The sequence below is a fragment of the Sciurus vulgaris genome (assembly GCF_902686455.1).
Source record: "Sciurus vulgaris genome assembly, chromosome: 8".
Taxonomy (NCBI): Eukaryota; Metazoa; Chordata; class Mammalia; order Rodentia; family Sciuridae; genus Sciurus; species Sciurus vulgaris.
The window spans coordinates 129,699,590-129,987,947 of NC_136468.1; the positions used below are offsets into that span (position 1 = coordinate 129,699,590).

Below are 288,358 nucleotides of genomic sequence, written 5' to 3' on the forward strand. Positions count from 1 at the left end.
TCTTAGTCTAGTGAAGATAACCATTTTCTATGTTCCATTTATTTTCCCATGATTATTTGTAATTTTATAGTTTTATACATCAAAATGTTATTTTATTCCTTTAGTTGAAGGTTTTTAAAGTTATTTTCTGGGTGGCCTGGCAGGCGCCAAGGAGGAAGAGCGAACCCGGACCTCACCTCTCAGCCAAGGGATGACAACTTCAGGCACTCTGTTCCCAAGACTGGTGCCAGGCTCTCGGGGGGGTCCTCCGAGTATTTGGTGGAGTTTCGGGCAGGGAAAATGTCATGGAAAGGCACTACCGCAACTCCGGATCAACCTAAAGGGCTCATGTACACCCGGCAGACCGACGACTCTCTCATTCACTTCTGCTAGAATGGTAGGACATCAGGGACCATGGAAGACGACTTGATTATCTTCCCCGATGACAGTGAGCTCAATCGCGTGCCTCAGTGCCCCAGCGGGAGGGTCTACGTGCTCAAGTTCAAGGCTGGGTCCAAGCAGCTCTTCTGGATGCAGGAGCCCAAGACCGACCAGGATGAGGAGCACTGCCGGAAAGTCGAGAGTACCTGAACAACCACCCCCCCATGCCTGGGGCCCTGGGGGCGAGTGGGGGTGGAGGCCACGAGCTGTCAGCGCTGGGTGGTGAGGGCAGCCTGCAGAGCCTGCTGGGGAACCTGAGTCACAACCAGCTCATGCAGCTCAGCGGACCAGCGGGCCTTGGAGGACTGGGTGGCCTTGGGGCTCTGACTGGGCCAGGTCTGGCCAGCTTGCTGGGGAGCAGTAGGCCTTCTGCCAGCAGCTCTTCGTCCAGCTCCTGGACCCAGTGGGCAGCGGTCACCCCATCCTCCACCACCTCTTCTGCCTGTGCCACCCCAGCTCCCTCTGCCCCAGCAGGCGCCTCGGCAACCAGCCCAAGTCCTGTGCCCAGTTCAGGTAATGGAACCAGTGCAACAGCCAGCCCAACCCAGCCCATCCAGCTGAGCGACCTCCAGCTCATTCTGGCCACCATGAATGTGCAGGCCGGGCCAGGAGGCAGCCTGCAGGTGGACCTCGCCAGCTTGCTGACGCCAGGAATCGTGGTGCCCAACCTCGCCAATGCCGACATCCAGCAGTGCCTGCTGCCCTACCTGCCCTTCGGGGAGTCACTGCCCCAAACTGCAGAGGAGATCCAGAGCACACTGACCTACCCCAGTTCCAACAGGCCCTGGGCATGTTCAACACGGCCTTGGACTCTTGTCAGATAGGGCACTCCATGTGCCAGTTTGGCCTTCCTGCAGAGGCCATGGAGGCCACCAACAAGGGAGATGTGGAAGCGTTTGCCAAAGCCATGCAGAACAACGCCAGACCCGAGCAGAAGGAGGGTGACACTAAAGACAAGAAGGACGCTGAGGAGGACATGAGTCTGAACTGAGGCGGGCATGGCTGCGGGCCGCCTGCTCCTGTGGTGGCGCTCCCACCTCCTCCTTTCTTCAGACCTCCTGATAAATAAATGTCCTTTCTTTAAAAAAAAAAAAAAAAAAAGTTTATTTTCTGAAGTTTAATTTAATAAATACATTTTTTTCTTCATTTTTGTTCTTTTATTATTTCATAATCACAGGTATGTGTTTAATGAATTAGGAATTTTATTTAAAAACAATGCAAACCTAATTGGTGTGTGACACTCACCAATATTGTATCATACGAATGCAGTGTGACAGGCTGTCACATATTAAACATACCAGTGTGTGCGACCAGCATTGATGTCAAGAGAAAACTTCAGTTCAATCCCTGGAAGATCCCTCAGTTACCTTCCCAGTCATCTTTCACCTCCTCACTCCACAGTACTAACCATTAACCACACGATTAACATAACAAGATTCCCACTTGTTTTAATAGAGGAAATCATACAGTGTGCTTGAGACAGGATTTCTTTATATTTTTTGCCCAGTATTATGTTTGAAAATCATACACAACCAAGTTGATTTGAGTTTTGATTGTTCATTGTTTGGGGCAATTAAAAAACATTGTTGCTTGAATATACTGGGATATACTGTATGATGAACACAGGGAATTCCATCAAAATTATAACCTAAGAATGAAATTCCTGCAATACAGAGTATACTATATTCAACTTTATTAGATACCATCAAGCCATTTTCCCAAGCAATTATGTCAAGTCATGCCTACTTCAAAAGCTTATGGTAGACAATTTCTGTTGTCCTCCTTACTTACTGATAAGTGTATGATTTGTTTGATTAATTTTCATGCTGCTGTGCTTCAGAGCTAACACCTTATATTTTCAATGTGTACTTTCCAGTTCAATAGTGAAGTAAAATATCCTCACATATAAATATTAAACACTAAGACCTTTTTTTACCCTTTTTCTTTTTTCTTTCTTTTTTCCCCCTATTGGGCTAATTTTTTAAAAAAATGATTTGTAGTAGTAATTTATATATCTCATAAGTTTTGGATACTATTACTTTTTTACTATATATATATATTAAAAATATCTTCATTTTATCCTATAATAGAGGACATACAATGGTTTTGAAGGAACAGGTGACCACTTACAATCTGCGTGGTGCAAGTCAACTCAGAGGAAGCATGAAGACCAGAGAGTTTACGTAACTAATTTGCACTCTCCTCCAAGTAATTCTTAAATCCACAAAATTCTGGTATATTTACAGAAACATTCTAGATCATGAGGCACATCCTATGAAACTTTTTGGGTTCAAATCCTACTCATTGTCCTTCTGCTATATAATGCCATGTTTTATTTACCACAAGAACAGAAGTTGACATTGCCTCAGGTGTTCTTATGAGGAGTCAAGTGAGCTGCTGTTCCCATTTTCCTCCCTAGATGGCTTTTGCTAAATATAACTTCTTAATTCCAAGGAAGCCCATTTTTTTTTTTTTTTAGAAAAAAATGTCATTATCAACTGATTTTGGATCCCCAAATTTAGGAAAACACTCTTTAATATTTTCTTTGAAAGCTGTGTTTTTTCACCATTTGGCTTTTGTACCACAATCCAACTAGAATTGATTTTTGTTTATGTGGTGAACCAAGAGGTAAAGTTCATTTATTGAGATTCGAAGAATTCAACGTTTATTGATAAGACCATTCTCTTCTGCTTATTGTAACTACAGAGGTGGTGGTGGCATAATTAATTACAGCATATGAATGTTCTACATGCTCTATTCTTTTAAACCAAAGTGAATTTATTCTAACTGCTGTATCTTAGTAGCACAACCTGATAACCACTAGTGAAAACGCTCTTTGTTTTCCATTTCCAAGTTTCCTTCACTATTTTTATCCAATTGAGTTCACATATTCATTTTAGAACACACACACACACACACACACACACACACACACAAAGATTTATTTTTGAAGGAGGACTGTGCTGAACATTTAGTTTAAGGCTAATGGGATAAAATTGATGTCTTAACAATACTAAGTTCCCCAAACTCTGAAGCTGGTATATATTTGTCTTTGACCATTTCTTAACTGTATTATTATTTTTTTTTCCTTTTTGGGGAATTTTCACATATTTTATCAGATAAACTCTTAGCTATTTGATCTATTTTATACTAATTGAATTGTGTTAAAATTTAAATTTTGTTTTTATTTATTGTGGATAGAGTATTGAAATAAGGTTTTCATATATTGTCCTTGAATTCTATCATCTAGCTAACTTCCCGTGTTGATTCTATTATATATACCTATGTATAACTGAGTCTTGTCTGCAGCCCAGTTGTGCCAGGACAATGGGGTAGGTTGCAGACAGGCCAAAGTAAGTCCCTGGATACATCATGGGAGACATATGATTTATGGGGAAAAAACTTCCAAGAGATAAAAGGCTGCACCAAGAAGAGTTCAATGGCAACAGGCTGGCAGGGAGCTCCATCTTGGATTCAGGAGCAGATGCTCTTTCCTGTGGCTCCTGGTGAACAAATCCAGCAACGGTGCACCAACTCTCCCTCACTCCTCTCTGGGAGGCCTCTACCACGTGGCAATGTCCCAGCTCTCTCAGACATTGCTGTGGTACCTCTTCAACCCACCATGCTTCTCTACTCAAGGACTCTGCCCTGGGCCAGCAATCACACCTGCACCTCATCCCTTGCCAGCACAGAACTGCTGTGATGTGTCCCCATTTTCCCCACTATATTAACACCCCCCAGTCTGGTGCATCTGAAGACCTCTGTGTACCTGGATGGTGACACTACCCAGGAAGGCTCCACCATGACAGACCCATGGTGAAGTCCCGGGCTCTGGGGCAGCCCGTTACCTTGCCCTGGCTCATGCACACACCTCCACTCTCCATGTTCCCCAACCCACTCCTGGCTTTCTCTGGTCACTCACTCTCTGTGATGCAGCTCTCTCTGCAAACACCTCCCCTCAACCAAACTTCCAAATGTGTTCTTGTGAAGGTTCTCACCTCCCTTCCCCTGGGAACCCACCTTCTGCTCCGCATTCACCCCCAAGGCTTGACCAGCCCAGCCCTGTCCCTGGTATGCTGAGGGCAGTGCAGAGCTCGCTGGATCCCTGCCTCCAAGTGGACACTTCCTAAGTCCTTGGATTGTTAACACCACATGAAACCATTCACATTTTGTCATAAAGAGACCCAGCACAGCAAAGGGAGGCTGAGAAAACAAGTTGCCAGAAGAAAATGTGTCAGGACACACTTCATCCAGCTCACTTCAGAACTGGCAGAGAAGTGGAACTGCTACTGGGAGTCCTCAAAACTTTAACGTTCCATTTCTTGGAGTTTATGCAGAGTGCTTCAGTCACTGCAATGTCCTTTAGCTCAATACAATTTGGGGTTTTGTTTTTAATTTTGTACCTCATTGTTAGTCAATGGAAAATTATATATACATATACATATATATATATATAAACTGCATATTTACAAATACATATATGCATATGTGCATGAGTATATATAATTTCCTAATGGCATCATGACTACACACACGTGTCTCTTACTAAGATGAGTGGTGCTCCTGGTCCAGACATTTGCTGTGTTCATGATGACTCAGCAGCTCACTGAAGAAACAAGTTGTGCTCAAGGAAGAATGAACTGGCGTGCTGGAGAGAGAGCAAGAAGACAACTCAACTCATTAGTCCTTTCTCAACAGGCCTGAGTCCAACTCCCTGACACTCCTGGTGACATCCCAGAGTCACTACAAAGTTGGCTGGTCTCCAGTTGTCCTGTCCTGCACTCAGGAGACCTGAGGTATGAAAATCACACAGGACACTTTCCAGAGTACATCCAGGGAGCCATGAGCAATCTGGCTGATAAATGCACTTCCTAAAGTCAAACAAGCAGCAATCAAGCAACTGGCCTTAGCACATCTAGGAGACGGGACAATGAGGTTGTGCAATGAAAAATGCCATTAAATTGTTCTCTGAACAGTAGGATTGAATGAGACAACCTATATACATAAAAGTACAAAAATCTGATGTAATTTATATTTATAATTAGGACTCTCTTACTTTTGCTCTCAAAAGCATTGACACATGACATTGGGGTGACACTTTTTGAGGATGACTGTGGTATTGTCAGCCAGACTCACAATCAGTCTTCATAATTTTTTTTAATTGAATACATTCAGGATATGGAAATTGCTGGATCACCTAGAGCAGCGAGAGGGTACATTTTCCCTTCTGTATAAGAGCAGTTACACCTTGGAAGTGTGTACATTTCCTCAGACTCAAGGCTTGGACAAGTACAAGCTGCTGAGCTGGAGTCCACTGATGGATTGCAGAAGCTTCCTGAACATGAGTCTCTGATCCAGTGCATAAGGAAAAAAGCTCCCTGCCTGGGTTGCCATCAGTGTCCTGAACTGGTTTCTGGAAACAATGCCTCTGTCAGGTGTCACTAGTCACCAGTCTGAGACCCAGACCTGGACTGCTCTCAGGGAGAGTTCAAGACCAGCAGGTGATAAGCAGAAAACACAAAGGGGACATGAGGGGGCCTTCCCAGGGGGGAGAATTAGGGAGCAGAGTGTCAGGGACAGGATGGGCAAGAGAAGAGGACTCTGGAAAGACAGAACTTTAAGACTATGGAGATGCTGCACCTTTTTTATCAAGAAGCACCTGCACTTATTGAGCACCTGCAGTTTACAAAGAGCTTTAGTGGGTGGCTAGCCCAGGTGTGGTCCACAGATGCGCACATCTGGGGTCAGAAATGCAGAGTCTCCATCACCACCAGCCAAAGCCTATCACCCCGGAAGCTGCATTTAGAAAGATAATTTCTCAACAGGTTGAAGTTCAAGAAGTGCAACTTTGAGGCATGACCACCTTTAGGCCTCACATAGACCGATGGGGAGGGACCAGGATTTGACAGGAGCTTCAGGCTCAGAGTGGCTCATCTGAGGCCTGGACAGTGTGACCTTGACTGAGTCCTTGCCCAGCAAATGCTCCCTGATCACCACCTGCACCCTGGACCCAGTGCTGTTCCCATCCCAGACCTCAGGCTTGTCACGTCTCCCCCACTTTCTCTGGGTATTTAAGACAACATGGCCACTTCCCCAAGATCTCAGTTGACCCAGCCATCTATTTATCCATGGGTGGACAAATGCACACCTTTGAGTTTGCTTCTTTTGCTTCCTGTTATGTCAGTGAAGTTCATCTTTGCTATACTGTGTTCAGAGTTCATTCTTTTTCATTGCTGTCTAATTTCCCTCAAATAAACATCTCTGTTTATGACCCATCATCCTGGGCCTGGACATTTGGGTGGTTTCCACTTTGGCCTTCAGCACTGTTAGGAATAAAGCTGAAAGAATCATTTCATGGGGGTCACTGGCAACTTTGTTTCAGCTGGGTGCAGCCAGAATGTCCTGCAGGTGTGCTCGGTGTTTGTTTGCCTGACTCGTTTTGAACATATAGAGAGCGAATGTCAGGACGAGGCACCTCAAACTCTGGTCAGAAGGTAACAACCTTCCATGGCTCTCACTGCATGGAACTCCTCTCTGGTTTTCTCTTCATGGCAAAGGGACAGTGTGTGTGTACTGCTGGTCCCAAGTGTTCTTTTAAAATAATGTGGCTTAAGAAAAAGAGCTTAAAGAAAGTCTTCAGTAAATAACAAACTAGAGTCCCAGTAATGCTGGGGCAGAGCAGAAGTCTAGAAGGTCCCCAATGAATGAAGGTTGGCTGCCTTGGTGTGGAGTTTGGAGATAAGCCGTGGTGGCTGGGAAGACCTCCTGGCAGAAGAGCGAGACCCAGAAGGACACGTGAGGACCAGGGGTGCGAGGGCAGAGTGAAGCAGAGGCCCCTGGGTGGGGCGGGGGCCATGGGCAGTCTTAATGTGGGGCAGGGCTGCCAGCATCCAGATGCAGGTCCCTCTCTTAAATTGGGCCTGACCTTGGGAACACAGCACTGCCTGACCCTCAGCCATCCGCCATAAGACACAGCCTTTGGAGGGCACAAGAAGCTTAGTAGGGTCCTCTGTGCAGAATCCCACCATCTAGACCTAAGTTTTTGTTTGGCAAGTCTTTGAACAAGTTTATCTCACAATTGGGAAGAGGAGTTTGCAGTGAGACCTCTTTCAATTGCCTACACCTGTCACCAACCTGGAGTTCCAGCAGTGGTGGGTCCAGGCTCCAGGGGTCAATGCTGTGCTACAGCTGGGTGGCCACTGTTCCCATGCACCCTCCCAAATGCCACAGTCCCCACCACTCCCTATTGCTTCCCCAAAACCAAATGGGGGTGTCAGTCCCACTTACTACCGCTCTCTCACCACTTTTATTATCACTGTCATTGGGCAAATGAAAGTGACAGGCCTCTGGAGCAGCCACGTATCTCACAAAAGTGAGACACTCAAGAGAGCTACTCCTGAGAATGGTCACTTGTCCTTGCTTGCAGCATCAGGTCCTCTCATCACCTGTCACTCTTGCAGGCACTGAGGCTGAAACTGGCCTTAGCGATGTGAAAAGCCCCGCCCAGGAGAAGGTCTGCCAGGGATGGTGGGTGGTGTGCAGGACCCTCAGGACAGATTCTGATGGCTGCCAGGTAGCCATGCACGCCAGAGCTGGCGTGAGAAACTGACCAAGCCAAGCAGTCCACCTTCAGCCTTCCATCACGCAAGGCTGCTGCCCTACATCACTCACTGACTGTGATCCTGAGCGAGTCCTCTCTCCACCCTGGGCGTCAGGTGCCCCACGTGGCTCCTCATGGGGACACACACAGCATTGCTTCTAATTCACACAATGCACATTCCAAATGCCATACACTCAGCTGGACTCCAGGACCAGTCACCGATGACTGCTGTCCTTAGTTCCCGCTTGCCACCCCACACCCCATGGAGTTGTACCCAATGGCCACCAGGGTCCCTGTGTCCTCTGACAGCAGCTGGAGGTCATGCCAATAAGTATTTCCTTAACTGAACAAATGAATGAGGCAGGTCTCTGCCCATGTGAAGCTCTGGGAGAGAACACTTAGACACTCCACATTCGAGCTGGATATCGTTTATATCTCCAGGCTGCCACCTAGCTGTGTCCCCTCAGGACAGTGTTTTCAGAGCTCAGAGTTTAACTGCAGACACCACAGCTTCACCCAGGGCTGATGGAAATCAGGGTCCTGTCCACCTTGTTGCTTGCAGCTCATCACCCCTGACTGGCACACGTCAGGGGATGCAGCACTTCAGGGACAGGAGCAGACTCGTGGCAGTGGGGCAGGGCAAGACCATCAGTCACCTGCCTGCTTCCTTCTCTGCCCTCCACTGGGCCTTTCCCTGCCTTGGCCAGGATGATCCTGCACTACAAATCAGGGGTCTCCTCCAAGCCACCTGTGACTCCCAGATTCCTGCTCATGCATGTTAAAAGCCGAACTCCTCACTGGGTCCACAAAGCCCTGGAGAACCTGAACCCACAATCGTTCCATCCTCCTCTCCCATCATTCCCTTCCACCTTGCTGACCATGTTCCAGCCACACCAGCCTCATTGCTGTATCTCCAATGAGTACCTCCTGCCCCAGGACCTTAGCACATACTGCTGACTCTTCCTGTCTTGCTCATACCCGAGTCTTCACATGGTGAGTTCCTCTACCTGCTTCAAGTCTCTGCTCTCAGAGGTCGTATTTAAAATATTTCCCTTGTCTTGTACTCTCTGCTCTTGCTTTAATTTTCTTCACTAAATTTCTTACTGTGGATAGCATTCTTTGCAGCCACTGGCATATGAGTTTCTCTGATACTCCCCCACCCCACGGTGCTAATGTCACTCCAGGAGGGTAAAGGCTTTGGAGGAAAAAAGTGAACTAAACACGGGGTCTTGCCTTGTGCTTCCATTGTAAGCATTCGATGCCTGCATTGTTATTCTTGAGTCCCACTCTTGGGCCCACTTTCTCATTAAGAACTTCTAAGTTCTGCCTCCTGCTCTGCAGAGGCTATAAGAGGGAAGCTCAGGGATGTGACATGACTTTCTAGATCACACAGTGCCCCTTAACTCTCTGCCAACATTGTGCCCTCTTCCCCCCAACACAGGGCTTCTGCCAAGCTGTTCCCCTGCCTGGGACCCCTTTACACTGCCCTATGAACTATTGGCCATAATTGGATCTTGAATGCTCCCCAAGGCCCATGTGTTGAAGGCTTGGTCTCTAGGCTATAAGGAGATGGGACCTCATGGAAGGAAGTTAGGTCATTGGGAGTGTGCCCTTGAAGGGGATAGTGGGAGTCTCCCCAAACAACCTCCTGCTTCCTGACTTTGCTCCTGCATTCTTTCCCCACCATGTAGGGCTGCCTCACCACAGGCCCAAAGCAACAGTCATGGGTGGCAACCTCTGAAACCGTGAGCCAAAATAAACCTTTCCTCTCCTTAAGTGGCTTGTCAGGTGTTTTTTCACAGTAATGGAAAGCTGACTACCACACTGATCTTCTTTCAGACTTCTTCTCAACATCACCTGCCTGCAGGTACCACCTCTCCCCTGAGTCTAGGGCACATTTGCTTTTTGGAAATTCTCAGCACTCCTGGAACTGTCCATCAGAATTTACAGTGTAAAAATGGGTGGATTAAAGGGCCTCTGCGGGATGCAAATGTAAGCCACCCTAGGAAGGCAGGTGCTCCCCAGGTAAGATGGGGGAAGAAAAGAAAACCAATGCAGGTGCATTGATGAGCAGGGACTCAGTCCTGCGGGGGTGCTTTGGAGGTTGTGAATGGTGCTCTGAGGGGCAGGAAGCTGGGACATTCCTCCACAATCTCACAGGCCATTGGTTACAAATTGTTCCAGAGCATGAGCTTCCTGGCACTTCCAGTCTACCTTGTGTGGACATTGGAAAGCCTACAGCCCAGAGAAGCAGATGTTGGAGGTAGGATGCCATCAACACATTTGAGAAGTGCCTCTGAATGGTCTAGAGTGGGACAAGAGATGTGTGTGGTGACCAAGCATCTCCTGCAGTTTCTTGTTGTAGTTGCAACTTGTAGATTTATACTGTCAATTCACAACACTCCACTTGGTACCCTGAGCCTCGAATGTCCGAGAAGCCCAAGACCTGTGTTCTGTCCTCTGGATCAGAAACCATAGTTATGGAGTCCAGACTGAAACACCAGGACAGCCCAGTGAGGGCAGGCACATTTCATAGATGAGATGTAGAAGCACAGAGAGGTGAAGTGATTTATCTATGGTCACACAGCTAGTAATGAAGTACATGATAGTGCTGAAATTTGAACCCAGGGCCTGCACCCTAAGCTCACTCCTCTGCAAATCATAGCTGGTCACATGACAATTACCCTTCCTTCATGTGAGGACAGTCTCTACATCCATCCTGATCATCCCCATTTTATAGGTGGGAAAACTGAGGCCCAGGAGGGATGTAATCAGAGAGCACATGGGAGCCAGATCCTGAGGTGGAGACTCAGGCCAGCTGCCTGCCAGGGAGTCAGCCTCAGTCACTGCCCCTCACTAGCCCCCTGGAGGCCGGCAAGCAGAAGCAAGTTCAGAAAATATGGATCAATGCCATTTATCGGGCAATGCTGTGGCCGTACTGTGTAGCCTCCATGCAGTCTGCCTGTGAGGTCTGACTACACCCCCGTCATGACAGGGTGCCAGTGTTGCTCCCCCTAGCATGCAGCAGGGTCAGGATTCAAATCCAGGATAGTTGGCCTCCAGGACTGAATCCACCTTTACCCCAAAGCAGGAATTCCATTTAGGACATCTGAGCTTGGTAGCCTCTGGTCTCTGGGGCTCCCCACCTTGCACACAAGTCAGTCCCCTGTGGGCAGCTCCAGCTGTGTCCTGTCTCTTCCCAGAGGAGTGTCCGGACATCAGACATGGGCCCTGCTCTGCTGAGCAGTGTCAGAGCCAGCATCTGGCTCAGTGTCAGGCCCAGCCTTTGTGGTTGGCATGACACCCCAAAACAGGGAGCAGACATTCTTCCCAGCGTCTTTGAATCTGCAGCAGCAGCAGCAGGCCTGCTTTACAGGCTCCAGCTGGAAGCCACCACGGCTCATCCCCCACTCTAAAATGCACCCCATCATTTGTGAAGAGTAACTTGGGGGAATGTTGTCACTTCTCTGCTGATGTGACTCTCAGTGTTGGTTCTGAAAGCTGCTTTCACTCCCTAGAGTGACCCTCCCACACCCACCTCAGTCCTCCAGCTCCAGGGGTGTAGATGGGGAAATGGAGGCTTGGCCGCGGTCCACCCAGTCCCGTCATGGCTCAGTGGATTGAGTAACAGCCGATGGCAGGGAGGGCTGGGCCTGGGTCCCGAGTTCTCTGGTACCAACACAGGCTTGGTCAAGGCGAGGGGTGCAGGCATCTTTCTTTCCTCCGGTTTCTTTCTGGGCGAGGAGGTTGCAGGGCCTCCCCAGAGCTGCCTCCAGTGGGTCTGAATTGGGGCCTCCGGATCCCTACTTCACATGCAGCATAAAAACTGCAAAAGCAGCAGCAGCATTGGCAGATTAGCTCCTCACGTGACAAAAAGATTTATTCATAAGATTCCTCTCCTCCCCCCACTCCTCTTTTTTTCTTCTTTTCTTGACTGAGAACATATTAACCAGAAATTAAGGCTGAATGGGGACAGAGGTGGGTGTGATGGGGTCAGTGAAAGGAGGCTGTGGAGGGAGGTGTCCAGGCTGCCAGGGGTCATGGGGACAGGGAAGGGAAGGGCTGGGGCTGGTGGGGAGGAGGAAGAGGGAGCCAGGAGGGAGGAGGGAAGCCAGGTGAGAGGTGGGGAGAGATGGAGGACAGAGCAGGGGGGAGCCAGGGAGAGGGAGAGAGGCCAGGAGAGGCAGGAGGAGAGAAGTTGGAAGAAAAAATACCTGAGTTTAAAAAAAAAAACCACCAGGAGTGAGGAAGGAGGGCAGACAGAGTGAGAAGCGTGAGCAAGTGTGGGAAAGTCTGCCCCGTGCAGGCAGGTCCCAGGGATGGGCCACCTGGTTGCACACCCCACCCCAGGTCCTGTGCCCTGTGCAGCCAGTCAATGGGTGGTGCAGAGTGGAGCTGCCACACACCCTGGCCAGGCACAGGTCAGGGCTGCCCAGACGGTCCTGCTTGCTGTCTCCCCTTTGTCATTTCATGCATCTACATACATTTATATAAACATCTATGAAACATAAAGATTTATGTATAACCCTGTGTCTCTCTCCTCTCTCTCTCTGAAATTGGAGAATATCATGTTAAGTGAGATAAGCCAATCTCAAAAATCCAAAAGAGGAATGATCTCACTGATAAGCGGATGATGACACTTAATGGGGGGTGGGAGGGGGACAAGAATGGAGGAAGGAGGGACTGTATAGAGGGAAAAGAGAGGTGGGAGGGGTGGGGGGAAGGAAAAAATGGAATGAATCAAACATCATTACTCTATGTAAATATATGCAAATGGTATGCTGTTACTACATGTACAAAGAAACAACATGTATCCCATTTGTTTACAATAAAAAAAATAAAGTAACAATGGGAGGTAGGTGTTTGGGAAATATTCTAATAAGGTATCATAAGATAACCCCACAGTTCAGGATATCAGAACCTAATTTTCAGACACTGGGGCCTTGAGCCTGTCTCTCTTGCTAGGTCCACTGCATTCAACCTAACAGAGTGTTATCTTCACCTTCAATAAGTGTACTCCTTTGGTTCCTTCATGTGTCTCACTCAGTTCTTTGTTTGGGACATCAAGTGAAGCCAGAATTGGGGACAGGAAGTGTAGAAATAGGGGATTGGGTCAAATTGAGGAAATGGAGGCCATGAAGCTACCTGCCTCTGGAAGTTGGAGACTGCCCCTGGGAGAATGGAATGTCAAGGATCTCCGGAGCCCATTGATTACCAAGTTTACCTGCCCTTGTCAAGGACTGCAAGCATGGAGCTGCTAATTAATGCCCCCTGGGCCCTTACCTGCCTGAATCACTTTGGCCCTCCGCCTGACCCATCTGCTTCTCACTTTTTACATCTCACCTGCAAAACCAGGCCTAGTTACTAGGCAGGAAGGAGAGATAAGGGGGGAAAGAACTGGAGAACAAAAGAGACCTTAACCTATAAAAGATGTAGGGTGGCTCACTTCTTGGGACTTTAGAACATCAGTCATGGCCCCCTTCTCTCTCCCAGGAGAGGTCTGTATTATTACTACTTTTAAATAAAACCTGCTTAATATGCTTGCCTTGGCGTGCTTCTCTAGTGTTCAAACTTCAGCATTAGAGGGAGCAGAACTCGTCGCCGGTAAACGGTGGTATCACAAGGACCTAGACTTTGACTGGACATCCCAATGGTAATGGCCTGACTGCTGCAAGAAAGATTGGAGCTAGAGAAACCCTGCAAGGAAGGAGCTCTCTCTCCGTGGAGAGAGGCCTCTGCTGTGCCGGCCGAGCTCTCAGGGTCTGTGCGAAGGTAGTGACTGGGGCGGAGATGCGGGGAGCTGGGAGATTTAGGGGTCAGAGGAAAGGCTCTGTCATGGGCATAGGAACGAAGGTTGAGTCGTGGGCCATCTTCCCTCTGGGACTGTGTCCATGAGTCCCTCTCCTTCTTAGGAGGGCACCATGCAAAGCTGTTTGACCCTATCTTAACTGGATCACATCTGCACAGGGTTTCCAAAGAAGATACCGGGGGCTAGGACTCCAGCAAATACTTGGGGGCACACAGTTTAACCCACTGCAACATCGAGGATGGTAGTTTGCCATGGCTGTCGGTGCTGGTATTTTCCCTGGATGCCCCTTCATCCTCTGGACTATGCCATGTCCCAGCATGTTGGTTTCATATTTCAAAAACCTTGTGAAGGGCCTGGAATTGATGGAAGCGTGCTGATTGCAAAGCTCACTGTGTTCTTTACCACTGAAGACATTTTCATTTACCTTTTCCCTAAGGAATTATGGAAAAAGATCATAATTATCTTAAACACAGTCTCCCAAGATGATAGCCATAGGGTTCTATTATGAATTTCGTGTGTGTGAGAAGGGTTTTGGAAGAAGGCTTCCTTTGGTCCAAGTCCCAGCCTTCTGGAAGAATCCACATATCTAAGTCTTGACAAATTTGTGACTGGTTCGTCCATTGAAGAATAAGCCATGGGCAAATGGGCTTCTGTAATGACACAGTCCCATGGCAAATATGGGGCCCTTAAGGCAGAAGGACTCTGAGTTGTGAAGTCCTGTGGTGAGCTCAAATTGTTGTGAATCCTTGTCTATTACTTTGTGTGCATGTGTCACCTTACCAAAAACAATGAGCCTGAAAAATTTCCCAATTCATTTTCCTAAATCCTTGGAAAACATTGGAGAAATTATTGTAATTTTCCTGTGTTATAAACATATGTGTTTTATATGTTTATATACCCAGAATATGGCTTTCAAGTTCAAGCATAGAATTACATGGCTTTCGTGACTTGGCCTGCCCCACTTACTGTGGTCTGTGTTGCTATCTGGGTGATACCAATGGGCTTTTGACTTTCCCACTACCAAGTGCACAGACTAGAGGGCAGCTTGCAGAGACCCGTCTGCCTCCCATTCCCACTGACTGTGATGTGGCAGACTCCTCACCGTCCTGAGATCGCTACCAGGTGGCATTTGGGCTCCTTGGCCTTCCAAGCAAACCTCTGAGTCCTGTGAAATTCCAACATCTTGAACATCACCCCTATTTCAGCCCTAGAAACAGGCAGCTTAATCTCAGGTTCTTAAATGCCCCCGACCCTGTAACTAGACCCACAGAACTGCTCTGCTCATGGAGATTCCCCTGTCTCAGCCAGCTTGCCCTCATCCTTTGAGAGATGAACAGCTTGGTCCTATAGGAATGGATGTGTGCACTGGAAATTTTCCCTTTTCCCTCTGCCCCATGGTCCCCTTGCTCTGTGCCCAGGAGGCTGGACTTCAGGGGCTGCTTCAGGGTCTCTTGCCCTCTGGTTTTTTTTCAAGCAGGAAATCAGCAGGAGCTGGGTTTCAGGTATTGTGTCTTCCACCAGGGGGTCCTCCTTGCCTCTTCTGGTATTCAGGTCTCCCTCCTTGCCCTCGACCCTGCAGGCTTAGGGTGTCTTTGGTAAAGTCTCCTGGCTGTTGCCAGCCCTGTGGTGCATAACTAGACTATGCTGCTTTCTTTTAAGGTCATCCATACCTTTTGCAAGGAATCAAATATTAAAGTTCCCTTAGTTACCTCCACTTAATGTGCTGTCTTTTCTTACTGGGATACTTGTACTCTGTGTTGTCTTTGAATATGTTGCTGGAAGACACGAGCTGCTGCTGTCATTTGTAAGGAATGTGGCAGGTTGATATTAAAGTAGCAGGCTGAGCAGGAAACTTCCCTTTCCATGTCAGGCGAGTTGCTTCAGCCTATCTCCATAGTAACATCACCCTCACTTGCCTTCCCCCCTCTCCTGAGCAAGAGCAAAGCCAGCTATTGGTGCGATCCAGCTGGGAATGCTCGTGTAGGGGGCATGATGCACACGTGTGTACACGCATGTGCACATGCGCACACACGTCTGAGCGTTATCTTACGTCCTTCCCGTACTTCCCCTCTGAATGGATTCTCTGGCCCCGGGTTGCCTTTCCTAGATGAATGATCATACTGTGCATTCAGTGGGATGGACAGCTGAGTGGCAGAAGGCCGGTGTGTGAGGCCCAGCCTCTGCCCCACCCAGAGTCTTCCTGGCTGGGGGCATACCTTTCCCACCACCCTGGTTCTGATAGCTGCCATTACACCACAGTCACATCTGGCTTCCCTTTCTGCCTTTCCAGACAGGAGTGGGGAATATAAAGGAGTTTACAGAAGGCTGTAACATAACCCTTTCATTGAACACGCCCTGGGGAATTCCTTAGCATGTATTTCTGGGTTTGGGTGGGTTTCTGTCCCAGACTTTGCCTGGATACATAAGATTCGCATTGAAGGAATTCATTAAAGGAAACCACCTGCTGCTACCAAGCCGTGGTGGGAATGATGGAGCAATGTTCCAGTTGATTGACAGGTAAGGAAGGGCCGATCATCAATTAAAATAAAAAGGAAGCACGTGAGGAGAAGAGAAAGAAGAAAAGGCCAGGAGACCCGGTTATGTGGGCAAACAAACCCTTCAGCGACTCTGTCTGCAGGCAGTCTAGAAGCATTGTCCTCAGGTGCATTCCACCCTCACATGGAAAAGAGCCACAGAGCACGGCCACGTGGAGATGGCCACTGACTCGGAGCAGAGACTTGTCTTCATTCCACACGAGCCATAAAATAGTCTTCGTTTCCCTTTGCTCTCAGATCAACTTACAGAGGGTTTGGGGAGGGACTGAATAACTCAGTCACTTTGGCTGGAAGGTTTAGGGGTAAATTCTTTCTTCACAGTCAATTTCCTTTTTTCTAAAAAATCTGTTTCTACAAAAGATATTGTCCTGATTTATTCAATAAAAATGGGGTTTAACAATAATTTAAAACAGATTATAATTGTACAATCAAATCCATAATTACTCACTCAACATGAGTTTGGTAGAGTCACATAGTGACTAAATAACCCCTTTATGGTTTAAGTCGTTGTATGTGACACATGCATTTTTTAAAGTCCTCTTTTAGCGAATCGTGGCCATACCTGGTACCCGACTTCCTTTGGGCCACCCAGGATAATGGGATTTAAAGCAAATAAACGATTCATGAAAGATGAATGAAGGGGCTGGGAAACACTCCAAGTAAACAACTAACACGGAGAGATCATTTTATATGTTCTGGAACATTATATTACAGAGAAGTGTTTTCCACCCCCCACCATGTGTGTGCACACACGCTTACACTCACACACGGGTCCCTCCTTCTATAAATACAATCTTGCACATGCCTACATGAGGGAGAACCAATGAGGTTGCTCCTGTTGATCCTGCAGCAGGGCCCAAGTCTGGTTCCTCCTGTATGCTGTTCTTCTGCAGTTCCACTTGAAACTGCAGCACTCTAAACCAGTTTGGGAACTTCTAGAAAGTTCTACTCAGTTTTTCTCTATATACATGTACGACAGTCTACAGGTAGGTAGATCTAACTGTAATAGGAGGAATGTTAACTACGACAACAAACTTCAATAAAATACTGGGCTGGAGTCCTAAAAGGATTTCCAGTGGCTTCTAATTCTGAATAAAAGAAATTACAAAAAGCACTTCCTTTAAAAAAAATTAAATGTGTTCTAATTACTTATACATGACAGGAGAATGCATGTTGGCACATTTTACACAAATGGAGCACAACTTCTCATTCCTCTGGTTGTACATGGTGCTGAGACACACCTGTAATGTATGCATACATGTATAGAGGGTAATAGTGTCTGTCTAATTCCACTGTCCTTCCCATCCCCACAGACCCTCCCCTCATTTCCCTCTATACAATCCAAAGTTTCTTCATTCTTCCTACCCACCCTCTGCCACTATGGATCAGAAACTGCTTATCAGAGAAAACATTTGGCCTTTGGTTTGGGGGGACTGGCTTATTTCACTTAGTATGATATTCTCTAGTTCTATTTGTTTACCTGCAAATGCCATAATTCCATTCTTCTTTAAGGCTGAGTAATATTCCGTTGTGTATGTGTACCACATTTTCTTTATCCATTCATCTGTTGAAGGGCACCTATGCTGGTCCCTAGCTATTGTGAATTGAGCTCCTATAAAGATTGATGTGGCTGTGTCACTGCAGGATGCTAATCTTAGGTCCTTTGGGTATAAACCAAGGAATGGGATAGCTGGGTCAAATGGTGGTTCCATTCCAAGTTTTCTGAGGAATCTCCACACTGCTTTCCAATGCAGTTGCACCAATCTGCAGTCCCACCAGCAATGTATGAGTGAACGTTTTCCCCCACATCCTCGCCAACGCTTATTGTTGCTTGTATTCTTGATAATTGCCATTCTGACTGGAGCGAGATGGAATCTTAGGGTGATTTTGATGTGCATTTCTCTAATTGCTAGAGATGATGAGAAATCACTTCCTGCCCAGCACTGGTTGCTGGGCCTCAGCCTCTTTCCAGCCCAGACACTCACCTGCTCCACCAGGCACTGCGCTATCACACTGTCCTGGCTAATCCTGTCCTCACTAGCCACAGTTCATTATCACACAACTGAAATGCAAATTGACATGTGCTGGCAGAGTAATAAAGGCACTAGATTTTGAAGATTTCAAAGAGTATAAATATTGCATTTATAATTTTTATATTGATTATATCATCCCTTTATAATAATATATGACTAAAATAAATTTTACATGTTGCTTTCTTTCATTTTTAAATGTAACCACTAGAAAATTTAAATCCCATGTGTACCTTGCATCTATGACTACCCTTATATTTCTATTAGACTGTGCAGCTCTACCCCACAGGTCACCAAGTCAAAAGGCCACAGAGACCAGCTGGCAACACAGATGGTCCCTCTGGGATGTCTCTGGGCACTGGTGGTACCGTGAAGGGCTAAGGCATGTGCCCATCTGAAGAGGCAGAATCCTGGGCACCACCCCATCATGTGAGGCAGGATTGTGGTCACGCTGTCTCTTGGACCTCCTAAGTTTTTAGAGAGACTTTGGAAATCTGGATTGAAGTGCATGTGGGGAGTATATGTTCATATGTGCACATGAATTTCCCAAACTTCTGTTAGAAACTTCTCCACAATTTTAAAAACTAAGGTAGCACAACAACACTGTTGAGGCCAAACACAACTTGTCCCAGCCAACCCTAGCCCTAGGATGGCAGCATGTGGGACACCCCACCTCTGTCAGGGCCGGACTATTGTGGTTTCCTCCTCCCCAGCCATGAGATCTTCAGGCAGGCTGTCTTGTTTTTGTTTTGGTACCAAGGATTGAACCCAGGGGTGCTTTACCACTGAACCACATCCCCAACCCTTTCTAAAAAATATACTTTATTTAGAGAGTAGGTCTTGCTGAGTCACTTAGGGCTTCACTAAGTTGCTGAGACTGACTTTGAACTTTGAATCCTCCTGCCTCAGCCTCCTGAGCCGCTGGGATTACAGGTGTGTGCCACCGCGCCTAACCAGATAGGCTGGCTTGTATCTTTGCATACTGGTACCCCAACTGTGACATCTATAGACACCAAATAAAAAACATAGATAAATGAATGAACTGGTTTTGGAATCTTCTTCCTTGGATGTTCTTAGACAGGAAATGTTTTCCTCTCTTTCCATGGGCTGATCCATGGTCCTGGCTTAAAGAGAGAATGAAGAACCAGCTGCTTCACCTCCCAAGACTCTTCTCATTTGAGCTCATGCTGTGGCAAAACACCCATGCCTTACAGATGAAAAGAATCACAAAGGTCCCCTTCGTGCTTGCACTGAGGGTTTAAAAACATACATTGACACTGAAATGCTAGAACATGATTTTAAAATGAGGCCTGAATTTTACCCGAGAGCCATGGATTCTGGAGGGACATCCATCCGTGCTCTTCCTTCTCAAGCTCCGCCTGCCCAGAGGAGAGGACGGCACACCTGGGGCTGGGGGAAGGGATGATCATTGTCACAGTCCAAGAGGCCAGGCTGGGGCGGGGTCAGAAGTGTGCCGGCCCTTCAGCCAGGGCTTCTTCAGGACGTCAGGCAGGGTTGGACACTCTGCTGAAAGCCAGCAGCCTGAGTCATGGGGTAGGAGTGAGAAGGGGTGGAATCATGAAACCAGACCCCACATAGTCTCCCACTCTTTAATGGACCCAACATTTCAGGAACACTGGAGGCTTATTTTCTCCAAGCAGTTTTAACCTTGCAAGTTAAACTGCCCTTTCTGAGCTCTGCAGGACCATCACTTCACAAACTGTCCCAAATCCAAGGTGGTCACCCATTGCAAAGAAGAGGATCAGACTTAGCAGTGAGGGCACACCCTGGCCACAGGGACTGGTAGGCAGTGGAAGGAAAGACAGGCGACGGGGACAGGAGGCCTCCTGAGACCCACAGGGGTGTCTCCACTTGCATGTGTGACTTTGGGACTCACTTTCTGTCCTGATGCACGTCCCCCAGAGGCTCTCGTTCATCAAGGAAGTGACCAGGCAAGCTCTGGACCATCGGAGTCATTGGAGTGCTTCTGAAGGGGCAGTGACAGAGGACTCGGCCTGACAGAGCGGGCACACGGTGCCGTCGTGACGTCCTGGGTGTACCGTCCTGTGTCTCCTCCTTCTGGCCCTGGTGATGCTGTCCACAGTTCTTTCTCTGCACTGTCCCTGGTCCCGGCGGCCCTGTGCCCTTCCCTCTGCCCTCTGGAGTCTGTGATGCGGGCTCCGTGCAGACTGCTCTCGTTGGTGTCACTCCCCGAGCATCTCCTGCAGTGGACCTCGGCTTCCCAGGGTCCAGGGGCCGTCCAGCAGCTGCCCCAGTCACAAGGGGAGAAAGGGCACGAGCAATTCCAAGAACCTGACTGCACTCCCACCACAGGACCCTGCGTCCCTGGACCACTCCCCCTGCTCCCGAGCCCTGTGACAGGGGTTGGCCTCTGTCTGCAGGTGACACAGGAGCAGATGCTGCTGTGGACCTTCCTTCTCCAGCCAGCATGGCCAAGAAGTGTCACTTTGCCCCAAGCTGAGCTTGGCATCTTGCCCACATGCAGAGTTCCCCAAGTACCTCACGTGCGTGACGCCAGTGCCCTGCCTGCTATCTAGGGGCTCAGCCTGGATGCGCCTGTCTGCAGGTGTGCTGTGCCTCCTCTCTCCCACCGTGTGATCGGGAGCAGCTCTGGGGTCACCTCTTGTTCTCCGCTCCCTCTACGGAGCTTTCTGCTCTCTTCCTCTCCCCCTTGCCTCTCAGTGGTCCCCGGGCTTACCCTCCTTCCTGCACGACTTCTCCTTCCCCTCCATCTTGGGCTATTAAATGAGAGGACTTTGCTGAGGCCCAGAACCCACGCTCTGCCCCTGAAGCCAAACCCACTGAGGGCTCTCCTGTCCGAAGCTCACAGTTGGGACTCCTGCCCAGGAAGCGCCATGTCCTGTGCAAATTGAACCCTTAGGGCTGAGGGACATCAGAGGTCCGCTGAGACCTTGAGCTCCTCGTCCTGTGTTGCAGCTACTGACGTGGTGGGACGTGCCCCCGGGAGCCCCAGACTCCAGGCATGCACTGATGAATAGTCTGCAGATGCCTCTGGGGAGCTGCTGGCTGGCTACATGGAGGCACTCAACCCTGGCCTCTGTCTGCTGGGCACAAATCACCCTCAGATGGGCTCTGGCTCTCCTGCCTGGGGCACCAGGGCCTGGTCTCCTTGCTTCTTCCTCTTCAACCATTTGATCGGACATCTCTGTGGCTGTGCCAAGCACCCCGTTGAGCCTGGAGGAAGGACGTTCGCATGGGGTAGAAAAACCCAGTTTCCCAGGCAAAGTGACAAGAGAGCCACAGGAGGTGTCGGCCCATTAGATAAAGAGACTCAATAACCAAAGAGGCAGATGGGAACAACGTGTCCAAGTGCCGCACAGGAGGCCTGGGACCAATGACCCAGGTCTGGACACCTGGAGCAGGCCACCCTGTCCTAGACACCAAGGGGAGCACGGGGCTTTAAGTACTGGGGAAACCTGCAAGAGCTTCTGAGGTGGTGATTTGAAGAGAGAAACTTCAAAAGTGGAGGAGGCGAAGGGCGGAACCTGCCTCCCTAGGACGGACGGACTTACACCCTGTGCTGGGGACACCGTGCCCAGCCTCCGGAGGAGCCATGAAATGATTCTGGGTGGGAGGAAGCATGATGGGTGGGGAAGCACCAACACTGCTGGGGAAGGCCACCATGTCCGCAGGCCCACCCCATCCTCCCTGCACAGCGTCATGAGGATGACACCTCACAACGCTGAGGTCACACAGGCCCTCTGAGGTAACACAGGCCTTTTGAGGTCATATCTCCAACAGTTGACACCCACCCTGTCCTGAGTGCTCAGGGAGGGATTCCTCCTGGCCAAGGTCACCAAGTAAAAGTCATGTCTACACTGGCTCAAGGGAAGGGACTCCTCTACACTGGGTCAGGGGCAGTGAATCTGTCTGTCCTAGCATAAGCAAGGGAATTGTCACTACCTGCTCAAGGCCCATGTGTCCCACCTATTGTGACTCCCGGCCCCTGCAGTGTCCCTATCTTCACTGCAGAGGGAGGCACAGAGATCCAGGCCTGGGAGACATGGTGACCTCTGGGCCCCTCCCTTAGCCTGAGGCTCCACCATCCTTCCATGCGCCTACATTTTGATCTTGGGAACGAAAAGCTCATGATCCAATTCATCTCAAAGCAATTTATTAGGAATCCAGTGAGAAAAATGGGGGAAATAAGGGAGGGGCAGACAGGGCGGGCAGACAGGGCAGGCAGGGCAAGTGTCCCAGGCAGAAGGGTCTCTGAGGTCCTCGGCAGGTGGGGGCAGAGGAGAGTCGGGCATCCCCGGGCACCGTCTGGCTCAGCTCTCCACCTCCTGGGAGGCTGGCCATTCACGGTGTGGCCTGTTTCTCCTCCGTGGCGTCGGGGCCACTCTGGAGCTGGCCCACGGTAGGCAGCAACACAGTCCTCGGAGGCAGGCGCTGATGGTCCTCCTCACCCGCTTCCAGGCACTTGTGTGGCCTTGCCGTGGGGCTGTGTCCTGGGAGAAGGCGCTGCTGCTCTCTGTCCTGGACCACGCGTACAAGATCGCGGAGGAGTCGGTCAGGGGGAGGTCAGAGTCCGACTGCAGGCAGCTGCCAAGAGTGGGGGCCCCGGCGGGCGGGCAGCGCAGAGGAACAGCGGGCAGGCTGGCAGCTCTGATGCCCTGGTGGCCTGGCTCCTGGGCCTCCTGGGGCAGCAGACTCTCAGGGGGCCCAGGGAAGGTGCGCAGGGCAGGCTCGCTGGCGCTCCTCTGGGGCAGCACCGGGACAGGGGACAGGTCCTTGGGGTGCGGGCGAGACCTCAGCCAGGGAGGCAGAGGCCGGCCCTGGGACGCGAACCCTACCCCCTGGCCTTGCTGGTGCTTAAGGAGCAGGTAGGTGGCCATGGCCGCATCAAACTTCCTTTTGGCCAGGGACAGCCAGGTGTGGTAGGGGTCGAAGCCCAGGTCGAACAGAACGGTCAGGAGGGCGGGGTCCGGGCGCTGAGGCAGTGCCTGGCTGGGACGGTGGGGTGCACACGGCTTGCCCTGCCGCAGCCACGGGTGCTGCAGGATCTGCTGGACTGTGGGCCGCTTCTCGGGCTTGATGGTCAGGATCTGGCGGATGAGCCTCCGCGCCTGGGCGGGAACAGAGCTGGGCACGTGGAACCTGGCCTGCACGATGGCCATCAGCACGTCCTGCGCCGTGGGGGCCCTGAACGGGCGGCTGCCTGTCAACATGAAGTAGAGGAGGACACCCAGGCTCCAGACGTCGGCCGGGGGGCCCTCGTACTCCTGCCGCAGGACGATCTCTGGGGCCAGGTACGCCAGAGTTCCCCAGAAATTGTGGAGCTTCTGCCCGGGCCTGAACCTGGCGCCGAGGCCGAAGTCGATGAGCTTGATGCGGCCCGCGGCGTCCACCATGATGTTCTCGGGCTTGAGGTCTCGGTGCGCCACGCCCTGCTCGTGGCAGTAGGCCACGGCACACGCCACCTCCCTGAAGACTCTGCGGGCCTCCTCAGGCTGCATGCCCCCACACGGGATGCGCCGCAGCAGCTGCTCCCCCGCCGCCAGCTCCATCACCACGTACAGCTTCTCCCGGGTGGCCATCACCTGAAAAAGCCGCACCACGCTGGGGTGCTCCAGCCTCTTCAGCACGTACGGCTCCGACAGCACCGGGATGTTCTGCACCGACAGCCTCAGCACCTTCACCGCCACCTCTGCCCCCGTCAGGCGATGGCGGGCCAGGTGCACCTGGCCAAACTCACCCCGCCCGATGGCCCTCAGGACCTCGTACTGGTCCAGGAAGGGCTGCTCGTGGCAGGAGCCAGGCCCCTGCGACACTACACTAGACTCACTAGTCTCACTAAACACACCCATCCTCACCAGGAACACCCACTGAGGAGGCTAGCAGAACAAAAATAATAACAAGCCAAAACAACAAATCGAAATCAAAAACCAAAACCAGACAAAACAAAAACCCCAAATCAAAGAACCAAGATCCACACACCACAACCACCGACCGCCAACCACCAAATGCGCTAACTAGCTGGGAGTCCGACAGGTCACCACCAAGAGCTTCCTGTACTTATGGACGAAAAGCCAGCCCCAGCCACCTGCTTATATACCTGACCGGAGACCTGTCCTCACAATGGCTCCTTGTGAGGTCAGAGCCAGAAACGGCCCCGCCCTCCTTGGGCTTGGCCACAGTGGCCATCTCCCTCTGGGGCCTTCAGAACGTTTCCCATTTTCAGAATCAGAAAAGGAAAGTGCCCCAGATGTGTTTTGCCTCACTTTGGTGTGGAGACCCATATTTCCTTGTGTAGAAATTAAAATGTACACACAGGTTCAATGGACTTGTCATTTCACGTCTCCAAATTTCTTGTGACTTTGGGCCTTGGGAAGACCTTCTCATTTCTACACTCAAGGTCCTCAATTCCTTTCTCTTCAGAGAATTGCAATCAAAATCATGGTAGACCCTCGTTCCCCTTGTGAGAGGACAGCAGTATCCCGTTCCCCGAGACGCTTTGGGGCACACTCTTCACACCTGTGTGATTGAAAGGGGCTGGGCAGCCTCATTGGTCCTCACCAGATTTCTCCTGAGAATCCCTGCAAAGGTATCAGCTTGTCCCTGGTTTTTCTGTAGTAACCCAAGTAAGTTTTACCTTTGTAAAATATTACACTTTCTAAATAACAGTAAAAACATAATTGAAAAATCCTACGTATTTCATGCCTGTATTGAAGTCCTCTAAAGTGCCCAGAGAAAAAGAAGTTGTGCAAAATAGAAAAGCAGCTCAGGATCATTCTTTGGAACAAGAGTTCAACCTCAGGAGCTTCAAGCTCAGAGTTCTGCCTTTTCTCAGCTTCTCCCAGGACAGCCATGGTTCTCTGTGGTCACTGGTCTTTGATGATGTGTTGGTTCCTCTTGGCCTAGACTCTTGTCCCTGTGCCCTTCTGTGTCACTGTGGTCACACTCCACCTCAAATTCATTTGCTACCTAGTTATCAGCTGTCTGATACAGTAACAGCTCAGCAACAGTCCTCCTACCCACCTGCTGCCTCACTAGGCCCGGCACAGACTAGGACCCAGGGATCATTGGGACAAGGCCTGACCCAGGATGCATGTAGGCAGAGGAGGAGAAACGAGTTGCAAAATGCAAGGAATCAGGAGCGACTCCTTAGGAAGTTCTTCCAACATCAGGTGTGAGAAGTGCAAGCAGAGGGTCCGTTCCTCATCAATGCCTATTCACAGTTGAAGTTCTTTCTTTACTGGGAATAAATTCCATAATCCCATTATTGGGAGTATAAGTGTGTTGGACAGCTTTGCCCTTCTTTGATGGGAAACATGCAAAATAGAATTTCTTAGAATGTCTTTGTTGGCAAGGCACCAATTTGTACAAGTCCAACAAAAAGTGAGCCTGTCTCTGAAGCCCCTCCTGAGGGAGCTTGGTTTAGAGGTTCTCATGCTCCGTAGCATCCGGAGGCCTGACACGACCTCGTCAGACACAGGTTGTAAAGTAAAGGAGAGGTTTCTAATTTCTAAGAAAGCATGGTAGCAACATAGCTGTGCCCAAGGGAAGACTGGAGTGTCTTTTGATTTTCTCTATAATGTAAAATTTTTGCCATCTGGAAAGGAAATCGGATTTATGGTCAAAAAGTGGGGCAAGGATATTATTGCATCAGACAGCTAATTAATAAAAATAGTGTGATATTTTTCTAGCTCTTAGGACAATTTGTATTTAACAGCTTTTAAAAATGTGTAACCTTTTAAAATGTGACTTTTTTTTCTCATTTTGATTTAATATTATCGCTTTTGTGTCTAATTTTCTTACTAAAAATATAATTTTCCTTCCTGAAAGTGGATTGCCCCTAACTTGGAGATGCAGGTCCTATAAAAGCAGATCCATCCTGACCCTTGAAAGAAGAGAATGTTATTTAAGAGAAATATGAAAAACATATTGTTAGGTTTTCCTTCCTGTGACCAAAATACCCGACAAGAACAACCTAGAAGGGGAAAAATTTATTTTGGCTCATGGTTTCAGAAGTTCAGTACACAGTGGGCAGACGCCATTACTGTGGGCCCAAGTGAGGCAGAAGGCAAAACATCATGGTGGAAGGGTGTGGGGGAGGAGCTCTCTGTTCATGGCAGCCAGGAAGCAGAGAAAGAGGAAGAGTAAGGGGCTTCACCGAAGGTGCACCTTCCAGCGAACACCCCCTGGGACCCACCTTCTCCAGCCATGTCCCACCTTCCTACAGTGACCACCCAAGATTCCTTCTGAACTAGGATGAACTGATGAGGTTACAGGTCTCATAATCCAATCATTCTATCTTTGAATATTCCTGCGTCAAACAGGAGCTCCGGCGGGGGGGCGGGGGGGACACCTCATATCCCACCATAACATGTATTTTCTGACCAACAAGAGAGAAAAAAACAATAAGATAAAAACTCTTAACAACAAAATAACTTTGTGTTCTTTTTCCCACCATGAGGATGAAATCGTCATGAACCACTAATACAAATCCACTGCTGGCTCTGTGGTGACTGTCCATGTCAGGCATATAGTTTCCCTTCCAGCCCTGATCCAAACAATAATATCCTGGATCCACCCATTGAGCATGCATTTATTCATTCATGAATGCAAAGAGAAACTTTAAGACAGGTAAAGTAAGACAGGTTTCCTGAACAAGGTCCAAACTTTCCCTCCACCCACCCACTATGCTCTTTATGTGAACTTGGTTTTGTCTTGCTAATGCTATACTGTGACTGTGATGTCATCTACTACTCCTCTGCTTCGGTCTTTGGCAACTCTCTAAACTTCCTTCTGGGCTTGGGAACCCTGTGCTGAGTCTGCCTTCACCCACCTTTACCACCTAGAGTCAAGATGCCAGAGTCATGCAGGGGGCTCTGCACCTCATAGAATCTCCTGGACTCCTGCCTTCTCCCCCATCCTCTGTATGTCCTGGATCCTGCTCACGATGAAGACTACAAATGCTCCAGAAGTCTCATTGCTGCAGGACTTTTCCCTGCTTTGTGCCCAGTCTCTCCCCATTCTTCCTGTTCTGTTTAATGTGGATGTGCATTTTTGGTTTCAAATTCTACAGCCCTATCCCTTCTTTGTACTAGACCAGCTGCAAGATCCAGGCCAAGATCTGCTCCCTGGAGACCCACTGCCAGGCAAAGGCATCTGGACAAGCTGAGAAAGCAGCCAAGATGGCCACGTGTAAGAACTTGCCCCTGATCATTTACTCTATAGGCCTCACTGACCGAATCTTGTCTAGGAACACTTGTGTGGGGATCAGGCATGAGAAAGTGGATCCTTTTATCTTTCTTTACTTTTTGATGATTTGTTTCTTGTTTTGTTTTTGGCCTTTCAGAATGAGAAGGTACAAATAGTTGGTGTATTAATGAAAACCTTCCAGATAGTTTACATTAAGCACTCTTAATTCAAACATTTTAATACAAAGAAAATTAAGCAGAAAACTATATTGTTAGCAAAATGTGAGCAGTTTTTCTAAGCACAGAATCTTGGTCATTGCCAAAATATTTCCAAGGGATTCCCAAGAATGAAGGTCAAATCAGCAGAGCTCCTAACATCACAAAATCTGCTTCCAAGGTCATGCCTATCAGACACCATTTCTGAGACACTACAGTGGAACTCTGGAGAAGCATTAAGAACAATACAATTCCAGCTCTAAGTGTCAAAATATTCAAATTCTCCACTCCAACTGGATTCCAACCAAGTGAGAACATGTTGAGAAACTAAGCTTCATCTTAATCAGATAGAGTTAAGCTGAGAAGTATGGAGTCGGATATAGCAGCTTCCTGGACAACAAAGGATCCCTGGACTTTCTCCACCCCTATGGTGGTGACCTTCACCTGGCATTGCCACATTCATAAATGATGCCTAAGGTCTACTACTTAAAGGATCACAGGCCCAGGGGACATGGCCAAGATGGTTTGGCTTCTATTATAGACCATACTGTAGCCCAGTTCTGCCCTGGATTCTGTCTGAGTCAGTGACCAACCAGCAGACCATAGCAGCATGGCTGTCCCCAAAGTCTTTGACTTTGAAAGTTGAATGATATTTCCTTAAAAGTCATCATCTGCTCCTGTTTCAATCAATTGTGGATCAATAATGCAGTAAAGCAGTCCCTCTTAAACAGCTATATTCCTTGTCCCATCCCCCTTCCAGACATATGAGGGCTTCCAGGTCCGGGTTCCACCTGGAATATGATGTACCCAGACCCAGTCCCAAGCACCAGTGGTAAACATGAATGGGTAGGGTACCAGATGCAATGAAAGGAGTCAACAGGAGTCAACACGTTTTGATAAACTAAAAAAAAAGATAGGCACAAGGTTCAATGGAGCCAGGATCCCAGGAAGGCAGCACACAGATGGGAGAGGAGGAAAGAGGGAGGGTTCCAAGCAGAGGGTGAGAGACATGGTTTTCAGGGATGAGAATTCACCAGCTACCTCTCAAATAAGCAGTCTTCTGTAGCCTCATCCACCTGTGACCACAAGACAAATTGCACTTCTTCTTAATATCATGTTTTTATAGCAAAATGCCCTGGTGCCCTCATGGCCCCACTCCACTCCCATCAAGTTGCCCTGAATACTTGTATGTTTCAAGACACCACCTGTGGGAGTCATCCATGGGCCACACACTGGCAGTTCGAAATGAGATGGCGTACTATTCCACAATTGCCAAGACTCGGGCTCCAAGCACAGCTTAGTCACCTCCTCTGCTTCAGGATCCCTCATGGGCTGCCACCCAGTTGGCAGCAAGGGTCAGGGGTTCATCCAAAGGCCCCACTGGGAAGGATCCCCACATAAGCTCAGCTCACTGCCTGCAGGGTGTTGACCAGAGTCCACCCTCAGTTTCTTGCCCATGATCCTCCCCCAAATGACTTGTTGGGACCAAGTTGAAAAGGCAAGAGTCAGCTAGCTAGATAGAAGTGACAATCTCATACAGCCTGATCACAGAGGTGGCACTCCACCAGCTTTTCCCTATTGTCCTGGTGAGGAGCAAGTCTCTGACCCATCCACAAAGTGAGGCAATTCACGAGGGCATGAGGGTCAGGGTGGGGCCGCCAGGGGCCGTTTGGGAAGCTGCCGACTATACTACATTGCAGATTGAGTTTCTAAGTTTCCCTGGCTTCCTTGTCTGGGCCCCCCTGGTTGCCAGTGACTCCAGAGACAATGTGCCATTGCCCCCAGCTCCCCACAGCATGAGTGAGATGGAGTTTGCTGAAAACAGCACTTTCTCAAGAGTGTTTGGGTTCGGGAAGATAGCTTCTAGAGTAACTTACAGCTGCTCCCAAAGGGTCTGCTCTTAGATCCACACGCAGGTCCAGCCCTACCCTGGGGATGCTCTCCCAAGGGGCTTCCTGCCTGGATCCCTGCCTGCAGCCCCAGGAGGACCCAGGTCACACCCACCGTCTGGGCTGCTGTTGTGCTCCTCACTCAGTAGAACTAAACTCTCGCTGCCCAGTGCCCTCTCTCCTCAGCTGCAAGGAGAGGGAGGTCTTCCCTTCCCCGACATCCTACCCCAGGGTTTGCCTTCTCCACAGGGACTGAGGTGGAGAGCATCCATTCCCCTATTTTTTCTGCCAGCCTTTTTATAGATATTTTTCTTTAGTAATGATTACATCAGTTTATGGTTAGTTTAAAATAAGAAAAACCTTCAAAAGTACAATCAATGCTTCTTCTCAAAGTACACATTCTCTCTTTATGACAGCCCGGACCAAAGCAACCTTATTTCCCAGCTAAACTGAAACAACCTTGCCTCCCAGCTAAACTGAGGGCACCATGATCTGCCAGCCTTCAACCTTCAGAACAAACACGTCACTAGATTTTCTGAGAAACCACCCCCCCCATGAACTTCAGTGTTTAACAGTGAAAAGTTTTTACTATTATTAAAGGGCAAAGAAATCAAATAATATTTAGTCTATTCTGTTTCATATAATGGCAGACTACAATCTTATTCTGATTCTCAAAGAATTAGACTAAACATAGGAAAAACACAAATTATATTTATGACTAACCTAAATATTTTTATTAGGTAAAGCATCTCTAGAATCAATTATTAAAACTAGGAAAGCAACAAAGGCTAAACACTGCATCCAAGCTCAGAGGAATGCCTCTTTATCCATCTATATTTAGAAATTATTATACTAAAGTAATTACAGGCTCCTTTTAACTCAAGCACAGCTACAATTGTTTATTTTCATGTATTTTATCTATGTATTATTGCTAAATTTTTATTGTGCACTATTTTGTGTCCCAATACAGTAGAACCTTCCCAATGTTTTTCCAATAAGTTTCTCATGATATATTGATTATTAATATTAAAAAGCAACTGCACATAGAGACATGCCACACCTATGGCCCCCAAGAGAGAGGATGGTCACAGAACCGTGTCAAGTGTTGAGTCCTCTACTCCACAGAACCGTGTCAAGTGTCTAAGTGGCAGGAAGTAGATGTGGCAGCTACCCAGGGGCCCACCTAGCCCACTCTTGCCCCATTTCCCATCATCCAGCACTTCAAAGGCAGCCGATGGATGCTCTGGCCTGTGGCGTGTGTCACTTTGTGCAGTGAAGAAGAGGAGGAGGAGCAGAGGCTTCCCCACAGCTTGAGAGCAGACGATCTCCACAGCAAAGGGAGAAGGACGCTTTTTTTTTTTTTTTGCTTCAGCTTGGTCTGTGGAAAATGAAAGGGTGCCAGATGAAAGCACTGCCAAGTGCGAATTTACGCACTTCAAAGAATTTTTATTTTTTCAATCAGAGGAGACATGAAATCCCAGATTCTAGACTCTCTCTTTCAGTTCCAGATTGTCAAGTTGCTGATGATGCAGTCTCTCCTAGTGTTTGTTTGGAGAAAGCAGCAAATGCATGAAAAGGAAAAACTGTATTTTCCCCAAATACAGTTTTTTTTCCCCAAATTTTCCTGCATTTGTAGAGTGTATGATTAACTGCAGCCATGGGGACCAGAATCCTTTTACATTCCTGAAGGGTGACACTCTGTGACTCTTTGGTGTCAGGCCTGGCAAAAGCCTGGACCAAGGACCAGGAGGAAGAATTCAAAAATAATGGAGACTCTGGGGTGGTGCGTGAGAAGGCAGGCTGGCCAGCATGTGGGGACTCTTGGCAAGCTTTGTTGGCCTGCGTGACCTACTAGATGAGAATGGGGCCTGCTCTGGGCAGGCAGCCCTGTCCCCAGCCCACCCCACGTGCCCAGTGGGGTGCCCCAGTGCCAAAGTCATAAAGCTCTCCGGGGCTCCCATGGCTACCCATCCTTCAGCCTCCTCAGGGATGCCGAGCCAGCATTTCCTGGCACTCAGAAATTCCTTCCTTCCTTCATTAAGCAAGCACCCACAGTGGCCAGTCAGAATCCCAGGGGACTATGGGGAGTAGATATGTACATAATGCCATCCCGCAGCGTGGGTAGGGCCAGCCTGAAGTCACTGGCTCTCAGAGCTGCTGGGGCAGGCAAGAAGGCTCTGTGCAGAATTAGCCTCTAATCTAGGTCTCGAAGGGTGACTAGGAGTTTGTTGGTGAATGAGGGAAGAAACCCTGTAGAGTGAGAATCAACCACACCTCGTGGGTGTGTTCCTAAGCGCATTTTTATTGTGAATCCATCAGTGATGTCAAATTGTTAGATGGACATCTTGGAACACCAAAAAAAAAAAAAAAAAAAAAAAAATTCAGCAAGTAATTTTCTGGGGATGAAGCAAATCAGTCAGGAAAAAACCTTCAGCAATAATAGTGAGACTGTCCTTAGGGTACTTCCAGTCCAATAAAGATCATCCCCAAAACATGGCACATGGGCAGTGTGTGGATGGTTTTACCAAGACAGTGGGGGAGCAGGGCACCCCAGAACCTCCCTGGGAGGCAGCAGAGGTCAGGTTGAAACTTCTCCTAATGAAGAGACAGGCGTAAGGCAGGCAGGCCACCATGGGTGCAGGAGAATTAGGCCTAGTCATGAGGGATCAGGGGACAGCAGAGCAGAGTACTGCGTGGATGATGGGCGGGGACTGTGGGAGTGAGTGAGGGCTGGAAGGAGGACGTGCTGGGGAAAGAGGTCAGGAAGAGGTGATGGAGGCAGGATTAGGGGGCAGCTGGGCCCAGGGGCAGGAGACACAGCAGCAAGCTTGGAGTCCATGCAGAAGGCAGCAGAGAGCAGATGAGGGTGAGGAGTGACAACATCCACTTCAAAAAGTAATGTCTTATACTTCTGTTTGATTATAAAGCCACTCATGAGCATTGCAGAATACCCAGAGAATGGGGACAGCACTAAGAAGCAAGACAAAATGAATAGAATTTAAGAAAAATTGGAAACTACAGTGGAACTGTCCAGACTGCGTCAGAAGCCCCCACATGGTGAGCACGGCATTTTCCTTCCAGGTTTTCAGAGACACCACAGTAGGGAGGCAGGTGCAACATGAGAGGAGCCAGACGAGGACTGGGAGAGGCAGCCCTGCCAGCCCATGGCAAAGGAAAGAGAGGTGGAACCAGGGGCATCCACCAGCTGCTCCACAAGGCCACCACGCAGTCCGTGGGCTGGAGGTCCGCTGATGCTTCCTGGTTAAGAGGATGACGTGTTACCTGAGAGATTCAAAACGAACGACTGTGAGCATGTGGAGGTGCCTGCAGCAGACCACATTTCTCAAAGGTGGCAGAGTCAGTGTATTTCCCAGCCCACATACTCTTATATTGTGACTTGCTTGATTTCTAAATAGTCTCCCTTTGAGTAAGGGCAGACCCTTGTACCATCTTGGCCAATGGAACACTCTGGAAGAGAAGTCAAATGGCTGCCAATCTGGGTCATGGCAGGTGCAAGCCTCTGCCTGGCTCTTCCTTTCTTGGGATGGTCATTATGCTTCAGGAAGCCCAGGTCACATAGACAGCCACACATGGGGTCCATCTGCAGCCCGGGAGTCAGGCAGAGACAAGTCATCCCTGCGGTGCCCTATCTGAATTCCTTAGCTGTGCAAATTGTGAGAAATGAAGAGTGATTGTCGTTCAAGCCACTGTGTGTGGGGGTCGTTTGTTACACAGTAACCGATGACCAATTTGCAGACTTCCTGAGATCACCCTAGTTTGTATTCAATATAAGAAACACAGGGGTGGGGATTGATCGTCTGGTTAGAAGAAGGATCTTGAAGGTTTTCATGGCAGCTCTGGCCGCATGCCATGCACACTTTTTACTTGGAATCATTGTGCTCATGCCAGCATCTCTGCAACTTACCCTGCATCTTTAACAGCCTTTACTCAGCTTCCTTCAAAGCTCTTTGAGTTGAATAAGCTGCTTCCTTAAGAATGTGACATATTTTTGCATCTACAACATTGTAGGGATCCAGTACATGTAGGGCAAGAGGCTGGATGGGATGGGTCACTTATGCTCATTAGGGACCCTGATAATATTCTATAAATTCTAGGAATAGTGCCAGCTCTGTCTTTAGAAGGTCAAGTCATTGGGAAACTAGCTACAAAAGATAAGCAACATGTCTTGGAGCCTGACGTTATCACCATTGCTGATATTTTGTGTTAATGTTAGACATCTAGAATATAACAAAGGGCCACATAGGACAACTCAATAACTGTGAAGACTTCTAGAGACAAATGGTGGGAAAACAGTGTGTTCCGTGGGTACCTGCCGTCCCCAGACTGGTTAGACCGCTGTGGGGCACAGGGCGGAGGGCAGAGCCATCTGAGTGCCGACCAGTGTTTGTAAGTGAGCGATTTTCCACACATTGACACACTCAGTGGGCTACTCCCCTAGAGACTTCCTGGGGTAGCAGTAAAGTTCTTCCAAAGTCTCAACTTGGAAAATACAAGCATTATTTATGATACAAGTGTCTTTGGGGAAGGAGAGAAATAGTGGAACAGTGTCTATTTACTGCTTAAAGATGCCTTTCTCACCTCTGATTCTCACACACCCCAGTTGGGAGATGTGCTATCTCCAGTTCACCAGGAAATGAAATGAAATCAACAATATGGAATTGCAGGTCTCATGTGCATTTCCTGTTGCAAGAATAGTAGGTGAATTAGTAGGGCTGCACTGTTTGTAGGGTGTTTGAAAATGTGGTCATTGACCAAATTGGTCATTGTCCCTGAAAACTCCGGAACTGGTTCAAAGTTTGAAAATGAAGAGGAAAAGTTCAGAGTCAAACAGATAGAGGTTGAACTCAGGGCTGGGGCTGGGTCTTTGCCTTTTATATTTAAATGGCCACAATGGTCAGGCACAACAGACTTTTTTTTATCTATGATACAGCTGTGGGCTTTGTATTTAAATGAAAAAAGATCACTGTGTTCTATTATTTCTCCAGAGAGGAACAGCCTTCATAAGAATCCCTGTGATTTGGGCTGGGGAGATAGCTCAGTTGGTAGAGTGCTTACCTTGCAAGCTCAAGGCCCTGGGTCCAATCCCCAGAACCGCAAAAAGAAAAAAGAATCCCTGTGATTTGCCTCAAACGAATCTTATGGACTACAAGGAGGAAGACAGATCACTGCGATAAGCCAGGGTCAGCATCTCGCCTGAGATCAGTCGGACAACTAACTTTGGAACTGGGACATTTTCCCCAATCAGAAACTGTAACTCCATTGCATTTGCCACAGGTGACAATGACCCCTCTTCAGTGGAGCCATGGAAGGAAGGGTAAAACTAGAAAATCAGGAAACAGGTGGCCAAGTCCTTTCCCAAACTTTTTCCAAAAACAGTGTTTTGTGCCTATGTACATCTGATGAATCAAAGTGTGGACTTGAACAAAGTTTGAGCACCTCTTTTATGCCAGGGTCTTTATACACACCCACACATCCACACACACAAAGCACAACACAGAGGAGAAAACACCACCAAGCTTATATAGATGATAAGGCAGAGTGGACTCAATCCCACAAATAAGGAGATTCCACATGCTCCCCTCCAGAGGTTGGATAATTATCTCCCCAGTAGATAGAAGATCACCAGGCTTGAAGAATACCAGCTCCCACCAAAGATTTCACCTAACCTCAGAGACAACTGCAACTTGTCTTACCTGCCAGTTATCATTTACTCTTAGCCAGATTTGCAAGGACGGCCGATTTCAGGAGCACTCCAAAGCAAAATAATTTGCAAGGGCAGTGGCCAGATTCCTCATGGCCTCCTTGAACAATATCTCTAGGAAATGTACTGGCCTGCAGTGACCAGACAGAAGGGCTTCCTGTGACCAGGACATCTCCATCAGCACTCGTGACCACTATGCTCTAGGTCTGGCTTGTTGGGCAGGAGACCAGAGGTAGGAAGGCTTGATTTCTGGAGCTGCTTCATTGCTTCGTAACAGTAAGCTGTGCATCCTGTTTTCCTTCCTGTTCTCCATCAACAGGAGAGATGTAGGAGAAATACTCCCATGATTGTGGGACCCATAACAAAACGTGATGAGTGAGATGCTCAGACTGTGAAGGGCCTATGTCCCTCCTATGTCCCAAAGGTTACAAAATAGTAAATGCAAGGCACAGAAGAGGAAATGGACAGATAAGTCCCAGGTTCTCTAGTTACACCTTCAACTACAATGCAGGTGAAACGAGGGCGTGGTGTGGAGAATGAGGGTGGAGGGACTACATTGGAGAAATATGGCGTGATCAGCCTCACTAACATGATTGTATGAAATGTTTGAAAGTGTGGTCATTGACCTAATTGGTTATCGCCCTGAAGATGAGACTTTTAGCTAGACTTGGACTTTATAATACCTAGATAGCCTTACTTTCCCCATTAAAAAGTCCTCTTCTGACTTCCTAGGGATTTGGGAGTTAGAGATATCAAATGATATCAGCTATTCAGGAGGTAAGTTCAAAATGCTCTATGGAACTGTCATTATTATTTTTGAGACTTTGTTATATTGTAGTGCACAAGCCTGGAACTGGCTGCATAATTTGAAGATTCCAGCACAAAATGCAAGTGGGGAATTTCAAGTACAAAAACTGTTAAGAATTTACATGCATGTGACGGCAAGGTCCTTCTGAGCATGAGGCCCTGGGTGACTGGGCAGGTCACACATCTATGAAGGTGGTCCCGCATAAGCCAAAGTCAGAAAAGGATGGGCAAATATAGCCGATTGCACTGGAGTGGAGTGTAGGGCGTCTAGAGAAAGTAGCACAGAAGCCCAAAGGGCAGGTAGATGTGCTGTTGGACTCGCTCTTCTACCAGAGCTCTGCAATGCTCAGAGTATGTTTTAGTCCATTTTCCTTTTTTCTTTTTTGCTGCTATGACTAAAAGATTCTGAACAGCTCAATTATAGAGGAGGAAAAGTTTATTTGAGGGCCCACAGTTTCAGAGGTCTTAGTCCACAGAAGGCCGGCTCCATTCCTTGGGGCTCCAGGTGAAGCTGAACATCATGGCGGAAGAGCGTGGCAGAGGGAAGCAGCTCACATGAGATCAGGAAGCAGAAAGTCTCCACTCACCAGATACAAATATATACCCAAAGCCACGCCCCAATTCTCACCTCCTCCAGCTGTACCCTACCACTTGGTTACCACTCAGTTAATTCCTATCAGGGGATTAAATCATGGATGGGGTTAAGACTCTCACAACCCAATCATTTCTCCTCTGAACCTTCTTGCATTGTCTCACACGTGAGCTTTTGTGGGACACCTCACATCCAAACCATAACAGAGTATGTTAGGGAGTAAGAAAATACAACAGAAACCTTGCTTCAGGTTATGCTATTATTTCCATGATCATTTTAAAGGGTGCACAAATGCACATTACAAAAATATATAATGTTCTTGAAGCTTTTGGTGGAACAGGACCTAATTGATCAATTCCATGAAACTGTGAAAGTTGTCAGAATCAAACTTGTGTTGAACCCTATTGAAAACATAAATGAATGAGGCTGGAAGGATTTGAAGGAGGGGGTCTCAGGCATGCGCACTGGGTATCAAGAACAGTCACAAAAGACTCCCAGAAGTACAACCTTGCACAAAGGCCACATGACCTTGGCCAGAAATCACTTCTATAAATGCATCTGCCAGTAATTGCCTGTCCAAATTTGGACTGCCACTACCCTTGTTATTGATCCTCATGGCCAAAGATTATTACTCCATAACAACTTATGTAATCCGTACTTTCCCTAACCTCATTGAATATGCTCTTGTTCACTGTGCTGTGCTATTCCCAGTGCAATGCTGATTTCTCAGTGTGCTTATTGACCTCTGAGAATCTGTGTTTGAAATTTAGGTTGGCATAATTCATATCAGCCACGTATACGGATAATCATGATACGGTGCCTGGATAAACATTTGAACTCAGGTGTGCTTTGGATTTCTTATTTGTTTTCCCAAACACCTGATTATTTCATTAAATTGATTTCATTTTTCTCAAAGATTTTGTATGTTCAGTCTAAAAAACCTAAAAGCTTAATTGTTAATGAAAACCGTATCTAACCTAATGAGAAGTTAGGTTTGGCCTAACTCTTTGCCTCTACCTGTCTCGTGACTGTCCTTTTTTCTTCTCTCCTTTCTCCTTTCTGCACAGATCTGAGTTATGAAACACCAACAGACTCTGGGTTCTAACTACATCATTTGACACCTGAGCACCACATCAGATATGATCCAACTTGAGCATTCAGGATGCCGTCTCTATTTTTGCAGACAATCCAGCTGCCTTAAATACCAGTCTGATTTTAATATTACTGAGAGAACACTGGCCTTGGGCAGAGTGCGTGTACATGATAATGTAAGCATAACTTTGTGAATGGCTCAATCCCAGTGATGGGGACTCAAAGGGACTGCACGCTGTGAGTTTCCTGCTAAAAGGTCCAGTGTTTTGCCGATGAGGAGCCCATGATTTCATGATGAGTTAGAGCAGCTTTGGAGGGCTAGACAATTCTTTGGGAGAGGTTGAAGAGCAGAAGAACTACACTCCAGTATGTATGTGGCCAGGATTTGGGTTCAACTGCAGGACTGCTCAGCAGCCCTGTGTTACCCCGAGTGTCCCGTCAGGGCTGCCAAGCCATAACCCTGCCTCTGGTCTTTCTTGTCCCTAGGAGGCAGAAAATAACCCGGCGGGTAAAAACCAACTAACCTTGCCAGGCTTCTCCACGTATGGGGTTGCCAAATAAAATACTGAATGTCCAGTTACACATGTATTTCACATAAACAGTAAATAATTAGTACACATATCTCAGATAGTGTATGGATGTACTTAAACTAAAAAAATATTCATGCTTAATCTAAAATTCACTTGTAACTGGGCATTTTTTTTTTTCCTGGCATTCCTTGGGGCATGGATTCAGCAGAACACACTCTGGATATTATCTAGGCTTTACCGTGCTTCTAGTTTCAGTCCTCTAGCAAACTTACCCCAAAGCGAAGGGACATCAAAGGTCAGCGGTGTCCCTCTGGAGTCACTGAAGCAGGGACACTGACTGGCAGCAATGAGAGTGGCAGACTTTAGGGGAGGTTGTGGCCTGGGGGCCCAGGAGGGCTGTCACAGGACCTACAGAGATGGCAGGAGACCCCACAGAAGCAGGGGCCACAGGGGCGGGCTTGGGTGGACACCTGTGTATGGCTTCTCTTTGCCTTCGGTTAGAGAAGGCAAAAGCAGTGGCGGAGATGTCTTTCATCATTTTTCCTTGGTGTGTTTCTGCTTTGGCAAAATATTCATCAAATATCAGAGCCAGCAAATACATAGCCCCTGGAGTGGAAAGCTTGGGGCTTCTCCCAAGCCAGGGCTGGGGAGGAACTAAAATCCCAGGTGGGGGTACCTCTACGAGGAGCAGGAAGTTGGAGACATTATCCTTTTCCTACCAGCAGATGAACGTGGCTGCTGGCAGAGAAGACTGGGAAGTTTGGAGCCTGCTCATTTTTTCCACATAGTAAAGGAGAGATTTAACTCACTGACTAGCCTTTTTTAAGCAACAAAAAAGCATGTGCTGTATGCCAGGTATTATTCTACATGCTTTGCAAGTATCATTAAATCTTTTAGCAAACTGAGATTGTTGACTCTGGATTAAATGATCATTTACCCTATTTTACAGAAGGAACTGATGCACAGAGAGGTAAGTAGCTTGTCCATAGTTACACAGTAGGAGGTGGCTGAGGCAGTCCTCATCTCAGGCAATTTTTAACCACTCTGTCAGACTTGCAGGACTTGGAGCCCTTGTGCTAGGGCTGTAGCATGCATCCAGTCTTTTGTGCATGATGGTGATGATGATGATGATGATAAGATGAAGATGGCCCGGGTGCATTTCCAGGCACAAAGCTCTGAGACGTTCAGAGACCACCAATGACTGACCCTCCTTTCTAGCCTTTCTCCATGCCGAGTACCTGGCTCTGGTCTGCATTTCCTAAGACAACCTGGCTAAGTGAAGTTGAATAAATCGTAGCATTGTATATGCCTGGAATTTTTGAAAAGTGTTATTATTAAATATTGCTGAATTTCCCAGCGCCTTAATAGAGCCATTTTATGGGATCAGGTTTAGTAAGAGTTTGAGCCTGTAAATGTGGACCTTTTGCTGATATTTGTAAAATTAAAGAATCTCAGGGTTGGCCAGTACCTCCAAGTTCTGGCTCCATAACCTGTCTGGAACCTGAAATGTATCCTGTTCTTGCCAAGGTCTAAGAATCCTGTTAAGAGTTCAGCAGCGCATGCAGCTATTATTGAAGCTAGTATAATGCTCTCCACATCAGACATTTATTATTCATATTGTGCACATCAGTTTTACATCCTATACTTTATCCAGAAAGCAGTGAACGTATAGTGTGATTCTAGATTGTAAAGTTTGTTACATTTGCTTGAACTACATGTGCTTTTCTAGCTAGATGTTTCTCATTTCTAAAGTCTTTTCAAAGCAAACTTTTGATTTCCTTGATTTTCTCCATTTTCTATTCTTTTGTTTTACTAATTTCCACCCCAATCTTTATAATTTCCTTTCTTCTGCTTGTTTTAGGTTTAGTGTACTGTTCTTTTCCCAGTGTCTTAAGGTGGAAGTTTAGATTATTGATTTGAGGTCTTTCTTATATACTATTATGGGCATCCACAGCTTTACATTTTCCTCTAAGCATGGCATTAGCTGCACCTCAGATTTTGGTGTTGTGTCATTTTCATTCATCTCAAAACATTTTCTATTTTTCTTTATGATTTCTTGACTCCCCACTTATTTAGAGAATGTTGTTGTATTGACATACACTTGTGAATTTGCCAAAATTCTTTCTTAATGATTCTCAATTTCATTCCATTGTGGTCAGAACATATTTCACATTAGTTCAGTGTTTTAGCTTGGAAAGGACTGTTTTATGGTCTCTCACGTGGTCAGTCGTCAAGAAAGTTTCCTATGCATTTGAAAAACCTGCACATTTTGCTGTTGTCAGACAGTTTTCAATAGATAACTGTCAGTTCTTGTTGGTTTATGATGTTGTTTGGTAAAGTCTTCTATTTCCTTATCCATCTGAATTATGAATTCTTTATTTCTGGACTTTTCCATTTAATGTTTTCAGACAAGGGTTGACTACAGATAACTGACCATGGACAAGGGGGTGTTATGGTTTAGATGTGAGGTATCCCCCAAAAGCTCATGTGTGAGACAATGCAGAAAAGTTTAGAGGTGAAATGATCAGGTTGTAAGAACCTTAACCTAATCAGTGCATTAATCTCCTGATAGGTCTTAACTGAATGGTGGCAGGTAGGGTGTAGCTGAAGGAAGTGGGTCCCTGGGGGCATGTCTTTGGGGTGTATATTCTGTCCCTAGTAAGCAAAGCTCTCCCTCTCCCTGCCCTCCCAACCCCCATTCCTACTTGCCGTGTTCTAAGCTACTTTCTTCCACCACTATGTTCTTCCTCTCTTCCAGCCCAAAGCTACAGAGTTGGCCATCTAGAGACTTCTGAAATTATAAGCACCAAATAAACTTCCTCTTCTAAAACTTTTCTCGTCAGGTCTTTTGATCACAGCAGCGACAGAGCTGATTAAAACAAGGGTATCTGTTGTATATTTATAATTGCTATATAATCCAGAATGATTTGACTGCCTTATCATTACAAAATGCTTCTATCTCTAGTAAGTTTTGTTTGTTTTAAAGTCCTGTTAATGAAACCACTGTAGTTTTCTTCTGGTTGCTATTTGCATGGGATATCTTTTTCCACTCTTACTATCTTGTATCTTTAAATCTAAAGTATGTCCCCAGGAGACAGCATATGTTGGATCTTGTGTTTCTGTTCAGTTGAAACATCTCTGCCTCTTATCCAATCAAAATCTACTACATATAATTGATATCAACATATTAACATCTGACACTTTCTGTTCTCTCTCACATCCTACCTGTTCCTTTATTCCTTCATCACTGCTTTCTTTTACATTAAATGTTGTACTATTTTCATTCCTTGAGTGATTTTTCACTATTTTTTGTGCTTGATTATTTAGTGGCTACGCTGGAGTTCGCCATTCACATCAAGACTTATCAGAATCTATCTCAGATCGATCCTAACTTAATACCACTGAGCTCAAGTAGTTCTACTCTCATGCACCTCCATCCACTGCTCACCTGGTCCCTCAGGAGCATTTTCTGGTCCCTGTGATTAAGCCTGTGTGTGGGTCACATGCTCCTATTTCTTCATTTCATAATTTTGTGTTCATCATGAGCAACTCCGGGTGCTGATCCCCTCCTGAGCCTTCCCGTTTCTGCTCTTGTTTGCCTGCTCATTTATTTTGTGACTTGTTGGACAATTACAGAGATGTCCTTACCCCACAGTGAGACACCTCTGCTCTTGCTGCTCCCAGGGTGCAGACTTAGGAATGCAGGCTCCAGTTCTCTGAGCAGGGCTTTCTTTGACTATCTCTTTCCCTGGTCACACCCAGCTGCTGGGTCCACTAATTGCTTCCTGACTGCTCACTTCTTTCTGACAGCACCCTGGGGCATAAACTGCTCCACAAAATGATTCAATTAAATTTGGACTCCTCTGCAGGGGTAGTTTTTGAGGTTAGTGTTTAAGGTTTGTTGTGACCCCAGGAGGGCTCTTCCTAGCTGTCTCTTTCCCTGGTTCTTTCTCATAAACTGGCAGGTCTACTGTTTAGCTTGGATCTCTAGGAACCCTCCTCTTAATTGGTTTTCACTGAATCTTGCATTGCTTAGGAGGGTGTCTTAGGATTTGAACTTCTCTATACTCCATTTCAAATAGGATCTTAGGAAGGCTGGCCTTTCCTTCCAAGCAAAACCTGAGGCTTGGCTCCACAGCAAGAGATGGGGACAGTGGCATGCTTCTCCAAGTGACCCCTCTGTTTTGGAGCAGGGCTCCAGGTAGGGTGGTAGCTTCTGGTTTTCCCTGTTTTTCTCTCCCAGTATGGGGCCCTATGAACAAGTTGGAGTGTCTTAGCTTTTCTGCTGCTCTGTCTAAATGATCCACCCAGCACAATTATAGAGGAAAGGTTCATTTGAAGGTTCACAGTTTCAGAGGTCTTAGTCCATAGAAGGCTGGCTCCATTCCTCGGAACATCATAGCAGAAGAGCATGGCAGAGGGAAGCAGGCCGCATCATCAGGAAGCAGAAGAGATAGAAAGCACGCAACTCCATTCTTCAGATACAAAATATATACCCCACCACCACGTCCCAATTCCCACCTCCTCCAGCCACCCCCTACCACTTCAATCAATCCCACCAGGGATTATTCACTGATTGGGCTAAGACTCTTACTCCTCTGAACCTTCCTGCATTGTCTCACATGTGAGTTTTGGGGGACACCTCACATCCAAGCCATTCCACTGGAGTGAGGGTTAATGTGGCCCCAGTATTTCCAGTGTGCCATGACATGGGGTATGGGTGGAAAAGGGATTCTCTGGCCTGGAACTGAGCCTTTGCTACGTCAGCTGGAGAGGATGAGGGTGCTAGCAGCCCGCCCTCCCCAGGAAGATACCACAGCCCACAACCTGTGGAAGGCAGCAGGAACCTGTCTGTGGGCCGCAGGTACCTTAAATGGAGTCTTCTGTCACACTGAGCTGAGAGGAAGGTAGTGGGTCATGGTTTAAATGCCACAGACTCTCAATTGTATTACAGATTTGGGGTAGATATTCTCGATTAAGTTTTCTGTGCTTGCTTCATGCCCTCAGAACAATGTTGGAAGACCTTAACAGTTGTGGTTTTCCATATTTTCACCCATTATCTTGTTTAGCAGAGGAGCAAACCCATAGAGCACCTCGCATTGTCGTTTTGGAAGTGAACTATTCACACTTCTATTGCTCATTACTTTGTTAGGTATGCTTCGTACACACAAAGAACCGCCTTGGCGATGATTGAAAGGCCCGTAAAAGAGGAGGGGGGATAACCCGACGTTCACAATGTCACTTAACATACCTGGAATGGAGGTCAGAGTTTGGTGTTGGCTCACGTGCTGCTGCCTGCGCCAGGCAGGACCGGAGGTGGTTTACAGCTGCATACACGGTGGTAAGTGGACATTCATCAGTCAGAGCAAGGTGTGTCCCATAATGGCGATCCACCTGTCAAGGGCTTGCATCCTTCCGACTGCTCGCCACTGTAACCAAACGCAGACGCAATTTTTCAATGTGCCTTGTTTCTGTGGAGGGACAAAGCTGAGGGCCTCGTTCTGCAACTGTAACACACAGCCTACATTAGCATCTAGATTCTTTGGGCTGCACTGAGTCGGTGGGTTTAGCTACTCATTAGCAGTTTTACACGCCATTTGTTTTCATTGTCTTATATTGATACTGATCTCCAGACTTATGAAATCACTGCTTACGTTATTTCTAAGGTTTATCCCTCTAAAATTGATCATCACATTGTCTTTTAAGAATAAATAACTAAAGCTGAAACACATATGACTAATCCATTTGAGTTCATTTGGACTATCTTGTTCACGGTTCAAAAAATATAAAGCTATTTGGTACCTGAACAACTAAACACCCTTTTACCTTTTATTATAGATGCGGTGCACCAATCCAACGGCCTTTATTCTTGTTTCAAATTCTGCTAAGTCCTGAATATTGTATTCCATCACCAACAGCATTTACTGAAAGATCAGCCTTTTAGGAACATAGAGTTTACTTTTCCTGCCAAAAGTAAATTACAACAGAGTTCAAAGATATTGAATGGGTTTTATTCATGATTAGAATCATGAATAGATTCATGAACCAGAGCAGGGTCTAAAAACGGGGAGCCAAAACACAGCCAAATAACACCAACCACGGAAGACAGAAGTGATGCACAAGAAACTGAAGTGATGCTCAAAAAAAAGGAGGTGACAGTCAGAGACAGCCTAATCTAGTCTGGTGTTTGGCCTTGGTGAATGATGGCTGCCCGTGACTGGCAGAAGCTCTGCTGCTGAAAGCGAGGCCCAGCTCATTGCTACAAGTGTCACTCCCAGTTAGGCTGTTAGTACTAAGCGTCAGTCTCCATACTGTTAGTTAGAAGTTTGTTCCGTGGGACTCAAGCACAAAGGGATCTTCACGACTAAATTTAATTTAATTAACAGCAGCCAAATAAAGGTGGGTAAAGCTCGGCTAGAACTTAAAACCTGAGGGCTACATTATTCCATGGTGGTAAAAATCTTCTACCAGTAGTTCCCGTCCTCCCTGATTGCTAACAAACTTTGGTTCTACTCAAGGTGGCCCTGTGACTAGCTCCAGAGAGTGGCAGATCATTGACTTTGGCAAATTATGATGCTTTATCCCAGACTCCTTTGCATCTAACAGTGACTATTTGCCCCAGATCTGGTCATGAGTTGGTAGAGGGGACTCTACCAGGAAATATTTTCCTCTGTTGTAAGAAGAGAAATCTCTTCTTTCATTACATATATCTCCTTCCTATATTAAATTGACCTGTGGGAGAATTCAATTTTGGAGCTGTGGCAGCTACTTTGCCATGTGGAGAAGCATGTGTAAGTATTAAAAAGCCCAAATTAAATGCAAAGACAAGATAAATCCACCCCCTTGAAGACAGGGCATGTGCACAAACCTGGATGCTTATCTTTGAAATCTTGCTGTAGGGAGTACTTATAACCACTTCATGGCTTAAGTCAGTTTTGGTGCAGGTATTCTATTGCGTGGGGTAGAAATCATTCTATTTAATACAGTGCCCTAAATTCTTAGTTAAAATCAGTGGTTATATAGCAGAGAATTTTCCAATGAAGGCAGAAGAATTGAATGCTAACCCTAATGCAGGATACTGCTAAAACAATCCTTGGGTGTTCTTTTCACTTAGCTATTTCCATAACTAATCATGTTCAGAATATAAGATCCTATCTTTAGTAGTTCTTATAAAAATCTAAACAGGATATTTTTAAATCTTAAACAAATTTTAATTCATTTACATGATGTACTCTGTATTACAAACCTTCCACCAGTAAGCAACAATCTAAAATTTTTATGCTTGCATTATATATCCTTGTGACAATGTTAATTATATTACTTAGCAAATTATATTATTTAGCTAATCTCTGAAAATTTTATTTTATTACTAATAATAAAATTCAAAATTCAAAAAAAATCTTGCAGTAACATTTTTGTTGTACTTGAATTAGTCTTTTCTTGGAATGAATTTCTAGAAGTATGAAAAAAAATCTAAATAGAGCAAGTACGGTAGGGTCCTACCACCACCACCACCACCTTCATCTGAATAAACATGCCGGGCTGTGTAAGAGCCCCTGTCAGAGTTTTAACTCTACAAGTGTCCTGACACACCCTCTCCAAATACTTATGCTCTGTATTTCCTACGAATTCTCATTCAGAGCTCATGAGAGGGATTTGTAAGCTCCTTCCTGACTCTACTTCCTTTGTAAGGGGGGGCTGCCTCCAGCCCCTGCATCCTGCCCTTCTCATCCCAGCCTCCCTGTGTCCTAGCGGGACCACCGTGGCGCTGACAGATGCTGACAATGACGCAGGCAGGGACCTGGGTGTGGATTGCCTTCTCAGGGGTCTCTGTACCACAGCTGAGCGGCTTACCACATTCCCTTCTGTTCTAACTTTACAACCCGCCCTAGGAGGCTAGCCGATGTGTCTTTGTTATTATTTGTAAAGTACCTCGTCTGTTCCCCATTTCCTTTTTCTAAATACATCCACTGGCTCTTTCACTTTCATTTCAGAATGTCAGAGCCAAGCCATCCAGAAGGTATGGTCTCCTGTCTCCCATCAGATCAACAACAAAACCCTGCTAAGACAGATGGTTGTCTGGTTTTCATCCTATGTGGTAACTGTACTTAGCAGACACAGGAATGCATTACATTGGTGTGTGATTTAGAGTTCATAGGGTGCTTTTCCAATAAGCAGATTGTCATTCTCTTCTGCTGTTGAAGGACAGAGAAGCTGAGAGTTGGATCTGACTGGGGTAGGCTTGTGTGCCTAGACTCACCCGCTGTGCATGGTGAGCCTTGTCCCTTTTCTCCTGGCCAGTGTTAAACAGAGGTGAAGTTGGCGGGAGAGAAGCTGGCGCGAGCTCACAAGCATGTGGCCTTCCTCCCTTCTTCAAGTGGGAGAACCAAACGTGCTACTGTCATGGAGGCTGCACCAGATGAGGCAGGGGGCATGTTCTGAAAGACCAGAGCTACATGTCAGGCAAAAAGGGACAAGGTCAGCTCCGCAGTCAGCACCCAGTCCTGGATCTCCAGAGCAGGTGAAAGATGGCAGAGGAGGTCAGGAGGCCAGGGGCTGGGGAAGAGGTGGGGGGCCATCAGCGCAAGGGCTGGAGGCAGGGGCGACAAAATACTGAGACAAAGTGCTGTGGTCTGGCTCCCTGTGTATGTGTAGATAAGGAAAGAATATTGACTGCTTCTGACCCGGTCTTGGTCTGGTGGCACAAGAGCATCAACCCACTGGAAAGGTAAAGAACCGGAACTGCTGAGAGTAAAGGAATGGAGTTTCTAAAGAGCCACTGGTCAACACAAACGGGAATCAGGTTCTTCAGAAATGCGCTACAGATATTGAGACAACAGCCGGGCCCTGTAGGACCCCTGGCCTTACTGACCAAGTCCTGTCTCCAGGATCCCTCAGACCGAACGATCACTCCCTGCCTCTGGGGCCCTCAAATCGACTGCTCCCTGCTGCCAGGAACCCCACACCAACTGTGCCCTATCACCAGGACCCCAGACCAACTGATTGCACCCGGCCTCCTGGATCCCACAACCACACCAAACACACCCGACCTCCAGGACCACTGCCGGACCAACTGCATCCTGGCTCCAGGACCTCCAGCTGACCAGGACCTCCAGCTGACCACCTCCACCTGTGAGCTGCAGCTCCCCATTTGCCAACACATTTGGAAGCCAGAGCAGCCATCTTGGATAATCCTGGAAGCCTTGCTCCGATCTTCGAGTGGGGCAAATCCCATCCTGAGACGCCTGCTGGAGGCTTGAAGCTCATTGTCAGGTACTTCTCATGCATCAGGCTACTGAACACTGGGAGGTTTCATTAGTATATGACTGCTATACAGTAGATTTTCTTTTTTCTCCTTTTTTAAAAAAAAATTTGTTTTTATTTCTTTACGTTTCTTGTTTTCTTTTCCTTCTGTTTACCTGTTCCCTCAGAGTCGCTTTCTCCCTTATTTACATGATATTATTGTCCCCTTAGGGGCTATTTGGTCTAGAATTGCATAGTGTCTCATTTGGGCACTGCTAATATTGATCTCCCCTTAAAGAAAGGGTTTTGGAAACCTATAGGGCCACTATAAGTCTATAGGGGGAAACCTGCAATACCCCAGATCTGCAGCGCTAGAGGGGAAGATACATGAACAACATGAAAAAACAAGGGAAGAAAATGATCCAAACAAATCTAGATTCTATAGTAATAAAATCCAATGACAGTATTTTAGAAGAAATGTCAGAAAAGGACTTCAGATTATACATGATTGAGATGATTCGCGAAGCAAAGGATGAGATAAGAGAGCAAATGCAGGCATTGAACGATAATACCAATAAGCTGAATGAGCACCTGCAGGAAGCAAAAGACCATTTCAACAAAGAGATAGAGATTCTCAAAAAAAAAACAAACGAAAATCCGTGAAATGAAGGAGACAATAAACCAAATAAAAAACTCAATGGAAAGCATCACCAACAGACTAGACCACTTGTAAGACAGAACCTCAGACAATGAAGACAAAATATTTAATCTTGAAAATAAAGTCACCCAAACAGAGAAGATGGTAAGAAATCATGAACAGAATCTCCAAGAACTATGGGACATCATGAAAGACCAAATTTAAGAATTATTGGGATTGAGGAAGGCACAGAGATACAAACCAAAGGAATGAACAACCTATTCAATGAAATAATATCAGAAAATTTCCCAAACCTGAAGAATGAAATGGAAAATCAAATACAAGAGGCTTACAGAATACCAAATGCACAGAATCACAACAGATCCACACCAAGGCACATTATAATGAAAACGCCTAACATTAAAAATAAAGATAGGATTTTGAAGGCCGCAAGAGAAAAGCATCAGATTACATATAGGGGGAGACCAATACGGATAGCAGCAGACTTCTCAACCCAGACTCTAAAAGCTAGAAGGGCCTGGACCAACATATTTCAAGCTCTGAAAGAACATGTTGCCAACCAAGAATCCTATACCCAGCAAAACTCACCTCCAGATTTGAAGATGAAATAAAATCCTTCCATGATAAACAAAAGTTAAAAGAATTTACAAATAGAAAGCCTGCACTACAGAATGTTCTCAACAAAATAGTCCATGAGGAGGAAATGAAAAACAACAATGGAGGTCAGCAAAGGGAGGAACTACCTTAGAGAAATACCAAAGGAGAAACCAAGCCAACTTAAAAACCAAAAATAAGCCAAATGACTGGGAATACAAATCATATCTGAATAATAACCCTGAATGTTAATGGCCTAAACTCATCAAACAAAAGACATAGACTGGCAGAATGGATTAAAAAGAAAGACCCAACAATATGCTGCCTGCAAGAGACTCATCTCATAGAAAAAGACATCCACAGACTAAAGGTGAACGGATGGGAAAAAACCTACCACACACATGGACCCAGTAAAAAGTGGGGGTTTCCATCCTTATATCAGATAAAGTGGACTTCAAGCCAAAGTTAGAAAGGATAAAGAAGGACATTCCATACTGCTTAAGGAAACCATAAATCAGGAAGACATAACGATAGTAAATATTTATGCCCCAAACAATGGTGCATCCCTGTACATCAAACAAATCCTTCTCAATTTCAAGAATCACATAGACCACAACACAATAATTCTGGGCGACTTTAACGCACCGGTGTCACCACTAGATAGATCTTCCAAACAAAATCCAACCAAAGAAACCATAGAACTCAATAACACAATTAATAACCTAGACTTAATAGACATATATAGAATATTCCATCCATCAACGAGCAGATACAGTTTCTTCTCAGCAGCACATGGAACTTTCTCGAAAATAGATGTTATGCCACAAAGCAGCCCTTAGGAAATGCAAAAAAATAGAGATACTGCCTGGTGTTCTATCAGATCATAATGGACTGAGAGTAGAAATCAATGACAAAGTAAAAAAAGGAAATTACTCCAACACTCGGAGACTAAATAATATGCTATTGAATGAAACATGGATAACAAAAATCATCAGGGAGGAGGTTAAAAAATTCTTAGAGGTCAATGAGAATGATGATACAACATATCAAAATCTCTGGGATACTATGAAAGTGGTACTAAGAGGATTATACATTGCATGGAGCACATTCCAGAAAAGAATGAAAAGTCAACAATTAAATGACCTAACATTACATCTCAAAGCTCTAGAAAAAGAAGAACAGAATAACAGCAAAAGTAGTAGAAGACAGGAAATAATTAAAATCAGAGCTGAAATCAATGAAATTAAACAAGAGAAACTATTCAAAAAATTGACATAACAAAAAGTCGGTTCTTTGAGAAAGTAAACAAAATAGATAAACCCTTAGCCACACTAACAAGAAGGAGAGAGAAGACTCAAATTACTAAAATACATGATGCAAAAGGAAATATCACAACAGACACCACTGAGATACAGAACATAATGAGAAGCTACTTTGAAAATCTGTATTCCAACAAAATAGAAGGTACCAAAGACATTGACAAATTTCTAGAGACATATGCTCCTCCCAAACTGAACCAAGAGGACATACACGATTTAAACAGATCACTATCAAGCAATGAAATAGAAGAAGCCATTAAAAATCTACCATCCAAGAAAAGCCCAGGACCAGACGGATTCTCAGCTGAGTTCTACAAGATCTTCAAAGAAGAACTCATTCCAATACTTCTCAAAGTATTCCAGGAAATAGAAAAGGAGGGTACCCTACCGAACTCATTCTATGAAGCTAATATCACCCTCATACCCAAACCAGGAAAAGACACATCAAGGAAAGAAAATTTTAGACCAATATCCTTGATGAATTTAGATGCTAATATCCTTAACAAAATATTGGCAAACTGTATCCAAAACATATTAAGAAAACTGTGCACCACGATCAAGTGGGGTTCATTCCTGGAATGCAAGGATGGTTTAACATCCGTAAATCAATGAACGTAATCCATCATGTCAATAGACTTAAGTATAAGAATCATTTGGTTATTTCAATTGACGCAGAAAAAGCATTTGACAATGTACAACACCCCTTCATGCTGAAAACACTAGAAAAAATAGGAATAGTAGGAACATACCTGAACATTGTAAAGGCTATTTATGCTAAGCCCATAGCCAACAGCATTCTTAATGGAGATAAACTGAAACCATTCCCTTTAAAAATGGGAACAAGACAGGGATGTCCTCTTTCACCACTTCTATTCAACATTGTCCTCAAACCTCTAGCCAGAGAAATTAGGCAGACTAAAGAAATTAAAGTGTTACGAATAGGGAAAGAGGAACTTAAGCTGTCACTATTTGCAGATGATATGATTCTATATTTAGAGGATCCAAAGACCTCCTCCAGAAAACTTCTAGACCTTATCAATGAATTCAGCAAAATAGCAGGCTATAAAATCAACACGCATAAATCTACAGCGTTTTTATACGCAAGCGATGAAACAGCTGAAAGAGAAATGAAGAAAACAACTCCATTTGCAATAGGCTCAAAAAAAATAAAATACTTGGGTATCAATCTAACCAAAGAGGTAAAAGATCTCTACAATGAAAACTACAAAACACTGAAGAAAGACATTAAGGAAGACCTTAGAAGATGGAAAGATCTCCCATGTTCTTGGATAGGCAGAATTAATATTGTCAAAATGGCCATACTACCAAAAGTGCTATACAGATTCAATGCAATTCCAATTAAAATCCCAATGCCGTACCTCACAGAAATAGAGAAAGCAATCATGAAATTCATCTGGAAGAATAAGAAACCCAGAATATCTGAAGCAATCCTTAGCAGGAAGAATGAAACAGGGGGTATCACAATACCAGAACTTCAACTATACTACAAAGCGATAGTAACAAAAACAGCATGGTATTGGCACCAAAATAGAAAGGTAGATCAATGGTACAGAATAGAGGACACAGACACAAACCCACATAAATACAATTTTCTAATACTAGACAAAGGTGCCAAAAATATGCAATGGAGAAAAGATAGCCTCTTCAACAAATGATGCTGGGAAAACTGGAAATCCCTATGCAACAGAATGAAATTAAACCCCTATCTCTCACCCTGCACAAAACTCAACTCACAATGGATCAAGGACCTTGAAATCAGACCAGAGACCCTGCATCTTATAGAAGAAAAAGTAGGTCCAAATCTTAACCTTGTTGGCTTAGGATCAGACTTCCTTAACAGGACTCCCATAGCACAAAAAATAAAAGCAAGAGTCAATAACTGGTATAGATTTAAACTAAATAGCTTTCTCTCAGTAAAGGAAACTATCAGCAATGCAAAGAGAGAGCCTACAGAGTGGGAGAATATCTTTGCCACTCATACTTCAGATAGAGCACTAATTTCCAGAATCTATAAAGAACTCAAAAAACTCTACGCCAAGAATACAAATAACCCAATCAACAAATGGGCTAAGGAAATGAACAGACACTTCACAGAAGAAGATGTACAAGCAATCAACAGATATATGAAAAAATGTTCAACATCTTTAGTAATAAGAGAAATGCAAATCAAAAGTACACTAAGATTCCATCTCACCCCAATTAGAATGGCAATTATCAAGAACACAAGCAACAATAGGTGTTGGAGAGGATGTGGGGAAAAAGGTACACTCATACATTGCTGGTGGGACTGCAAATTAGTGCAGCCGCTCTGGAAAGCAGTGTGGAGATTCCTTAGAAAACTTGGAATGGACCTACCATTTTATCCAGCTATCCCACTCCTTGGCCTATACCCAAAAGACTTAAAATCAGCATAGTACAGAGATACAGCCACATCAATGTTCATAGTGGCTCAATTCACAACAGCCAGACTATGGAACCAACCTAGATGCCCTTCAATTGATGAATGGATAAAGAAACTGTGGTATATATATACAATGGAATATTACTCAGCTATAAATAATAATAAAATTATGGCATTTGCAGGAAAATGGATGAAATTGGAGAATATCATGTTAAGATAAGCCAATCTCAAAAATCCAAAAGAGGAATGATTTCACTGATAAGCGGATGATGACACTTAATGGGGTGTGGGAGTGGGACAAGAATGGAGGAAGGAGGGACTGCATAGATGGAAAAGAGAGGTGGGAGGGGTGGGGGGGAAGGAAGAAAATAATGGAATGAATCAAATATCATTACTCTATGTAAATTTATGAATATGCAAATGGTATGCTGTTACTTCATGTACAAACAGAAACAATATATATCCCATTTGTTTACAATAAAAATAAATTAAAAAAAAAAAAAGAGTAAACGATTGAGCCAGGCATCTTAGTGCATGTTGTAATCTCAGCAGTTTGGGACGATGAGGCAGGAGGATCATAAGTTCAAAGCCAACCTCAGAACCTTAGCAAGGCCCTAAGCAACTTAGTGACATCCTGTCTCAAAATGAAAAATAAATAAATGGGCTGGAGATGTGGCTCAGTGGTAAAGTGCTTCTGGGTTTTATTCCTGTTACAAAAAGAAAAGGGGAAAAGTCTGCAGATTTAGTAACAGAGGATCTTGCCCTTTATTTCAGGCCATTCTAAAGTGCGTAATTTTTTTACCTTTGATTTAATTTTTTTTATTTTTTGCAGTAATGGGGATTTAATCCAGGGATACTTTACCACTGAGCTATATCTCCCCAGTCTTTTTTATTTTTTTGAGACAGAGTCTCACTAAGTTACTTAGGACCCTGCTAAGTTGCTGATGCTGGTCTTCAACTTGCAATCCTCTTGTCTCAGCCTCCCAAATGGCTGGAATTACAGACATGCACCACCACATCCATTGTGTATATCTTTCCTATTTATAGATTTCTCTTTTAATTTTAAAAAGTTTAAAATTTTAACTTGAAAATAAATATATGTTGGATTTTGTTTTTATGTTTGTAATTTTTCTATGTTGAACATACTGTTCCATAGGTACTTAAACTCATAAATGCTATACTCGTCCTTTTCCCTCATTAATTAGCCAAATGTGCTTCCACAAGAGTTTCTCCCTGTCTCTGTAGCTGAGACTGTGCTGTGGGTGGGGAGTGAAGCTTCTGCAGGGTGTGGATGTGTGAGAGAAGGACACAGAGACACGGAGACACAAAGAAAATGAGCACAACAGCCGTCACACCTCCCTGGACAAACACACCCAGGGAAGGTGCTGGGATAAGGGCTTTAGGAGAGGCTTGCTCCAGGGTGTCTGGGGAGTCCTCCTGGCAGCATTTTCCTCTGAAAATCACAAGTCGTGGGATTCTAAGATGGCAGTAGTCTGCTAGCAGGCACTGATGCAGGAAAAGAAGCCAGTCTGGCAACAGCTGCTGGATTAGTATTAACCCTTCAGAATGCAGAGGCCCATCCAGCAGCTGCAGCCCACTAACCTTCCCCAGGCACTTGGACATAGGCTGCCCGCCCTCCACATGGTACACAAGTGGCCTAAGACTGAACCCAAAGTAAGAAGTCTCCTCGGTCCAGAGCTCTGTACCTCCAGTTCCACAGCCCTCACCCCTCTTTTAAAAATGCTTACTATCTCCATTTCATCTCATTCTAAAATCCACTAGTTTGGGGAAATAGGATCCTTTTGATCGCTTACCCATTAATAGCTGATATCTTGCCTTGGGAAAAAAAAAAAAAAGTCACCATTACCTGTTCCATTTGATATGCCCAATCTTCAAATATAGAAGCCTCCCTTCCCTGAACAGAGCTTCATTCCACTGTGGCCAATCAGTGGAGATGCATGGTAGGGCAGAGACAGCAGAGAGCCAGACAAAGAGACTGAGAGAAACGTAAGTCAGAGAGCAAGAGTCCGACCAAGAGACACAGGGTGGGAAGAGGCAGAGACAGGAGACAGTGAAGTCTCTAAACCTCCAGAAGCTCAGGAAGGATTTCGAGGCAACCCTGGTTAGGTTCTAAACTCAGACAGTATTAAATTCCCCTGGTACTTCTTCTCACTCAGATAAATGGGAAGTGTGCTCCTTTTCCCTGACAGCTGCAGACTGTCTCTCGGCACCGGTGACCTTTCCTGCACGCACATCCATTATCTCAAAGGTCTCACCTCCCAGCCAACAGTCAGTGAGCAACAGTGAACAGGAGTCTCTGGGCACTTGGGATGTTTAAATTATGAAAGTTTAAGCATCAAGAAGAGGATACTGGGAGGCAAGAGATGTAGGGAAGTGGTTCATGGGGTATTGGGGGAAAGTGGAGATCAAGTTCAAAGGAAATATGTGCTACTGCCAATGACTTGGAAGTAGCCAAGCTTGGTGGTGCACACCTGCAATCCCATCTACTCCGGAGGCTAAGGCAAGAGGTTTGCAAGTTCAAGGCCAGTCAGGGCCACTTAGTGAGAACTTGTCTCAAAATAAAAAATAAAAAGGACCGGTGAGTTAGCTCAGAGGTAGAGTGCTCCTAGGCTCCAATCCCAATACTGAAAGAAAGAAAGAAAAAAAACTAGAAATAATGCTCTGTTGTTACATTACTTAGATGCATCTGGGTGTAATTTCATCATGGAAGAAATATGTGTATGGTTCACCAGCATCAGAATGCTTGGTAACTGGCAGAAGGCTCTTTTACAATGTAAAACACACCACACACACACACACACACACACACACACACACACACACACACACACACACACACGCCCTAACCCCAATATAGTTTCACCCAAAAGAACCCACAAGGCAAACACACATATCAAATAGGTGTAGAGCCTCAGTAGAAAAGATAGAGTTTAACGCCTCCAAAAGGCAGGTGGATTCAGATCTTGCAGCCACATCCATTTAATTCTTATCAATTTGCTTTGGGATGCCTGGCATAGGCATTATTTGAGGTCAAAGCTGGGGTGACACCAGCTTTCAACAGGGAAGTCTCATCCGCCAGTTAGTTGCCAAACTCAAAGTCCAAATCCCCTAATTGTGAGCAACGTGTTTCCAAATAATGGTGCCACCAGGAACTCATGCAGCACTTCAGATCTTCCCAGCATCTTGACCCCCCTCTCATTTGATCCTCTCTGATCTCAGGCAGGGAAGAGGTGAGGCACCCCAGTCTGCACACAAGAGAAGTGATGCCCCAGGTGGCACCCAGGGTGAGTCGGAAATAAAACCCAGCTTCAGGGATCCTGCTGTCAGGCCTGGGGAGCCTGCACATGGACTGAGCCTCTTCCGTCATTACTCTGCCAGCTCATGTGAATGTCCATGCTCACAGACCCCCAGGACCTTTGCTGGTTCCTCTGCCAAGAATGCCCGTCTCCCCAACCCACAATGACAGAATAGATGCATCTTTCTCATTCTTCACATCACAGCTCAAATACCAGCTCCAGGTCACCAAGCACCTTGCTAGCAGGTGGGCCTGCCCTGTGACTGCCACGCCTTACCATCTGCATAGAACTCAGCACTTCCTGCAAACATTTTCTGCACTTTGAGCCTCAGGGTCAGCTGCTCCACAGAACCATGAGGACAGGAACCTTGCTGGCTTGTTCACCATGGTAACCCAAGTACCCAGAGCAGTGCCTGGTATACAGAAACTGCTCCAAAATATTTTCAAATGACTAAACTATTTCATCAATATTCATAAACAACCATTGAAAACATTCATATCCCCTTTTTACAGATGAGGAAACACAGACCCAGAGAACAAGTGACTTGTTCAAAACCACACAGAGAGTGACAGAGATGGAGGGCAGGGGAAACCTTGGACTTTAACATCAAACCCAAAGTTACCACCACTAGGTGACTTTTTTGTATAAAATTTGGAAAATACATTTTTTTTTGAGATGCAGAGTCTCACTAAGTGACAGAGGCTGGTTTTGAACTTGTAGTCCTCCTGCCTCAGCTTCCCAAGACACTAGGATGACAGGCATGTGCCTGGCAGAAAATGAAAATTCTTATTAATCAAAAATTATTTTATAGTCCATTCATTGAACAAAATCTTTGAGCACGTACTAAGTCCAAGAAAATTTATTAAACACTGTGGGAGATAAAAGGACATAGACAAGGTATACCTTGTACCTTTGAGGTGCCACCATCTACTAAGAGTTAAAATGAGCAGCAGCTGGGAGTGGCACACTCATGCGATACCAGGGATCACAAGTTCAAAGCCAGTTCAGCAGCTTAGCAAGGCCCTGAGAAATTTAGCAAGATCCTATCTCTAAATAAAATATATTAAAAAAAAGGACTGGTCATATGGCTCAGTGGTTAAACACTCCTGGGTTCACCCTGGTACCTAAAAAAAAAAAGGAAAGAAAAAGGAATTGAGTATACAAATATTCATGAAATAAAATGGAAGGTCTTAAATACTGTCATGGCTTAATTGTATTCCAGTAAAAATGAAAAAAAGAAAATGTATATACTGAAGTCACAAATCCCCAGTATCCCAAAATATAATCATTTTTAGAATGGAGTTCTTTAAAGGGATGCTTAAGAAAAGAGGTCATTTGGGTGGGCACTAATCTACGGGACAATATTTGGAGAGGCCCTTCAAAGAGGTGATTAATAGACTCGAGATGGTGGCATAGAGAAACCCAGCACCCACCCATTTCTCCGCAGGATTGAATGAAAACACCTGAAGAGGGGCTGGGGAGATCTCAGTTGGTAGGGTGCTTGCCTAGCATGCATAGGGCCCTGGGTTCAATCCCCAGTACTACCTAAAACCAAAACAAAACAAAAATGCAACTGAAGAGAAGCTGCTCATTGAGGCGGCTGTGGGTGGCTAGGAACACATTGAAGCTTAAATGTGAACAGAGACTTGGAAAAACTCCAGAGGCTTTGGATAATATAGCAGAGGATGACACAGAAAGACCTAGTGCTTTTGCGTGGTGGCACAGCAGAGCGCTGGGTTAGAGAGAGATGAAAGAGGGACAGACTCAGCACAGTGGAGAAGTGCACTCTGAATCGTGGGCCTGGGACCAGAGCCAGGGCAGGAGAGTGCTCAGGACGCACCCCTCCCCCTCGTGGCACTGGCTGGATTGAATCAGGGCCATCCTGATGGCCTCATTTTACCTTCATCACCTCTTTCTATTTTCATTTGAGTCCAGGAATCAAAGGCCATGTGAGGGCTCAGCGAGAAGACAGGCTCTGTAAGATGAGGGAAGGTCTCACGACACCTTGATCTTGAACTCCCAACCTCTAGAATGGTGAGAAAATGAACTCCCAGGGTGAAGCACCACCTCTGCAGCATCTTACGAAAGCCCTAGAAAACTGACACAAGGGCCTTAATGGAAATGGAGGAAAGTAGCTCAGAGTCTCCTGAAAACCAGCTGAGACGACATCTGGGAAGGTTCTTGGGGGAGACTAAGTCTGATTTAGACTTCAAGTGCAAGTTCACTCCGGACCCAATCCCAACACCACACACACACACACACACACACACACACACACACACACATCTAAATAAATTCGTGAGGAAATGGAGGTGTGTGAAGCCAGCTTGAAGCTCCTTTCAAGGTGCACCCTTACTCTTCTGGTTTGGAGAGCCCGGGAAGGGATTTTCCCAGAGAGTGGCAAGAAGGGACTCAGAAGGAGGACCCATGATCCAACGTCCCTACTAGACAAGCTGCAGGGTCAGAGAAGGACTGGAGGGCACTGGGAGCCACGCCGGCAGTTCAGGGAAAGAGCGCTGGGACCCAGCAGAGCGTCACAGGGCACCTCCTCTCTGGCAAGGGAGAGTCCAGTCCGCCTCATCTGGATACACTCTCCAGATCTTCTCGAGGATTCAGCACAGCCTTCCTCCCAGACCATGTTGGAGTGAAGATGACGCAGGGGTGGACACGGGCCCCAGGCCTGGCCAAGCATCTTCTTCCAGTCACCTGGCGTTTCCCAGGGCTGCCGTAGCAAAGAGCCACCAACGAGGTGGCTTAAAACAACAGGGATTTTCCAGGCACAGCGGTGCACACCTGTGATCCCAGTGGCTCAGGAGGCAGAGGCAGGAGGATTGCATGTTCAACACCAGCATGGGCACCTTAGCAAGGCCCTAAGCAACTCAGTGAGACCCCATCTCCGAATAAAAACAAAAAGGGCTGGGGACATGGCTCAGCACTAAAGTGCCCCTGTGCTCAATCACTGGTACCAAAATAAATAACTAAATAAAATTCATTTGTTCCCACTTCTGGAGGCCAGAAGTCTGAAACCAAGGCACCAGCAGGGCCATGCCCCCCACGGACCCCTGGGGAGATGCTTCCCTGCCTCCACCAGCATCTGGGTTAGGGGCATCACTGCCTCTGTCTTCACCATGCCACCTTCCCTCCATGTCTCTGTGTCTCCTGGCAGTGTCCTGTGCCTCTCTCCTCTCCTTTTAAGGACGCCAGCCATATAGGACTGAGGTCCACTTTACTACCATATTATGACTTAGCTCACTACATCGGCAAAGGTCACATTCTGAAGTACTAGAGGTTAGGACTTTAACGTATCTTTTGGAGAAAACACAATTCAACGTATAACAAGTGGTAAGGTCATTTTTACCCACAAAGACTTCATCTAGAATTTTTTCCAAAAATATCATAAAAGATAAACCTTTCCCTCTCAAGAACTTTTTGTTTTTCTCCAGTACTGGGATTTGAACCCAAGACCTTGCACGTGCTACGCAGGCGCTACCACTGAGCAACACCTTCAGCCTCTTATATTTTGAGACTAGCCTTGAACTTTTGATCCTCCCACCTCACTTGGCCCCCTGAGTAGCTGGGATTGCAGGTGTGTGCCACCATGTCTGGCTTCTCACAGGCTTGATGGAAAGATCATGTGAGCCTAGAGTTGTCAGGGCCCACCAGAATACCACTGGAGAGAGACAGGCAGAAAGCGCAGCATGGAGAAGGAGAGACAGAACAAGTCCCAATGGCATTGTCTAAACCCCTAGATCCAAACATACCTGATGCTCATTATAGTTAAGCAAGTCTTCACATTCTCTCTGTTCATTAATCTGATCCAAATGGATCATATAAAACTAACAGGCTGACTGCCATAAAAAAGTAGAATCTATGAGATTTGCCCAATGATTATATACAAGAATAATAAGAGAAAAGTCAAAACTACCTTCAAACCTGTGTTATTGGGAGGAAGTGGGGAAATGGGATAGACGAGGATGTGTGAGTCAGCTTTCCGTCACTATAACAAATAGCTAAGATAATCAACTTAAAAAGGGAAAAGGTTAATCTGGCTCACAGATTTGGAGGTTTCAGTTTATGGTCAGTTGACTGAATTCCTTCTGGTCCTGTGGCAAGGACATACATTATGGTGGGGAGTGAGTAATGGAGCAGAACCACTGACATTGTGGCCAAGGAGCAAAGAAAAGAAGAGGAAGGGGCTAGGGTCCCACCATTCCTTCAATATCATACCCCCAATGAACAGAAGCTCCACCACTAGGTCCCACCTCTTGAAGTTCCACTACCTCCAAGCAGCACTGTGGGCTGGGGGCCAAACCTTCTGCACATGGGCCTTTGAGGGACAGTTCTGGTCCAAAGTACACAGAAGGAAAGTCAATAGGAAGAGGAAGCCCGTGGGCAGAGAAAGAGGATGATGTTAGTTTTGGACTTTACAGGCCAGTGCAGGAAACAAAAATCACTGTATTAACAACAGAAATATATTTAATACAAGCAATGAGAGACTGTGAGCATCAAAGGCCAAGAGGACAGAAGCCCAGGTCTCCAGGGGACCATGGAGCTGAAGGTCATGCCACTATGGTTCCAATTCCCGGGTTATAAAGCTACTGTCCCACTGCCCATTAGGAACCTGGAGACCCCCAAAACTCCAGCACCTGCCTCCACAGCCACAGAGGCAGAGAAGCCTCAGGCAGGGCAGCTACCTGGTGGGACTGATCTTGCAATGGGAATCCTAGCAGCAATAAAAACAGGTTAGCTTGGGCTGGGGATGCAGCTCAGTGGTAGAGTGCTTGCCCAGCAGGTGCAAAATCCTGAGTTTAACACCCACAGATGTGGGAAAAAAAAGTTAGTTTACTAGTCTCTCCAGGTTGGGGACAGGAAATGGTGGATTAGAAAGCCAAAGGAAGGATTCTCCCACAGGGCTTAATTGTACCAGGAGAAAAAAGAAAAAGAGGCAATTCATTGGGTGGGGTTGTGGCCCAGTGGCAGCATGCTCACCTAGCATACGTGAGACCCTGGGTTCGATCCTCAGCACATAAAAAAATAAAATCAAGGTATTATGCCCACCTACAACTAAAAAATACATCTTTAAAAAAGTAGAAGCAATTAATTGCAAGCTTTCAACAAGTCCCTTGCCATGCTGGGTCTCAGCTTCCCCATCTCCAAAACGAGACAGCTCGGCTTGGTCACTTGCAAGGCCTCATCTGCACAGCTAATTCAGAAACTTGTGGAAGACACCCTCACCCTGACCCACATTGAAATGATTTTATTCCTGAGAGGATTATCTTCTCCACCAATGGGCTGGCCCCACACATTTGAAAATGATCATTGAACACCTGGCAAGCAGTGCCGGCCCACATGCAGTTTAATAATTCACATTCTGATCCAATTACCACACTTCATAAACAAGTGCTTCTTAGAATCATCATTTCTGGAGCAAGCAGGGTTCTTCAAAGGGAAATTACAATGGCCATCTTCCAGATATGGGCATGCTCCTCCTCTCTCCTTGCTTTTAATGCCAGGTTGTATGGAGATGTCTAGCCATGCCTCAGTACAGCTGCCTCACGCCTGCTGGACCTTTCTGTCTCCGTAAGACTTTCCCTGTTTCTTCATCAAAATGCAACCGGTCTTGGTGTTCAGGAAGCTCTGGGATCTGCTGAGTGTCTAACTTATTACGCATTCATCTCTGACTTCTTATTGGAAGGGAATTTGAAGGCATGAAGAACATCAGGCAGACAGTGGACTGTGTGGCTTTGGGTATGTTCATGACCTCTTTCCCGGTTTCTAAGTCCTGATCGTTAAACTGGGAGGGTCCCAGTAGACCAAGAATTCTCAATCTGCAGAACATGGGCAGGCTTCAGGGAGTTTAAGAACAAGGCTAACAGTGCAGTGGGGCAGACCCATAATCCCAACTACTTGGGAAACTGAAGCAGGAGGATGGCAAATCCAAGGCCACCCTGGACAACTTAGTGAGACCCTGCTTCTAAAGAAAAAACAAAAAGGGTTTGGGAATGTAACTCAGTGACAGAGCTCCCCTGGGTTCAGTCCCCAATACTGGAAAAAAGAAAAATAAGGATAAATTATATGCAGAGAGTTGTGTGTATAGGGATAATTGTGTCTTCAATTTCTATGTGGAGAGTGATGTAGTCCCAGGGACACAAATTTCCTATCAACTTCAAGGCAGAACAAGTGACCTAGCTAAGGTGATTGGCCCTCTCTATTTCCTAGTTAAAGTATTGGTTTGGGGATAAGCATGTGTCTAAAATTTACAATCACATCAAATATTATGGCATTTACTAGCAATGCGGAAACAGAGACACTCTTGCTGGATACAAATGTTAAAAATGAAGTGTCAAAATCATCCACTGGTTATCTTGGAGCCCACAGATGATCCAATCTTGGGATGAAGCTGATGATAGATGAGAGAAGAAATGACAGCATTGGTGAAATTGTTCAAGTGCTAGCTCAAGTTTCACCTGATCTCCCTAAAGTGTTAAGTTGTGTGAGTCAATGAATGTTCTCCACTAAGATACTTTGATTAGGGCTTTGTGTAACTTCAAACTACAAGTCACTTAAATGATGATATGTATACATGTTCTGAGAAAAAGTCATAGTTTCTAGAAGATTCTCGAAAAAAATCTGTGAACTTAAAAAAATAACTATTTAAAAATCCTTAAACTAGAAAAACTCTATGGTTCCTTACAGCATTAAAATTCTGCAATCTCATGAATTCATGGAGTTCTGAATTGTTTGTTTTACTGGTAGTATATAACCCTTGCCATTTTAAAATATAGGTTTTTTAAATAAAGTTTTTTTTTTCCATTACAAAAAAAATACATGCTTATTACAGAAACACTTGAAAGCTATATGGAGGGGAATATCCCCCCAAACTTTTACATTTTCTTAGGGAAGTCCTAAAATAGGTGAGTTGACATGATGCGTATGATTTTGTATCGTGTGTTCACTTGACATCATAACACAATGCTCCAATAATCCCCACGTGATAACAAACTCTTAGAAAACATCATTTTAAATGGCTTCTCAACATTCCGTGGAGCTGAGATTCCATACTTGGCTTTAGGATTTTCGAGGTCGGGTAGGATGAGGTGATTTCCAGGTCTTGTGTGTGTGCTCTTCTTTTTCCTCTGGTAACCAAAACTATTCACTTAAGGAAAGGGAGGGGTTGCCCTCAGTAGAATGTCCACTTCTATGGCAGACCAGGTCGAGACCGAGGTGGCAGAACAATCCTGCGGTCCAGGAAGCCCTTCCCAGCCCACAATGTAGACATCCCTTAGGGGCCCAAGCCAGCCAGGGAGAAGAGGCACCCCCCTCCATTTGGAGGCTTTTCTTAGAAGATTGCTTCTTAGAGGCTGTGTTCCTAGCCTCCTCCTGGAGGCGGATGGATGCCCAGGGAGGTGGGCTTGGGAATAAGCCCCCTTTCTCTGGGCTAGCTGCTCTGTTCCTTGAGCTATAAAAATGACATTCAGCAGGAGCAGGGGCTGGGCTAGGTAGCTCTGGCTTTCTCTGTCATGGGTGAGAAGTCACATTCTGGGGTTGAACTGTAAGAAATGCTTTTAATCCCCAGCATCAGTTTGATCCCTACGAAGGTGATACATTTGTGACCCTACTTGGGCTTCTGACTTATTTTTCCATTGGTTCAAGATTCTCTTAGCCAGGGTGAAAAAAAAAAAAAAAAAAGAAACCACTGTGGAGTTTGAGGATTCTGTTTAAAGGGCTGTGCAAAGTCGATTCTAACCACCCTATGAGTTACTTGGCTCAGTTTCTGCCACATGTATACACTCTGCATGCATTCAAATCAACTTTCTCTCTTGTTCATCTGCTGCATAGCGATGCAATTTCCAGGACCTCAACCACAGAACCTAGGGAGAGGACATTTTCCTTCTCCTACAGAACTGTTTCAGGAACCAGCATAGCAGAAAACAATTTCCTTCCTCCCAAGTAAGGAAAACACCTCGAGGAAAGAACCACTACAGTTCACGTTAGGCCAAGAGAGGCAGGTTAAGTGTCACTGATGCTCAGTCCCATCTGACACAGGACACCGAGGCACAGTCCATCGGCAAGGAAGAGGGGTGTCCTGAGAGCTGTGTGTGTCTTTTACCATAGCCCAGGTCAGCTCTGACCCCACAAGTAAGAGGTCATGCCCTGGCTGCCAAGCACTGGATGGCCTCGGTCACCCCTGCTCTTCACTCATCCTGCTCACATCCCTCAGTCCCCAAACGGAAAAGAGCGCTTCTCTTTCTTCCTCTAAAACCAAAAATTCACTTTGACACCCCTTACAAAAAGCTGGAACTCTTCAGATTTGTTTTCAAGAAAACAAAATCCATGGTCTGGGAGATTCACAACGTTTCTATTAGTGCATTCTACTTATACACAGTAGTGGGGTTCACTCTGACATCATCATACAGTCATGGAATAGAATGAGCTCCATTTCCCTCCCCTGGGCTTCCTACTTTAGTGGGCTCTCTACTACATATTTGGTCTTTAATTAGTGCTTTATAGGTATGCATCAAAGGTGGAATTCACTGTCATATATTCATGTACGTAGACAGCACTATTTTGACAATTTCTTTCCACACGGGGGCGGGGGGGGATCCTTTGAGTAGAGGTAATGAACTGAGGGGGAGGAAGGAGGAACAGGAAGAGGGAGGAAAGATGGACTGCTTTGGGGAGGTTTTATCCAAAGGGAAGAAAACTGAACTGCAGGCTTATGTGTTCAAGTGTGTAAGGAGAGTTCACTGTAGAACGAGGAAACATGTCCCTCCCCAACAGGATCTAAAAACACCCATCACCATCGTGTCCTTGCAAGGACACCAGTTATGTAACAATGTAACTGGCAGCAGGTATGGACAAATACCTCCCAAGATTCCTCTCCTGCCTTCTCAGACCTTAACTGGCTGTAACTCCATTTAATTAACATATGCAGAACAAACATCCACTATTAGTGGGACCAGAGCACTAGGTCCAACGTGGTGACAAATGTTACAGCTAAAGAGAAAATGAGTCAGGAATAACTAATTTGAGGAAGACAATACTATGTTGCTCTGCAAAAACAGAAATCTTAACATTATGGTATCCCACGAGAAAAAAAAAGATGATTATATCTGTAAAAGATAACAGGAATTAGGCCTGAGGATGAAGCACCACCCCCTTTTTTCCCTAATTTTCAGGTGTATCTTTATGTGCCTCAAAGACTGACAGGTGACAAATTGAACTAATTTGGCTTTGCGCATTAATCCAAAAAGTGTAATCGGACTGGTGAAGACTGTGGGTAAGTGGCAGAGTTCAAAATGTTATGAAGAGTCACACGAGATGGGGATAAAGGTAGAGATCAAAGGGCCTACCTTCACCTTCCCCTTGACAAAGCTGGTCATGTCGTCTTTATTATCAAATACAGACAGAGTATGGAGGAGATTCCATCCCAGCCAGTTCCAGTGCTGGTTGATTTCCTCTAATGTAGCAACTGGATCAGAATAGAAAGAGAGAGAGTGAAAAACAAGAGTCATCGTTTTGCCAACATTAAGTCCCTGTGTTAATGTTCCGCAAATGTCCTGTGCCAGGGGCCTCACACACCGAGCCACCATTTGTCACTGAAAACTGGCACTCTCCACTGGTGCCACGGTCTCTCCTGCCACTGCACTGGGACTTACAAACTTCAGTCCCATGGCCACTTTGGCCAGCTCATCAAGCAGGAAAGCTTTGGGACTGTCCTGTGACCACCCTGCACACCTTGATCATGTGCAGCGCACCTACCACTCTAGTGTCAGAAGCATTTGCAATGGTACAGCTGTTCCAGCATGGAACACAGACCAAGTGGCAGACGATTCTCAACAGTCTCACTTAGTGTCTCCCGTGAGAAGTGAGGCCTATGGAGAAGTACCAAAGTCATGTTCACAGGGGAAGAACCTCCTGGGAAGGTCCTCACAACAGTGTTGTCGCTGCAACAGGCACTAGTCAACCCAGGAGCAACAGTCAGGAATTTCACAGGTTTACAAATGGACACTTCATACCATTTACAGCAATATCTCTAAAAACTATAAGATCCGGTACACATTAAAAAACACAATAGCATGAAGTCAAATACGGTAAGTAAATTCCTTTCAAAGGCAACTAAGAAACTTCACCATATTTTTGGAGCATTGAGCAACACCATTAACCAAAGGCATGACCATTTCAGTCATCTCTTTCTCTACAAGGAGGTTTCTAGTCATCACTATTGCTACGCCAGCATAGGAGAGCACATGCTCAGCTCCCAGTGCAGGGTCCCGAACATAAAAGATGCTCAGTGAAGTGCTCAGTAAAGCAAGCACAATCCTGGACAAGAAAAGGCATGTGAGGACCAGGCAGTGTGGCTCAGCTGGATTTCCAAATGCAACATGGGATATATTCTAAACTCAGAGAAGTTAAAGGATACCAGACAATAGTACACAATAACTGAGCCACTGTAAGGCACAAAGGCCACTAGAGTCATAATACCCAAATGCCACATGTGTGTTTTCAAAACTCAACTTCCTTTCCCACTCTATCACACCTGTAACCTTCCTCTCCTACACTACAGATTCATGTGAATATCGTGTAACACAGGTTGAGCAACCCAATATGGAAATCCAAATTCTGAAATGTTCCAAAGTCTGCAACTTTGCAGTTCCAACATCATGTCAGAGGTGGAAAACCCCATACCTGATTTCTGGTTCAAAGGACACAAACTACTTCATGTACAGGACTGAAAAATACTATATAAAAGTACCTTCCAGCTATGGGCACAAGGTGCATATGAAACAAATGACTTTCATGTTTCAGTTAGGCAGCATGGTATTATGTACATGAAAATATCCCATCATCCTAGAGAATCCAAAACTCTTCTGGTCCCCAGGATTTTGAATAAGGGATATGCAACCTGTACCTCACAGGGAAAGGGCCAGAAGGTTCACTCTGAACTTGCAGATTAAGGTCTGTGAGAAAGAAGAACATCTGTATTAGGACTGCTCTTCTGAGTGGGCACTTGGGATGGAATTAAAAGAAGTACCCAGAAGTACCTCGTAAGGAAAAAGAAAAGCTCAAGACAACAGAACTTGGTTCCTTTGTGATCTCCCAATGCTGAGGCATGGGATGGCCTAAGGTGACATCTTTGGGTCACCATCAAAGCCAGTCTGTCAGCACTGGGAGGCTGTCCCTGTCTCTCTCCACCCACGTCTCAATTCCCAGGTAACCAAGAGGACGTACGTGACCAGAGACCTTCTCACCTCCCATCTTGCTCTTTAAGAATCCAGAAGCCTAAGCGGCAACCCACTTAAAACTTAGAAGGAGCTACCGCTGGGGTGAGTGGTCAGAATCTTCTTCAACTACAAGGTAAGCTTTCTTCAAACTATTGTAGGTTGCTCCTCAATATCTGTAAGGGATGGGTTTTTGAACCCTTCAAAGATATCAGAATCCAAGGATGGTCAGGCTCCTAAGATAAAATGGTATGTAGTATTGATGTATAACCTGGGCCCATCCACCCGTACACTTCAGTTATCTCTAGATTACTCATTAACCTCATACAATGTAAATGATACATAAACAGCTGTTATACTATCTTATGTGGGGAATAATGACAAGAACAGGAAACTATATGTTGAGTACAGAAGCATTTTTTTTCTGAATACTTTTGATACGCAGTTGATTGACTCTGCCGACACTGAACCCCAGATACCTAGGCTGAGGACACATACCACCTGCCATGACGCAGACATGTTCCTGCACACCACGTCACAATCACGTCTCCTCTGCTTCAACATCCTGCACACCAGCCCATGAACTCCAGCTCCTGACCCTCCCACGACAACAGAGCTCCTTCCTTTTTCCCCCTTTTCCTGTTTCTCTCATTTGCCTACAGTCCATGCCACAGATCCTGCTCGCAATGGGAAAACCCTCACTTAGGCTGCTACAAGCAAATCCAAAACTACTTTGAAGATCAGAAATTCAAACTCAGGTCTGTAAAGGCATGAGTGTTATTATCTCTACAAAAGGTCTGGCGAGTTTCTCAGAGCCTTTCAACCTTCAGCCATGTTCCATGGAGGACTCCTCTCCTGGCTATGCCTCTAAGTCCTCTTTTGGGAATCAGAAAAGTCCACCTAAGCCTTCAATCTACAGCAACAGGAATCAAATGACTACATAGGCAAATCCATTCTTGGAATGATTCTAAACAGATAACTCAAACTCCTGCAGTTCCTGCCAATGTTATTTCTGCTTCCTGGAAAACAGGCAGAGACAACAAGGTGTTTAGTGCTCCAGGTCATGGTGAAGAATACAGCGAGTATTTCAACAACACAGCAATACCACTGAGAACCAGCTATGTCTCACATGGGAACTCATAAGTCCTGCCATGGCCTGGACTTCTCAAAAGCAGAATAGGACCAGGACTAACCAAGACCACCAGGCACACAGAACCAGGAGCAAAGCCTCCTTGTCCTCCAGGGCCCCCAGAGAATTTGTCACGGCTTAGGGTCAATTCAGCAGGGTTCGGGTCCTCTCATCACTCCTGCTCCTCTCCACCTTCTTCCCCCGGCCCTAAACTGAATGGGGATTACCTCCTGGTATTCGGCCCTCCTGTTTCAATGTACAGTGTCCTTAACTCTACTCACGGGACAACCATCATATATGATTCTAACATGCAGGCAGACGTACAATGGAGTCTTGTCCAGTGTTAACAAGGAAGGAAATTCTGACATATAGAGCAACATGGATGAAACTCGAAGACTGGGCCAAGTGAACCAAGCCCGTCACAGGATAATGCAGTATGAGTCCTCCATATGAGGTTCCTCACCAAATACAGAGGCAGGAAGTGCAATGGCAGCTGCCAAGGGAGAGGGGAGCAGAGACTTTAATGGGTGCAGAGATTCATTTTGAGAACTTGAGGAGTGTTCTGGAGGTGGATGGTGGTGATGCCCATATGTCATTGTGAAAGTACTTTATGCAACTAACTAATTAGGATAGTAAATTTTGTATTGTACCGTTGAGAAGAAAAATTTGTGTTGAAAGCAAAAAACACAACGTCTATCTTGAAGTTGTCTGACTGCTCAATGTTCATGAGCATGCCTGTGCCCTGCCTTTTCACAAAGGACCCAAGAAATCTTCATTGTAACTACACATGCTCCTCAACTGACAACTGGGTTGCATCCTAATAAACTCATCGTGAGATTGAGATTGCTGTAAAAAAAACCGTATTTAATTCCGAATCCAAGTATCACAGCTTAACCTCCTGGGCAGGGATCCTTTGTCAATGGTCAGCACACAATCAAGTATGAAGGCGAGTTAACAACATGCAAGACATCTAAGTAATGCCTGCACAAGTAGAAGTATCTCAGTCAACAGCACAATCCCCACACCAGAACATACCCATGCCTCCCATCCTCACTCTCCACAAGAGAACGATGAAAAGAAAAATTCACTACTCAGGACCTTCTGAGGGCAGGACAATGGTAGAAAACAAGCCACTGGCAAACCTGACCTGTGTTGGCCCAAGGAAAACTTCCTCAGCACCCGGGAGCACAGTGATGCAATCTCTTGGTACAGACATGCAACATGGGGTGGAGACTGCCCAAGTCGGACACAGCCCTTGCACTTTGCCCCCGGCTATTACCACACATGCACACACCTGGGAAAACCCTGTTAATCAGACACCAAGACCATAAAGGAAACGGCCACTTCATACCCAACAACACGTTAGTGTCCTGAAACACACCCCTCAGACGCCTGGCTCACTCATGCTCACAGCTTAGTGTGCTTCTGATCACTAAGAAAGAGACAGACACGTGGAGGAGAGCACAGAGCTCCTGAAAGTAGGTGAGGATCCCCGGGCAGGCTCACCAACAAGCAGATGCTCTACATGCTCAGACCTCAGGGTCTGGAACATTCCAACGGGAACAAGACTCACCAGTGGCTATGGCCCAGTGAATGTCACATCCATCCAGAAACTCTCCACATGCTATGGGTGAGTACACCTGTGAGCTGGGAACTTGAAGCAGAACTTGAAAGGGAGCAACCTCAGTGTTGGAATCCAGCACTGCCTCCAGAGCACCCACCAGGCCACCTACAAGGCAAAAGAGAAGCAAACACACCTGTGACTTCAGAGATGGGCAGACCCGCAGCCAGTGTGCAGCTGCCACTCCCACATGCACAGGCAGCATGGTCACTGGTGAGAGCCCAGGCACAGCTCCGACACCCCGCAGAGTCAAAGCTCCATGGGGCCCAGAGCTCTAGCTTCCTCACACCCATTTCCCCAGCATCTGCTGTTGGAGTCAGACTGCCCGATTGGAACCCCAGCTCTACCACTTTCAAGCTCTGTGGCCTTGGGAAAGTTACCTGATTTCTCTGTGCCCTGGTCTCTTTGGAAGATAAAGCAACCACGATATGCCTCCAACGGTAATTATGGAAATTAAGTCATCATTCAAAGTACCTAGACTATTGCCAGGCCCTTCAAGCACCAGGTAAGTGTTGCCCGTTAGGATCCTCATCACATCCACATCTCACGTGGAAGAATAATCCCTTTCTACTCCAGAAAGGTACCCTGAGAAATATGACAACACATCCAAGACCCCGCAGGACAGAAGGCACAGGTAGCAGGTGAAGGACTGGCATTCTCCTGTGATGAATAGCATCCTGAATCACGGCAGGTGAACAAACCCACTCCCTCCTCCCTGGAGGAGCTGAAGCCCTCCACCTTCCTTTGCCCATGCTCCTTCACTACTAAGCCCCAAGAGGGCCCTGAGTGGCCTGAGGAGTTTATTTTGGTTTAAGACCCCCCAATGTTAAAGGAAGTTGAATCAGTAAGGAGTATGTCACTGACCTGCCACCCCATCACCCCAGAGTGTGCAGCATGTTTCACAACAGCAGGGACGTGTGCCGACACAACAGTACAACCCACAATTCAGAAAGTTAATGCTGGGACATTCCTACCCTCTGCTCCTCAGATCCCGCCAGTTTCCAAGTGCCTCACAGACCCGTCCTCAGGGGACAAAAACACACAACTTGCAAATGCATGGGATGTACCCACTTGTTCCTCCAGCCTTGGCAACAGGGCACACTCTATCACTGGATGGCCCTCATGATAGCAGGCTGGCTGGGGCCTGCAGCTCTCTGCAGCTGCCCCACTTCAGAGAGGACTAAGGCACATCCCCAGGAAAAGATCCAAATTCAAAACTGTATATACGGGGCTTCTGGCTGGGGCTCAGTGACACAGAACCTGCCTGGCATGTGGGAGGCACTGGGTTCCATCCTCAACACCCTATAAAAGTGAACAAATAAAATAAAGGTCTGTTAACATCCAAAAAAAATACTTAAAGAAAAAATGCTTGTATGGTTTCTACAGAACATAGGTTGCTTTTGCACCACTGTAGAAACAAAGGCACTAATCCAGCCCACAGGAGTTGAGAACTGCTTGTCTTGTGACTCTATCACATTGCACCTGTTCAAAATCACCCACTGCCTTGAGCCGTCACATCTCCCAACACACCTTTGACTTTCATGAGTTTGACGGCTTCAAAGGTTACTGGCCAGTTCTTCAGCAGCAAATCCTAGTTTTGGCTTGCCTGATGCTGATTAGATTCAGGTTAAAGTCTCTGGCCAGCCTCCCAGAAGGAATGCTATGCATCATATCCTCTCAGGTGGACACAACTGCAACTCGTTCCACTCCTGGTGATGTTCACTTGGTCTCTTAAGTTAGTGGCTACTTGGGCTCTGTACCATGAACTTATTCCTTTTTCCCTTGTAACTCAAAAGTCTCCTACAGACAAATAATGAAGTTATATAAATTTCCCATTCCTCAAACTTTCAATTTATTCACGTTTATTGGTATAGTCTCATCTTTCCTGCTTTTCTTCAAAGAGTAAAAATTCATTACTATTATTTACTCGGATGATTTAATCGTCCCAGGTTTGGCAGGTAGGAATCCCTTCAAGCTGGGTTCCGTGTCCTTTGGACATGTACTCATGGTTTTTCATAGTCTCTGCCACAATAAAATATTCCAACATTCTCTCCTACTTTCCCTGCACCAGCCCTAAAATGGGACATTTTTCCCAGAAATTCTCTTCCCTTTCATGAGGATTGCTACACAAAAGCCACCTGGCATTCCAGTGGCTTGGGAGGCTGAGGCAGGAGGATTGTGAGTTCAATGACAGCCTCAGCAACTTAGCGAGGCCCTAAGTAACTTAGCACAACAGTGGCTCAAAATAAAAAAAATAAAAAGGGCTGGGGATGTGGATCAGTGGGTATGTGGCCCTAGGTTTCATCCCTGCTATAAAATAAAAATAAAAACCTGGTATCTGGAAGCTCATTGGTAACGGGGTCTGTGTGTATACATATGACTCATGTATTTGCACAGAGGCATACACATCTCTAATGCAATGTGTGTATGTATACATAGTCTACATACAGAAAAACTGAGTTCACACCGATGCCTCCTGCAACCCACTCCCCATGTTCATTCTTACTTCTTTCCTTGTTCACAGCTCTTTTCTCCAACAGAGAAGCTCAGCCTCCACCACCGTTGATATGTTTACTTGCACATCAACCCTCTACTGCTGCCAACCTCCACACCCAAGAGACACCCTGCTCACCCTGTGCAACCTCTTCCTAGATGACCCACACCTACACCTCCCTTACCTGCCCTACGGGATGACTTTCCCCAGCAGAAGGAAGGACATGTGTGTTTTTACAGCAATTATTCTTTGGCTAGTCCCCTGACCCTTTAAGGGTCTGTTATTTGGTGTCAGATAATGGAGCGGGGGACAGGAAGGCTGTCCTGTGTGCTAGATGGAGAGCTGACACTTAATACAGAACCCACAGGCAGCTTCACAGAGCTCAGTGGAAGAAAACAGCACACTGGGGTAAGGGCTCTTAAGGCTATGTTTTCAAAAGACCGGTGAAATGCCATGTTTGTCTAGCAAAGATAAAAAATCCTGGTGGAGACACCGAGGAAGACTAGAAAGGAGCCTATCCCAGGAGGTGCTTCTCAGACATCTCTGACAGAACCCATGCAGACTTTGTAACAGCAGCCTGGGCGCCTCTAGGTGACATGGAAAGAAGAGAACAGGGAGAGTGTGCAGCACCTGGACAGCCACAGAGGGGGCCGAGTTTTGAGGCAGAGTGGGGATTTCTCTCACATGTTTCTGAAAAGTTCAGGAGGTCTGTGTCAACACGGACCCTTCAACTGGTGGGCAGGTGGGCAGGGCAGCAATCAAAAAGCCACAAGGGGACTTCCAGCTTCAGTTCCAGCATGCAAAGAGCTTGGGAAGCACCCCTCCCATAAATACAAGCAGAGGCCAAGCAGACTGCAAATCATAGGCTTTTCTTGGACTCATCGGAGAACTGAGGTCACAGGTCAAAACATGACCCCCAGATCTAAAGCGGCACAGGTAATCTGAGGGACACAGCTGGGACCTGCTCCCCCAGTGCTGAGGTCATGAACTGCAGGACACTTGAGTCCTGAGTCTCACTGCAGGGGGGCCTGACTGAAAGAGAATAAGAAAGCCCTGGTGCTGCGATCTTAAGGAACCCCAAGGCAGCACAGGTGTTCTCACCAGAACCCCACCAGTTCCTACTGAAAGACCCCAGGGACACCTGCCCAGCTCTCTGGACAAGAGAAGAATAAGGCCATGAGGCATCTTCAGGGCCTCACCCCAGCTGGGGCAAAGGCCTTCTCTGGCTCCTGTGTCCCCTCTGGCTTTCCTGTCCCCACAGGGGTGGGAGGAAGTGGCTAGAAAACACTTGGGAAGGTCACAGGCTAGGGTCACATGTCCACTGATGACTGAGATTGATTGATGATTCTAGAACCCTCCCCCTTGTCAACAGCAAAAGCTCCAGGATAAATGAGAGCACATGACAGCTCAAAGAGCAGGGAGGCTGGGAAGTTCTGAACCCAGGGACAGAGAAGAGACACAACCAGGGACATGGAGGAATGTGAGGCCTCTGGTACCTTCAGCTATAGTAAAGAGCCAAGTCCCAGCAGAGTAGCAAAACACACAGGGAAGATGATTTCCTCACTTGTTATTATTTATATATATGTATAATTTATAAGTTGTTTATATACCATAATAAGTTTTCTCTCTCTCTCTCTCTCTATATATATATACATACAGAAAAACATGCCAGTAGGCAAGAAAATACACATGATTAAAAGATAAAGCATCCATCAGAATGACACACAGATATGACAGATCTTGGTACTTTGAGAGAATTTTTAAAATAAGTGTGATTTATAGGTGAAGGGTTCTAAAGAAAAGGTATAGAGTATGGAAGACTAAGTCATGAAAGCAGACAGATGGAAACTCTAAGAAATGAAAAAATAAATAGAAATAAACAAAAATGAAGATTGCCCTTCATAGCTCATCAGTAGATGGGACGGTCAAGAAAACAATCAGTGAACTTGAAGACAGATCAACAGAAACCACCAAACCCACTGAAAAGTCAAGAGACAGACAGAGACACAGGAAGTGCACAATATCTGAATGCTGGGGATAATTCCCAAAGATACAAAGATTCCAAACTGGAAAAACAGGATAAGAGGAAAGCAATCATGTGAAGCAATAATGACCAAGAATTTTCCAAAATTAATGACACACCCCAGGTCACAGATCCAAGAAGTACAGAGAACACCATGCAGAAAATTATATAAAAAAAAAAAGGAAAAATATTTACAAATCTACACTGAGGTATATCATATTCAAATTGCAGAAACAAAAAGAAAATCTTTAAAGAAGAGGGGGTGTGAAGCAGACAGCCTAGCAAGAGCACGGTAATTATAGCAGACTTCTCTAAGCATGCGATCAAGGGAGTTGAAATAAGGTGCTGAAAGAAATGAATCACAAACCAATAAATCTAAATGAAGTGAGGATTTTTTTGGGGGGGATACTTGGTATTGAATGTAGGGGTATTCTACCACTGAACCACATCCCCAGGTGTTTGTTTGTTTAGAGACAGGGATTCAACACATTGCTGAGGCTGACGTCAAAGATGTGATCCTACTGCCTCCTTCTACCAATTTGGTAGGATAACTAGCAAGGACCACCATGCCAGGCTGTGTCCAGTGAAATTATCCTTCAAAATTGAAAAAAAAAGACTTTCTTGAAAAAGAACAGGAAGTCCATTTCCAGCAGACCTAACTATCAAATTCGTCAGAGAAAGAAAACACATAGGTCAGTAGCTCTGAGCTATGTAAAGAGAAGAAGTGTGTCTCAGGAAATGAATGAGGGTAGACTAAAATTTCTTATTTTTCCTATCCCTAAGCAATTGAAAAGAAATGTTTGAAGGGCTAACAAAAATTTTATTGAGTGATTACACTATGTAAATAAGTGAAATGGATGACAATGTCAGAAAAGATGAGACAGGATCTGTGAATACTAGTATTTCTGCATCTCGGCCAAGCATGGTGGTGCACACCTACAATCCCACTGGCTCAGGAGGTTGAGGCAGGAGGATCACAAGTTTAAGGCCAGCCTCAGCAACTCTCAGACCTTGTCTCAAAATAAAGTTACAAATGGACTGGGGATATGGCACAGTGCTTAAGCGTCCCTGGGTTCAATCACAAATACACGGAAAAAAAAATCTACATTTCATGTGAAACAGCATAATATTTGAACGTAGACACAGACTAATCTGCAAATTATGTTCCAAATCAGAAATATATACTACAAATTCTTTTCAACCTTCTGTTGGCAAGCTAAGAGATAAATGGCATCAGCAAGCCTACAACTGCTAAAGAAGTCAGGAAAAGAGGTTCAAAAGAAAAAGAACAGAGCAAGGAATAGAAAACAGTTACCAACCTGGTAAAGATTCATCTAACAATACCAACAATCACTTTACATGTGAATGGCCTAAACACAACAACCAAAATCACCCAGGGATTTTCAGAATGGATTTAAGAAAAAAAAAGGAAGAACAGAAAACCAAGGCCCACAAGAAACCCATGTCACAGTCACACAAAGGAAAAGGAAAGGGGTGGGGCTAGGGATGTAGCTCAGTGGCAGAGTGCTTGCCTAGTATGCCCAACTCCCTGACTTCAATTGTTCACATCACAAAAAATTCCACCAGCAATCAGGATCCACCAACATATAAAAGAAAATATACCTCATGATCAAGTGGGACTTGCTCCAAGTTTGCAACAATGGTCCAGCATTCAAAAATTCATCAATATAGAAGTAGGGGGGGAAATCACAAAGTAATTCCAATTGATACACAAAGCACTTGACAAAAATGGAACACCCATTCACGATTAAAGGAAAAAAACATAGCAAACGAGGAATCAAGAACTTGTCTAACTTGATAATATCATTTACCTTCTCGCCCCAAAACCCTACAATTAACATCATAATTACGGAGAAACTCAACACTTTCCTGATAACCAGGAACAAAGTAAACCAACTTCCTATCACTCCTATTCAACATCACACTGAAAGATCCAGCTAATATGCTAAGACAAAAAGAGGAAACAGAAGGTATACAGAGAGAGAAGGAAATAAAACTTTGTTCAAAGATGACACGCTTTTCTTTAGAAAAATAAAGGAAAGAATCAAGAAAAACTTCAGGAACTAAGAAGCATAGCAGAGCTGCAGGGCAGAAGGATAACATGACGACTGCTTTCCAACACTCCAGCAAAGGCCGGCTGTAACTTGGGCGGGGTGGGGGTGGCGCGGAGTAGACACCATTGACAAGCCAGAGAAATGCAGAAGAAAGGAAAACAAACCCGAGGCAAGGCCATCGTCACCCCCTGTCTCCCACGAAATCCCCACCTGCGACTCAGCCCCAGGCTGGGAGCTGAGGCCGGCCACCCCCCGCGAACTCCTTACCGCTGAGGCCACAGTCCCCTTGCTGGGCCCGCAGCACCGCCCTAGGATGAAGGAGCCGCTGTTCCACAGGTTCACCCAGAGCTTCAGGGCGTCCTTCAGCAGCACCTCGTCGGGCTTGTTTCCCTTTCTTCTGGGGCCCCGCCGCACGTGGCCCCGCGCACGTGGCCCCAGGCCGCACGTGGCCCAGCTCGCTCGCGAGGAGGCGGCAGCAGCGGCTGCGCGGGAAACGCAGAATGGCGGGTGCCCAGCGCTCGCACTTCCGCAAGCGCAGCGGGAGGAGCGCTGCCGCGCACCGGCCAGCCCCGCGCACCCCGCCCGGCCGCACAGGCAGCGTCCGCAGCACCCCCAAGCCCCTCTCAGCCCCGCCAACTGCAGAGGCGCCTCCCGGATTTCCGGGTCCCAACCCCGGGCTGGGAGCGACGGGCGCGGCGGGAAGCGAGACCCCAGGCCCGGCCCACTCCCGCCACCCCCTTACCGGTGAGGTGACCGACCCCCTCGCCGTGCCCGGGGCGCCGCTGTGGCAAGAAATACCCGCTGGTACTCTGGGCCACCCAGAGCTTCAGGGTTCTTCACTGGCACCTCCTCGGGCTTGAGCCACATCCCTGGCGATCCGGCTGCACTGTGGGGAGCCGCTTCACATCGCCGGGCCACCAGAAGCACGGGGCCCAGTTCCCTCGGCAGGAGGACGCGGCAGCAGTAGCGCGGGAACCGCCCACCCGCAGGTGCCCAGCGCTCGGAGTTCCGGGAGCGCGGTGGGAGGAGCTCACCCCGCGTACCCCGCGCAGCCGCGCACCGCCCCGCCCCCATCCCGCCCAGCCTCGCGGCCGCCCACCCAAAACCGCTCCCACCCCGCCGACTCCCGCTGCACCTTGTGGGGGCGGGTTTCTGCATCCCAGCGGCCCACTCAGGGTTCCCAAATGGAGGAAGGAGGTCCCATCCCGCTGCCAGGTCCCCTTCCTCCCATGCCCGCACAGATCGCGGGGAGCGCCTGGGCAGCAGTGTGGCTCCAACCCCTGAGTGGCAGCTCCTGGGAAGGAGCTCAGGGTGGCAGGAGCCGCCCTCACAGGCCTCATTCCAAGAGGTGGAGGAAGGACCTGGGGAAGAGAAGTCTTGCTCTCCAAGCTGCGGATTGACCAGCCCAAGGCCCTTTATCTCAGGAAGGACAGAATGCACTAATGCAAACCAGTAAAGCAAGTGTGTTTGGGTTTTAAAGAACATTTTGGAGCTCTCCCAAAAATAGCATGAAAAATAAAAACAATTATGTTCGGACTTGTTAGCACACTTTCTTAAAGATTTATTTTAATTCACACATCATACTTTTCCATATTTATGGGGCACTGAATGGAATTCCACTACATTTATACGATGGGTAATGAGCCTCTCAGGATAACTGGCATATCCATCACCTCAAACATCATTTCTTTGAAGGCACGTTTGGGAAGCTCTCCCAAGTGAACCACCTGAGCTGCAGGAAAGGCACTGGCGAACATCAGCTCATATTCCTGAATGTGCTTCTGATGCAATCCATACACATTCACCAATACTTTCAATATTATTCAGTTTTGTCTGTCAAATAGTCAATAGGAAAGACGCATGGAAAGACAGGAATTTGAAAATTAGTTGGGAGGGGATGGGAAGAGGAGCATGGGGTAGTACAGCCTGACTCCTCTCTTCCCACCCCCCAGGCTCCTGCCCATGTCTCCCATTACTCCAGTCTGACAGAAGCTCATGGGAGGTCAGGATGCTCCAGGATGCAGTTTTCAGAGGTCAGCCTTCCAGCACAGAGCAAGGTGGAGAGTGTTGGAGAGGGTAGCTGGAGCAGGGGATGGAGAGCATCCAACACAGGTGCTGACAGCTTCCTGTTGTCACTCCTTTGCGAGGGCTCACCACCCCTTGATGGTACAATTGCATTTTGTCCCCCAAAATTCATGTGTGGAAGTCCGAAACCACAGTTCCTCGGAATGTGACCTAATGGAAATAGAGTCATTACAGATGTAATTAGTTGACAATGAGGTTATTAGGGTGGGTTTTAATTCCATATGATACAGGTTCTCACAAAAAGGGGACATTTGAACAGCCAAGACCTACAGGGAGAATACCACGTGCAGCTACGAAATACGGCCAAGAGGTGCCAGAAGCTAAGAGAAAGGCCTGTAGCAGTTCTTGCCTAGCACCCTCACAAGGAACCAACCTGGATCTCAGACGTCCAGCGTGTTCCAATGCTGCTTCTGTGTTGAAACCTCCCGGTTTGTGGGACATTGATAGGGCTGTCCTAGCAAAAGAATACAGATGCTTCCTGAATCCTGCTAACAGCTGATCAGCAGCACATCAGTTCCAACATTCAGAGAAAGATTCTGTTTGCTGCCTGGCGCTGGCTGATAGCAAGAGGGACCACAGTTCCTCATTGTGGTGTTCTGGCTGGTTTTTGCACGTGTCTGTGCCCGTGTAGGGAACAGAAGGAATGCTAGTAGCCCATGCCATTTCGCAGCAGCAGGAGGACCCTGTTAGCACTGATGGCAGGAGGAGCAGTGGATGGAGGACGAGGCCTCAGGGTCCCTGCTGCTGTTCAGCGTGATCTCTGTGGCAACAGTGAACATCACATAAGATTGTGGAGTTAGATGGCTGTTCCCGTGTGCTGTGGAAGTGTTACGGAGAAACAAGTGAACATGAACTATTAATTCTCATGTGAAGCTCACCAAATGGCAAAATTCAAAGAATCCCTTGTCTTCATTAATGGCAGGACACACAAGATCTTCTTCAGATCCTACAGAAAATGGTTGCAAAGGGGACATGCTGAACCTCAGCAGTTCCTCTGCAAAGATGGGGACCCTGATGGGGAAGAAGTAGGACCTTAGATTTGTGAAGAGACCATTTGGTCAGATGCAGACAAAGGTGGACTGCTAAATCTCAGCTTTCTTTGCCTACAAGGTGGCTTCTTCTTGCCAGTGGAGGAAATTCCCTTTTTTACAGGAAACCCTCATGCGGCTTCATCAGGGACTTTGCATGAATGCCTGTTCTCCAGACCTTCCCCAGATGCACCTCACTGACTCCAGGAGCAGCATAAGAGAACTCCCAGCAGAGCCCAGCAGCAGGATTGAAGGTAGCCAGGGGATGGGGAAGTAGAAATAGATCATATCCTGAGCCACTTGGGTCTTGCCCACATATGTATATTGGGAATCAGCTGAGGATCAGGTAGGGGAGTGAATTCTAGGGTGTTCCACCAAGAAGGGTGAAGTGTAAGATTGGATTTAGCGATATTTACAAATGTGCGTACACTCACCTGGGATCCATGGTTCAATATATTACATATTGGAGTGGTAAAAATATTTTGAAAAATGTGGTATGAATATACTGTGAATACACTAAAAACCACTCAACACTTTAAACTCTACTTGGAGAAAGCTGATAGTTTTAGAAATGTTTATTGTCCATAGCAATACCTTGGGCCCATATAGATACCCCTGTTATGATTAGAAGATTAATATTCTTGAATTACTATGATTGTATATGTAAAATTTATGTACATTATAAAACAATGTTACAGAAATGAAATAAGTATTACAATAAATTTCTTCTAATGTTCATATTTATGCCTATATATCTATTCATCATATTCTCCTTTGAATTCATCTGAACATATTACTGGTTTCCTTATCAACAAAGAACTTGAGAAAATCTCTCACCCATGTTAGTTTCTTTGTTTTTTTCTTTTCTTTTTTTTTTTTTTTTTTTTTTTTTTTTTTTTTGTGCTGGGGATCAAATCCAGGGCCTTGTGCTTACAAGGCAAGCACTCTACTGACTGAACTATCTCCCGAGCCCCCATGTTTGCTTTGTATTTAATGACAGCCATACTTTCAACCCTTTGAAAATCATACCTAAACAGTTATAAGGGGCACAGGGTTAGCAGGATGCTGAAATTTTTTCATAGCAGTTGACAGATGGAAGAAGAAGAGAGAAGTCTAAAGGAAAGGACCTTCAAGATACTTTCCCCCTCCTGCCCTGGACACAAATGCTCCATTGAACTTATACCCTGTGGCAAGAAAAGATGATAGTCCCTCAGCCTGGAGCCCTTGGTGATGAACATTTGGAGAGGCAGGCATGGTTAGGACACATCTGTCCCTGTGGCCATTTGAGAACCATCACAGGGGCAAGGGACACAGCATGCTTACTTTATGGTGATGAGCTGTCAGAGATGAAAGCACACCACTGTTCAAAACTTCACAACCATGGCACATGCTTGCAATCACATCTATTCAGGAGGATGAAGCTGGAGTATCATACATTCAAGGCCATCCTCAGCAACTCAGTGAGACCCTATCTCAAAATAAAAATTAAAAAGTGTTGGGGAATGTAACCCAGTGGTAAAGAACTGGTCTAACATGTGCAAGGGCCTGGGTTCAATCCTCAGCACCACAGAAGAAAACAAAACAAAACCAGAACTTTATAACCACCATGGGTTTCTGGGACCATGAACTGGGCTGGTGAGGACTAGCTGAAATGTCCATGGGTTTGGTGAGAATCCTCAAAAATCTCTTTTCAGAGGATCTCAAAGGCTCCAAACACAAAGTAATGATAAAGAGATGGAAACGTGCTCCTCATGGTGGCTCCTGCCCACAATCACAGCGACTCAGGAAGTTCAGGCAGGAGGATCACAAGTTTGAGGCTATCCTTAGCAACATAGTGAGACCCTGTCTCAAAAAGGAATAAAAAGGGTTGGGGGCTGGGGATATAGTTCAGTTGGTAGAGTGTTTGCCTCCCAAGGACAAAGTACTGGGTTCAATTCCCAGCTCTGCAATAAAAGATGGTTGAGGATGTGGCTCATCAGCTAAGGGTCTCTGGGTTCAATCCTTGTGCCAGAAAAAAGAAAAAAAGAAAAAAAGATGGTAGCATTTATTACCTCAATTTGATACATACCTACCGTATACCTGTATTAAAATATCATATCCCATAAATATGTACAATTATTACTTGTTCATTAAAATTGATTTAAAATGTTTAAGGAGATTTGATCATTACAAACTGTGTACGTGCATCAAATTATAATACTCTACCCTATACATTTGTACAGTGAAAGTATGTTTACAAATAAATAAGAAAAAATACTAATTATGAAAATGAAGGGGGAAAGTGTGTTTCTCATAGAAAGGAGGTACAGCGCACTACAATGCTATCTGTGTGATGTTGCTTGTACTCAAGAGTGGCACTGGGTTGGGACCCCTCTCCTGGACCCACAACCCTGGCTCAGGTCCCCACTGTCAGCCGGCCCTGCCCATTTCAGTCCTCTCTGCACATCATCTCCTGCCCCTTGCCCTTCTTCACATTGACAAAGCAGGAAAAATGAAAAGGAGCTAGAAATGGGTGAGAAAAACTGAGTATTCTGGGAATGGTAGACCAAAGGCAAGAAGGAAATTATAAGACACTTCCAATTTCTGTTCCTAAGTAAAGCTCTTCAGTTCTTACTAAAACTGCCACTTGTCTTATCTGCAGACTTTCAGCTTCCATTCATTTCAAATGAGTCACTAAGTGAAGTTGTTTTCAGTTTTCTATTGATTTAACTTCTTGTTTTGTTTTGTGTTGAGCCAGGGCCTCACTAAATTCTGAGGCTGGATTTGGACTTGGGATCCTCCTTCATCAGTCTCCCAATTTGCTGGGATTACAGGTGTGCACCACTGGGCCCAGCATGATTTAACATTTTTAAACTTTACAGTAATGTATGCTTTAGAAAAGACTAATTTTCTTTACAAAACAACTTTCAAAGTCTCCTGTTGGCTTGACTTTTGCTCACATTTCCAGTTTTATTATTTCTCCAAATCCTCACTTTGTGTTTCCCCTTATGTACTAAGTGCTCTGAAGGGAAGCCCAGGTCCCAGGGTATGGGTTCTCTTCCTGTCCCTGTCTCTACAGTCATGTGCCCCAGGGAAGGCACTTTACCACGAAGTCACCCCTGTATTCTCATATTCTGTCACCGTGCATTTCATGCCATGGGCACCACATCAGTCACAAGCAGCCCAGGAGTAGGCTGACAAGTTTTTCAGGATTAGTAAAGCCAGGAATCATTCACTGAGTGCATTGAACAGGCTGGCACTGTGAGACATTTCTAGGACTGAGAAAAGAATCAATCCTGGTTCCTGGCATCCCATGTTACTAGGGGAATATTCCCCAAAGGCAGAAGAACTATGCACTGAGCACAGTGCTTGTTGTATTTTCAAAAGACATCTCGTTTTCTTGGTGATAAACTTGGAAGGAAATCAAAATTGGTCCCATTTTATAAATGAGAAAACTCAGGCACCTTAGAAATGTTGAGTTAGCTAGCCAATAACTCACATGGGGCAGCAGAACAGCTTTTGCTGCTGAGCTCTTCTGAGTCCCAAACCAAAATTTTTCCATGGACACATGCTTTAAATTGATTTCAGTCTATTCATGGAAACAGACTAGAATCACAGTTACTTCTCATAGCATTACTTCCAATAAAGTTGAGGGTCACCACCACCACCACCAACAACAACAACATCGTCTGGAGTCAAACAACATGGACTTCAAAAAGACTGAATTTAAAATTCTGCTTTCCCTGGTCCCCACTTGTACAACCACAAGCAAGTCTCTGAACCTCCAATCATTTCAGTTTCCTCACTGATATGTGTGTCTCAGTGAGACATAGGAGGCTTTAAGAGGTAACCTAGGCCCCATAGGTGCTTGTGACTTGTCCTGTGTACATCTAGTACATAGTAGCTGTTATACTCACCTCTGGGTAATACCAGTGGTAAACCTGGTTATGCCTGTGACATGTCTCCCTCCAGGCGGCAATTCTGAAATAACATTGGTATCATGAGGACTGAAGGACTTGCCCTTGGCATCCTCCCAAGCCCAGGAAGAGAAAAGCACCCAGGAAAGGAAGACAGTGAGTCATAAATGATGACCTAGTGTGCTTTGGATGTGAGGAGTCCATCAAAATCGTTGGGGACATGTAAGTTCCGGACAGTAGTTAAGTCCTCATAGTGGATAGCAACAGCATGGTGGGAGCACACATAAGAGGGAGCAATCATACCGTGAAGCAGGCCGGGGATGCAGCTCTGTGGTACAGCACTCGCCTAATGCATGCAAGGTCTGGGTTCCATCCCCAGTTCCACATAACAAATGAAACCCATAGGCTGAGTCACTGAGAAAGGAAAACAGAGGAAGCAGGAGGGACTGAGCTTCACTTTCAGAATAATGCTCTCTCATAACTAAATTAGGGTACTAGGAGATCTAACTTAATGCCCTCCCAGGAGAATCACAAGTGACCTAAGTTCTAAAGGTTAGAGTAATAATATTTCTAGGGTGGATTCCTAAATTTTGAGAAAAAGGAGTTTTCATTTTTATAACTGATTTGCGATGGGGAAGGGAAACAGGGATAGGAGGGTGAGAGAGGTCAGATAGATCTTGCTCCTGAAGGCTTTCTGGTTTTCTGTTCTTCAAAGTACTCAGCATACTAACACAGCTTACTTTGGGATTCATTTTCTAAGCCCTAACATCCATAATGAAGGACTATATGGAAACTTTTCAAAACAGAAAAGAGAATTATCCAAAAGACCCACCTCTTTCCCCACATAGGGACTCTCTGCTGCCTCCCAAATGGACCTAACAACAGGCCTTGCTGGGTTTCCCCCCTGGGTGGATTACCATTGTGTCATGTTCTTCTATCCAATAACATTCCAACACACCTGTCGATGCTCATTGAACCTAAGGGTAAAAATGGGTTTTTGGATCTTTAGCTGAAGACTTCTGTGTAATACAAAACTTTAAGTAAAATTTGTCATGCATTTTTTTGTTCACCTGTCTTTTGTTATTGAAATGTCAGTCATGAACCTTATAAAGCATCAGGATGAATCACAACTTCCTGACTCTGTATAGAATGTGTACATGATTGACCACTTAGCAGAAGTGGAGAAGCATTATGGTTTGGCTGTGAGGTGTCCCCCAAAAGTTCACATGTGAGACAATGCAAGAAAGTTCAGGGGAGAAATGATTGGCTTGTAAGAGTCTTATCTATCAGTGATTTAATCCCCTGACAGGGATTAGCTGAGTGGTAACTGAAGTGGTAGGGTATGGTTGCAGGAGGTGGGAATTGGGGTGTGGTTTTGGTTATATATTTGTATTTGGCGAGTGGAGTCTCATTCTGCTTGGACTGGTTCTCTCTGCCATACTCTTCTGACATGATGTTCTACCTCAGTTAGAGTCTTGAGAAATGGAGCTGACCTTGTATGGACTAAGACCTCTGAAACCCTCAAATAAACTTTTCATCCTCTACAATAGCTCTGGCCACATCCTTTAGTTGCTGTAGTGCAAACACTGACTAAAACAAGAGGTCTTCCCCAAAAGATGAAATGAATATACAGCATTTATTATAATAATAATATATTGTTATTATTAGTAGTAGTAATAATATAGCTTCTGGAGTTACACTAAGTTTTAACTCTAGTTCTGTTTTCAAGCCTTATGACTTTAAGCAAGCTACACTACCTCTCTAAATTTAATTGTCCCACTCTGCCTAGATTTTTTTCTAATAATTATACTCAATCAAATAATTCACTTAGAGCTCATAGCACAGTGCCTGGAAAACATTACATGCTCAAGAAATATTATTTTTTAAATCAAGTGTGGTGAAACACACCTGTAATCCCAGCAACTCAGAGGAGTCTGAGGCTTCCGAGGTACCAGCTGACATGGGTAACTCAGTGATAAAAATGACTAGGTCTATAGCTGAGTAGTAGACTTCCCATGGTTGCATCTCTAGGACTACACACAAAAATGTTATATGTTTCATCAAAACCAAGATGCTCTTATCAGATTTTGCTAGTCTCAATAGTATCCCTCTCTTTCCTTTTTCTATTCTCAACTCCATTTTGTTACTTACCTAACCTCAGAACTGTGGTTTGTCCTTCCAGTGTGTCTCAACTGGCAGGCCAATCAGAATCACTTGTGATTATTCATCTCAAACACTAAAATTCAGTAGGACTTAGAAGGATGTGTTTTAAGCCCTGAAAGAAAATAGCTGTTGACCAAAATTGCTACATTTAGCGAAGCTATCTTCAGATTTGAACATGAAATAAAACTTTCCAAGATAAGCAGAAACTGAAAGAATTCATGAATGATACTGAAGAAATAGTACACACAGAAGAAATCAAAACCAAACTCCAGAGCTCACAAATGGACAAATCTCAATTGAAGGGTAGCTAAGCAAATGAGAAACAGGACCAAGTTAAACATAATCAAAATGGCACAAATTAATAATCTTCTCTCTTTAATCATAAATATAAATGCTATCAATCCTTCAGTTAAGCGACATAGGTTGACAAAATGGATTAAAGAATAAGAGCCAACTATATTTTGTTTGCACAAAATTACCTCACAGGCATGAACATCATAAGGCTCAAATTGAAAGAATGGAAATTGATACTCCCATCAAATGGAGTCCCCAAAAAGCAGGAATAGCTACTCGGGGAGCCTCCAAAGAAGCAGAAATACTGATTCTCATATCCAGAAGAGAGGACTTCAAGCCAAAATTAATTACAAGAGACAAAGAAGGTCACTTCATGAAGATAAAGGGAAGAATCCAACAAGGAGATATAACAATAGTAAATATTTATGCCCAAAATGTTGGTGTACTTAAACACCTAAAGCAGACACTATGCAACCTAAAGAAGACTCTGACCTCATTACAGTATCGGGTGATTTCAACACAGTCCTGCTTTAATAGATAGGTCATTCAGACAGAAACTCAGAAAAGACCCCTCAGATTCAAAAATTATAACTCATATGGACTGAACAGACATCTATGAAATATTTTATCCAGCAACAGCTGAATTCACTTTCTTCTCAGATGCTCATGGAAACCGCTCCAAAAACAGATATATTTTAGGCTACAAAGTAACTCTTAGTAAATACAGAAGAACTGATACAATTTCTAGCATTCCATCAGATAATGCAATGAAATTAGAGATCAACATCCCCCCAAAATACAGAAACTATAAAAACAATGAAGATTGAACAATTTACTTTGAATAATGAATGGGAAATGGAGGAAATCAGTGGAAAAAAATTCAAAATTAGAGTCAAACAGTAATAGTGATGTAACATTCAAGAACTTCTAGGACCCAAGGAAGGTGGGTCCTAGAGGAAAATTTATATCTGTGAGTGTCAACATAAAAAATCTGAAGATCTCAATAAGGATCTCAAGTTTCAAGGAAAACAACAACAAACCAATTAAAAACCCAGTAGAATGATGTAATTAAAATCAGAGCCCAAAATCAATGAAATAGAGAATTTAAAAAAATATAAAGAAATAAATGAAATACAGAGTTGTTTCTCTGCACAGATGAGCAACCGCATTTAAGAAAGAAGAGATGAAAAAGAAGAAATCACCACAGACATCACAGGAATCCAGAGAATCATTAGCGACTACTTTGAAAATTTATACTCTAGTAAGTGGGAAATCCTAGAAGTAAATACATTTGTAGACATAAATATATACTGCCAAAATTTAATGAAGAGGACATAGAAAAACCTAAACAGACCAGTAATTAGCAATGAGATAGAAGCAGTAATAGAAGCCTAACAAAGAAAAACCCAGGACTAGATGGATTTTCTGTTAAATTCTTCCAGGACACATCAAGGAATGAAAACTATAGATCAATGTCCTGATGGAATTAGATGTCAAATTCTCAATAAAAGAGTAGCAAACATATTCAATGACATATGAAGAAGATTGAATATCATGACCAAATTGCTTTCATTCTGAGGATGTAAGGATGGTTTATCATATAAATATCCAGAAATATATGACAGAGGATTAGTATTCAGAATATATAAAGAACTCCAAAATTTACCACCAAATAACTAAATAAACCAATCAATAAATGAGCAAATCAGATACTTCTCAAAATTAGAAATATAAATGGCCTATATATATATACATATATAAATATATAATTATATATATAATTGTAATTATAATTTTATATATATAATTATATATATATGATATATAATTATATATATATAAGCTCAGTATCTTTAGCAATTAATTTGTTTAGATTTGGTTTGCCATTTGCAAATGAAAACCACACTGAGATTTCATCAAGCGTACCAACAAAAATAAATGCTGGAGAGGATGTGGAGGAAATGAACCCTTCTATCCTGTTGATGCAAATGTTAATTAGTATAATTGCTGTGGAAATCAGTGGGATTTACTCAAAAGACTAAGAATGAAACCATTATGTGACCTAGCTAAAAGACCCCTTGGTTATTTATTCTAAGAAATTAAAGTCAGCATGCTGTGTCATTACACACATGCCAAGTTTATAGAAGCACAGTTCATGATATCCAAATCATGGAATTAGCTGATGTATCTATCAATGATAAGTAGATAAAGAAAATGTGGTGTATATACACAGTGGAGTTTTATTTAGCAGTAAAGAAGAATGAAATTGTGTCACTTGCAGGAAAATGAATAGAAGTTGAAAGCCTTGTTAAGGTAAGTAAACCAGACTCAGGGAATAAAGGGTCATATGTTTTGTCTCATATGTAGAAGTTAGAGAGAAAAAAAAAAAAGGAAATGAAAAATACAGGAGCAGGGGATCTCAAGAGAGAGGAAGGAAGACTAGTCAAATAGAAGTCAGGGCCCAGGGAAAGGGATAGGGGAGGGAAAAGGGAAATACCTGGGAGTAATATTGACCAAATTACATTGTTATATCATGTGCATGTAAGAGTATGTAATAATGAATGCCACTAAAATTTATAATTATAATTCACCAATAAAAATAGAGGAAGCTGAACTCACAAAGTTGAGGGCGAAAAGAAAACCAAGATTACCCTCAACGACAAAGCTGACTCAATGGCCATGCTGGACACTCATTCCTTTATCATTTTCTAGGCCCATGTTGTGAAACTATCAAGTTGCACAGAATCCTCCATGTCCCCTGCTTTTCAGTTATTAAGACTTTTTAAAACTTATGCTGTCAAGCAGATGACTGTCTTCTATTTTCAGAGGGAAACTTGCTGCCTCTTTGTAGCCTTTTTATTTCTCACTTATTGACTCTCCAAACCACGTCCAGTGGGGACTAGGAAGTCTGGTGCAATCCTACTGTCTGTTCGAAGTTGAGGTGGACCTTAGTGGGACTTGCTGGAAACTGTCCTATGTACCTCTTTTCCTAAGTGGATCCACTCTTTCTCTTGGGGGTTGTCCCCATTTTCTCTTACTCTATCACTTCTAAAACACTTCTTTCTTTCACTAAGTCTTCTGTTGCCTGGAATCCTCTCAAGCAAGAACATAAGATTCTGGCTCCACCTGCTGGTCTCCTGCACAACATCAGCTGTGCATGCATGCAAGCTGAGCAGATTCTGGCTGCAAGGGAATATTGTAGAAGTTCCAGGTCAGGAAGAAAGAAGTACACAACACAGGCATAGCAACATGGTGTCAGGTTGTTCCTGCCTAGAGAGCCAAAGTCTGCCCAATACTCGGGGCTGAATGAGGGGTGGAATGTGAGGCAGAGGGAATTTGAGTGGCATTTGTCAAGAGTTGAGGGTTTGAGACTTTATCCTATTCATAAGTTAAGCAAGATTGCCATCGTCTCTTGGATGCTAGTAGAAGACATCAGATTTTGAGACAAAAAATTTTTTAATTCATAAACATAGCAGCAATCATGGTAATAGTATATCCCTTCTAGAGACATGCTTCTCCCAAACTGAACCAGGAGGACATACACAATTTAAACAGATCAATATCAAGCAATGAAATAGAAGAAGCCATTAAAAACCTACCATCCAAGAAAAGCCCATGAACAGACGGATTCTCAGCCAAGTTCTACAAGACTTTCAAAGAAGAACTCATTCCAATACTTCTCAAAGTATTCCAGGAAATAGAAAAGAGGGTACCCTACTGAACTCATTCTATGAAGTTAATATCACCCTCATACCCAAACCAGGAAAAGACACATCAAGGAAAGAAAATTTTAGACCAATATCCTTGATGAATATAGATGCAAAGATCCTTAACAAAACATTGGTAAACCATATCCAAAAACATATTAAGAAAATCATGCACCACAATCAAGTGGGGTTCATCCCTGGAATGCAAGGATGGTTTAACATCCTTAAATAAATAAACATAATCCTTCATGTCAATAGACTTAAGGATATTTAATTATATTTAATTATATTTAATTGGTTATTTCAATTGATGCAGAAAAAGTGTTTGACAAAATACAACACCGCTTTATGCTCAAAACACTAGAAAATATAGGGATAGTAGGAACATACCTGAACATTGTAAAGGCTATTTATGCTAAACCCATGGCCAATATCATTCTTAATGGAGAAAAACTGAAACCATTCCCTTTAAAATTGGGAACAAGACAGGGATTTCCTCTTTCACCAATTCTATTCAACATTGTCCTTGAAACTCTAGCCAGAACAATTAGACAGACTAAAGAAAATAAAGGGATACAAATACGAAAAGAGAAACTTAAGTTGTCACTATTTGCTGATGACATGATTCTATAATTAGAGGATCCAAAAAACTCCTCCAGAAAACTTCTAGACTTCATCAGTGAATTCAGCAAAATAGCAGGCTATAAAACAACACGCATAAATCTAAAGCATTTTTATACACAAGCGATGAAACAGCTGAAAGGGAAATGAGGAAAACAACTCCATTTGCAATAGCCTCAAAAAAAAAAAAAAAAAAAAACAAACTTCAGAATCAATCTAACCAAAGAGGTAAAAGATCTCTACAATGAAAAGTACAAAACATTGAAGAAAGAAATTGAGGAAGACCTTAGAAGATGGAAAGATCTCCCATGTTCTTGGTTAGGCAGAATTAATATTGTCAAAATGACCATACTACCAAAAGTGCTATACAGATTCAATGCAATTACAATTAAAATCCCAATGATGTACCTTACAGAAATAGAGAAAGCAATCATGAAATTCATCTGGAAAAATAAGAAAGCCAGAATAGCTAAAGCAATCCTTAGCAGGAAGAATGAAACAGGGGTATCACAATACCAGGACTTCAACTATACTACAGAGCAATAGTAACAAAAACAGCATGGTATTGGCACCAAAATATACAGGAAGATCAATGGTACAAAATAGAGGACATGGACACAAACTCAAATAAATACAATTTTCTCATACTAGACAAAGGGGCCAAAAATATGCAATGCAGAAAATATAGTCTCTTCAACAAATGGTACTGGGAATACTAGAAATCCATATGCAACAGAATGAAACTAAACCCCTATTTCTCACCCTGCACAAAACTCAACTCACAATGGATCAAGGACCTTGAAATCAGACCAGAGACCCTGCATCTTTTAGAAGGAAAAGTAGGACCAAATCTTCACCTTGTTGGCTTAGGATCAGACTTCCTTAACAGGATTCCCATAGCACAAGAAATAAAAGCAAGAATCAACAACTGGGATTGAGTCAAACAAAATAGCTTTCTCTCAGCAAAGGAAAATATCAGCAATGCGAAGAAAGAGCCTACAGAGTGGGAGAATATCTTTGCCACTAATACTTCAGAAGGAAGACTAATTTCCAGAATCTATAAGGAACTCAAAAAACTCTACACCAAGAATACAAATAACCCAATCAACAAATGGACTAAGGAAATGAACAGATGCTTCATTTCCAAGAAAACTTGGAATGGACCCAGTATTTGACCTAGCTATCCCACTCCTTGGCCTATACACAAAGCACTTAACATGAGCATACTACAGAGATGCAGAAACATCAATGTTCATAGCTGCTCAATTCACAATAGCCAGACTGTGGAATCAACCTAGATGTCCTTCAATGAACAAAGAAGATCTACAAGCAATCAACAAACATATGAAAAAATGTTCACCATCTTTAGTAATAAGAGAAATGCAAATCAAAACTACACTAAGATTCCATCTCACCCCAATTAGAATGGTGATTATCAAGAACACAAGCAACAACAGGTGTTGGAGAGGATGTGGGGGAAAAGGTACACTCATACATTGCTGGTGGGGCTGCAAATTAGTGCAGCCACTCTGGAAAGCAGTGTGGAGATTCCTTAGAAAACTTGGAATGGACCTACCATTTGACCCAGCTATCCCACTCCTCGGTCTATACCCAAAGGACTTAAAATCAGCACACTACAGAGATACAGCCACATCAATGTTCATAGCTGCTCAATTCACAATAGCCAGACTGTGGAACCAACCTAGATGCCCTTCAACTGATGAATGGATAAGGAAACTGTGGTATATATATACAATGGACTATTACTCAGCTATAAAGAATAATAAAATTATGACTTTTGCAGGCAAATAATGAAATTGGACAATATCATGTTAAATGAGATAAGCCAATCTCAAAAATCCAAAAGACGAATGATCTCACTGATAAATGGATGATGACACATAATGGGGGGGTGGGAGGAGGGCAAGAATGGAGGAAGGCGGGACTTTATAGAGGAAAAAGAGGTGGGAGGGGTGGGGGGAAGAAAAAAATAACAGAATGAATTAAACTCATTACTCTATGTAAATGTATGAATATGCAAATTGTATGCTGTTACTCTGTGTACAAAGAGAAATAACATGTAGCTCAATTGTTTAGAATAAAAATAAATTTAAAAAAAAGAATACAAGCAATAATAGGTGTTGGAGAGGATGTGGGGGAAAAGGTCCACTCGTACATTGCTGGTGAGGCTGCAAATTAGTGCAGCCACTCTGAAAAGCAGTGTGGAAATTCCTTAGAAAACTTGGAATGGACCCAGCATTTGACCTAGCTATCCCACTCCTTGGCCTATACACAAAGGACTTAAAATGAGCATACTACAGAGATACAGCCACATCAGTGTTCATAGTTGCTCAATTCACAATAGCCAGACTGTGGAATCAACCTAGTTGTCCCTCAATTGATGAATGGATAAACAATCTGTGGTATATATATACAATGGAATATTACTCAGCCATGAAGAAGAATAAATTATGGCATTTGCAGGAAAATGGATGAAATTGGAGAATATCATGCTAAGTGAGATAATCCAATCTCAAAAAACCATAGGACAAATGATATCGCTAATAAGCGGATGATGACACATAATGTGGGGTGGAAGGGGCAAGAATGAAGGAGGGACTATATAGAGGGGAAAAGAGGAGGGAGGAGTGGTGGGGAAGGAAAAAATATAAAAATGAATCAAACATCATTACCATATGTAAATGTATGATTACACAAATGGTATGCTGTTACTCCATGTACAAACAGAAACAACATGTATACCATTTGTTTACAAGAAAAATAAATTAAAATAATAAAAAATTTAAAAAAAGAAAAAAAGAAAATGTGGTGTATAAGAGCAATGATGTTTCATCCAGCAAAAAAGAAAAATGAAACAATGTCATAGAGGAATCTAGAGACCATTATATAAACAGAAATAAGCCAAACTTAGAAGGTCAAGGGTCATATGTTTACTCTCATATGTGTAAGCTAAAGAGGAAAAAGGAAAAGAAAGTGTGTGTGTAGCAGGGTGGACTCCTGAAAATCAAAGGAAGATCAGCAGAAGAAAGAGATCAGGGAGTGGAAGGAGAGTGGAAGGGCAGAGAGAAGGGGAGTGATACTTGTTACGTTATGTGCATGTTCAAATATGTAACAACAAATGCCCTCATTATGTGTAACTATAATGTGCCAATGAGAGAGTATGCTCAGTTTATGTATGAACTCTCAAAATGTATAAATGCTCTCTACTGTCATGTACAACAAATCAGAACAGATAAAAAAAAGAGTATATCCCTAAAAGCCAATTCCATGAACAATGTGAAGCTTAATTTTTTTTTTTCTTTTTTAATTGGTATCAGGGATTAAACCCAGGGGTACTTAACCACCTGTGTTTTATTTACAGATACAGTCTCACTAAGTTGCTCAGGGCCTCACTAACTTGCTAATGTTGTCCATGAACTCATGATCCTCCCTGCCTCAGCATCCCAAGTCACTGGCAATAAAGCTGTGCACCACAATGCCTGGTATAAATCTAACTCTTAGTTGTAGTATGTGTACAAACAGGACACTGAGCTTAAATATCCCCAGCTTTTTTGAAAAAGTATTTTTTAGTCATCAATGGGCCTTCATTTTATGTATTTATGTTCAGTGATGAGAATCAAACCCAGTGCCTCATGCAAGCTAGGCAAGCACTCTACCACTGAGCTGCAACTCCAGCCCACAGCTTTTTATATTGGTCATTAAACATGTCTGCTGCTTTCTTATGTGAGACATTATCCTTTGAAGTTGCCTATAACACATTCTTAAAAAAAAAAAAAAAACTCTAGAACAAAAGCAGATTTATTTTATGAGGTGTAGAACGAAGAGACACATGGAATATTACCTCACAGCAATATATAGGAAATATCCTATACAATTAGTAAGGTCTGAGTATGTACCCTATTTCCCCTCCTTTCCCTGAGGAAGAGTTTGTTTCACTTACCTTTGACTCTCCCAACAATAGTTAAAGGTAATCTGTGAACTGTGAACACTTCACACACACACACACACACACACACACCCCTACCTCCCTGCCTCAAAGCTTATTTCATTTAGGCTACACATAAAAATGTAAGCGAGATGATAGGCGGCTCGGGGAAGGGAAGGCCCAGATCTGTGCTGTATCCCAGAATATTGAGCAGTACCTGGCACCTAGTAGGACATCAAAATATATCTGTTCTATGCATATATGAACATAAATACCTGATTTCCCTATAGAGAACTGTGTTCAGTTGGATGCACATTTAAAAGTGAGATTTCCAATCTGTGAAACTAGAAAAAGGCCTGAAGGCTGACAGTTCAGGAAAATGTCATATGAGAAATAGTTAAGATACAAAATGTTTGTGGCTTCCCTGGTGTTATGGTTTAGCTAGCAAGTTCATGTGTGAGACAGGGCAAGTTATGAGAGCCTTAACCTAACTAGTGCATCAATCCACTGAGAAGGATTAACTGGCTGGCAACTGTAGGCAGGTAGGGTGTGGCTGGGGGAGGTGGCTCCCTCGGAGTTTGCCCTTAGGGCTTATATTCTGTCTTGGTGAGGGGAGTTCTCTCTCTCTCTCTCTCTGCTTCCCTCCTCCATATCCTTCTGTGGGATGTTCTCCACTCTGATGAGTTGTTCAAAAATCAACTCAAATAGACTATTGATTGCTTCTGTCAACTTGTGGTCTGTGCACCTTGCTCAAACAGCTGGTCACTAATAGCAGCCTCCAACAAAGAGAGCATCTGTCCTCTCAGCTGCAGCCTGAGTAAGGATCAGGATGATCACTTGGCAATTTCTTAATAAAACCAAACATATACTCATCATTGAAACCAACAAATCTTACTCCTAGATAATTATCCTAGAGAAATAAGAACTTAGGCTCACACAAAAGCCTACACATGAATGTTCAGATGGCTGTCTTTGTAATCACCCCCAAATGGAAACAAATTCCCAAGTCCTTCAACTGTTGAATGGGAAAACAAATGGTGATACATTCATACGAGTACCAGGCAGCAATAAAAAGGAACGAATTACTGATAAATGTAACATCTCGAATAAATCCTAAAGGCACTGTGCTGAGTGAAAGAAAACAATCTCAAAAGTTTACATGCTGTTTTTATTAATGTCTGTTCAAAACTCTTGTAAAGAAGAATAAATCATGTTTGCCAGGGATTATGCAAGAAACACACTTATTGCTAAATAAATGGATTGTGGTGGAGTTTGGGCAATAACAACTTTTTCTGTAACCTTATTGTGCTGCTCATTGCATGCATCTCAATGTACATTGGAATTCAAAGAACTGTAAGCCAAAAGGAAAGTTCATCTACAGTTGGTCAACTGGGGGAAAAAAAGGTGAAGAGGACAATAGCTGTCAAAAGTGTTAATTTTATAAAAGACCAAGAAAGGCTGTGGAAATGTCCAGGTAAAGGAGCCTGAGGAGACATGACTAATGCAAAGGGGAAAACCCACAGTGAAGGGAAACAATAACATAATGTCCTTTATATTAACAGATAGAAATATAGCCCTGACATTTCAGTTTAACCTTTCTCAAAACCTGGAAAATGTTGACTAGTGATCTTGACTTTTGTTCCGATTATCCTTTTTTACATTAATTAGTTGATTCTGTTAAGTATCCATGTATACATAAATTATGTCCTCTCATATTAAACAATGTATTTGTGGACATAAGGCAGAAGAAATTCCTCTTTTCCTTTAAGACTGATGAATACTTCATGCCAAACCATTTATCCACTCTTTTTAAGACTATTTACTATTGTAAAAGTATGAAAAATTTTGGTGGCTCTTAGTTTTCTAAATAATCATTTGAGATTATTTTTCTAATCTCACAGGAAAGTTCACACAGTGCAGAATGTCCAGCTTTGTGAACATTTTTTCACAGTCTCACTATTGACAGATCTTTGTTTTGCAAGTTGGAAAACTCTTCTTCCCACAACATTCTATACAATGACCAAGTAACAGGAAATCCCACTGCTAATTGACTCACTTACCAAAAGGAATTTATTGACTCACCGATCATAGATGGACATGGACTGCACCTTCACGCCTCTGTGGTGGTCTTTTCCCTGCCTTATTTCTCTCTTACAATTTTGTCTTCAGTCTGTCTTCTACTGTAGTGGCAAATGTATGCTAGTGCAATCAGAGCTGCTGTGTTTCTTCAATCATATCCAAAGGGAAAAAAAACATTATGTCTAAATCAAAACATTAAAAGAAGTCCTGTACCTCACTGTCTGTATACCTTACAGCATGTGTTATCCCTGAACCAGCAACAGCCAAACACACACTGTAGAAGACAAAAGACGATATCAGGGAGGGCACCATCATATCTCTTTGCAGGAATAATCCTTTCTCTTAGTTGACTCTTCCTTTTCCTGGAAAAGGAATCAGCTACCATTTATTTGACCCCTACTCTGTGCTGCCTCTTTGCATCCTTTGGGCCATTTCAAACTACAGGGAACTGAGTTGTCTTTCCGGATTCCCTTAGTTGATGGGATGTGAGGGAAACATCAGTGGAAGGTCAGGGTGAGAGCCAAGTCTTAAGCAGTAGAGCAGGCGGGCTTCAGGGGAACTGGAGGCCCACCAGGACACAGCAGCAGCTCTGACCGCTCCAAGGCCAATCTCATGGTGTGCCTGGGGAGTGAGGGTCCTGGCTGTCTCTTGGTGCAGGTTCTCTAGGCGCTTAGTGCCAGCACCCTGGCACAGTGTCTGTTTTCTACCACATCCTTGTCAGTATAGGGCCACCGCTGGGCAGTGCTACCCAGAGAGACTTGCCTGCTTGAGGGAAGGTCCCAATTCCGACCTAAGGCTGGGGCTGAGCTGACAACATATGCCCAAGAAGGTCCTCCCAGCACCTGGCTGTGCCACAGGCCTTGGAGGCGGTCCCCACACAGCCAGCAGATTGGCAGGCGCCCTTCCAGGCACCTGTCCCATGCAGCCATCTCACCACCCTGACAAGCTGCTCTGATGGGAACCCGAGCGTCGGGGTGTCCACACGGTGGTGGCCACGATGAGGCAGCCGCAGGACTCATGCCGAGGAAGTTTGTGTCCAGGCAGGAGGCCCGATCCTGCTGCACCTGGAGTCCCTGGCTGAGCTGACAGCTAGGCATGGGGGCGCCCCCGGGGAACCGCCCCGGAAGGAAGAGGCGGAACTGGAAGCTCGGGGATCAGTCGCCACGGAGACGGGAGGGGCGGGGCCTAGCCCAGGGCGGGAAGTTTGACCCGCAGTGGCGCCTGGTCGCGCCCAGACGGTGGGTCTGCGGGCGGTTCGTAGGTCCCGGCGGGCAGCGTGGAAGATGAGAGGGCGGGAGCGGCCCCGGACTCGGCGCCGAGACCCCCGCGCCAGGCCTGGGGACGGGGTGGGACCCGGGAGGGCGCTGACGCCGACTTCGCAGGCTCCGTCCAGGCTGCCTGTCCCTCAGGCCCGCCTGGTGGCCTCCGCACCGACGGCCGCCCGGTCCCGACCTGTCCTCGTTGTCCCGAGGGCGGGTCCTCCGCGGGGACTCCGCTCACAGCCGGTGTGGTCTCGGCTCCAGGGTCCTGTCCAGGGCGGCGTGGCCGCAGCAGCCTCGCCTGGGACCCGGACTCCAGGTGAAGAGGATGTCCGGCCAGCAGGCGCCCTGGAGAGTGGAGGGCGACGGAGGAGGACCCTCCGCCAGGGCGAGGGAGGCCTCGTGGAGAGGAGCCGCCTCCAGGTACTTCGGTGTCCACTGAAGGCCACAGGCAACCTGCCACCTTGTTTCTCTCACACGTCTCTCTCTCTTTCTTCCCCAACTTCCCGCCTCGAAACCCCTCCTGCTTTCTTCCTGCTCCTGGCTGACAGCCCCAGGAGACTCTCCCGTGTTTCAAGCGTTAAGTGAAGCAGTGTAACATAGGAAGGTGTCTCTAGTGGAGCAGCGGTGAGAGCAGTGACTTAGGGAGGCAGCAAGGCGCTGGGTCCTGTGGGCTCTTCCACACTGGGAGAGAGTTGGATCAGATCGCTTTTGGCCCCATGCATATGTTACATGGACTGATTCCCAGTGACTGGGCCTTATCGCTAAAATGTACTGTTTGCATGCCACCTTTCAGGCTTGCCTGAGCACTCGGTTCCTTTATTAGACTTCAGGAAACCATGAGATAGTCCTGTAAAACAAAAAGAGGAGAAAACTGAGCCCACGGGGGTTAAGCAGTTTCCAAAATGGCGAAGCCTAAGTTTTTATTGAAAACCTAAATGCTTGCTGATGCATGGTGTGGGTGGAAATATGCTCACATTGCCATGTGACCAGGGATGTGTATTCAGCTTGGATGAGAATGAACTCGACAGCTCTAAGGAATGTGAAGTAGCATGTGTTAAAGAAATGAGGATCTAGGAAATGTCAGTCCTAGATTACAACAGCGTGTGTAAGAGGTTATGCTTGCTTTTTCCCTAATAACAAATACTTTTGAGTTGAAATTGCATTTGCTAATTTTGAAATATGGATCAAAGTATGGTGTTTGGTCCACTTCAAGGTTTATTCAATAGAATATCAGACTTTTTTTTTTTTTTTTTTGCCCCAGTGTGGAAATGTGAGAGCAAGTTGGTGACATCTTTCAGCTGAATACAGTGCCCAAAGAAGACCTCATATGTGTGCCAAGAAGTCAGTGATTCTATTGCAGAGAACTCCATGGAAATGTAAGGTATTGTGTTGAAAATATTCATCTTGGTTAAAAATGAGGTACTTTAAAATAGTATATTGTCCTTCTTTTTTGTTGTTTTCCAGTGACTCCAGATGCATCTTGGTCACTGTGGTGGAATCTCACTACTTTACATTCTGTTTACCTCTGTTTTGTTTTGTGTCTGTGTGTCTGTGTGTTTTAAATTTTATATGTCTAAATTGCAGTTACCTTTATGTTGAGAGAATAAAATCAGGGAGACCTATTTTAATTTTTTTTTTGTAAAATTAAGCATTTTCCCCTCTTCATATAGATTGTAGATTATTTTAAGTGTTGTCTCTAGCGGAGTCGAGTTGAAATGTTACAAAGTTGTATGCCCAAAGACATTAGAGTCCTGCAGTAGAGTAATAAAAGGATGCCATTCCTGGAAATCAGAAGTGCATACATTTTCCTAAGTTGGTTGGTTCTCTATTGCATTTGCAGTTCTTTCTTTCTTTCTTTCTTTCTTTCTTTCTTTCTTTCTTTCTTTCTTTCTTTCTTTCTTTCTTTCTTTCTTTCTTTCACCTAGAGGAAATAGATGATAGTGTTTTATACTAGTGTAACTGGGTAATCTATTTTTGGGGCTGGGGTGCATACCACGAATTGAACTCAGAGTCACTCAATCAGTGAGCCACATCTCCAGCCCTGGTTTGTACTTTATTTAGAGATACTTTCTCACTGAGTTGCTCAGCAAAAGCTCTTCACTTTTGCTGAGGCTGGCTTAAAACTTGCAATCCTCCAGCCTCAGCCTTCTAAACCACTGGGATTACAGGCGAGGGTCAGCATGCCTGGTTGTGGATAAGCTCTTGAACAAAAGAAGATAAGAAAACATTTTCCTGTGATAGAGGAATAAAGTAGACCATGATTCCAGTAGGATGTGATGCATAGTTTACCATAGATTCTGCTTCCTAACATCCAATGTGGTGTAATGGATACCTTTTTCTAGCACCTTTTCATCTAATTTATTTCCAATCAGTTCTGCCATATTTCTGCCAGCTTCTGAATTTCATTGTCTGCACTCTATGATGAGAGTCAAGAGAAAAGTGAAGATGTCATATAAATTGGTGTGGAAAGAATATAGAAATGGATTAATAACAATCACTGGTAATGTATCATGTGTTAGGAATACAGAGCACTTATCTCACAAATGGTCAACTTTTAATTTCTCTTTTGATACTGGGAATTGAAAAGAGAGGAGCCTTTACCACTGAGCATATCTCCAGCCCCCCCCCCATTTTTTTTTTGCGACAGGGTGTCAAAATGCTTAGAGATTTGCTAAGTATTTGAGGTTGACATGGAACTTGTGCCTCATTTTTAAAATGTCATTTGATGCTATTTTGTTTTTACTAATTGGGAGTAAGTAAGCACCTTTTCTTCTTAGTATGTAAGCATTAAGCAGGTAGGGTCATTGAAATGTTCACCAGACATTGCTGTACAGTGCCGGGTGAATGTTTCTCTATGAAATTTTGTCCAATGCTCTGTCTAGAAGTCCTGCTCTGGCCAGCGCATCTAGGTCAGCTCTGCGTCTAAGGGGGAGATCCCTTTGACTGACTCAAAGGAGGTTGTTATGTGTTTCTGACTTTGATAGAAATGTCCACATACCACGGAAGCAGTCAGGAGACAGGGGGAGGTTTTCATGTCTCACAAGACACATCTGGTTAGAGAGTCTGGAGCCCAGCTTGATGTGGTATTGAGGTGATGTGTGGGGGTTAGTTCCACCACAACCACTACTGAGTCCTCAGAGAAATACACAACTGTGTGACACGATGTGGCTATTGGAATCCCCTGAGGAAAGGGAAAGTAGGAAGGCTCAGCTTGAGCACTGTGTCTGTAGTGGGCTTCTGCTCTAAACCATGAATATCAAATGTGCTTAATTTCACTGGGCTCCCAGAATGAGAATCAAAATGAGTAGTGTCACCTGTGAGCCATGTGTGAACTATCATCAAGGTACATTTTAGATGTTATCACAGCAAGTATTTGAAAGGTGTCAGGGAGTCAGAATTTAGGTTACCTATTGTAATAAAAGTCTCTTCTTGGTACTCATAGTGAGCTGCATATATTCCTAAATACATATCCTCTCTCTGACACTGCTCTGGTGCTCAAGGGAAGGCGGACATTAACTGCAAATAGTTTTCTTATTCTAATTTTCATATGTAGACTTTCCTTGCTGACATCGTTGATCTGGGACATCTAGTCCTAGAAGAAGAAAGTGTGGTAGTAACTTATAAGTTGCCAACAAAGTAGTCCTTAATCTGGAACCTAAGCTGTGACATTTATTCAAATCCCCAGATTCTGACTTACCAGGGCTGCATGGGTGCCAACCGCCCATTTAGCCATTGTGAGAAGTATCTGTAGACTGTGAAGACTTTTGATGATGAGTTAATGTATGGAGGCTGAAATTCTTCATAGGTCTTTGCATTTGGCAAGTCACGGACAGTATCTGAGAAGTAATCATTTACAACCATGTCCACAAAAATCTCCTGTAGTAGGCATAACAGCTCGTGGATGGGTAAAAATTATATTTCCTTTTTTGTACTTCAGAAAGCTAATAATGACATAGTATTATATCCTTTTTTCTTCCTTTAACTATCCCTATGTGTAGACCAAGCGTTATTGTTGTTGGTAGGTAGGAAGGGAAGAACTTGAATTCAGGATTTTTTTTTTTTTTTTTTTTTTTTGCAGTGCTGGGGATTGAACCCAGGGCCTTGTGCTTGCAAGGCAAGCACTCTACTGACTGTGCTATCCCCCAGCCCTGAATTCAGGAATTTTACTGGCATGTTTTAATCTCCTGTTTCTAAATGATTACTTTTAACATACGAAGATTTGCCTCCAGTACAGTTTTAGCTGTTGACTTTCCCAGCAGTGGGCATACAGGTCATCCTCAACTACCAGTGAGCCCAGGTGAGGCAGCTGCAGGGAACATGAGCATAAATATCCCTCTACATGATTCCTTCAGAAACTGCTTAAGCATCATTATGTTGTGTATCCATTTGTAGAAGTTCTGGGTCAAAGAATGTATGTTTACTTTTCTTTTAAAATTTGTTTTTAGTGTACACAAATGGAATACATACTGTATATATGAAGTCCTACCATTTGTGTAGTCATATTCTTACATAGGATAATAGTGTTTGATTCGTTCTGTTATTTTTTCCTTCACCCCCACCCCTCCCACCCCTCTTTTCCTTCTATAAAGTCCCTCCTTCCTTCATTCTTACCTCCCTACCCACCCCCACCATGTGTCATCATCCACTGATCAGGAGATCAGTTATTGATTCTTTGGTTTTTTGAGATTGGCTTATCTCATTTAGTATGATATTCTCCAATTTCATCCATTTGCTTGCAAATGCCATAATTTTATTATTCTTTATGGCTGAGTATATATACCACAGTTTCTTTATCCATTCATCAATTGAAGGACATCTAGGTTGGTTCCACAGTCTGGCTATTGTGAATTGAGCAGCTATGAACATTGATGTGGCTGCATATCTGTAGTATGCTGATTTTAAGTCCCTTGGGTATAGACCAAGGAGTGGGATAGCTGGGTCAAATGGCAGGTTCCATTCCAAGTATTCTAAGGAATCTCCACACTGCTATCCAGAGTGGCTGCACTAATTTGCAGTCCCATCAGCAATGTATGAGTGTACCTTTTCCCCCACATCCTCTCCAACACCTGTTGTTGCTTGTATTCTTGATAATTGCCATTCTAATAGGGGTGAGATGGAATCTTAGGGTGGTTTTGATTTGCATTTCTCTTATTACTAGAGATGTTGAACATTTTTTTATATATTTGTTGATTGTGTGTAGATCTTCTTCTGTGAAGTGTCTGTTCATTTCCTTAGCCCATTTGTTAATTGGATTATTTGTATTCTTGGTGTAGTCTTTTGAGTCCTTTAGAGATTCTGGATATTAGTGCTCTATCTGAAGTATAAGTGGCAAATATTTTCTCCCATGCTGTAGGCTCTTTCTTCACATTGCTGATAGTTCCCTTTGCTGAGAGAAAGCTTTTTAGTTTGAATCTATCCCAGTTATTGATTCTTGCTTTTGTATGTTTACTTTTTTGACTAAGCACTTCCAGGTGACTCTTCTGAGTATCTCGAACTGTCCACATGTCACCTGCATTCTATCATCTAGCTTTCTATTTTTTGATGCGTAGCAGATACAAAGTGACTGCAAATGCTTTTCACTTTGGGGGGATTTTCTCTTGTGAAAATGAGGTTCCTCTTGATCCACTTGTCCATTCCTCTACTTGACTACATTTTTCTGTCTGCTCATGAACATTGCCTGGAGTATGTGGGATTGTTTGTCCATTACAAGCCCTATCAGGTCCTCTAGAACTTTCAATTAGTAAAATTCCTAAACAGTAAGTAAGCACAGTAATTGGTGTACCAATATGAGAAGAAAAGTGTTGGATGATAGATTCAAAACACAAAGTTATACTTTATTATTTACAAAATAATAACAGTATTTACAAAATAATAAAAGAATGAAGCCATGACATAGACTGAGATAAAATATATCATCAGGACCTTAGATATTCTGTAATAAATCTGTATCTCTTGAAGTGTGGAATTGATCTTCTTTTGGTAATGAAAGGAAGCAAAGGTAGCAAAGCAAATGATAATCTGTTTACAACTTTCTGTGATTTGGTTGAAGTGGTAAAGTTGTATGTACTGATTAATGGGTCAAATAAGTTGATAATTGTTTTAGGTGCTATCAAACTGAGGTTTGTTGGCTGTGCATCAGGTTTCTGAGGAAAGCTAGGACTGTTCAGTGACATGGAGCCATCACTGTTGGGATAGCCATCTCAGACTCCTGCAGCCTGAGTGCAATCTTGAACAAGCAATGTATTCGTTCCTTTTCATAAACTTCAGGCTATATGTGCACATTTAAGAATGATTCCTGACCATTTTCTCATCATTTGGGTCATTTCTGCCATATATTTTGTGAGGCATTTTATGTGTGAGGCTTAAAAAATAGCAGAATAGTTTCTAAAGAAAAACTTTGTGACTTGTGTCATATAATATTTAATAGGTTTGTTCAGAAATCAAAAAATCTATTCAGAGTTATTTGCATCTGAGCCAGTTAAACATATTTGTAGGCATCCTGGAGAAGTGGAAGGTTTTATCTTTAGATCTGTCATTGTGTTTTTTTTTAAACAAAATTCATAAATTGGCAGACCATTATATCAGATGTGTAATTGGACGCCATTTAAATGACCCACTTTTAGATTTTACATATTTTTCCACTAATGCTGCATTTTTCTCCACTTTTAAAAGCAGAAGATCTAGGGCCAACCTACCAATGGTTAGGTGGAACCTGATCTTCAGTTTGGCATATCCCTCCCTCAGCATCCCAGAGTTCATCTGCTTAGTCAGCTTCCTTACTCCTATTACTTCCCCGGCTTCCATAGTTACCACATGCCCTATATGAATCAGGGACCCACGTGTTACAACATTGCATTCTCTGATTATCACAAGTCCACCTTTCACTTAGCCATGCCTGACACAGCCAGTAATATATACAAGCAAATGTTAGATTTAAAAGATTCTATTTTATGTGCTCCTTTCTAAAAGAGCATTAGGCAGGACTATAGCACACATAATTATTCCTTAAAGAACACTGTGTTGATTGTGTTGATTGGACGCTCAGGCGCCCCTTGGCTCCGCCTGCAGGCAAGACGGTCCTGGGGAGCCAGCTTTGCTCCCAAGTGCCCAGAAATGCCACAACTTATCATCATACCCATGAATCTCCACCAGAGCAGGGAATAAAATATTTATTTCAAAAAATGATGAAGAAAAGGTATGGAAATTGGAACTTTGATTATTTACAACTAAGAAAAATACAGGAAATTTTAAGTGTGAGTGAAGGCTAAAAATCATATTACAGGGACAAAAACCAATTAGCAGTGACTATTCATAATGAAAACTTCATTGCCAGCAGACATGAAGACCATTTAATTCTCAGAAAAGAATTCAATTTATGCCAGTTACTTTTGGGGAGCTATGTATGTCTTTAAGAATACATCCACAGCACTTTTTGAAGCATATCCTCTGAAAGGAAATGTTGAAAATTTGAAAAGAAATCTAGTTCATGTTTCAATTTTTAACTTGACCAATTTCAAATGTAGCATTGAGTTAAACTTCTGGTCAAAAATTTGTATAGATAAGACATTTAAAAGTAAAGGACAAGTTTCTAAAAGTGCTCCATTTGAGAGCATCTTTACAAAATGTCCATTATATTTAATTAAAAAAAAATGTCTTCTTGTGCCCAAACATAAAATTTTAATGATTGTGGAGAGGTTCTTACCCACTATTGCTTAATAAATATTTGGATATAGGTTTCTGGGAAGTATGCTACATGTGTAACTAAACTTCTCTACCCAGGTCTCTACCCTGATTAGTTACCTGTGTTTATATTGGTGGTAAAAATATGAATATAGGGAAACTCATAAAAACCTTATTATTGGTTGTAATGCCAGAAATCATCAATATGCTCATTTTTCAAAGAACCCTTACAAAGATGAACAATGGGGGAAAGTGTTATTTTAATGCTCTAAGCTTAACTACCATCAAAATAATTCACAAGCAAAACAAGCCTTGCAAGTATAAATTATGTAAAGGAGCACTTAATCAAATTGCAAAACTTAATAGAAGAGGATTCTTACTGGAAGGGAGCCCTATGAATTTAAAAAATGTATTAAAGCATTTCATTGCTCAAACCTTTCTAAACCTCATCGATACCATGATAGTGATAAGCCCTACAAATCTGAAGAATGTGGCAGAATTTTTAAACAATGATCACCCCCCATTAAGCATCAGAGGATTCGTGTTGGGGTGAAGCTCTGCAAGTGTAAAGAATGTGACAAAGCCATTAACAATTGCTCAACCCTTTCTAAACATCTCAGGTGGCATAGCAGGGACAATAAAAAAAGCTCACATGGCTCACGTGATACTCAACACCAGATACTTTGTACTGGAGAAAGATCCTACAAATGTACACAATGTGCCAAAGCCTTAAAGAATTTTTCAGTCCTTACTCAACACCAGAGTACTCATGCTGGAAAGAAGTAAAACTGTGAAGAATGTGGCAAAGATTTTCATATAAGATCATTGCTTACTGGACACCAGAGAATTCATACAGGAGAGAGGCCCTACAAATGTGAAGAATGTGGCAAAAGTTGTTTTTCAAAGCTCAAAGCTTACTCTGCGTGAGAGAATTCATACTGGAGAGAACTCCTAAAACTGTGAAGCATGTGGCAAAGGTTTTTATTACAGATCAAGCCTTTTGATACACAAGAGATTTCATACTGGAGAAAAACCCTTCAAATGCGAAGAAAGTGGCAAAGTTTTTAGTCAAAGAGCAGGCATTACTGTACACCAGAGAATTCATACTGGAGAGAAGCCCTACACATATGAGGAATGTGGCAAAGGTTTTAACCAAAGATCACCTTTTAAGGAACACCAGAAGATTCATACAGGAGAGAGGCTCTACACATGTGAAGACCTTACATCTTTACAGATGTAAAGAATGTGGTAAATGTTTTTCTCAAACATCGCAACTTAAAGTACACCAGAGAACTCATACTGCAGAGAAGCCATGGAACGGTAAAGAATGTGGCAAAGCTTTTAGTCAAAGATCAAAGCTTGCTGAACACCAGGAGATTCATACTGGAGACTGGCCCTACACAGTTGTGAAGAATGTGGCAAAGGTTTTTCTTACAGATCGAACTTTATTCAACACCAGAAAAATCATACTGGAGAGAAGCCCTAGCAATGTGAAGAATGTGGGAAAGGTTTGAAGTAAAGAGCACATCTTGAAGATCACCAGAAAATTCATACTGGAGAGAAGCCCTGCATATGTGAAGAATGTGGCAAAGGTTTTAAAGGTCATATTTTAAGAAACATAAGAGAATTCATACTGGAGAGCAGCCCTACAAATGTGAAGAATGTGACAAAGCTTTTTGTTGTAGGTCAGTACTTGCTCAACACCAGAAATATCATACTGGAGAGAAACCCTACAAATGTGAAGAATGTGGCAAAGGTTTTATCCAAAGATTATACTTTATTGACCACCAGAGAATTCATACTGGAGAGAAGTCATAGTATTGTAAAGAAAATGGCAAAGGTTTTGATTGAAGTTCATGCTTTACTCTACATCAAAAAATTCATACTGGAGAAGACCTTCTTAAATGAAACATTGTGCCAGTGACTCTAAGATTGTTTAAACCCTTATTCCACACCAAAGGAATTATAGCAAGTAGAAATAGAAATGTTAAAAAAAGTGACAAAGTTCCCAACAGTTGTTTATTCACACCTTATTCCACTCTTGAAAATTCATACTTTGAAAGTATAAGTGGAAAAATTATCACAAAACTTTTAGTCATCATTCAAACATTACTAAGAATTGAAGAATTCATAGTGCACACAAACCCTAAAATTGTAAGTAATGTGTCCAAGCCATTAATCAAATTTCAAACATTTTTCAAAATATGAAATTTCATACCTGTAGTGAACGTGGAATAACATTTGTCCAAAATATATACCATTGATAACAAAATACTTAAAATAAAAATCCTTTTCAAACTAAAAATAAATAAATAAATAAATAAAAATTAAAAAAAGAACACTGTTTTAAGTGTCCTCCATTGAATAGTTGACACGTGTCTGACCTACTTTTTATTTTGGGGGTATTATTTATAGGGAATTATAGCAGGTATGTGATAGTGGAATAAGAAGTCTTCCATCCATTTTATTCTTTTCCTCATCATTTTTGTGAATAAGGATAAGATAGTTATTCCAGCGCAGATATTTCCCACTTGTATGAATGGATGCTGGGTGTCACCTGCTGCTTGGATGTGTGCATATTATGCTTGACACTAATATTGTACTTGATGAGTGGCAGGAAGCCAGTACTGAAGTTGAGCTCTTGTTTTCTAGCAGCTATACTCAAGATCCTTGGTGTGCCTTCTGTAGTTCTGGCTGCGCTCTTCAAGTTCTTCAAGGTGACGGCCTGGTCATCAGAATCATGGCTTCTGCCCTTAGAGCATGTAAAGCATTGTTTCATGAGTGGGGAAATGGTCATGTGGAAGGTTCCTGGGAGGAGAGATCATTGATAATGGACTGTGTGCCTCACCAATGAACTGTTTTTTCTTCTTTGGTTTTCAAGAAGAAAGTGCCTTTAAACACCTGTGCACCTGGGAATCCAGGCATCTGCTTCACTTCAGAAGAAGCATTCATGATTCATTTCAAGAAGACTTGAGGAGGAAGAACTGAGCTTCAGGTATACCACTGGTACCTTGCATTGCAGATGGGTTAGAAGAGAGAAGAGCTGCTTCATGGGATTTTATCCCATTTGTCCTGAAAGCCCCACACACAGATGAGTCCCCAACATATTTAGAAGCCATTTCCCAACCTTTTTTAATGGAATTGAATCAGAACCCCTGATGATGTGGAAGAGCCATAATTAGTTTGGATGTTAATCACATATTTCATTCCTGAGCTCATTGCTCAATCCAGCCATTCTGCCTTGAGTACGTGAGCTTCTATTTAAATCGCAGGCAGTGCTCTTGCTTTGTGAGAACATCACCCTGATTCAGTGACCCCGATGCAGGCTACAGTCACTCAGCGTTCTTGTGAAGGCCTATTGGTGTGGCTGGTCTCTGACATCCTCATCCAAGGGTCTGTTGTAATTTTGTGTATTTGGAGTCCTATAAGCCTCTTGAACTTGATTTTCCATTTCATTCTTCAGATTTGGGAAATTTTCTGATATTATTTCATTGAATACATTGTTCATTCCTTTGGTTTGTTTCTCTAAGCCTTCCTCAATCCCAATAATTCTTAAATTTGGCCTTTTTATGATATCCCATAGTTCTTGGAGATTCTGTTCATGATTTCTTACCATCTTCTCTGTTTGTTCAACTTTGTTTTCAAGGTTAAACATTTTGTCTTCAATGTCTGAGGTTCTGTCTTCCAGGTGTTCTATCCTATTGGATATGCTTTCTATGGAGTTCTTAATTTGGTTTATTGTTTCCTTCATTTCAAGGATTTCTGTTTGGTTTTTTTTCAATATCTTTAACTCTTTATTGAAATGATCTTTTGCTTCCTGTATTTGCTCTTTTGACTGTCGATTGGTGCGATCATTCAATGCCTGCATTTGCTCTTTCATCTCATCGTTTGCTTCCCTGATCATTTTAATTATGTACATTCTGAACTCTTTTTCTGTCATTTCTTCTGCCATGCTGTCATTGGGTTTTATTGATGTAACATCTAGATTTGTTTGGGGCATATTCTTCCCTTGTTTTCTCATGTTGTTCAGGTATCAGTGGACCTCTGAGATATTGCAGATTTCCTCTATTGACTTATAATGTCCCTGAAGATTTCTAGTATATCCCCTCTTAGCCTTCAGTAGGCTGAAGTCTTGGAGGAAGTTGATAGTGCGGTGCTCCACAAGGAAGCTGCCTCTCTAGGGGTCGTGGCCTTCAGGTGGGGTATATTCCCTGCTAGTGGGCAGAGGTGCCTCCACTTGTTGACCAATGGTCGTCCAAAGGGGACCTAGGCTACGGGCTGAGGCAAAGCCTGTTTGGGCCTGTGTCTCTGGTTTTACCGTCCTTGTGGGAAAACCTCACCTGGCAGGGAAGACTCACCCAGTGGGGAGGTCTTGCTGGTTGGTTCCCCTCCTAGAGGTTCCCCTCAATCTACAACTACTGCCTAGGCTGGGCTGCCTTCCTCTGCAAAGTTTCCAGGGGCCCGGCCTTACCTCCTGGGCCTGGGAGCCTCACCCTTCGCAGATGAATCTCCTTAGGCTGCCTCTCCTCAGAGAATCTGCCCGCAGTCCTGGAACTTTGTTCCGCCCCTAAGCGTGTCTCTGTGCGGCTCTTCCACTAAGAAGCCTCCTAGGTCCTGGGAACCTGCTCTGCACCTAATTGCCTGGCTATGCGGCCCCTCCTCTGAGCAGCCACCTGGAGCCCTGTACAATCGCTCAGAGTCCCAGAGACCTGCCACACGCCTCTTCCTCCAGACAGCTGCCCCGTGTTCCGGTGCAGTCACTAGGAGTCCAAGCAACTCACTGCGAGCCTCCTCCTCCCGCCAACCGCCCATAGCCCTGGGCAGTCACTCCAAGTGACCCTCCCCGTTCCTCCTCCTCCTCCAGGTAGCCCCCCGGGTGTTCAGGAGTGGTCACTGTGAGTCACTCTGAGTCGCTCTGAGTCTACGTGACCCGCTGCACGCCTCCTCTGGGCAGCCACCCGGAGCTCTGATGCGGCCACTGGAGACCAAGCGACCCACTGCGCTCCTCCTCCAGGCAGCCCCCTGTGTTCAGGAGCGTTCGCTTGAAGTCCAAACAACTCACCACTTGCCTCCTCCTCTGAGCAGCCGCCTGGAGCTCCAACGCAGTCACTGTGAGTCCAAGCGACCCGCCGCGCTTCTCCTCCTCCTTCTCCTCCTCCGGGCAGGCCCCGGTGTTCAGGAACGGTCGCTTTGAGTCCAAACACCTCGCCACGCAGCTCCTCCTCCAGCAACCGCCTGTAGCTCTGGTATAGTCACTCCGAATCCAAGCAGCCACGCTCCTCCTCCTCCTCCTCAGGGCAGGCCCTGGTGTTCAGGAATGGTCACTCTGAGTCCAAACAGCTCTCCTCACAGCCCCTCCTCTGGGCCGCCACTCGGAGCCCCAGTGGTTGCTCCGAGTCCCAGCGCTGTGCTGAGCGGCCTCCTCTATGATGCTCCCAGTTGTCCGAGTTCACTGCTCTAGCGGGGGGAGAGGCGTCTCGCCAGGCAGCTCTACTTCACAAAGTTCCCTGCGTTCCGGGACTACCACCCCATCCGGGCCACCTCCCCAACGGGAGAGACTCACCCGCTGCTTTGAGTTGGTCCCAAGTCTATCAATTTCTCCTCTTTTGAATCCTGAGTCCTGGAGCAACATGAAATGCGGCCACCCTCTAGTCCACCATCTTGAAACCTCCCAGGTATAGTCTTAAAAATTAAGTTGTTTAAGGGAACAATATAAGTATTATATTAACTTACTGATTAACTCAATCCCTCACTCAAACTATTTGGCGTGGCTGCCATGTCTTCTCCTTTCCAGGGTCACCTTTTCCCCTTTCTTGTACCATCTCTATCTTTCTCTTTCACTTTACTCTGCCTCTTCCCACTTCCCAGTCCAAATTCCCAAAGGACCTGAACAAAGCCCTTCATTTAAGTCCACCCTTAGGCTGCAGCTGAGATAGGCACCTGCCTCTGTAATGTCTATCTTGCTCAAAGAAAGGCCAAGGCCAACCTTCAGATATGGTGGGCATCCTGGTCAAACTGGTGCACACCAAAGTGGTGGTCTATATTCCTTTTTGTAGGAGACTGGGTAGGGGTTGGTGGTCTCAATAAGAACACACTGGAACTCCTAGGCTCAAGAGAGTTTCCCAATAGGCTCAAGGAAGCATCCCAAGCAGCGGAACTACTGGTGTGCACCAGTGCAGGTGGCTTGGTCTGCATTCTCTTAAGCACCCAGAAGGTCTCAATTGTGTAAGGGCAGTTGTGAAGGAGTTTGCATTTCAAACCCATAAGCCAATTTAAAATCCCAGAGAGCAGGGCACAGTGGTGCAGGCCTGTAATCCCAGTGGCTTGGGAGGCTGAGACAGGAGGATCTCGAGTTCGAAGACAGCCTCAGCAGAAGGGAGGTGCTAAGCAACTCAATGAGACCCTGTCTCTAAATAAAATACGAATTAGGGCTGGGGATGTGGCTCAGTGGTCAAGTGCCCCTCAGTTCAATCCCTGGTACCACCCCCCCCCAAAAAAAAAAAAAAAAAAAAAAAAAAAAAACAACCCAGAGTCAGTGTCTAACAGAAGAAAAGCAGCCATAAAAATATTTTTAAATATTTTAATAGAGATATTAAAATAATTGTTACATTTCCTCATTGCTGAAGCCAAATATGCCTTTTGTAATCAAAGTAATTTTATATCATGCAACAAGTTGTTTTTGTTATAATCATTAAGTATAGATGATATTTCAAGACAACTTTAGATGGATTTCAAAAGGCCTAGGCTCAAAGAGAAAGTAAAATTTATTTAAGTGTTATAGTTATACTGTATGCTGCTGGCACACTCATATTCACAGTTTTATAAAGTGAAAAAAGCTAAACTTTTAAAGTCAACTCTGAAATAGATACATTTTCTTTAATACATTCACTAGTTAGGTCTGTTCTAAGATGGGAGGAAAGACAGAAAGAAGAAATATTTTTTAAAGAACAAACTTGAGGGGGTCTAGAAGATGGCGGCCTAGAGGGTGGCTGCATTACGTGTTGCTCCAGAACTCAGGATTCAAGAGAGGAGATATTGAGACGCTTGGGACCAACTCAAAGTAGCCGGGTGACTCTCACCCCCTGGGGGGGCATCCCGGATGGGATGGGGGTCCCGGAACACAGGAAACTTTGTGAAGTAGAACTGCCGGCGAGATGCCCCTCCCCCCGCTGGAGCGCCATAGAGGAGGCCGCTCGGCACAGCGCTGGGACTCGGAGCAGCCACTGGGGCTCCGGCGGCTGCCCCGGGGAGGAGTGGCGGGGAGAACTGTGTGAACTCAGGACACCGGGGCCTGCCCTGAGGAGGAGGAGAGGAGCGTGGCCACTTGGATTCGGAGAGACTGCACCAGAGCTGAGGGGGATGCCAGAGGAGAAGCCGCGCGGCGAGCTGTTTGGAATCAGAACGACGCTTCTGAACACCGGGGCCTGCCCTGAGGACGAGGAGGAAGAGGAGCGGCCGCTTGGATTCGGGTGACTACACGGGAACTACAGGCGGTTGCCAGAGAAGGGGCTGCGTGGCGAGCTGTTTGGACTCTGACCACTTCTGAACCCCGGGGCCTGCCCGGAGGAGTAGGAGAAGGAGGAGGAGGAGCGCGGCGGGTCCTTTGGACTCGCAGTGACTGCATTAGCACTCCAGGCGGCTGCTCAGAGGAGAAGGCGAGTGGTGAGTTGTTTGGTCTTAAAGTGACAGCTCCTGAACACAGGGGGGCTGCCTGGAGGAGAAGCGTGGTGGGACGCTTGGTCTTGAGGGGCCACACCAGAGCTCCGGGCGGTGCCCAGAGGACCCGTGCAGCGGGTCACGTGGATTCAGAGCCACTCAGAGGGACTGCTCCTGAACACCCGGGGGGTTATCTGGAGAAGGAGGAGGAATGGGGAGGGTCACTTCGACTCGGAGTGATTGATTGCCCCGGGCTACGGGTGGTTGGTGGGAGGAGGAGGCACGAAGTGAGTTTCTTGGACTCCTAGTGACCGCACCGGCATACTGGGCGGCTGTCTGGAGGAAGAGGCCTGTGGCGGGTCTCTGGGACTCAGAGCGATTGTTCGGGGCCACAGGTGGCTGCTCAGAGGAGGGGCCACGCAGCCAGGCGATTAGGTGCAGAACAGGGTCCCAGGATCTAGGAGGCTTCTGGGTGGAAGAGCCGCACAGAGACAGGCTTAGGGCGGAGCGAAGGTTCAAGGCCTGTGGGCAAATTCTCTGAGGAGGGGCAGCCTAAGGAGATTCATCTGCGAAGGGTGAGGCTCCCAGGCCCAGGAGGTAGGGCCGGGCCCCTGGAAACTTTGCAGAGGAAGGCAGCCCAGCCCAGGTAGTAGCTGTAAATTGAGGGGAACCTCTAGGAGGAAACTGACCAGCGAGACCTCCCCACTGGGTGAGTCTTCCCTGCCGGGTGAGGTTTCCCCACAAGGACAGTAAAACCAGAGACACAGGCCCAAACAGGCCTTGCCTCAGCCCACAGCCTAGGTCCCCTTTGGATGACCATTGGTCAACAAGTGGAGGCACCTCTGCCCACTAGCAGGGAATACACCCCACCTGAAGGCCACCACTCCTAGAGAGGCAGCTTCCTTGTGGAGCACCGCATTATCAACCTCCTCCAAGACTTCAGCCTACTGAAGGCTAAGAGGGGATATATATAGAAATCTTCAGGGTCATTGTGAATCAACAGAGGAAATCTGTAATATCTCAGCGGTCCACTGATATCTGAACAACATGAGAAAACAAGGAAAGAAAATGCTGCAAACAAATCTAGATGTTATATCAATAAAACCCAATGACAGCATGGCAGAAGAAATGACAGAAAAGGAGTTCAGAATGTACATAATTAAAATGATCAGAGAAGCAAACGAGGAGATGAAAGAGCAAATGCAAGCATTGAATGATGAGATGAAAGAGCAAATGCAAGCATTGAATGATCGCACCAATCGACAGTTAAAAGAGCAAATACAGGAAGCAAAAGATCATTTCAATAAAGAGTTAGAGATATTTAAAAAAAACCAAACAGAAATCCTTGACATGAAGGAAACAATAAACCAAATTAAGAACTCCATAGAAAGCATATCCAATAGGATAGAACACCTGGAAGACAGAACCTCAGACATTGAAGACAAAATATTTAACCTTGAAAACAAAGCTGAACAAACAGAGAAGATGGTAAGAAATCATGAACAGAATCTACAAGAACTATGGGATATCATGAAAAGGCCAAATTTAAGAATTATTGGGATTGAGGAAGGCCTAGAGAAACAAGCCAAAGGAATGAACAACCTATTCAATGAAATAATATCAGAAAATTTCCCAAATCTGAAGAATGAAATGGAGGCTTACAAGAGGCTTACAGGACTCCAAATACACAAAATTACAACAGACCCACACCAAGGCACATTATAATGAAAATACCTAACATACAAAATAAAGACAGAATTTTAAAGGCTGTGAGAGAAAAGAACCAAATTACATTCAGGGGGAAACCAATACGCATATCAGCAGATTTTTCAATCCAGACCCTAAAAGCTAGAAGGTCCTGGAACAACATTTTTCAAGCCCTGAAAGAAAATGGATGCCAACCAAGAATCTTATACCCAGCAAAACTTACCTTCAAATTTGACGATGAAATAAAATCCTTCCATGATAAACAAAAGCTAAAAGAATTTACAAAAAGAAAGCCAGCATTACAGAACATTCTCAACAAAATATTCCATGAGGAAGAGATGAAAAACAAAGAAGCAAATCAGCAAAGGGAGGAATTATCCTAAAGGAATTGTCAAATAAAGGAGGAAACAAGTTGTGTCAAACAAATAAATAAACAAAATTTTAAAAATGAACCAAATGACCGGAAAACCAAATCATTTCTCTATAATAACCCTGAATGTTAATGGACTGAATTCATCAATCAAAAGACATAGACTGGCAGACTGGATTAAAAAGAAAGATCCAACAATATGTTGCCTGCAAGAGACTCACCTCATAGAAAAAGATACCCATAGATTAAAGGTGAAAGGATGGGGAAAAACATACCATGCACATGGACTCAGCAAAAAAGCTGGAGTATCCATCCTCATTTCCGATAATGTGGACTTCAAGCCAAAGTTAGTCAGAAGGGATAAAGAAGGTCATTTCATACTGCTTAAGGGAAGCATAAATCAGCAAGATATAACAATCATAAACATCTATGCCCCAAACAGTGGCTCATCTATGTATGTCAAACAAATCCTTCTCAATTTCAGAAACCAAATAGACCACAACACAATAATACTAGGTGATTTTAACACGCCGCTCTCACCACTGGACAGATCTTCCAGACAAAAATTGAGCAAAGAAACCATAGATCTCAACAACACAATCAATAATTTAGACTTAACGGACATTTATAGAATATTCCATCCAACCAAGAGTGAATACACTTTCTTCTCAGCAGCACATGGATCCTTCTCTAAAATAGACCATATATTATACCACAAAGCTAATGTTAGCAAATACAAGAAGATAGAGACACTAGCATGTATTCTATCAGATCATAATGGATTGAAGTTAGAAATAAATGAAAGAGTAAAACACAGAAACTATTCCAACATCTGGAGATTAAACAATATGCTATTATATGATGAATGGATAACAGAAGATATTAGGAAGGAAATTAAAAAATTCTTAGAGGTAAATGAGAACAAAGAAACATCATATCAAAATCTCTGGGACACTATGAAAGCAGTACTTAGAGGGAAATTTATTTCATGGAGCGCATTTAATAAAAGAAGTAAAACTCAACAAATAAACAACCTAACACTACAGCTCAAAGCCTTAGAAAAAGAAGAACAGAACAGCACCAAAAGTAGTAGAAGACAGGAAATAGTTAAACTCAGAGCTGAAATCAATGAAATTGAAACAAAAGAAACAATACAAAAAATTGACAAAATAAATAGTTGGTTCTTCGAAAAAATAAACAAAATTGATAAACCTTTAGCCACACTAACAAAGAGAAGACGAGAGAAAACCCAAATCACTAAAATTCGGAATGAACAAGGAAATATCACAACAGACAGGATGGAAATACAAAACATAATTAGAAGCTATTTTGAAATCTATACTCCAACAAAATAGAAAATTTCGAAGACATCAACAGGTTTCTAGAGACATATGAATTGCCTAAACTGAATGAGGAGGACATAAACAATTTAAATAGACCAATTTCAAGTACTGAAATAGAAGAAGTCATCAAAAGCCTACCAACAAAGAAAAGTCCGGGACCAGATGGGTTCTCAGCCGAGTTCTACAAAACCTTTAAGGAAGAGCTCATTACAATACTTCTCAAAGTATTCCATAAAATAGAAGAGGAGGGAACCCTCCCAAATTCATTCTATGATGCCAATATCACACTGATACCTAAACCAGACAGAGACTCATGAAGGAAAGAAAATTTCAGACCAATATCCTTAATGAACATCGACGCAAAAATTCTCAACAAAATTTTAGCAAATCGCATACAAAAACATATTAAAAAGATAGTGCACCATGATCAAGTGGGTTTCATCCCAGGGATGCAAGGTTGGTTCAACATCAGGAAATCAATAAACGTAATTCACCATATTAATAGACTTAAAGTCAAGAATCACATGATTATTTCAATAGATGCAGAAAAAGCATTTGATAAAATACAGCACCCCTTCATGCTCAAAACACTAGAAAAAATAGGGATAGTGGGAACATTCCTTAATATTGTAAAGGCCATTTATGCTAAGCCCATGGCTAATATCATTCTAAATGGTGAAAAACTGAAAGCATTCCCCCTAAAAACTGGAACAAGGCAGGGATGCCCTCTTTCACCACTTCTATTCAACGTCGTTCTTGAGACTCTGGCCAGAGCAATTAGACAAACCAAAGAAATTAAAGGGATACGAATTGGAAAAGAAGAACTCAAACTATCCCTGTTCGCTGATGACATGATTATATATTTAGAGGAACCTGGAAATTCCACCAGAAAACTCTTAGAACTCATAAGTGATTTCAGTAAAGTAGCAGGTTACAAGATCAACGCCCATAAATCCAACGCATTTTTATACATAAGTGATGAATCTTCAGAAAGAGAAATTAGGAAAACTACCCCATTCACAATAGCCTCGAAAAAAATAAAATACTTGGGAATCAATCTCACAAAAGAGGTGAAAGACCTCTACAATGAGAACTATACAACACTAAAGAAAGAAATTAAAGAACACCTTAGAAGATGGAAAGATCTTCCATGTTCTTGGATAGGAAGAATTAATATTGTCAAAATGGCCATACTACCTAAAGTGCTATACAAATTCAATGCAATTCCAATTAAAATCCCAATGACGTACCTTACAGAAATAGAGCAGGCAATTATGAAATTCATCTGGAAGAATAAGAAACCCAGAATAGCTAAAGCAATCCTTAGCAGGAAGAGTGAAACAGGGGGTATTGTAATACCAGATCTTCAACTCTACTACAAAGCAATAGTAACAAAAACGGCATGGTATTGGTACCAAAATAGAAAGGTAGATCAATGGTACAGAATAGAGGACACGGACACAAACCCAAATAAATACAATTTTCTCATACTAGACAAAGGGGCCAAAAACATGCAATGGAGAAAAGATAGCCTCTTCAACAAATGGTGCTGGGAGAATTGGAAATACATATGCAACAGAATGAAACTAAACCAATATCTCTCACCATGCACGAAACTAAACTCAAAATGGATTAAGGACCTCGGAATCAGACCAGAGACCCTGCAGATTATAGAAGAAAAAGTAGGTCCAAATCTTCACCTTGTTGGTCTAGGACCAGACTTCCTTAACAGGACTCCCATAGCACAAGAAATAAAAGCTAGAATCAACCACTGGGATAGATTCAAACTAAAAAGCTTTCTCTCAGCAAAGGAAACTATCAGCAATGCGAAGAAAGAGCCTACAGAGTGGGAGAATATCTTTGCCAATCATACTTCAGATAGAGCACTAATCTCCAGAATCTATAAAGAACTCAAAAAACTCTACTCCAAGAATTCAAATAATCCAGTCAACAAATGGGCTAAGGAAATGAATAGACACTTCACAGAAGAAGATCTACAAGCAATCAACAAACATATGGAAAAATGTTCAACATCTCTAGTAATAAGAGAAATGCAAATCAAAACCACCCTAAGATTCCATCTCACCCCAATTAGAATGGCGATTATCAAGAATACGAGCAACAACAGGTGTTGGCGAGGATGTGGGGAGAAAGGTACACTCATACACTGCTGGTGGGGCTGCAAATTAGTGCAGCCATTCTGGAAAGCAGTGTGGAGATTCCTTAGAAAACTTGGAATGGAACCACCATTTGACCCAGCTATCCCACTCCTTGGCCTATACCCAAAGGACTTAAAATCTGCATACTACAGAAATACAGCCACATCAATGTTCATAGCTGCTCAATTCACAATAGCCAGACTGTGGAACCAACCTAGATGCCCTTCAATTGATGAGTGGATAAAGAAACTGTGGTATATATATACTATGGAATATTACTTAGCCATAAAGAATGATAAAATTATGACATTTGCAGGCAAATGGATGAAATTGGAGAATATCATGCTAAGTGAGATAAGCCAATCTCAAAAAGCCAAAGGACGAATGATATCGCTAATAAGTGGAGGTTGACACATAATGGGGGGGAGGGAAGGGTTAGAGTTAGGGTTAGGGAGGGGGGCAAGTATGGAGGAAGGAACTACTGTATAGAGGGTAAAGAGGGGTGGGAGGGGTGGGGGGAAGGGAAAAAATAACAGAATGAATCAAACAACATTGCTCTATGTAAATTTATGATTACACAAATGGTATGCCTTTACGCCATGTACAAACAGAGAAACAACATGTATCCCATTTGTTTAAAAAAAAAAAAAAAAAAAAAAAAAAAAAAAAAAAAGAACAAACTTGACATGTCAGCAGCAAATTCAGTTAACCTAAGCTGGAAGCCAGCGTTCCCAGTAATTGAGGTACAAAGTCAGTTCTCTAGTTGAGCCTAAACATTAAGAATATAAATTGAGAGCATACTGTGTAGTGACTTATTAACAAATAAATATTAAAATTAGAATTCTCAAATTTTGATTTAAGAACGCAATTTTGATCTAATCAATAAAATATATTCAGAGACATCAAAAGTAAGTAACACTAACATCTAGGGTTATTTACCAGAACTGTGAAAATACAGCACTGAGGTACAGGTGTCTTTCTAAAATCCTGTTGGGTGGAATGCTGAGGGAACAACACCGTCTGTCAGGCACCAGAAGCACCAATTTCAGTTTCAATTCCAAGAAATAGAGTTGCTGTTCTGAGAAGTTCTTATTTGGGGAGATGGAGAATTCTCAGACTCATGACTTGTAAGTAGTGGTACCATAACAAGAACCTAGAGATATCACCAAATCAACCCCAGCGAAGCTGGTGGTCCAATGTATTCATGGTGGTATATCAGCCAGTAAACCAGCACTTCTGACCACATAACAAGTGTTGAGATAATACACTTTGGAGAAAAAAAGAACAGTTAATCTTTAAGCAAACAACTAAACTGCAATTTAACTTAACCTCATAATTAACTGAAGAATATTTACTTCACATTCCCTTAACAAAAATCAACTTTAACAATAAATTATTTTCCTTTATATTCTAATTGCCATTTTTTCTCAGCAACTTATTAATAACAGCTTATCTGCAAGTCTGATCTTGCAACAGTCTTGAAACATTATTTTATGAGCTTATATTCCAGTTGATATGGTACCCAAATTTAGTTTAACTTCACAATTCACAGTACCGCCTAGAAATGGGCGGGTCCTGAGATTTGAGAGAGGGGAGTGACTTCATCCTTTGTGTTTTCATTCAGTGTCATGCAAGGCAGATCACAGAAACTGCAGTGTCTGTGGTGTTGAGCTGCAAGGCTGTGAACTGGCATTAACACTTTAAGTTGTTCTACTTGTACTCCAAGCTGACGCTCTTTAAATACATCTGTTATATAATATATATATATATATACACAGACAAAGGAGGGTGCAAACACATGTACATACTTTTTAACAGAAAAATAACAGTAATATAAATGAACAAATTTTTTTCAAAATGGATTCTATTTGGTTAATGAAGAATTTTCTTTCCATCCATCTATTGAAGTCCAGACCAACTATGCAGACAGGATGCCCACCCAGAAGAACAGGAAGCATTTTCTTCCTCAACTTTGGAAGGTAAAAAAAAAAAAAGTATTAAATTTTTCTCAATATGAAATCTATATTCTAGAATCATTCTGTAATATAAGTGAATAATGTCTTTTTCACTAATTATATACCATCTAAAAGATACATTAGTTACTATTCTAATTTCCTTCTTAAGAATATGAAATTGGATTTCCTAGGTTGAACCAATTTAATGCTACTTTTTGTTGGGGGGTGGGTAACCAGTGATTGAACTCAGGGGCACTCGACCACTAAGCCACATCCCGGCCCTATTTCGTATTTTATTTAGAGACAGGGTCTCACTGAGTTGGTTAGCACCTCACTTTTGCTGAGGCTGGCTTTGAGCTCGAGTTCTTCCTGTCTCAGCCTCCTGAGCCGCTGGGGTTACAGGCAGGTGCCACTGCACCTGGCTTAATGCTACTTTTACGTTTTATATTTTAATTTTCAAACAGTGACACGTAACCTAGAACTTAACCCCTCAAAAGTGGCTTCATTAAAAAAAAATCTAGCTATAAATATTACACAAAAATGATTTTCTATGAATAAACAATATCACCAGTACATAAGAAATGCCTCCACTACTCTGAAATAGCATCTCTGCTCATGATACTTTGATGTTATAAATCAAATCCTGTTGTTGAATATTCAGTAGTTGTATTCCTCTATAAGACAATTTCATAATAAAGTTTCTAGCACAACTAATTACTATTGACAAGGGGAATTTCTCCATATTCCTTTAAACAGAAGTCTTTACATAACTTGGAGTCTAAAACCAATAGAATTATGGTAAACCACAAGGCTAAAACAAAAACATTTTAACCATTTAAAAAATCAGATTTACTGAGGTACAATTTACTTAGGGTGAAATTCGCCCTTCTTGGTGCTCAGCCTCATACAGCCATGTACCTCTACCCCAAGGGGTCGCGTTCCCTCCCGCTCAGAGTTCGCCCTGGTCTTCCCTGGCAACATATAGTCTGTTTTCTGCATATTCTTTTTTTTTTTTTTTTTTTTGTACTGGGAATTGAACCCAGGGGCATTGTATCAGTGAGCTAAGTCCCCAACCATTTTTTATTTATTTTATTTTTATTTAATTTTATTTATTTAATATTTTATTATTTTATTTTATATTTTATTTTATTTTATTTTTATATTTTATTTTATTTTATTTTATTTTATTTATTTTACATTTTATTTTAGACAGGGTCTTCCTCATTGCTTAGGGCCTCACTAAGTTGCTGAGCCTGGCCTCAAAATTGCAATCCTCCTGCCTCAGTCTCCTGAGTTGCTGGGATTACAGGTGTATGCCACCATACCCAGTTGTTTTCTACACAGCTTTATATGAGACAGAGTACACGTTAGACGTTTATAAAAAGTGCCAAACTTTCCCAAAGTGGTTATAACACTTGTGTTGCTGAGTATTTCAGTTATTCTTTTTGCCTTTTATTATGATCAACAATGATACTGGCTTAAAGTTTAGAAAAATTCCAGGCTTCCAAAAATTTCAGAGAGTTTCTCTTGCACTTTTTAATTACATGATTTGTACATTAAAATGTCATATGATCTGATATTTTCATAACCTTGAAAGAAAGGTGAATACCCCTTTCTATTACAGCCTTTCCTTTCCTCCTCCCATCCCTAGAGGTAATTGTTACTGCATTTACTGTGTACCCTTTCCAGTCCCTGTTTTCATACACATATACACCACAGTTGATCTCATGGAGAGAAGCATCATCAAAATTTTAAATGGTAGAACTCTTTCTATGGTTTACAAGCCATTTCCTTTCCTTTTCTGTTATAGTCTGCTTTTACTCTAATAGTATTACTTAGGGTATTGCTTAGGAACTTGTGTAACAAATCACCACAAACTTAGTGGTTTTAAACAATACACATTTGTTATCCTGCAGTTTCTGTGGGTCAGAAGATCAGGAATGGCTGTTTCAGGGTCTCTAAAGGGCTGCAGTCAAGATGGTGGCTGGGCTGGTTCTCACTTAGGCTGGACTGGAGGATTTGCTTCCAAACTCAGGTGACAGCTGGCAGAATTTGTTCCTTGAGGCTGCTGGCCTCAGTTCCTTGCCACATGAGCCTCTCCAACATGGCAGCTTGCTTTATCAAACTGTACAGAGAGTTTTCTAGTAAGACAGAAGTCACACTCTCTTGTAACTATCTGCCCTTCTGTATTACTGGTTGGAACTAAACTCACTAGGTTAGCCTCTGGCCATAAAGACAGGATTACACAAAAGTGAAAATTTCTGGAAGAGGTAATAATGAGGTAAGGACTTTCTAGAAGCCTTTTTCCAGCAATCTGCATAGAGTATGACTTCAAGAAAGCTGGAAGAAGAGATATTGGAAGAATGCAGAGTTAGGGGATGATCAAATGTGCACTGATCATGTTTTCTGAGTGAGGCCCACTTGCCCCCAAGGATGAGTCAGAAGATTGGAAACATTTCCCCAATGGAAATGCAGACTGTTGGATGCTCATCTAGGATGAATGGTATACTCAAGTACAAGCCTTGTGACACAACAAAAATTCAGTCTGTGCTGACTTCTGGCAGGGCCTGCCCTGATTAGATAATATTCCTGGCAGCCGTTCCTCTCCCTCAGTTAAAAGGCTGGAGAAATGCTGGTCTGAAAGAGGATGCACTTGCTCCTGCACCAAGCATCTGTTTTCTTCTGATAAGGTTTTTCATTCTTTGCAAATCAAGTCAAGTGAGTATGCATATTCTTCCTGCAAGTTTGCAGATAATTAAGAAAAGCCTATGACAATCTTGGCCAGTTTTCCTGTTGTGTTGTTGGCCATTTCCTTCTTTATTTACTTTTAAAGATTATTAGACCTTGATGAATATATGGTGTAACAAAATAGAAGTCTATAAATTGCAATCTGATTGAAGAGTAAAGAAAATGTAGAAAAACAACTTTTAGCTCTAGCTTGAACAGCAAAACTGAGACGATTCTGCACAGAGCAGTACTGCATTGCTAACTTATTTGGGGAGCAAAGCTGCTTATCATTAAGTTCTATCTCAAGCAGAAAAGAAAATTTCCAAACTGCTGAGCTCTATCAGGGAGAGGCGTGTGAGTTAACATTTGTGGTGCAAGCAGAGGGCAGCCTCACTTCTTTGCAGTATCTACTTGAAACTACTTGTTTGGGGACTACTGCTGCACTTTAAGTTGATTTATCTTACACAGAAATGTAACAGGCTATCCTGAGCAGCTCATGATACCTGCTTGGGGTTTAAGTTGGATTTCTACTGGGTGTTTATCACAAGGAGTTTGAGTAGGGTAACTTACTTTACTTCCTGAACTGATGTTTTGCAAATATTTCTGACCTTACCTTATAGTGAGAAAAACTAAAATTTACAGCAGGAACTGGTATAGGCAGATAGACACCAACACTTATGTACCTATGTAAACTTTCAGGAAATAATTCTTATTTTCCCCCCAGGTACTGGGGATTAAACCCAGAGCCTCACAAATGCTAGGAAATCATCCTATCAGCCCTTTATTTTGAGACAGGGTCTAAGTTGGTCTTGGACTTGCAATCCTTTCATCTCAGCCTCCTGAGCAGGTGGGATTACAGGTGTGCACCACTGTGCTTGGCTCAAGAAATAATTCTTACCCTCACTGGATTCAATGTATTCTTACGTTTGTCTTATTCTTTTTTACTTTATTTATATGATACCAGGGATTGAACCCAGAGGAGCTTAACCACGAAGCCACATCCCCAGCACTTTTTATTTTTTAATTTGAGAAAGGGTTTTGCTAAATTGCTTCAGGTCTCACTAAATTGCTGAGGCTGGCCTTGCAATCCTCCTACATCAGCCTCCTGAGTCACTGGGATTACAAGTGTGCACCACTGTACCTGGCTTACTCTTAATATATTTTGGATGCAATTCACCAAATTAATTTCAGTTCATTAATTGGTAACAACCTCAATGAAAAACATTGCTATTTACTTTATACAAAATCAGACATCACAAATATTACTTTTGCTGAAGCTGAACTTGAACTTTTGATCCCTCCTTTCTTAGCCTCCCCAGCTGCTGGGATTATAGGCGTGTGCCACCACATCAGGCTGTTACTTTTTTTTTATGTAGATGGACACAATATCTTTATTTTATTTGTTTATTTTTATGTGGTGCCAAGGATCGAACCCAGTACTTCACCTGTGCCAGGCAAATGCTCTACCAGAGTTAAACCCTGACCTCTGTTACTCTTTTCAAGGTGAGAAAATGTGTCTTTTTTCTCTGCTTTTGAAATATCTCTTTGTCTTGGTTTTACTTATTTATTTTTGCTTTTTAGATTTTATTGGAGTTGCTGAACTTTGGTTGTATATCCTTCAGTCCTGAAAAAATGTCAGCCATTCTTTTCACATATTATCTCTGACCCATTCTCTGTCTTCTCCTTTTAGAACATTTACTATTATTTTAAAACAATGATGCCATTTATACTGTTTATTCTGAGGTACACACACATGCATGCACATGTGCATTCACTTACAATTATGGACTAAACCAGCAACTCTGACCAAATCACAACTTCCTCTTCAATTCCCCTTCACCCTAAATTGCTTCTCTCAAATTCTCCTTCCTGTTCTGGAACACTTGTCAGAGACTATAGGGTTAGTGCAAAGCACAGTCCCAGCCCAGGTCATTCCATACATTTCTCTAGGAGTGCAGGACACCTTCCATATCAACTTCTTGTTCTAAAGCATTTTCCTGATAAGGAAGTTCATTTTACAATTCTAAGCCAAAAGGAGTAGGTGTGGGAGGGAACAGGGCAGCCTTCATGTAGAGGTCCCAATCCTGCCAGAAGTTCAGTTATTAAATGTATGGTCAATGTTTTAATTCTATGCTTTTTTACAGTTTATTTTCTTGTTTCTTTATAGTGAATTTTGCATAATTCCTTCTAACCTGTATTCTGGGTTACACATTCTCTCTTAAGCCATATCTATTATTAACTATCAGGTTTTGATTTTTTTTTTTTATACCAGGGATTGAACCCCAGGGGACTTAACCACTGAGCCACATTCCCAGTCCTTTTTATTTTGAGACAGGGTCTACTAAGTTTTCTTAGGTCTACTAAGTTGCTTAGTTGCTGAGACTGGCTTTGAATTTGCAATCCTCCTGCCCAGTCTCCCGAATAGGGATTGCAGTAGTATACAACTACAATTGGCTATAAGTTTTTTTTTAACAAGTTATCTTTTACTCATATGGATAAGTAAATAATCTGTAAAGATTTAATTTGTTTAATAAATTAGTGGAGTTTCCCTATTCATTTACAGGACTTTGTAAAAGTATACAATAGAATTTTGGATTTCTAAAGAACCCCCTTATACATTTTAGATGGAATTACAAAAAAAATTTCTAGTTTAGTCTTCTTTAGATCTTTTAATTAATAGACCTTCAACTTAATAGGAACCATTTGGGTGTTTGTATCACTTATATTACATTAAACATGCTGGACTTTTAAAAGGGAACTATTATACATGCTAAATAGTTGGATAATGTATTATTGTTCTAATAAAATTATCTTTAAATTTAAGAAAACATGTTATTCTTTTTCTTTCTTTTTTTTTGTGGTACCGGGGATCGAACCCAGGGCCTTGTGCTTGCAAGCCAAGCACGCTACCAACTGAGATATCTCCCCAGTCCCAAGAATACATGTTACTCTTAAAATGAAGAAATAAGTTTAGTTTTTAAATAAAAAGGATAATATATATATAAAAGCAAATTTATGACTTAGGGTAACTATCTTACTAAAAATATACATGATATGTTCTTATTTTGGATCTTGTGACAAAAATACTCTTGTGGCTATGGTAATACACTCAATAGCAAAAAAAAAAAGAGAGATTATCATCAGTACTGAGAATATTCCTCCATCACTATGAAGATATAGGAAAACAGATTCAAAGAAACTATCAATACTATATATGAAGTATTTCTGCAAATAATTAGGTCTGAATCTTACCAGGCTTTTAGATCAGGGGTTCTGAAAGTATGATGTTCAGACAAGGATTATCAGCATCAACTTGCTAAAATGCAATATATTAACTACAGGTGTAGCTAGGTGGTAAAGCACTTGCCTAGCAGCATGTGTGAGGCCTTGAGTTTGATTTCTAGCACCAAAAATAAAGAAATAAAAATGCAAAATTGTAGGTGGGGGGGTCCAGCTTTTTTTTTCCCCTGTACCAGGGATTAAATACTCAGCCATATCCCCAGCTCTTTTTATATTTTATTTTGAGATGGGTCTTGATAAGTTACTTAGGGCCTCACTAAACTGCTGAGGCTGGCTTTGAATTTGTGATCTTCCTACCTCTCCTCCCAAGCCACTGGAGTACAGGCATACATCACTGCACCCAGCTGCCATCTGAGTTTTAATAAATGCACCAGATGTTTCTGCTCACTCAAACTGAGGACTATTCTAAATTTATCAGTTTACTTAGTATTTACAGGGACAGAGAAACATGTTAAAGAACCAACAAGATAAGAAAATCAGTCAAAAGTGGTACATCCATACATTCTGGGTCATGTGATGTCTCAGAACATACACAGCACTACCTAAAAGGTATTTCTGTACCCACCCAATTGCATCTGGATCTAATCAGAGAATTAACTTCCTATTTATGTACAATAATGGAACAAATACTGCTACCTTCAAGTGCCAAATCCAGAATACTTAACTACTATAGGACAAATGACGAATTTCCTCAATTAATAAATGGCATGTTTAACACAGGAACATGGAATTACTATATCCTAAAAAGAAAAAAAAATAAAGAATCTAAACATACAACAACAAAACACAAGCTGCCTGGTGCAGAAGTACAAGCCTATAATCTCAGTTATTCTGGAGAGTGAGGTAGAAGGATGGCAAGTTCCAGATTAGCCTCAGCAATATAGTGAGACCCTGTCTTAAAAAAAAGGAAGCGGGGATGTAGCGCAATGGTAAAGAATCCCTGGGCTCAACCCTCAGTACTAAATTAACAACAAGAACAACAAAAACCCCTGAAAAATCCAAAATGAAACATAATACATTCCTCCAATGAAAAACCAAAACCAAAACACAACACAACAAAGGAAATCAATCAAATGCAATGTATGAGCCCTATTTGTGATACTTAAGACAGTTCAGTCTTTTTACAAGAACCATGTATATAAAAATGGACTGAATGTAGATGATGGAAGAATTCAGGGAAATGAAAGGATGTGTGCAATTTGCTTTGAAATCTCTAGTGCTCCCCTATCTCTGTGAAAAGACTGACCATGAGTTGAAAATTTTTAGAGATGGGTGACAGCTACAAAAGCCACTATTGTAATCTCTCTGCATGCTTGCAAATGTTAAAAATAGAGATGTTTTAAAATGAAACCCAAGCCAGGCATGGTGATGTATGCATGTAGTCTCAGTTACTTGGGAGGCTAAGGCTGGAAAATTGTTTTAGCCCAGGAGTTTGACACCAGCCTGGGTAACATAGTGAGATCTCCATGTCAAAAAACAAACAATAAAAACAAAAACTGAAACAAAACAAACAAAAAAACTAACCCCAAAATAAAACCATGATATCAAGATGAAGTATGAAACCAGGAACTCAGCAGCTGTATGAGAAGCATTTCAAATTGTTTATGCAACACACCATCCAACTTAATTGACATGAAAATTTAAACTCCACAATAGGACAGTTGAAAAGCTTCATTCACTTGGAAAGTGGACTGCAGGATATGGGCCACTGTCCTGATGTTCCAGGACTGTCTGCAGGCGGGAAGAAGATAGAGGTAAAGTAGGAGAGGAACAGCTCAATACGTTTTTTTTTTTTTTTTTTTTAAATGTATGCCAGGAACAGTGGCATGTACCTGTAATCCCAGCAGCTTGGGAGGCTGAGGCAGGAGGATCATAAGTTCAAGGTCAGCCTCATCAATGAGGCCCTAAGCAACTCATTGAGACCCTGTCTCTAAATGAAATATAAAATACTGCTGTGAATGTGGCTTGGTGGTTAAGCACCCCTCGGTTCAACCCCAGGTACCAAAATAAATAAATAAATAAATAAATAGGAAGAAAGTATGATCTAAACAAAACCACATTCAAGTCAATACCAGAACTCAACACCACAATACAAATCCAAACTCAAAGAGTGATAAGATCAAAATAAGCCATGTATTATATTTTCCTGAGTGTTAAAATTATATAAATGTACTATTGCTGCCCCCAAATGTTAAAAAGTCAGCTTTTCAAATCTAGTTGCAGGCTACACATATGATAGAATCAATCAAGTGAACAAAATTTAAATGATATAATTTTAAAAATTATAGTATCATGAAATATGTATAGGCACATACATTCTTAACTACAGGCTAATGGTTAGTGTAAATAGTAAACAGAAGTGGCAGCTCCTTTCACATACCTTGAGCAATGGTAGCAAGTTTTTCCCTTTTCTTCTGGGCTGAGTTGCAACACTGTATCTATAACCGGAGGCAGTCTCTCTCTTTCACTACCTGGTTTCAGGAAAATGAACTGTAATAAGACATTCTTCAAGTACTCCAGGTTAGCAACAGACTTCTCTCCCTCTTGATTTCTTTCCAATCTTCTTATTTCACTTTTGAGGAGCTGTTAGAGAAATGAGTTAAAAATAGGTTTTTACCAGTTTCTGGTAAACATGGCAGACTGAACCCATGCATTTTTCTTTTCTCCGAACATCTGCCTCCCCATGACAATAAAGAAAGCCCTAGGAGAAAAGAATAAATGATCTATATCAGGAAATTCCAAGAAGACGGGAAGTAGATAAAGGAGTGGAACTGACTCACTCCAGTGCCTTTCTAAGTACCACTAATAAGAGTAGGGGATGCAAAGTTCCTGCCTTGGAAGCACAGCACATCATGGAAATGGGGGCTGAAAACTGGGGGACTAATGGGAAATCTAGAAAATGAGCCATGGCAGACATAAGCTGGTATCATGATGCTCTCATCACCTACTCTGTAGAACATGAGCTGAGGAAGGTGAGCAAGTTCGAGAACAGGCACTGAAATAAATGTCCACCACTTCTACTAACCCTCCGCCCTTGCCTTTCTCACACAGCCCAGGCAGACAGGATACCCACAGTGAACGGCTCTTGATCAAAACAAAATTCTATTTCAGGATAAAGTGAACATTCAGAAGCCTAAGACATCATTAACTATTACCAGAAAAATGAGGCAAAGAATGATATGAAAAAGGTAGTTAGGAAATTAAAATCTTTGAGGAGGATTTCCAGGTTTAAACCAAACTATAGTTTTCGTTATACTGTATTTCATGATTTTCGATTAGCCATGGAATTCAGCAAACTCTGTCATAAAATCCAGGGTCATTTTTAAAAAGTGACCAGAAGGAGGTTTCAAGATGGCGGCCTAGAGGGTGGCTCCATTTCATGTTGCTCCAGGACTCAGGATTCAAAAGAGGAGATATTGATAGACTTGGGACCAACTCAAAGCAGCCGGGTGAGTCTCTCCCATTGGGGAAGCGTCCTGGATGGGACGATAGTCCCAGAACGCAGGGAACTTTGTGAAGTAGAGCTGCCGGCGAGATGCCCCTCCCCCCGCTGGAGCAGTGAACTCGGACAACTGGGAGCATTGGAGAGGAGGCCGCTCAGCACAGCGCTGGGACTCGGAGCAACCACTGGGGCTTCGGTGGCTGCCCAGGGGAGGAGCGGCGAGGAGAGCTGTGTGGACTCAGAACACCGGGGCCTGCCCTGAGGAGGAGGAGGAGCAGCGTGGCCGCTTGGATTAGGAGTGACTGTACCGGAGCTGCAGGTGGTTGCCAGAGGAGAAGCCGCACGGGGAGCTGTTTGGACTCAGAGCGACGCTTCTGAACACCGGGGACTGCCCTGAGGACAAGGAGGAGGAGGAGCGCGGCCGCTTGGATTCGGAGTGGCTATACCAGAGCTACAGGCGGTTGCCAGAGGAGAAGCGGCGCGGCGAGCTGTTTGGACTCAGACCACTTCTGAACACCAGGGTCTGCCCGGAGGAGTAGGAGGAGGAGGAGGAGGAGCGCGGCGGGTCGTTTGGACTCGCAGTGACTGCAGTAGAGCTCCAGGGGGCTGAACAGAGGAAGAGGGGACTGGTGAGTTGTTTGGACTTAAAGCGACCGCTCCTGAACACAGGGGGGCTGCCTGGAGGAGAAGCGCAGTGGGTTGTTTGGTCTCGAGTGGCCGCACCAGAGCTCAGGGCGGTTGCCCAGAGGATGCGTGCAGTGGGTCACATGGATTCAGAGCCACTCAGAGCGACCGCTCCTGAACACCTGGGGGGTTACCAGGAGGAGGAGGAGGAACGGGGAGGGTCATTTCGACTCAGAGCGATTGATTGCCCAGGCCTACGGGTGGGTGGTGGGAGGAGGCACGCAGTGAGTTGCTTGGATTCCTAGTGACCACACCGGAATACTGGGTGGCTGTCTAGAGGAAGAGGTGTGTGGCGGGTCTCTGGGACTCAGAGCGATTGTATGGGGCCCCAGGTGGCTGCTCAGAGGAGGGGCCGCATAGCCAGGCGATTAGGTGCACAGCAGGGTCCCAGGATCTAGGAGGCTTCTTGGTGGAAGAGCCCCACAGAGACACGCTTAGGGGCGCAGCGAAGGAACCAGGACTGCGGGCAGATTCTCTGAGGAGGGGCAGCCTAAGGAGATTCATCTGCGAAGGGTGAGGCTCCCAGGCCCAGGAGGTAGGGCTGGGCCCCTGGGAACTTTGCAGAGGAAGGCAGCCCAGCCCAGGCGGTAGCTATAAATTGAGGGAACCTCTAGGAGGGAACTGACCAACGAGACCTCCCCACCGGGTGAGTCTTCCCTGCCGGGTGAGGTTTTCCCACAAGGACGGTAAAACCAGAGACACAGGCCCAAAAAGGCCTTGCCTCAGCCTGCAGTCTAGTTCCCCTTTGGATGACCATTGGTCAACAAGTGGAGGCACCTCTGCCCACTAGCAGGGAAAATACCCAATCTCAAGGCCACCACTAGTAGAGAGGCAGCTTCCTTGTGGAGCACCACATTATCAACTTCCTCCAAGACTTCAGCCTACTGAAGGCTAAGAGGGGATATATATAGAAAACTTCAGGGACATTGTAAGTCAATAGAGGAAATCTACAATATCTCAGCAGTCCACTGATACCTGAACAATATGAGAAAACAAGGAAAGAAAATGCTGCAAACAAATCTAGATGTTATATCAATAAAACCCAATGACAGCATGGCAGAAGAAATGACAGAAAAGGAGTTCAAAATGTACATAATTAAAATGATCAGGGAAGCAAACAATGAGATGAAAGAGCAAATGCACGCAGTGAATGATGAGATGAGAGAGCAAATGCAGGCATTGAATGATCGCATCAAAAGACAGTTAAAAGAGCAAATACAGGAAGCATAAGATCATTTCAATAAAGAGTTAGAGATAATGAAAAAAAAAACAAACAGAAATCCTTGAAATGAAGGAACAATAAACCAAATTAAGATCTCCATAGAAAGCATATCCAGTAGGATAGAACACCTGGAAGACAGAACCTCAGACATTGAAGACAAAATGTTTAACCTTGAAAACAAAGTTGAACAAGAGAAGATGGTAAGAAATCATGAACAGAATCTCCAAGAACTATGGGATATCATGAAAAGGCCAAATTTAAGAATTATTGGGATTGAGGAAGGCTTAGAGAAACAAACCAAAGGAATGAACAATGTATTCAATGAAATAATATCAGAAAATTTCCCGAATCTGAAGAATGAAATGGAAAATCAAGTTCAAGAGCCTTATAGGACTCCAAATACACAAAATTACAACAGACCCACACCAAGGCACATTATAATGAAAATACCTAACATACAAAATAAAGACAGAATTTTAAAGGCTGTGAGAGAAAAGAACCAAATTACATACAGGGGGAAACCAATATGGATATCAGCAGATTTTTTCAATCCAGACCCTAAAAGCTAGAAGGGCCTGGAACAACATTTTTCAAGCCCTGAAAGAAAATGGATGCCAACCAAGAATCTTATACCCAGCAAAACTTACCTTCAAATTTGACGATGAAATAAAATCCTTCCATGATAAACAAAAGCTAAAAGAATTTAAAAAAAGAAAGCCAGCATTACAGAATATTCTCAGCAAAATATTCCATGAGGAAGAGATGAAAAACAAAGAAGCAAATCAGCAAAGGGAGGAATTATCCTAAAGGAATTGTCAAATAAAGGAGGAACCAAGTTGTGTCAAACAAATAAATAAATAAAATTTAAAAAATGAACCAAATGACTGGGAAACCAAATCCCATCTCAATAATAAACCTGAAAGTTAATGGCCTGAATTCATCAATCAAAAGACATAGACTTGCAGATTGGATTAAAAAGAAAGATCCAACAATATGTTGCCTACAAGAGACTCACCTCATAGAAAAAGATACCCATAGACTAAAGGTGAAAGAATGGGGAAAAACATACCATGCACATGGACTCAGCAAAAAAGCTGGAGTATCCATCCTCATTTCCGATAATGTGGACTTCAAGCCAAAGTTAGTCAGAAGGGATAAAGAAGGTCATTTCATACTGCTTAAGGGAAGCATAAATCAGCAAGATATAACAATCATAAACATCTATGCCCCAAACAGTGGCTCATCCATGTATGTCAAACAAATCCTTTTCAATTTCAGAAACCAAATAGACCATAACACAATAATACTAGGTGATTTTAACACGCCTCTCTCACCACTGGACAGATCTTCCAGACAAAAATTGAACAAAGAAACCATAGATCTCAATAACACAATCAATAATTTAGACTTAACGGACATTTATAGAATATACCATCCAACCAAGAGCAAATACACTTTCTTCTCAGCAGCACATGGATCCTTCTCTAAAACAGACCATATATCATGCCACAAAGCTAATGTTAGCAAATACAAGAAGATAGAGACACTAGCATGTATTCTATCAGATCATAATGGATTGAAGTTAGAAATAAATGAAAGAGTAAAACACAGAAACTATTCCAACATCTGGAGATTAAACAATATGCTATTATATGATGAATGGATAACAGAAGATATTAGGAAGGAAATTAAAAAATTCTTAGAGGTAAATGAGAACAAAGAAACATCATATCAAAATCTCTGGGACACTATGAAAGCAGTACTTAGAGGGAAATTTGTTTCATGGAGCGCATTTAATAAAAGAAGTAAAACTCAACAAATAAATGACCTAACACTACAGCTCAAAGCCCTAGAAAAAGAAGAACAGACCAGCACCAAAAGTAGTAGAAGACAGGAAATAGTTAAACTCAGAGCTGAAATCAATGAAATTGAAACAAAAGAAACAATACAAAAAATTGACAAAATAAATAGTTGGTTCTTCAAAAAAATAAAGAAAATTGATAAACCTTTAGCCACACTAACAAAGAGAAGACGAGAGAAAACCCAAATCACTAAAATTCAGAATGAACAAGGAAATATCACAACAGACAGGATTGAAATACAAAATATAATTAGAAGCTATTTTGAAAATCTATACTCCAACAAAATAGAAAATTTTGAAGACATCAACAGGTTTCTAGAGACATATGAATTGCCTAAACTGAACGAGGAGGACATACACATTTTAAATAGACCAATTTCAAGTACTGAAATTGAAGAAGTCATCAAAAGCCTACCAACAAAGAAAAGTCCGGGACCAGATGGGTTCTCAGCCGAGTTCTACAAAACCTTTAAAGAAGAGTTCATTCCAATACTTCTCAAAGTATTCCATAAAATAGAAGAGGAGGGAACCCTCCCAAACTCATTCTATGAAGCCAATATCACACTGATACCTAAAACAGACAGAGACTCATCAAGGAAAGAAAATTTCAGACCAATATCCTTAATGAACATCGACGCAAAAATTCTCAACAAAATTTTAGCAAATCGCATACAAAAACATATAAAAAAGATAGTGCACCATGATCAAGTGGGCTTCATCCCAGGGATGCAAGGTTGGTTCAACATCAGGAAATCAATAAATGTCATTCACCATATCAATAGACTTAAAGTCAAGAATCACATGATTATTTCAATAGATGCAGAAAAAGCATTTGATAAAATACAGCACCCCTTCATGCTCAAAACACTAGAAAAAAGAGGGATAGTGGGAACAATCCTTAACATTGTTAAGGCCATTTATGCTAAGCCCATGGCTAATATCATTCTAAACGGTGAAAAACTGAAAGCATTCCCCCTAAAAACTGGAACAAGGCAGGGATGCCCTCTTTCACTACTTCTATTCAACATCGTTCTTGAGACTCTAGCCAGAGCAATTAGACAAACCAAAGAAATTAAAGGGATACGAATTGGAAAAGAAGAACTCAAACTATCCCTGTTCGCTGATGACATGATTATATATTTAGAGGAACCTGGAAATTCCACCAGAAAACTCTTAGAACTCATAAGTGAATTCAGTAAAGTAGCAGGTTACAAGATCAATGCTCATAAATCCAATGCATTTTTATACATAAGTGATGAATCTTCAGAAAGAGAAATTAGGAAAACTACCCCATTCACAATAGCCTCGAAAAAAAATAAAATACGTGGGAATCAATCTCACAAAAGACGTGAAAGACCTCTACAATGAGAACTATACAACACTAAAGAACGAAATTAAAGAACACCTTAGAAGATGGAAAGATCTTCCATGTTCTTGGATAGGAAGAATTAATATTGTCAAAATGGCCATACTACCTAAAGTGCTATACAAATTCAATGCAATTCCAATTAAAATCCCAATGATGTACCTTACAGAAATAGAGCAAGCAATTACGAAATTCATCTGGAAGAATAAGAAACCCAGAATAGCTAAAGCAATCCTTAGCAGGAAGAGTGAAACAGGGGGTATTGCAATACCAGATCTTCAACTCTACTACAAAGCAATAGTAACAAAAACGGCATGGTATTGGTATCAAAATAGAAAGGTAGATCAATGGTACAGAATAGAGGACATGGACACAAACCCAAATAAATAGAATTTTCTCATACTAGACAAAGGTGCCAAAAATATGCAATGGAGAAAAGATAGCCTCTTCAACAAATGGTGCTGGGAGAATTGGAAATCCATATGCAACAGAATGAAACTAAACCCATACCTCTCACCATGCACGAAACTAAACTCAAAATGGATTAAGGACCTCGGAATCAGACCAGAGACCCTGCAGATTATAGAAGGAAAAGGAGGTCCAGATCTTCAACATGTTGGCTTAGGACCAGACTTCCTTAACAGGACTCCCATAGCACAAGAAATAAAAGCAAGAATCAATAACTGGGATAGATTCAAACTAAAAAGCTTTCTCTCACCAAAGAAAACTATCAGCAATGCGAAGAAAGAGCCTACAGAGTGGGAGAATATCTTTGCCAATCATACTTCAGATAGAGCACTAATCTCCAGAATCTATAAAGAACTCAAAATCTCTACTCCAAGAATTCAAATAATCCAGTCAACAAATGGGCTAAGGAAATGAATAGACACTTCACAGAAGATCTACAAGCAATCAACAAACATATGGAAAAATGTTCAACATCTCTAGTAATAAGAGAAATGCAAATCAAAACCACCCTAAGATTCCATCTCACCCCAATTAGAATGGCGATTATCAAGAATATGAGCAACAACAGTTGTTGGCGAGGATGTGGGAAGAAAGGTACACTCATACATTGCTGGTGGGGCTGCAAATTAGTGCAGCCACTCTGGAAAGCAGTGTGGAGATTCCTTAGAAAACTTGGAATGGACCCTCCATTTGACCGAGCTCTCCCACTCCTTGGCCTATACCCAAAGGACTTAAAATCAGCATACTACAGAGATACAGCCACATCAATGTTCATAGCTGCTCAATTCACAATAGACAGACTTAGGAACCAACCTCGATGCCCTTCAATTGATGAGTGGATAAAGAAACTGTGGTATATATATATATACAATGGAATATTACTCAGCCATAAAGAATGATAAAATTATGGCATTTGCAGGCAAATGGATGAAATTGGAGAATATTATGCTAAGTGAGATAAGCCAATCTCAAAAAGCCAAAGGACGAATGATATGGCTAATAAGTGGATGATGACACATAATGGGGGGAGGGTTAGGGTTAGGGTTAGGATTAGAGTTAGGGTTAGGGAGGGGGGCTAGTATGGAGGAAGGAAGCACTGTATAGAGTGAAAAGAGGGGTGGGAGGGGTGGGGGGAAGGGAAAAAATAACAGAATGAATCAAACAACATTACCCTATGTAAATTTATGATTACACAAATGGTATGCCTTTACGCCATGTACAGAGAAGCAACATGTATCCCATTTGTTTACAATAAAATTAAAAAAAAAAAGTGACCAGAGGTTCCAAGAAATCAAGTGAGTGTAAATCTGTGGAAATATAGCATTTGAATACCTCAGTTAGGCTTATTGCTCTAGTTAATGATTTAGTTAGATACAATCATATTTCAATTAGTGGAAAAATGTTTTATAGATAAATATTGAGGTATTGATGGAATTTCATTATACATATATATATTTTTGTAAATAAGAAATATATGTATATATAGTCCATATGCGTGTATATATAGATAGATATAGGTGTATAATTTTCTGTAAATAAGTAAATAATTCAGTATTAAAAATACAATCTAGAGCTGGGGATATAGCTCAGTTGGTAGGGTGCTTGCCTTGCATGAACAAGGCCCTGAGTTCAATCCCCAGCACAGTTTTTAGGGTGCTTGCCTTGCATGAACAAGGCCCTGAGTTCAATCCCCAGCACAAAAAAAAAAAAAAAAAAAAAAAAAAAAATCTAACAAGGATTCCTTGTAGCCTGCGCAGAGACAGGGCAGATCTACTTGGAGCAACAACATGCAGAGGCAGAAGCAAGCACTTCTCACACAGGAGTCAGAACCTTGCTCCACCATTTGCCAGCTCAATTTCCAGTGACTGTGAGGGTTAACTAAGACAATATACATGTAAAGTCCAGAACCTGGGTCATGAACACTGCTCAACAATTACCATGACTTTATTCTTGTCAATGAGCCAGGGTGGAAATATCTCATTTAAGTTATCTTCAACTGTTCTGAAACACTCCTGGATATTCATGTTGACTTTAAAGAGGAGAAACTTCCTATGCCACTTTGCCATTTCTACCTACCACTGTGCTGGGTAAGTTTAGGGTCATAAACATCACGTGAATAATTTGAGTTAGAAGTACTCCATTGTTTAGGACTGAAGGACACATACTCCCATGCTTATTTTTATATATTTTTTTAGTGTCAATGGACCCTTATTTTATTTATTTATATGTGGTGCTGACGATCAAACCCAGTGCCTCACACATGCTAGGTAAGCGATCTCCCACTGAGCCACAACCCCAGCCCCATATTAAGTTTTACTTGAGCTTATGTGGAACTTGTAAATATTTCTCCAATTTTTAAATCTATTATGAATTTTTAGAAATAGTAGAAATTAAGATATAAAAGCAATCAATATTTCTTCCCATAAGGAATATAATGTAAGGAATCAAGATGTTAGGGATACATCTGAAATGTGAAGATTTATACTTGGGTATGTACAGAGGGTCAGACAACCAAATTGGTGCAGAGCATTCTCCTGGTGGCCACATTTTTATTACCTCACTTTGATCTGCTCCATAAGAATGGCATTGGTTGCTTCTGTTTCCCGAAGCAGGCCATTTAAATGATCTGCGCTTTTTGTGGTGGAGCTGAGCTTCTGAACCAATTCTTCTTTGGTGAATTCAGCATGCCATAAAGGAGGTTCTGCAATATGTTGTTCTAAGAGTTAATTTTCAAAGCAGAGATTACAGATAAAGATTCTAAATAAGAAAAACATTTACATATAAAAGTAAGAACTTTTGTAAAGTAAGTGCAAAGTAAGAACTCTGCAATTATGTAAGTCAGCTTTGTTTGCCATTCATCTATTCAACATACCAATTTAAAGGTTTCATGTTGAATAACACAAATATGACAGAATCTGTGTTGTAATGCATATAGTTTAAAAATGAATAAGGCCTATGAGCCTCTAATTCTAAAATATGTCAAAGCTTGTGTTTTTAATTTGATTTTATTTTTTTGGTGGTGCTGGGGACCCAACCCAAGGCATCAGGCATGCTGGCACTCTACCCCAAAATCATTTTATTGGTTTCAGTACACACCCTCTTTCCATCCAACGTCCCATAAGCTTACATTTTTTCACTTATGAATTAGGGAAGCATTAACATTTACAGCTCATTTATATCATGAACCCCAATAAGAAATCTTCTATGAGGTGGGAGGGGTAGCATCATTCAAATTTTTATAGATAAGGGATCTGGCTCAGGATTGCAAAGTAATTTTGGCAAAAATCACAAAGCCAAGTCTGATTCTGCAGTCTGCTGCCACAGCACCAGATGACTCCCTGTCATAACTATGAACTCCACCTGAAGGAATTATGACTTATACTTTTCACCCATACAGTCAATGACCATGGATACAAATGGCTCTTATTCCAGGTGGTCCCAAACTTCAGAAAGATGACAGTTCCCCCTCAATGATACAAAGTAACATTCATTACAGATAAGAACAAAATATACCAGAACTACATTTACCACAGCAAATTTAGCACTACTTCAAAGAAAAGAAAAACAGAAATTACCAGTATCTTAGAACAGTGAGAGACTACTTTACTTGCTAATGCCATTATAGGACTTTCAACCATATATTTCTGGCTCAAGTGTAGGGTAGAACTAACATTTTATTTTAAAAAGAGATCTGTTTCACACTGCAGAAAAGTTTTCACTAGAATAGGTGGTAGAATATTGAAAGTACTTTATCAGAAAGTGGCTCAAAAGGCACATAAAAATTAGAGTAATATTAATTCAACAAGACAGTGAAATTAAATAAAAGAAATATTTAGACTGAGTAACGTACCAAGTTTAGTTTCAGGAGAATTAAGAAGTTGCTCTAAAGACTGTGTGTGTGTGCTGGCAGAAGATAAGGACTCAGTATCAGTTGTTTCCATTCCTTCTCCCTCTTCCCGGGTTACAGTGTGCATATCTAGAAGGGGGAAGTCTGGGTTCCTCCTTTCTTGAAGGTTCTTCAAAGGTTGGTGGGAAGAAGCTGGGCCTATTAAATATTTTTTAAAGGGTGTAAGATTGTTCAAAACTGATGGATTCAACTTTTAACAAAGATACTCAATAAAAATAAAATGATCCTGGGGATGGCAAAGGATAAGGAACTTAAAGAACTAGAAGAAAAGTAAATGGAATATGAAGAAAGAAGTCTGAAAAATGGTCACTGAATTTTTAACCATTTTAGTCATTTGAGCAGAAGCTTTAAATTTCTACCATCTAGCTATGATAAACCTGTTGGATAAGACAAAGATCATAATGTTGTACTACTTATGTTCATTAATTTATGCGAGAGGGTTAAACTTGTTAAGTAAATTTTGGTAAAAATTCTAAAAGTAGATTCTAGCTATTTTTGTGGGTCAGGTATTTCCTGTCACTGCATTCTTTCCGTCACAAAACACTGCTGCAGTCTGCTGGGCAGGAGATCTGATGGTGCTGATAATGAACGTTCTGTCATGTTTATAATATAGTTTCAAAATACTTTATTGCATCTAAAAAATCTGAATTATTTCAACAAGAAGTACAGAGAAATTTAATGAGTTCATCCAAGGTCTAATAGCTGTTAGAGACCAGATTTCTAATCCAAATTTTTTTTTTATCCCATAAAGTTGCCTCTACTATTCTTTCAATTCTAATTTAGCTCTCTGCCCTTTCTGAAGCATTTTCCTGGGGTTCTGATATTTTACCAATTGCTTATTTGTTGATTCCTAGAATATAATATCTTGTGTGACCTATTTTTCCTGGCTGCTAACTTCCTATTTTGACTCTTAGTATATGTTAAAAGTCTCTGAAATTGGTTTTTGACCCTGACAAATGACCTGTAGCTATCATGTTATGGTGACAACATTATCTGTTGGGAAACAAACAAAATGAACTTATGACTCAAATACAGCATCATGATGGCTGACACTTTCCCATTTCTTCCTGGGAGTAGAATATAGGGTGTTAAGACTCCAACTAATTAAAAATTAGAAAGAAAAGAAGTTGCACTGGCCAACAATTCTGAGTTCAGTATTGCTTGGGTGTTTTAAAGCCCCTTGCTCTCTCTCTAATGTTTTCAGCTAAATAAGCATATTTGATATCTATAATGGAGAACATGAAGTATCCAGTGGCAAATACTAGAACTAGAGTATTTTCCATTACAAAGAGTATGTCTTGAATGTCTTGAGAAAAAGAAATACTCATTTACAGGGAAGGTAATAAATTCATGAGAATCAGTATTTTAAGAGGTAAAACAGGCTGCCTGCTCTGAGTATAACCAAGAAGGGTTCAAATGGTTAAAATATGTTCTCAGTAAGTAGCAAATTCAAAATTCATTAATCAAAGAACAGACAATGGTTGCCATCTAGTAAAATTTTAACTTTCTTGTGAATTTGTGAACAGTGTATCCGAATGACATAAATATGTGAAAAACATGAACAACTAATACTACCATGGGTACATACATACTTCTTGTGGATGGTTCACTCTTGAGTTGGAAGAGTTGAGCTTTCACCTTAGAGAGCTGCTGCTGTAAAGTTTCCATTGTCTTTCTGTGCTCCTCTTGCAAATGTCACACTTGATCTGTTGTGGAGGACCTCATTCTGGGATGTGAGCTGACTTATTGTCTGGGCATGTTCAGACTTCAGCATCAGGTTCTCAGATTGTACTGAACATAACATGAAGAGTGAAAGGAACTTAATGCATATGCTGACTCAGCCTTTCTCAACTGGTTCTACAAGAGAATCCCTAGGACACCTACTGAGTGTATGTATGAACCAACCTGTCACTGATGCATCTATAATGTACTGCTGTGTTAAAGCCTAGATGACCAGCTGTCATCTAGTTAGAATTCTTTTTCTGTGTTCTATAGCTCAGATAAAGAACTTTGGTTCAGAGACTCTGTTGGGTGATTTAGGCAAGGAACTTTCTTCATGGTTCATCATAAAATAGGACTATATATATATATATCTATATATATACATATTTAAATTTTTAAAATATTCTTAGTTATAAATTTTAAAATTTTTAAATATTCTTAGTTATAGTAGATACAATTCTTTTATTTTATTTATTTATTTTTATGTGGTGCTGAGGATCAAACCCAGTGCCTCACATGTGCCAGGTAAGCACCTTTCCACTGAGTTACAGCCCCAGACCAAAATATGACTATATTTAGAGCATAAAATAATTATACTTTTATTAACCCATTTTTTCAGGTCATTTTATGGGGGCAGCTTCCATAAATATAAGATTAATCTACCTTTTCTCTATTATCATGAAAACATAAAAAATGATACCATAACAAAAGTCTTAAAAGTAAAGTATTAATTTTTGAGTGAATTAATATGAAACTTAAATACAAAGACTTGGTTTATTGAGGTTGCTTCCAAATTTGAGTGCACATCAGAATTGCTGGAGTTCCCTCATCTAGTTTTTACACTATAGTCACTGAAACTGAAACAGAATCTCCAGCAATAGTTCTAGGAATTGCCAACTTTTAATAGTTTTTCATGTAATTTTTATGTACTCAGCCGGACACTAGCTATGAACCCAGAGCCTTGTGCATGTGAGACAAGCACTCTACCAACTGAGCTCTATATCCCCAGCCCTGGAACAGCTACTTTTAATGTTTTACTTGTAGTTTTGAAGTTTTATGTTGGTTTTGGTTAATTTTTTTTTTCCATTTGGTATTAGGGATCGAAACCAGGGGCACAAGAAAATAAAGGAAGAACTATCGGCAATTGCAACTTCCTAGGCAGGATAAAGAAACATTTAAGAGCCAGGCAAGGCTTCTAGCTTTCAGGCAGTATCAATGACACTTCTGAATTTACCTTCTTGAAAACTAGATGATCAAACCCCTCTCTTATGTAATCGGGATGACTGTGCTAGTGGAAGTTCACTTTCCTGTCCCAGTTGTTACTTGGGACCCTTGGATAATGTAGGTAACTGGCTGGCATAATTTGCACATTGCTCTGGAGCTGTTTCTGTAATTTCATATAGAAAAAGTATGAATATTCAAACATTTTAAATAATAGAGACCACACAAAGAAAGTCATTTTGAAGACAGGAAAGTCAGTTTTTAGTACTTAAAGGAGTACATAGTAGGTACTCAAAATATTCAATGCATCACTAAATTCCTTTAGAAGCATCAATTATCAACTGTACTTTATTTGTGTTAGCAATATTGAATATATATGTTCTTTTTTTGTGTGGTGGTGGTGGTGCTGGGGATTGAGGAGATGGAACTCTGGGGCACTTTAGCACTGAGCTACACCTCCAGATATTTTTATTTGTTAAGTTTTGAGTCAGGGTCTCACTAAATCACCAACACTAGCCTCAAACTTGCAATCTTCCTGCCTCAGACTCTGTAGTCACTAGGATTACAGGTGTGTGCCACTGCACCTGTTAGCAATGCAATTTGCAATAACTTTCCTATAGTAAGAAAAAGTGTTGAAAAAGTACTGTACATATCAAGTAAGTGTTACTATTTATAAGCTAATTTCATGGGAAATCCTATTGACAGTAGTTAGAACATTGGTAGAACTTCCCTGAAACTTTTGGTTCACATGATTAATGTATAAATGACACATTTTAAAAAAAAGTATAAGCTCCTGGGTGAGGTGGCACATGCCTGTAATACCACGGCTCAGGAGGCTGAGGCAGGAGGATCATGAGTTCAAAGCCAGCCTCAACAACAACGGTGAGACACTAAGTAACTCAGTGAGACCTTGTCTCTAAATAAAAAATAAAAAGGTCTGGGAATGTGGCTCAGTGGTTGAGTGCCCCTGAGTTCAATTCCTGGTAACAACAACAACAAAAAAAGTGTAAGCCAAGAAATCAATCCCTTTCATTTTTCAGGTTAGCATAAGATTATGTATACACTATAAACGCATGTTAGGCAGGTAAAGTACTCTAAAACCCTTGAGGAAATACGCTTAAAGAACTATTTCTCAGGGCCCTAAGACACAACAAATATTACCACCCAACTTCCTACTGTAAGAGGCCAAAGTTTCTTCTTTGCAACAAACTATTTATTTTGCCTATATTCCTAATGTATAATATTGTAATGTAATGATTAACAAAATATGATAAGTTGAAAGTAGAGTTGCAAAAGTGAGCTGCATTTTATTTTTTAGTCAGCAGTTGTTTAAATGTTTTCCCTTGGAAATGAAGAAAAACACTTATAATTTGACACTTGGGTTGGAAAGTAGCATTTTCTTTTTTTTTGAGGCATCAATTGTCCTTTGTGTTAGCAGTATGTGTGTATGTGTGTGTGTGTGTATCCCCAATCCCCTCTTTTTTTGGTGGTACTGGGGATTGAACCCAAGGGCACTTTACCACTGAGATACATCCCTAGACTTCTCTATTTTTTTTTTTTTTAATTTTGAGACAGGATCTTGGTGGTACCTACTATATACAGTAACTCTTTTAATAATATTAATGTTCTAAATATGACAAAAAACAATCCAAAGAGGGAGGCATTAAGGTAAATGAAGCAAAGTTATTAAGACTTTATAAATGTCTACTTATTTTTAAATCTGTATTTACTCCAAGGAACAACACATCAGGAGTTCTAACAAAGAAACAGCTCTCTGGTACAAATAGCATTAGGGCTGCCAGCAGTCTTACTTTTCTCGCAGTTCTGCTTCTTTGGACACTGTTTCCTGCAGCATCCTGTTGTGTCTCTCCAGCAGAGTATCATGCTCAGACTGCAATGTCTGAAATTCAGATACATTCATCTGTAAGTTATTTTGGCTTTCTTGTAATTTGATTTTCAGTTGGTCAATTAACATTTCCATGTGTTCCCTAAAATAGAAATATAACAGTTATAAAACATTAAAGAGGTGAAACTCCATTTTGTGGCTTCCAGGATATTTTAATCATTTAATCTTTCTATGTCATACTCATTATGAATGATTCTAAAGCAAATATAATTATTGTAAGGATCCAATTATTCAATTACTGTAGGATTAGATATAATAAAAAAGATGTTATAGTCAGATTTTAAACCTTACATATTTACAAAAAAAGAAGTCTCGGGCTGAGTTTATGGCTCAGTGGTGGAGCGCTTGCCTTGCATGTGTGAGGCACTGGGCTCGATTCTCAGTACCACATATAAAGAAATGAATAAAATAAAGGTCCATCAACAACTAAATAAAAAAGTCATCTCTGAATTTTAAAAATTTATATAGTGGAACAGAACATTAAATGGCATCAAAATAGCATATTTTTGTTATAGATTATGCCATTAGTTAAAAAAATAACCCACCTAGTTCTACATTAACCATTATGAGAACTATATTTAGAATAAGCTATAGTGAAAGAAAAGACCTGAAGAAAAGCAGTTCTTTTTAGACTTAGAATAAAATCTAGGAGAAAACAAATAGTTAAAAATCCATAATTTTGACACAATGCATACAATATTCATTTCATTTTTTAATTTCTTTTTTCAGTTGTATGTGGACACAATACCTTTATTTATTGATGTGTTTTTATGTGGATTGAACCTAGTGACACACACATGCAAGACAAGTACTCTACCACTGAGCTACAGCCCCAGACCTCTTCATTTCATTTTTTAAAAATATATTAACTGGCCAGGGCAATGGCATACGCCTGCAATTCCAGTGGCTTGGGAGGCTGAGGCAGGAGGGTTACAAGTTCAAAGCCAGCCTCAGTAACAGTGAGGCACTAAGCAACTCAGTGAGACCCTGTCTCTAAACAAAATACAAAATGGGGTTGGGGATGTGGCTTAGTGGTCGGGTGCCCCCAAGTTAAATCCTCAGTAACCCCCCCAAATTTAAAAAAAGAAGTATTTACTGTATAAGAAAGTAGAAGAAACGTAAAACATTTACATTCAAGTGGTCTGAACCCAATTTTAAGGTATGCTCAAAAATGGCTGTTGCAAATGGTGACACTTTTTCCTAAGGTACCAAAAATATGTCTCAGAGAAATAACAGCCTTTTTAACAAATGGTGCTGGGAAAACTGTATAGCTGTATGTGGAAAATGAAGTTACAACACCCCTCTCTCACCTTGCACAAAACTCCATCAAAATGGATCAAAGACTGAGGAATTACCAGAAACTTTATAATTGCTAGAAGAAAACATAGGGTAAACACTCTATCATATTGGTGTAGGCACCAACTTTGTTAGTAAGAACCCCAAAGTACAAGAAATAAAACCAAGAATCAATAAGTGGGATGACATCAAACTGAAAAGCTCCTGCACAGCAAAGTAAATGATTAAGAGCATGAAGAGAGAGCCTACAGAATAGGAGAAAATCTTGGCCAGCTGCTCCTCTGATAGGAGATTAATATGTAGAACTCAAGAAACTTAACATAAAAAAATCCCCTGAAACAAATAATCAAAAAATGGACAAAAGAACTAACAGAAACCTCTCAAAAGAAACACAGATGGCCAACAAATACATGAAAAGCTGTTTAATATCTCTAGCAGTTAGGGAAATGCAAATCGGAACTACACTAAGATTTCATCTCCGTTCAGTCAGAATGGCGATGGTCAAAAATACAAACAATAAATGCTGGCAAGGTCGTGGGAAAAAAGAAACACTTGTATATTGTTGGTGGGATTGCAGACTAGTACAACTACTCTGGAAAACAGTAAGGAGATTCCTCAAAGAACTTGGGATGGAACCACCATATGACCCAGCTATTCCACTCTTTGTTATTTTCCCAAAACAACTTGGCATAGTACAGATATACCCACCTCAATGTTATAGCAGCATAATTCACATTAGCTAAATTATGGAATCAACCCAGATGCCCATCAGTAGATAAACAGATGAAGAAACTGTGGTACATATATACAATGGAGTTTTACTCAGCCATAAAAAAATAATGAAATTAGGCATTTGCTGGTAAATGGATGAAAATAGAGAATATCATGCTAAGTCAAATAAGTCAAACTCAGAAACAAATGTCAAAAGTTTTGTCTGATGTGGAAGTTAGAGTAAAATAAAAGAAAGGGAAAGGGAAGGATAGGGCCATATAAAGAACCAATCAAATATAAATTAATAGACTAGCAAAAGAAAGTCAAGCAGAGTAGAAGAAGGAGAATGAGAAAGGGGAGGGAGGATGGGAGGGAAAATGAGGGGATCAAGAACTGAAATCAATTTCCATGCATATGAGTTTGTTGGAATGAACTGAACTACTAAGTGTAACTATAAAGCTCTAATAAAAAAAAATGAACTTCAGCTGTATCTGGAACTACTAGTAAAGAGAATATCTCATCATGCTTCAATCATAGTTTCCTTATTTAATAGAGTCTTAAACAAAAAGTAACAGGAACATAAACATACAAACACCACAGGATCATTAGTCCTGTTTAGAATAATAAAGAGCCAGACATAAAACAGCTTTGAATACTGAACCTCTACTTATAAAAACTGAACACGCATGCCAGAGAAAACCCTTATTTCTTATTCCCATTGTATTTTTGAGTACCTTACAAAAGGGATCTGCATGCTAGTTTCAAAGAAGCTTTAAATAATACACTTCTCTAATAGAATTGAGATGGTCATAAATTTCAGAAAAAATTATTTCTAGACCAAAATTTGGTATTTAACTTAAAATTTCTTGAATTAACCATTTTTAAGCAAATTCTGTTTAACCTAATTAATGGTGAAGAAGTATATTTAAAAAGCACTTTTTTCCTTTGACTCCTCCATTTTCAAAATTGGAAAAACTAATCATATGTAATTCTGTTGCCTAAATTTCTACTATGATCAGGTTCTATTAAGAGAACATCAAATATTAGTCACAGTGATGCCAAACAACTGTTTTCATTGGTAATAATACAGAAAAAATTAACACTTGAAAGAAATCGAAATAGAATTTTCAACCTAGTTGGTGAAGAACCTGTGTTGCATATTTCTTTTAAATAGACTTTACCTTTCTTGTTTACCTCCTTCAGTTTCAGCCTGAGACACAGATTTATTTTTCTGTTGCTTGAGAACGTTGTGAACTCGGACTTTGTAGCTTTCAAATTCGGAAGTTATAGCAGCTTGTTCTGCCTATAATATTTAAAAGAAAACATTTTCTATTGTAACATGATCTCATTTTCTAGCAGAGGTTAACAAACTAAGGTGAAAATCTATTTTTGAAAATTAATAGCTGACATTCGTTTTAGCCCCAATTAACTGCACAAAAAGTACACTTCTGTTAGTCTTACACTACTTAAGAGTTTCAAGAATATAATTTTGTCTGACAAATTCTTAGATTTACTGACTACCCATAAACTTTGCAATACACTCTTTGCTTTCATAACTTAATAAAGGTTTTTTTTATTTCTTATAAATAAAAGAAAATTTAATCTTCAAAAACATTAAGTTACTTGAACTTCAGTTTTCAACAGTGGTACAAATTAAATTCTACATCATCTACTTTCCTGACCTGATCTGTAAACTTTTACAACACTACTGCCAAGATTACTTAGATAAAAGCTGCACCTCTACAAAATTACTGTATCCAATTGTTTTGTATGTTGTAGACAAAAAGCAGGTTTCTATGAACATTCTATTACAATGTCATTTCATAAACATTTTGTTCTCAGAAAGAGTCAAAACACTTTTAAAAGAAAAAGTTCTTATAAATAAGTGATTTTCTTTCACACATAAATTACAAAACAAGGTTGAAATGGAAACAATGTGTGTGCATGTTTTTCCTTTTAGCAAAAATTGTTACTAAAATGATTCTTAAGGTGAGGATGCATTTTGAGTAGAGAAGGTTGAGCTGAACCAAGAGCTCATTTAGTGTTTTTAACTGCAAAACAATGAAAAAGGAGATCATAGCCCTGAGTAAACTGCTTGCTCGCTGGCAGTTAAGAAAATCCCCTTGGGAGAGGCTTCTGACCTGAAGGACACACCTGGGCAGCTGGGCTCTCTTCCCGCGGTGCAGACACCCTCTGCTGCTATGCAGTCATTGTGCACTCATTGTGCGCTGGTGCTGCTCTGCAGAGGTCTTCAGGTGTTCGTGAAGTTTGTGTTTCTCAGATGTTATTTCAGCCAGTTGAATCTAAAAGGCAAAAGCTTTAAGCTTAGTTCTGGTAAACCTTATCTTCCCTGGTTAAAGATATTTTCCTTAAAACATGAAATTGAGATTTGAGATAAGTATATACAAGTGACAGAATTAAGTAGAGGAAAAATTTTAGGTACCATTTGTTATTATTAAAAAACCAAAGCAATATGAAAAGAATATTTTTTATGCTAAGTTGATTTACTTTTTCTTAAACCAACATTAATCAAAAAATCAACCTCCCAAAATCCCAGACTATATATTTAATACCTCAGGACATTTTACACACAAACACACCCCCTCCACACACACACACATTTTAAACAAATACATAAAACTATTTTGTGAATTGCTTTGTGTGAATGCAATATCATTCAGAGGATTCAGATGAGGTTTGGGGCCATATTTATTTTATTCTGAACTATTCTACAGTGTATTATGGATCTTCAAATGCATGAAAATAATCTAGCCTGAGCTAAATGGTATACCATAGTTATATACGACCTGATTTACTGTTTCTACTTCCTCAAAATGTTGAGGAAACCTTTTGAATATCCTTAAAGGTTAACTCCTTACAGGATAAATAAAATCCCTGGAAGATAACTCATTTCTTTCATCTTTTTTTTTTTTTTTTTTGGTCTTTTTTTTAGTTGTCCGTGGACCTTTGTTTATTTATATGTGGTGCTGAGAATTGAACCCAGTGCCTCACATATGCTAGGCAAGCGTTCTATCACTGAGCCACACAACCCAGCCCCAATAACTCATTTCTATATAAACTTTTTTTTTTTTTTTAGTCTTTTAAAAAGTACAAAGAACCTTACTTTGTAGACTTCCACTTGCTGTTGACTGGCCTCCAGCTCACCCTTTAACAATGCTTGAAGTATTAAATGATCAGTTTCCTACAGAATGAGAATATTGGTTAAATTAAAAAAATAAAATTATTCATAAATAAACTATGAATAAGTTCTAAAATACAAAATTAAGAAATTACCATACTGCCTGCTTTGAATCTGCTAGTTCCTTTTTGGTTTTTACAACCAACTGCTTGATTTTGGTGTTTTTTCTTCATACTGTTGCACTGAAGACTGTAGTGAAGCTAGCACAGGAAGTAATTTCAGAAGATAGAGATGAAACAGGTTTTAATTAGTGAATATAAATATGCCAATGATGAGTCTTTTCTTTGTATTAACTTACCTTCATATTAACTTTTTGAGCTTTTTATTATGGAATATTTCAAACATTCTTGACAGCAGTGGCTAAGGTACAATAAACTCCAGTGTACCCATCATCCAGCTGAACAATTACCAATGCACCCAACCTTATCTCACCCAGACAAGGAGTCAGCAAAGTACAACCCACAGGCTCTTTTTGTGAATACAGTTCTACTATAACAGCAAGCCTCATTCATTCAAAACAGTCTATGGTTGCATTTGTGCTAAAACAGTGACCTGAATAATCACCACAGAGACCATGTAGCCCATAAAGCCTAAAATACTTATTATTCCGCCCTTTCTGGAGAACGTTTGTCAACCCCTGACCTACACCTTAACTAGTCTCTGAATCCCCACTGAATTATTTTAAAGAAAATCAATTCATCTGTAAATATTCAGTGTATATCTCTGAAGTAAAGGTATGTCTATATTTGCCCTATCTCTAAAAGATAAGAAATCTACTTTTAAAAAGTACCTCAAAAGAGTCTGTATATTTACAATTCTACATATTAGAGGCACATACCTACTTGGTCATCTGTTTTTTCTGATAGTAACTCAGAAATTTTTTTGTGAGAGGGATTATTGATGAAAGCACACTAAGGAGCCAATCAAAACTTAATAAAGAAAAAACTTCCTTGCTTACAGAGGCAAAGAAGCAGAAAATATCAAGTAGGAATAAGTGGATTCATTGTGCAGTCCACAGGCAGTCTCTGCAATGAGCAGGACAAATCTGGCTGCAGCCTGTTGTAGAATAAACCAAGACTATATGACAGTGACTTCATTGTCTCTGAAGCTGCAGAGATTTACAATTTGGTCATTTATAGAAAAAGTGTGCCTAACTCCTGATCTAAATTACATTATTTGGCAAACAGGAATAGGAGTATCTTAACTATACTCTTGTAGTAAACTAATTCAGTTATTTCCTGGAAAATATTTACCTAGTTCTGAAAAGTATTTTATAAAGGCCAAAGTACACATGAAGTCTTACAAAGTGCTCTAGGAGTTATAAAAGCAAGTTAGAAAAGAAAAACGGTTACGTGGTTCCATGTCTAAAGGTTAAATTTACTTTATGTGAAACTACGAGTGAGGTTTCACAGAAGAGGAAGCATTCAGGATTAGAATCAGGATTTCAGTCTTAAATGCTTCCTGTTCTGTGGGGATGGGCACGAAAGAAATAAAGAGAATGAGGTCATGAAAGAAAGAAACACAGAAGATGAAATATACACTTGTAGAAAACACCATGTCTTAAGAAGGTTTACAGCCCTTTTTAGAAGCTGTGAAAATAATGAGAATTAAATTGAAAAGTTAGATGAGAAATGATAGAAGGGTTGGAGATTAAGATGTATCTACCTTAATTTATAAGGCAGAGTGAGAAAATTACATTTTTTTTAAATGCAACACTTTCTTTTTTCTTTTTTGTTACTACGGATTGAACACAGGAATGCTTAGCCAATAAGCCACATCCCCAGCCTTTCTTATTTTTTATTTTGAGACAGCATCTTCCTAAATTGCTTAGGGCCTGGCTAAATTACTGAGGTTGAACCTGAATTTGCAATCCTTCTGCCTCAGCCTCTCCAACGGTTGGGATTAAAGCCATGCACCACTACACCTGGGTGAAACACAATCTTAATGCTTCTTTTGCTACCACAAGTCCTTACTACAGTCTTTCAAGGATTTCACTGCCATGAGGTGGAGACTTTTCTCAGATTCTCTATCATCTAAATACTCTGATACAGCAGACAGTAATCTTCCCCATCTTTAAAAGTAAACTGAATACTTCACCCCATTATTCAGATCCTTCATGAACAAGATCAAAAATACATTTTTAATTATGTTCCTTCTTTTCCTCTTTGGAATTGGAGACTGAACCCAGGAGCACCTTACCACTGAGCTACAACCCCAGTTCTTTTTATTTTGAGACGGGGCCAGGCTAAATTGTGGAGACTGGCCTTGAACTTGCAAATCCTGCTGCCTCAGCCTCTCAAGTGGCTGGGATACCAACCGTAATGCCTAGTTTAATTATATGTCACTTCTCCTTTATAGGTGAAGATTTTCACTCCAACTACTTAAGACTCACAAGATAGTATTTCTTTTAGTTTTTGCTTACACTATAGCTGCAGAAAGTCTTTCATTAATCTTTTTCTTTCCAAACTTATCTTTAAGACACAACTCAACCCCAGCTTTACTCATTCCAGTCTATAGAACATCATTCTCCTCTGAATTCAACATTTCCTGCTGGTTCCATTCATTTCTGTATTTACATACTTATCAGTGAGAAGTGGGAGGTCTTCTTGAATAAGCACCCCTTTTCAGTTTTTCCAAGGTATCTAGCTTATCTTTCAGCAGGTTGTCAAAAATATATGAATTTACTAATTCACAAAAGCAAATGTTTGCTTGCAGGAATATAACCTAGAGTTCTGCCATTCAATTTGCATGAAGAACTTTCTTGGAAAACATGTTATATGCATGGTGTATTGTCTGGAAAACATGTAATCAATTATCCAGGTATTTAATTATCTAGGTAGTCTAATTTTTATCCCTGGATATAGGCAGATGAACTCTGTGCACTTGGACTTTGTTCACTCATGGAATTGCCTTTCTTGAGCTGTGATTTGGTCACTGGCTAAGCATGGAAGATTTGCTGTTATTAATTGTAGGGACATTGCTGAGAACATCAGTCTCAGTGATAGTATCAGTGGTTCCTGAACTAACATTAACTTAAAAATCACACATGAAGTTTTTACAAAAAAAAGATTTCAAACAAAAGATTTCCCTTTACTCTAAGATTCTGAATCATTCGTTACATGAATGATTACATTCGTGGCTTGGTTTTCTAACAATGTTCTTCAGGTACTGTGTGACATACAAGTCAGGTCTGAGTCCTACATCAAACAATCCTCCCTTTATAAAATTCTGAGAGAATGTTCTTTCACATGATGTGGTACCAAGAAAAGTTGTTTCTTCACAAGCTTGCTTTCTTACTGTGGATACTACAAATCTTATAACTGATGTTTTTGCCTTTCCTCTGGCTTCTGGGATGCTAAAAGTAAAATTTATAGGAGACCTCTAGCAAAATATGTAAGATGTATACTTTATGTCTTAATCTTTTATCTGATTTTACTATTGAGACCTATCTCAATATTTTCTTTTATGCTACTTCCTCACCACTTATATCTAAAATCTTACTGTATGGTAATATCTTTGTAGCCACCTTAAATTATTTTATGGAAATTCCACTTCTGGCCATAAGTAACGAACAGTCTAGACTTACCTTCCTGTCATAAACTAGGAAATGGAACAAAATACATGCAAAAAACTTTTTCTGACATTGGACAATGGCAGTGTAGGATTGTGATCTCTGAGACAAGGTCAACAAACATGTTACTTGTCTTGACTGTATGGAAGCAATTTCTGAACTGGTGCAGGGATGGGAATCTGAAATAGAGCTGGTAGTCTGAAATGCAAAGAACTACTGTGGAAAGAACAATAAATAGAGAGTTGTAATCTGGACAACTCCCAGGGCTATAAATCATTTGATTCCCCACCAGCCAGAGTGAAGACACTTTGCTTAGTACACAGGCATTCAGCAGAACTTTGAAGAGCACCCCTTTAGTGGTGGACGGAACTCGACCTGTAAGTAAAGGCTACTCTAGACTCATCCTAAAAGAGATGAAAAATAATTCACAGAAGTACAAAACTGATATACAAATAACTTTACTGAGGTTTAATTTTTTAAATGAACACAAAAATATCTAGAATTCAACAATGAAAAATTCACATCTACTTTTTTTTTTCCCATACAAAGAAGCAGAAGAATATTACTTATGACAAGGAGGGAAGAAAAAAATCAACCAATCAACAGAAATAAACACATGAAATAAAAAGGATTTAAATTAGCAAAAAAGGGCATCAAAATAGCTATTAAATATGTTCAAGAATTTAAAGGAAAACATAAAACATATAATGGAGAAAGGGAAAATATAAAAAAAAAAATAGAACTCCTGGAAATGAAAAATGCAATATCTAAGATAGATATTCTGCTGCATGGGATCAAAGAATTTGAAGATAGTAATAGGAACTATTCAAAAAGAAGCTAGGAGAGTACAAAAGTCAAACAAGCAAGCAAGTAAGCAAGCAAGAAAACAAAATAGAAGAAAAAAAGGAATAGCGTTATCACTGACTTATGGAACTATATCAAGTGGTCTAATATATCTAATGAGAGTCCTTGGGTGGGTGGGGATAGTTGAGACAAAAAAAAAATCAAAGGAAGTAATGGCTAAAATGTACCAAACTTGAAAAAAATTTATAAAAACTCTACACATCCAAGAAGCTGAATAAACACAAACAGGATACAAAAAAGGAAAAATATACCATAAAATTCTATACCCAGTAAAACATCTTTTGGAAATGAAGGCAGATTAAAAAGAGTTTTTCTGACAAACCAAAGCTGCAAGTATTAATTGACAGTAGTTTATACTTAAGATATAAGAAGCTATTCAACAAAAGGAAACACATACCTGGTGGAATTTGGATATACATGAAAGAACAAAGAACACCAGAAATGGCTAAATATTGAAAAAAAAATTCCTAATTTTTAATTTCTTTAAAATAGGGCTTGGTCAACTTCTCTTAATAGGCTGAATAAAAAATAATATAGTCTTGCCAGCTACTAGTCTCTATTACAATGATTTATCTGTGGTGTTGTAACACAAGAACAGCCGAAGACACTATAAACAAATGAACATGGCTTGTTTCAGTAAAACTTTTATTTACAAAATCATGCAGGTGGCCTGTGGCCTATAGTTTCCTGACTTCTATTTTAAAAGGTAACAATTCCTGGGTGTGGTGGCACATGCCTGTAATCCCAGCAGGTCAGGAGGGTGAGGCAGGAGAACCGTGAGTTCAAAGCCAACTTCAGCAACTCAGCAATGCCCTAAGCAACTCAGTGAGACCCTGTCTCTAAATAAAATATTTTAAAAAGGGCCAGGGATATGGCTCAGTGGTTAAGCACCTCTGGGTTCAATCCCTGACACCAAAAAAACAAATAACAAACAAAAAAACCCACAACTATTTTCAAACAAAAATAATGATGTAGCCAGGCATGGTGGCACACACCTATAATTCCAGTGGCTCCAGAGGCTGAGGCAGGAGGATCGGAGTTCAAAGCCAGCCTCAGTAACTTAATGAGGCTCTAAGCAACTTACCGAGACCTTGTGTCTAAATAAAATACAAAAAAACAGGGCTGGGGTTGTGGTGTGGCTCAGTGGTTAAGTGCTCTGGGTTTAATTCCCAGTACAAAAAAAAATATTTTGAATTGAATTAAAATAAAACATACCCATTTATGAGATGTAGCTAAAGAATGCCTAAAGGGGGGTGGGGTTGTAGCTCAGTGATACAGTGTTTGCTTAGCACATGTGAGGCACTGGATTTGATTCTCAGCACCGCATATAAATAAATAAAATAAAATGAAGGTTCATTGACAGCTTAAAAAAAAAAAAAAAAAAACCTAAAGGGAAAGTGATAGTTTTCATTGCTAACAACAGAAGATATTTTATGGAGTCAGGTGTGGTAGCCCACACCTGTAATAACAGCTATTTCTGAGATAAGAAGATTCCAAGTTTGAGGCCAGCCTTAGCAACTTGCTGAGACTCAGTCTCAAAACAAAAATTAAGAAGAGCTGGGAATAAAGCTCAGTGGTAGAGGGCCTATGGGGTTCAACCCCCAGTTAACTCCTATATTCAAAAAAATATATAGATAAAATGGATAGAATTACATTAAAAAAGAAATGCTTCACTACTATTCAAAATTTCCTAATCTGTCGACAATCAGCAAACTGTGGACAAAGATTACTTTTATCTTCCTATTATTCACATAACAAATACTTAACTAACAAACATGAAAGAATGCATCAAGCACCAACATGGACTATACAAATCATAATGGCAAATGGTTTTACATTCCTGCTGGTCCTAAATAATGTTTAGTACTGTGTTAGGATAGGATGGGAACTATCCAAAAAGAAGCTAGGTATTCAGCAGAAATTTGAAGAGCAGCCTCCTAGTAGTGGGCTGCACACGACCTGCAAGTAAAGGCTATGCCAGACTCATCCTAAAAGAGATGAAAAAGGCCTGGTAAGGTCCCCTCCCCCAAACCTGTTACAATGAAATAATTTTAAGGTAAAGCAAAATTTTCCTTATTCACTCACTTCTTCTTGTAGGGTTTCTTGTTTCTGTGTTTGAATTTTTATTTCCTGCTCCAAATCTTCTATCTTAATGTTTTTATTATTTAACTTCTGATTTAGTTCTTTCATCAAACGTTCATCATCGGCTATTTCCATATTCATCAATGTAGTCTGCTAGGCATCCTGAATATTTTACAAAGGATTCAGTTATTAATTTCATTTGTTAGATTGCTGACATGATGCCATAGGAATTCACAGGCTGCTCTGCTCTTCTAGAATACAGAACAGTGTAAATAGTAATGATCAAATGAGATGTTGGATACTTAAATTTTTAATTTCGTAAAATCAAAGTATATTTTAAAAGCTCAACTTTCTTAGCTTTACTGTATTTCATTATGACTTTCATTAACCACAACTAGTAGTTCTAGTCTTGGGAGGGCTCTTATGAAATATTAATATTTTAAGTGGGTCTTACAGTAGTTTTCTTTTGGCATTAACTAAATCTTCATAGGTCATATAAGACTCATGTATAGAAAATGATATATAAAATCAAACTGATGATTCAAAGCCTAGATTCTTCTGAAAAGTCAGAGAAATAAATTAAAATTCCAATTTACTGGGGCTGAAAATTTATAAGGGTTATTTTAGTACTATATACAACATTTTAAAATATTCCTTTTTGAAGTATAAAATAGCTTCATAATATGAACACTGACATCAGTTTCCACTCTTGGTGTTTTATTTTACCTTTTTAACAAGCTCTAGTTCTTGCATAGTTTTCTGCAGCTGTTTCTTTTCCTTTTGAAGTTGTACATGAAGTTCTTCAAGTTCTTCAATGGTACTGGAATGTTCCTAAAATTAAAAATAAAACCTCTCACAACTCAACCAATGTTAAGAAAAGTACTTGTGTTAGAGGTTATAAAATAAATCTGACCCAAAGACAAAAAATTTGGTGACCTTTCAATATTTAAGAAATATACATCCAAATATCACACCTTAGATTCTCAAATTTAGAGCTGGCATACATTAAGCAATTAATGAATGCACAAATGCTCCTTCAATAAGTCTTTTCCTCAAATAACATTTTGATAAAAATATGTCTATACATATTTGAATCATTTCACAGGTAATTTTTACCTTTATCTTCTGTTCCTTTTGAAGTTTTTCAGTTTCCAATTCCTTGTCCACCATTGCTTTGGATTTCTGGACTTCTAAAATGTGTAATTCTACTAACTTGGCATTAGACTGTAGTCTCTCCATACGAGCCAGGAGATCTTCATTATCAGAATTTAGTTTTTCACACTGGAAGGACAAATGGTTCATTCTTGTAAACATACAGAAAATATATTCAAGAGAGGGAGAAAAGGTACACTAACAAGAATATTGGCAAAGTGTGATAAATGAAGATTTCAAAATAAATTCCACAGGATGACAGTGTTAAATTTCAAAACCCATCAGTGTTAATATTTATATGGTAAAATTTGTAAAAGACCAGATGAACCCCCAAGAGAGCAAAAGAGAAAAATGAAAAAGTCAGGAACAAAAACAAATCCAGTGGGACTGAGATTAGAGTAATAAGCAAGACAGGATAGTTGTTTTGTTAAATTCATCTCCTAATGGCAGGGGGTAGGTGGGGAGAGGGTGGAGAAAGAAAGAAATCCTATTCCTGATTGTATTTTAATGTTTTTATGCAAAAAGTATTGGAGATTAAAAGATATTAAAATTTTCATGTCTGAATTTACTTAAATTTGAAATTACCTGAAAAGTTGGATTTCTTAATTGTTTAGAAAGATCTTCAATTTGATGTTCAAAATTACTAGTACATTCTTTTTCCACATCCAACTGCTCTGATTGCGTATCATATTGTAATAAAAGATTCTTCAGTAAAAGACACAAATATTTAACTTTAGGTTATTATTATTCATTCAATAGGTCAGATTGTATAATCAAGCAATCCTGACATAAGATTTATAGTCCATTTGAGATACTAAGTATTTATATACAAAAATATGGCAATGAAAATATAAATCTACACATGAAAATATGATAAAAAGATTAGTATTTTTAGTATTTAAAGAGATCTTAAAAAACTCCAATTTAAAATTTATAAATGAGCTTATTCTTCTTTCGTGAGCAAGTTACAGTGGAGCTTGTTCCTTTATATTCTAAGAGACCTTATAATCTAATCCATTAATTTCCTCCAGAGGAAGACCAGGTATATGAATTTTATGAAGTTCAATTTAAGAAACTATTTAAATTGCTTTTAAATTTAGAAAAGTCTTTCGTATGTAAGAATCTGCTAAAGGATCAAGTATTTTATTCTAGATTAAAGAAAACACTTTTCAAAAATCCTAACCCATCCAAAATTATTTTGGTGTGTGCAATAAAGTAAAAAGCTAACTAAATCCTATCAAATAGTTTTCTAATTCTCTCTTCTGGCACTGGGGATGAATTCAGGGGTGTTCTACCACTAAGCTATACCCCTAGTCCTTAATATTGAGGGGTCTTGCTAAATTGGTGAAGCTAGCCTAGAACCTGGGATCTTTCTGCCTCAGCCTCCCAAGTCACTGGACTGGGATCACAGGCATGTGCCACTGTGCCTGGTTACTAATTCCTTCTTCAGTGATTTCTTTCCTTCTTCCTTTTTTTTTTTTTTTTTTTTTTTTTTTTTTTTTTTTTTTTTTTTTTTTGGTACCAGGGATTTAACCAGAGGCACTTAACCCCTGAGTCACATCCCAGCCCTTTTTTATTTTTTATTTAGAGACAGGGTCTCACTAAATTGTTTAGGGTCTGAGCTAACTCTTTGAATTTGTGATTCTCCTGCCTTTCAAGTTGCTGGGATGATAGGCATGTGCCACCATGCCTGGCAGTGATTTCTATTTTTAAATTTTCCTGGGATAGTATAGCTTAGTTGGTGAAAGAATAGATATGGAATAGTTGGTAAAATTCTACCTCTGCTATGTTATTTGTTTTGGGACTTTAAAGTGTCTTAAGAACTTTAAGTCTGTGACCTGGAGTCTCTATGCTTTAGATTTCTCACCTATAAACTGGTGATGCTGATACCATACTTCTTGCAATTGTTTTGAGAATTAAGCATACTAAAGCATGTAAAGCACTCAGAAGAGAGCCTGGCATAAAAGTACGTGTTGTTGTTATACAGAAGTCTCTGTCTCTTTTGTCAGATTAATCTGATTCTCACATTAGAATTCTACCATAGTTCTATAGCTTGATAGGAAAAAAATTAGTGTGTAAAGAGGTCACTTTCCTTTTTGCATTTTCAGAAAAATTAGCTAATCTTGCTAGTTTATTTTCCATTTAAAGTTTGGAATAATTGTTATGATCACAAACCCCCCAAAACACCCTAGAATTCTTAATAAAATTGTTTTTGAACTTATAAACAATTTGAGAATTTGTATTTCAAATAATATTCAGTTACCCTAAACAAGTTTTGAAGTTTTCTTCATTAAGTGCCCAAATGCTCATTAAAGTTCTCAAAATTTTATTTTTTGTCTACTATGGGATTTTCTTCTTTTTGTCAAATCCTGTTTGATTACTGCTCATTCACTTCTTCCTGTTCACCTTGCTTTGCTACATAGCCTGTATTGAATCTTTTTTTTTCTGTTTGCCCATTATTACTGCTGGAAGTTAAGTCCTAAGAGGTCAGGAATTTAGGATTATTTGGTTGGAGGTAGTCTGTTTGGCTGACCACCATAAGGTCCAGAGCTTAGAATTCAGTCCAGTCATCTAAATATTTGCTGAACAAATAAATACATGAAGAAATGTAATGACATTTTACTGCATTTGGTGATTTTGTTGGATTTAATTTTTTTTATTTTTATAATACAGACTTATTTTATTTTAAAGTAGATAAGCATATAACTTCCAGATAACAATACTTCCACTTTCCTGCTACAATTTGTATGAAGCTTCACATTCATTCAACTTGGTCAGAACAATATTAAATAGTAATACTAATAACAGACATCCTTTTCTTACTGGTTTTTATTAAGAAATCCCCAAACAGAATTGACTTTCAGAAAACAGTAGATAAAGGCACTATGTAATGGCTAGCCAGGGCTGGGGCAGCTCAGTGGTAGAGTGCTTGCCTTGTATGTGCAAGGCACTGGGTTTGATCTTTAGCACCACATAAAAATAAATAACATCTACAACTAAAAAAAATTTAAAAGTCAATGAAGAGTTAAAAAAAAAGGTTTAACCACTTAAAATATTGACATTAGGATTCACTATAATGTACAAAAGCAGAACAAAAACAAAAACAAAAACAACAAAAAAAGCGGGGGAAAAAGAGATTTAATAACAAGCACAAAAATACAAGGTGATTGTTTTATAGATAGACCTTTACATTTCCAGATTTTCAGTTCCTTCCTTCCTCCATCCTTCCATCTCTTCCTTCCTCAATTTTTTCTTTCCCTGATGGTACTGAGAATTACACCCAGGAGCACTCTAGTATGGAGCTACATACCCAGCCCTTTAACTTTTGAGACAGGGTCTTATTCAGTTGCCAAGGCTGACCTCAAACTTGTGATGCACTTGTCTTAGCCTCCTGAGTCCCTGGGATTACATGTGTGTGCCCCCGTACCTAGATTTCTTTTTTTTTTTTTTTTTTTTTTTTTTTTTTTTGCGGTGTTGGGGATTGACCCAGGGCCTTGTGCTTGCGAGGCAGGCACTCTACCAACTGAGCCATATCCCCAGCCCTTTCCAGTTTTTTTAAACTTACTAGTTATGAATACAACTTGTTATAAAATAACTGTTTTACCTTATAGCTTTCTGCCCCTTGAATGAGATCTCTCATGGAAGCAGACAACTGATCCTTTTCTGAACAAACAGATTCAAGTTCTTCCCTCAAAGTCTGGACCGATTATAAATATAGAGTAAAATTTAAGAGTTTTTCATGAACAGAAAAACTGTAGATTTTCTAAAATGTAAGATTATTGAATCTTGTGTTTTTGAATTGGCTTACCTCTTTTCTGCTGGAATAGAGTTCTTTCTTTGCTTTCACAGTAACTAATTTTATTTTTTCCTCCTTCTCTTTTGGATTCTTTTTCCAGATTTCCTAAAATCAGAAAATGAAAGGATTATACATGAAGTCAAATGGAAAAAACATTCAAATTACCTGCTTATTTTAACCCTCATTTTTATTTTGGAACACAAAATCTTCAGTTTGAAGTTAAAATAGCCAAAACATCAATATCATCATTAAGTGAAAGTTTAATCATTCATTATCTAAGTAAGGCAAAAGTCAGAAATCTCCATTTTTTTTCAGTTCTCCAAAACAGTACACTTTTAATAATCTTGGATTTGGAAAAGTTAAGACTCCTTTATGTTGGATTTTCTGGAAATGTAGTATGCTAGGACTTTCAGTGGTGGTTGTAAATTGGGACTGAGTAGAAAAGGTAACAGATATGTATAAGTATCTATGTACAGTCCTCTTTTTGGTTGGTGAATTTGAGTTTCACAGCTAAACATGTAATATATTAGAACTACCCAATTATTTTCCCCTTAAGCTCTTTACTTTTCCTATATGAACTCTGGTGCTCAGGACTTTACTTTTTGGTATCTTTATATATATTTTAGTTGTAGGTGGACACGATACCTTTATTTTATTTTTATGTGGTGCTGAGGATTGAACCCAGGACCTCACACATGCGAGGCAAGTGCTCCACCACTGACCTACAACCCCAGCCCCTATTTTTTGATATCTTTACTAATGATCTGAATTCCTGTCCTTACCTATTAATCAGTGTGCACCTGTGCCACAGAGTGCAGCAAAGGTCAACTGTTCTACTTCTGCATTTCATTGCAATGCCATCTCACCTACTCTGGCATTAGACCAGCAATTTCACCTAGTGTATTTCCCCCCAACAGTTTATAAACATGCAACAAGTATCAAGAAACCAAGATCAGGAACAAATAGTGAGGTAGCTACAGAGGTCAGGGGCAAGAACACAATTAGGTGAAACATATAAAATATGTTATTTTTCCCATAAAAAAAAAAAAAAACTCATGCCCTGCTATTATAGAAAAACTCTCCCAAGAGTTTGTTCTCCAATTTCTCTTCCCCCATGGTTTTCCTTGAATCCACTGCAATTAAGCTTAGACACTAGCACATCCTGCAACTCCTCTACATTGTTTAATCTAATGGTTAGTTTTCAGTGCTCATTTTACTTGACCCATCAGCAGAACTTGCTATGGATAATGTTTCCCAACTTCTTTTACTTGTGCTTGTCTTTACTCACAAAAAGTTTTGTTCCCTTTTTTTTTTTTTTTTTTTTTTTTTAAACTCACTGGTTGCTCCTTCTCAATTTCCTTTGTTTTCAACATTTAAAAACAGGGAACTGTCTATCTCCGATCCTCTTTTTTCCATATTGCTGGGTGATTTGAATCACATAGGGCTTTTTTTATTAAAATATTTTTTATTTTTACAGACACATTTTGATTCATTGTACACAAATGGGGTACAACTTTTCATTTCTATGGTTTTTAGTGCCTGCTATTTAACTAAATTTTTATCTCTAGCCTAGTTATCTCCCTTTAACTTCAGATTTACATTAGCATTCTATCTGACATCTTCACTTGAATTGGTATTTAAAATTAGTCTAAAACTGAACAACCCACCATGCCCCAGTCACCCAACACAGAAACTGTGAGTTATTCTACACTCTTTCAACTTCCCTTACCTTAATCAAATGGGTTATTAAATTAATGAATCATGAGCATGTTATACAACACTTCTAAATTTTCACTTTTAAATGGGAATAAGAGAGTTAGCCCACGTAAAACATGTGAAATAAAAAAAATAAGTATAAGTCTCAATTCCTCTGCACATTATGCTAGCACATTTATGATCAGGCCACTACCTCTCCAGGAGCTTACTGGTCTGATCCTTGACTTTGTAAATATTAACATACAAACACCTGCAGTTCCTTCTTGCTGCAATACCTTTCTTCTTGTGTCATATTTCCCAATCTTCAAGAACTAGCTGAAAACCCTTTTCTCTGATATTTTTCATAACTTACAATAGGCAACTTCCTGTGCTATCAGTATTATATCTTTGTTCACACCTCAGACTACTATAAAGCTCCCCTATGCAGTGAGCTCTTAGATGACCTTTCTATTAACAGTGTCTAGAACAGGTGGACATTCAAATAATATTTGCTCAATGAAAAATCCCCCAAATAATCATGTAACTATTTACAAATGATGTCACACAAGTGTTTTGTTGGATTAAATAGAAAGTGACAATTGAAAGGAAAGGCAAACAGCAGGGGGCAATGGAGGTTCAAGGCAAAGGCAGTTACTTATGTTTTTAACAACTCATTACTTAGCTACTTTATTTCTTGATCTATCCTTTTTAAAAAAAATTTTATATTTTTATATTTTTAAATTTCCTGATCTATTCTAACCAGAATCTGTCTAATAGTGACAACATATAAAACCATAGTTACCTATTTTTTCTTCCAGCTCTTTTACTGAAGAGAGTTGATCATTATTTATAGAAGGTGATTTCTCTATGGACTCCTAGATTTTATAGGGGAAAACAAAAACCAATAACAGAATTTACTTATTTTCCCATAATTAAAAAAGCAAATTGATTATCTGTTTCTGTTGACAGACTAGGTAATACTAACCTTATGTATATGGCATTTACTATAAGTACTAATAGTACTCAGGGGCAAGAGTAACATGTCAAATATCAAATATATGTGTAAGAAAGAAATGATCAATGATGACTATAGTTAATCAGTTTTTACATCACAATTTTTAAAGAAAACCCTAAAAATTTAGCCAAAGTGAAACTGCCCACTTTTTTGCTCAATACTGCTCTTTAAGAAAGATACTATGCTTAAGAATAAAAAATATCTTCATGATTAAAGGTTTGCTAGTGACTAGTTACAAACTTTGGAGCCCTAATCATTTAATCTTATTTAAGTTCAAAGTTTTAAAATATCTATACTCCCAAAAAAGATTAATGTAAGAATAAACGGGATATACATCTAAATATTTAAAGCATTTTTCAGAAATCTGCCACTTGAGCTTAGATGCTGAAAAATTTACTTCAAAGTGTAAACATATTAATACATGCATTTTCTAGAGTCTATGACCAGAACTAAGAATTTATTTGAATCATTAAAGTTTAAAGTAATAGTACCTTTAATAATATCAACTCTGCTCTCACACCTTGCAATTCACATTCTTTTTGTTCTAGTAATGGCCTTAGACTTTCGGGTTCCATTATATAAGATTTTTGATAATGGACTTAATTTTTGCTATGTAATGTTTGAGATACTTCTTCAACTTGAATTAAAAATTCTGATTTTCAAGTCTTGTTTTTTCATTAGCATTCTTCATTTCTAGAAGATCAAGTTGTAGTGCCTCCTTTTTTGACTAGGTTTCTTCTAACTCTTTCCTTAAGAGACCTTATTCTAGTTCATAAGTCTCTCAATAAAGACCTAAGTTCTTTACACTGAACAGCATTCTCTTCTTGAAGGCACTTAAATCTCTTTTTCTAACTCTAATACCCTTTCACCATATTGAAAAAAATCAAGTTGTGTTTTTCTTCATTTATTTTTGTTAAGGATTCATTAACAGTTTGTAGGATATTCTCAACATCTTCCTCATCATTTTCTTCTGAAATCTTTGACCCAATTTGCTTTAGAAAACTGTATACCTGGGTTTTGACAAATGACTTCTGGACTTGCTCATTTTCAAACAGTTTATTTAAATTATCTCGCTCTACAACCATGACCTGAAGCTTCTTTTCTAATTCAGTAATATGTTCTTTTAGGAGAAAATCTTTTTGAGACAGAAGAGCTTCCAAATCCCTACTCAACTGGTTGTTTTCAGAGTTTAGTCTATTATTTTCCTCATGAAGAGACTTTGCTTTGGATGAAAATATTTCCTGGTTTTCAGAGAGGGTTTTGATTTGAACCATAAGGTTTTCTAATTTTTGGTCATTTTGATCTTTTTTCTTTTAAAGTCTTATCTAGTGTTCCTGTTAATTCATTTACCCTTTGTTCTAGTTCACTATTGTATTGGGCAGTTTGCTCTACTCTCTCCTTGAGTTCTATGGCTAAGCTTCCTTCCCTTTCACATTTATTAAGGAGACTATGTATTTCTTCACAGGAATTTTTAATTTTACTTAGAAAACCATCTTTTTCCTGAGCGAAAGAACTTACCTTTGCTTCTAATTCTTGTAACATGGTATCTCTTTCACTGAGACTAACTGCATACAATTCATTCTTTTCCTGAAGGCTCTTTATGGTATTTTCAAGTTCAGGTACTAATCTTTGTTGAGATAATAACTTTTCATTTTCTCCCTGGAGTCGATTTACAGTTTCCAGAAGAGCATCTTTTTCATTAAATGCAGTTCTGAGCTTCTGCTGAAGTTCATGAACATCAGATGCTTGCTGTTGTTTCATTGATTCAAACTCTTGACTTATTTTCCCAGCAGATTCTCCCAGTACTGTTCGTAAAATTTCCATAATCTCTTGCAAACTCTCATAATTTAATATTACTTCTTGCTTTTCTTGTTGTAGGTTTTCACATGTTCCTTAAGACCCTGTATTTCAAACATTAATGTTAATTTTTCTTTTTCTGAACCTGACAAAATTGTCTCATTTAGTTCTAATATTTCTTTTTGATGTTGTTCCTTAAGATTCTGCACTTCTTTGTTATGTTATTCTATAGTACAGAAAAACTGTTTTTTTAAATCTTCTGGCTCATATTTTAATTTTTCTATTACACAGCCCTGTTCTTCTTTAGCTAATAGGGGTTCATTAATTTTAAACTCTAAATATTCTCATTCATGAAAAAACTCATCCATTATATGTTGGGCATCCATTTCAAGTTTTAATTTAATATTTTCATATAAGTTACCTCATCTTTTAAGATACTAAGTCACATAGCAGAAATGGCACGAGAGCCAATAACGGACAGGGGAAAGGCCGGCTTCCCCTCTGCTGCCTGAGCCCTCAAGAGAGCCCTTGCTGCCCAAGGTCTGTGGCCACCTCTCCCACCTGGAGTCCAGAGGAGCTGGTGCTCAGGTGCCACACCCTCTATGGTCAATGCACAGCCTCCAGTGCCCATGGCACACCAGGGAAGGAGTGGCCTCACCAACCAGGCGAGAGTCAGGGTTCTGGCTGCCCAAAGGCTGGAGGACGACGGTCAGGGGCCCGGGGTGCAGAGGTGGGATCTTGTCTTCATGCTCCTTGCTGCTGTGACAGGACACCATTTCAAGATCCCCAAACTTGTGGTCACTGCACATGCTTGGAAAGTACAAAACAGGTGATGTGTGTCCAGCCTTTAAAAGAAAACAAAAAAAAAAGAGTGAGAGGAAAATATGCACCATTATTAAGTTTAAAATGTGTTTTTAAAAGTATATGTCAAAGAAAGTTCTTGAAGGTGAGGCTCTGGCAGACCCAGGTCCTTTTCTAGAGCCATCAAACCCTAAGAATGAGGGAACATCTCTCCCAGAGGGTTTTGTCTGTTCCAAAGGGCATCAACACCTGCAACCTTGGGGTGTGGCGGCACCCCAGCCTGTGAGGAAGGTGGGGGTGCCCGATAATCCCTCTGGCCCGTGGAGGGGCGTGTCTGGCCCACACCCACCCAGGGAGCACACCACCAGCCCCCCGAAACCTGGAGGACAGCAGATCAAACCCTCCAAGCAGTGGTGTGATTCCCGACCAGCCCCTCTATTACGTTCAATGCCCACTCGGGACACCCAGCCCATCAGAGGTGACACCAGACTCACACCCCCAACTACTGGAGGCCCAATCACCTCTAGCACATTGTGTGCTCACACCCAAGGGGGTCACCTTCCTACACATGCCCTCTGGAGCCCACTGACACAGAGGTGGTGAGAGGGGGACTGTCATGTCATGGAAAGCCACCATGCTGCAGGCTCCTACCATGTCCTCGTCATTGGTTGAGGTGTCATAGTGCACAGGATGGTTGGTGTGGACCTGCTCAGTCTCTCAAGCAGGGTCTCCACCAAGGTCTCTCTATCCTTGAGCTCGATGAACTGGAAGGCCATCTTGCTCCTGATGCTGATGAGGATGGGGCTGGGCAGCAGACTGGTGTCCGCCATCTACTCCATGCCCACTACCTGATGCAAAAGACGGCATGTGAAGGGGAGGTGCTGGAGAATGGAACTTACCAATTACATTCTGTGCATGTTCCAATACAGAACAATGAATCCCACTGTTATGTATAATTGCAAGGCACTAATAAAAAGATTTGAATCACAGTAAGGACCACAAAAAAGAAGAAAGGCAGGCCTCCACAAACATGCTCAGAAGTTAATCTAACATGGAATAATGGCAACAAGGACCTGGTATAAAGGTTGAAAAGTGTGCAAGGGAGCATCAATCACAATCACCAAAAGGTAGAAGTAACCCAAGCTTCCATGCACAGATGAACGGATAAAGGAACTGTGGTTTAGGTTACCATGGAATATTACTCAGACTTCCAAAGGAAGGGAATTCTAACAGATAAGAGGTGGATCAACATTAAGGACATTGTGTGTTGCAATAAACAAGTCACAAAATGAAAAGCTGTAGGATTCCACTTACAAAATGGTTACAAGGTCAATTGATGCTATGCATAATTCCAAAATCAATTTTTTAGGTATGTAGTTCATCATGTCGATTTCTTGCTCCACTGATAATAATGCTTGCAAAATGAAGACATCTACTGCAGAAGGAGGGCATGGAGGTGGGAAATCATACAAGGAAAAACACAGTTTCTAAACAATCAGGCTCAGGACCTATGCTAAGAGAAGCGAGACCCCAGAGGTCTTGATGTGTAACAGCTGTGGTACCCCCTCAGCAGATACCCCTGAGATCGAAGACCGAGCTGCTTGCATTCAGAAGTAAACTCAGGTTGCCCACACTCCCCTTTCCAACGAGAGAATCAGAGTTATAGGAGGGACCTAATCCTCACAAAAGGAGGCATTTTTAAATCTTTCACAAGTTCCAGAGATGTATAACAACAGGGGTTGTTACAACACAATGGTCCCTCCCCATTCTCTGGCTTCCTGTCTTCACATATGATGTTTCCATCTACGCATGCTCCTGCCACAGGGACACTGTACACCACAATGCCTCACTGGTGCTGACCCAGCACCATGTTCTTCCTTTTTGCTTTTCTTCTTGGTTAATAAGTAAACCTGACATCAAGCATTTTGTTTTAGCAACAGTAAAATAGACTCAACAAAATGGGTTAAATGACAAAAGGCTGCTTCAGAGTGTGCACAGCAGGTCAAACAGAGGTGAGGGGCAGGGTCTACCTCTCTGAGCAGAAGGACAACACTGTAGCAGCCATCTTCTCTGCTGGCAAAGCAGGTGGAGCTGTCAAAGGTAAACATTCATCCCGCAGTGTGGCAGTGATCGAAGGGAATCGAGAGGAGCAGTCCACCACAGCATGCAGCTTCTACTTTCTTGGCAGCCTGAAGAGGCCTCGGAAAAGCTCCTTCTGTGCTCTGGCTTCAAGGTCCCTGGTGAGAGGTGGGAGATGTAAAGGAGTCATGGAAAGGTCTACAGAGAGGAAACTCCAAAGGAAAACACTTTTGAACTCACTGGCACAACCTGATAATTTAGAGACTGAAATAAGAAGTCATGCTCCTCCAGAGCCAGTGAAGCCCATGGTCCATCCAGACCCACGGTCAACCTTGGGAGCAAATGCGAAGAGCAGATTCTGCTGTCCCCACCAGCAAGAAGTTCATGAACTCATGAACTAAAATAAGCATTCCATCCTGGTTGGAGTAACTGTGAGAAGTACTCCAAAAATAGCAGCAGAGGCCATGTGTGGAGATCAGATGATAAGCGGGGTGAGCATCGGTGAGATGTGGGGAAGGTGGAGCCCTAGCACGCTGCTCGTGGAAGGCCAAATGACACTCTCATGTTGGCAAACAGCCAGAAGCCCTCAAAGGTTGAAAGTGGACGCAGTGCTTACCCAGACATTCCCTCCCAGTTGAATGCACACAACACAATTGAGAATTGATGTCCACTAACTGGCACACAAATACAGCAACAGATTCATAGTCAAAGGTGGAAACTACCCCATGTCCACCAGTTGATCAATGGACACACCAAATGTGGCACATCCCCTCAAGCAGGGTAGAAAGTACTCAGCCATCAACAGAAAGTGTGCATGGACAGAGCTTGGAAACCTCAGGCTGAGTGAAAGAAGCCAGACACAAAGACCACAAGGTGCCAGGTTCATTTACACGAAATGTCCACATAGGAGGCTGACAGACAAAAATAAGGAGTGGCTGCTCATGAACCTGAGGCTTCTTTGGAGGGTAATAAAAGGTTCTGTGGCTATGGTGATGATTGTGTGGTCCTGTGATTCTTGTAAAAACCTGAACTACCCACTGAAAGGGTTAATTGTTCATATGTGGATATCCAAAAGGGAGCCAGGGGAAGCCAAGTGCACTGTGCAAGTTCACACACTGAATCACACACAATTTCCTACGTTCGTATATGAATATACACCTGGTGTAGCTCCACATCTTGTACAACCACAAGAAGGGAAGCTGTACTCCATGGATGTTGGACATGTCAAAGTTCACATGGCGGTCAAGTATATCTATAAAGAACAAATACAAAGAAGTTCACATACTGCAAGAATGGAAGGTGAGGTCCCTCATGGAGACCCCAAGGTCACTGAGAGCCAAATATATCCAACACGTTTACATTGAAATCTAAAAATGTTGCTGTCATACAGTTGAAGGTAGAATGGTGAAAACCAGAGGCCAGAGAGGTTGCCTAATGGGTTCTGGGCCAGTGAGAGAAGGAGCAGGAAGTTCCGGGGTGCTGCTGCAGAGCAGGTGACTACAGGTGCCAATCCCACACCGAATACTTCAAAATGATAGATGAAAGGATTTTGATTATTTTCACCCTAAAGAAATGATGTTTGAGCAGACAGGTAGGTTTACCAGAGTTAAACATCACACAAAGTGTATCTGCATCAGAACACCCTAGGGCTCCCCATTGACATGTACAATCTTTAGGTTTTTATGTATCTGTTAAGAAGAAATTTAATTTACATAATACACATAAAATGAGTTGGAAAACTGACGTCCTTGTCCCCAAAACATGCTGGCCACACTGGTTTGAGGAACTTAAAGTCAAGCTTACGCCTTACACACCTTACTCATTACAAACATCGCACAAGCTTGCTTCTGGTGCCAATGAATTCCTCCCTAGTGGGACATTTCCCTTCCTCCTCAGGAGAAGGTGGAGGCCAAGACACACCAAGACAGTAATGAGCACAAATCCCAGTAGCTCAACCTGAGCACTAAGGGCAGGAGTACTGCTATCTATTTTGCACACAAGTCCTGAAATTATTACATGGTGTTCATGTGTCTGAGGCAACTGAGAACAACAGTTTCCTCTCAGTTCACTGACCACCTCAGCCACCAACTGAGGCCTCTCTGTGGCCTCAGAGCAGATGGGTATGCTCCACACCCAGCATCCAAGCTCCCTCTGGGCACATTTGGTAACCAGAGACCAGAAACCTCAAATTACAAGAACACAATCCCCAGAAGGGCTTAAAGGCCTGCGTTCTTCCCTTCCTCCTGGAAAGCCATTCAACTTCACTTTGAAGTACGTGAGTGTTTCAATTTCTAGCACAACTCAAGTCAATGACCTTGTGAGAAACCAGCTCTTCATGAACACAGGAGTGACAACTCCCTTTAAGGTTCCAGGCAGGTGGCAGTTTTGATGCTAACCATATCACTTCCTTTTTCTGAACAACATCAGAAACCAAGCCAGCTAGCCACGACTTGCCTCCTAGACCTTGCCATACTCAATGTCTCTGCTTCCCCTCCACAGACAAGGTCAGGCCCCAACACTGAGAAGATGGGAGCTGATGGGTCTGAGCCAGGCACAAGCACCCCAGGACAGAGACGCGCCCAGAAGCCAGGTGCCTGCAGAGTTGCAGTGTGACCAGGCCAAATCAGTCACGGCCAGAGAGTTTCAGCTGAAACTACAGCAGTAGGTGCCACCAACCACCCTGAATTAACGCACACCTCTGGATGAGCCTGTAACAAGGAGGAGAGAAATGTGCTGACAGAACGTGAAGCAATACACCGCAGGCTTGTTGCTGAAGCTGAAGTTAATAGGTGGAACCCTGCAGGACACAAACGTAGGAAGTTCTGGACTATAGGCATACCTTTTCTTCCAAGATGCTCGATTTACCACAAGGGAGCCAGGTGCTACAGATCTTCCACCTTCCTCTTTTCTGCTCACTTTGCCCCAAACCAAAAATGCCACATCTGAAGTGGAGCTGGCCAGGATATTACCTGAAATCCTGATGCCCCCGGGCCGCCAGCACACACTGGCCTGTGAGCTGGCCTCCTGCGCCTGAGACTATGTACAGGGAGAGGATCAAACCTTCAGCTGGCGGTTTTATTAGCCCTCTAATTATGCATACACCACAAACTCATTCCCTCAGGGCTGCTAACTGTGGACTTTTCATGTGACAGATCTTCGTCAGCTGGAGTAAAAGGACTTGGACACCAACTATCTCACTTAAACATGAAAAAACACGAACAGCCTGGCTCTCCCCATACTGTGTTGTCTTCTTTGAAAACACATGACCCCAAGTTGGGGACCATACTGGGGGTCCTGCAGCCAAGAGGCACATGGGACAAGGAAACAAAAATAATGATCAGAGCCCCAAGAGTCTCTTTTGTAAGGAAGAGACAAGCACCATCCATCTTGCAAAACAACTGCTACACATCACAGATGACTCAACACCACGTGCAGTTTATTAGAATTTAACCAATTTGGGACAAAAGAAAAAAGAAACCTACCAAGAGCATTTCATTTTTTTGTGTGTGCCTCTTGTGGCAACACATGACCAGTTTGCAATACATGCACACAGCTGGAAGGGACCTAAAGTCATTCTGAATACAAGAAAACCCCAAACACGCTGCTGTTCACAGACCACCACTTAGAAAGATGCACCCCCACCAGACAGTCAGAAGAAAGTGCATGTGGTAAGGAGGAAGAGATCTGCTGTTTGCAAAATGGCTTTCTTTGTATTTGCACTGAACACTAGACCTCATGGCTTTGAATGAATTCACTGCAGTTTGAGTCGTTCTTATTCAAAATGCTTGGGACCAGAAGAGTTACAAATTTCAGAGTTTTTCAGATTTTACAACATCAATGTAAACTTCAGCAGTTGAGCATCCCTAATTCAAAACATCAAAATAAAAAATGCTCCAAAAAGGATTACAAAGCAAGAGTTTCAGATGCTGTAGTACTAAACTGCCTCATGAGCAAAGGTATTATAGCTATGTTTTACTCATCTCCTTGGGTATTTTAGAGAAATGTCAATTGAAAAAGAAAACAAAATACAGGAATGTTAAAAGAGACAAACAATTTTAATGTCAAAAGCTCAGACTGATTTAAAAAAAAATAAACATAGAATTATATGATTTGGCTATTCCACTTCTGGGTAAAAATACTTGATAGAATTGAAAGCAGGTGTCAGAGAAATTAGTGTGCTCAGTTCATGACAGCATTGTTCACAATAGCCAGAAGGTGAAAGGAAGGTAAGTGTGCACGGACAGACGAGTGGATAAACACAGTGGGGTACGTACATACATTGGATTATGATTCAACCCTGATAAGGAAGGACATTCTGACATATGCCGTGACAGAGTTGAACCTTGAGGACATTAGATTAAGCAAAGGAAGCCCAAGGCAAAACATTGAATGTTGTCTACTTATGTGAAGGATCCAGTTGATTCCACAGAGACAGCAGAATGGCAGTTGTCAGGTCGAGGTTGAATAGGGTGGTAGTGTCTAGTAGGTAGAGTTTTAGTTTAATCAAGTCAGATGAGTTCTAGAATGGGCAGTGAGGATGGTCATGTATCAGTGTGAATGTACTTAATGATACTGAACTACATGCCTGAAAATGGTGAGGTCTATGTTACATGCATTTCACAGTAAAAAAAAAAAAAAATCTCTGTTTAATGACTAGCAGTATTTGATCAGCCTTGATTCTGTAACTATGTCAAAAACTTGAATCCAGGACAGTACTCTATGGTCACTCTTTTCTCTAAGGATCTTTCAAAACGGTTTACCTTGACATCAGAGCTGAAGTTAGTTACCCAGTTATGATCTGCAAACCTGAAATCAAAGTCCAGCTCACACACTGGGTTTGAACTTCAGATGAAAAATCAATGCCCAGGGACACAGGGATGATCTCACAACCAGAAGGTGCTAACCAAAGCACATGAAAAGGTCAAGCAGCTGAGGGACATCATGGGACTGAAGCTCTACCTCTTGGTGATCTGGCTTGGTTCCTGCACATCTGGCTCCAGACCTCATTATCCAGCAGCCTCCGCAGCATCACATCTACCAGCTGCTCCACGATCTTCAAGACCGCATCCAGGATCAGAAACATGGAGGAGTCACGCTCCTTATTCTGCATGGTGATCCGGATGTGTCTGCCAGAAAGAAGTTGTCTGTCCTTTACAATTTCTGGATATCAACCCAAGGGATTATAAGTTGAACTGAAAGAGAAAAGATGCAAATTCAGATCCCCAATAAAGTGGGAGCCAAACTTCAAGCATCAGCAAATAACAATCCAAAGTTCTATTTTTTTTTTTTTCAGCTAAAATGCAAAAGTCTTCAAAGCCAGCCCAGGAGAAGAGTACACAACTGCCTGACAGCTGCTGGTGAAACCCAACTCATGTGCCAATGATTTTCTTAAAGATTTAAGTGTCATCTCCCAGGGTGCTGGCTACTGCATACTTTCAAGGACCATCATTTTGGAATACAACAGCATACATCACCAAGAATATTTAAACACTCATGCAAAAGTTTCTGAATCACACAAACTCTAGTTTCAAAAACAGCACTCACACATCAAGGTAGAAGAAAAAGAAGTGTGCAAGGGGGTTATTCATGTCTCCTTTACATAAGACGGCTGAGCATCGAGTCTGTGTCACATGACTCTTATTATGCTTAGAAGACAGTACAAGCCATTTTTATGAAATGCTAAGGTAAAACAGTACATTCAGGCACACTGTGTGTGCACCTCCCAGCTACCTGCAAGCCTGAGGCAGGTGTGTGTCTTGAGCCCAGTGTTTTAGGGCCAGTCTGGGCAACAAAGCAAGACTCCTTCACTTAAGGAAAAGAAAGCAGGTGCTGGGATATAGTTCAGTAGTAGAGCACTTGCCAAGCATGTGTGGAGCCCTGGGTTTGATTCCCAGCACTGCCAGAAAGATAGTCAGGTGCTGTGGCACACACCTACAGTCCCAGTGATCCAGGAGGCAGGAGGATCCCTCCTTGCCAAGGAGGGAACTTAGCAAGTCCCTGTCTCAGAAAGCAGGAGGCAGAGCTCAATAGTTAAGAGCCCTGACTTCAATCCCCAGTACTACTGCTACTAATAAAAATAATGTAATACAGTGCAGGTGATACATTTTTATTCCAATATGCTAGACCCAGATTTTATTTTTTGGCGGGTGTACCAGGGATTAAAGTGAAGGGTACTTGATTACTGAGCCATATCCCCAGCCCAATTTTGTATTTCATGTAGAGACAGATCTCACTGAGCTGCTTAGTGCCTCTCCTTTGCTGAGGCTGCCTTTGAACTTGCCATCCTTCTCAGTCTCCAGGATGCTGGGATTACACGCTTGTGCCACAGTACGCAGCCAAGAGTTATTTTTGATACAGTGATAGGCAGTAGGCTAATGCAGAGGAAAGGGGGAGAAGATAAAATCTTCTATCTGTTAGCCAATCCACTGCACAGATAACAAGTTGAAAAACATGATCGAATATTAGCAATCATTACTTTTTTCCAAATATCATCATCCTAACACAGGTTTAGTGACTATTCTTAGTGTCCCAAATTAGAACATTTCCTTTTCACATAAAAGTGGAGAATGAATGTCATATTGTCACATTTCCTTCCACTTATTTAGCAATAGCATTTTCAAGGCTTTTAGAATGTTAAACGGCCTCATTTCTATGTCAGGCCTGGAACTACTCTTTTCCAGCTATCCCAGCTCTTCCGCCCACACTACTTTTGTCTACACTGCCAAATTGTGTTCACTAAGTGACTGCTGTGTGAAGAGCCCTGCATTTAAGCAGCACAAACAGGAAAAACTAACCTACAAGCAAATAAGCAACACCAACTTGACGGAACCCAGCTCAGAAACAGCCATGGCGTGCATTATATGGGGCCCAAGGCATGGTGGAGGTGACCAATCTGAATTGGGTTTTGAAGGACAAACAGGAGTTTCTGAAGAGGCTAAGGACAGAAGGAAAGCAGGGTGTTCATTTTGAAAAGCATTTCAGAAAGAAGGAAAAGAAGGATGGCCAAGCTTAGGCCGGGGCCCGTTCCAAGCAAGGTCAGGAGAGGACTGGGCACACAGGGCAGGGTGCTGAGGCATCAGAACCAAGGCTGGTGAAACAGAAAGAGAAAACAGCATGTGCAGGAGGCTGGCCACAGCACACATTCAGGACAGGCCTCCCACTGGCTGCACTTGGAGAATAAATGAAGAAAACCACACACACCTGTGCGTCTCCCGTGCCACCCAGCACGGGCTCTTGAAATGGCTTCTGAAAGTGTTTTCAATGGCAATGGCTTTTGAAACTTTCCACACACAACTGACACATGTGGCTTTGCCTTTCCCTGTGGGAATGCCAGTCCTGAGGACAGTGTCCTCTGCTGGTGCGATGTCCACCAATTCTTTCTGGATCTCAAGTGGACCCAGGTAAAGCATTCTGCATAGTCAACAGTCCTGATGTTCAGGGATGGGTGTTTTCAAAGATGTCCTTCTGCATTAAGAAGAAGTACATGCTACTCCTTTAGAAATATTCACCCATCAGATATGATACTGTACCTTCAACATGGTCTATAGTAGTAAAAGGTCTTGAGTAGCTATTTAAATAAGCTATACAGATATGCTCCCGAAAATAGCACAAACATGAATTGTCTCCAAGAAACAAATAAATAAATAAAAATCAAGCTCCATGGTTGTAGCACGTATAATTAAACTTAATTATCTGCACAAATCATTTGGAAACTAATCCAGTATCACCTGCTGTCATCTCAACCACCCATTTAAATCTTTTGCTGTTGGATTTAACCTTTAATGGCTTCTCTAGGGAGCCATGCCAATCAACCCCAGGGTCAATTTTATCTTGAAGGAACAAATCACTGCAGATGCTGATACTGGCCTCACATGACTTCCTTGACCAGGAGAAGGGGTAGAAGCAGAGGCGGTTGATGCTGATGTACAGACAGCCTTGGCGCAGCACCTGGCCCTTACAGCAGCAGCAGGAGCAGTAGGTGACCACCTCCTCTGCCTCGATGAGGATGAACCTGGCCCTCCAACGTCACCACCGCTTCTCAGAACTTCTTGGGCTCCCCTTCCTGCTCAGCAAGCCTGCTGCTGCTCTCTTAAGCAATCAGACCCTGACGCACAAGAGACAGGGCCTTCATCCAGGGAGCTGGGCAAAGGGAAGGAAGAGAGCACAAGGGACAAGAAGCAGGAAGGACAGATGCACCCAGGCACTTGAGGAATCTCTGCTGCTTTCACGACAACGACCCCTGTCCACTACCCTGAAACAGCCACAGACACAGGCGCGGTGGGGGTGGGGGGAAGGCAGGGATTGATTAACCATCACAAGGTTGCAAAACACAAGGACAAGTCTCTCAGTCACTTCTTACTGACCATGAAGCTGTGGCTGCATCAGCTGACTTCTAAGATTTTCAGAATTTTAATTCACAATTATTTCCCAAATCCTCCCTACACTCATGCTACAGTTTGGATCTTCAATGCCTCCCCAAGGTCCATGTGTTAAAGGCCTGATTCACAGCTAGTGTATTGGAAGGGGAGGGAACTGCACAAGGTGGGGTCTGGCGGGAGGTCCTTGGGTCACTGGGGGCGTGCCCTTGAAGAGCACAGTGGGAACCCAGCCCCTTCCTCTCTGCTCCCTGGCTTGCCATGAGGTGAACACTTTTGCTCTGCCATAAGCCGCTGCTATGATGTGCTGTCCCATCACAGGCTCACGAGCAAGGGGGCCAGCTAGTCACGGACTGGAGACTCCAGAACTGGGAGCCAAACCAACCTTCCCTAAGTCAGTCATCTCAGGTATTTGTGACAGCGATGAAAAGCGAACCAACACAAGAGATACGAAACCCAGTGACTGGCTCTGGTGTGGGAACTCACATCAGCCCTGAAGAACGACCCAACTAGGACCTAAGAGTCTCTTTAAAACACCAATGAATGTCTTCTTTAGGTTCACAAAGGTCAGTGTAAAGCCAACTGCAGGATTTGGAGAAGACTAATGCTGTGCACCACCACCGTCCACTCTGTACTTGTTGAAGGTGGAAGGGAGGACCCTGGCCAAGCTTCCAGAGGCCAGAAGTACTCCCAAACCCCTGGGGTGTGCAGGAGACAGCAGAGGGCACAAACAATCTGACACTGCAACTGTTTGGCCAACCACCACCAACAAGAAGGGACCTTTGTGATCTGCGGTAGTGACAGAAGAGTCTAGAATAAAAGCTGTGGTCCATTTCTCAAGGGTGACAGTCTGTCGTTACCTGTCCTTTTCTTTTTGTTAACGTTTTCATTTGTGTTTTATACGACTGTCTTATGAGAGCCTATGCTTCTTAAGATGAGGCTGTTTTCTCGGGGGTGTTACCAAATTCTCACTGTAGAAGTCTTTTTAGAAATGAAACCTGGGCACGCACATTCAAATAATCTAATTATAAATTACTTTTCAAATAAACCTGAGTGCTGGTGAAGTGTACTGTTTTCTTCACTATTTATCAGGCTCTAGAGCAGACTGGCATGGCCGCGAACAGGATTCAGTGGCTCCAAGCAGACGTGATGGTGGCCATAGGGCCTCCCAACTGTCATGGCTGCAGTGTCTGGTCCCAGGAAGAGCTGAAGCAGAAGAGATTTTTTCAAGTTTTATGGAGCAGCCAAGGGCCCAGGAAAGGTCCAACTCTCACACCCTGTGGATCTGGCCCGAGGAGTGGGGAGAACAAATCCCACGATGTGCTCTCGCTCCCCAGCACTGCCTCCTCAGGTTTCATTTCTTCCTTCCTTTCTTTTTTTAGGACATATTAGCTTTGAAGTGTCACGGATCAAAACTGTCACCCCCAAACATGCCACTTCAGCATAAGAATAATTTTGAGCCAAAGATAACTGAGAAACATAAAAGACGGGGTACCAGAAAGACTGTCTGCCCTGACCCATCTGCCTCGAGTCAGGAGGGACTCTCTATCCGCACAGGCATTTCCCCCTCTGTCCCAGGAAGATACCTTTGACCTCTAGATCTCGGCAGCATGAGGGGCTCACACAGCCTCACAGAGACAGCCCTTCCTTCCATTAGTTTCCCCCATGTTTACCTCCCCGACCCTGAGCCACCCCAGAGCTGGACCCCTTTTCCTGTCATTTCAGTCCTCAGTCAACTGGTTGCTTTCCCTTAAGGTGCGTGCAAGGCCAATTCTAATCACCCTACCAGTTACAAGGCTGAGTTTCTGCCACGTGTATATACTCTGCGTGCATTCAAATCAAACTCTTTTTCTCTTGCTCATATGCTGTATAGTGATGTCATTTCCAGGGCCTCAACTACAGAACCTAGGGAGAGGACATTTTTCCTTCTCCTACAGAACTGTTTCAGGAAACAGCAAAGCAGAAATCAATTTCCTTCCTCCCAAGTAAGGGAAACACCTCGAGAAAAGAACCACTACAGTTCACATTAGGCCAAGAGAGGCAGGTCAAGTGTTACTGCAGTTGGGCAAAACCATCCAATACAAAGCCTGTGTATTATAAAGTGTTGAAGAGCTCACATAATTTGTTGCATACTATGCCAAAGTGAAAAGTCCAAGGTTTGTATGGCTATGCTTCCACATGACAGAGAAGTCAAGTCAGGGGTCCATCTGGACATGTCACTTTCCTTTGCCTTACAAATCTTCAACAGCGGGCCTCAGTCAGCTTCTTTGCATGCTTCCCCGCTATCTACCCACCATGCTTTACTGGGCACTGACTACATGCCCAATGCTGTCCTGGGCACAGGAGGGATAGCAGCCAGAGAGACAGTAGAACTTTTATTTCCATGAGGAAGGCAGGGAAGAAAGAAGTAAATGACAGTGATCTGAACACCAGCAGGGAGTCAGCACAATGGATGTCTAAGCTCTAGCCTGAAGGACTGGGCATGCTCCTCTGTCTACAACCCCAAGCCACTCAGCCAATGCTCACAACTTATCTCTCTGCCTAAAGCCAGGCACCTTTAGGAAGCCTGCAGAGACTTTGGTCCATGTGAAATTAAAACAGGAATAACGACTTGTCTCCCTTCCAACCTGTTATCCACAGATCTTTTGCCAAATAACACAGTTCACCCATGAAATAGTTTAACTCTCTCCTCCACCTAGTTTAAAAAAAATAAAAATAAAAAAAACTACTCTTAAAGGCCCCCCTGTACTTCCCTGTCCTGTCACACAGGAGCCTAGGAAAGACAGGGATCATCCTCACAGCCCGCTCTTCCTGTTCCTACCCTTGTGCTGGTTCCACCCAGGGCCTTTCCTACACTTTTTGTTCGTACTTTATTGGTGACCCAAACTCCTGGGCAGGGATCCTTTCTCAATGCTCAGCACACAATGAAGAATGAGGGCGAGTCAACGACATGCAAGATGCCCAAGTAATGCCTGCACAAGTCCAAGTATCTCAGTCAAAAGCACAAGCCCTAGAACAGAATGCACCCATGGCTCCCATTCTCAAAGCCAGAAGAGAACTCTTAAAAGAACAATTCATCACTCAGGACCTTCTGTGGGCACAATGATGGTAGAAAGCAAGACACTAGGAAGCCTGGCTGTTGGCCCAAGGCCAAAATCTAGCCAAGTGACAATTGCAGGAAGCAGAGCATGGTTCAGAAGAAAGAGTCTGGGGACTAAACCTGCCCAGAACTGCTGTGCATCGGGCGTGGGCCCCTGGGAAGCTGGAGCAAACCCCCACAGGCAATCTGCCAGTCTGTTTATGTCCCGTTGGCAACAGGTACACAGCCCTTCCATGCAGCCACTCCTCATTCTCTGCTCTGTTTTCAAGGTCCTGTGCAATCTGGGTTCCCCAGGCCTCTTCCACCTGGACTTGTTACTTCATGGACGTGTAATGCTGGAGAGAGGAAGAAGACCAAATCCCCAACACCAAGCTGGTGTCTGGTGCTCATCAGGCACAAAACCTTTCAAATGAATGGTCTTTGGGGATGGCAAGTGTCCTGGAAATTTGATGTAAACAGATGCTTGGTTGTTTTGAAAGTACTGAAAAATCAGAACCAATTAAATATCTACTAAAGAACCAGATGAGTCAATTGACCTACAGCCAGAGGGTTGAATGCTATGCAGCTCTTAAGAACTACATTGCATGGCTGTACATTTGAAGGGGTGGATTTAGGAACACAGCAGAGATAGCACTAACTCCTCACCCGGCCAACTCCCCAGAAGCCAAACTAGCAAGGAGACAAAAGTTCACATATTTGTATCAAGCGCTCCAAATCCAGAGCAAGATCAACTCTTTTGCCTATGTAAGAGTGGGTCTGGGAAAAACACAAGGAGAGGATCCCACTTCCTTACCACACCCCATTCCTACACCAGCAGTAGACCAGTCCCCCCAAGTTAAAAAGTTCTGCTCTGCCCCCAAGTTAAAAATGTGCCCCCACCACATTCCTGCTTCCATAATGTCTGAAATAACAATGCCAAGATGAGGACATGCAGCACAGGAAGCATACAATGAACAGCAAGGGAACAGAAACATGAGAACAAAATGCCTTGAAGATGAGACACAACCTAGAAGGAAGTTAACACTCCAAGAAGAAAAGGAAATTCTCACAAATGCTTTGTGCTCCAAAGCAATCAACTAAGAGCATAAATTCAACCAAACAAGAACTCACAAATGAAATAAGGAAATAAAAGATAAAAAAGGAAGTAAAGGTATAAAGCAATTAACTAAGGGTCAAAACAATCTGACAAAACTAGTAACTAAGTTAATACTGAGGTACCGAAAATAATGTTGAAAGCTGTATTACTAATTCAATAAATTTATGTACAGAATGGATAGCACAGATGAAAAGCAAAGACAAAGAATAGCTAGCCAACATAAAATGTCTTTAGATGGAGAATCTAACAAATAGAATGTAAACTATAATACACATGCAGAAAGACATAAGAAATTTCCCATGAGAAAATGATTAAAGAAGTCAAACTGCAGGATGCCACAGCACAGTCACAGAAAATGTTAACACATGCCTGTGGCTGTAACAGATTCTAATCAAGGTACCAAAGGGCAGTGACAAAGGCAGTTGTATGCAGTGAAAGCACATCGCCACAGGCTGCAGGGATGGGGGAGGCCCATGAGAGCAGCCTGATGATCCCCATGTAGCTGCCTCACATCCTGGAAGACCTCAGAGCAACAGCCACTGAGCTCTAGAGCATAGCCCACCACAACCATGCCCAGCCAAGGCATCACTCAAGTCCAAAAGCAAGGGGCAGACATTGGCACCAGTGAAAACATTCAGAGAACAGGACACTCATGAGACCAGTAAGAGGAAAAAAAAAAAAAAAAAACCACAGGAATCCAGCCAGTTAAGAGATGAACCAAAATAAAAGATTCTGCATTGAGAGAAACATACCTGAGTAGAAGCATGAAAGACATGTAAATGCAGAGCTGAGACAGTAACAGAAAACACCATTACAGGACAGAATGAGAATTACAATGTAAAATAATCTTGTAAGGTAAGAGGTTGGCGAAGCAGGAGAATAAGAAGGCTGTACCCAGGTCCTGTAGCATGGGGATGTACAAGAACACAGTCAAACCCGAAGCACTGTGTCTCAAACACCACGATGCTAACCTTGTAATGCTTTAAAAAATCTCTTCCCTTGACCTCATGTGAATTTTTTAGAAAAAGAATCTTTCTTCTATTAAACACTTATTGGAAGTTTAATTTTGTTTTACTTCCATTTCTTTCCATTTATTGAAAATTGACTAAACCTAATACTTTTAATATAAACCAGAACTGGCAGACAAGTTACATTATATAAGAACATTTCTACCCATCTTTGTAACTACCCTTGAGGCTACTTTGGATGGTCAGGATTTGTGGCAACAGATATTTTCTTTTATTTGGAGTGGGCAGGGGTGGGGTGCCAGGGATCGGACTCAGGGGCGCTTGATCACTTAGCCACATCGCCAGCTCTAATTTATATTTTAATAAGAGACAGGGTCTCACTGGGTTGCTTAACACCTCGCCTTTGCCGGGGCTGGCACTGAACTCGGGATCCTCCTGTCTCAGCCTTCCAAGCCATTGGGATTACAGGTATGTCCCACCACACAGGGCTGGATATTTTCTTCTTTCCACTTTTCAATGTTGATATGTTTACATTGAGCATTCATTTTTTTTATCACTTTAGATAAAAATAAGATGATCTGTCCTAATTAAACACAGGGAGGTACTGGGAAATGAAATTGACCACGTTACATTATGTGCATGTATGAATATGCACATAATGTATGTCCCAATGAATCTCGGGTAAAATGAAACAGTTAAAATGGAACATGAATGGAAAAAAAATAAACAGACTGAAAAAGAAACAGGGAAAGGTGAACAATGATTAGGACTAGATAGGGGATGGCAATGAAAAATCTCCTCTTCCTATGCTCAGTATTTTTCCAGGGGAAATTTTGTTATAGACAGGAGGTGATATTGGAAGTTTATGGTACCAAATAAAGTAAGTTGATAAATAAATCAATAAAACCCTTTTTAAATTTATACAGATGGGTAAACACTTTAAAACTGGATAAAGGATCACAGATGATTTTTTTTCCCTATTTTTTACTCTCTGGAAGGTGAACGCTTATTACAAGTGTAGGCAAAATGAAGACATGGTTTTGGGTTTATTTATAATAGAACAGGATTCTTGGGCTGTGACAATTCCAGGAACATGACTAGCTAACAGCTAATGCCCGAAAGGAACAGGACCGTCAGGTGCAGTAGGAGGGGATTTTAAACTTCCTCAGCACCCTGCAGCCCAGTGATGCAGTCTTTGGTACAGATGGAGGAGACTGCCCAAGATGGACACAGCCCTTGGACTTTGCTTCCGGCTATTACCACACATGCACACACCTGGGAAAACCCCTGTTAATCAGACACCAAGACGGTAAAGGAAATGGCCACTTCATACCCAACAACACGTGAGTGCGTGAAACACACCCCTCAGAAGCCTGGCTCACTCATGCTCACGGCTTAGTGTGCTTCTGATCACTAAGAAAGAGACAGACATGTGGAGGAGAGCACAGAGCTCCTGAAAGTAGGTGAGGATCCCCGGGCAGGCTCACCAACAAGCAGATGCTCCTCATGCTCAGACCTTAGGGTCTGGAACATTCCAATGGGAACAAGACTCACCAGTGGCTATGGCCCAGTGAACGCTGCATCCATCCAGGAACTCTGCACATGCTATGGGAGAGCACACCTGTGAGCCGGGAACTTGAAGCAGAACTCGAAAGGGAGCAACCTCAGTGTTGGAATCCAGTACTGCCTCCAGAGCACCCACTGGGCCACCTGCAAGGCAAAAGAGAAGCAAACACACCTGTGAGCTCAGGGACATGCAGACCCGCAGCCAGTGTGCAGCTGCCACTCCCACATGCGCAGGCAGCATGGTCACTGGTGAGAGCCCAGACAGCTCCGACACCCAGCAGAGTCAAAACTCCAAGGGGCCCAGAGCTCTAGCTTCCTCACACCCATTTCCCCAGCATCTGCTGTTGGAGTCAGACTGCCCGATTGGAACCCCAGCTCTACCACTTTCAAGCTCTGTGGCCTTGGGAAAGTTACCTGATTTCTCTGTGCCCTGGTCTCTTTGGAAGATAAAGCAACCACGATATGCCTCCAACGGTAATTATGGAAATTAAGTCATCATTCAAAGTACCTAGACTATTGCCAGGCCCTTCAAGCACCAGGTAAGTGTTGCCCGTTAGGATCCTCATCACATCCACGTCTCACGTGGAAGAATAATCCCTTTCTACTCCAGAAAGGTACCCTGAGAAATATGACAACACATCCAACCCCCTGCAGGACAGAAGGCACAAGTAGCAGGTGAAGGATTGGCATTCTGCTGTGATGAATGGCATCCTGAATCACGGCAGGTGAACAAACCCACTCCCTCCTCCCTGGAGGAGCTGAAGCCCTCCACCTTCCTTTGCCCATGCTCCTTCACTACTAGGCCCCGAGAGGACCCTGAGTGGCCTGAGGAGTTTATTTTGGTTTAAGACCCCAATGTTAAAGGAAGTTGAATCATTAAGGAGTATGTCACCGACCTGCCACCCCATCACCCCAGAGTGTGCAGCATGTTTCACACCAGCAGAGATGTGTGCCGACACAACAGCACAACCCACAATTCAGAAAGTTAACGCTGGGACATTCCTACCCTCTGCTTCTCAGATCCTGCCAGTTTCCAAGTGCTTCACAAACCCGTCCTAAGGGGAACAAACACACTGCGACTTGGAAATGCATGGGATGTACCCACTTGTTCCTCCCACCTTGGCCACAAGGCACACTCTATCACTGGACAGCCCTCATGATCCCAGGCTGGCTGGGGCCTCCAGCTCTCTGCAGCTGCCCCACATCAGAGAGGACCAGGGAACACCCCCAGGAAAAGATCCAAATTCAAAACTGCATGGACAAGGCCTGGGTCTGGGGCTCAGTGGCAGAGTGCTTGCCTGTCATGTGGGAGGCACTGGGTTCCAACCTCAGCGTTCATAAAAATAAAAAAATAAAATAAACTTCTATTAACATCTAAAAAATTATTAAAAATAAAAACTGCTTGTACAGTTTCTACTGAACACATGTCGCTTGTACACCATTGTAGAGTTAAAGACTCTAAGTCCAGCCAACAGGAGTTGAGAACTGCCTGTCTTGTGACTCTACAACATTGGACATGTTCAGAATCACCCACTGCCTTGAGCCCTCACATCTCTCAAGATATCGTTGACTTCCATGAGCTTGATGGTTTCAAAGATTAGTGGCCAGTTCTTCAGCAGCAAATCCCAGTTTTGGCTTGCTTGATGCTGATTAGATTCAGGTTAAACTCTCTGGCCAGCCTCACAGAAGGAATGCTATGCATCACATCCTCTCAGGTGGACACAATTTCAACTTGTTCCACTTCTGGTGATGTTCACTTGGTCTCTTAAGTTAGTGGCTGCTTGGGCACTTATTCCTTAAACTTATTCCTTTTTCCCTTCTAACTCACAAGCCTCCTACAGAGAAACGATGAAGTTATGTAAATTTACCATTCCTCAAACTTTCAATTTATTCACTTTTATCAGTTTGGTTTCATCTTTCCTGCTTTTATTCAAAGTAGCAATAACTCATTACTATTATTTATTTGGATGTTTTAATTGTTCCAGGTTTGGCAGGTAAGAATCCCTTCAAGCTGGGTTCTGTGTCCTCTGGACATATACTTCTGGTTTTTCAGTCTCTGCCATAATGAAATATTCCAACATTGCTTGTACTTTCCCTGCTCCAGCCCTGAAATTGGACATTTTTCCCAGAAATTCTATTTCCTTTCATGAGAATTGCTACACAAAAGTCACCTAGCATTCCAGTGGTTTGGGAGGCTGAGGCAGGAGGACTGTGAGTTCAAAGGCAGCCTCAGCAACATATGGAGGTCCTAAGCAACTTAGCACAACAGTGGCTCAAAATAAAAGAAATAAAAAGGGCAGGGGATGTGGATCAGTGGTTACATGGCCCTAGGTTCAATCTCTGCTACAAAATAAAATATAAAGGAGGTATGTGAGAGCTCATTGCTAACGGGGTAACCCCAGGACCTCTCTGGAAAGAGCTAGGTCTGTGTGTGTACATATGATTCATGTATTTACACACAGGCATACACATCTCTAATGAAACGACATCGTCTGTGTGTATGTATATATAGTCTACATACAGAAAAACTGAGTTCACAATGATGCATCCTGTGATCCACTCCCTGTGTTCATTCTTTCTTTCCATGTTCACAACTCTGTTTTGCAACAGAGAAACCCAGCCTCCACCACCCTTGATATATTTACTTGCTGATCAACCCTCTCTTGCTGCCAACCTCCACACCCAAGAGACACCCTCCTCACCCTGTGCTCCATATTCCCAGATGACAGGCACCTACACCTCCCCCACCTGCCCTACGTGATGACTTTCCCCAGCAGAAGGAAGGAAGGACACATGGGTTTTTTATAGCAATTATTGCTTTGGCAAGTCCCGTCCCCTTCTGGTTATGTTACTGGATGTTGGGTGAATGGGGGGCAGGAAGGCTGTCTTGTCTCCTGGATGGAGAGCTGACACTTAATACACAACTCAACGGCAGCTTAAGGAGGCTCAATGGTAAGAAACAGGCTGGGGAAAGGGAGCTTAAAGCTCTGTTTTCAAAAGGCCGGTGAAATGCCACGTTTGTCTAGCAAACACAGAGGGATGCTGATGGAGACACTGAAGAAGCCCAGAAAGGAGCCCATCCCATAAGGTGCTTCTAAGACATCTGTGACCGAACCCATGCAGAGTTTGTAACAGCAGCCTGGGGGACTCTAGGTGACATGGAAAGAAGGGAGCAGGGAGGTTGTGCAGCACCTGGACAGCCAGAGGGGTGCCGGGTTTTGATGCACAGTGGAGATTTCTCTCACGTGCTTCTGAAAAGGTCAGGAGGTCTGTGTCAACCCAGCCCCTTCAAATGATGGGCAGGTGGGCAGGGCAGCAATCAAAAAGCCACAAGGGGACTTCCAGCTTCAGTTCCAGCATGCAAAGAGCTTGGGAAGCATCCCTCCCATAAATACAAGCAGAGGCCAAGCAGACTGGAAATCAGAAGCTTTTCTTGGATTCATTGAAAAACTGAGGTCACGGGTCAAACCATAACCCCTGAAGCTAAAGTGGCACAGTGGAATTCCCAGGGACACAGCTGGGACCTGCTCCCCAGTGTTGAGGTCATGAATTGGAGGACACTTCAGTAGTGAGTCTGACAAACTGCAGGTGGCTGAGTGTGAACAAGAATAAGAAACTCCTGGTGCTGCGGTCTTAAGGGACCCCAAGGCAGCACAGGTGTTCTCACCAGAACCCCACCAGTTCCCACTGAAAGACCCCAGGGAGACCTGCCCAGCTCTCTGAACAAGGGAAGAATAAGGCCATGCGGCATCCTCAGGCTCCACCCCAGCTGAGGAAAGGCCTTCTCTGGCTCCTGAGTCTCTTCCAGTTTTTCTCTCACCAAGGGGCAGGAGGAAGTGACTAGGAATCACATGGCAAGGTCACAGGTCAGGGTCACAGGTCCACTGATGACTGAGATTGACTGATGATTCTAGGACCCTCCCCCTTGCCAACAGGAAAAGCTCCAGGATAAATGAGAGCACATGACAGCTCAAAGAGCAGACTGGGAAGTTCTGAACCCAGGGACAGAGGGGAGACCCAACCAGGGACATGGAGGAATGTGTGGCCTCTGGTACCTGCAGCTTCAGTAACTGCAAAGAGCCAAGTCCCAGTCAGAATAGCAAAACTCACACTGAAGATGATTTCCTCAGTCATTATTACTTATATACATGTATACATAAGTTCTTTATTATGTGTGTGTAAAAACATGTCAGTATGCAAGTAAAAACAGATTATTAAAAGATAAAGCATGCATCAGAATGACACACAGATATGACAGATCTTGGTACTTTGAGAGAATTTTTAAAATAATTGTGATTTATAGGTGAAGGGCTCTAAAGAAAAGGTACAGAGTATGGAAGACTAGGTCATGAAAGCAGACAGATGGAAACTCTAAGAAATGAAAAACAAAATAAATAGAAATAAACAAAAATGAAGATTGCCCTTGATGTCTCATCAGTAGATGGGACAGTCAAGAAAACAATCAGTGAACTTGAAAACAGATCAACAGAAATTCCCACTGAAAAGTCAAAAGAGAGAGACAGGGACACAGGAAGTACAGAATATCTGAGTGCTGTGGATAATTCCCAAAAGAATAAGAACCCCAAACTGGAAAAACAGGAGAAGAGGAAATCAATCATGTGAAGCAATAATGACCAAAAATTTTCCAAAATTAATGACACACCCCAGATCATAGATCCAAGAAGTACAGAGAACACCACACAGAAAATTATAAAAAAACAGGGAAAATATTTACAAATCTACACTGAGGTATATCATATTCAAATTGCAGAAACCAAAAAGAAAATCTTTAAGGAAGCTGGGGTGTGAAGTAGACAACCTAGGAAGAACACCATAATTACAGCAGACTTCTCCAAGCATGAGCTCAAGGGAATTGAAACCAGTAAGTCTATGTGCAGTGAGGCCTTTTTTTTTATTTTTTTTAATTGGATACTTGGCATTGAATCCAGGGGTGCTCTACCAGTGAGCCACACCCCCGGTTTTTTTGTTCATTTTGAGACAGGGATTCAATAAATTGCAGAGGCTGGCCTCAAACTTGTGATTCTCCTGCCTCAGTCACTAAAATTGGTAGGATTACTAGCATGGACTACTGGCCAGGCTGGGTCCAGTGAAATTATCCTTCATAACTGAAAAACAAAGATTTTCTTGAACAAGATAGGAAATTCAATTACAGCAGACCCAACCATCAAATTGTTCAGAGAGAAAAAAAAACACATAGGTCAGGTAGCTCTGAGCTATATAAAGAAGAGAAATGTGTCTGAAAAGAAATAAATGAGGATAAATTAAATTTCTTCTTTTTCCTAATCCTAAGTAATCTAAAAGAAATGTTTAAAGGGTTAACAAAACATTTATTGAGTGATTACTGTATGTAAATAAGTGAAATGAATGACAACAATGTCATAAAAGATGAGAGAGGATCTGGGAATACTATCATCTCTGCATCTCAGCCATGCATGGTGTTGTACACCTATAATCCCAGTGGCTCAGGAGGCTGAGGCAAGAGGATCACAAGTTTAAGGCCAGCCTCAGCAACTCAGACCTTGTCTCAAACCAAAACTAAAAATGGACTGGAGATATGGCTCAGTGCTTAAAATGTCCCTGGGTTCAATCTTCAGTACTAGAAAAAAAAAATACATTTCATGTGAAACACCATAATATTTAAAGGTAGACATAGACTAATCTGGAAATTATGTTCCAAACAAGAAATATATACTACAAATTCTTTTCAAGCTATTTTTGCAAGAAAATAGATAAACCAATGGAATCACAAAGTATTCGATTGGTAAAGAAGTCAGGAAAAGTGGTTCAAAAGAAAAAGAACAGAGCAACAAAAAGAAAACAGTTACAAACATGGTAGAGATTCATCTAACAATCACTTTACATATGCATGGTCTAAATACAACAACCAAAAATGCCCAGTGATTTTCAGAGTAGACTCAAAAAAAAAAAAAGAAAAGAAAAAAAAAGGGAAGAAAAGAAAGCAGAGGCTCACAAGAAACCCATCCTCAGACACATAAAGTAAAAAAAAACAGGGGAGGTGCTAGGGATGTAGCTCAGTGGCAGAGTGCTTGCCTAGTATGCCCAACTCCCTGACTTCAATTGTTCACGCCACAAAAAATTCCACCAGCAAACAAGATCCACCAACATATAAAATAAATTATATCTCATGACCAAGTGGGACTTGCTCCAAGTATGCAACAATGGTCCACCATTCGAAAATTCATCAATATAGAAGTAGGGGGGGGGAAATCACAAATTTTTTTCCAATTGATACACAAAGCATTTGACAAAAATGGAACACCCATTCATGATTAAAGGAAAAAAAACAGCAAACGAGGAATCAAGAACTTGTCTACCTTGATAATATCATTTACCTAGTCCCCCCAAAACCCTACAATTAACATCATACTAATGTAGAAACTCAAAACTTTCCTCATAACCAGGAACAAGGTAAAGACAACTTCTCCTATCACTCCTATTCAACATCACACTGAAAGATCCAGCTAATATGCTAAGACAAAAAGAGGAAACAGAAGGTATACAGACAGAGAAGAGAAATAAAACTCTGTTCAAAGATGACATGCTTTTCTTTAGAAAAATAAAGGAAAGAATCAAGAAAAACTTCAGGAACTAAGAAGCACAGCAGAGCTGCAGGGCAGAAGGGTAACATGACAACTGCTTTCCAACACTCCAGCAAAGGCTGGCTGTAACTGGGGCAGGGGGAGTAGACACCATTGACAAGTAAGAAATACTTTTGTCAGGCACAGCCTAAGTGAATATGCACAGGATGTATACGCATAAATCTACATGACTGAGGAAAGACATCTCTCTGATAAGCGGATGATGATACATAATGGGGGGTCGGAGGGGAGCAAGAATGGAGGAAGGAGGGACTCTATAGAGGGAAAAGAGGGGTGGGAGGGGTGGGAGGGAAGGAAAAAAATAACAGAATGTATCAAACACCAAAAAAAAAAAAGAAAAGAAAAGAAAAACTACAAACTTTGCTCAGATTTCAGTTGAGACTGCTCTAACACCTTTATAATACTGAAACTTTTGATCCAAAAATATATTGTATATCACCATTTATGTGTTCTTTAATTTTTGTCAAAAGCTCAATTTTTTTTCTCTGTAGGGCTTTGATTAATTTTCTGATAGTATTGTTTTTTATATAAACAATTTGCATGTTGCTATAAAATACAATTTTAAAAACTTTAAACTTCTACATCTTTTTGCTGGAATGTAGAAACAGCACTGTTTTTTTATATAAACTTGTATTCAGCAAATGTGTTATTTTTAGAATTATGAATGTTTATTGTAATAATTTATGGGTTATCTTGAATTTTCTACATACAGAAACACAATAAAAGTTTTATATTTTCCTTTAAAAAAAAAAGAAGATCGAAATAGAGATACTTCATATTCATAGGTTGGAAGAGTCAATACTGTTCAGATGTCAGATGTCAGTTTGTCAGTTCCTCCCAACTTGACTTATGGCTTCAATGCAAACTCAATAAAAATGCCATCGTGCTATTTTGGAAGTACTGACAACTAACAAAAAAGTTTATGGAAAAAAAAAAAAAGAGAGAGAGAAAGAGAGAGAGACCTAGAAAAAGGCACCACAATACTTAAGAAAAACAGTTGGAGGAACACTGCATGTTCTCAAGGTTTACTATGAAGCCATGGTCATCAAGACAGGGTGCTGCCAGCAGTAGAATCAACACAGGTCAGTGGACCAGCGCAGAGCCCAGAGGCAGACTGCCAGAGCAGACAGTCTTTAACGCAGGAACAAAGGCGCATCAATGGGGAAGGATAAGATTCAAGAAATGTTGCTGAACACCAACATGCAAAAGCCAAACAATGAACCTAGACGCAGTCTTTACCAGACGTGCCCGAGAAATGCAGAAGAAAGCAAAATGAATCCGAGGCAGGGCCATCCTGACCCCGTGTCTCACAAGAAATCGCCACCTGCCACTCAGCCCGGGGCTGGGAGCTGAGGCCGGCCACCCCCGCGAGCCCCTTATGGCTGAGGCCGCCGTCCCCCTCGCCGTTCTCACCCCGCCGCCCTAGGATGAAGGAGCCGCTCGCTGCTCCTCTGGGCCACCCAGAGCTTCAGGGCGTCCTTCAGCAGCACCTCATCGGGCTCGTTTCCCTTTCTTCTGGAGGGACCGCTTCACGTCGCCGGGGCCAAGGCCGCACGTGGCTCAGGAGGAGGCGGCGGCAGCGGCTGCGCGGGAAACGCAGACCGGAGGTGCCCAGCGCTCGCACTTCCGCAAGCGCAGCAGGAGGAGCGCTCCCGGCAAACCCCGCGCAGCCCGCCAGGCCGCCCAGTCTACACCACCCCCGAACCCCTCTCAGCCCCGCAGGTTGCAGAGGCGCCTCTCGGTTTCCGGGTCCCAACCCCGGGCTGGGCGCGGCGGGAAGCGAGACCCCAGGCCCGCCTCACCACCCCCACCCCGCCTTACCGGTGAGGTGACCGATCCCTTCGCCGTGCCCGCAGCGCCGCTGTGCCAAGAAGTACCCGCTGCTCCTCTGGGCCACCCAGGGTTCTTCACCAGCACCTCCTCGGGCTTGAGCCACATCCCAGCGATCCGGCCGCGCTGGGGGGAGCCGCTTCATATCACCAGGCCACCAGCAGCACCGGGCCCAGTTCGCTTGGGAGGAGGCGGCGGCAGCCTTAGCGCGGGAACCGCACACCCGCAGGTGCCCAGCGCTAGCAATTCCCAGAGCGCAGTAGGAGGAGCTCGTCCCGTGTACCCCCCGCGGCCGGCGCGCCGCCCCGCCTCCGTCCCGCCCAACCTCGCGCCGGCCCCGCCCCAGGCCGCCCCCACCCCGCCGGCTCCGGTGGCACCTCCCGGGTTTCCGCGTCCCAGTCGCCAGACTCCAGGGTTCCCGAGTGGAGGGGAGGAGGTCTGATCCCGCTGCCAGGTCCCCTCCCTCCAGTCCCCGCACAGATCGCGGGGAGCGTCTGGGCAGCGGCACGGCTCCAACCCCCAGGTGGCCACTCCTGTGAAAGAGCTCAGGGTGGCGGGAGCCGCCCCACATGCCTCATTCCAAGAGGTGGAGGAAGGACCTGGGGAAGAGATGTCTTGCTCTCCAAGCTGCGGGTTGCCCAGCCCAGAGCGCTTTATCTCAGGAAGGACAGAATGCACCAATGCAAACCAGTAAAGCAAGTGTGTTTGTGTTTTAAATAACATTTTGGAGATCTCCCAAAAACAGCATGAAAAACAAAAACGATTATGTTTGGACTTTTTAGCACACTTTCTTAAAGTTTTTTAAATTACCACATCATACTTGTCCATATTTATGACACTCCATGTATACGCTGGGTAAGGATCCTATCAGGATAACTGGCATATCCATCACAGGATTATCATTTCTTTGAAGGCACATTTGTGAAACTCTCAGGAGGGAACTGACTGAGCTGCAGGAAAGCCAGAGGTTGGGGAACCTGATGCATGTGTCAGACCAAACTCAACACCAGACATCCTAAGGTAGGATATTAGAGTCACCGTTAGGGGTTCCATATTCTGAAATGGTCATTTGTTCCTAGAGAATGTGGGAGGCTGGAATTAGGGCGTGAGGTGATAATAGTGAAAAGCTGGAGGGCATGTGGAGGTAGGTTTAAAACTGAGTATTTCCACGATTAACATATAAAAATCAAAAGCTTTCCTACCAATAGTATCCGCCCCCCCAAAAAAATCTTGAGAATAATCTAGAATGAAAATTATAGAACACTGAAAAGAGGAATTGAAGAGGACCTCAGAAGATGGAAAGGCCTCTCCCATGTTCGTGGTAGACAATATTATTAAAATGGTCCCATCACCAAAAGCAATCTACAGATTGAAAGCAATCCCCATCAAAATACCAATGGCATTCTTCACAGAAGTAGGAGAAGCAGTCCTAAAATTCATAGGAAAGAATAAAAGATTCAGACTATCCAAAGCAATACTGAGTAATAAAAGTGATGCTGAAGGCATCACAATATTCTTTCTTTTTTTTTTTTTTTTTTCATGAAATAACAGAATTGGTTTATTACTTATAGGTCCAGGAGAGAAAAGTGTCATCAATGAGGACTGATGACAAGATCTTAGGGGCATTGCACACAACCAGCAGATGGGGAATGGGACAGAACTGGACATGTGGGCAAAAACCTTTATTGTGGTCATGTGTGTTATCTAAGTAGATTTCCCACAGGGAGTACTAACTGGTGGGACTAGCAAGCAGACACAAGTCCAGTGGGGCCATGCTCTGACTGAGGAATGGTCACTGCAGTCTATCTGCACAGTCCATGCAGGATGTGGGCATCAGTGTGATGAGTCCAGGAGCTTGTGTCTGCATGTCCCATAGAGAGGCAGTTACTAGGAGGTTGTTGTGAGGGACAGATATCTGGATGGACAACACTGAGCTCCTGGCAGAAGGTAGAGAGCTAGAAACTGGGTGATGAACGCTGCTTCTGATATGAGGTGGTCAACCCCATTCTTGCAGTGAATGCTGAGGCAACATAAAATTATAAGTATTTCTATACCTTTGTTCCTGCAGTGTTCAATATCTTAGTCTGACACGCTGGTCCTAAAGGATATCAAGACCAGATGACTCAAACGAAAGAAACTCATTTTCCCACTTTTTTAGAGGCTGAAATTTCTAGATCGAGGTGCATGTGGATTCTGTTCCTAGGGAAAGCTTTCTTCCAGATTGCAGATGGTCACCTTCTTGCTATGTTCTCATATGGTAGGGAGAGAGTGACAATTCTCTGGACTCTTTTCTTATAAGGACTCTAGCTCTACAGGATCAAGGCTCCAACCGTATGATCTCATTAACTTTAGTTATACCTCAGAGGTCCTACATCCAAATACAGTCGCACTAGGGACTAGGGTCCACACACGGATATTGGAGGGACCCAAACATTCAGTCCACAGCATACAACACCTTCCATTGGTTCCTCCCTTTCTTGTTTAACTCAGAAACTCTAATTCTTCACTCTTACTTCCTAAGATCACTTTCCAAATAATCTATCAGTATACTGGTAGACCATGTTCTGCTTTCAATCTTGCTATCTCCTTAGGCAGAAATTGCCTTCAGAATTTCTTTTTTTTTTTTTTCTTTTTTTTTTTTTTATTGTAAACAAATGGGATACATGTTGTTTCTCTGTTTGTACATGGCGTAAAGGCATACCATTTGTGTAATCATAAATTTACATAGAGCAATGTTGTTTGATTCATTCTGTTATTTTTTTCCCCCTTCCCCCCACCCCTCCCACCCCTCTTTACCCTCTATACAGTAGTTCCTTCCTCCATACTTGCCCCCCTCCCTAACCCTAACTCTAACCCTTCCCTCCCCCCCATTATGTGTCAACCTCCACTTATTAGCGATATCATTCGTCCTTTGGCTTTTTGAGATTGGCTTATCTCACTTAGCATGATATTCTCCAATTTCATCCATTTGCCTGCAAATGTCATAATTTTATCATTCTTTATGGCTGAGTAATATTCCATAGTATATATATACCACAGTTTCTTTATCCACTCATCAATTGAAGGGCATCTAGGTTGGTTCCACAGTCTGGCTATTGTGAATTGAGCAGCTATGAACATTGATGTGGCTGTATTTCTGTAGTATGCAGATTTTAAGTCCTTTGGGTATAGGCCAAGGAGTGGGAGAGCTCGGTCAAATGGAGGGTCCATTCCAAGTTTTCTAAGGAATCTCCACACTGCTTTCCAGAGTGGCTGCACTAATTTGCAGCCCCACCAGCAGTGTATGAGTGTACCTTTCTCCCCACATCCTCGCCAACACCTGTTGTTGCTCGTATTCTTGATAATCGCCATTCTAATTGGGGTGAGATGGAACCTTAGGGTGGTTTTGATTTGCATTTCTCTTATTACTAGAGATGTTGAACATTTTTCCATATGTTTGTTGATTGCTTGTAGATCTTCTTCTGTGAAGTGTCTATTCATTTCCTTAGCCCATTTGTTGACTGGACTGTTTGAATTCTTGGAGTAGAGTTTTTTGAGTTCTTTATAGATTCTGGAGATTAGTGCTCTATCTGAAGTATGATTGGCAAAGATATTCTCCCACTCTGTAGGCTCTTTCTTCGCATTGCTGATAGTTTCCTTTGCTGAGAGAAAGCTTTTTAGTTTGAATCTATCCCAGTGGTTGATTCTAGCTTTTATTTCTTGTGCTATGGGAGTCCTGTTAAGGAAGTCTGGTCCTAGACCAACAAGATGAAGATTTGGACCTACTTTTTCTTCTATAATCTGCAGGGTCTCTGGTCTGATTCCGAGGTCCTTAATCCATTTTGAGTTTAGTTTCGTGCATGGTGAGAGATATGGGTTTAGTTTCATTCTGTTGCATATGGATTTCCAATTCTCCCAGCACCATTTGTTGAAGAGGCTATCTTTTCTCCATTGCATATTTTTGGCCCCTTTGTCTAGTATGAGAAAATTGTATTTATTTGGGTTTGTGTCCGTGTCCTCTATTCTGTACCATTGATCTACCTTTCTATTTTGGTACCAATACCATGCCGTTTTTGTTACTATTGCTTTGTAGTAGAGTTGAAGATCTGGTATTGCAATACCCCCTGTTTCACTCTTCCTGCTAAGGATTGCTTTAGCTATTCTGGGTTTCTTATTCTTCCAGATGAATTTCATAATTGCCTGCTCTATTTCTGTAAGGTACGTCATTGGGATTTTAATTGGAATTGCATTGAATTTGTATAGCACTTTAGGTAGTATGGCCATTTTGACAATATTAATTCTTCCTATCCAAGAACATGGAAGATCTTTCCATCTTCTAAGGTGTTCTTTAATTTCTTTCTTTAGTGTTGTATAGTTCTCATTGTAGAGGTCTTTCACCTCTTTTGTGAGATTGATTCCCAAGTATTTTATTTTTTTCGAGGCTATTGTGAATGGGGTAGTTTTCCTAATTTCTCTTTCTGAAGATTCATCACTTATGTATAAAAATGCGTTGGATTTATGGGCATTGATCTTGTAACCTGCTACTTTACTGAAATCACTTATGAGTTCTAAGAGTTTTCTGGTGGAATTTCCAGGTTCCTCTAAATATATAATCATGTCATCAGCGAACAGGGATAGTTTGAGTTCTTCTTTTCCAATTCGTATCCCTTTAATTTCTTTGGTTTGTCTAATTGCTCTGGCCAGAGTCTCAAGAACGATGTTGAATAGAAGTGGTGAAAGAGGGCATCCCTGCCTTGTTCCAGTTTTTAGGGGGAATGCTTTCAGTTTTTCACCATTTAGAATGATATTAGCCATGGGCTTAGCATAAATGGCCTTTACAATATTAAGGAATGTTCCCACTATCCCTATTTTTTCTAGTGTTTTGAGCATGAAGGGGTGCTGTATTTTATCAAATGCTTTTTCTGCATCTATTGAAATAATCATGTGATTCTTGACTTTAAGTCTATTAATATGGTGAATTACGTTTATTGATTTCCTGATGTTGAACCAACCTTGCATCCCTGGGATGAAACCCACTTGATCATGGTGCACTATCTTTTTAATATGTTTTTGTATGCGATTTGCTAAAATTTTGTTGAGAATTTTTGCGTCGATGTTCATTAAGGATATTGGTCTGAAATTTTCTTTCCTTGATGAGTCTCTGTCTGGTTTAGGTATCAGTGTGATATTGGCTTCATAGAATGAGTTTGGGAGGGTTCCCTCCTCTTCTATTTTATGGAATACTTTGAGAAGTATTGGAATGAGCTCTTCCTTAAAGGTTTTGTAGAACTCGGCTGAGAACCCATCTGGTCCCGGACTTTTCTTTGTTGGTAGGCTTTTGATGACTTCTTCTATTTCAGTACTTGAAATTGGTCTATTTAAATTGTTTATGTCCTCCTCATTCAGTTTAGGCAATTCATATGTCTCTAGAAACCTGTTGATGTCTTCGAAATTTTCTATTTTGTTGGAGTATAGATTTTCAAAATAGCTTCTAATTATGTTTTGTATTTCCATCCTGTCTGTAGTGATATTTCCTTGTTCATTCCGAATTTTAGTGATTTGGGTTTTCTCTCGTCTTCTCTTTGTTAGTGTGGCTAAAGGTTTATCAATTTTGTTTATTTTTTCGAAGAACCAACTATTTATTTTGTCAATTTTTTGTATTGTTTCTTTTGTTTCAATTTCATTGATTTCAGCTCTGAGTTTAACAATTTCCTGTCTTCTACTACTTTTGGTGCTGTTCTGTTCTTCTTTTTCTAAGGCTTTGAGCTGTAGTGTTAGGTTGTTTATTTGTTGAGTTTTACTTCTTTTATTAAATGCGCTCCATGAAATAAATTTCCCTCTAAGTACTGCTTTCATAGTGTCCCAGAGGTTTTGATATGATGTTTCTTTGTTCTCATTTACCTCTAAGAATTTTTTAATTTCCTTCCTAATATCTTCTGTTATCCATTCATCATATAATAGCATATTGTTTAATCTCCAGATGTTGGAATAGTTTCTGTGTTTTACTCTTTCATTTATTTCTAACTTCAATCCATTATGATCTGATAGAATACATGCTAGTGTCTCTATCTTCTTGTATTTGCTAACATTAGCTTTGTGGCATAATATATGGTCTATTTTAGAGAAGGATCCATGTGCTGCTGAGAAGAAAGTGTATTCACTCTTGGTTGGATGGAATATTCTATAAATGTCCGTTAAGTCTAAATTATTGATTGTGTTGTTGAGATCTATGGTTTCTTTGCTCAATTTTTGTCTGGAAGATCTGTCCAGTGGTGAGAGCGGCGTGTTAAAATCACCTAGTATTATTGTGTTGTGGTCTATTTGGTTTCTGAAATTGAGAAGGATTTGTTTGACATACATAGATGAGCCACTGTTTGGGGCATAGATGTTTATGATTGTTATATCTTGCTGATTTATGCTTCCCTTAAGCAGTATGAAATGACCTTCTTTATCCCTTCTGACTAACTTTGGCTTGAAGTCCACATTATCGGAAATGAGGATGGATACTCCAGCTTTTTTGCTGAGTCCATGTGCATGGTATGTTTTTCCCCATCCTTTCACCTTTAATCTATGGGTATCTTTTTCTATGAGGTGAGTCTCTTGCAGGCAACATATTGTTGGATCTTTCTTTTTAATCCAGTCTGTCAGTCTGTGTCTTTTGATTGATGAATTCAGGCCATTAACGTTCAGGGTTATTATAGAGAAATGATTTGGTTTCCCGGTCATTTGGTTCATTTTTAAAATTTTGTTTATTTATTTGTTTGACACAACTTGTTTCCTCCTTTATTTGACAATTCCTTTAGGATAATTCCTCCCTTTGCTGATTTGCTTCTTTGTTTTTCATCTCTTCCTCATGGAATATTTTGTTGAGAATGTTCTGTAATGCTGGCTTTCTTTTTGTAAATTCTTTTAGCTTTTGTTTATCATGGAAGGATTTTATTTCATCGTCAAATTTGAAGGTAAGTTTTGCTGGGTATAAGATTCTTGGTTGGCATCCATTTTCTTTCAGGGCTTGAAAAATGTTGTTCCAGGACCTTCTAGCTTTTAGGGTCTGGATTGAAAAATCTGCTGATATGCGTATTGGTTTCCCCCTGAATGTAATTTGGTTCTTTTCTCTCACAGCCTTTAAAATTCTGTCTTTATTTTGTATGTTAGGTATTTTCATTATAATGTGCCTTGGTGTGGGTCTGTTGTAATTTTGTGTATTTGGAGTCCTGTAAGCCTCTTGAACTTGATTTTCCATTTCATTCTTCAGATTTGGGAAATTTTCTGATATTATTTCATTGAATAGGTTGTTCATTCCTTTGGCTTGTTTCTCTAGGCCTTCCTCAATCCCAATAATTCTTATATTTGGCCTTTTCATGATATCCCATAGTTCTTGTAGATTCTGTTCATGATTTCTTACCATCTTCTCTGTTTGTTCAGCTTTGTTTTCAAGGTTAAATATTTTGTCTTCAATGTCTGAGGTTCTGTCTTCCAGGTGTTCTATCCTATTGGATATGCTTTCTATGGAGTTCTTAATTTGGTTTATTGTTTCCTTCATGTCAAGGATTTCTGTTTGGTTTTTTTTCAATATCTCTAACTCTTTATTGAAATGATCTTTTGCTTCCTGTATTTGCTCTTTTAACTGTCGATTGGTGCGATCAATCAATGCTTGCATTTGCTCTTTCATCTCATCATTCAATGCTTGCATTTGCTCTTTCATCTCCTCGTTTGCTTCTCTGATCATTTTAATTATGTACATTCTGAACTCCTTTTCTGTCATTTCTTCTGCCATGCTGTCATTGGGTTTTATTGATGTAACATCTAGATTTGTTTGCAGCATTTTCTTTCCTTGTTTTCTCATGTTGTTCAGATATCAGTGGACCGCTGAGATATTGCAGATTTCCTCTGTTGATTTACAATTACCCTGAAGATTTCTATATATATATATCCCCTCTTAGCCTTCAGTAGGCTGAAGTCTTGGAGGAGGTTGATAATGCGGTGCTCCACAAGGAAGCTGCCTCTCTAGGAGTGGTGGCCTTCAGGTGGGGTATATTCCCTGCTAGTGGGCAGAGGTGCGTCCACTTGTTGACCAATGGTCATCCAAAGGGGACCTAGGCTGTGGGCTGAGGCAAGGCCTGTTTGGGCCTGAGTCTCTGGTTTTACCGTCCTTGTGGGAAACCTCACCCAGCAGGGAAGACTCACCCGGTGGGGAGGTCTCGCTGGTCAGTTTCCTCCTAGACGTTCCCCTCAATTTACAGCTACTGCCTGGGCTGGGCTGCCTTCCTCTGCAAAGTTTCCAGGGGCCCGGCCCTACCTCCTGGGCCTGGGAGCCTCACCCTTCGCAGATGAATCTCCTTAGGCTGCCCCTCCTCAGAGAATTTGCCCACAGGCCTGGAACCTTCGCTCCGCCCTAAGCCTGTCTCTGTGCGGCTCTTCCACCCAGAAGCCTCCTAGATCCTGGGACCCTGCTCTGCACCTAATCGCCTGGCTGCGTGGCCCCTCCTCTGAGCAGCCACCTGTGGCCCCGAACAATCGCTCTGAGTCCCAGAGACCCGCCACAGGCCTCTTCCTCCAGACAGCCGCCCAGTATGCCGGTGCGGTCACTAGGAGTCCAAGAAACTCACTTCGTGCCTCCTCCTCCCACCAACCACCCGTAGCCCGGGGCAATCAATCACTCCGAGTCGAAGTGACCCTCCCCGTTCCTCCTCCTTCTCCAGATAACCCCCCGGGTGTTGAGGAGCAGTCCCTCTGAGTGGCTCTGAATCCACGTGACCCGCTGCACGCATCCTCTGGGCACCACCCGGAGCTCTGGTGTGGCCCCTCAAGACCAAGCGTCCCACCACGCTTCTCCTCCAGGCAGCCCCCCTGTGTTCAGGAGCTGTCACTTTAAGACCAAACAACTCACCACTCGCCTTCTCCTCTGAGCAGCCGCCTGGAGCGCTAATGCAGTCACTGCGAGTCCAAAGGACCCGCCGCGCTCCTTCTCCTCCTTCTCCTACTCCTCCGGGCAGGCCCCGGGGTTCAGAAGTGGTCCGGGTCCAAACAGCTCGCCACGCAGCCCCTTCTCTGGCAACCGCCTGTAGTTCCCGTATAGTCACCCGAATCCAAGCGGCCGCTCCTCTTCCTCCTTGTCCTCAGGGCAGGCCCCGGTGTTCAGAAGCGTCGTTCTGAATCCAAACAGCTCGCCGCGCGGCTTCTCCTCTGGCAACCGCCTGCAGCTCTGGCGCAGTCTCTCCGAATCCAAGTGGCCACGCTCCTCTCCTCCTCCTCAGGGCAGGCCCCGGTGTCCTGAGTCCACACAGTTCTCCCCGCCACTCCTCCCCCGGGCAGCCGCCGGAGCCCCAGTGGCTGCTCCGAGTCCCAGCGCTGTGCCCAACGGCCTCCTCTATGGCGCTCCAGCGGGGGGAGGGGCGTCTCGCCGGCAGTTCTACTTCACAAAGTTTCCTGCGTTCCGGGACCCCCGTCCCATCCGGGATGCCCCCCCAGGGGGTGAGAGTCACCCGGCTGCTTTGAGTTGGTCCCAAGCGTCTCAATATCTCCTCTCTTGAATCCTGAGTTCTGGAGCAACACGTAATGCAGCCACCCTCTAGGCCGCCATCTTGAAACGCCCCACAATATTCTTTCTTAGTACACTTCAGAGCTACAGGAACAAAAAGAACATGGTACTGGCTTCAAAACATGAAGACCAATGGAGCAGAGTAGAAGATACAGAAACCAATTCAAGTAGATACAGTCATCTGTTCCTTCACAAAGTTGCCAAAAACATTGAAGAAAAGACAACCTTTTAAAATAATGGTGCCAGGAAAACTGGATGTCCACATGTAGAAGAATGAAACTAGGTCCCTGTCACTTGCACTGCACCAATCAACTCAAAGTGGATCAAAGACTTAGGAATTAGACCAGAGCCAGTGCAACTGCTAGGAGAAATAGTGTCAACACCCATCATATCTGCTCAGGCACTGACTTCCTTAATAAGACTCCTAAACTCAAGAAAGAAGACCAAGAATCAATAAGTGGGATAACCTCAAATGAAAAAGCTTCTGCACAGCAAAGGAAACAAGCAGGAAGAGATAGCCTACAGAATGGAAAAAAAAAAAAAATCTTTGCCACCTACTCTTCTCACAGGAAATTTATATACAAAAATACATAAAGAACAACAAAAAAAAAAACACCAAAAAACATAAGTGCTTTTAATAAATGAGTAAAAGAGCTAAATAGACATTTCTCAAAGAAGAAATATGAAGGGCCAACAAATATATGAAAAAATGTTCAACATCCCCAGCAATCAGGGAAATGCCAAGTGAGATTCCATCTCACTCCAGTCAGAATAGAAATCAAGAATACACATAATAGTAAATGCTGGCAAGGAGGTGAGTGGGAAAGGTACATTCATTCATACATTGTTGGTGGCACTGCAATGTGACTTAATTAGGACAGAACTTAAAAGTACTAGTGAAATCCTTACAGGACACCTGAGACCAAACAGAGCCCTTCACAAATGCCTAGAAACCTGTTTGCAGAGGATCCAAGATGATCAGCTCAGAAATTCTGATCAATCAAGAGGCGTGTCTCATGACTATAATCCCAGTGGTTTGGGAGGCTGAGGCAGGAGTATCACAAGTTTAAACACAGCCTTAGCAACTTAGCAAGGCCCCAAGCAACTCAGCAAGACTCTGTCTCAAAATTTAAGAAATGAAATGGGCTAGGGATGTGGCTCAGTGTTTGAGCACACCTGGTTCAATCTCTGGTACCAAAGAGGAAAAAAAGAAAAAGAAACCCTGATCAGATTCAGTAGAGGACCCTGTGGAAAGGAACTGTCAAGACCACTCACCCAGGCAGCAGGGAAGCCAGTGGACAAGGACTAACCAGCCACAGACAAGTTTCCTCTGGGCAGGAAAATAAACAGATTAAGTCAGCTATAATCAGGGGCTTGGGGTATACCAGGGTATACAGAGTAGGGAGACATGACAAGAAAATATGCCTTCCAGAAATATTCACTGGCACCTGTCACTTCCAATGTCCTTCTAGGCCCTGAAGTTGCAGAAATAAATGGGAGATGGGCCTGCCCTAAAGAACAGATAGGAAAACAGACGCAGAAAAGGGTAGTAGAAATCAAAAGCCATGTCTACAGGGAACAGTGAGAACACACAGTGTGACTGGCCAGTTCCAGGGGATGAGGAAGGAGAAATGATCATATCCTGAGCCACTTGGATCTTGCCTACATATGTGTATTGAGAAGCAGCTGAGGATAAGGGAGGGGATTGAATTCTAGAGTGTTCAACCCAAAAAGGTGAAGTGTAACATTGGATGTAGCCATAGTTACAAACATGCATGCGCTCACCTGGGATCCATGATTTAATGTATTACATAATGGAGTGGTGAAAATATTTTGGAAAATGTGGGACGAATATACTGTGAATATACTTAAAACCACTGAATCCTTAGTTGAGAGACCTTTATTTTTTTCATTTATTTACATGCAGTGCTAAGACTCGAACCCAGTGCTTCACACAGAGTGCTCTGCCACTGAGCCTCGACCCCAGCCGCACACTGAACCCCTTTAAAAGGTACTTGGAAAAAGCAGATGGTTTTTGCCTGTAACCTTGGGTCCATATAAATACCCCTGATGTGATTGGAAGATTAATATTCTTAAACGACTATAATTATATATGTAAAATTTATGTACAATATAAAACAATCTTACATAAAAATGATTGTAAATTTATTCTAAAATCCATATTCATGCCTATATATCTGTTCTTTATATTCTCCTTTGAATTCATCTTAACATCTGACTGGTTTCCTTATCAATGAAGGAGTCGGAAAAAATCTCTCACCCATGTTCGTTTTGTATTTAATGACAGCCATGAGTTCAACCTTTAGAAAATCACACCTAAGCAGTTAGAAGGGGCACAGGGTTAGCAGGATGTTGAAATTATTTCATTGCAGTTGGCAGATGGAAAAAGCAGAGAGGTCAAAAGGAAAGGACCTTCAAAGATACTTTCCCCCTCCTACCCTGAACGCAAATGCTCCACTGAACTTATACCCTGTGGCAAGAAAAGATGATAGTCCCTTAGCCTGGAGCCCTTGGTGAGGCACATCTGGAGAAGCAGGCATGGTTAGGACACATCTGTCCCTGTGGCAATTTGAGAACAATCACAGGGGCAAGGGACACAGCAAGCTGAATTTAGGGTGATGAACAGAGATGATCGCAAACCACCGTTCAAAACTTCACAACCATGGCACATGCTTGCAATCACATCTATTCAGGAGGCTGAAGCTGGAGTATCGTACATTCAAGGCCAGCCTCAGCAACTCAGTGAGACTATCTCAAAATAAAAGATAAAAAGTGTTGGGGAATTAGCCCAGTGGTAAAGAGCTGGTCTAAAATGTGCAAAGTCGTGGGCTCAATCCTCAGCCCACAGAAGAAAACCAAACAAAACAAGAACTTCATAACCACCACGGTTTTCTGGGACCATGAACTGGGCTGGTGAGGACTAGCTGAAATGACCACGGGTTTGGTGAGAATCCTCAAAAATCTCTTTGCAGAGGATCTCAAAGGCTCCAAACACAAAGTAATGATAAAGAGATGGAAACAGTGCTCGACATGGTGGCTCATGGCTATAATCACAGTGTGGAAGTGTGTTCTTCCACACCCCCCACTCCATCTTTAAACAAACAGTAAGGTGAATGTTCACTTCACGGCAATGAAAGAAGTGCTGTTCAGGGACGCTCAGCTGCACAGCCAGGAGTCAGGAGCCATGGGGGCAGAGCCAGGTGCCAGAGGGAAAGCAGCAGGACTGGTGTTGGGCTGAGGCTTGGTCCCATCTCTACCCACAACCTAGCCCCAGGGTGGCCGGCCTAGGCAGAGGGACTGGTGAGCGAGGAATCAGCGATTGGTAGGGGTATTGGCAACCACTAGTCCCTGGCAGTCTGAAGGTGCCACAGGATTCCTGTAACTGTAAGGAATCCCACAAACCTCGTGGCTTCAAATGACACAGTTATTACCCCACAGGTCTGGAGCTCAAGCACCTGAGGGGGCCTCCTGGGCCAGAGGGGAGCCTGGCAGACCCAGGTCATGGAGAGGCTCCATGGAGGAGTTGCAACACTTTTCTAGCTTCTTGAGCTGCAGGCTCCACCGCTCCTGGCCCTCCCTCCTTCTTCAGGGCCATAATGGAGTCGCTCATGTCCGCTTCTCCTGCCACACATGCTCTCTGCTCCCCTCCTGTTTCTGTTCCACTTAGGAGGACCCTGGCCCAGCTGGGCCCTCCAGGTCATCAAAATCCTTAGTCACACCCCACCTGCAAAGTCTCTTCACCCATGTGCAGATGCATGTTTCAAGGTTCCAGGGACCGTGATTCGCCTACTCGAGTGGGATACCATTATTAAGAGTTAAGGAAAGCAGTGTTTGGGGCCCAGAACAGCAGTGGTTTCTTGGGCCACATCCTGAGAAGCAACAAGCGTGGGTCCTGAGTGCATAGACATCTCTGGAAAGTGGACCAGTGGCTTCTGTGGTTCTAAGGACTGAAAGGTGGTAAATCCCCCAGGGACATAGGGACTGAGAAAAATAGACTAGTGATTTTATCTGTCATTATGGCAAGATTAAGGGGACTTGCTTTCTTATTTTGACTTACTAAAACCCCTGGGTGGTTAAAAAAAAGTTTAATCATGTGACATTCTTATTGAAGAAGTCATTATTCATAGGCTGTTGTTTGATGATTTGTAAAGCAAAAGAAACCTCTTTTAATTTGAAAAGTAGAAATGTTTGTGGAAATCTGGTAATTAAAATTAAATGAACACTCTTACACACTATGCCTCATACAATAAAAAATAAAGCAGCAATTGGTTATTTTGTGATTACATCTCTGCAGGGAAAGAGACAATTTTCATACCTGTATCAAGGTCTATAAATCATTTAGATTTTATCAGAAGGCTTGCAATTCTTATAAAATATTTAAACAGTCATAGGGTAAACTTGTGTTATGGTTTGGATGTGAGGCATCCCCAAAAGGACATATGTGAGACAATGCCAGAAGGTTTGCAGGAGAAATTATTGTTTTTTTTTTTTTTTTCTGGTACTGGGGATTGAAACCCAGGGCCTCATGCTTATGAGGCAAGAACACTACCAACTGAGCTATATCTCCAGCCCCAAATTATTGGGTTTTAAGAGCCTTAACCAAGTTAGTGAATTAATCCCCTGATGGGGTTAACTGAGTGGTAGCTGAAGGCAGTTAGGTAGGGTGTGGCTGGAGGAGGTAGGTGTTCGGGTAGTGCCTTTGAGGTATACATTCTGTATCTAGCCAGTGGAGTCTCTCTATGCTTTCTGATCATCATGTGAGCTGCTTCCTTCTACCACACTCCTCCACCATGATGTGCAGCCTCACCTGGAGCCCAGAGGAATGGAGCCGACTATCTGTGGATGGAGACCCCTGAAACTGTGAGCCCCCCAAAAAGCTGTTTTTCTCTACAATTGTTCTTGTCAGGTCTTGTCGTCATAGCAGTGAAAAAGCTGACTAAAATAACTTAAATATTCCTAAAAACTTAATTTATATATTGAGAAAATTATCTGGTTAATCAAAGAATTTACCATAAACCTTAGTGTATAAACCCTTTTTCCTTTTAAAAAATTATGTAAGTGTAGCATGCTAAATCTAAACCTATTCTTTTTTAGATGAGTTGTGATTCTATTGTGATTAGGATCATGAATTCTGAGCAGATATATTTGTTTGTTATTGCTGTAGATGGTGGCAAGGGGAAAAACTGATCTGAACAGTTACCTTTTCATGGCATATTGTAAAAATTATTTATCATGAAATTTTTTGCTAAGTCCATTTCCTTAATATTTTAAATTGAACATCATTCAAAATATTCTTAATTATTTATGTAGTACTTTATAATCTTGCATTTGTTAACTTCCATGTCTTTTGTTATAATTAAAAAGATCTTTGAATTAGGTCTTTTTGATTAAATGTGAAAATAGAATCCATTTTGATATGCTTTACAAGCATGGACTATATCTTAGTCTAATTAGAACCCCATTCTTGTGGATGTACACAATGGTGAGATTCACTGTGGTGTATTTATATATGTATATAGGAAAATTTTGTCAGATTCATTCCACTGTCTTTCCTTTTCCAAACCCTCACTCCCTTCTCTCCTTGCTGAACTTCTATTCTTCCTATCCACTCCCCCATCTTATTGCTGGTTAGCTTCCACATATCAGAGAAAACATCCAACTTTTGGTTTTTTTGAAATTGTCTTATTTCACTTAGTATAATGGTCTTCAGAATCATCCATTTACCAGTGAATTTCATAAAGTCATTCTTTGTAGTTGGGTAATATTCCATTATTTATATAAACCACAGTTTCAGTATCCATTCATCTATTGTAGAGCACCTAGGTTGGCTCCATAGCTTAGCTATTGTGAATTGAGCTGCTATAAACATTGATGTGGCTGCGTCACTGTAGTATGCTGATTTTAAGTCCTGTGGATATACACTGAAGAGTGGAATAGGTGGGTCATAGTGGTTCTATTCCTAGTATTTTAGGAATGTCCATATTGCTTTCTAGCGTGTTTGTGAAGCTAGAATTGGGGACAGGAAGTTAGTGTAGAAATAGAGGTTCAGGTCAAATGGAGGAAATGGAGGCCATGAAAGCCATCTGCTTCTGGAAGTTGGAAACTGCCTCTGGGAGAATGGATTGTCAAGGATTTCTGGAGCCCACTGATTACCAAATTTACTTGTTCTTGTCAGGGACTACAGGCAGGGAACTACTAATTAATGCCCTTGGGACTTTACCTGCCTGAATCACTTTGGCCCTCCCCCACCATCCACTGCTCACCTTTTTTGCTGTCACAGACAACTCCTGGGCCTAGTCACAGGCAGGAAGGAGACAGCCCTGTTCCTTGTAGTCTTGATAATTGCTTTTCTGATTGGAGTGAGATAAAATCTCAGGGTAGTCTAATTTTCATTTCTCTAATTGTTAAAGATGTTGAAAAGTTTTTTATATATTTGTTGACCATTTGTATTTCTTTTCTTGATAAGTGTCTGTTTATTTCCTTTGCCCATTTATTGATTAGCTCATTTTTTGTTTGTTTGCCTTTTTGGTGTTAAGCTTTTTGAGTTCTTTGTATATCCTGGAAATTAACACCTTATCTCAAGTGCAGGTGGCAAAGATTTTCTCCCATTCTCTAGGTTCTCTCTTCACTTTCTTGTTTCTTTTGCAGTGGAGAAGCTTTCTAATTTGGTGACATTCCATCTATTGATTTTTTATTTTACTTCTTGTGCTTTAGGATCCTTGTTGAGAAAGTCAGTTTCTGTGCTGATATGTTAGAGTGTAGGGTTCACATTTTATTCTAGTATGAGCAGGATTTCTGATCTAATTCCTAGGTCATTCATCCACTTTGAGTTGAGTTTTGCATGAGACAGGGGTTAAATTTCACTCTACTGCATATGGATTTTCCAGTATTCCCAGCATCATGTGTTGAAGAGGTGTATGTTTTTGGCAACTTTGTCTAGTATGAGGTAACTTTATGTATGTGGGTTTATCTCTGTGTCTTCCATTCTGTTCCATTGGTCTTCATGCCTGTTTTGGTACCAATACAGTGCTATTTCTGTTACTGTCGCTCTGTAGTATAATTTAATGTCTGGTATTGCGATGCCTCCTGCTTCGCTTTCCTTGCTAAGGATTGCTTTCGCTATCCTGGTCATCTTACTTTTCCAAATGAATTCCATGATTGCCTTTTGTATTTCTATGAACAATGTCATTGGAATTTTGATGGGAATTACATTGAATCTGTATGGCTCTTTTGGTAGTATGGCCGTTTTGACAATATTAATTCTGCCTACCCAAGAACGTGGAGATCCTTGCAGCTTCCTCAATTCGTTTTTCTAGTGTTCTGTAGTTTACATTGTAGAGGACTTTTACCTCTTTTATTAGATTAATTCCCAAGTATTTTATTTTCTTTTTGACACCATCGTGAATGGGATTGTTTTCCTAATTTCTCTTTCAATTGATTCATCATTGGTGTTTAGGAATGTGGTTGGTTTATGTGTGTCAATTTCATATCCTGCTGCTTTGCAGAATTCATCCATGAGTTCTAGAAGTGTTTTGGTGGAGTGTTTGGGGTCTTCTAAATATAGGATCATGTCGTTGGCAAACAGAGGTGGTTTGAGGTCTACTTTTCCTATATGTATCCTTTTAATTCCTTTCTTTTGCCTAATTCCTCTGGCTCCAGCTTCGAGGACTACGTTGAATAGAAGTAGTGTAAGTAGCATCCCCATCTTGCTCTTGTTTTTCAAGGGAATGCTTTAAGTTTTTCTCCTTTTTGAATGATGTTGGCCTTGGGTTTAACATATATAGCTTTTACTATGTTGATGTATGTTCCTTCTATACCTCCTTTTTCTAGTGTTTTAAAAACATAAATGGATGCTCTATTTTGTCAAATGCTTTTTTCTGCATGAATTAAGACAATCATGTGATTCTCATCTTTAGGTCTTTTGAAGTGGTGAATTGTTTATTGATTTCCATGTGTTGAACTAACCTTTTCTCCCCAGGATGAAACCTACTTGGTTATTTTTTTTTTTTTTTTTTTTTTTTACTTCTTTTATTGAACACGCTCCATGAAATTAATTTTCCTCTAAGTACTGTGTCCTGGAGATTTTGATATGATATTTCTTTGTTCTCATTTACCTCTAAGAATTTTTTATTTTCCTTCCTAATATCTTCTGTTATACATTCATCATATAATAGCATATTGTTTAATCTCCAGGTATTGGAGTAGTTTCTGTTTTTTACTCTTTCATTTATTTCTAGGGCTGTCAGACCCTTCCTTTCTGTGTGTTTTGCTCACTGAAATGGCAGGTGGAATTCAAAAATTCTCAGCTTCCCTTCTGGGAAGTACAAGGTGAGGGGGGATGGGAAGTACTGTCAGCTCTACTCCAGGGTGAAGTCGCTCCTGGGTTGTGTGAGATACATTCCTGTAGCTGGAACACTCGAGGGCGGGACTTAGGTTTAGTGAGGCCCAGTTGCTTTAGTGCTTGGTGAGTAGTCTGGAGATATTCAATCAATGCCTCTCTGTGCTGGGAGGAGAGCCACCTCAGGAGTCTCCCCAGGATTCTCTACTCATGGGACAGAGGAGCCAATTCTTTGCAGCTTCTGCTGCTCATGGAGGACTTCCCTTCCCAGACTCCTGACTCAGTCCTGAGCATGCAGTCACAGCACCCTATTCAAATTCCTTACCCACTTCGGCTGTCCTGTGAGCCCCTGACCTAAAGGGGGCTCTCCCAGGCTCCCTGACTTGTATTCTCCCAAGGAAAATACCCTCTGTGCCTGATTTTCTCTGGACCTGCTAGGCAAAGTCTGTGTCACACAGAAGGTGCCTGCCAGCCTTGATCTCCTGGATCCTAGTTCTTGGTTACTGTATTTTTACCCTAGTGCAGTTGTCTCAAGATGGCTCCTGCTCTGCACTCTGGGGACAACTGTGAAACACAGAACATCTTTCCTGTACTGGTTCATTGTGCCAAGCAGCCTCTGGATCTGCCCAGGGCAGGCCGCCCTTCCAATCTGAGAATTTTCCACACTAAGCCTATTCATAGTATTTCTCAACTTTATCCATCATTGTGTGCTTATGCCACTGCTCCTGCAAGCACCTTAGCTTTAATTTGTCCCTTTTCCATGTACCCAACATTTCTAACTCTCTGAGGTACTCTGACTTTCCAATGTTGAGTTTTAGTAACCTACAACTCACCCACCTCACTGAGAATCAAACCCCATTGAGTGCTTGATCCTAGCAACTGAGAATGCAGAATCACTTTCCTGTGTCTTCCCTTCCTGCCTGAAGATTCTCTTTTCCGGAATTTTTCAGATAGAAGTTTTGCTTTGTTTTAGTGTTGAAGATCTACCCAGAGAGTTGCACAAGCTAAGCACACATGTGATCCCTGAACTGGACCCCAGCTTCAGACATGAATTTTTTGTGTGTGATTTGTACCTTCTTTGCTCTTTTGTTCCATGAGTGTATTATCTCCTTTGTAAAGCACTACTCCCATTTAAGTTTGCCTCTTTCTATTCTTAGTCTCCTCAAATCAAAGGAACTGTCATGCTGAGGATAAAGATCAACCTACCTCAATTGTAGCTTTCTATGTCTTTCTACACCTACATAATTGCTTTCCAATTTTGTTTTCTTAGACCTTAGGGTACATATCGTTTTAATATGAACCTATGGTATTTTCTTGATCATTGTGAATCATTTCAATTTGTTATTTTTTATTTAATTTGTAATTATTACATTTTCCAAATCAATTTGTTATTATTTTTGTTATTATTACATCTTTTCTAATATGATCTGATTCTCAACATTGCAATTTTTTATTCTACAGTGACTCCTGTATGGAAGAGAAGCTATTTAATCAATCAATAATTTTCTGAGCAGATATTTCTAATTTTAGTGAACTCTAATGAGCACATGACTTTTGCTACCCTCATATAACAAGTGACTATGTTTACACAATCATAATTTTTCTTTCAAATTGTATTCTTCTCTGTGAATTGAATAACCAAGCTACTGAGATATATCATTCTCTTAACGTAGAATTTTTGAAAATGTCTGCATGTATGTTAGGTGTAAAACATGTGAATTTAATTCACATTTTATTTTTCATTATTTCTACCTAATCTTCAATTATGCCCTAATATTTTGGGGTGCAAACATTAATGTGTTATTATTCTATGCCTCAGTGTAAAATGATATATGTCATTATAAACTCTTATCTGTGCTTTAATATCAAAATAAGGTAGAAAACAATTATAGTGACGATTCTTGATTAGCACAAATTCATTGCCCAACCTCATAATGAATGTTCTATAATAAGAGGCCAGTTAATCATGTCTTTAGGGACCCATGCTTTCCCATTCTGTGCCTGTATTTTCTATCTAGTGTTTTATTTTCCCTTGATCTCCCAATGCATGTGATCCTTAAATTCTTAGATTTTCAATTCCTAGATACTGACCTGTGTGTGACAGATATGAATCTAGATATTAACACATATCATGAAAATTTTCTTTTCTAAGTATTGGTAAAACATTGAGATGTAGGAAGAATTCATTCACTCCATCTGTGGGGGAAGCCTTCTGGTATACTGCAGGTAACAAAACAACAGGCTCCAACAACACAAAATAAAACAAAAGATTATTTATTGCATTGTATAGCTGAAAATGACAGAGGTGGATTTAGCTGTTGATGTGAAGTTGGGCTACAGATGCAGTGTCCACGCCCCTGTTCTTTCTTATTCTCTGACCCACGGTGTCGGCTTCATTCTCAGGGGCCACCATCTGCATTTCTGGCCCTCTAGGCTGTCCTGGTGTGTTGTGTAGCTGCAGCTCAGCATATCTTGTGGTGAAGAGCAAGAGCCTCATCCTGTGTTCCATGTACACCTGCAGCTGTGCCTGTGCTTTCTGGCCTGAGCTGTGCCATGTGCTTACTCTAAACCATTTGCACTGGGTGGACAGGAAGGTGAACTCTGTTGATCATCACACACCAGTTGTGGCACATTCTGTTTGTGAAACTTTGTGTCTGAGAAAGAGAAAATAAATGTTCAAAGGTGGGTGAAGCAGTTGCTAATATCTAAGAAAAAGGAAACTGATACTGGGGAAGTAGTTTTTTTGGCAGCATTCATATTAAGAACTTAAAGGAAATGGAAGAACAAAAAGGCCAACTTCTTCATGACAAATTGTTCATTTCATATTTTTATTTCAGCTGTTACACAGGTTTTGATTGTATGGTTTTACATTGATGTAAGGATGGCTTGCAATTGCTGAGGAAAGGGTCTAGATCAATTCCAGTTGTGTCACTTTAGCATACAAAGGAATGAAAAGTAGCAAAGTGTATGAGTCAAATATGAACCTATTTGATTTTAGACTTGGAGTTTTTTATTTTGTTCATTAGGTTTAGTCTGTTCTGAGAATGCCAAACTCAATAACTTGTTTTACTTTCTTTTGAATTGGGAAAATGTTTTATTGATGATTTTACCTACCAAGATACTGAGATGCCAGACTGACTGAAAAGCACCAACTATTGTATCATTTCAGTCTTCTCACATCAAAATTTAAGATCATTGGCATGAAACAAGTCATTTTAGGAAATAACCAAGTGTTTCTTTTACTTTCTTCAGCAGCATTTTCCACCCCAATTCAGCATGTGGAACAGGCACTGCTGATCACACGTGAGGGAGGGGACGCCTGCTAGGAAGCAAGTGTGCCGGGTGCCCACTGTGTGCTGCTCTGGATGCTTACACAACAGCAAGCAGATGGAGGGTCAGTTCCTGCTTCTGTATAGCATGATCCTGCTAAGGAGTGGACATAGTTTTAAAGTGTGAGACAGTAATGTGTCCTGTGGAGAAACAAAAAATGTGAGTAGGATAAGGACAGTCTGGAGGGCCAACATGGGGCCTGCCCCTGGTAGGCAGAGAACCATGTTGTTCCAGGATGGAATGGGTGGTCTGGGTGTGCTGCATTTAGCTCATGGAATTCTAACAGAGACTCATGAAACCATAAAGAACTTTCATGCATGTCTTGTTTCAGGCTAGCAAGGGCATTTGACATGAATAGTGTCCTCTTTGTATTTCATATAGGAATCATAAGAGGCTGGGCTAATGTAATACAAGGCAGAGTTGGAATTTGTCAGCTTAGTTTAGGATTTGTAAACAAAGGTGTTGGTGGTGGTGGTGGTGGTGGTGATGATAGTGGTGATGTTGGTGGTAATGGTGGTAATGGTGGTGATGATAGTAGTGGTAGTAAAGATATTGGTGATTGTGGTAGAGGTAGTGATGGTGTGCTGGTGGTGGTGGTAGTAATAGTGGTGGTGATGGTGGTGGTGGTAGTGGTGGTGATGGTGGTGGTGGTAGTGGTGATGATGGTGGTGGCAGTGGTGGAGCTGGTGGTGGTGGTGGTGGTGGTATTGGTGATAGTGATGGTGGTAGTGGTGGTGGTGGTGATGGTGGTCATGATGGTGGTAGTGATGCTGCTATGGCTGGTGATCAGGGAGGTTATAGGAGTGGAGAAACCCTAGCCAGTTCTTGGTATTTTTCTTTCTGTGAGCATTTGTTCTAGTTACCAACAAACACATTCCCCATGCCCTTACTCCCAACAAGTCTTTGTTTTAATTTTCATATTTTTCTTAATTTACTTATAAATAGCTCATCAGATTATTAAAAAAACCAGTGTGTGCTCTTAGTGAATAATATCTTTCAGGTTATAATGTTTTACATTTATTTAATACCTCAGACCTCATGGCACATTGTTATATATATACTTGTGTGTGTTTGTGCACTTATATATACATGTTTTTATATAATTTTGTGTGATCTATTCTAAATACTCATGAGATATTTATAATGATTACTGATGCTGTTTTTCTAAGTTGTTATTTCTTTTTGAGTTCCACCACATCTAGAGCTTTGGCAGGATTGTGTATTTTCGGTACCTACCATTCCATGGCAGTGAGTAGAGTCACTCTGCATGCCTCCCTGTCTGGTTATTTCCTATGTAGCACTTTTGAGAAAAACTGCTTTGTTGATAAAACTAGGACCAATGCCATTTGAATAAAAATAAATGAAGGAAAATAATTGTGTTTGTAAGTTCTTTGTCATTTTGATGTAAATCATCTTGAGAATTATGTTCTTATTGAAGAAATCAAACTCTAATATTTGAAACAATTTGTAATACTTAATGTTTTATGACATTTTCTTAATAAAACCTCTTGCTTTTGCAGAGGTTTTTTAAGATATATGTCCTTTTCATCCAGTTTTTGTTGAGAATGTGTCTTGTTGAGTACAGTGGTCCCCTTATCTGTAGTTTTCTTTGCCACAGTTCCAGTTACTCTATGTCTACCATAGTCCAAAAAATTAAATAGCAAACTCCAGAATGAGCAATTCAATTTCAAATGGGTAAGTTTTAAATTGTGTGCCATTGTGCACAGCATGAAGTCGTGCCCCCTCAACCATCCCTTCCAGGACGTGCATCATCACTTCCTCCCATGCATCCATGCTTCATGGACACCTGCTGGTCAGGTCCCTGCTCGTGGTCTGGGTCAGTCCTCAGATCCGCTGGAGGGAGAGTGCTCCTTGTATTCAGGGAGACTCATGCAGTATCACAGTGACTAATGAATGTGTCACCTCACTCCATGCCATCACACAGGCACCGTGTCACCTCACATTGTCACAACAAGTGTGAGTACAGCACAACAAGATGCTTGGAGAGAATTGCCACATTCACATGGCTTTATTCTAGTATATTTTATAACTATATTTTATCTGTTTTCTTATTGGCGAGTGCTGTCCACCTCTTACTTTGCTTACGTTATGAATGAGCCTTTATATTATGTGTGTGTGCGTGTGTGTGTGTGTGTGTGTGTGAGAAAAGCACATGATGTGTTGGATTTGCACTGCCTGTGGCTTCAGGCATCCCTGGAATCTGCAGCCACCCCCTTGGATGAGGGGGCTCAGATGGAGACCGTCAGATGCCCTGAACTGAGTGACTACTCTCTGCCCAGGGTTCTGCTCTCACCTGTCTCACTCAGTGCAGTGATGAGATGCAGATGCAGCTGGTGGCACATGTTCATCCAGCTGTCTCCTCAAGCTGAGAGGGAGAATTTATGTTCCTTGATAACAGTCTGGATCCTAAATGATTTAACAATCAGGATCAGTGGAATGGATGAGGAAAATGAAATGGTGTGTATTATTTAAAAGAAATGTAAGACCTTTTCTATCCCAGAGAGTACAATTAGGTCCCGTTATAAGACAATAAAGGGAGCGATACTTCAACTTGATATGAGGATTTTATAGATTCTTAATAGAATCATTGAAATATCACATGGGCTAGTGATATATTTTCTGTCACTGTAGGTCTGTGCCAGCTTAGCAGTAAGGCTAGAGAAGTGATCAGTTTGGTCAGGCACCAAATGTTTAATGGATGCCTTCTGTGCATTATTATTGTTCTAGATACTGGTGCTACAAATTGAAGTGGCATTGCCTGCACTCCTTAGTCATAAGTGCTGGGTGACTTCATGTATGAAACACGTAGGATGTACATAAGTACAGAGATAATAGAACAGATGCTCGAGTAGCTACCACTCAGCTGAAGAAGTGTTACTTATATGGATCAAGATTTACTAAAGGGTTTGTAGAGGTAATTAATGTGGTTTTAGCTTTATGTATACAACTGGCTGCTGTATCCATAGGTTCTGCATCTGTGTTGGTCAGCTTTTTGTTTTTGTGACTAAAATGCCAGAGAGTAACAACCAGGCCAAGGAAAAGTTTATCGTAGTTCATGGTTTCAGAGGTTCCACACTTTGTCAGCTGACTCCAGTGCTTTGGGGCCAAGTGAGACAGAACATCCTGACTGAAGGGCATGATAGAGGAAAGCAACTCAGCTGCTGACAGCCTGGAAGGAGAAGAAGGAGAGGGAGATGGAGAGAAGGAAGGAAGTGGGGAGAGGGAAAGAGAGGGGAAGGGAGAGGGAGAAAATGCAGAAGAAACCAGGGATGAAGAATATAATACCCAGGGCTCACCCCTAGTGACCCACCTCCTCTAGTCAGGCCCAACCTGCCTACCATCCAGTAATATATTCAAATTATGAATCTATCCAATGGATCAATCACCTGATTCGGTCAATGATTCCATAATCTAATCATTTCACCTTCTGTATTAGCACAGGGACTTTTGAGGGACATCTCATATTCAAACCATATCAGTATCCAAGGATGAAGCAATGGATTGAAAATAATTTAGAAAAAAAGCATCAATATAGATATGTATGGAATCTTTTTCTTGTCATTATTCACTAAACAACATAGTATAACAATTATTTATATAGAATTGATCATTTTTTATGTATTATAAGAAACAGAGGTGATCTCAAGTATATAGGAGGATATGTATAGGTTATATGCAAACACCAACCCATGTTGTATATGAGACTAGAGCACCTGTGGATTTGATGTCCTCAGAGGTTCTGGAACCCACCTGTCTGGGATGGCATGCGGTTGTACAGCCTGTGTGATTCTATAACTCATGAACATATGATATATGCATGTTTTTTTCCATTCCTTTTCACTGACACAGTATTTCATTATTAGGTGTGTGAAATGTATGTCAATTTCATTTTCATTTTCATTTTTATGATTAATAGCAAAAAAATTCAACTTCTTTTCATAGTCATTGACTTTTTCAGGTTTAAGTTTCTATAATTTTCTTATTAAAATACTCTGCCTATGTCTCAACCAATTATTTATTCATTACAGATGCTTAGGAGTTCTTTATATATTTTGGATAGTAATATTTTTTTACTTATGGGTGTGGGAAATATCTTCTTATGAAACTTAACGTGTTTTTGCTTTATTCATGTTGCTTTTTGGTGAATAAGTTCTTAACATAAAGTAGTAGATTTTGTTAATTTTTTCCATCTTATTTAAGAAATAACCTATACTACACCTAGGTCTGATAATTTTTCTACTTTATTTTCTTGTTAATGGTTTTAGACTTTGCTATTAAATTTCCAATATGTGTATTGTTTTTGTCTTCTGTGTTTTGTTTAGCTAATTATCCAGCAGTTACAATGGCCTGCTTATGGTGCCAGTCACTGTGTGGTTCCTGGGGGAAGCTTCCTACTGTGGACATGTGTCTCTTCCCTTGTGCTGCTGATCTTCCTGTGTTTTCTTTTGCCCATGCCATCTTTGTTAGTTATGATAGCTCTTTAAGTCTGAATATCCAGAAAGGCAACTTCAGCCACCTCATTTGAGCCAGATTGCCTATGCTTTTCTGTACTTTATTCTTTCATATTAATTTAATGAGCATCTTTTCAAATTTCTTGAAAATTTGTGTTGATTATTTAAATGACATTTATTACTTTTCCAACCCTGGGAGTCTTTGAAACTATTTTTATGTATATGTGAAGAATTATATTCTATGACTAAATAACACTTAATGGTCAATAATGTAAGTGCTTTTAGTGATTTTTTTCTTGAAAGCTAATTGCATCCTTATATAGGTATGAATTATAAAATCATTAATAAACCTGAGATACTTTCCATAAGTCATTTTTCAGTATGGTCTTTAACCTTCTGATCCCGTGATGACCTATCCCCCTTTGCTGTCCATGTAATTGAACAGACCTGGGGATCTGGTGGGGACTGCTTCAGTATTAATGATGACATACTTATTCCCCAAGTACAGGATTTTCCAATAAAGCTGTATTTTAAGGAATGTAGCTTGGTCCCAAAGTCTAAATGGAATTTCAAATGCCCACCCTGCTAGCCAAAAGAAAGGGATGAATTAGGGATGAATTGAAGACTGACTTTCTTTCAAGCACTTATTGGATATGGGTGAGTTTTGCTAGGAATTTCTCAGTATGGGAAGAGGAAGAAAAGAAACCTGCCTCTGTCCATTTTACAGATGAACATATAAATATATTTGTATTTTATATGTTTAGTATTATGATATTCACATTTTCCTTTTCTACTGATCTTAGTGTTTGGTGGATGCCTACCTCTTCTGTATTCAGTATTATTCAATAAAGCAACAGACATAATCGTAAGCCCTTAAAAAGTATTGGTTGGACCTCTGGTAGTTTATTTATGATTACATGTGGCTTTTCCCGATTTAGATTTGTGGGAAGAGAGCTGTCTGATAAGCAGACTACAGTCAATTCAATATACTGGAACACAATTTTAAAGTTGTCATTTTAACTTTCTCTGTTCTTCCTACATTTCCTGTAATGTGTGTATGTTTTTGAAAGCATAGTGGGGGTTGGGGGTGGGAGATGGCATTGTGGTCCCTTTTAAATATTTTTTGAAGACTAGAACACTCAGAATAACCTCAATATAAAAATATACTGAATTTTTTAACATCGATCCAAATCTTGCTAATTCATTATGAACCTAGATTAATAAAATGCAATATTAAAAAAAATAATAATCCACTTGAAAAAATGGTGTACTCATCAAAGGAAAGCATTATTAGAATTGGGTTATTTAAATATGTACTTGTGTATTGACAAAAACTACATGCAAAACATGTATGGAAACTGGAGCCACCTGGTGGCTCATAATATAATGCTTCATGTTTTAAAATAATATTTTAGCAACTAAGAAAAATCAAAGATAGCAGTGATTAAAGCAAAAGTTTCCACTCACACCTTGATATAAGATGACTGGAGTTTTATAGTTTATGCTTTGGGGAGATTTCTGTGTATTTTGAGATAAAATGTGTTTTTTAATTAGGAAGCTAATATTACAAACTGCTTATTAGAAAGTCTTATACTTTCCTCATTGGGCAATAAGATGCTGCCTTGTCCTAGCCCGTTGCCAGTATATGTTTACCACATTTAATAGGATGCATGTCTATTACTCAAGAAATGTTATTTAAAGATTCATTGAACATTTACTGTATAATAGAACTATGTCAGGAACTAGAAACACCAATAAATGCAACCCAGCTCCTGTCCTCAGGGAACTTTCAGTATGACCATGTCTGATCTGGTGACAGTCTAATCTCTTCAACCCTTCTAATATTCCTATATACAGTGGCATATGCCTTGATCTTTTCTAGAAGTGTTAGCCTGAGATGAGTCACTTCTTTATACCCTTGCCTAAGTAATTATAGTAAATTTCCATGTTCTCTTAGGGTCAGGAAAGTATATGTCAATGACCTTGTAAAGATGACATACACATTTGTTAGAGCATAATGTATTTCTGAATGATGAGAAATTAAGTTTTTCATTGGTCACTACATTGTAGGACAGTCATAAATGAGTGAAGCACAGGTTGAGCTTGACGCATTTAAAGAGACCTTTAGGTAACAGAAGAACCTTTAAATCTACCAGAATGGTCCTTAGAATAATTCAAGAGGCAGTTCGGGTGTTTTGTATCCTTGAGAACTCTTTGAATAGCAACTTTATAGACTAGATTATATTTAACTTTTCCTTACTCAGCTGTTTGTCAGAGCCCAGGAATTGTTTTACCTCTGAATTAAGAAATCTGAACTCCCATCATGCTCTGGTTTTACCCATTTTGCCCCTGCAACAGTGGGGGAGAAGGTGTCATTTCAAAAATATGATTTCTCGGCTCCGGCAGAGACGAAGGGCTCGGGAGGCGGCACCATGGGCTGGTGACTGCAGCTGGAAGTGCCCATAACCGAGCTGGAGTCCTCCGGGGGCTCTGGGGGACGGAGAAAAGGGTCTGGGGGACGAGCGAGGCCTGGTCATCCACTACCCTGCCGAGGAGCAGCCCCACCGCTGCCCCCTGTGCGGCCAGACCTTCTTGCAGCAGCCCAGCCTTGTGAGGCACCAGAAGGAGCACGCAGGGGCGGCCGCGCGGCCTCCTTCGTGTGCCCCGAGTGAGGCAAGGCTTTCAGCGTGAAGCACGACCTCCAGGCGCACCAGCGCACGCACACCGGGGAGCGGCCCTTCCCCTGCTCCCAGTGCGGCCGCTGCTTCAGCCTCAAGCAGAACCTGCTCACGCACCAGCGCATCCACAGCGGCGAGAAGCCGCACCAGTGCGCGCAGTGCGGCGGTTGCTTCCGGGAGCGGCGCTTCCTGCTCAACCATCAGCGCACCCACGCGCGCATGCCCGCGGCTCACCCGCGCCGGCCCGCCGTCTTTGGGGAGAGGCGGCACTACCTCTGCCCGCGCTGTGGCGAGGGCTTCGCGCGCGAGTGCTCGCTGAAGACCCACCAGCGCAACCACGGCCAGGGGCCGGAGGGCCAGGCGGCCCACCTAGGCCCCGTGCCTGCCACCTTCGACTGCTTCCAGGCCCAGAGCCGCGTCCCGGGGCCCTGGAGATGGCGCTGGGCCGCCGCCCTCTCTCTGGGCAGGATCCCGGGAGAGGGGCAAGACTGGCTCAGGACCCTCTGCAGTTGCTTTGGGCTCCTGCGTTGGTCTTCCTCAGGCTCCTGCAGCCTAGAGCAGATGCAAAATGGGCAGGACCTCATAGCCCAGAAGGTTCCTGGCACATCTGGGCACAGAGATTAGGAATGGGGACCTGCATGGCACTGCACCCTGGCATGAGACACGTCCTCTAAGATCTACCTGCAGTGACCTATAGAGGTGACCTGATGGAGCCTGGAATTAGAGGCCAATTCCAAACCCTGGTAGGAAGACTCCCCGGGCCTCATGGGAGTCACAGCAGGGGCAAGCCTCCTGCTGGCTTCCTGGCCATGGATCTCTACTCTCATGTGGCTGCAGGGATGGCATCTGTGGCCTTTCTGCTACTGCCTGGTCCGCCAGTCAGCTAAAGTTCAGAGACAGGAAGTGGCTGGTCTAAGTCAACACAGCAGGTCGGTGGCAGGTCAGGCTTGAGGCAGAACCTTGCCCTGTGTGTGAACAATTCCTGCAGACTTCATTTCCTTTCTGAGCCAGAAAAGTTGTTAACACTTTGGGGTCAAGGGCCCTTTGGAAACTGGTGAAAATTATGGACCTTCTTCCAGGAAAACATGCATACATACTCACTTAGACTAAAAAATTCCAAGCAATTTCAGGAGCCGCTGGACTCCAGACAAAGAACTTCAGCCCTGGAGGCTTCACCTGCCACCCTTCCCTTACCTGACACTCACAGAGCCCCGTGTTAAGGCTGCCGTGGGAGTAGTGTCTCTCTCCCCCAGACCTCGTTCCCTTGTTTGGGAATAAAGAATTCTAAGGGGAAAACAAATATGATTTCTCTAGCTAAGTTGATTGGTGCCAACAGGCTGACACTTGGTGGCTTTATATTTGTAAAGATGTTTTAGTGCTATTCAGAAGGCAAGGTGTCTGTTGTGGAGAAAGCGAAGAACTTATAAACTCACTTCATTATGTCTGAAAGGTAATCCAAGAGACATTTACGCTGGCATAGCTCTTTGTGCTGCTTTTCACATAGGGTAAAGTGGGCCATAAAGAAATTACACAGGATAGTTAATTTTATTTAAAATGTAAAATTTAATCATTACTTTTTTAATCAAAATTAGTCTTTCTATCCATATAAGTAAGCTTATGAGATCCTCTTAAAGAACCTCAAAGTTTTTTTTAGAAAAGCTTTCATTTTAATTTCACTGTGAATATAATTTATTTTGTACCAAAATCATTCCGTTAATCTTGAATGTCATCACATCAGTGTTTTTATGGACTGTTAATGTTGTATAACCTGTACCCTTCTTAGGACAACCATTCTCCCCAAGAAGAGCACAGGTTGTGGTGCATTAGTATAGTTAGAATGTTGTAGTATTCCAACACCATGTTGAATGAAAAGATGACGATAATGGTTCTGATTACAGAGGAGTCATAGATCACACCTACTGATACCTGCAGTACAACTCTGGCTCTCCTTTATAAGGCTGAAGACTTTACTTATTTTTACTTTTCTTTTTCTTCATTTCATTAGGGGTGTGAACGTATTTCAACTCCAGATCAAGACCACACTGACTTTACCAAATGCCTTCAAGTATTCCAAAAGAAGATAGAAGAAAAAAACCTACAGGTAAGATATGCACCTATTTGGTGATTAAGGCTCTTATTACCAAGGATATGAATGCACTTGTTTAAGGCTTTCCCTTATCTGAAATAGTTAATTACTTTTGCACTGTTCTTTTTAGATTTCTGTCAGTTTTTTTTCCCAATATATCAAATAAGTCTGTTTGTAGTTATAAAAACCTGAGCAGGTGCACATAACTCAAAGGTCACATATCTGAACATCTTACAGTAACAAGGTATAAAATGAGTGAACTGGACCATGTCTAAGGTAATTGAAACCAAGAGCTCATTGGTGGCTAAAGTGACTAGGTATTCCTCTTCTCTGGTTCACTTATGCCGCATCAAGATGCATGTATTTTATAATGTATTTAAATATTGACTACAAAAGACAAACAAACAAATATGGCCTTGATTTTGGCCATGGGCTGTCACATACTTTTATGTCACATGGGCTGTTACATACTCTTATGTAAACGAATGAAACACCAACTTTCCGTGTGTGTGTGCATGTGTGTTGTGTATATATATATATATTTATATTTTCAGCCAGAGAAACGTTTTCTGCTTTACATTTATGTATTCTTTAAGGGTGTTCAGTGATTTTCACCTGTAATCTCAAGGTTTAATCATATTAATTATTTAATTCACAAGTTTTTATTTTGCTTTATTTTTTAGTATCTGTTGAAATGATTCCAAATGGTTTTTAGGTCTTGTCTTAAATGCAGAGCTATAAAATTACACCTAAAACATTGGATGACAATCTTTGGTTTGGCCAGAGCAATAAGATAAGCTGAGATACATGATCAATTATGTAATTTTTGGCCAGGAAAATACCATTATGTATTAGTGTGCTTTTGATAGCACTAATAACAGGAAATGCATGTAGACCTGTCCTCAGTAATCAAGTGAGAGAGGGCAGTCTCCAGGCACAGCTCTGCAGAGCTCAGCCCTGCTGTGTAGACTTTGTCATCAGACTGGTTTTCCTGTTGTCCCCACATGGCACAAGCAGCACAGTTGGGGGATTAAGACATGGGGAAGGGTAAAGTGGCATCACTTCTACCATTGTCAAACTTAACTCCCAACCTCTCTCCATTAGGCCTCTCCTGTGTTTGGCGGAGGATGAGCTTCTTAGGATAGAATGAGCAGTGGGATCAATCCACATGGCTCACGTATTCAAACCGCATGGCTAATACACTTTTGGAGGGATGGGATAGGTGTTAGGCAATTCTGACAAAAATGTACTCCTTAGCAATACAGTTTATCAGAGATTTACTCTAGTGTATATTTGCTAAGTTGAAGTAGTAAAATTTTATTCTTCCTTTGAAGAAAATTCTTATTAACTGTCATAATTGGCAAGTAGTTCAATGTGCAAAATCAACAAAAGTAATTGAGTGAATATTTCTTATCTCCGTTCCCCCTTTGCTGAATATACAAACTGTGCAGTGCTATTTCCAGCAATAAATTGCTATAGTTAAATATTTGTTTAATACAAACAGAAAACAGCCCATGGAAAGTTATCTGCTGTATCCAGATACAGCTGATTTTGCCTTTCTTAGGGAAAAAAAAGTGTTACTCTTCACTACTGTGTTTCAATTTTCCTAGCATTTCTGCTTTTAAATTATTCTAAGCTAAGAATGCAATTATGTGAGTTGCATTTCTTGTTAATTGATAGTATTTAGAGCTTCAGACTGGGGGAAGAGGGTATGATATGCCAAAAAGCCTGATGGGGACATGCCAGTCCACTGGTGAGTCCTGAATAAATACACCTGCTACATGACTGGCATTGGGCAGAAACAGCAACTGCCTCATACTCCACCTGTGCTTTCTCACGGACCAGAGGCTGCTCAGGAGGAATGCAGACATGGTTTAGAGGTTGTGGGGATAGAGCTTGGGCTTGGTGGCATCATGTGATGCATCCTGCAGCTGGGTGGGAACAGCTCACTAACTTGCTTAGAGCCTAACAGTGAACTCCTGCTTGGAGAAAAGTGTAGTGGTGGCCCGCCATGGTGGCCACAGGTCCCTGGCATGCTTTGGACCAATGGTTCAGCTGTATCCTGCACCAGCCTTTCCTTGTTTCTAAAATGTGATGTAGTTCCTCCCCTCACCTACCTCAAGGTGTTTATTCATATTTGCCCTTCTGCCTAGAATCCTGTTTTCCCTTCTTTGCCTAGACCATGCATGACAGTTTTCCTGATTTTCCTTAACTGTTAGTCTTGGCTAGGTTCTGCTACTCCAGATTTCCATATTCCCCTTTATTTTCCTTGAGGACATTGTGAACACTTATGATCATTTCCTTAATTATTTCTAAGTGCCCGAAGTCTTCTTCTCAGCTTGACTGTACAGCCCCTGAAGCTGGGTCAGTCAGCTTGTTTGACACTTAACGGTGGTATTTTGCATGTAAGTGGTGCTCTGTGAATATTTGGTACACTTTGTGCCGTATGGGAACACACAGAATAGCAGAGCATAACACTGAGGGGGAGGACTTCTTAGAGGAGCCAAGACACAGTGAACAAATAGGTGGTAGATGGCAAAGTGGAGGAGAGCATTTCAAGAAGGGCCACAGGCAAGGTGAGGATGGGTAGCACTTGGCAGCAATGCTTTATGTCCATCTTCCCAGGGTCCCCATTTGGCCTGAGAAATAAGTTGACATAGCATATTCAGTAAGAGGAAAGCATACACATTTGTTTAATAAAGAGTTCACGTGGCACAGGAGCCACTGCCAATAAATGAAGCCCCAAAGAAACACTTAAGAATCAGCTCAGTGTATTCTGGGTTGGACAAAGACTATTGAATTGTGAAGAAGCAACTAAATTATGTGGAGAGGCTTAAAAGAGAAGAATTATTTTAACCAGCTCAGTACAGAACACTTTTTGATCTTGACTTCTCAGCCTTGAGCATTAGGATGCTGCCTTTTGCACATAGGAATTTCATTTCCTGCTTTTAAGAAATTGCAACAAGGTCAGAGTGACTTTTGTACCTGCTGTTTTTTAAGTACTTTAACTTAAATATTCAGTATGCCCGAGTGCCATTCTGGGGGATGACCTGTTCTTAGCCTTTTCAACTTCAGTGAGCCAATGGAAGATAACTTGAAGAGGTTTAATGATGGAGAATATAGGGATTAGTTTGCTGTTTTGAAAAAGCACAGTTAGATTAAACAAAGACATATCACTCACAATTAAAACTTTCCAAGGTAGCTCTCAGTTAGACTGAAAAAAGTAGTAATAGCACTCCCCCCTTATCTGTGGCTTCATTTTCTGCACTTTCAGTTACCTGTAGTTAATTGTGATCCAAAAAAATTATCCAGAAAATTCCAGAAATAAACAATTCATAAGTTTTAAATTTTGCACCCTTTTAAGTAGCATGTTAAAGTCTCGCTAGTCCTGCTCTGTACCTTCCAGAATGTGAGTCATTCCTTTGTCCAGTAGATCCATGTGGCACTGCTACCCTACCATTAGCCACTCAGTTGCTATCTGTGTTATCCAACTGACATCATCACTGGCTGTGTTCAGGTGTCCCTGGTGCAGTGGCCTAATGCTGTCACAGGGCCCCTCACTTCATCTTATCACAGGGCATAGGGTTAGCATGCAGTATCACAGGAAGGGAGAGTGTTGATTCAGTAGGATGAGGTAAAATAAGAGAATTACAACAATATACTGGAACAAGGTTCCTTTCTCTCAAAATTTTATTATTGACTCTCATTGCTAATCTCTTGCTGTTCCTGAATTACAAATTAAACTTTATCATAGATAATGAATGTATAGGTAAATAAAAATTTGTACTTAGGGTTTTTGGTACCACCTGTGATTTCAGGTATCCACTGGGGATCCTGGAATGTATTCTCTGTGAATCGGAGAAATGCAGTGTATTAAATCAAAAATAGTGTTTCTGGAAGCTTCCATCTGATTTTACATTTAATTGAGAAGTATAGTATTGCATTTGCTTTGATATAATAACAAGAGAAAAACAGATTAGAATATGTTTCCTCTCTATACGTGCTCCTACCTCAACATGACTCCATGAGGAATTCTTAAAATTTCTTCCAAAAATACATAGTTTTAAGCAGTATCAAATAATTTTTATGCTTCTCTTACCCTCATAAATCCCATCAAATTATCGTATATTTCTGGTTTTCTGCTTATTGTTATACATATGAATTTGTAATCAAAGTGTAATCAAATATAAGAGATCTTACTATGAAATAAAATTTTAATTACAATATAAATAAGTGAAATGCTAAATAGTCTATTAATATGCTAAGAAACTATGATGTGTAACATATTAGAACTTTATAGAATTTGGATTAGGTTCTGTCATGATCCTAAAGGAGTTTACTATCTAGAACATGAGATTAAAGAAAAATTCTCCTAAAATAATTTATATATTTTGAACTTAATTACCCTCAACTGTTATTTTTCTGCCAAAGGGTTCTCTGATACATGTGGCTTTGTAATGCTTTGCCACATTGTTTGTAATTGAGTCATGAATAATACATTATCAGAATACCATCTGATATGTCTGAATCTTCAAACAGTGCATATTCTAAAGCTGTGATACACTCTGGAGATCCAAGCCATGGGATTCAGTGGAAAACATTAAAAGCTATTTTTCCAACCATCTAAAAATATAATATGCATTTTCTTAGATTATAAGGTCCTAAGAATAACAAGATAGTTTTCTTTAAAATATTTCAAGTATTATGTGGCAGTAGAATCAGTTATTTCAAGTGCTGACATTTCAAACATAGACGTTATTAGACAAAATTTGAATATTCGCCATTAATTTCCATCTACATGTTATAGAGACATAAACCCATACCAGTTTTATTTGACAGAGCTGCACTACATTTTATCACCCTAATACCACATTGCTTTTTAAGCAGTTTTTTAATCAAATGATGCAGGATACTGGGCAGGTACTATGAATGAGATTAAGTGGCTATATTTTATTTATACACACATAAATATTAATGACTATAGGTAAATACTATATAAAGAATATCGGTTTATACATATAAGTAAATTCATTTTTATTCTTTGAGTACCCTGAATAAATGCTGAATTGTGATTTATACACATTAGGATAGTTTCTATGGTATTTAATTATGTCTGAATTGAAGTTCTCCATTGTTGACTATGAGGAATTTTTAAAGAAATTATAGATTGTCTTTTCACTTAATTCTTACATGGCATATCTGAGGTAGATGAATTATCTTTATACATCAGCAAATACTATGAGGTTTCAACCTGTTATATCCACTAGCCATCAGGTTTGGATTTGGGTGTACATTTTTCTTCATAATATTCTAATGACTTATTTTATGTTAATTCTAAATATCTTTTGCTACTCAATTGAACATCAAATTTAGGACTCACTCATATCTGACTGGGCTAATTACTGACTGTAGGAAGACCTGGCTTGTAGGGTCGCAGGGGGAACCATGGCGGTGCTGAGTTATCATACACGGTACTCTGGTGTCTGCACTACCTGTTCTGTGAACTAGTGTATTTGGCCAGATCTGAAGCAAGATTAAAAAGTGTGTGTGTGTGTGTGTGTGTGTGTGTGTGTGTGTGTGTGCGCGCGCGTGCGCGTGTGTGTGTGTAATATGTTAATATATTCTGGAATGGGAAAAATACTAATGTGACTGTAGAGAAACCTAGAAGATACCATCATGATCAAGTGATCAAAGTTAACATTATTAGTGATAATTCATTTGATAGCATGAATCCTTCTGTCTGGATATAGAATAAGAAGGATTCTTACAGTTTCACCCATAATTGCAGCTTAACCTTAAAAATTCAGGGAACACTAAATTGAGGGATATTAATACCTGACCAGTATTTTTGAGGTTGTGAAAAATGAAAGACTGAGAAATGGTCACAGACCAGGGAAGATGGAGAAGACATAACAACTAATGCAATTTGGTGCCCTAACTTGTATTCTGAGATGGAAAAAGGATATTAGTGGAAAGCTAGTAAAATGTGAATAAATTCTAGAGTTCAGTTATTAGTGGTGACCAATGTCAATACTAGTTGTGACCAATGTACCGGAGTACACAAAGATGTTAACACCGAGTAACTAGGTGATAGTACTCTCTGTACTATCTTTACAACTTTTTGTCAACCAACACTTATTCCAGAATAAAAAGATTCACCATAGAACAAGTTGAATCCTTTTGAGACATGACTCACAGTAAAACAGATTAGACAAATGGTCCTTAACAGGGAAATCAGCAATGCATTTTGTGACTCTTCATGTGTTTAGACAACTGTTTTACATGAACACTAGTTCTTCTGGAAAGTCTTGGCTGGAGTCTTAATGGTGCTTAAACTGTAGGGACAGCCCAGGTTCTCCCAAACTTCACATTTTCCCAAGGGATGAATGTCACATTGTGGTGGGACTCATTCAGGTAGGTCTGCTCTTGCATATATTTTTATCAGTATGGATTCTAGAAGGACCTACTCCTGTTTTCCTGCACTCTCTTCCTGGCCTATGAAATCCTTCCCACCTCCTTACCACCTGCATTTTCTCCATAGCCCTTTGCTTGCTGACCCATTTCTCTTCATCTTGTTCCTCTTAGCTTCTGCTACTACTTGTGTGACATTAACTCACTCATTGATATCTCTAATCTTAAACTCCAAAGCTGTATTTCACCTACTACCTGGAAGGCCAGAGGAACTTCATTTCAGTGTCTAAGACAAAATTCATCATTTTTCTCATGATGATCTTCTATTTTCTCTTTGTGTATTTCCTGTCTCACTCAGTGGCACTGCTGTCCATCTGTCTGGCCAGAATCTAAGAGTAACCTTATGTTTTTCTCTGCCAACTCCTAGACCTCCCTGTCTTTGCAGACTTTGTTCTTTGCAGTCTTGTTGCCACTACATTAGCTCAGACATTCATCTTTTTTACCTGGTTTGTTTGTTAGCTTCTCTTTGCTCCCTTCATTCCATCCTCATACTAAAATTTGTATGCTATATCTTAAATATGTACCTGCTTTAATTTTTTAAAATTTTCTCATCATTATTTATTCAGTACATATTTGTTCAATGAATAAATGCATTTCTGGTAACATCAGTACAAATTCACAGGACATTGTGACAAACCTCATTTGACTTATAGAACTCTCTGGGAGTCTTCTTGAAAGCATTCATAATGTCTTGTTAATTCTGGAACACATGATCAGATACTGTGGCACCTACCTCATCTTTACCATTTGAGATAATGACTATAGTTATTAAAAGTAATGATCCTACCTTCAACTTTCCTCAAAGATCCATCTCCAAAGCATTGTAATTAGAGATTAGATGCTCAAGTGCTTTGGATAGACCTGGTACTCTTTCTAGCTGCATGATGGTAGAAAGTTATGAATGTATTTAAATACTCACTATATGCCTGTGTGCCCCTCCAAAGCTCATATGTTAAACAATGCAGGATGTTCACAGGTGATATGATTAGATCATGAAGACTTACCTAATCAGTGGATTAATCCATTTGATGGAGTGATAATTTGAATGTATCACTGGGTGGTAACTGAAGGTGGATAGGATATGGTTAGAGGAAGTAGATCACTAAGGGCATGTTCTTAGGGAAATATATTTTGTCCCTGACAAGTAGAGTTTTCTCTGGTTCCTATCTTCTAGGGACTGAGCAGCTTTCCTATACCATACCCTTCCACCATGATGTGCTTCCTCACTTAGGCCCAGAGTGCTACAATTGGCAGACCATGGAATGAATCCTGAAATTGTGAGCCCAAAATAGACTTTCTTGTCCTCTAAATTATTCTTCTCAGATATTTTTGTCACAGTGACAAAAAGCTGGTGAACACAATATATGATTAAATATTCAATATTATATTATTATTTATGATTATTCAATTATCTATAACTTTGAAAGGATGTGTATTATTTGTAACTAAAAATTGTAGAGTTCACATACCTTCTTTTCATTTCTTTAATTGGTATGTTATAACTTCTTGGACCTGTTTTCCTTTTTCCAATTTCTAAGTTACTTTCAAAAGACAAGAGCTGAAAAATGAGAATACATAGAGATTGTCTCATAAGCCATTGTGAACTTGACAGTAATAAATCTTGCTAACTTTCATGAAGGAATAATGAAAGCAGTACTGTATAATTCCAACATCAGCTCTATAACTGAGGTATCATAAGACTTTTATGACAAGTTTCACTGCCTTTTTTATCTGTGCCTGTATACCTCAAAGGAATGTTGCAAATCTAAATAGCAAATGTTTATGAAATTCTAGAAAGTAACACGATACACAGGCAGCATGCACCTATACACACACAATTCGGCTAAACATTAAAATGTCTAGATATACCACTCCTTGCTTTTGAATACACAGCTAACATTGTTCTGTTTCTCAAGGGCTAAAATAATTATTTATACATTCATGTTTTGAAACAAATGCTGTGCAGGCTAAGTATCAGACAAGGAAGTGAGGAGAAGAAAAAGATTTCTGGGCATTGAGTGCTAGCAGATTGTTTCCTAGATCATTTTGGAGAAGGCTTCAAAAGAGGAATTCACATCTCTGTTTCTCTTTCTTCTTAGAGACCAGCAATCTTTTTTACAGTGCTGTGCAACAAGAGAAAATAGATAAACCCAGTGCTTTGAAGTGACTTGGAAGATATTGCTACAGATATAAAAAGCTTACTACCTTAGAGGCTGTGGCAACCTAATCCATCTCTGCAGAGGAAAGGCAGGATTTTATAGGCCCTGGGACAAGGGTTAAGTTTATCTGCTTACCAGGAATCTCAGCTTGATGACTAACTTGCCAGACAAAATTTCCTATTAATTCAGAGAGTTACAGATTTGGTTGCTGTGGGGTTCCTCAGCACAACACACCCTGACCTTATGTGAAAAGGAGAATTTTAGTTTGAAATACATCATTGCAAAGATGCAGACACTGCATATGGAGAAAGAAACTACATATTGAGGGCTTCTGTAAGAATAATGCACATGTAATAGAACATCCTGAAACTGCTTAATAGATTGTACAATGTCCCCTTGTGATCCTGAGCTTCCCTTCCTAGGACACGTGGGTGTATCTGCATCCATAATGGTGATTGTCCACCATATTAACAGAAAATTTTAAAGAAATGATTTGCTTATACTTAAATCATGGCTGAGAAAAAAAACTTGAAATGATGTGATTACTCAACAGAGATAGTCTTTTGGGGTCAATGTACATTTTAGTGGTGATAAAGTAGGTGATCAGGAGAAAATCTTAATCTATCTAAATACATCCTTCTTTGTGTTGGATGCTAAACCTCAGTATTCCCAAATGTGCCACTTGAGTCAGAGGAGAACATGGAGTCCTATAGTACCCACTTTCCACCCTTCACTCTCAGGACCTGGAAGTAGAAAATGTTTTTCTGCTTCCATGACCCCTCTGCTTCTCCAGTAGCTGTTCTGCTCAGCATTCTGTGGGTAACACACTATCCTATAGCAGCAGGTGGCAAACACCGAAATCCAGATGTGTGGAGTAAAAATAAGATCCTTAAGGACAACACTAACCTCTCTTCTGGACCTACTATGTACCTCTCTTCCAAGCATTTGTGTGAATGTATATGATTACCAGTGTGAACAGCTAGATCAAAATATTTTTAAACATTAGGAAACAAATATGTGAAATTAAATTTCACTGATTATATTGTAATTCTATTTCCTTATCCATTTCTACTAGATATTTTAGATGCCTATAAATTTACACTAAGAATTCTTATTTTTTAAGAGCATGCCTGTAAATAATTTCAAAGAGGTAATTACCATTGAGCAAATATTTAACCCAGATTATAGATTGACTGTAATGCTCATAGATATGGAACACATTTAGCAAAATAGCAAATTGCATTGTGATTAACTTGAAGGTAAACCTGAGAATAATAAGGTGATCAGCTCTTTTGTATACATGTTTTAGCTGACACAAACTTACCGAATTGCAAGAAATAATCAATGTCACTAGGGTAACACTTTTAACATTTTCATTTGTCCTTATAAAATGGTCCATTGCAAATCTAAAAACCAAAGTGTTAATGACCAAGTGCAAAATTTGCAATCAAATGCTCTCTGTTTTCCCAGAAGGTGGAAAGGGGATAATTAACATAAACTATTTGTATTGCACCAGATTGCAAAACCTAATGATTGCCCTTAGCAAGTCTGAAAGCTACCTAGTATAAACTAGACAATAAAAAGTGAGGAAAATTTTATACCAGTAAGCTTTGAGGAAATAATACACCAAAAAAATACTACAAATAGTCAAATTATTTCATCCAGATGTGGAAAACAAGCATTTCATGTATCATTTTAGACAATAAAATGCAACTGAGAGTTATTTTATGGGTAAAGCAAAGCAAAAAATTGTTGGGTGAAAATGAATCATCAAGATGCAAGATGCAAGATGCAATAGGCTATTAAAAAAAATGAGCACCAGTGCAGAAATACGAGTCTTCTGAGACAAAAGTGTCTCTGCTAAAGTCAGTCTCTTTCCAAAATGGTTTGGACAATTATCTGCCATTTTTCCAATGTTCCAAGTGGTGGGAAGGACTGAAGAAGGAGGACACAGGGGTCCATTTCCTGGGATCTTATGACCCATTTGCCACAGAAAAGGAAAGAATGACTATTAATATCCTTTAAGAGATTCAACTTCAATAGAGCAGCATGTATGTTAGAAAGTTTTTAGCCAGAGTGAAAAATACCTGCTATTTTTAGGGTTTTAAGAATGCATTTTTAAACTTTCTTTTCTATTTTTCTTTTTGTCTACCAAGCAACAATTTTAACTTCTAGGGGCAATGTTTATGTAACACAAATTGTAATATCCTTTCATCATCTACTCTCAAGTATCTAATTGTTTCTGAATATGATATAAGTCATACTTTCATTTTCCACTGCCATTTTCAAGAGGCAATGCTCAGTATTATGAACATTCCAAACCATAAGTAGTTCATCTTTCCATTTCTCCCAACCTCTGTAATTTAAAAGAATACCTTGGATTTCCTTTTCCCTGGAAGAATCTTCATGTCCTGACAGTGCGAGGTTTGGAAAGGATAATTACCTCTAGTAGGTTTTATAATATCCATTGTATTTATTTATACAGGCCCAGATTTTATGTAATTGTACTCACTCATAAATATATTCCTCACTTTTTTCCTCAAATAATTTAATTTTCAGCAGAGATAAGTTGAATATAATCATGTTTAAAAAAAGCTCATGAGGGTGTGTTTTATTTATTCTCTTCAACTCTCCTTGCCATTCAGTTCCTGATACAGAGAAATGTGAATACATGCAAATTTGCTGCTGCTACTCCTTGGTGCATTTACATGGGGAAGAAAAATAATGAATTTCTATATTTTTATAGACAGCACACTGTTGTTTTTGTTTGTATGGAAAAATGTCCCATCTCCAGGGATCTCATTTCTGTGGCAGGAGAACCTATAGTCTGGTTAATCAAGGAAATATTAGTACTCAAGACACCTTTGGGGGGCAAGAACTCATTTTCACTGCAACCAACCTTGACACATTTAACTAAAACAGTCAAAACCTGGGTCAGGAGAAATGAGAAAATCATTTCATTTTCCTAGGAGTTAAAAAAGTCATTAATCCTGTACACGGTCAAGACCAGAGTACCTGCAACTCAAGTGCCTTGACAGATACTTCAAGGTTACCTGAAAGTCAGAAAGTAAGGCACGACCCTGTCTGAACTGCACATGCAGAAAGAGTGTCAGGAAGAATGGGCACAGCACGCATTGGTTTGAGTTGTCAGGGGTCAACACAGGGAAAGTCTTTAATTTTTAAATAAGGAATTTGAATTTTGGTCTTTAGGTGATGGAAAATCATTGAAGAATTTGAAACAGATTATCACAATTTAATTTAGAAAACAATGTAATGGTTGTTTTCAAGCTGAATAGAAGGATGGAAATTCTAAGATAGTAATAAAATAATCAATTACAATGTTCTTCGAAAAATGACACTTTGGTCCTTCATGAGAACTTTGGGAAAGAAATGAGGTCCTTAGACATTAGCCTTAGAGTGTATACTTGGTAATGAGGTTTCTCTCTCTCTCTCTGCTAGAACTAATTGTTCAGCTAACAAACATCTGTTTTCTATGTGCCAACCTCTCTGTCAAGTATTGTTGATTGAGAAATGCAAACTGAATGAGACGAAGGTTCACATGCTATGATTTTGCTGTACTTTGGGATGCATGACTCTGTGTTTTTTTTTTTTTTTCTCTCTTTTTTTTATTGTAAACAAATGGGATACATGTTGTTTCTCTGTTTGTACATGGTGTAAAGGCATACCATTTGTGTAATCATAAATTTACATAGAGCAATGTTGTTTGATTCATTGTTATTTTTTCCCTTCCCCCCACCCCTCCCACCCTTCTTTTCTTTCTATACTGTCCTTCCTTCCTCCATACTTGCCCCCCGCCCTAACTCTAACTCTAACCCTAACACTAAACCTTCCCTCCCCCCATTATGTGTCATCATCTACTTATTAGCGATATCATTCATCCTTTGGCTTTTTGAGATTGGCTTATCTCACTTAGCATGATATTCTCCAATTTCATCCATTTGCCTGCAAATGCCATAATTTTATCATTCTTTATGACGGAGTAATATTCCATTGTATATATATATACACCATAGTTTCTTTATCCATTCATCAATTGAAGGACATGTAGGTTGGTTCCACAGTCTGGCTATTGTGAATTGAGCAGCTATCACATTGATGTGGCTGTATCTCTGTAGTATGCTGATTTTAAGTCCTTTGGGTATAGGCCAAGGGGTGGGATAGCTGGGTCAAATGGAGGGTCCATTCCAAGTTTTCTAAGGAATCTCCACACTGCTTTCCAGAGTGGCTGCACTAATTTGCAGCCCCACCAGCAATGTATGAGTGTACCTTTCTCCCCACATCCTCGCCAACACCTGTTGTCGCTCGTATTCTTGATAATTGCCATTCTAATTGGGGTGAGATGGAATCTTAGGGTGGTTTTGATTTGCATTTCTCTTATTACTAGAGATGTTGAACATTTTTCCATATGTTTGTTGATTGCTTGTAGATCTTCTTCTGTGAACTGTCTATTCATTTCCTTAGCCCATTTGTCGATTGGATTATTTGTGTTCTAGGTGTAGAGTTTTTTGAGTTCTTTATCGTTTCTGGAGATTAGTGCTCTATCTGAAGTATGATTGGCAAAGATTTTCTCCCACTCTGTAGACCCTGTTTTCATATTGTGCTGATAGGTTGTCACTGGTGCTGCAGAAGAAATATGATATGATGGTGAGAAGCCCATTAGCAGTGCACCCTTCCCAGCCTAGAGGGTCCAAAGACTCTTCTCCCCCGGTGGAGGAGAAGAGATATCATCCAAGTCCTAGAGATATCACTACCACGATGCCAGTGTCTGTTCCTAGTATTTGAAGCTAAAGGTAAAACCCTTAGTTTGGGGATGTTGAAGTGTAGGTCACAGGAGAGAAAGTAGTAGTCATGCATGCACACTTTATCAGTGCAACCTTGACATTGATGTCCTTCAGCAAGCAAGCAGACTGGATTAGCAGGGAGGGGTCTACACACAGAGCCTCATTGCCATGGGGCAGTCTCTTCCGGTTTCATTCATGGCAGCCACCCAGGCCAGTGTGTCAGATCTGCTGTCATCTAGACTTCCTCCTCCCAGTCCTCTGAGCTCTCCAGAGAGGTCAGGGACATCAGTACTAGAGTTGGGATGAGGGTTTTATCTGCCTGGGCTGTCATGCCACAGCTCTCACCAGGAGATTGTGGTTTACAGCTGACAGAAGTTTCAGCGTAGAAGCTTCTCACTGTCTCCATGATTTGCCAAATACAAACAGACCCTGGGATGCATTGCTCACTATAATTCATATAGAAATGTGACACCCTCCCCCTTGCTATTTAAAACTTATCTTTAAAGTAGTGAATTAACAAAAAAAAAATTATGTAGCATGTGCTATGGACCAAGTGGTGGCTTCCCCACAGAATTCATGTGTTGAAAATCCTGATCCCCAATGTGAAGGTACTAGTAAATGGGGCTTTTTGGTCATGAGGGTGGAACCCTGTGTTCTTCAGCTTTTGACCACTATAGTAAATACCTGAGATAATCAACTTATGTAGAGAGAAGGTTGGTTTCAGCTCACAGTTTGGGGGTGGTAGTCTATAATTTGTTGGGCCTGTTGCTCTGGGTGTATCAAGGTGGGAGCATGAGACAGAGCAACCCTTTCCCTCATGGCTGGAAGCATAAGTGATAGAAAGAGACCAGCATCTCAGTCACCTTCAAGGATATGCTCCTCATGACCAAGAAGTCCCACTAGGGCCCCAGTTCTTAAAGTTTCCACTGCCTTATAGTAGCTGTAAGCTACAGGCCAAACCTTTTAACAGCTGGACCTTTGGAGGACAGTTATCCAAACTGTCGCAAGCCTTTGTGAATGGAATTGGTCCTTCTGAAGTGGCAGGGAGAGTGCTTCAGCTTTGTGCCATGTGCAGATACAGGGAGTGGATCTGCAGACTAGGAAGAGGGCCCTCAGCAGAACTGAATCTGCTGGAACCTTGATCCTGCCCTTCCCCGTCTCCTGAATTACGAGGGATAAGTGTGATGAAAGCTGCTTTGGTTATGTGTTATAGAACAAACCTGTCTATGAAATTATAACATTGTCTTTATAGTTTGACAAAGTAGAATGGAATTACTCTGTCCAAAGAAGTTTGGGATTTTTTAGGTGTTGGAGCTAAGCATCCTACCCAAATCACACCCTTCCTTACAGGGAAAGGAGGGGACAGTTCTGGGGTGTTTTCTGAGAACTAAAATATTTCTAGAATGTAAACATGGGGTGAGAGTTGAGGATGTAATTTGTGGGACAGCATTGGAGGAGATTGGATATTATCTTGGGGATCTGGGAAAGCCAATACTTAATTTTAAGCAGAACATTGGCAAGAACAGATTTGAGATACAGAAAACTTGATCTCATTACTGAGCAGAAGATTGCTTGGTTATTATAGAGGCAGCAGTGCAGGTAAAAAGGACAGGCAGAAGGCCAGTCGGGTTGTCTGTGGGAAAGTGACACATGAATTAAGGCTGTTGACAGGGAGCCCTGAGAGAGAATTATTTGAGAGAAATCCTGAATTTTCCTGGACTTCTGCATGGATGGAAGCCTCATTATCCCATCATTTTAAGAGGTACTATTTATTCCTTACCCAAACAGACTGACATTCAACTGGGACTTACTGCCAATGTTCTGTGTTTGTCAGTATATCTGCTGCCATAAACTCTGTGGTCTTTAATTTCTCTGGTTTCTCATTATATTTCACATCCATCATGGGAATTATTTTACAGACTTACTAAAACTTTCTTTGATATTGCTGAAGTTTTTTTTCCATGTAGTAATTGGTTACTACTGACTTCTTTCATTTGATCTGTTTTTGCTCTATCTCCATCAAAGTCTCTTCTCCATAACGTGTACTGAGTCTTCTGTCTTCAAACGAAAGCAACAAATGTAATTGGACCAAACTCTTTTGTCATCTTTCTGAAACCCCAGCATAGTACATAGAGATGTTTGAAAGGTAAAGAAGCTAGTTAAACATCATATCTAAATCCTTTTAGACCCTGGTGTTTTTTTGTGTTGGGTTGGTTTTGCTCATGTCAGTCATAACTGTCCAGCAGTGGAGAGAACATGTGCTTTTGGTGTGCATGACCTCCTGGTTGAGGCCTGCATTCTTGGGCCATCATTTATAATGCCCCTTCACTTCCCAAACGTTTCACTTTGTACATTAAATATACGACCACCCTATTTATGAGTAAGAGCCACAAGGAAATTGTCCATTTATGCATCTCCAGATCTCAATTTATGGAATGTAGATGTAATTAAAGTATGCTGAAGTCACTATCCCTTACTGTAGACTTCCTATCTAAACTCTTTGAGATCAGAGAAAAACTTGTAATTTGGTTACTGAAAGATTTTTGCTGCTATCATAGAAAAGTGAAATTGCTTCTTCTTTTGTTGTTAGATATGCCTGAACTAGTCTTGTCATGATTATATTAAGACAAATAATGCAAAGCCAAATTTTACACTTAATTTCTAAACAAAGTAGGTATGATTGTTATTTAACTTATTATGGTAGAAACCAGAGAACTTTACATGGAGCAAAAGAAGTGAAGGGAATCTTGAAAAATATGTTAGTAAATTTCAACCATCCCCTGTTTTTAAAGGATGAGCCGCCTAAGGCACAAAGGGGTCATGTAACATGTGTATACTCATGTGGCTATTTACATTGTGTACAACACTATAGTCAGATCTCCAGTGCATTAATCCAGGATTACAAAATTCTTTTTGCCAAATTTGATGGCACATGAAAAGTCAATGGCAATCCTTATTCCCACCCAACTCCATGATAGCCAGTAATGTAAAATATCCAGACTTGAGTATAGGAGATGTATGGAGATGTTTTTGTTTTGTCTTGTTTTTCTTATTTTCTATACTAATTAATATGGCATAATAGGTATTATTGGGTAATTGTATGTATGTGATCACAAATATATTATAAAACATTCCAGCATCACTAATCATCAGGAAAATACAAATGTAAACCATTTCACACCAGTCAGAATGGATATTATAAAAAATATGAACAATAACAATTGTTAGCAAGGATATGGAATAAAATGAACCCTTTTTATGCTGTTGATAGGAATGTAGATTAGTACATCCATTTTGGAACAAAGTTCTTTAAAGAATTAAAAGTAGACCTAGCATATGATCTTGCAGTGCCACTACTAGGTATTATTTTCAAGGAACATGAAATCAAGATATATAAGAAATTGTCTATTTTCCTGTGTTCATTGCAGCATGTTCAACCTAATCACCCTAAGTGTCCATCAACAGATGGATAAAGAAAATGGGATCGGTATACACAATGGAATACCACTCAGCCTTAAAAAATAGAAAAAAAGAAATCCTGTCATTTGCAAGACATGGACGGACCTGGAGGACTTTGTGTTGAGTGAAATAAGCCAAGGACAGAAAAGCAAATACTGCATGATTTCATGTATCTGTGAACTCATAGAAACAGAGAATAGAATTTGGTTACCAGTGGCTGGGGCTGGGGAGATTGGGGAAGTATCAGTCAAAGGACACAGCATTTCCCCTTCAGTGACCTCTGCAGTCCATGGCTGTCTTCCCTAGAGTCTCCTGTATTTGTAGTATCTTTACCTTCTAACTCCAGCAGAGACTGGGTTCTCACCCAAGGAGGGTGATGCTCAGAAGCCACAGTGGTACTGCTGTTCGTGCTGCTTTTTCTCCCACCATGTTCCCTGTGGACCCTGGAAGCAGGGCTTGGTGGCTTGGTGTCTTCACTGGTATCTACTTTTTCTAGACCTGCTCTGCCCCAGGCTGTGGTCACTAGCTACCAGGGCACGTAGCTGCACTTGTTTGACTGGAGATGGGTAATCAGGTGAAATACATTGTGGATGTTGGAGATTATACCTGTAAAAAAAGTTTACACAGATTACATGGTAAAATGCTGATATTAAGGTGTATCACATTAAAATATTTTAGAATTAATTTTACTATTTTTCATTTTTCTTCTTTCAATGTAGCTAATTTAAAAACCCTTATGTGGGGTTTATTTTATTTCCTTTGGACACTGCTGTTCTATTCCGTTCTTCTCCTCTGAAAAGCTCCCAAGTCTGGATCTCATGTTGTCAGGTTATTTCATCCTTATTGCTCATTACTGGAGTCCTCACTGTTATAGTCTTGGCCACCTGCCTCCTGCTTGTGAGGCTGACTTCTGAGTCATCAGCACTTTTCTCAATACTGTCTTCATTCATGGTATGTTCTGTGTACATTCAAATAGATCTTCCGATCCACCTACTTCTGGTTTCCTTACTTGCCTCCCTCAGTTATCTTGTTTACCTCTTTATTTCAATTATTAAATTTCATGCACATTCTCGACCTTGTCCTTATTAAGATTTATAAACCCTCTGCCCCCATCTCCTGTGCCCTGACTTCAACACTGCTTTGTGCTCCCCAGCACTTGGGTCCCCTGGCCGTGCTCTCCAGCCCTCAGTTCACTCATTCCTTTATCCAATATACATTAATTGGTCACCTATTATGTACCATGCTTCACTCAAGGTCCTGGAGATAGGAAACCTTTTCCTTCATGTTACTTATCATCTAATTGGGGTGACAATAGAATAAGCTTAATAAAAAAGATATTTGGCGTGGTGTTAGATTTTTAACACCAGGTGCCAGGAAGAAAATCTACAGGTGGAAATGGGAATATGTACTGTTGGCATGGAGGAGGGGGAATTTTTAGATAGATCAATAAAGGAAGTAAAGAAGCCAATCAAGGGAATATCTGGGGATAATGCATTCCAGACAGAAAGCAAGTACAAAGTCCTTGAAGTAGGCAGGACTGGTGTGTTCAAGAACTAGAAGATATGAAAATATGGCTGGACCAGAGAAGAGGAAGAAAAGCAAAATAAAAGCTAAGGTCAGAGAGGTAACTGGATACCAAATCCTGCAGTGTTTTGTAGATCCTAGTAAAACTTGGAAAACTGCTTTGTATAGTAGCACATGCATGTAATTTCAGCAGTTCAGGAGGTTGAGGAGGATCAAAAGTTCAAGACCTGCCTCAGAAACAGCGAGGCCCTAAGCAACTTAGTGAGACCCCCATCTCAATATTAAAAAATAAAAAGGGCTGGGGATGTGACTCAGTGGTTATTAAGCACCTCTGGGTTCAATCCTTAGTACCAGAAAAAAAAAAAAAAAAAAAAGAAGAAGAAAGAAAAATTGGAAAACCGTTGAGGGATTTTGAGCAGAAGACTGTTGTGTTCACATTTTAACAGGATTATTTTTGAATCTCCATTGAGACTCATTTGTGAGTAAGCCAAGGCAGAAGCAAAAGGAGCTGGTGGTGGCTGTCATGGCAACCCTGTGAAAAACACACGCAGCTCACACACCCCGTCATGGTTCAGTGTCTTGATCATGCTTGTGGTGAGGTCGTGGGTGGTGAGAAGTAGACATTCTGCATACATCTCAGAAATGCAGCTGTTGGAATTTTGTGAGAGAACAGATAAAGATGTGGGAGGAAGCAGGTCCAGGATGACTGTGTGAAGCCATGTGAGAGCAGCAGGAAGTTGGGAAAGAGCAGGTCAATCGTCAAGTCACTGGTGGACATCCAGGTGCATGTTAAGTGAGCACTTGGCACTCTTGAAATTCAGGAGAGACTTGCGCAAGTCGAGCACTCACGTTTTCCTGATTTTCCTTACTTGCTGCAAATTCCTTGTTCAGTTGCAGCTAGCCTCCGGAAGCTTTTTGAAAATGTCTGAGGCCATGTAACTTCTCCCTGCCTCTAGTTTGTTCTTTGAAGCACCTCCTCCACGCACCTGGCCCCTGTGTCCCTCTGTGCTTAAGTTCCTCAACTTTTTGGAGTCCTTGCTGCCACTTTCATGCCATTTCAATGCAGCCTGTCCCCCATTCTAAACAGCAGCACCCTCTCCACCAGCGTTTTCTCTCTCCCTGTCTATTATGCTTCTTCAGCATCTACCACCTTTTCCACATTCTAATGAATGTGCCTGTTTTTTTATTTTTAGGATGGTATGTTGTCCTCCATTTGACTGTTGACCCCATGAAGGAAGGGACTTTCACTTTCTTACTGATGTATCCAGAGGGTTTAGGATATTTCCTAGCACATGATAAATGATCATGAAGTATTCGTTGGGTTTTTCCAATTTGTCATTAGCTTATAAATGAAACTTATGAGTTCATCAAATGTGTGTATGAGGTAATAAATGTGACATGTTGACTTTTAAAAAAAACAATTACACGTTGAGACCCTTGCCAAGTAGAGAGGTGTTTTGCAGGAATTAGATGATGTTTGCACAGCCTAATTAATTATTAGCTTCTTGCCTCTCTGCTTATTTGTCTTCAGTGTTGTTTTCCTGAGGTTTTATGTGCTTAGGGGAGCTCAGTTAATACCTGTTGTGTACTCTCTGCAAAAGTGGTGCTGGTGTCTGATTCTTGGGCCTCCTCTGGAAGGAGAGACACACAAGAATACCAAAGGATATAACAAAGCATGACTGGGCACATTAGAAATCAGCGCTAAAATAAAATAAAAGTTTTGTGTTCACTTAGAAAAGATACCCTAGCCATCCACAATGGCATGTTTTCCTTGGAAGGCCCTGTTCCAATGGCATTACTGTCTCAGAGATGGCAATCTCGCTTTGTAAAAACCTCTCACAATATGCAGGGGTGGTGTCTGTCCTCTCTCCCCCATCTCTGTGAATCCCCTGTCCACCTGCAGTTGGGACTGGAGATCAGCAGGAAGTTGGGTGCAGCCCCTCCCCCACCCCATCTGCAGCTTGCAGGGGTCTGCTAATGTTTTTAATCGATCTTGCTAAATACTTCCTGTAGGGAAAATGAGTAGTGATGAGAAGTAATCTTGCTGCTACTTTCTTCTGAAAAATACAGTGAGTGATTTACAAATATTGCTTATTCATCATGATATCCTGTTGTAGAAAATGGGAGTTAAATTTCAGCCTTAAAAGTTATGGGATCCCTCAAAGTCCAGAGTGTAGAAATGAAAAATTGACAACCTGAAAAAGGGATTCCAGAATCTCCGTAGTGAATAAACTTCTATCAGGCCTTGCTTCTGATGTGAATTTAGGATTATATGGATATGAATATGCAAATATTCTTTTCATTGGAGCCTTAAAACTGTCTCCATATTTCATGCACAACTTCTTTTGTTTCATTTCTCTTCAATTTAAAGCACATTCTCTAATTTTCCTGAGTTCATGTGTGGTTCTGGACCCTTCCCAACTGTATTGGAGTAGGCTTCCCAGTAAGGCCTCCTCAGAGAACAATGGACACTACTACCAAATTTGATACCCCAGACAGAAGCCTTTGGCAGATCTTAATCACAAGTTACCTTTTTGCTTGGAAGACTAACAGATGTCTTTATCTTTACCTATTATTTAGAGTAATACATGCTTCCAAGGGCACTTGGTCCTTTGGGGGCCCCAAACCTAATTCTTGGAGTGGTAGAAGAGTCTCTCTAAAGATTATAGTAATCCTACAGATGTATGATTTGCCTGTATTCAAATAGTCTCACTTCAACATGAAGCTTCTTACCCAAAGTAACAATTCCCATCTCCCTTATTCTCTGCCACTTTCCAGTTATGTGAGCTCCAGTTTGCCTGTTAATTCTTTCATCTGAACAAGTAGCAAAGTATTGAAAGCTCTATTCAGGAGTTTAATGCTCCTTGGTTATTTAAATTCTAAAACATGTGACGTCCCATTCCACTGCTTACCTAGTTGGACATGATCGTGACACTGGGAGGCCTCGCTGGACATTTTGACCAGATCATGGCATCTGTGAACACCCTGTTCCAAGCCACTCACATCATGCCTCTGCCAATTATCATGATCCAAGAGGAGTATCGCATCTACCTTCTCCAGCCGGTGAGTGAAAAGTAGTCTTGACAGTTCCACAAGGCATCTAGCATTCTACAGGATGTGCAGAACTTTAGTCATGTGTTTTCTAACTCTGAAGTCAAGGACTCTTTGCTTGGTTGTAGTTGCTTTCCTTTACGGCCCCAAGTCCCTGAGTAGCACAATGGCAGAGAAGTCTCAAAGTTGACATTTTATTGCAGCCAGAAGAAAAAGAAAATCTTGTAACTTTTAATTAAATGAGTAAGAATTAAATTTAGCATGTTTGCATTATGAGCAGCTGAATGGGAATGACACTTGAAAAAACCCTCAACACAAGGGAAACACCAGACTTGGCAAATATATCAAATGGAATTCTCATATATTTTGAGTGTTGTCCTTATAATTGGAAACTGGATTTGATTTTGTTAAGCACTTAAAAGCAAATCTTTAGCTTTTACTACTCCTAACTTGCCTGATTATTAATTTTACTTCTTAAAGTAAATTTTTAATGATGATGTCATTCTTAACCAATGGTATCAGGAAAATTTATACCAGTGTAGTGCATAGAATAGAAGTCTTACTAAATAAACAAATTTTATAAAGTTTATTGGTATATTTCAGTTAAAAAAATTAATCAGCAGTTGGGTATGGCAGTACACACCTGAAATCCCGGTGGTTCAGGAGGCTGAGGCAGGAGGATTGCAAATTCAAAGCCAGCCTCAGCAACTTAGTGAAACCCTGTGTCAAAATGAAAAACAAAATTAAAAAAAAATTGGGGATATGCTCAGTTGTTAAGTGGCCCTGGGTTCAATCTGTAGCACAAAAATTTTAATCAGCAACATTTTAAAGAAGATAGTAGGTAGTCTTATTTTTGCCTCTTGTTATTGTACTATGTATAATTTCACTTCTACCCCCAAAGACTTGCTGTCATGTGTAGTGAAAAATTTATTGTTTAAGATAGTTGATCAAATGTGCACTGAGCATTGTTTAGCAAGTTTTACTTTTTTTTTTTTTTTTTTTTTTTGTCCCCCTGGCTCTTTACATTACCTGGCTTCAGTGCTTCCTAGAAAAATGTGAAAGAGAAGCTGGGGAATTCAGATTTCAAACTCTGTACTCCCCCTTTATTTAGCAGTTATGTAGCACCCACTGCAGTTGGATTAGTAGTCACATTTGATCTCTGATATCCAGTTCCTGTCTAGTGGAGGAGACATTTAAAAAAATGTCTTCATAGCTGTGCTAGCTTTCTGTTACTATAACAAATGCCTGAGGTAATCAAGTTGCAAGGAGGAAAGACGTAACTGGCTCACAGTCTTGGAGGTTTCAGTTTGTGACCATTGGCTCTGCTCTGTTGCCGTGGGTCTGTGGCAGATCATCAGGGTGCGAGAATGTAGTGGGATAAAACCACTTACCTCATGGTCAAGTCATGAAAAGAGAAAAGAAGAAAGAGGTAGTTCCCATTATCCTTTGAGATCATACCTAATGACCAAGCCCTCCCCTGGCCCCACTTCCCCTAATTACTTCCCTGGGGCCCAAGCCTTTACCACATGGATCTGTGGGGGACTCCAAAGATCCAAACTATAGCAGTAATGCAATGTTAAAAGATTAGTGCAGAAAGATGATGAGAGAACAAATAATTTGGGAATGGTGTAGCTTTACACCGGCACACATGATTTATTTACTCAATTAGTGCAACAAAATTTATCAAAAACCTTCTATTGGACAAGCCCTTTCTAGAGGTAAGAAATCATCAAAAACAGTCAAAACCTTTGTTTTCTTGGAACATAATTCTACAGATTTCATGGATGAGTAGATGTTTGCTCTGGGAGAAAATGGGAAAGACATTCAAGCCAGGAGCTGCCAGTAAGGAAAGGTGGTGCAGGTGTGTGGTAGTATCTGTAAGTGATTGTGTGCAGCTAGCATATGGGCTTCAGTAGGGAAAATGCCAGAAAATAAAACTAGAAAACTAGTGTGGGCACTGATTGTGAAAACCTTTAGATTATACACAATAGAGTGTGAACTTGCTTGGTTACAGGTTATGGGAAGTCATTGAAAAATTTTAGTTAGTGGAGTGACATGCACAGACATGCTTCTTGTATTCTAATTGCATTTATACTGGTTCAATGCCCCTGTTTCATCACAATTTATGAGGTTTGAAACTTTCTATCATTGTGAAGCAGTGAGCTTTATTATGTCGTATGGAATTGATGGTATGATACGTAATCAACCCTAACTTCTCTCTGTAGATATTCTGGTTAATAGATGATTAATTCTAATTCAAAATGAGGTACAATGACTTTTTTAACAATAATCTTCATGTGGTTCTCAGCTGAGTCTCAGTAAATGTTTTCTTTTTAAAATTTATTTAATTCATTTATTTTATTTTTTGTAATTGGAATATTAACTGATAGAGTTGCATCTAAAACATGGCTTCTCTACTTAATGTGTCTCCATTGCTTTTGGGGTTCTGCATCTTCACTCTGCTGTGATGGTGGACTTTCTGATGAATTCATCTTGGGATTTGTCAGACTTCCTCCATCTCCCTGCTGCTGGCTGTCATCACTTTTGGAAAGCTTCCAAACATTTTATTTTCCAACAGCATCTTGTTCTCTTTCTCCCCTTTTTCTGCAACTGCTTGCATTCCCATTGAATGTGTATAAAATCTTCATATTGTATTCTGTATATCTCAGAATTTTCCATTCATACTTTCTACATCCCCATCTCTGTGGGCTGCATGCTGAAGAACTTCATCTCTTCTGTGTTCTGTTTCTCTCTTCTTCCTCAGCCCGTTTCATGGATTTGCTGCTAAACCCCTCCTCCGAGCTTCTTGTTCCTAACACAATTCTGCTTTATTATATGCTTGACTTTATTGTATGCTTGTTTTTAAGGCTCTTAAAACATAATCACTAAACATCTCCTTTGATTTGTGATTTTAAAACTTCCCCCCAGGGAATTATGTGAGGCATGGGTTAAAGTATGTCCAAGGGCAGTTTACATTTGCTTTTGCCAAGCTCCTAAGCAGACTCTTAGCCCATTTTTCTGGGGGCTTCAAGAACTTAGGACACTTTGTTTAGTACTTTCCTGGACCACCTAAGTATCAAGGGTTCTCTTTTCAGGAGATCTGCTTTCTAGAGACCATCCCAGCTCTGCTTTCCCATCACTTTTAGTAAGGGAATGACAAGACAAGTAGTCATGCAAACCAAAATTATTGTGTTGGGGATCAAAGATACAGATAGGTCTTATGTGAGTCAGCATATATTTAAGCAATTTCCTTTGTTTACATCTGAAATGTGATGGATAGCAAAATTCCATTAAAATGTACACTAAAATAATGCTGCCCAAATGTTGTGTATCTTTGCCTGGGACTTGTGTCCCTAGAACTGGGCCAACTCTGCTAGTGTTTTCTCCATGTGGCTTCACACTGAATGTGCTAGCTATTGTACACACACTAGAGTGCACATACACATAAGGTAGTGTGCACATTTGGGGATATTCCGAATAGGTTGTCCCCGGGATGCTGTTCATTGTTATTGGGAATCATAATCATAGTCAGGAAAGGCAGAAGGAACATGACAAACTGAAACTGAAACCATTTTAAATATTGTGCAGCAAGGATTAAGACAGTGTGATGTGTTTAGTGCCAAAGAATGACATTAAAAATTCTTAAATTTATTTGAAACATTTACAGTAATATCTCACTGTTGAGTAGGGAAATATTTTGATGTTTTTACATGCAGGAGCTCACATGAACTTCATAGCAACACTGTGAGGAAAGCTGGACAGGTAATAGAGTCACACCATAAAGGCTTTTGCCTCAAAGTCTTTTCCACACCACTACGTTTCCTCTTTTATGGGGTTAATGGACTGAAAAAACAAATGACAAGCTCTTAAAACAAGTCAAAGCCCATAGGCTGGTAATTTTCCATAAGCAATGTGTAACTGAGTGGCCAGTTGGTGTGTGTATATGAATATATGTATATAAATATATGTACACTTATGTATGCATACACATGCATACATACATATCCATTTTTTTCTACATCATTTTCAAATAAGATAAAACTTGTGTTCACTTTAAACATATATTCCACCTTATTACAGTCCCTCTAAATTAAAGAAAAATGACTGTATGAATTTTTCTAAACTATAAAAGTCTTCCTTCCTATAACAATAATCTTTATTTTATAAACAGATGACATGAAATTATCATTGGGATTTGTTAACATACATTAAAATGGTAAAATTCAGTATCAGTATTAATTATCATGAATGTTAGGTCTGAGTAAAGTGCTTTCTAAAATTTTCTTTACAACTCTAAATTGTCTTAAATAAAAGATACTAGCAGAAGGACTAAGTTCTCTTATGGAAACTGTTTGTTTTGTAAACATTTTACCACTGCAACCTGCAAGAGAACTATAGTGGATTCTGCCTTATTTACCCTAGAACTAAACTGTGCTTCTCTTGATCTTACCCTCAAGTCTTCTTAGTGATGATCTGTGATGTTCTCTGCTTCTTTTGGAGAGTCTACATGTGAGACTCTCGTGTGACTAGAATGTATAAATTAGTAATGATTGATCATTGATCAGAGTTATGTTAGGCTTTTGGGACCGAGCTCTTTATCTACCAGCAGTTCACTGAAATTTGTGTGCTGTGTTCCAGTCTAAAGTCTGCATTCTCCTTTGATCCCCTTTTTGTGATTTATTTTTTTCCATTGTAAGTTGGATTTTAAAACCAGGATACGAAAGTATAGCTCTGCATCTGTATGAATATGCATGGGCTTTTAGCATATACATTTGCATATTGTATTTGGGAATAGGTCAATCACTACAGGTCAAAATATCTATGTTTGAAAACCTTGGCATGTGTTTTCTTTGAAGGAAATGTTCAATCTGCCATGTAGAAATTAAGAATTTAAAATAGGATGCGGAATAGTTCCTTCCTCATTTTTACTTCCAAAAAATGTGTTCTTGGTTAGATACTATCGCCTTCCATGAGCAGGAGAGCTCACAGAACAGGAGATGCTCTGACAGGAGGCATCGTGGGCATCGGTGACCTGTTGGGCATGATCCCTCAGAAGACAGGCATTGCTCAGGGCTGTGTTTATCATGCCGCCTGCGCAGACTGCAGGTGGCTGGGGTTTCACACGCACGCTTTCTCATTTTCTGGTTCTGTGCTTCTGAGGAGTACAGAAACATGAGCTTCTGTACACTGAGCATAAATTATCTTTTATCTCCAAGTTTTATGACAGTTTATAATACAAGTTAATAGGATTTATGACCAAGAAATGAGATGTCCTGGAGTTCATAAGGCATGCCTTTTACGTTATCTCAAACCTTGTTCAGTAATTCCTAATCAGGATTCCAGGATTGGAAGTGGAGCCAGTGTTAAGGAGCAGACTTCTGTCAGTCTTTATCTCAGTCGTGCAAACCTCACATGTGTTGTAAATATGCCTTTCTTGTGATCTTAGTTGTGTTTACTGCCGTGTGCTTTCTCTCACCAGTTTAATTATTTGCTGGGTGCAAAGACCTGCCCTCTTATACATTATATGTTTGTAATACCAGGAGTGAATATGATAGGAATATGTTCATAGTCTGATAGAAGCTGAATATTCACCATGAAGATTTGGCATGTGTGATGTTTCTACTGAGAGTTCAGGTCCTGGGTCCGTGTACCAATCCATACCCCTGCTGAGCAGTTTCATCAGTGACAGCAGCTGAGAAGCAAATCTCAGTGTAATTTGGACAGGGGACAGAGAGCACTCAATTCCGACAACTCTGAAATCTTCTATATGTTGTCTCATTTTAATTCCTTTCTTTGGAATAATCATTTTTTAAATTTTTTTATTATTCTCTCTGTCTTCTATGATTTTTGTCATTGTCTTGGCCTCATAGAATCTCCAAGCTAAATTATGTGGCAGTGAAGAACTGATAGTCTAAGCAGTGTTGAAGTGTTAAAAGATCATTTTATATATAAGCATTTGCAGAGACACATATGAGATCCACCCAAGGATATTTACAGTAATTCTTGGAAGGAAAAACTGATGCTGATATCAAAGAGACACATACATACACATCTTTGTTGCTGCAGTATTCACTGTTGTGAACACCTGGGATCCATCTTGGTGCCATCAGTGAAAGAAGGGATAACACAGATGTGGGACATAGACACCATGTTAAGTGGAAGAAGCCAGACACTTCTTAAATTACCACAAGTTTTCTCTCACGAACATGTTTTAAGAAGTTGATTGGAACATATAATGGCAATTACTGGGGGCTGGGAAGCATCGAGGGGCAGGGGGATGGTGGGAGGGTGGATGAGGGAACTCACACACAGTTACATAGAGGTAATAATTTCTGGTCTTCCCAGAGAAGGCATTGCTCTTCATGATATATTATACATAATAGGTTATTCATGATAACCTATTATATATTTTATGAATAACTTGAACAGATGCTTGCAGGCTCCAAGCACAAGGTAATGAGGAGAGGGAAATGTGAATTACCCTGATTTGATCAGTATACATTATGTACATGTATTGAAATATCACACTAACCCCTTAAATAGGTATAATTCTTTAATTTTAATCAATGATATCTTTAAAAATGTTTGAGGAGACAGAAATGTTAACTGCCCTGATTTGTTCATCACACTCTACACATGTATTGAATTATCCCATTATTCTCTATTGATTTTTACAATAAATTACTTTTAGAAAAGAAAACCAAATGAAACGAATCTCATGTAGTACCAGTCTAGAAGAGGCATCTTATCTAGACGTAGGCTGCTGCATCAGGCCTTCCAACCTGCCTTCCTCCTCCAGAGGGCAAATGCCCACTGCTGCTCTGTCCACCCACCTTGGAAGGCCTGGCCAGCGGTGTGGTTGCTGGGCACTCCTGTCCCTTGGTTGCCTGCTTTGCTGTGTGGGGCCCACAGTTGCTGCCCAGCTGGAGCATGCATGGCACCCCCTTCCTCTGCATCCCCTTGTCCGTCTCTCCAGAGGTTCCCAGCCTGCCAAGGAGGTTTGTCAGTGCCTGTTCTTCTCTCCTCTCCTCTCCCTCTCCCTCTGGGTTCTTTTTCACCCTCTTCCTCGCAGCACTTTAAAATCATAACACCAAAACCTATCCTGTCATAGTAGACGTTGGTGTATGTGTTAGTAGGAAGGCTGTGTATTTTAATGTGAAATAAGACAGTAAGAAGTAAAATTTCAGGGTTGTACAATTCTTCTTGTCTTTTTAGAGGTCTCAGTGTCCTCTTTAAGTTAGTATAAAAATATTTCCTGTATAATTTTAGCCATATTTAATCAAACTAGTTTTCTTTGAGAATTAAGCCCAACACTCAGATTATTTATTTTTTGACTTTGCTGACTTATCACCTTAAATACTTACATCTAAACACCTATAGCACCTATTGCATAACAGACACTGCAGACACTTGAAGTATGGAAATAGGAAGCTCTGCCTCCTTTCTCCAGCTCCAGGGCCCATGCATGCACGTACAATACATGTGACATGGAAGTATGCACCCACCTGCGCCAAGAACCACAACTCGTCCAACGAAATGTTACTGAGAAAAAGAAATGCACTCTGTATCTCAGATTTACCAGGAAGGAGTTTTTAAAAACCACTCGCCTACATGCCTTTTTATTGATTGATTCTGATTCTTTTTAGTTGTACATGATACTAGAATCCATTTTGATATAATTATTGAAGCATGGAATGTAACTTTTTCTAATTAGGACCCCAGTCTTGTGGATGTACACGATGGTGAGATTCACTGTGGTATATTCATATATGTATGTAGAAAATTTTTGTCATTATTCAAATTGTGATATTTGACTCAGAGGTATATAGAATATGTGTAACAATGAAGCTTTAAAAAATGCTTTAGTTTCAGGAAGCAAGTTGCATCTGTAACTCAAGATGATAGACATACACATGTATACACACACACAAATGCATGCACAGAAACGTACTTTGATATAGAATAGGATTAAAGCTGCCTCTAATTCCATACCACCTTCTGAAACAGATCGCACACTGTTGATATAATATTAAGTAGGTAGGATAGTCTACACTGAAGACTGAATTTAATGTGTTACTAATATCTCTTGACTGCTATTCAGAAATTATAAAATAACCTCTGGATCTGATCGACTGGGAATTGGTCAAAAATGATGTCTTTCAGAGGTGTACAGCATGTTCAGCATATGAAGTACCTTCTTTGTTGTCTACTTGATTTTCCTAGCAGTGTTTTAAGCAATCAGACTCTATGTTCTTTCTATTTCTTAGATGATGAGAAAACTGCATAGAGCAACATTGTGAGTGCATGGTAAACCTGATAACAGTCTGGGAGTTTTCTGAATCCTAGTCCTGTACCCTTTGCTTTATAGCTGCACATAAGAATATGTAACTTTTATTGGATCAGTTAAAAAATGGCAACCAGTTTCAAATACCTTTTGTGCATTGAGTGGTTCAATTAGGAGTATTCATTGGAATAATCTGTGTAGCTTTTCTCTCCCCAGTAAACATTTTATTATGATAATCATCATGTAAGCAGATAAATTAAATCAACATCACAATGAACAGTGTATTCCAAACAACTACTTTTAATGTTCTTAAACACTTTATCACAAAAAGATGCTCCTCAACCTTTTGTGATTGAGGTTATTGGACTTATGGTAACCCTGCTGTCAGTTGAAAATATTTGAAAGTAGATTCTAAACACCTAACTTGCTAGACTTTGTAGCTGAGCAACTGTTGAGCAGACACTGTTAGCTGTCGTGATCTCCTGGCTAACTGGGAGCTCTGACTTGTGCTGCTGCTGTCTGGCATCATGAGGTAGTGCCAAGGCTCTGTTAGTCAGGTGATGATCACTGTGAACAAAATACCTGACAAGAACAAATTAGAGGAGGAAAAGTTTATTTTGGACTCACAGTTTCAGAGGTTCAGTCCGTGGTCTGCCAACCCCATTGCTTTGGGCTCACAGTTGGGCAGAACATCATGGCTGAAGGGCATAGCTGAAGAAAGTTCCTAAACTCATGGCAACTAGGAAGGAAGTAGAGAGAGGAGTGAAGAGAAGCCAGAGACAAGATACACCATTCCCAACTACTTCCCCCAGTGACATACTTCCAGCCATGTCACCACCTGCCTTCAGTTGCCACCCAAAAGTCCATTCAGATTATTAATCCATGAAATGGATTAATACGCTGATTAGGTAAGGCTCTCATAATCTAATTGTTTCACCCCTGAACAATCCTTCATTGTCACATGAGCTTTTTGGAGATACCTTATGTCCAAACCATAACACTCATATTGCTAGCCCAAGAACTGACCAAAATTCAAAATTTGAATATGCTTTTTACTGAATACAAACTGCTTTCACAATCATAGATAAAAACTGATACATCAAACTGGGAACCATTTGCATGCTCTGTCTCTACCTATGGCTGTATTTTCTTTTTAAATTACTTGAAAGTAAGTTGCAGGCATCACATCATATTATCCTAAGTATTCCAGAGTGGGAAATGATGTTTAGAAATCGAGATCTGAGCAATAGGTGTGCTTGTTTCTACTGTATGGTATTGCTTCTCACCTTTCAGTGAACAGAGCTAAAATAAAAGTGTGTATATTTGTGTGAATATGTGTGTGCATATGTATGTACCTATGTGAATATATATGTAAATCATGAGTTAATAATGTTGGTGTTTTGGAATTAATTTTAATGTACATTTTAAAAATTATTTGTTTTCTACTTGTATTTTTTAGCCTAAAAACATCCTAGTTTGAAACAGCATGCTTGTTTTACGCTATAACGTATAGCAACGAGTTTCAAAGTAATCACATCCCTATTACCATAAACCGTAAAACTACTGAACAAACTTTGAGATTTCTTAGCAGGTTTTTCTGTCTTTAAATTTCCAGTCAGAGTATTGTGTCTAAAAATTTTCCCTTGAAATAGTAAGTTTTGTTCTTTCTGGATCCCTTGCTATTAATTTCTTCTGCTCTTAGGCTTATTTTGTTGCAGTTTGGAGTTATAAAACTTTTTTCTCAATTACTAACATGATTATGTAATGCCAAAAAGGCAAAGGTTGGTTAGAAAGTATCCTCAGGATATCTCACTTTTATTCCTGTCTCTGCAGCAACACCACCCTCTTTCAGATTATTCCAGATTCTTGTAAAAACTATAAAAACAGAAACAAAACAAATGTGTATATGTATTCTCATTTCCCCTTCTTTTTATATAGAACTTGGTATCTTATGAACATTTGCCTGCGCGTCCCTTGTTTGCACTGGACAGTCTGTGTTGGAGACCCTCCTATTCAGAAACAGTACCTCTTCATTGTCTTATTATGGCTCCTTTGTGCTCCAGGATGTGGAAGAGCCTTAGTGTGGCAGACTTTACCTACCTGCAGCTTTTTGAAATATCAAACTGGAAATTCAGACAAGGGAGTGTTTGTTTGGGTTGTAGGTGTGTATTTTTCAAAAAATATTTGTTAGGGACTTCTGTGTATTTTCCTGTTAAGAACTATTTTGCTCTCAAAGCAACCATATGAGGTAGAGATAAGACAGTTTTAAAGATGAGGAAACCGGGTTTCCCAAAAGGCAGAATGACTTGGCAAGGATTATTGCGCCTGTTAAAGGCACATTTCAGAATGCAGATAGACACTTTAACCCTCTCCACTCCACAACTCTGTTGCCAACAATATGATTTATAAGTTAGCATGATGCCAATCTGTATAGAAGAAACAATATTAAACAATAAACACATTAAGCAAAAATTACCTATAATCACCATGTAATTCTTCTGTAATAGAATTGTACTTACCTTTCATCACACGTTGACACCACCCAGTGGAGTCAATTTGGCGAGGGAGACAAATGAGTAGTGAGACTCTTGAATTCCAAATGGTTTATTGATGATTCAGAAACCCAGGAACACCGTCGCTGGAGGAGAGCCAGCTTATATCCCCTCCAGGAGGCGAAGGGTAGGGCCAATGCTAGTTAAGCAAAGATCAGGCGAGGAGCTAGATGTCCAATCATGGTAAAGGTCAAAACGAGCAGGCACAAGCAGGAGCACTCGGGAACACATGTGCACGCATTGTGTGCGTAGACTTAATTGAATACAGCCAATGATAAAACACCTGGGTGTGCTTATGTTAACCGATTTCCTTACCACCGATGTGATCAAAACAACTTCTGGCTGGCTGCCAGGCACCATGTTGGTGTAGTCCATGTGGCATAGCCCCCAACAACAGATAAATATGTTTTTCAGTAGAAAGAAATGAATGGATATGATCAGTTCTTATCAAGGAGGAAGAATATTCCATTTTAGCTCAGATACTGCTGATAACAAATCTGATTCCTTCCATTCTGGAAAAAAGTGTAGTGAGGAATGGGCCAAATTGATTCATTGCATACGCCTTGGCCTTTCTAATTGTATTATGACAGGAAGCCAATGTCACCCCTACTAGCAGCCCTCCAGGTAAAAGCACAGAGTAGAGAGCATTGGCCATATTTTACCAGGCAAGTTTCGTGTATAAAAATATTGCTCAAGAGACAGTAGAGAAGGATTGCTTTTCTCCTGAGTGATGCTACCTATTAACAAGTGGACATTCTTTGAATTTTGATAACAGTAATTGAAAGGCTGTGAATAGACCTTCATATTTTCTTCTGAGCATATTTCACTCTATACAATATTTCAGGAGCCAAGAAAGACTTATAAAATCAAAAGATTTTTTGTTCATGTATTCATTCAATGAACACTTTATTGAGGGCTTATTCGTATTGAGCATTTTGCTAGACCAAGGATGAATAAGATGAGCTGAAAGAGTTGAGTCTCTTCACTAAACAAGTGTTGCAGAATAAAATAAAATAAATTCAATAGTTTCAAATACATCATTCAGAATATCATGGGAGTCCAGAGAAGCAACATAACATTCCCACAGAAAGGTAGAGGAAAGATTCCAGGAGGGGTCATTGCTATGGTGAGCCCCCAGAGCAGGCAGATGTGGGGGTTCCCAAGAGTGAAGTCCCACAGGGGCAGTGTGGGCCAGGCTGTGTGGTGAGGACACTGCACAGCATACATGGGAGACTCTAGAGAGCCTCGTGTTTCTGGAAGAGAAACAAAGGATGTGGTTGGTGGTCTGGGAGGCTGCAGAAAGAAGGCAGGAAGCATCACTTTAGAATTTAAATAGGGGTTCCTTAAAGTTTTTGGACTCATGAGCCCATATGAGAACCTGATGAAAACCATGAATATTCATTTTATATACACTCAGATTTTTAAATGTTATCTTAAATATTTATAGAAGCTCTGAGCCCACATAGACTTCTACATAGAAACCTGCTGTTTCAAAGAAATTCTCATCTTTTACCTTGTTATCCATGACAGTTATCAGGGAAAGGGTTCACTTTTTTTCACACCAAGGAGCTTTCATTGAGTTAAAAAAAAAAAAAACTGTTAAATGGGGACAACAGCCAAAATTCTTTGATAATAATAAAAATAACATTGGTGCCTAACAGTCTGACCATGTGCTAGGCACTAGTTACACATGTTAACTTGATTTTTTTCTTTTGGAAACTTCAATAAGAATCTCATTATTCTTTGAAATGCTCATTAGTATCTGTTTCTCAGATGAGAAAAAAACTGGAATCTGAGGTCTTATTCACAACTAGTAATATGCAAAAGTGACATGTACCATTGTGTTAGTCAGTTTTCATCACTGTGACCAAAATATCTGACCAGGGCAGCTTAGAGGAAGAAAGATTAGCTTTGCCTCATGGCTTCAGAGTATTCCTTCATGGCTGGCCCCCTCTAAGGCAGAAAGTCATGGCAGAAGGGTGTGGTGGAAGGAAACTACTCAGCTTATGGCAAGTGGAAAACAGAGAGGGAGGGAGAGCCAGGGACAAGATCTCATCCCCAAGGACATGTCCCCACTGACCTAATTCCTCCAGCCCTGCCCTACCTGCCCACACTTTCCATGTCTGCCCAGGAGTCCAGTCACCTGTCAGTGGTTTGATTATTCAACTGATGAGATCAGAACCCTCATGATCCAGTCACTTCCCAAAAGCCCACCTCTGAACCTTGCTACACTGAGAACCAAGCCTTCCACACATGAGCTTTGGTGGACACTCACATCCAAACCCTGTGCTGCTTGTGTTGCTTCCCTGAGACAAACACTGTTGAAGTTGATTTCAGTGCTCAAAGCCCAGACAGATTGGCTGTAGATATAACTCAGCAGGAAAACTTTACATTTCTTTTCATTGACCTAGCATCTTAGTTTAAAAGAGTTTCACCCTTGAAAGCACTAGTTCATTGTAACTCTATTCATAACACCATTTCAAATAGTATCAAGTGTGGCTTCAGAATTGTTAGTTGTAGCACATGATTGATATTGTATTTTTCAGTGGACTGCCATGGAGAATTTCATTTCTACAGCCAAGTAGTGTATAATTCTTCAAAATCCTTATCCTTAATGTATACTTCATTTAATATAATTTTATGTGACAAATTCTAACTTAGTACTTGGCATAAAAATATTGATGTGCAACATTAAAAAAAATAAAGGAATGCTACAAATCTTTTCCTCTATTCCTTCTATCAACAATGGTTTTTTATATCCCAAAAAGGAGCCCTATGATTATCTCAACTGATGCAGAGAAAGACATTTGACGAAAGTCAGCATTCGCTCATGTTAAAAAGACATACACACAAGTCTTTCTAACCAAAAAATATGTTCATTGCAATAACACGTTTTTTGCAGAAGAATTATATTCAAAGGAAGGAAAACATTCAGAATTATTAGAAAGGAAAAAAGAAGGGAAATTACATGATGGTAGCATGGATAGTTAAGGAGTGAGTGTGTGAAGAAGGAATGTGGTGGCCATGGTCCTATATGGTGGGTTAGGTCTGAAAATTTAAAATTACTTGATATGAGTTGAGGTGCTATCTAGGAGCCTGTGTCCTGAGTGGGAAGAGTGAATCTCAGCTGCAGTGATGACTGGTGGCAGGTCCTGGGGAGCTGTATATCTGCTTCTCTGTCTGTAGCATTGGAATCAAGATGTTCATGAAAACTAAAGTGTCTGAGACCACATGTGTGCAGTTACTGTGTGTTGGGGTTCTTGTGTGTTTTTTTTTTATTGTTGTTGTTGTTTTTGTTTACTTTTAGGCTTCAATTTGGAAAGAATTGAGTAAATCATGCTTTCTATTTCACTGCACATTATGATTACCGTCAGTTTATTTCATTGTTTAGGATTTCTTGGTTTTTCTCCTGTTCCCCTCAAGGATTCCCTTTCCATCACATAAGAAACCATCCTAACATATTTAATCTTTGTCAACATGTGCCTTGCAAAGTGTATATTCTTTACATGACTATCCTTTAAAGATATTTTTTACATGCCTATAAATGTAAGGTAGTCTTAAAAACTATAACTATAGTACCATTATTGTACCTAAAGTTAAAATAATTGCTTAATATGATAAAATACAATGTTTAGATTTTCTTCATTGTTTTAAAATATTTTTGTAGTTTGTTTTTTGAACAGGGATCCAAACAAGGATAGTATATTACAATTGGAGATATATATATATATATATATATATATACACACATATATATATATATATGTGTGTGTGTGTGTGTACCTATATAGTTTCTTTCAGTTTACATATAACTTTTTTTTTGTATCCATTTTTCTTTCTTTTTATTTTTCCTTTCCTCCTTCAACGTTTCTCCTGGAGAAACTTTGTCCTTTGTTCTGTAGCATTTCCAACAGTCTAAGCTCTTCACATGACATGTGTTGTGCAATTTGCATTGAGCTTTAGTTCTGTAATTTGTAGTTAAATCTAGAGCTGCATGCAAGGAGAACTGTTAAAAACATTTTGTAGGGGGGACCTTCTAAGATAGGTGTCATTACATCATGATATTTGTCTCTTGGGGTGTTCAGTCATTGATGATTATTGCTCACATGAATCTATTAGTGTATGCATGGCACTAATTCTAAAATCCTATCACTTCTGTGTGATCTGTTGCCTGGAATCCTTCTGTAAAGTATTTTCTTCTCATGGCAGAAGCTCCTTCCTATGAGCTATTAGGTGATACTGAGAAACACTTGATATAGGAAAGCAGGGCATGGCCTACTAATTCTTGTTTTATTTACTACTTATAAACTAGCGAGTTGGTTTCCTAGCTTGCTTTAACATAGGTAGAAGCTTTGGTTGTTGCTATTTTTTAATCTCACAGTTTTGAACTATACACGTCATCAATTTACTCTAGTTATTATCTTTAATTGCTGCTCAAAGTGTCCCATCTTTGGCCAGCTGGAACATTCAGCTTGCCTCTTGAATCCTCTTGCCATGAGCCCCATAGTCTTAGATAACCTTCTTCCTATTTCTAGAATGTGTTCTCAACTTATCCTGCACATTTTCTGCTGCAGACTTGGAATTTCTCCAGGGACCCTGTTTGTAAGAAAAATATTTGGAGACCACAATCTAGGCATCAAGGGGGGTATTTGTAGCTACTAAGTTGATTTGGTTGAAAAACTAGGACTTTTGTCTTTGGGGAAGATAACTTGAGTCATACTTCCCAAACTCAAGACCCCAGGGAAATAATATCTTTTGGTGAACAGAGTTTTAAAATTTTGATAAAATCTGGAACCAAACCAGGAGTAAATGAGAGATTTTCCTGTTTATGAATTGTATTTAAATTCTCTATTTAGTTATTAACACTTCACATTATTCAAATTTCTGTATGTTAGTACATACAACTCGCGTGGTATCTCTGTGTATTAAATTATATTTCTGTAATTACTAATAACTCTGAATGTCTCCTCCTGTGCCTCCTAATCTTTACTCATGTTTCTTATGTAGATGATGTCTTTTTTTAACTAATTTATGGGTGTTCCCTATATAATTTAAATATCAGTTTTGAACATTACAAAATGGCTTTTCTGATTTCTTCATCTGCCTGTTGGCACATCTTGATGCCCTTTGCTGAGAAGATCCAGTGATTCAGTTTTCAGGATGTTGGATGGTAGCACCATTTTCTGGGAGAGGAAGAGGGTGGGTGGGATGGGAACTGGGAGGTTCTTCGCTGTCGGTCAAAGATGACTGTTGAAACTTCCAGGAGAATTCTTGGATAGGGAATCAGATATGTGATTAGAACAAACATTGGATTTTGTCAGTTTTAACCTTTCAAGTTATTTTTGCTGTTTCTTGAAGATTTTTCTTTTCCTTGTTTTTTTAACCTGTAGTTTCATTTTTAAAGTGACCAACAAAATTTCTATTTAAGAGATTAGAATTAAAGATATTTTGAATTTCCTCATGGTGGAGGGTTTTTCTTTACATGTCTTTCTTCACAATTTAATTTTTCTTTTATCACAAATATTTCATCTGGTTATAATCATGGTTACCCAAGGAGATGTGAAGTCCAAACCTTCCTCATCCTCCCTCCTTTCTACCTACTTTGGTTGCTTTAAGGTCTGAATATATTTCTTGGACATTTTATTATTTTCTTCAGAAATGGGGATATTTCTCCATGTTGCATTTAGAATCTAAGAAAGAACTCAAGGTTACTTGCATCTTTAAATTCCATATGAAAATAAACTGTTTTGATGCAAATCTATAATACGCTAATGGAATTTCTCTATCAAGTATTTAATATTATAGTTTCAGAACCATCTTCCTTGGAAGGAAAATGCTCATGGGCATGTAAATGTGTATCCTCTTCAACTTGGAAAAAGTTTTACTTTGGCATTATTATGAATAAAAGGAAGCCTTAATTGCTGAATTTTTAAGTAGAAGTAGGTCACTTCCATACAATTCTTGTCAGGTTTGTGATATCAGAAGTTTATCCTTGACAACTGGGCTAGCAAAGAATAAAAAAAATATTTAAATCAGACATTAACATTAATATACTTTATCTCTTTTCCTTTTAGAAGACTCACAAAGATCATTAATTCTAGGTTCCTCTTTTTTACGGGGTTTATTTTCTGTTTTCATACAAATGAAAGCATTATTCTCGTTATACACAATTGTATATCTATCCGTAATTTGCCCTTTTAGGAACCATAACAAATTCATTAGCTTATGTACATATACTTCAAGTACATGTTTATATACTTTGAGGTATTGTAAATAATTAATAAAATTCTCATTAGGATATAAAAATAATTAGAACATATCCATGGTTTTAGATCTTAAACTATATTTATAGTTTGAGTTTGATCATTTAGGAAGAAATTATATTAGCTATTACATTTCTGCAACAGGAGAAGTGACCATCCTAGAGAAGCTAGAATAAAGAATCTTTCTTCTGGTGCAGCCTGCATTGCTTTGTTAAGGACTTATAAAAATGGCTGGTGATGCTTGCAGAGCATACATTTTAGAGGGAGAGAAAAATCTCATTGTCCTCTCTTTGTTCATCTGAGAGCTCAGGAGGCTCATACTAGCTGGACTTAGGATCTGCAGTGAGAAGTCTTGGCACATTTGTCTGGGAATCTCATCCGGGTACTCCTGTGCTGTCTGCCTTAATTCTCTCTTGCTTTTAACTCATCTCTCCTTGCTTTGTGATGCTGTTAGTTTTACACCTCCCCTGGCTAAGACTGCTCAGTGAGAAGCACCAGATGCATGTGCATTAACACATCTAATTGCAGTGGATGGTGAAGCTACTTCACTTCATTATAATGAGTCCAGAGAACTGGATTCCTGTGAGGTCACAAGGCACCATGTCCTCCTGTGTCACCATCTCCACACTGCCCTCTGCCACACATGCAGACATCTTCTACCTTAGAAGCTGTTCTGACATTTTTTTTTTCTTCATGTATACTATTTGACTACAGAAGTTTAGGTCAGGGTAGGAAAGTACTGAGAAGTGGCAGGTAGAAATGTGCTGCTTTTCTTTAAAACCATGTACGTGTGTGATTCCATGAATGGTGTGAACCCACATCGGGCACAACCAGAAGTGAAAAGTTGTACCCCATTTGTGTACAATGAATCAAATGCAGTCTGTAAAAATAAAAAGAGAATTTTGAGTAAACTAGGAATAAAAAAAAACATGTATCTTATATGTAATTTGTTATCTTTCCTTTCGAATTCTTGTTTTCATAAGTTACTTAACACTAATTTCACTGCTTATAATGAGAAATAAATCTGTGGTTGTCATTGAAATAGTGTGCAGTGTTCTCTCATACTGCTACCCTGGTGATTTATAAGAAAATAACTGTCACAGCCTCATGAAAATGTGAGGTCCCTATTGCCAGTTTTTTTTTTTTTTAAGTCCAGTCTGTCCCGCAGGAGACAGACCATATTAGAAGTCAAGTCAGAAGCAGAAGGCTGGTGGCTGAGAGGGATTAGCATGGTAGGAGCGAGGCGAGTCTAAGGTCTGGCAGCATTTTGGAGTGGCCAGATGCCCTCCCGGACCTGCCGGGACCTCCCTGCAGTGGGCAGGTGCACTTACACTTGGACATCTCCTGTCTGTGCCCCTCTCTTCCTCCTCCACAGGAGACTGGGTTTCACTAATGTCACTGAAATACTTGAAATTGGAGCTCCAGACATTCTCGTGCATTGCTAGTTAGAGGAGAGGGCCACGTGGAGGGATGGCAAACACCTCTCATCACAGTGTTTAGGACCAGGCCAGTGCTAGGATTATGCTGCACACTTCCCGTCTTGCTCCCCTCCAGGATCCTTTCATCATTAACATCTTCACCCTGCATTGAGGATGCCAACCTGGTTTGAACCATCTTCTGCACTTGGAAAGGACATGGGATATAAAAAGGGGCATAAAAATTGATTTTTACCTGGGCTGCTAAAATTCCCATATTCAGAGGACAACCTCACAGAATTCAAAAAAAGTAATAATTAAAGCACAATGGGTGATGTATTTAATGATCTCTCTTTACCTCAGTGAATTTGTTTTTCAGTTCCAATCTGTTTCACTTTGCGGCAGAGCTCTCAAATAAGACATTGTGGTTAGAGCACACGAAATATAGTTCAACAAGTCTATAAAAATTATTTTCAGTGAATTTTCTTATTCCATAATTTTATAGCTTTTATATTCATAATGAGCAGCTCTAATTTTTCAATGAAGGTAACTTTTAAAAGCCAAAGTTAGAATTCTGCATTGGATTGTGAAGTTATCTGTTAACCACTTTATTTTACTTGAAAATATGTTTTAACAGGAGGAAATACAGCTTTGCCTGTGTTTAAACTTGGAGAAGAGCTGCAGTCCTTTCAAAATGTTGAATTATTTAGAGTTAGGTCAGTGATGTCACCATAAATTAACTTATGGCAGGTAAAATTGGCTCCCTGTGAGTAACAGGTACAGAGGTAGGTGAACAGAAAGATTGTCACACCAAAGGAAATCATATTCTGGTTTCAAATTCACAAATTGCCCTTGAAACTTACCATGGAAACAAACCTTTCCATGTTACAGAAAGCCTTTTGCCCCTTTCAGCAGATAGTTAACAAAGTTATTTTTATGACAAAGTTCAGAACTAGCATAGATTAATCCATAGCATGCAGTTGCAGGTGTGTGCATTTATCTATCACATAGGAGTGACTGACTCGGGGCTTGTCATCCTGATGCCCTTGTAACAACGCATACCTCTTCTTTCAGAGTTCTCTGTTAACTGCTAATTCTGGTTGGCATTTCCTGTCTTCCCTTGAGTGTTTATTCTGTTTCTCAGTTGAGTTGCATGTTGAATTGCTTTAAAGATGTTTCTCATAATTTTCTGTTTTTACTGTGCCTTATCCCTGAGCATGCTTCTGCAGCTTTACCTTACATCTATTGAAACTTTTGGAGTTCTATACCTGGTAATTCCTATTTACAAATATTACATGAACTTTGAAAAAATACATATTTTTTATAAGAAATAATATTGGACAAAGTTTTAAGACAAAGTTTTAAAGATATCCAAGCTTCATAGTAACATGTAGCATTTGGCTAGAGTGGTCACAAGTTGGATCAATGGAAAGAAAATAAATTCTTCCATCTCTCAGCATTTGGCTCCCATCCTAACTTCAGATCCCTTCCATAGAAACTGTTACATCCCTGTGTTTTCTGTCTGCACATTTTAAAAATTCCATCTTTTGCTTATTCACATTCCATAGGAGATTCTTTCACGTTCATTTAACACTTCTGGACTGTTGACTTGATCAGTGGGGTAGCTTTTGTCTCCTCAGTCACTTAGGGACCCAGACTGTTTTCAGCTCTGCCATTTTCAGCATAAAGTTTTGAAGGATGCCTAGGGAACATCTCCATTTCAGATAGTTCAAAGAAAAATGTGTCATAAAAGGCCTTGAAGTAAGGTCTTCTCCATTGTCTGGGAGTTAGGAAATGGACAGGAGTTTCCTTTCCTGGAAGGCACATGTGGCCCAGCAGCTACAGTCAGAGCTACTCGGTTGCTGTGGTACTCCACTGTCACTCTCTCAAGTCCTTCTGATATCTGTAGGAACAAAACTAGAGAATTAATTGGAGATGTAAGGGAGTACTTCAGAGTAACAAATCTCTTTCATGGAAAATTCCAGAAATAATTTAAAAGTTTTACATAAATGTAGTTACAACATATTTTTACAACTGTTTTGCTTGCCTGTTATTGTTGTTAACATCTCATTGTGCCTAATTTATAAATGACACTTTATTATAGGTATATAAGAATAGGAAAAATCAGTAGTCATGTGCCACTTAATGACATCTTAGCCCACAGTTCAGTGCTTTTGTAAGATGATATTGTCCAGTTACAAGGCAGCTGTCTTTGTGTGAGCGTGGTCTAGGATCTTCATTCAACAGAGTCACCTAACAATGCACTTCTCAGAACACGTCTCTGTTGATAAGTGACACTTCTGAAGTACGACCCCTGATTTTAGGCCTCCCCTTGGGTGAGGTCTTGGAACATATCCTCCCAGGACAACTGGGGGCAATTGTAATGGGATTTTCCTTTCCAGTTGCATCTTCAGCTTTGGTTCTGGCTTTAGAGGATTTCCTCCACTCTCTATGATTAGGACTTGGTTCTTCTTCCCCTTTTCCTTCTCTGGCAGTCTCTGTGTATCTTCCTTGACCTGAGAAATTGCAGCATTACTTGCAGATCTAGTTCTGATTGACCTGACTCTTTCCCAGAGCCTACCACCCCAGCCCTGAACAACGCTCTACTGAACCCGTTCACATCCCATGGGCAGTTTGTCATGCTGCGTCAGAGCTGGGACTTCATGTCTTGCCATCTCCCTCCCTCCTTGCATCATGTGTTTCCCAAACAGAGACATGGTACTGTCTCACATGTCCTCATGTCAAGGAATAACTGGAAAGATGAACTTCAGTTACTCATTAAAAAAAAAAAAATAGAGTAACTCATCTTCCCATCCTTCCTGTACTCACAGTGGCTTTGAATTGCCATCTCTAGGGAGAGGGAAGACTAATGACAGTTCCAGAGACTTCTGTTGGTCTCCCCAACTTTTACCCCACAGGCGAGGAATCACTGTGGGTATTCTGACCACTCTCAAGAAGGTCCATCCTCATCATATGCTCAAGTACCGAATTTTCCATGGACTAGCAGACCTACTATGAGATGGACTAGGTCCAAATCCTTGTTCTCCACTCACACCCTCAATCTGAGGTGATGCCTTGGGTTCTGGGTCTTCATGTCAACTTTGATCCTTGTTCTACAATTCTTGTTCACATCTCTGCAATGTCTGGATATTCTCCTTTCCCTTTGAGATTCCAGGGGTTGCCTTAGTAAGTGCATGTAGACCTCTTTGGGGAAGGACTAGGAAATTATATGCTTGGGGGCTGTCACAGGGCCCTTCCTCCTGAAGACACATCCTCTCAGACATTGGTTTCAGTATTGAGAACTGCCTTATGGCCAGAAATTAGGCAAGAGATTGTGAGTTTCTTTTGTTGGTTGATTTCATTTGATTGTATGAATGAAGCAAAACTTTTGTTGCAATCCATTTATCTTATCCATTTCCAAGTCTTTTTGTGGTCTTTTGAATATGTCTCAGAAGAAATATGCATCTGCCATGAGTAAAATGCCAGATGTTAAAAATTTTTGAATATTCATGATTTACTAATAATTGGAATAAAGACTTTCCACAGCTTTGATATACTATTTCACTTGCCACTGTGTCATTGGCTTGTATCATAGTATGCCAAAATCATGCGCATTCTGCTCCTAGTAAGTATGGAATAACTGTGTCATGATAGTGATACACCATCCCTGCATAAGCAATAGCATTGCATTTGGATTTAAGAAATCAAAGTGAGGTTATCAAAATACCACTGACATTCAGGAACAGGACCTTTATTTTTTAATAATCTCAAAGGCTATTTTCTTAGAGACGACTATAAAAATTAAACCTAAGAGCACCTTTGGTGCATTGGTTTCTCTAAGTGCCAGCATTTGATGATGAAAAGGAAATGTTTTTCTCGTCCGGGTCTAGAGGAAGAAAGTGTGATCAGTGATTTAGAATCTGATTTATACCTTAAGAGAGTGGCTGTCACTCTCTGTGATTTCAGGGAAGCTGGGTATCAAGGAGCAATTTTCAAATAATTGAAAGCTAGTGCAGGGTTATGAATAAACCCTGAGAAGCTTTGACCTTCCCTGTCAAATGATAAGGCCATAAATACATTGGAAATTCTGCTTTGTTGTGAGTACCTGTTCTTTTCCATCATAGTAGGGTTTCTAGGATACCAAAAACGGGTAACAGCAAAACTAAAACAAAATTTATGGCATAAAAAATCAGAGAAGCAGCAAATACAAGGTGGAAAACACAGGATGCAGCCTCTCGTGTCTTACTTCTGAAACACGCCTGGTACCAGAGCATCCAATGTTGGAAACTTGATCATGTCCAAATCAAATTTAAAATAATAATGTGGTCACATCTTACCATTTATTTAAATGCAGAAAGCTTGTGTGACTGTCAGATGGGAAGAGAGATAGTTAACATATATTGTTTTTAATGCTTTTTTCCCACTATGCCAAATTCATGGTGAAATATGGTTCATTCTTGCTTTGGTATGATCCGTTTTGATAATCATATGCAGTATAGTGAGCATCAGTACTTAGAGAGGTACTAAGCATAAAGTGTTATGTTTAATGATTGCTTCATCTATCTTAATTTCATAACTGTTAGGGAACATTTTCTTCTACTTCACCATTACCTTTCCCAAGTGCATACAGTAGCTTAAGGAAAAATAAAGGGGGAAAATTCAGTCTAGGTAACCTCTAGAGACAGGGAGGAAAAAGTGGTAAGATTTTTTTTCCTTTATGAACAACAATGAAAACTTGTCAATCTTAAACTTTTTTAAAGCAATCCATACACTCTTTGAACAAAAATGTTTCTAAAATGTCCATTTTTCTGTTTTATGGACACTTAAAGGAGCAGAAAGGTCAGAGCTGGGAGTGGAGATGGCAGGGGGTGGTGCAGAGATCACACAGGACAGACAGAGGCACCTGGAAAGTGGCCTCCAGAGGTTAGGGTTGTCAGTCCCCTTTGACATGCTGTGTCCTTCAGAGTTCCTCTGTGTGTCAGGAACTCGTGGTTGGTGGAGTGCTTCAGGCAGAGATTCTCGGAAACTATTTGTCCTGCCTCAGTCTTCTGACTCTGGGCCCACTTGCACAGCTGGCCAGTTGGCTCTGGTTGCAGGTGGGGGTGCAGGTGGGATTGGGGACCCTGTGGCTCTCCATGTGGGTTCCCTACTGGCAGCTCCAGTGTCCTGGTGGCACAGTGACTGGCTTCCCCTAGATCAAGCTGGACCTTTTTTTCTTTTTCTTTTTTTTTTTTTTTTCCAATGATGTGACCTCAGAAGTCACACCAGCACTTCTGCAGTCTCCTGCTGGGGAATACAAGAGGCATAAATACAAAGAGGCAAGGTTTATTGCATATGCTCTCAGGGTCTGACTGCCAGAGAAACAGGAGGAAGAGGCTGATGGACACACAGGAACATCTGCATGACTGTGAATGGAGGGGTATGAAGGACCAAGGGGATCAGCCAAGCATGTACATCATGCAGACCTAAGTGCATGTGAGCTCTGGCCAATGGGGACTGCTGTCCTCCCTATAGTTACTTTAGCCCAACATGTCACAGCCAGCGTGTTTGACTATGCCATCATCACCATAATCTCTTTACCAGCACAGAAATGCAAACTAAGTAGCATTAAGACATATTTGTCCCCAAATCTTAACATAACTATTCCTCAAGGTAAAGAAATATGTAACCTCCTTTTCCTTCCCTACATCCCCCCGCAAATCCCACAGAATAGTATCACTCCTTTGCATTTCTGATGTCAGAGGCTCTTATTTCATCTAGCAGAGGTATGAAAATAAGACTGCTGTAAATATTAAGATGTTGGTTTACATAACTTGAAATGTGTGCTTACTCCAACATTTTGGCCAAGACACATAGATGGTATGCTATGAAGTACTACAGTAGGATCTCCTTATGGGTTACAAGTAGGGTGTGAGAAAACAAGAAAACATTGGATTATCAACTGGAAAGTCTGAGCAACCATAACTGAGAGAAAAAAATATTGAATGTGGTTGATTTGAGGTAAAAGATCAAGATGTAGAAAGTAGGCAGTTGAACATTCAAGACCAGAATTTGGAAGAAAGGTCTGGGTCAGAGATGCACTTTCAGGATTTGACAAAATCCTGATGACTGAGATCTCAGGGGCCTGGATATAGATAGATTATGGAGGAGGATGTAGCTGAGATTTAGGGCCTTCGTCCTGAAGTCCTGCAGCATTAGGGATCTGGAGAGAAGAGGAGGAGCTGGCAAAGGAGACGCAGGTTAAAAGAAAAACCCAGGAAAGCATAGTGTTCTGGAAGCACAGTAAAGATGGCGTTCCAAGGAGGAGGCGTTAATAACCCATTGCACATTCTGCAGGTAAGTTCAGTCAGGTGAGAACCAATGATTTGTCTTTAGATTTAGCAGTTGGAGGTCACTGGTTGTCTTGATGAGGCCAACTTAAAAGGGAGGCGGGGCGAAAGGAAAAGCTTATTTGGAATGACTCTAAGAGACCATTGGAGGGCAGTAATTGAAGACAGTGCATTTAGACAGGCCTTCCTAGGAATTTTAATGTGAAAAGGAACCAACAGGTGGGTGTAATGAGGTGGCAGCTGGCAGAAGTGGGGAGCAAAGACTAGCTATTGGATGCTACTGAGCTTAGGGTCCCACGTGATTATTTATTGTATTTGAACTGTTTGCCGAACACAATGCAATGCTGTGTAGATGAGAAAGTCAATGAGCCATGGTTCCTGTCCCTGAGTCCAAGCAGTGTGCCACAGTACCTGGCACAGACAGCTGCACGAAAAGAAAGGTAGTGGAGGTGGCATCTGAGCTGTCCTGGAACTTGATTCATCTGAATATTAATCCCATCTGCTTCTCATTAATATTTTTGGGGTAGAAACAGCATTCTTATTTGTTCCTGATTTATATGGTGATCTTAGTTTTTAAAAAATGCTTTTGATGTCTGTTTTCTTGATCTTAGCCTGGCTATTGATTTTGCTTTAATTACCCTTCTGGGAAACCCAGTAAATGTGCTTTGAAAACGTGAACAAATGTCCCACAGTCTTCTCTGCCTCTTATAGACAACCATTACCAGTGAACAATTAAATGAATGGAGATGTAGATAGAAAGGGAAATGTTGAAGATGGGTAGATGAGATCAAAACAGGAGGTGTTTGTTCCCTTAGTAATTCGTTCATTTCTGTTTAAGTATTACTAAGCATGAACTTTGAACAAATTTGCACAAAAGCCTAGAGATTGAATATAAGGAACAAAAAGATAAAAAGGAAGAATGGGAAGAAAGCAAAGGAATGAAATGAACCTCAGCAGCTTTCAAAATTAGAGGCCTACAAAGACGTGATAAGGTAGTGAAAAGACGGGGACTTTAAAATCAGAACATGCCTGTGTTCAGATCTCTGGTCTGGCAAGTACTAGTTGAGTGCTGTGAACAAGTGAATTACCAGTCGAGAGTAAGACCTTCACTTAGCAGTGCCTGTGTCACTGAAGGTCATTGTGAGCTCTGCAGTGCCCAGCAGAATTTGCTGACATAGCAGACGCTCAAAGTGGTCTCCTCACTGCTGGGCCCTGGAGGTTTGTGTCCCCCTAAAATTCATATGTTGAAATCCTAATCCCTGAAGTAATGATATTTGGGACTAGATTGGGTCATGAGGGTGGAAACCTCATGAAAAGGACTAGCATCCTCCTAAATGAGGCCTGAGAGAGTCCCCTTGCTGCTTCCACCATGTGAGAACAGAGTGAGAAGCTGCCTCATATGAAATAGACCGTGAGTCTGCATCAGATGATGAACCTGCCAGCAATTTGATCTTGGACTTCCTTGACTCTGGAACTGTGAGAATTAAATGTTTGTTGTTTATAATTGACCTGTTCTGTGGTATTTTGTTGTAGTTACTGAACAGTCTAACACTTTTCTCCATTTTATTTAATTATAGCAGTCTCATCATTATTCTTGGTAATAAAATTTGATAGTCATGCTAGTTGTGAAAGAAATACATGCAATATTGTTGTGTTTTTAACCTCCCTCAGGGGTCCTAACAATATGTCATGAGGATTACGAACATGCATGGAAAAAACAGTAAACACCTAACATTTAGTAAAATAGGCTGAACGTCAGTCCCACCATCTTGTCAGCCGGCAGTCACTGCCGAGGGTTTGTTTAGATGAGAAAGTAGAAAGCATAATTCTAGGAGTTCTGTCCCCTAACAGATCACCTCACCTCTACCTCCTCCCTCTACCTGTCTTAAGGACTTGCAGCCTTTGGATGACAGGAAAGAGAAGCTCCAGGGGCTTTGGTGAGCACTTGATCTGACAAAAGGGAAGAGCAGGTGGAGAGACAGCTATGTTTAGGGACACTGTGGGAAGCTGATGGCTATGGTAGGAGGCTCTGCAGAGCTCCTTTCCAGTAAGAAAGCTGGAGCAGTTAAGACAAGGAGGAAAATGCAAATGTATTCTGCAGTGCTGGCATTCCCAGTGACTGCTTTACCATTCAAGAGAAAACGTGGGAAATGAGTCCAGTGGATTGAATCTGATAGAAATTTTACCTAAGATATTGCTGGCATTGAAAAATAAAAATAAAAACCCCTTGTGCTACCATAGAAATAGGTTCAGTTTATATTGAGAATTCCAAAATAATAAGTTTAAGATTGCATTTTGGATACGGCACCAGAGATGAGGCCTCAGAAGGTCTTAAACTTTTCTAAAAATAATGAACAAAGTGAAGGAAATAGAAAGTAATTTGGTAAAAACTAAAGCTTCTATATCATGGAGACATGATTCTCCCTGAAATATCTTAATGTTTAATGAAAGTATACTATAAAAATGTTTAAATTTAAAAAGTTTCTTTTTCTCTCTCCTAATATTTCACATTAGTCTAATGAAGGATAATCACACTTATTTTCTTTTTACAAATTACTAGGGCAAGGTGACTAGATTTAAAAAAAAAATAGAAAAGCATACAAATAAAGCCTATATTCAAATTAAACATGATAAAAGAAGTATACCTAAATCAACATTTATAATATAAATGTCTAAAGCTCTGTTCTTGGAACATTGCACATCTTATGATATTTAGTGCTGAGAATAATTCAGTGAGACAGTAGTCTAGCTTCTATTTTTCATAAAAGTACATAATGTAATATATACATTTACATAAAAATGTATACAGTACATGCATTTTAACTGTGCTTTGAGAACTGTTGATTGAGGATTCGTAAGTATTGATTGTATTTATTTGGTCCTAGTGTACTGACTAGGACAAACAAACATCCTCTGGACACAGAGCACCAGGTCTCCCTTGTGAGCCAAGTCATCTGGACCCTCACTCATCTACTCAAATCTTGAAAACGATGACTTCCCATAGCATGCTGACGCACTTTCATGTTGACATACTTTTCCCTTTTACTCTAATCAATTAACCAATCAGATATTTATTAGACATATAATTATGTGTTCCTTCCACTGTGCTGTATATCTAACAGGGAAAAAAAAAGACTCTTTATATTATCACATGATTATCTCAATAGATGCAGAAAAAGCATTTGACAAAATACAGCATCCATTCATGTTTAAAACACTGTAAAAACTAGGGATAAAAGGAACATACTCTCAACATTGTAAAAGCTATGTATGACAATCCCAAGCCCAACATGTTTCTAAATGAAAAAAAAAAACTGAAAGCATTCCCTCTAAAAATTGGAAAAAGGCAGGGATGCCTTCTTTTACCACTTCTATTGAACATGTTCTTTGAAACTATCCAGAACAATTAGGCAAAAGAAAGAAATTAAAGCGTTTCAATGGGAAAAGAAGAACTCAAACTATCCCTATTTGCTTTTGACATGATCCTATATTCACAAGGCCCAAAAAACTCCACCAAAAAACATCTAGAACTCATAAATGATTTTGGCAAAGTAGCAGGATACAAAGTTAACACACATAAATCAATTGCATTATTATACAACAATGATGAATCAGCTGAAAGAGAAATTAGAAAAAGCTATCCCATTCAAAATAGCCTCAAAAAAAAAAAAAAGAATACTTGGGAATGAATCTAACAAAAGAGGTGAAATACCTCTACAATGAAAACTACAGAACAGCACAAAAAGAAATTGAAGAAGACCTTAGAAGATGGAAAGACCTCCCATGTTCTTGGAGAGGCAGAATTAATATTGCCAAAATGGCAATACTACCCAAAGTGCTATACAGATTCAATGTAATTCCCATCAAAATTCCAATGATGTTTTTCATAGAAGTAGAAAAAGCAGTCATGAAATTCATTTGGAAAATTAAGAGACTCAGAATAGCCAAAGCAATCCTTAGTGAGGAAAGTGAAGCAGGAGGCATCACAATACCACATGTTAAATTATACTACAGAGTTATAGTAACAAAAACAGCATGGTATTGGCACCAAAACAGGCATGAAGACCAGTGGAACAGAATAGAAGACACAGAGACAAACCCTTGTAAATACAATTACCTCATACTAGACAAAGGCCCCAAAAACATACATTGGAGACCAGAAATCCTCTTCAACAAATTGTGCTGGGAAAACTGGAAATCCACATGGAGCCAAATGAAATTTAACACCTATCTTTCATTCTGTACAAAACTCAACCCAGAGTTGATCAAAGACCTAGGAATTGGATCAGAAACTCTGCACATACTCGAAGGCCCAACACTCCATGTCAGCTTAGGAACTGACTTACTCAATAAGACACCTAAAGTATAAGAAGTAAAATCAAAAATCACTAAGTGAGATGGCATCAAACTAAAAATCATCTTTACAGCAAAGGAAATAATCAGGAGTATGAAGAAAGAGAGCCTACTGAATGGGAGAAGATTTTTGCCACCCTCACCTCAGGGAAAGTGTGAATTTTCAGGATGTGTGAAGAACTCAAAAAACTTAACACCAAATGCAAATAATCCAGTTAATTAATGAGCAAAGGAACTACACAGACAGCTCTTAGAAGAAGAAATGCAAACAGTGAACAAATATTTGAAAAAATGTTCATCATCTCTAGTGACTAGAGATGCAAATCAAAACAATACTGAGATTTAATCTCACTCCAGTCAGAATGGCAATTATCAAGAATACAAGCAACAATGAATGTTGGTGAGGATGTGGGGAAAAAGGTTCACTCATACTTTGCTGGTGGGACTGAAAATTAGTGCAACCACTCTACTCTGGAAAACAGTATGCAGATTCCTCAAAAAAAAAAAAAAAACTAGGAATGGAATCAGACATGTGCCAACATGTCTGTAATTGCAGGGGCTTGGGAGGCTGAGGTGGAAGGATCTCAAGTTCAAAGCCAGCCTCAGAAAAAGCAAGGCACCAAGCAACTCAGTGAGACCCTGTCTCTAAATAAAATCCAAAATAGGGCTGGGGATGTGGCTCAGTGATTGAGTGCCCCTGAGTTCAATCCCTGGTACAAAAGATAAAAATCAAACAAACAAACAAAAACCAACTAGGAATGGACCCACTGTTTGACCCAGTTATCTCACTCCTTGGCATATACTCAAAGGACTTAAAATCAGCAAACTTCAGTGACACAGCCACATCAATGGAGTGCAATTCACAGTAGCTAAGCTGTGGAGCCAATCCAGGTGCCTTTCAACAGATGAATAGATAAAGAAAATGTGGTTTATATACATAATGGAATATTACTCATCTGGAAAGAAAAATGGTTTTATGAAATTCACTGATAAATGGATGGATCTGGAGACTATGCTCTAAGTAAAGTAAACCAATCACTCAAAACCACAGATCAAATATGCTTTCTGGTATGTGGATGCTAATCCACAACAAGGATGGGGGAGACTAGAAGTTCAGTGGATTAAGAAAAGGGGCATGGGGAATGAAGGGTTAGGGATGGGGGATAGGAATAGGAAAGGCAGTGGAATGAATCTGACATAACTTTCCCATGTTCATATATGAATACACCACAGTGAATCTCACCATCATGTACATCCACAAGACGGGGACCCTAATTAGAATAAGACGTATTCTCATCTTTTAGAAGTATATCAAAATGGTTTCTACTGTTATGTATAACTAAAAAGAACAAATAAAGTCTCCTTGCTTTCAAAGAATTTTTTTTATTATTGTGGATACAATGTGAATCCATCTGAGAGATGCAGGACAGTAGCAAAATCATCCATTTTGTGGCTCAAATGATTAAACATTGTAGCAGTTAGAAGAACATAATCTGCATACATGGAAGGATAATGGAGAAGCAGGGTGTTCCCTGTGCTTTGGGGTTTGTCCAGATTAAGGCTGCAGCAGTAGAGTAGGAATAGACAGGAGGATGTGGGCATCCTGATCCTATTCCACACTAAGGAAAAGAGCATTCATCTGAAGTAATTCCAAAACTCTTGAGATCACTCTGACTTAAAATACATATTTCCTGTCCTGTTGGGAATGCTTACTTTGGGGACAAATACTGTCTTCAGAAGTCATCATTTAAAATGTCAGCATCTTTTGGAGGGTTCAAGTATAAGTTTTTGACAATTCGGTGTGAGAGCGCTCAGCAGATTAATTTCTCTGTTTTGAATAAAGGAAAGCAGAAAGGTAGGGCTGAACACATCCTAAAAAAGCACAAATACAGAGATGATACAAAGCAAAGTGTGGACTTCAGCTTCATCAATTTTATTTTGAAATAGTCCAGTGGTAGGAGGTTAATCAAAATTTTAGCCTCTCCTAATAGTATTTTATTGTCTCTAACAATAGTAGTTTATTTCGTAAATATTTTTCACTTTTTTAACTTAGCTGTCTGTAAGAAGGTTTTCTTTGGGATGACACTTAAGTATTAATTGCCTAATAGGGGAATATGTCTAAATTAATATCAGAACATATGTGATTCCAGCATGACAGTTTTGAATGATTTTCAAAACAAAGATCCAGTGTAAGTTGTTTATTTTAAGACATATCATTGAAGTGTTCTGGCCATGAAAATATTAAGCCAAAACCTCATTTTGCAGACAATGTTTGCAAAGTAACTGCTATTCCAAGTCAACATTTCCTCAAGTGGCGTCACAAACAGCAGCTCACAGGGGAAAGTGTGAGGTCCTTCTTGAGGGGTGCAGGGAACTTCAGCAGCAGGTGAGTCTGGACAACACTCATTCAGGAAAACAGGCTTTTGGTTTTTGTGTGTTTGTTTGTTTTTGCTACAAAACTACCTGGAGCACAGATGTGCTGACAGACATTGCAACTTCCAAGAGGACAACCCGGGGAGCAATTTTTCCAATCTTCTCTGTCCTTGGCAGTTGTGTTCTGTGCAGAACACTTTGGAAAATTATCTGACATGATCTGAAACTCTAAAAAGCTATCTAAAGATAAGATATTAATGCATTTTCAGAAGGAAATACCCTAGATCATCCCCTCTCCCCCCTCCCCCCCCACATACCTTATAGGCATCTACTTAGCATGTATGTATGTATGCCTCATATAAACAGATGTAGCATTGATTCACTACAGGCTCTTTCAAATAAGCCCCCCAAACTACTATTTTGAATTCTACATTTATGGTGCAGAATCAAAGAAAATATACAAATCTTGTGTCTGAAGTTTTATAACTGTAAGTTCATTGGGGTAACCATTTCTCTTGTGACTACTTTTCATCCTGTGAGCAATCCCAGCATGAAAATATGCCAGCACAAGTTTGTCTTGGTACACAAGAAGTAACCTCTTCTGGGAAATTGAATGCAGATCCTTCTGTCTTCTTCTTTCACATTTTATCCTGCAGGCTGTTTAATTTCTTGCAGTGTTTGTTGACATATTGTTAAAGTACCTGAACAAACTAACAGAAGATGAGCTACCCAAGGTTAGCCTTGTGGTGGTCCATTCTGCAGGACCATTCCATGTGTGTGGCTCTGTGTGCCTGCAGTTTTAGCTCCAGTTAGCTACAGGGTGTAGGTTGAGTGCTAGGTGAAATTCGAGGAAGGGCTGTCTACTTTATGAACTCTCATTGGCACACACTCCTTGAATTTTCTACACTAACTAGGAAGTATCCTTATGGTCTCCCGTGTTTGGTGCTTGTGGATGATCTTGTTAATTTGCTATGTATTTTGTGAGATCTTAAGGGATCTTAGCATGAATGTTAGTGTAGTTATTGGATTTAGGGACTCAGATGTGAGCAATTCATATGCCTCTATATTTGGTATTATTCAAAGGCAAAATATAGGTAAGCTTTAATTTTTTTCCCTGTTATAGTCATTTGCAAAGATGAGGTATAATACAGAACAAAATGAGAGATTTCTTTGCCCTTCATAGGCATCCACTTGGATATACCTGTGCTCTAGCTTGGAATTGAAACATAGGATAAGTGCCCCCAGGGCACTGCTCTTGTCAGCATGATAGTAAGCAGTCTCCAGACCCTGTGCTGCATGAGCACATCTTGTTACCTTTGACTAAATCAGAACTTCACACCTTATGGATCTTTTTAGATACGTTCCAATAATCACAGAGAAGTGTCTGTGATTGATTTTTATTCCTTCTTTACTCTGTGGATCTGCCTTTGACTTAAGGAGTTATTTTAGCTCAGAACAGAGGACAGAACAAGAACCTGTGCCATGATTCATGAGAGTGGATGGAAGCAGATGATTAGTTCACGTGCCTCTAGTCTTCAGTGATGGCATGAATCCTGAGGAAGTTCTGTAACTTCAGGCTTGTGCCTGCCTATGTCAAGGCACATACAGGCCAGACCTGTTAGGAATTGAGAAATCCAAGGAATAAACGGAGTTCCTTTATGTAGTTATTCACTTTTTTAAAAACTGTCATATAGGTTTAAGGTTAGAGGAGGAAAGCACAATGCTGCTTGCTGTCTTTTAACCACAAAGGCAAAATTTTCATATTTATAAATACAAAGACCATTCACAAATGGCAAAGCATCTTTGGGGAACAAGAGAAAAAAATGTTAATTGATTGTAGGCTAAGACCTATCTGCAACTTCTCAAGTCCACATACGAGTTTATTCCCAGACTGATAATTTTAAGTTCTGTTGATTCTAAAATAATGAAAAAAGTTGCGAATACAAAGCAAAGCTACATGAGAAGGCTTACTACTCTGTGATTTAAATCAGTGATTTTATAACGGCCATTTCTCTCCCTGGGAAAATAAAACTTAACATGTATATGTGCTGTTTCCTTTGCTTTATATGATGTAAGTTGAAATTTCTGTTAGGAAATTAATATCCACCAGTTGAAAAATAATTCCTTCTTTCCTTCATCAAACATACCAAACATACCAGTGTATCAGCTAACCATTGCCACACTGTTAAGCAGACCAAAAATAGGGAAGAAAATCATCAGTTAAGAAACAGGAATTAACTGTAATACACTAAAGGTAAGACAAGCCAGTAAGATAGGAATCCCTCTCTGATAAATAAGGAAGTCACTCTAACAACAGGTCTGGTTGTCAGAAATGTCACCAGCAGAGGCACAGGGATCTGGGCCCATGCACACTCCTGCGTTCCTACTTCCAGCTCTCAGGCCAGCCAGTGCCCAGGAGGCTGGGATTACCTGTGACCCCTCCTGTAAAGTGGTGCTCTCTCATGGGGTCCCAGGATGGGAACTTTTGAGCAGGAAACTGGACCAGAATTCACCTTCCCCAAAACGTCACCAACACCTGCTCCTTCACCGCTGAAACCAAAGTCATTCTAAGGAGATCGGAATTACTAGGAGCCCCTGCCCGCACCTCCTTTTAGCATACAGGAGGCTTCGTTACTCTTTGTGAACTGGTTCATGCACACTGTGGTTGACATGGAGGGAGGATCACTTGTGTTGCATTTAGTATTTGTATCTTCAGAGAAGTACAGCTAGGGTGGAGAATGTAAGGATTGACAAAACTCAAGTTCACAGGGGTAACTGTTCAGCCTAGATCAGTTTAGGGGAGACCTCCAAGCAAAACAGTAAGGGCTCAAGCCTGGCACACAAAACAAAAACAAAAACAAAAACAAAACTGTTTCCCGGGGAAAAGACAGAAAAGTTTGTACCAGCTTCCAAGAAGTGGCTGTGTGTTCATCTTGGGTGGCGCTGTATCTGGTGTAGGTTTCAGACCCTGACCCTTTGATGTTGGTCCTATACAAAGGTGAAAAACCATAATTGTGGGGCATTTTTTAAATGAGTAGACTTTAGTTTGGGGGTGAGCAGATGAGACATGGTATTCCTCCCCATCCCCATTATCTGCCTTAATATGTTTCATTTGTTACAAGGGATGAACTGATATTGACATGTTAATATTATCCAAAGCCATCATTGACATTAAGGTTCACTCTACTGTTCAGTACTTCTGTGGATCTTGAGGAATGAATAATGTCAGGTGTTCACCATTAGAGTTTCACACAGAATGGTCTCACTGCCCTAAAAATGCCCTTGTTCTACCCATTCATTGCTACCTCGGTCCCCTTAAGCGAACGTCTGACCCCGGACATCTTCCCTGTGGCCTTGGCCTGCAGATCTCTTCCTCTCCCTTTTCAGAGTCAATGCCTCCAGGTCCCATCAGGAGCCCCCACATGTGTGACAAGCGCTCTTGAAAAATCCCTGTTAGGATTAATCCACGTGAAAGTTCCTGGGATCACTCAGCATCTACCTGATGACTGTGTTGTTAAGATGAAGGAGGATGGGCCCTCGAAGGGCTGGGGTGTGCGCTGCCACGTCTGCAGTGCCCACGAAGCTCCTTTCCTGCCTCTCATCTTCCTGCTGACCACTCCTCCTCTCCTGCAGGGAAGGCACAGGCTGCTGGTAGGCACTGGGATGGAAGGAAGTTGGTGCAGCCAGGTTACAACCACAGGCCTGAAGTGGAACCTCAGTAAGTAAGACCCTTCCATAGAGGAAAGTTTTCTTTTTTGGTGTCTGTTTTGCTGTCTAGGAGTGCAATTCCTGGGTTCTAAGATGTCTTGTCATGTAAGCCACAGAGGAGCCACCTGTTTTGCAAAGTGTCTGCACCATTTTACATTCTGACCAGTAATACACAAGCTTGCCAGCTTCTTAAATCCTCAACCATACTTGTTATTATCTGTTTGTTTTCATTTAGTTTGTTTTGCTTGGTTTGATTATAACCATCCTGGTGGCTGTGAAGGTGCTGTTCTACTGGGTTTTGATTTGCCTTTCCCTGATGACTAATGGCATCAAATGTCCTCTCTTGTCCTTATGAGACTTTTGTATGTATTCCTTAGAGAAACGCCTATCCAGGTCTTTTGATCAGATATAAATTAGATTGTTGTTTTGCACTGAGTTGTAACTCCTTCATGTATTCTAGATAAGATTCCTTTTTCAGATGAGTGACTTGCAAACATTTTTTATTTTTTTTATTGTAAACAAATGGGATACATGTTGTTTCTCTGTTTGTACATGGAGTAAAGGCATACCATTTGTGTAATCATAAATTTACATAGGGTAATGTTGTTTGATTCATTCTGTTATTTTTCCCTTCCCCCCACCCCTCCCACACCTCTTTTCCCTCTATACAGTCCTTCCTTCCTCCATTCTTGCCACCCTCCTTAACCCTAACCCTAAACCTAACCCTAACCCTAACACTAACCGCTCCCACCCCCCATTATGTGTCATGATCCACTTATCAGCGAGACCATTCATCCAATGGTTTTCTGAGACTGGCTTATCTCACTTAGCATGATATCCTCCAATTTCATCCATTTGCCAGCAAATGCCATAATTTTATCATTCTTTTGACTGAGAAATATTCTATTGTATATATATGCCACAATTTCTTTATCCATCCATCAATTGAAGGACATCTAGGTTGGTTCCACAATCTGGCTATGGTGAATAGAGCAGCTATGAACATTGATGTGGCTGTATCTCTGTAGTATGCTGATTTTAAGTCCTTTGGGTATAGGCCAAGGTTTGGGATAGCTCGGTGAAATGGTAGTTCCATTCCAAGCTTTCTGAGGAATCTCCATACTGCTTTCCAGAGTGGCTGCACTAATTTGCAACTGCACCAGCAATGTATGAGTGTACCTTTTTTCCCACATCCTCACCAACAGCTATTGTTCCTTGTGTTCTTGATAATCTCCATTCTAATTGGAGTGAGATGGAATCTTAGGGTAGTTTTGATTTGCATTTCTCTTATTACTAGAGATGTTGAACATTTCTTCATATATCTGTTGATTGCTTGCAGATCTTCTGTGAAGTGTCTGGTCTGTTCATTTCCTTAGCCCATTTGTTGATTGGATTATTTGTATTCTTGGTGTAGAGTTTTTTGAGTTCTTTATAGATTCTGGAAATTAGCGCTCTATCTGAAGTATGATTGGCAAAGATATTCTCCCAGTCTGTAGGCTCTCTCTTCACATTACTGATAGTTTCCTTTGCTGAGAGAAAGCTTTTTAGTTTGAATCTATCCCAGTTGTTGATTCTTGCTTTTATTTGTTGTGCTATGGGAGTCCTGTTAAGGAAGTCTGCTCCTAAGCCAACAAATTGAAGATTTGGACCTAATTGTTCTTCTATAAGATGCAGGGTCTCTGGTCTGATTCCGAGGTCCTTGATCCATTTTGATTGAGTTTTGTGCAGGGTGAGAGAGAGGGGTTTAATTTCATTCTGTTGCATATGGTTTTCCAGTTTTCCCAGCACCATTTGTTGAAGAGGCTATCTTTTCTCCATTGCATATTTTTGGCACCTTTGTCTAGTATGAGAAAATTGTATTTATTTAGGTTTGTGTCCATGTCCTCTATTCTGTACCATTGATCTACCTGTCTATTTTGGTGCCAATACCATGCTGTTTTTGTTACTATTGCTTTGTAGTAGAGTTGAAGATCTGGTATTGCGATGCCCCCTGCTTCGCTCTTTCTACCGAGGATTGCTTTAGCTATTCTGGGTTTCTTGTTCTACCAGATGAATTTCAAAATTGCTTGCTCTATTTCTGTAAGGTACATCATTGGGATTTTAATTGGAATTGCATTGAATCTGTATAGCACTTGATTTTAACTATATCCTGTCTTCTACTACTTTTGGTGTTCGTCTGCTCATCTTTTCCTAGGGCTTTGAGCTGTAGTGTTAAGTTGTTTATGTGTTGATTTTTACTTCTTTTTTTGAATGCACCCCATGAAATAAATCTTACTCTAAATACTGCTTTCATAGTGTCCCAGAGATTTTGATATTATGTCTTTGTTCTCATTTACTTCTAAGATTTTTTTAATTTCCCTCCCGATGTCTTCTGTTATCCATTCATCATATAATAGCATATTATTTAATCTCCAGCTACTGGAGAAGTTTCTGTTTTTATTCTGTCATTGATTTCTAATTTCAATCCATTATGATCTGATAGAATACAAGGTAGTATCTCTATCTTCTTGTGTTTGCTAACTGTGGCTTTGTGGCATAAAATATGGTCTATTTTAGAGAAGGATCCATGTGCTCCTGAGAAGACTGTGTATTTGTTCTTTGTTGGATGGTATATTCTATATATGTCCATTACGTCTAAATTGTTGATTGTGTTATTGAGATCTATGATTTCTTTATTCAATTTTGTTTGGAAGATCTATCCAGTGGGGAGAGAGGTGAGTTAAAATCGCCTAGTATTACTGTGTTATGGTCTATTTGATTTCTGGAATTCAGAAGGACTTGTTTTTTTGTACATGGATGAGCCAATGTTCGGGGCATAGATATTTATGATTGTTATGTCTTGCTGATTTATGCTTCCCTTAAGCAGTATGTAATGTCCTTCTTTATCCCTTCTGACTAGTTTTGGCTTGAAGTCCACATTATCTGAAATGAGGATGGATAGCCCAGCTTTTTTGCTGTGTTCATGTGCATGGTATGTCTTTTTCCATCCTTTTACCTTTAGTCTATGGGTATCTCTTTTTGTGAGATGAGTCTCTTGCAGGCAGCATATTGTTGGATTTTTCTTTTTAATTCTATCTGCCAGTCTATGTCTTTTGATTGATGATTTCAAGCCATTAACATTCAGGTTATTACTGTGATATGATTTGTATTCCTAGTCATTTGACTCATTTTTGTTTTTTCACATGATTTGGTTTCTCTTTTATTTGGGAATTCCTTTAGGGTACTTCCTTCCGTTGCTGATTGCATCGTTGTTTTTCATCTCTTCCTCATGGAATATTTTCCTGAGAATGTTCTGTAATGCCAGCTTTCTTTTTGTAAATTCCTTTAGCTTTTGTTTATCATGGAAGGATCTTATTTCATCGTCAAATCTGAAAGTAAGTTTTGCTGGGCATAAGATTCTTGGTTGGCATCCGTTTTCTTTCAGGGCTTGGTAAATGTTGTGCCAGGCCCTTCTAGCTTTTAGGGTCTGGATTGAAAAATCTGCTGATATTCTGATTGCTTTCCCCTTGAATGTAATTTGATTCTTTTCTCTCATGGCCTTTAAAATTCTGTCTTTGTTTTGTATGTTAGGTATTTTCATAATAATGTGCCTTGGTGTGGGTCTGTTGTAATTTTGTATATTTGGAGTCCTATAAGCCTCTTGTACTTGGTTTTCCATTTCATTCTTCAGATTTGGGAAATTTTCTGATATTATATCATTGAATAGATTGTTCATTCCTTTGGTTTGTTCCTCTAAGCCTTCCTCAATCCCAATAATTCTTAAATTTGGCCTTTTCATGATATCCCATAATTCTTGTAGTTTCTGTTCATGATTTCTTACCATCTTCTCTGTTGGTCAACTTTGTTTTCAAGATTAAATATTTTGTCTTCAATGTCTGAGGCTCTGTCTTCCAGGTGTTCTATCCTATTGGTTATGCTTTCTATGGAGTTTTTAACTTGGTTTATTGTTTCCTTCATTTCAAGGATTTCTGTTTGTTTTTTTTTTTTCAGTATCTCTAACTCTTTATTGAAATGATCTTTTGCTTCCCATATTTGCTCTTTTAACTGTTGATTGGTGCAATCATTTAATGTCTGCATTTGCTCTTTTATCTCTTCCTTCAATGCCTGCATTTGCTCTTTCATCTCCTCATTTGCTTCCCTGATTGTTTTAATTATGTACATTCTGAACTCCCTTTCTGACATTCCTTCTGCTGTGCTGTCATTGGGTTTTATTGATATAGTATCTAGGTTTGCTTGGGACATTTTCTTCCCTTGTTTTCTCCTATTGGTCAGATATCAGTAGGACTCTGAGATATTGCAGATTTCCTCTTTGGCTTATAGTGTCCCTGTAGATTTCCAGTATATCACCTCCCAGCCTTTAGTAACCTGAAGTCTTGGAGGAACTTGATAATGCAGTGCTTCTGAAGAAAGTTGCCCCTAGCCTGCTACTGGGTCCAGGGCTGTGGGCTGGTTCTGTGTGTAAATCCTCTCACTGGGCGGTCCTGCTCCTAGAAGCTGGCTATAGACAGAGCCTGCCCCCTCTGAGGGAGCCAGGATACTAGGGGAAAGCCTCTCTCCCTGTCCTGTCTTGATCCCAGAAGCCGCCTGCGGGCCAGGGCCCACTGCTGGGTTCAGGGCTTGGGGTTGGCTCTTCGCAGAAAAGCTCTCACTGGGCAGGCCTGCTCCAAGAAGCTGGCTGTGGAACTTGCCTGCCGCCAGTGAGAGCAGGGATGCTTGGGGAAGTCACTGGCTGCCCTGCCCTGGTTCTAGAAACCGCCTGCACGTCTGGGCCCGCCGCTGGATCCGGGGTTTGAGTTTGGCTCTGTGCAGAAAAGCTCTCACTGGGTGGCCTGCTCCAAGAAGCTGGCTGTGGATCGAGCCTGCAGCCAGAGGTAGCAGGGCTGCTTAGGGAAGTGTGGCTGCCCTGCCCTGGTCCCAGAAGCCACCTATGGGCCTGGGCCCGCTGCTGGGTTCAGGGTTTGGGGTTGGTTCTGTGTGGACAAGCTCTCACTGGGCGGGCCTCCTCCTTGTAGCTCACTGTGGATGGAGCCTGCTGCCGGAGAAAGCAGGGCTACTTGGGGAAGTCTCTTGCTGCCCTGCCCTGCTCCGAGAAGCTGCCCCCTGTCCATGCCTGCCTCCTGGGCCGAGCTTCTCCCGGTGGGAGAGACTCATCCCACAGCTCTATGTTGGTCCGAGTCTCTCAATGCCTCTCCTTCTTAAATCCTGGGTTCTGGAGCGACAGGAGATGTAGTCACCCTCTAATCCACCATCTTGGATGCTCTGCAAATATTTTCTAGGAGTTCTTGGCCTGTATTTTATTTCTGAAACTTAATTAACTAAGTTTATTAATTTAATTTGATGAGGTCAGGGTTTTATTATGGATTATTCTTTTGCTGTCACCTCTATGAACATTTTGCCCAACTTCTTCCTAGGTTTGTGCCCATGAAACCTTCTTGGCTTATTATAAATAGTTGCTCTAACTTAAACAGAAAGTTCTTTTCATAGTCAAACCTTTGAGATATCACAATCTGTGATAGCTGCCCTTATTAATTTTTAAGATGTCCAACAATTATCCACTGTATTAACTTTTAGTTATTCAAAAAGTGCCAGATTTAAAAGAACAAAAATGAGGGGGATCTGCTTATGAACTAAATCCTTATTCCAGAGGAAACCATCAAGCACTGTGAAGCAAGTCCATTCTAGTCTTTAAGAATAACAGTAATTTAATCAAAGCGATCGACTGAAAAACAAAGCCTTTGTTCCCCGATTAACCAGTATCTCCAGGTTTGTATGGGTAAAGTACGGAATCATGCCATTCTTTTTTAATATGGGAAAAACCCTTAGATTTCCATGAGGAAATAAATATTTTGAAGATAAAAAGGTTTCTTTAGAAGTCCTTTCTATCAGTTTCTGCTGAAACAATTAGGAAAGGCTGGAGATGTTTTGAAACACATGTCTGGAGAGCTCATCAGAATTTGAAAGGACAGCTACAGCAGGTCTCCTCCAGTGCACCAGACAGGTGGCGGGCTTTGAAGCTCTTGGATGAAACTGACATGAGCTCCCATTAGAAGCTTTTTTGAAAGCATTCCAGCCTGAAACAACAGTTTTACTTTTAAAATTTCCCATTGTTTCCAAGGACCCATCCTGGAAGGTGGGGAACTTCCTTCTGCATGGAATGGTGAGGGCACCACTCAAGGCTGGTGTAGACAGGAACAATGGGAGCAGCTTCCTTGTGCTATAGAGACAGGAAGGGGCCAGAAGAGGAGGCACAGCTCCTCAGAGTTCTTGAAAACATCCCAATTCTGTGTATGAGTTCTCCCTGGAAAGGGGGCCTTAGGCAGGCTGAGGTCAGCGCTCTTAACCTTCCCACCTGGAGTAGTTTTTTGATCCCGTCTAAATGCAACATGTTGTTATATATTTGTGTGATTACAGATTGCTTTGACTTTGGAAATAATCATTTTTTGTCTACATGTTTGTGCAAATGTAGCAACTTTCAAGGAGTATTTGAGAAATAAGAGTCCAAAGAGCTTGTTTCATCAATTATCTATGGAAAAATTCTTATTAGAGGGTTCTTTTAGCTCATTAAAAATAATAACAATAAATGTGAATGGTACTGTGTTGACTTGAAGAAGAGTGGGTAGATTTTGTTCACAGAGGGCTCCTGATTCACTCAGCACTCTCGTCTGGGGAAAGAGCCCCGAGGTCAGTGTTAGATTGTCTGTCCTAGCCTTGGAGTGGGCTTGGACTTGCCGAGGGGAAAAGGTTGCAGGTGCTTAGTCAGGGGCTGCTTTCTCCCTGGGTCAGTGGTAAGCATGTCGTCCTAGACATGTCAAAGTCCTCCTGAGGTGGCCACATGACTTGGTCTCTCCCCATCCACGCACTCCAAGGTCTGATGCCACAATTTCCAAAAATAATCTGATTTATCTGTTATCAATTTGTAATATCTCACATTGCTTTCTGACTTATACCCAAAGGACTTAAAATCATACTACAGTGATGCAGCCACATCAATGTTTACAGCTGATCAATTCACAATAGCTAGATTGTGGGACCAACCTAGATGCCCTTCAACAGATGTATGGATAAAGAAAATGCAGTACATATACACAATGGAATATTATTCAGCCATAAAGAAGAATAAAATTATGGCATTTGCAGGCAAATGGATGAAATTGGAGAATATCATGAATATCATGCTAAGTGAGATAAGCCAATCCCAAAAAACCAAAGGCCAAGTGATTTCTCTGATAAGTGGATGATGACACATAACAGGGAGTGGGAGGGAGGCAAGAATGGAGAAAGGATGGATTGTATAGAGGAAAAAGAGGGGTCGGGAAGGGGTGGAGGAAGGAAAAATAATAAAATGAGACAAATATTGTTATCCTATGTACATGTATGATTACACAAATGGTATGATTCCACTTCATGTACAACCAGAGAAACAATAGTTGTACCCCATTTGTATACAATGAATCAAAATTAAAAATACAAAAAATAGTAATAAAGTATGAAAGCTACCCATGTCACATCTCCCATAAGAGAATTGTTCCAAGTGTCATTAAAGGTACTAATATTTATAGCCTTGTAGTCTGTGGCAGTATGCTCTGGACTTTCATTGACTTGTGTCTTGTACAAGAGTCTCTTTGGAATGTGAACACTTGGGAATAAAAGAGCTGCCTCGTGGATGCTCAGTGCTACCTTTCCTGGATGCTCCACAATGCCCCGCACCGTGGCTGTGCCAGGACACCCACCCACGAGGGCAACAGGGCTTCCCTGCCCCACACCCTCCCCAGTTCCTGGTATTGTCAGACTGACTCACTTTTGCCAGTCTGACTAACTGGTATTTCCCTGTGGTCCCAGCTGGCCCGGGTCAGCAATTTTAGGTAGTCGTTGGCCATGGTGAATCCACTTTTGTGGATTGCTGCTTTCTTTTCCCTCTTTTCCCCTCAGGCTATTGATTCCCCAGCATTTCTATTTGTTTTTTATATGAAGAAAGGTTGCAGAGCTAAATGCAGAGGAATTTTTAAGTCTTTTTCCTTAATGTTGCTAACATTTATGTCTGAAGTCATCGCGATTCCCCATGGTTACAAAGGTACATTCACTTTAGTGTTTATGTTTCAGTTTTTGGCTTTTGTTTCACCTGGAATTCATTTCTCTGCATGATATAAGATAGGGATCCATTTTTGTTTTCCTGATAGTCAGTTACCCTGAGTCAGTTCTGCAGTCAGTAACAAAGAGAGATGACTCACTGAAATGGCTGCTTTAAGAAAGCCTGTGCTTGCTTCTTCACAGTGCAGAGGTGCTTCTCTCAGATATCTTCCACCTGCACCTCGTGTCTGTTGCTCTCCAGCCACTGTGTCCCCCATGAGCATCAGGAGGGAGGAAGGGGAAGAGAGGAGTGTGGGGAGGCATCCACAGAAGGATATGGACCTTTAGAGATTCCCACCTCCCCAGAGCACCTCCTGCAGAGTTCTTAAATATCAGAAGTTGAGATGAATTATTTAGTTCACTGAATTGTTAAGAAGTACCATAATTTAATCAGCACTATTTTCTTTCCTTAGAAATTTTTAAAATTATTTATTTATCTTTTAATTTTTTGCAGACTGCATTTTGATTCATTGTACACAAATGGGGTGCATGCTTTCATTTCTATGGTTGTACACCAGGTAGATTCATACCATTCATGTAATCATACAGGTACCTAGGGTAATGTTGTCTGTCTCATTCCACCATTTTTCATATCCCCCTCCCTCTCATTTCCTTCTACATAATCAAAAGTTCCCCCATTCCTCTCTTAATTGATCCATGTTCTAGGAAATGATAGCCTATCTTTGGCAGAACACAGTAGGGTGTGTATCTACTCATCCTAGTTTCATTGTCTCTTTTGTAGTCTTGTTCTGCATTTTTCAGTATTTCCTTCACTCTCACTCATGATGGTCTCCTTTGTCCTTTGGTTTCAGATAGTTGGTTATCTTTTCACATTTCAAATTTTATCTCTGGCAATACTTGGAAGCTTCGTTGGAAGTGTCTTTCTACCTCAGAATTCAGGCACTGTTCCTGCTAGTGCCCTGAGATATGGCAGTCCTGGACCACTTAGCTGTCTAGGTATAAGGTTTCCCTGAAGAAACTTCTGGTATAAATTTTAACCACAAGGAATCTTTTCTTTTTTCTTTTTTCCTGCCCCTGTCCAAGCTCAGGCTGAGACAAGTAAGT

At 41.5% G+C, this 288,358-nt stretch overlaps 4 protein-coding genes, 1 long non-coding RNA gene and 3 pseudogenes across 13 annotated transcripts; 4 read left to right on the top strand and 4 right to left on the bottom strand.

The window, feature by feature from the left end:
* The first annotated feature begins 190 nt into the window (after window positions 1–190).
* On the top strand, window positions 191–1,430 carry LOC306667449 (proteasomal ubiquitin receptor ADRM1-like; annotated as a pseudogene). The gene has a single exon. The product of its transcript is annotated as a proteasomal ubiquitin receptor ADRM1-like (transcript).
* Window positions 1,431–22,727: 21,297 nt separating this feature from the next.
* LOC306667706 (sperm motility kinase 2B-like) lies at window positions 22,728–24,266 on the bottom strand (the record flags this gene model as incomplete). Its single annotated transcript, XM_079150414.1, has 1 exon — window positions 22,728–24,266. The coding sequence occupies one exon, from the start codon at window positions 24,264–24,266 to the stop codon at window positions 22,728–22,730; it is 1,539 nt and encodes a 512-aa protein (XP_079006540.1).
* A 40,541-nt stretch (window positions 24,267–64,807) lies between these two features.
* On the bottom strand, window positions 64,808–78,223 carry LOC306668638 (TBC1 domain family member 8-like). Of its 6 annotated transcripts, none has more exons than XR_013765919.1 (4): window positions 71,506–71,771; window positions 71,236–71,277; window positions 69,928–70,083; window positions 64,808–65,475 (listed from the first exon to the last, which is right to left on the bottom strand). XR_013765919.1 is itself a non-coding variant. In XM_079152197.1 (3 exons), the coding sequence occupies exons 1-2, from the start codon at window positions 78,050–78,052 to the stop codon at window positions 69,979–69,981; spliced, it is 792 nt and encodes a 263-aa protein (XP_079008323.1). In that variant the 5' UTR covers window positions 78,053–78,223; the 3' UTR covers window positions 64,808–65,475; window positions 69,928–69,978. The 6 variants fall into 6 exon arrangements, 4 of the variants coding, with proteins under 4 accessions (XP_079008323.1, XP_079008324.1, XP_079008325.1 ...); XR_013765920.1 differs by having other exon boundaries at window positions 71,203–71,277; XM_079152197.1 differs by lacking the exons at window positions 71,236–71,277; window positions 71,506–71,771 and adding an exon at window positions 77,366–78,223.
* Window positions 78,224–97,598: 19,375 nt separating this feature from the next.
* On the top strand, window positions 97,599–99,046 carry LOC306668640 (uncharacterized protein). The gene is made up of 2 exons (XM_079152202.1): window positions 97,599–98,068; window positions 98,910–99,046. Exons 1-2 carry the CDS (start codon window positions 97,670–97,672, stop codon window positions 98,934–98,936), a joined length of 426 nt encoding a protein of 141 aa, XP_079008328.1. The 5' UTR covers window positions 97,599–97,669; the 3' UTR covers window positions 98,937–99,046.
* A 20,214-nt stretch (window positions 99,047–119,260) lies between these two features.
* Window positions 119,261–167,153, bottom strand: LOC306667707 (GRIP and coiled-coil domain-containing protein 2-like; annotated as a pseudogene). Its single transcript, XR_013766744.1, has 20 exons — window positions 166,975–167,153; window positions 166,120–166,332; window positions 164,217–165,959; window positions 163,513–163,585; window positions 161,028–161,120; window positions 160,824–160,927; window positions 157,805–157,924; window positions 157,184–157,348; window positions 156,794–156,898; window positions 156,067–156,229; window positions 149,651–149,750; window positions 149,476–149,553; window positions 148,506–148,654; window positions 147,533–147,654; window positions 144,250–144,426; window positions 141,088–141,327; window positions 139,439–139,633; window positions 138,150–138,289; window positions 128,926–129,128; window positions 119,261–120,533 (listed from the first exon to the last, which is right to left on the bottom strand). The product of XR_013766744.1 is annotated as a GRIP and coiled-coil domain-containing protein 2-like (transcript).
* A 24-nt stretch (window positions 167,154–167,177) lies between these two features.
* LOC306668641 (TBC1 domain family member 8-like) lies at window positions 167,178–192,223 on the bottom strand. The gene is made up of 4 exons (XM_079152203.1): window positions 191,970–192,223; window positions 183,496–183,651; window positions 173,362–173,594; window positions 167,178–167,758 (listed from the first exon to the last, which is right to left on the bottom strand). The coding sequence occupies exons 1-3, from the start codon at window positions 192,121–192,123 to the stop codon at window positions 173,554–173,556; spliced, it is 351 nt and encodes a 116-aa protein (XP_079008329.1). The 5' UTR covers window positions 192,124–192,223; the 3' UTR covers window positions 167,178–167,758; window positions 173,362–173,553.
* A 27,236-nt stretch (window positions 192,224–219,459) lies between these two features.
* Window positions 219,460–220,961, top strand: LOC306667708 (annotated as a pseudogene). Its single transcript has 2 exons — window positions 219,460–219,471; window positions 220,110–220,961. The product of its transcript is annotated as an uncharacterized misc_RNA (transcript).
* A 1,316-nt stretch (window positions 220,962–222,277) lies between these two features.
* On the top strand, window positions 222,278–279,148 carry LOC306667225. The gene is made up of 3 exons (XR_013765483.1): window positions 222,278–222,438; window positions 243,755–243,901; window positions 279,092–279,148. It is a non-coding gene; the product is annotated as an uncharacterized lncRNA (long non-coding RNA).
* Window positions 279,149–288,358: the final 9,210 nt, after the last annotated feature.

Coding starts and splice junctions, on each gene's coding strand:
- LOC306668641 (XM_079152203.1), bottom strand. CDS start 192,123: ATGAAGCGGCTCCCCCCAGCGCGGCCGGATCGCTGGGATGTGGCTCAA. Junction 183,652..191,969: donor AGGGATCGGTCACCTCACCG/GTAAGGCGGGGT, acceptor TTTGCCTTGCAG/GTGGCCCAGTGGGTGCTCTG. Junction 173,595..183,495: donor TCACTGGGCCATAGCCACTG/GTGAGTCTTGTT, acceptor TTTCTCTTTCAG/TTCAACTTATAATCCCTTGG.
- LOC306668638 (XM_079152197.1), bottom strand. CDS start 78,052: ATGTTCTTTAAAACCCAAACACACTTGCTTTACTGGTTTGCATTAGTG. Junction 70,084..77,365: donor GTGGCCCAGAGTACCAGCGG/GTATTTCTTGCC, acceptor TTTGCCTTGTAG/GTGGCCTGGTGGGTGCTCTG.
- LOC306668640 (XM_079152202.1), top strand. CDS start 97,670: ATGAGAGGGCGGGAGCGGCCCCGGACTCGGCGCCGAGACCCCCGCGCC. Junction 98,069..98,909: donor TGGAGAGGAGCCGCCTCCAG/GTACTTCGGTGT, acceptor TTTTTGCCCCAG/TGTGGAAATGTGAGAGCAAG.